Below are 254,251 nucleotides of genomic sequence, written 5' to 3'. Positions count from 1 at the left end.
ATATTTACAAATTTTCACCTCATGGTAAATTGTCTTTTCATCTATTCATAATGAAACGATTTTTACCATGTAAAGTCTAAACTCATCGTCAGGAAAGAGAAATTATTTTCTATCACACAATTAGTTGGGTAGTTATCTTGATTTCACCTCAATGGTAAACTGTCACGTCATCAGTAGCTATATAAACGCCAGCAATTTTGTATAGACTATCGTAGCCGCAAAGGGATTTTTTTCGAATGAAAAGTACAAGACATATAACAATAACTGTGCGATGTGTTCTTCACGGTAGTCGGTGAAACTTCTGAATCTCTTGGTAAGTTACAGTTACTCATTCAGCGAGAAATATTCACACAACGGTGAGGAAGCATTATTCTACGAATTCGGATAATGCATTGTGTTAAATTTTTCTTAGAATTGCTGCTTGGAGTAATTCTAAACAGAGTCACTCTAGTATTTACCCAAAGCTGACTATCACCACGGCAGTAACGTGGACGCGGAGCGGAGAAGGTGCCCAAGCAAAACTAAGTCGGAAGCCATGGAAAAACAACTTTTAATAGCCATGAGTTTCTATGAATAATTCTCGCAAAGAGATGAAGTTTTGTCAGTGAACATTATAACGAAGCAAACGTAATGATTCTTAGCTAAAAGAGAAAGCACAGTTGGTATTGTAATATTTTCCTTTTGTTAAACAATTTCACTTGGTTTATTAGTTAAAAAATTAAATAATAGGATTAAAATAGATTATAGCATTTCATATGAAACATAATTGCTTTGACATTAGCGTTGAAAGTGCAGACCCTGACGTAGCGATGAGGAAATTCTCGGCCCAAGCAAAACTAAGTCGGCGGCCCATGAGAAAACAACTTTGACTAGCCATGAGTTTTTTTGAACAATTCTTGTAAAAAGATGAAGTTTTGTCAATGAACATCATATTGAGGCAAATATTTTGATTTTTAGCTGTAATAGAAAGCAAAATAGGTATGGTAAAATTTTCCTTTTGTTTAACAATTTCATTTTGTTTATAATGTTTAGAAATATAAATAATATGATAATAAATATATTATAGCATTTCATACGAAACATAAATGCTTTGACATTAACATTGGGAGTGCAGTCAATGACGTAGCGGCGAGGAAATACTGAGCGCCGCAGCGGCGCCGAAAATCCAACGACGTAACTTTTTCCATTAGAGGCCAATAAAATGTAAACTATCGACACTATGCTAACAAAATTTTATACGTAGACGAAGAAGGCAGAAAAAATAGACTACTGAAAATTTCAGAATGATCCATTGGAATGGAAAATTTTTACACCACTTTTAAAACCACGAGCGCCGCTAAGGCGCAGAGAATCCATATGAGGGTTAAATAGTGTATTCTGGACAATAAAATGTACTGTTATTGAAGGATAATTTTCAATACTTCGTGAAGTCCAACCATTGGTAGTTATGCAGTATGTTTACCACTTTTCCATGTAATTCCTGACAGTTTGTTTCACAATCTTATAGTGTTGTGGCACCAGAATGTTTGATAGCATTTCCCACTTGGCAAATTATAGGCATAATTTGGCTGGGACTCATTTTTTTTGGAATTATCACTTTCTGCCAATTGATTTGGGAGGTTAATTTTTACAGAAGCATACACCAAGGTTAAATAAACCTTTTGAATATTTTTCACCTGTTATTGTCTGGCAAACAAAATAGTTGATGTTGCTTAAGTAAATGGCTTCCCAAGTAGCTATCAATATCCCAACAACATTCAGCCAGCAATGACAGCATTAACATGTAACATTGGTGCTGTATCCATGTTAATCCAATTAACATTGTATGGATGTTTGTCAAATATCCAATGGACCTACCAAACAATAGTGCAGCAATGTCCTATGGTGGATATCGAGGTCCATATCACAACATCCCTTAGTATCTTCACAACATCTAATGAGTAGATAAAGGGTGTGCGTATTATGTATTTTGGTAATCCCCAGTTGATCCAAGTCAACCATTGCCGTGAAATTCTGTTTTTTTTCTGTTTTTTCCTGAAATTGAATTGGTTCTCATCTAAGAATTCTTCTACTCTTCATTCTATTCCTTTGTGGATTATTTTTGCCAGCATCTTTGATGCAAAATTAAACAGACTTATGGTCCTAATTTCTTCACACTTCTCTGATGTCTTCTTTTCAGAAATTTCAGGTCCTGCAGAGTAAATTTTTCAGATGATTTTGCGGAGTTGATTCCTTCTTTCCTGCACTTTTAATGAGCTCTACAGGAATTTTATCTATTCCTGGTGTCTAATTTCTTTGCAAGTTTCTTATTGCTGTGTATATTTCTGACCTGAAGTTGTTAGCTTCCATGTCATCCTTTTCTACCTCACTTTCATCTCTGATAATTGGTGGATAGAGTTAACTTCTTTTGTGTAACCTTTTCAGGTATTCTTCAATGCTTTCAATCAAATATTTTCATTCTTGTCCCATATGATATAGCACCTTGCACTCTGCTCCTTGAAATGGGTCTTCAGAATGTTATAGGCAGCTTCCACTTTCCCCTGTATTGGGTTATTTTGCACATCTTCAGGTAGATTCATCATCCACTTTTCTTTAGCTTTCCTTCTTTGTGACGAATCTTGTTCCTTACTCTTTTAGGAAGCTTGTCCTTCAGTTTTATCATTCTATTATTTTCTTCCCTCTTCAACTCAAAGTCTCTGACTTAATCCATGATCCTTGCCTCGATCAACTTTTTTTCTCCCCGTAAATTCTCATTTGGCCTCCTGTAATAATACTTTTAATACATTTTTCCCCCTATCCTCCACTGAATTCTCAGTCAGGTTTGTTCGCCTTTACATCTTGAATTGCATGTTGGTGCTGTGGATCCTTTAGTTAATCAACTTGCCTTGTGGTTTTCATTGATTCCTTCAATTTATTGAATTTCTGATGACACTTCATCATCACAGGATTATGATCATTGTTGACATCTTTCCCTGGGTAACTTTTGCTGTCCTTTAAAAGGTTCCTACATCTCTGTTTTGCAAAAAAGTAGACTTAAACATTTTCTTTAGTGTCTGGACATTTTCCATGTGTAACTTATTTGTGTATGAATCTTAAACAGTGTATTGGCAACCTCTAACTTTTGATCAATACAGAATGCTAGGAGTCTCTCTCCTTTTTCATTTTGATTTCCTTTTCCATATTTTCCTATTGTACATCCTTCTTGACCTTCACCAATAGCAGCATTCCAATGACCTAAAATAATAGGATTTTCTTCACCCTCAACTGTTTCATTACTTCCATGATTTTTTCATATACAATTTCAACTTATTAATCCTCATGATCCATTGAAAGCAAATAGACTTTTATCATTGCGGTATTTACCAGTGTGGTCTCTATCTTTACCATAACTATCTTTTCACCGTACTGCAGGAAGCTTTTCAAACTCTATCGGGGGTGAAGGATGATTGATCCTAGGATAGGCTAATGGGTCCCTGATCCATTACCTGTCAAGACCATCATGCGTGGTGAAAAGCCACATCCTCCACGAGGTGCCCCTGGTTTCTGCAGAACATGATGGATCTAGACCTGGCGGTCGATAAACTGCTCCCTTCAATGGGGTTGGCCCGTGCACTAAAGCGACCATGTATGCAGGGCGGAGGGTTAGAAGCCTATGGCAGGGTAACTCTGGACAACAGGCAACCTCAGGTTTTGTCTACCTTTACCTATGCGTGCGGGGCCCTTTGTGGGTGGACCGGCTAATTGACTCAACCCAGGAGAAGCGAGGCCTCCACGAGTGAGAGGAAGAGCAAGAAGAAGGAGATGTGAAGCACTGCCAAGGTTGATGGGGGCCCTGTGCTTCCCTATGCGCAGGGTGTACTGTCGGGGACTCCGTAACCAGCAGGGGCCCTGAACGGGGTGAGAAAGTGGCAGAGACCCCAAAGACTACGGCTAAACAAAATCATAAGCCTGGGGACACTCAGCCTAATGGAGAGATACCAGAAAATAAGTGGGCCAGACTCTCATAAGCAGAGGTCACTAATGACCTCAAGAAAATGGGCATCGTGTCTCCTAACTACCCCAAGGAGACAGTGAAAGAGAAGTGGTACCCCAAGGTTGAGGAGAGACTGGAGAAGCTCTGGGATGCTGTCCCAGGGGGCCAGGAGCTCCCGGTCTTTGAGGGAACCAGACTCATAAGCAGAGGTTGCCTGCAGCAATGATTTTTCAGCCACATGGCTGTCAAAGACCACTAAGCAGATGGGAGTCATTGAGGGTACTATCTGCAAGTGCGTCAATACTGACACCCTAATAAAAAGGAAAAGAGTCGTGATCTGGGTCCCTGGACCTAGCAAATCTGAGATGAAACTCCTAATAGAACGCATCTCAGGCGAGTCAATCCGGAGCTACAAACAAGTCTCTGGATCAGACTGATTGTCGACGAGTTAACTTTGTGGAATTCCATAGATAGTAACAATTGAGACAACTGTAGTATTTTTCCCCACTTATTTAATCTTACTCAACCAGTTTCAATGCTTGCTCATCATTCTCAAGAGCTGTCTAACCTAAGAGCAGCAAGCCTGGTATTTATATTGAAGGTAGGGGCTAAACTTAAAAATTTTACATGAATTTGACAAAGGTAAAAAACTGAATTTTGTAGAAAATTTTGAAATAGGAGTGTATTGGAAGTTGTTTGGTGAATGTCTGGTCAATGAAGTGGTACCAACGATGACCTCACCTTTCCTTAAGGTGAGAGGTGAGTCTCTCCTCCTCCCTTGAAAACCTTGTCCAATGACCCTGAATAGACAGACATCTCACAAATGAGTATCCAACCTTAACCCCCCCCCCTTTCCTACTTGTATTTTTTACCCCACCTACACCTACCTTCAATATGAATACCAGGCTTGCTGCTCTTAGGTTAAACAGCTCTTGAGAATGATGCGTAAGCATTGAAACCGGTTGAGTAAGATTAAATAAGCGTGGAAAAATACTACAGTTGTCTCAATTATTACTTAGTATGTGGATGTTCTATGAAAGTCGGAAATCACCCAATGGTTCCTGGTTTATCGTGGGACTTGACGAATCTTCTGCAGTATTCATTGCAGGTTCGAGATTTGGGAGTTCCATCGACCTGGACAAGGTAGATGTGACCCTCTTGGAAGGAGCAGGGGGCAGGGATGAAGATCCAAAATCCCCTGCTGATAAGGCTGCTGAAGTCATTTCAATGGAAGAGGATCAGTAGCCATGGAGAGCAAGCAAATGCTCAAGGTGAATCTCCAATACCCCAGGGCCACCTCAGGGATCCTTCAAAGGATCCTGAATGAAGGTAAGGTCAAGATTGGCCTGATTCAGGAACCCTGGGCATTCAAGGGGAGAGTCAGGGGGCTGAGTTTGACTTTGGGAATACTTTATTAATGTGCCCATGTTGACAGACCTAGACATGTGTCTATGCCAATAGGTTATGTGCAATGCTCATAACTGAATTTATCTCCAGGGACCAGACAGCAGTTACGCAGACCCAAGGAATTGGAGTGAATTGAGGAGAGTGGTCATCAGCACTTCCTACCTGCCCTTCTTTTATTGATTCCATTAATAACTTCCTGGATCCAGAGCCATTGGCAGAACTGGAGAGTCTGGTAAGTTACTGCAAACTATAGAATTTTGACCTTCTGGTGGGATGTGATGCCAACACATACCATTTTGTGTGGGGAAACTCCAACATCAACTTTATAGGACTATCCCTCAAGGGGTACAATGTGACAACAGAGCTGCAGATACTCAGCTGAGGCTTAGTGCTCACCTTCTCAACCAGTGTGAGGAAGGAGGTGATTGATTCTACATTCTGCACCAATACTTTGGTGGGTAGCATTAGCAGGTGGAGGGTATCTAAGGAGACTTCTTTGTCATATCACGTGTAAATACTCTTCACGCTCTTGGAGGCCAATGAGAGGCAAATGATGTATTGCAAACCCAAGAATACTAACTCGGGACAATGCTGGTAGGATAATTTATGAGTTGCTTTTAAAGGAATGCCTGATGCAAGCAACTCATACCTTTAATAAGTTTGATGAGAGGGATGACACTGTGGAACATCTACGGAGGAGCATCATCGCTTCGTAAGAAGCAAGCTGATCCTTAAAAACCAGGAGAGATAGTTGCAATCTGCCCTGGTGCAGTGCTGTTTTAAAGATTCCCAATAAAGATGTAAAGCAGCTATAAAACACTTTAAAAGGAAATCTTGGAAAACTTCTGTGGAAGTGTGGAATGAGTGTCTCCACTTTTGAGGTTTCATAAAAGCATAGCAGAAACGCAAGGGGTGGGGATTGGGTCTCTTTTGCTTCCCTCAGGAGATTTCACATCTTTCGACTAGGAAACATTAATGCTTTGACTAGAGACCCACTTTCCCAGCTTCATGGAGTCAGAGGGGATGCAGTCCGGGAGGCCCTGTAGTGGATACGGAGAAAACTGAAGGGAGGGCACAAAATATATCTTGAGGCAGTGGTGCAGCGAGGGGGGGGGGGGGTTTGGGGGATAAACCCCCTCCCAAAGCTCAGAGAAATTTTAATGTTTAATCCATTTTACTTAATTGGATTGATATTACTAATAGAATAAGAATGGTGTAAGGTTTAATAAAATACCTCTCAGAAAGCTGTAAAACTCACCATTTTGAACCATTTATCTTCAAATTCCGCAAGTTATTAATCTCTCACCTACCGCTTATCCTGGTGGGTATTCCATACCTCCACACACCCCGGTATTAGTTGCATCTAAACCCCTCCCCCCCCCAGCCTTAATTCCTAGCTGCGCCCCTGTCTTGAGATACCTTTACTTTTATCAAAAACTAATGAAGTCACATGCAAAGTTTAGGAAAGTTTTATTTTAAAACTATTGTTAAACACAAGACAAAGCCACCTTATGATATAAAAAAGTTACCATTATGATTTCGCAATGTTCGGCAATGCAGGCGGCCCTGCAAGTGCGCTTTTATTTGTCCCTTCAATAAGAACTTTTATTGCCTCCATTAATAAGAATCTTTTGCTCCTTCCTAGCATATAGAGATATCCCTAATAGTGGGATAATCACAAAGGTCATCTTCATCCCTAAGCCGCGAAAGAATGAGTAGTATATATTATATTTACATACACTTTTTGTCCACTAATGCTGGCTCCTTCAGACGTATCAGTTTAATGTCGTTTGTACTACAAATGCTATAAAAGATTGTTGATAGGTACATGAGAGATGGAACCGTTAAGAACCATCCTCTGCATCCAAATTAACATGCATATTAGAAGGGTAATTTGGCTGAGACTGCACTTTGCAGCCTTGTTTGCAGGCAAGAAAATGTGTTGGAATATGGGATGTATGGCCTGGGGGCTTTTCTTTCAGGGGAATTCAAGTACTGTAAAAATTTCCCAATTTCTCCCAGGTGACAATCCATGGGGAGTAAGCATTCCACATTGAAATATAATGGGTTTTCAAAAATAGGTACATATGTATAGATCTCCAATAGAATATGCAATCAAACAATCATTAATTCTACAGTACCAAGAGTAGATGAGTTAGTTCCCTCCCAGGGCCACCCTGAGGATTTCTATCTTGAGGGTACTCTTTGCCTTCACGTGGGATTTGGACCCTACTGTCAGTAACCCAGCTCTCTACCTACCAGGCTACCACACTCCTCCAGGATATACAATTACTCTAAGGGTTTTCAATTGACCTTAATTGTACAGATGCCTGCCACTTCTAAAGGCACAAGGTGTAGCTTATAGGTTTTTGGTCTCTGTTCTTTGACCGGAGGAGAGTATGAACGTAATACCAAAACAATTGAAATAATAATTTTAGGCGTATGTTGGGAATATTTTGAGCATGGCACTATATTTCATAAGATCCTTAATTGCCTATGAAAAATCAAATATCTCAATCAACCTTTTCAGAGCTAAATATCTCTGAGTTTTCTTTTTTTAATGTGATATGACCCAGATATTTCGTCCGGTTACAAAATACTAACCTCAGTGACAACAAAAAAAATTGTTCTCCATTGGTCAAACAACTTAGGACCTGCCTCTGAGTCTCAAGTACTTGCCAATTTAATTTGCTTAAACCTGATTACCTAGCGCTCTCTGTTCGCTCGCGTTTGTTTCTAATAAATGATATTGTTTTTATTTGCAAAAACTAAAGATTGAAATTTTGGCACGGACCATAAATTTTTGCAATGCATTCTAGTTTTTTCCGTAAAATTAAATCAGTTAGTGAGAAATGAGGATGGTTCACAAAGCGTTGAAGATGAGGAGAATATATAACACTATTTTAAAAATGGAAAATTGAGTGGGGCATTCACCAAGAAGGCAGAAAATAGCTATGGCGTGTATCGCAGGATCGAAGGAAAAGGAGGAGAAAGGAGAGGAGGGAGATAACTGTTACTGACGGAAGAGATTCAGAGAGGAGAATATTGGGAGACTAGAACAGTTGCGATGAATATAAACCGTTGGAGAATGTCACGGTATATGGAACCTACCTAGGGTATCCCTGGAAAATCATCACCGTTAATGATAAAAGATTGACCTGCCAATTTACGACTTAATATTTTGTGTGCAAAAAGTACTTAAGTGTTCACACTAATTCGGAGATTAGGAGTGAATGAAGATGACGCTGGATAAGGCCACATACAAAAAAATATTTCGAAGGAAGATTTAAATGGCTGGGAGTGAATTTTGCGTGCGGATTTATTTTAGGAAGGAGTTCATAAATTTCTCATTAAGTTTTACGGGGTTGGACTCCCTTGATGCCTCTAATGACTAAAACCACGACGCCGCTTATATCGACTGTAGTTGTACGCGATATAATGATTTAAGAGTAAGTCTTTAACTCATGGGTGACGCGAGAAAAAATATAGGATTTCTATTTGAAGGACTCACTTAAGACTCACTAAAAATTTTTGGGAAAGAATTACACCCGTTAGCCTCCATAACCGCCGTCTTGAGGCCTTGCTTATATCGTAGAGCAATGAAATACCAATCTAATATCTATCTTGGTCCTTCATTGCACGCGGAAAAATGAATATCTGTATTCATCAGTTCAGCATTTGGTCATTTGGTTTGAATCCTTGGGCGGGTCTCGTGGGGATGCACTCCTGAGGGCAGATATAAAAGTCAAAAGACTATCTTAATTTGACCTCAGGAGAGGAAGGGAAAGAAAGGAAGCAGGTGCCGTGCCGCTGCGATTAAGAAGCCCGGGAGAGTGTAAGCAGAAACCATTTGAGCACCTTGCTAGTGCGAAGTTACGTGGGTGACAAGTGACTGACAACATTCGACTCATCAACTTATACAACGCTACGTAAGGGAATTGAAACTGAATATATTCTCGCATTTACGCATCTGATAAAGTCTTGGGGCCAATAAATTCAACCTTAAAATTTCAAAATCAAAATATACAGAAAGAATTTCCGCTGAAATTTGGTCGAAGAAAATTAATGGACACAAGTGCGTCGCTCCGACGATATAAGTAATAGGCAAAAGGCCGAAAAAAAAATTCATACCTACCGAACCTTACCGAGGAGACGAGAATATCTCATGATGCTAGCAAATTAAAAATCTAAAAACTTAAGCTTTCGGCGTAGGGATAGGAGCGGAAGGGAAAAGAATGGAAGAATCCGGCGCCCTTCATTAGAGTGACGCGGGTTGCCTATAGGGAAACCAAATTTACTATCCCTACTGAAGTGGAAGATCACTCCATGAAGAGAATGATCCAGAAATTATCTCGAGTACCTATCAATTCAGCATTGGAAAGGGGTAGTATGGGCGGGCCCTCAAGGGATACGCCTCCCCTGTCCGGGAAACAAGTGAGTAAATTTTACGCCCATGAACCTGAAGAGGATATGCAGAGGAAATAAAAAGTCAAAGGAAGCGCCGCGGCGCTTCGCTGCGATGATGTCACTTCAGGCCAAAATTCAGCAATAAAATGTTCTTATTTTATCATTTCTATGAGCCTCGGAAATTAAGTTCGCTTCCAGAATAATATATCTTTATCGATTAAAAAAGCAGCGCCTTCCTACACATCGAAAGGCATGTTTACACGATACATTAACGCATACGAGATAATGGGTGTGTGCATGAATTATTTTGTGGACTGGAACGGAACATTTACAAATGCATGAACCAAATAAAAACACGTTTTATTTTCTGTCCATGCGCTCGCACAAGTTGGGTCGTTACACGCTGCATTTCCGTGTTCATTCACGCGTTTATACATTCAGGCATTAACTCGTACGGGTTAATACATCGTGTAACCAGGCCTTAACTTTCCGCAATAGGATTCATTTACACCGGTTTCAATTTTAAAATGAAGCCCTCGACTTTTTTGCGCCTCGCGTGATCTTATTCCGTTGCCGCGAGCGCGGGAAATGCGCGGCGCTGCAAACCGAAAACAAGTAAAATCTCCCGCCGCGCGGCGCGCGCCACCCCCGGACGCAAAATGGACGCCCGGATCAGCGCGCACATCCTTGCGCCCTCGGCGGAATCATATCGACATACCGCGGGCGGAGGGGAGGGAAGGGGGGGAGGACGGGAAGAGGACCCCTCCCCCAAAAACCCCTGACCCCCCTCTCCATCTCATCCCTCATACAGCTTCCCTACCACCCGCCCCAGAGACGAGGGAAAACAAGGGAGGCGGAGGAGGAGTAAAACCGAATAAAAGCACGAAAATAGGTAGTAGTCCCCACAGCGCCTGACAGCGAACAGTCACGCTCCGTCTGGGGGGACTGCTGCATTTGACTCGGGCCCGTTTTTTCGCCCGACCCCGCATTAGACGCTGGCCCATATTCCCTATGAGTCCGTTAAAAAGCAAAAAAAATAATTCTATAAGGTTTATGGAGGACTCTGATCGAAAGAAGCGGTGATGTTCTGAGACTAACAGGAAGATGACAGAAAGGAGGCATTTATAGGAGTATTTGTACCCGTATTAAAAAAAAAGGGTTTAGTTGTGGTGTACTTTCTGGGACAGGAGGAAGAAGAGGGAGACTAAAACTATCCCATCTGCACGCGCGTCCTTCCCCTGCCTGGTCCATGCGCTACAGCATGGGCCGCAAGCAGAGGGGGTGATGCTGGGGGAGGGGAAGTTTGGAGGGGGGATGAGGGGGAGGAGAAGGAGTATCCCGTTGCGGCAGAGAGGAGGGGAGGGTGCGGAGGGAGAGGGGAGGGGAGAGCGAGAGAGAGAGAGGCCCCTTGGCTGCTTGTTCCAAGGCGCAGGACGGCTCGGAACGGCCCGTCCGCCCGCCAGCTCCCAGAGTGGAGGATAGACCGGGTGCGCAGGAGGGAAGCGGAGATATAGGTTGGAGTCCTGTGCTGGCCGCTGGTTAGGAGGGAGAGTGTGGGACCGACGGATCCAGCCTCCCCCCCACCCCCCAAGGGCCAAGGGACATCATGCCGTGATGGCAAGAGAGGTACGGTGATAGCAATAACCACACTCCCTCATCTCTCGAGACAACCACAACCAACACCAACATTCGACAACATTACTACATATTTAAAAAAAATATATAGCGATAACCTTGTGTGTGCGCGTGTTGTGCCTTTTGTGTGTTTTTTTCGGAAAGAGTGCAGGAGATCTTGAGAGGAGGTGGGGGGTTGACAAGGAGAGTGCACCCCCTCCCTAAAACACCCGCCACTGTTGGAATACCCCTCACGCACCTCCAGATAAATGCGTACAAACATACACATCATATATACATTAGTGTAGTTCATGCACCGCCCCCACCTCTTGGTTCACCTCCGCCCGCACTACACCGTTCATGTCTCTCACACATCTTTCGTTCCGATTGCAACTAGAGAGATGCCCGCATTTCGCACAGTTATCCCGTGTTTTTTCCTTCCCTCAACACCTTCAACGACACCCCTTGACGCCATAGTAGGGCTCCTCCACGTCCTTTTCTCCTCCTGAATGTAGCTCGACCTTCTCCTGGGTCCCGTGCTCCGTTATGCTGAAGCAAGAGAGAGCGTGTGACCGTGTGAGAAAGAAAAACGAGCTTTAGAAGATGGACCAGAGTGTTAAGTTTCTTCCAATGGAGTGTCCGTTGTGGGTGCCGGGGGAAGGCTTAACCACAGTCGCCAACCATCGTCTCGCCAGGGCAAGCCAAGAAGATAAGGGTGTAGTGTCCTCCTGGTGGCAGGCTTGAAAGGAGTTTGATCCAGCATATCATCGTTCGCGTTCACGTTTATATCCTCATCACTCAACAACCTACCACCCAACCCCTCTTGCTTAATACCCACTGCAGATCCTCTCCTCATATATCGCATCCTTTTTCCATAAACACATTCCAGACTCAATGCTGTGCTACGCATCTCTCTGGTAAACCGGCTTATTCTGGATTTTCATCGTTAAACCAAATCCGTGCTGCAGGAGAGACATAAACATACTGAGAGACAAAAATAACAGGGACAGCCAAATTCACACTGATACACTCTATATGCAATGCCATCGTATATCTCATTCCCGTATACCTAACGTCTACATGATTTTAATCATCATTTTCACCTGTCAGAAGTGATACAATCATTCCTGGAGGATCGCAGTGCACACATACATTCATAAACAGACAAGCAACCATAAAAAATGTATTAGGGTTGGGTTGGCATAGTCGTGACGTACACTTATACGCTAAAAAAGACGCATGCTTGAGTGAATTTTCATTTCCGTGTAGTGTGGACACAAGCGTGTAAAACGAGGACCTATTTGGTGTTTTTTGTTGTCAGCGAAGTGGAAGATTTCGTCCTCCCAGGCCAAAAAAGAGTGTTTTTAAGGAGCTGGATCATCTTTCTCGTTCATGGAAGGTTGTAAAGCGGTAAGGAAGGGATAGGTATCGTGGGGGAAAGAGATAGCGAAAGGGAGAGAAGAAGAGGTTGGAGAGATAAGAGGACTTTTGACTTCAGAAAAGTGCTGGCTTCCTCAATGCAACACCGATGAATCTGGTGCGTTTGTGAAATTGTGTTTCAATGTGTGTTTTTTCTCTCTCTCTCTCTTGACACCCAATTCTCCCCCCTCAAAATCCGCGCTACCTTGATTAGCCCCCCGTGCATGCTGAAAAAGGTCACCTTCCCATGCAATCATACTGGATATCATCCGAAAACATTATTTTCAACATTCAGTTCCTACATACACTCAAAAAATAACAGTATCTCACCCGATAGATTGTTTCCATTAATTTTTACACACACACATAATTTTTATATGCAGTCAGAATTTGATACTTTCACTGCATGCGCAAACACATGAATCCTGGTGGTGGATTGATATCCATATTTAAACACATTATTCTATGGCTAATGACAGTTTCTTAAATGATTTTTCTTACTTTGTCTTTAAATTCTCTGTCCGATTACTCCATATCGTTTCCGCCTTATTTCCTACTATCCACGTTATAAATACCAGCTCCAGATCCCGAAAGCGATAATTATCGTTCACTTATGTTTCGAGGCACATTGCTGGGCAGATGGAAAGTGCACTTATTGTTCTTATGTGACAATTAAGATAGGGATATTATTCAGTTTTATGGTTTAGAGAAAAATATTCAATAACCACCGAATGGCATATCAGTGTCTACCCTATTGAGCCGCCTGAAATTGTTAACTCGATGTCCACCTTTGACGACAAATATTTCTACTCGATATCGCCATTGTAGGCGACTTGAATAAGTCGACGTTAATACCTGAGGATCGCCTAGCGCAGTTGCCCTAAGCCGCATTCTAAACCTGGACCAAATAATTCGGATCGCTCGCTCTCCCCTCTCCTCCTTCCCCTCTTCCCCCTCCCCCTGCCCATCCCATTCCCCCCCTACCCTCCCGCAACGCTGCCACCTTCCCTCATACCACCAGACCCTCCTCATGGATTACCGGAGCGAAAGCGAAATTTTCTTGCTAGGTGGGAGCAGTTATGCTCAAAGAGTATTTCGTTCCAGTTTGATTCAAGTGGTAACGCAACCTCCAATTCCTCCGAATATTGTCTCATCGGAGAAGAGAAAATTTAGAAACGTGTTAGTTTTCACTTTTTTTTAAGATTTCACCCGAAACCAACCCTTCCTACCATCCTTTGGCAAAAAAACACGGTTTATATAAAGATCTCGAGGTTTGCGCATAATAATGAGATGTGGTATAAGTTTGGTGAGTCTTCCCCACCAGCGTTTTGGCCACATTATATTTTGCTCGTGGGGCGTGGTTACCTGGAGGGGAAAGGACTAGACTGCGGATAGGATGGTTAGGGGTTCGAATACGGTTGGATCCTTGGGCTCTTCATCTCTACGAAAAACCTGTTGTGAAAAAATTTGCTCGCAATAATGACGTAGTAGTTAGCTTAGGCTAAAGAATTTCCACTTTTACTAGCGGCAGTTTATGAGTACTGCTCAACTACCCATCAGCTCGGTGAGAACTTTGATGTAATTACATAATCTCAACAAACTTGCGGGATAGTAACTGACGGTGAGGTTATTATTTTTTTGGTCTCATCTTCACCAAAACTTCGGGTTCCATTGGTTCGTGAGCTACACCCCGTGAATATATGTCTCATTTTCAAGTCACATTCTCATGTCGGTCTCCGTGCAGTTATCTCGCAAAGGCAGTTCGAGATATCGAAACATGTGGACAGAATTTCCTCCTCCCTTGAGTAAGTTAAGGTTTCCGAGGTGACCCGAACGAAGTTTGCCCCCAATTCCAGGGGAGAACGGTTGACCCATGTTGTGTGGAACAAGGAGGGGTGTTGAATGCCTCAAAGTGAAAAAAATATATATGAGGTCGAGACTCGCAAATTTGAACGTGTGGATTTACGATGGTATTTATATAAGTTTCGGATTATATTATCCGCAGCTCTTCTCCTCTTCCAGTAAGACCTTGCCCCTCCACGAAAATTCCCAACGTACCATCTGCCCCTCCCTGCTGACACCCCTCCAACCTAATTCCATGCGGCTGGCGTTGGCCCGACGAAGATGCCTAGCCAACTAGGGGCGACTTGGCCATGTTGTCCTACTTCCAATCCTCTTAACGCTCTATTGCACGAGCTATTTTAGGGTACCTGAATTGCATGAGATCGTTTCAGGCTTGACGTGGTGGACATGCGATGTATTCATGATAAAATATATAAACTACAAATGATAATTTCCACTTTTTAATATAAAACTCCACTGCCGACAATGGTTTTGACATTCTTTGTCATTTTCAGGACTTCGAAAGTGACATAGAAAATCGAAACCATGGTTGGTTGTGGATTTTTATTTTAAAGTGTGGGAATCACCATTTGTAGTTCATATTTAATCATGGATACCTTAATTGTGATTAAAATGCTGATGAGCAGCGAACATTATGTACTATAACATGCATGAGGAAAAATTAACTTTGGGAAAAATGAGCTAATTCATAGTTACGAAATATTAAAATTGATTTTGTTATATATTTTTATAAAACCTACTGGATTGCCCAAGTGAAAGATTTATAATTGTACACATTTTAGGGTGTGATAAAATAGCTTCATACAGTTTTACTCTTGTTTTCCTCCGACCTGGGAACGGAGTTGTTTAGTGGGTAGATTCGTTGGCTACTGATCGATGATTACCGAGTTTAAATCTAAGTGAGGCCTTTGGACACTCCTGAGCAATAACCTTGCGTTGTGAGGTGGCCCAGGTGATATTCATTAGCGTGTACGATTCGTTTCAGGTGAGTCCTACTCTCGTCTTCGAACATAGACTTCAGGTTGAATCACTGAAGGAGTGTGCGAGTGATCCCGATAACCAAAATCTTTTTCCTATCCTACCATCTTCACAAGCTTAATACATTATCTCTTTCTCCACGTTTCGTATACCTTGAACCAAACGTTTCCCATCGTTTGAACTGAAGTATAGTTGAGACTTGTTCCATTTGTATTCCCTGCGTAGGGGTCGGCCTTCAAAGGGGCAAACATTCGCACCCTTCTGGAATACTGACGCCGATGTAGGCTGTGTAAAACAATGTAATTGGTAAAGGCCACTCTCAAATTGAGAAATCAAAACCCAGGTTTCGTATATTATGCTGATAGTAGCAGGTTTAAAAATTGTTTCTAGAGCTGAGTACTCAAAAGTATTATATTTGACATAAGATAGAGTGTAACACCTTAAATTATCGAGTATAGTCCATGTATACAGGATGTACGATTATATTACGTTAACCATCGTATCATCAACATACTATATCAACTGGAAGACTGGCATAGATTGGTGAGGATATAGCTCACCCCGAGCTGCATAACTTGGATCACTGGCGATGCACGGTTTAATCTATAAAAGAGGCGAAGGTTTGGGGGACGTTCATCAAGGTATTTGGACTCCATAAGCCAAAAAATATTAATAATTCAATAAGATGCGATTAATCTTTAATAATTATAATGACACGTACCAAAGTATAGTGACACTCCAGTGAGCTAGGTCATGGCCATATCAACACAACTAAGCCCCTGTAATAGTGTTTACGTGCGTATGATTTCGGCATATATCTATACTTACTTGATTGTGCGAGATCTGACGAGAAACGCCCATTTCTCAGAGACGAAGTCATTTGAAATGTACTATTGGCGCCAATCTATTTATCATTCCGATGAAAATATGCATATTTATTTTTGCGTGTCCTATTTTAATTGCTAGGGGCCAGTAGGAATAATCCCTATCTTTAGACACACTCAAACTATGTAACCACTGCCTTTTCTTTGGGACTTATGATGAAAGGGTCCATTTTCTTATCGAAAACGAACGACGAAAACTTCGACCGTACTGAATCCAAGGGTAAAAATGAGCGAGAGCGCTTAATGTGACTGTGCAGTGACCGAAAGCCGAGGCCAACGCAGAAACCACGTGACTCGTGCATGCTGCCCATGTCATCAAGGGAACTGGAAAAAGTTTAAATAATTTTGGCCTAAGGTTTATACTTCACTCTTGCGAGACCGGTATTTTTCCGTGACGCATTACTCGTTTGAAACTAATGCTTTGAGAATTTTCAGGAAGCATGTAATTAATTCTAGTCAACATTCCTGTACGTATCTGAGATTATAAAATTTTACCGCGGTATTTATTTATATGTGATTTTTTTGTATTAGAGGTATTAGAAAATTAAAAAAAGTCTACTTTATATATTCCTATTATTTCTGGACGATAGTATACAAAAGTTGTACGCGTATAAAGGTTCAGAATAAAAGAGTAAAATACGACTGGCAGAAAGGGAGGGATGTATATACTTAAAAACCCTTTGAAAAAAATTATTATTCCTATAATTCTATGCGAATCCTCTCTTGGAAATGAAATATTGACTCGCAACAAGCAATTTCATCGCTGGAGTCGAGTGGTCGGCAATAAGGGGTTGGTCACGTGGGTTCGGGAGTCACATTGCTGATCGTATACGAAGAGTCCAGTCATATCGCTCATCTCCATGCCTAACCTGAATATAGCCGTCGATCATGTATGTAATAGGTACGTTGCTAAAGGCCTGGTCAAACGGTACATTAACTCGTACAAGTTAATGAGTGAGTGCATGAAAGATTTTGGTGGACCGGAGCGGAACATGTTCGAATGTATGATCCATGTTAGAACAGATTCTATTTTCTGTTCATGCATTCGCACAAGTTAGGTGGTTACACATTTTCGTGTTCATTCACGCGTTCATACATTTAGACATTAACTGGTACCTGTTAATGTATCGTGTAACCAGACCTTAAGACAAAATGTTGGTTCCAATGTATATTTTAAAAATTCATGAGGAGTCGCGATGGAGCTTTCCCTAGACCACTAGCGTCAATCGCCTCATGAGTCGTCGTGCGCATGCGCAGCCAGAAACAACCAGCTGCAAATCATGTAGTGAATGGGCTCCTCAAGTGAAAATATAAATAGTGTGACGTCAGAGGTCCTGGTTGTTATTGGGATCTGATTGCTTCAATAAGAGGTGCATGAAAGGGCGTAATCTGTAGACATGAATGATCGAAGAGTTAAGCTCTCTGCCCGCGTACCACGTTATCCACGGTTGGTGTCATATTATCTCCAAATCCCAGTAACCTTCTACGTCCTACCTCACCCCCTGAGAAGTGGTTGTCCTCCACTGCCCATTCACGTGCCATTACCATACACCAGGCCCAGAACTAAGTAGGGCGGGGCAGAGGGGGCACGTGCACCGGGCGGCATATTTCAGGGGGCGGCAAAATTTGAAAATTTTATTTAAAAAGTTTTTTGATGTTTCTTATTAAATTATTTAGCAATGATTTTTAAGGTTAAATCATTAAAAAAATGATATTTTAGAACTTCTTAATAGGAAATTTACGGTGTGTAGTTTCAACTACCGCATCTCAAAGAAATAGCTAATGGATGTATTATATTTTAGTTATAGGAGAAGGGGGAGGAAGGGAGCAAGAGGAACCAGGGGAGGGGGCAGCAAACTGATCTTTTCCCTTCCTGAAAAAACTCGTCGCTCCGGCCCTGCCATACAGCATTAGTGATAATAATAATTTATACTCCTTTTAGCTTGACCACTTTCAAAAGAAGAATGATTCTATGAGAAACAAACCATCTGCATTTTAATGTAGATTTTAATGTATTTCTCCCTAATGTGCTTAAGCTAAAAAAATATGCTTCGCAAGGTATATTTTCTTGGCATAACAAAAGAAAACCCACATTTACGTAGAGGATCTCATAGCAGCACTCGTTTAAGTAAAGGGAAAATGTATTTGAAATCGATAACATTGTCATTTTTAATGACAAAACGATGTAATATTTGTTATGTCATATGAATCACGATTAAAAAATAAAATGTATGTCTTTAACATAAATAAATTTTGAGTTATCATTGAACGAATTCTGTCACGGAAGCCAAGTTATTTGAGCAAAAATGGCGCTTCTGTTGACAAAAATAGCTAGAAACGTGTGAACTAAAATATGTAAGATCGCATTGTTCGCAAATTGTGAACCTTGATTTTTCTATTTACCTCGCAGGAATTCCAATCTAATGCCAAAGCTCCATATTTTACATCACTTTCGCGAAAATTATATTTATTGAATTGCACAGTATCTGACTCATCTCCAAAATTGGACGGATCATATCTCCATATTTGGATCAACTTATTTACCCAGGATATCCATAATTTCCTGGGCAAATTAAGTTTATCTCCGTCAGCATTTTCCTTATTATGGCTGATAAAAAAATTTCATCTGAGAAAATACAGAGGGCAAATTTTTAAATTTGAGATACGGTCAAATTTTAAGGGTCAAAAATTTCCAAAGTATGAATACTTCAAGAATACGTCGAATAATGCGACAAGAAAAAAAAGACCGAGCACGAAGCGTCCTCTTAACGTTGCCTCCATTCCCGCTCTCTCAATCCTCTGTCTCTCTGTCTTTTCCAATACAATTTATATTTCCTCTTTTATGATCCTGTGTCCCTTAGTTCGATTTTGATCGTTTACTGTATTTTGATTTTGTATTTTTCGAGTTTGCAGCCGTCAAGATTTTTTTTGTCTCCATAGAGTCGATTATGCGATCTAGTTCAACGTTTTGAGCTAAACTTATACTTCGTCGACTCACCAACTACAGTCGAATTGCTATTCGCTTGAATTCATTTGTCGTTCTAATCGCTTTTCGCTGATAGGCCCATCTTGTTGATCATTCATACCCGTAGGTATGACACATAAATTTGTGAATTCCTCCGATATTATGTTGAAAACTTCAGCCTCCACTTTGTGGAAGACTTATACACTCAAAAATTTTGACTTTGGGCGTGAATTTGACGTGCTTTGAGCAAGGAATTTATTACTCAACCAGTTTCAAATCTTATGCACCATTTTCAAGGGGGTTTGAATTTATCGCGTCCCTTGAAAATGGTAAAGAAGTTCTGAAACCTGTAGGGTAATAATAAAATTGCGGAAAAGTAAAAACTGTATTATTTTAAACGCTCCTTCGATTTGCAGCTGTATTTTACCCTTAACGAATTTTATAAGATTTTTTTCTCTTATACATGGCGCATTAAGGTGGCTTTTCAATTTTTATTTCCCGAAATAAAGATATCAGAGCAGGTGGGGATGGTGCTTCAATAGTTCAAGGTTGATTCCGGTGCAGACCAGAGCCATACGCTCATTACTTCATTATAGAGTGAGACTTTCATCACGTGCTGGAATTAATGTCATAATATTCAATTCAATTGTGTTTGAATCGCTCCAGATATTTTTTGAGCGAGGAAAAGTCGTTTTAAGAGGACTAAACTGAGGCGTTGGAGATTATTAAACGCTTTAGACAACGTTCTACTAGATCAAGTTCTTCTCGCGCGGAAATACCTCGAACGGTTCTACCCCGGAACGTCTCCTATTACAGTCGGATAAAGACTTTGAGAGGAAGCGTCAGCTGGACAAATTGACACGAAACTAGCGCTTGTTGTAGCCCTATTCTCCCACTTAGATATTCAGCCATGAGCGACCTCTTTCCAAACAATATTAACACCGCGTTTGGAGGGTGTAATGATGGGAGATTAATACTGGAAACTCAAATAAAAGAGAGGATCTTTGGTGAGGGCAAAGGATGAAGATTACAGGATTAATGGATAGGCAGAAGAATAAATTCCGAGCATCCATGTGCCGACTTGAAAACGGGAATTAGAAACTATGGAATCAGGTTGAACTGATTCCGAAGCTATGATGATATATGACATGTTTAAATCATCAGTTATTTATTCCTCACCGTTAACTTGATCTTCAGCATGGAGTAAAATACCTCGATATGGTGACGAATCATACGAACGAATTCGCTAATTCTGATGCTATACCTGTCGAGTACAGGATTTAGGAGTAATGGAAATCCCAGCAGTTCCTCACATTATGGAACTTAATTTTACTATGACAAAATAAATCTTTTTCCCCTACATGAAAAATTATGTGTTTTCTTGATAAACGTGTATTCTTGGATAGGGCCTTCAGCTATTGACGTTGGTAGCTGCAAACGCTGAAATGAGCTTGATTTTGACCAGTGGCGTAGCCAGGGAGGTTTCGGGGGGTCCGGAACCCCCGAAATATAAAGCACAATTATTTTCCTTCGTTATAGAAAACGAAATATTGAAAAATCATGAATTTAAAAAATTTTCATAAATAAATGAAGTTTTTTCGATAATAGAAAGTTTTAAAATTATTTTTTAAATCATTACTTTGTACCCTGTTTTTCAAATATTTTCCCCCATGGTTTTGGACCCCCCCAATGAAATTCCAGGCTACGCCACTAGTTTTGGCCTGCGGAAGTCAGCGGTTCTGATCTCCGTGTCTTCTAAAATGATAGTTATTTTTTCTAACTCGGTAGAAAATACTTTAGAGCTAGACGCTAAGATTTTGATAAGCTGCTTATTGATGGAGCAATAGTCAGCCAAAGTGCCATTATCCCTCTCCAAGTCAGGGTGGGTTGAATAATAAATATATACACTGCAAATAATAACATCTATCATTCAAGGAAAACAGCAGGTCTTAAATTGTATTCCCGCAGTTAGTTGTTACAAGAACGTGCATGTGTCTTCCGTAGCTCCCATGGCTTCCGTAGCCGGAAATATTAGCACAAGATTAAAGGCTTGGTCTCAAATTCCTATTCATTGGATAATTTTAATAAAAAACATGAAATTGACAGATTTACCGATTTCATCATAAGTGACTTGCAAATTGCCTGCGAAATTTACATGCGCCAGGGAATTTTTCTCCTACTATTCTGAATGAATCGTGATTTCACACTTTATCCATCCATTTTATTATAATTATCCTCTTTTTTCTCTCATAATACCTAGTGAAATTCATCATGAAAGTAATATTTGGCTTAGCAAGGATTCAAACTAGGATATCCTATGTAGCGAAGGATGCTAACGATTGCATCCAAGCGTCTAAAGCAAATGGTGTAGCACACCTGTCCCTCATTCTATAAGAGTTCGAATCTCACAATCAGTAATAATTTGTGTGTCGCTGTATATTTAAGCTCAGTAATAATGATTTATCTAGAGTAAATTTCGCTCTTGGTTCAAATAACTTTTAACCCGTGCGTGTGACTAATATCAACACCACTTGTTTCATGCACTGCTCTAGAGATTCAACGGCTGTTTGCACACCTAGATCTGCATATTAAGCCAACCTCATAATTCACACGTAGCACACATTGGGGGTACTCTTACATCTACATCGCGTCCTTTCGGGAGTGTAGGTCAGCAAATAATTATTTTCTCAAGGAAAATGCCAATATTTCGGTGAATCTATCACCTAATTCAGGGCTAACTCCAAGTTTCTTTATGGTGAACTCATTAAACCACAATTATATTGTTCATAGTAATTCAATGAGCTAACCAGAAGTAGCATAGAGTATGCTCTGCATTAGGAAATGAAACCAACATACGTGTTTTCATTTATTTATTCATGTTTTTCATTTATTCCTGCCCCACCGAAAAGAGCACTATTGGCCTTTTACATCGGGGTATTTAATTTAACAATCAACCCCCCCCCCAAACCTGGCAACCTAAAACCGATAGGGGCAACCTACCCAGGCGGAACTCGATCCCGCGACTTCTTGTGTGGCAGGCAAGGACTTTACCCCGCCGTCACCTTGGCCTGAATTAATCTAAAGTAAAATAATAATTTATAGACTAACACTACAGAAAGGACACAACATGGTTTTAAGGAAGTGGGTGATAAATATATTAATAATATATCGAATTCTTCTTCTTTGCCTCAATTATTTAATTTATGTTAACGTCTTGGAATATAGGTGTAAAAATGATGTGCAAAATTATTTGTCAACGTTTCGATACATTTTTTTATATCTTATTCGGGGATTTATTTGCAAAAATTGGTCACTGATTGTTCCGATAATCTTTTTATATCTTATTCAGGGTTTTATTTGCAAATATTTGTTTTCTGATTAAATAAATCAGTTTACAATTCTATGAAAAAAATTCCTGAAAAGAAATAAAAAAATATATCGAAACTTTGAGAAAAAAAAATTTCCATATCACTCTTATACTTACATATGCACCGAGTTCACAGATTGTTTCGATAAGCTTCTAATATCTTCGTCAAGGCAAAGATTTGTTTACTGATTGAATAAATCAGCTAAAAAAATGTTTGAAAAAGATCCCTGAAGGTGATATATAAATGTAGGGAAACGTTGGCAATTAATTTTGCATATGAGACGTTAAATAACATTATAAATATAGTAATCGTAACAGCTTCGGGCCCAATCCTTCCGAGCGGTCCATGTGCCTCGCCCCGTCCAGGGCCTCTACACCTTTCTCTTTCATCCTCTCCCCGCGCACCCTTCAGCTGGCCCACTCTCCGCCAACCCACTTACCCCCTCATTCCCCCTCACGCTCACCTTCCCCCTGATTGACCCAACAACCTCCCCCCTCCTCCTCCTACCCCCCCCCCCTCCGAACCCCACCCAAAAAGCAGCAACCTTCCTCACCGCCTTCCGCGTCTTGGACCACAACCACCCCGTACTCCGCAAGATCCACACTGATGCAGAAAATCGCGTCAATGAAAAAAAATACACATTTAATGCAATCCTTAAAACATGAACTCGGCACTTTTTGCCGTATGAATTGTTCAGAAAATGATAATAATGAACTCATTTTACCACAGTTATAATTGTTCATGGTAATTAAATAAGTTTATCAAAAGCAACATAGAGAAAGCCCTAGATTTAAAAAAATCACCATAACGTTGGTATTATTCTGAAATAAATTATCATTCACTGACCAGCACTACCTAAAGAGTACAGCATAAACATGTTCACAAACAAATGAACTTGTTGTATATTGATTTATTATGAATCAGACCTACAACAGTCATATTCTGTGAATGAAGGCATAAACCGCGCGCGTGAATCGTGAAATCGATTTTAGCTGTCGTAAGATGGTCTTCATGTATCTCGATGGACAAAACTATCTTCCTATCTACTAGACGGCTTCTGCTGTGACGAGTAACCACATTTTACGTTGTTGTAAATTCATAAAGCTATTTTTATGTTTTACGCTCCATTGTAAAGCCAATTCAAGCGCCAAGTTTTTGTCAAAGGGGAGACCAATATACTTCAGCTCTCCCTCCCTTTCTCAAGCTAGTTCTTCAAACCATGACGATCTTTTTCCTTATGGACTTCTTCATTTAACGCAAGTATGTATCACTTTAACGCAGGTCACTTTCCGCGCACATGTCAGCATTGTTGTACTAATGAGTGAAATTTAGAGAGAGCTTAAATTACAATTAATTTACCGTCACAAATAGATTTTCATCACCACATAACTTGAAATCAGTCACCTAAATGAACTATGCATTAAAATGGAATCAATTTATTTTCCTAAGGCTCGTGATCTTTTTTCATGAACCCAAAGGACTATTGTAGGTCTGATTCATAATTAGTCAATGTACAACAAGTTAATTTTTTTTGTGAACATATTTATTTTTTGTCCTTTCTGTAGTGTTGGTCAATGAATGATTATTTACTTCAGAATAATACCGTAATAACGTAATGGCGATTTTATTTTCTAATTCAGAGCCTACTCTAATTTGCTTTTGATAAACATATTTAATTACTATGAACAATATAACTGTGGCCAAATGAATAAATCATTATCATTTTGTGAACAATTCATAAGTAAATTATGCCAAGTTCACGTTTTAAGGATTGCAGTAAATGTATCATTTTTTTAATTGACGTGATTTTCTGCATCAGTGTGGATTTTGCGAGGCACGAGGTGGTTGTGATCAAAGACGCGCAAGGTGGTGTTGAGGGCGATGAGGAAGGTTGCTGATTTTTGGGTGGGGTTCGGAAGGAGGACAGGTGGAGGAGGAGGGCGGTTGTTGGGTCAATCAGGGGGAAGGTGATTATGATACACAACAACGTAAAATGTGGTAACTCGTCACAGCAGAAGCCGTCTAGTAGACAGAAAGATAGTATGGTGTGGTAATTTCCTACCTGTCGCAGCGGTAATATTCAAACTTATTTCTGGTATGGTATTTGGAGGAGGTGACCTACAGCTGAGGTCATTTGCACCATGAAGGAAGGGTAGGATAGAAAGGGTGGAGAGAATCCCGGCTTCGGCATTAGCCTGCTCTTATCTAAAGGCGCCAAGGGGACCACGGCTTGACGTCCAATCCGACGGACGGAGTGTTGCGCTTGAAATTTTCTCCACACATCATTCAAGCAGGGATCAGGTAGTCTTTGAAAATTCTCGGCCACCGTCGGGGTTTGAACCCGAGCCCACGGGGTGGGAAGCCAACACTCAAGCCTAGAATCGATTTCACTATTGACGCGAGGTTAATGCCTTGAATCGAAGAAAATGATTGTATTAGGTTCTGTTCATAATGAATAAAAATTCACGAACTCATTCTTAATTGTGTGGTATTTCATTATAAGGTTTCTTCGATAACTCAGTGGTATGAGTAAAAGTGAACTATCCAAGAAGCCTCATGATAAATCAATTGACGCCAAATTCGTGCAGGCCTGTTTTGAATTTCTAGTCCAGAAAATCCCATTTGTAAAATTTGAGCTAATTGTTAACTGGTATTCTGGTATAAAATTTCATGAACAAGAAAGTCATATATGATCATGTGGCTTAAATTTCACAGACGCGATTTTCTGGAATATAAATTTAAGATACGCCTGTATGGAATGATTTTTTGAGATACTACTTTGGGGCTAAGAGCGGTCGATATGAATGATTTATCGTATGGTCTTCCTTAGATTGTCTTACCCGTGCGCAAACCCATGAAGTAAAAGTTTATTCATTCATTATCATATCCTACGGTTTTCCACTCTTTAGTAGTTTAGAATCTGTTAGATTTTTATTTTTTTCCAAACTGGTCATTCGGCTCATTTCCTAGCTAAACACTCGCTCATCGTGCTCATCATATGTTTAAAAAATGGAGGAAGAGCTGAAGTATACTAGCCTCCCTGTTGAATAAAACTTCTACATCTACATTCTACCCCGCAAGCTGCCTAAAAGGCGTGTGACAGGGGGTGTTAGGACACCAGCCATTTACACATAAAAAGGAAATGCTCTAACGAAATTGCGACTAGCATTTATTAAAGTCCTTTATGGTTCGGGGGAAAAACGAAACTTAACACTTGACCTGGCTTTACGATGAAGTTTAAATCATTAACAAATATAAATTTTTTTCTCAACAACGTAAAATGTTGTGACTTGCCATTGCAGAAGCCGTTCAATAGATAGGAAGATATTTTTGTCTATCGAGATAAATAAAGTCTATCTCACGACCTCTAAAATCGATTACACTACTGTCGCGCATTTGATGCCTTGATTCAAAGAACATGACTGTAGTGGGTCTCTTTCATAATAAGCCGATTGACGCCAGTGGCAGATTCAGGATAGGGACATCGGTGAGGAGCCAGGAAGGTAACCTCCCAGAAGTAGTGGAGGTCCGAACAAAATTACTATTTATCCAGTGTAAACTGGATATCCCAGCGCCCGCCTAAGGACCAGGGGCTTAGGGGCCCACCAGCTCCTCCCTGGATCCGCCACTGATTGGGCCAAGTTCATTCTCATATCTCACGGCTTTCCACTCTTTAGTGTAGAATCTGTTAGATCATAATTTTTTTCAGAACGGGTCATTCCGGCTCATTTCCTCGCTATACACTCGCCCTCATCGTGCGTACACAACTTTTTTCCTCCTCCACTCTTCCTTCCACCCCCCCTAACATTCTCTTAGACTCTTCCTCCTGTCCCCTCCTTCCCCCCCCCCCCAAACCATTCCCCTCCTGCATCCAGGCCCTCCCTCTGTTCCCTTAAACCTCTCCCCGACCTCGCCCTAGCGCACCCTTCTTCCCAAGATTCGACCCCGCAACCTATCCCACCCATCCAAATCGCCATGCACAAAAATCTATCGCTCTCATCACCTGGGAGATGACGGTGGATATTTTGGTCATGATTTTCTTCCTTGCCATGCCTTTTACAAGTCGCCGTTAGGACGTAGCCACGCTGACACAAGTCTATAATTACAATGCACCCCGCAAGGCCACCTCGAGGAAATAAAATCGTCATAAAGCGTCATTATTCTGAAGTAAAAAATCATTTACTGACCAAGATTACGGAAAGGACACAACATGGTTGTAAAGAAGTGGGTGATGAATATATTTAAAATGTAGTACCAGTGTCCAAACCTATTTAGAAGTAGCCAAACCTATTTAAGGGAAGGAAGTCTTTGGAAGAGAAAGTCGAACTGCTTATCTCAAGACGATATTTTTATAAAATAAAAATATTTTATTATTTTTGCCTACCGTAACCTTGGCCCTATTCGTAAAATTATTGCCACGACTTTTCTATCTCATAGATCTAAAAATCTATAGCTCTATAGATACCTTGGTGATGATTGCAGATATTTAGGCCAAGCTTCCCTTCCTTACTATGCTTTTTACAAGTCAGCGTAAGATATAGCCAGGTTGACTCTACAGTTCATCTACATCCATCTTCACCCCGCAGGCCACCTCGGTAGGCCTGTGGTGGGAGATGTTATGATAGTAACCTTCAGCCTGTACCAGAACACTAAATAAATGCATGACAGTTGTGAGAGATCTCACTGCCTCAGTTCGATACAGAATTTACTATTACTGCTAAAGAGAAAAGCGAATACCAATTACTATCCGTTCGACAAAATTTCTGGTTTGATTATTTCTATCGGAACTGTTAAAATAGTGCAATTCTAAGATGATGTTCATGCCGCTCTGAAAGGTCTCGCAAGATTACCAAGGTTAACAGTTGTTGGAACCGTACAAGAGTTTAATGAGTTTAAGACATAGGTGCTTCATACGCTTTTCTCTAGTCTGTATATGACTGCCAGATCAAAATGGATTCGACGCAATGATTCAAGAAAGGGCTAGGTACTAGGGAATCTATCGAGGCCTTTACTAGCACTACAACCTTTCAATATATATAATAATGCATACCTTTGAGATTTTTTTCATTTTGAAACTTTGCTAAAAATGTCTGATAAAATTTTGTCGTTTTCCTGAGTCATTACTTAGCTTAAGAAACATCAGTTATTTACAGAGGGTAAAAAAAATCGCCAAAGAAAAACATTTAATGAACCAAAATTGAAAATAGGATAAGTATTCTTATAAACATTGCAGAAAAATTAGTAGCAAAATGTATTTTTAAAACTCAATACTTAAGAAACTCGTAGGGCCGTGCGCATTATTTAATGTTAAACACTTTTGAACGGTTAGTTTTAGCAGTAACAAAAAATCATATTTTTTTCCAATCAAAAAATTATGTATAAGTTAGAAAATCGCGGGCAAAACTTTTGCTGTCTTCCGATCTATCATTGGAATTTTCGTAGACTCATTTTCGACCAGACTATCCTAACCAATTTATGAGAACCGAATTTTCAGAAGAGAAAGTCGAACCAAACATGTTCCAACGATTTTTTTTAATAGAACAAACATAATTTATTGCCATAAATACTGTATCCTTTCTCCAATGTATCAAATTATTAATATGACATTTCCATATCAAAGAGGTCTTAAGACTTCAAAAATTAATCGGTACGTAAAATTATCAGCTCCTATTGCACAATTGTCGAAGCGAAATCCGAGAATCCTTTATGCTATCAGAGACCGTTTTTAGATTATTCATAATGTTGGCATTTAGAAAAAAAATAAGCCAGAAATTCACTGAACAGTAAAGTTTAGATATTACGCTGCAGAAATGAACAGCAAAGTGCTACAGGTGTTTCCCACGGAAGTTTGATATTGCTGACGCCTAGAAGCAAAAATCGCAGAAGCCTTTGAGTAAAATCAGGACTGGGTTGAAACGAAAGCTTTCAACAAATTTTCTTTAAACCCATGAAAAATGATAGTAGGGTAAGACATGTTATTGACTTTTTTTCGAGCTAATAGTTTTTAAAACTAATAAAGCGCTGTAATAGATTCTTTAAATGTTGGTTTCATTCAACTTTTCCATGCTTAAATATTACAACTTGAACAACCATGGCTTGCCTTCCCCCCTAGTTTTCATCCTGGGTTCGACCTTGCCGAGCCTCACTCTTTTTCCATAGTAATTTGAGGAGATCTAAAATAGCATCAGATATCTTAACTAAAAAACTTGCGTGAAGTTTAGCTGCAAAGTGGAGCACGTGTTTAACGACGTAGTGTTCCGCGACTATCAGAATGAAGTAAAAGTATTTCTCACGAAAACTTATCATCCATAAGCCGTTTATGGCTCGTCTTTCCATTTATCTTCATTTTTCGCGTCCACGCAAGAATAAATGTAGAATTTCAAGAGTGAAAATCTACTAATAGGCGGGTAGATGCATCGCCGTTTCGGGAATTTATGATGGCTGCTGTACCACGCAGGTGATTCACTTTAGATAGATCATCCTTCCCGAATGTAAGCCACTACAACGCACAATTTTAATCTGAAATTTAAATAATGTATCCATCCGGAAGAGAGCGCTGAATTTGAGCCGCCGATTTCTCATCTTTCACCTCTCGTAGACACATTTATGGTTCGCCCAGCCTTCGCTCGTTTCGTGCAATGGGTTCAGCTTAAGTTTATTTTGCTTAGATTGGTCACAAGCTTACTTTAGCTGTTAGAAAGGAAAAAAAGTTAACGCCGAATTTATAAGAATAAGAAAATTAGCCCTTTTGAGCCCTTTTCAGTAACAATGTAGTGTCGTAGCTATCGCCTTATGTTGTTATCGACCTCCATTTCAATGGATGTTTTTGGGATCGTCTGAGGTTGACGAGAGCTGACGATGGCTAGGTTATACTCGTGGTTAAAATTAATTTTGTCCTTTCTCTAAATTCGTTCACCAAGTGCTGTGGAAGACGTCACGTGGCTGGGATCAAAACTTTAGTACTTTTTATCTTGCGTTTTAAAACCAAGTGGGAGTCTAACATCATTACCATTATCGTGATATTGTGCTTCCCACATTCTTTGAAACGCGTTTACTCTTTCTTCTCACACAGCTCGTCCTCAATTATTTTCTAAATCTATTATCACTACATCACATGCTTCTGCACTTGTTATGTATTTATTTTGAACTCTGATTCCAAAATAACTCATAATTTGCCCTAATTTTCTAATCGACAACAAGATTTAACTAAATCTTCCCAAAATTTGATTTTCCTGGTGTAGTAACTCTCTTAACAACTGAATCTATCGGTTTATGCCAGAAACTCTTAATATTTCTCTCTCAATATTAATTATTATAATTCGCTTAGAAATTCGCTTCCTTAACACGATGTGATCACAGTGGCCTGATCTCGTACTCACACATTGAGGGTATGTACCTGCTGCCTCTGTTTTTCATCAATATTGTGTCATTTATGCTCTGTTTGAATTTTTTCTGATTAAAAGCAGCCATTTTTACCCCGAAAAATGATTTCCAAGAGACAATTTTGCATTCAATTCACTAGGAAAAATCTGCAAATCATCATGATTCGCTTAGCAAATGGGGACTTCCTTAACAGGATGAGATCACAGTCTCCGTGAGTCTCCAATTTTTGGCCTGATCCCGTATTTATGTACACATATATAGGTTATATACCTGCTGCCTCTATCTGCTGCTGCTGCAGAGGTTATTCGGGAGAGAAGGAGAGAGAGGTTTCCCTCTTGTATGCGAGCGTAGAGAGAGAGTTTGTGGAGGGGGGAAGAGGAGTAGGGGAGGGGAGCGTGATATGCTGGCGAAGCGAAGAGGGGAGGGGGAGATCATAAGAGTGAAATGTTGCAGAGGGAGGGGAGGGGGACGGGAATGTTATAGGGGAGGGGGGTACACGTCGGCTTATGCGGGAAGCGAGGGGAGGGGTGGGAGTAGGGTGGGGAGGAGAGGGGAGAGCGGTGAAGTTCGGCGGTAGGGGGATGCCATCGGGGTAGTAGGTCAGAAGGTGAGTCCAATAGGGATGTGGGTGAAGGGTATAGCACGGGATGGTCCACACCCCTCCTCCCTACGACTTCCACATGGGTCGCACGCCAGGGCGGGGTGTGCCTGCCTGCTCCCGAGGATTCGATAGTGGCCGCCAGGAAATCAGGGGATTGCGGAATGAACTTGAATGCTGAAATTTCTCGGGAGAAAAATCATTTGCGTGGCTCGTTCCAACCTTGTCCTCAAGTTAGAGGTACAGGCAATTGTTGAAAAGGTTCTCCGTTATATTTTATTCAGAAAATTTCTATATGATAGCATCAAATCAGGGGACTTCGGACAAATGAAGTTGAAGTGCAAAAATTCCTCATGATTTGTGTGGCCCGTTCCAACTTGTCCTCATATTAGATGTTTAGGCAATTATTAAAAATTTTCTACGTATTTGTCTTGAAAATTTCCAAATTATAGCATTAAGTCATAGGTGGCGTGGTACTCAAGAGGGCACAGCACTAGAATGTTGATGTAGGGTATCGGGTACAATGTGCGTAGTAATGAACTTGAGGTGCAAATATTTCTCGGGAGAAAAATCATTTGCGTGGCCCGTTTCAACCTTGTCCTCAAGCTTGAGGTAAAGGCAATTATTGAAAAGTTTCTTCGTTATACTGTATTATATTATATTCTGAAAATTTCTACACGATAGCTTCAAATAAGGGGATTGCGGAGGAATGAACTTGAAGGGCAAAAGTTTCTCGGGAGAAAAAATCATTCCGCCAGTTTTGCTAGGCCCGTTTTAACTTTGTCCTCAACTTGAAGGTATAGACAATCATTGAAATGGTTCTATGTTATATGTATATTGCTGCTCACCTGAAAAACCAATCAACTAGCTTTCCATGAAAGCCGTCATCATCAGTCAAGCATTTTGAGATTGCTTCAACGGAGCTGTCCCTAATTTCTATTATCAGCCAATCTCTATAAAGCTAATTTTTCTCTTTTAGCCCCAAAAATTATATCCTCGAAGTGGGAGTTAACTCAGGGAAAGAAATTGATCCCCCTAATCGTGTGTTACTTTCCCACCTTGGACTCGTCTGGGGTGAGCTCTGCCCTGAAATATTGAAAATAAGCTAAGTGTAGAGTTACTGAGTGATTATCATCTTGGTTGGCTTCTGTCACGTTAGCACATGTTGTATCCTCCCCATATTTGGTTGCGAGCAATCTTAGAATTGTCGTGAAAAACCTCTCCTCTCATTTATATCTCCAGCTAATCTTCACTCTTGCATTTTTTTCTTCAACTGCAGAACCTAAATCTTTGTAGAGAAGTCTATGCTATGGTGAATAATCATCTTTGCGGGTAGGGGTAGGATATGTTGCCGCTCACCAGAAAAATCCATCAGATAGCTTTCCAATAGGACTATTATCATCAGTCCAACTTTTTAAGATTGGTTCAACGAAGCTGTCACCTAATTTTTACTATCAACCAATTCCTGCAGAGCTAATTTTTCTCTTTAAGCCTCTTCATCACCTTTCGCATAAATCTCATCCGAGGTCTTCATTTGGCCTGCCTACCGTTCACTTGTTTCTTAACAGTTGTCATCATCGGACCGTCATAACTCATCAATGAGGCCGAGTAAGTCGGATTACCAGCTTTTTTACGTATCTAGAAGACTAATTTTTTTCTACATTTCTTCTCAGGTCTTCCATATCGCTCAATTGATCAGTTGGTCGATCCATATGGTTTTCATAACTCTCACCTACCCAAGTCAACCAATAGCCGCACGAAATAGACTGTAAAATATTCAATACCTAACTGGTTGTAAGTCCTCTTTTACTCTTTCGAAAATGTTGACCATAATATTTATTGCGATAGGTATATCACGTGTATTCTCATTTTTCCACGTTTTCCCGTCTGTTTCGGTTTTCCTTTTGTTCTCCTTAAAACTATTCCCTTGGACACAGCGGAAAGTGGATACAACTCTCTCTCGAAGGCGTTTCTATTGAGCCTTAGAAAAATGACCTCAATATAATCAACATTTTTCCCAGAATATGAAGGATCCATTAAATAATTCCATCTGGGCCATTTACTTCGATTTTGGTATGCAATCTTACGATAAAGTGAAGCCACTCTACCGGGAATACTTTTCTTTCCGTGGCTTTTCTCATTATTTTTCCTCCACGCAACGTCTGCATTCATATTGAAAGTCCAAAATAATTGAATATTTTAATATACCTGTTGTCAATACCTTCTTGAAAAGGATAGTCTTGCCTTTTTTGATTAAGCAATCAAAAAGGAAAAATTACATGGCTTCTTGAAATTATATTTTGTTTGAGTTGTCTAATGCGTGATCATTTCGAGTTAATTATTGTTTTAAAATTTTCATTTTTTGAAGGTCCTAAATATGAAAAATAATAAAAACCAGTATCTTTTGGGTCGTAAGCTTTCCTGATAGCACCACTGAATACCTTAATAGTATCGTTACACTTAAAGGCACATCCGAATTAATTGTTAATTGCTAGTGATATTGTGAATGAGTGGCAATGAATTATTAGATCTCCGCAGTTTTCATTACAGAGTAAAAGCGGCCTTATCTACTTAATCTGTCATGAAGTGCACGTGAAGAATAAAATTAAGGCTTAGAAGTTATGTGGCTCAGGCTGTGGCTGTGCTATACTCAACTGCGCATGGATATATTTTATTGCTAGGTGGGGTTTTCAATTTAAATATAATTTAAACTATCGTTTGTGCTACAAAAATTGCATTCATACCATAAAATATACAAAAAGCTTACAGATACCATAATCAGAAAATCATATAATACTCGTTTAAATAGTACACCAGGTGGATGAAATTGGTTACTCTCTATCAGGAAAGATTAAGACTCCGCAGATGCTGTAAAGTAGTCGTCTAATTTTTCCATTCTAATTGCTTGATTTAAAAAAAATGTCATGGCTACCTTAATCAAGAAGGTAGTAACAACAGGTAATTAATAATATTCATTTAATTTTTTTCGACTGTCGAAATGAGAGTCGGTGTTAAGATTAATGTATTAAGTGGTTGAACATATTCCCATTAAGTTATGCCTGAAATCAATCATTTTACTCCTTATTTATGCCTTGTATGATTTACAACTTAATATGGTGAAGTTCTCAATATTAGTTAAATTAAATATTGCAACATATCCACAGGGTTTATTCGAAGACGTTTCGTTGTTACAACAACATTAAAAAGTGCATCATGTGCATCAACACCATTACATGATACACTTGATTATATTGTTGGGGAAATCGGGTTGTTGTGGTGGCTAGAGGGTTTGCTTCCCACCCCATGAGCTCGGGTTCAAATCCCGGCAGTGGCAGAGAATTTTCAGAGACTCCCCGATTGCTGCTTGAATGTTGTGTGGAGGACATTTCAATTACACTCTCCGACGTTAAGCTGTGGGTGGTCCCCTTGGCGCCTTTCGTAAATGCCGACGCCGGGTTTCTCCCCAACCATCCTTCCATAGCCTTACCTCATGGCACAAATGACCTCAACTGTCGGTCACCTCCTTAAAATACCACACCATACCATACCATAATTTTGTTGTAACAAAGAAACGCTTCGTGTCCTGTGAAAATATGGAATGCCTCAATTAACCCATTGTAACCCAATATTGCATCTTAGCAACATCAAAAATGTATAAATTTTCAGCTATATTTTGGAAATATCTAAACTACGCCCTATTTGGTGGTGTTTATGTTATTGTTTATATTAACGTTTATGACAAAGTAAATATCTGACGCGATAAATATGATTGAGAGCAAAATATTCAAGTTTTCAATATGACAAACCTCGAAATTTTATTTTCCCCGGACGCACCTCTGGTTTAGAAAGGGTTAATTAATGTTTATCAATGGGTTCAAATGGCCCGCGGAATCATCTATCTGCCGATTGGCGAAACTTGAAGCGTCCGAAATCGAGTTGGTTCGGTTCTCTTGAGAGGGGTGTGCGCAGAGGGTGCGGGCTGTGTGTGTTGCCCTTCACCCACCTTCTCTCTCTCTCTCCCTACCGCGTGGGATGCACGGAGGGAGAAGGTTACAGGGGAGGTACAGAGAGAGAGAGAGATAGGGGGCGGGAGGGAAGATGCGCGGGGGGTTTGGAGGGGAGGGAAGCGGCAGCATTGAGTTTTAGGGAGGGGCCCTGCTCGAGGTCGAACGAAGCGGGCTGGCGTATTATTGGGGTTACTCCAGGGCGGGGGGAGGGCCGGGTCAGAGGGAAATTTTTCGATCGAATGACTCGCCGCCGCTCGGGAATCGACGAAATTTATAAAAAAAGCCGCACTTAAACTCCTTAGTTGCTCTTTTTATTGAGTTATTATTAGGCTCGTGAGTAGAGATATACGCTGGGCCGGTTTCATTGCCAGTTTTTGATCGTGCGAAAGATCCACAGAGAAAATATTATTCGCCTTGAACGGGATTCGAATCCGGATCCCCCGATCTCCAGTTTAAAAAAAAAAACCGTTTTTGATATTAGAAAAAAAGAGGGATACAACCTTTCCGTTAACAAGGTTTAAAGCACCGGTTAGTCAGAAGACATGGGACTTACACTGAATGATTAAAGAATAACTCCCCGCTCAGGAATAGAAAAAAGCCTCACTTTAACTCCTAAGTTGCTCTTTTTATTGAATTATTATTAGGCTCGTGAGTACATATATTCGCTGGGCCGGTTTCATAGCCAGTGTTTGATATTAGATAAAAAGAGGGATACAGCCTTTACGTTAACTAGGCTTAAAGCACCGGTTAGCCAGAAGACATGGGACTTACACTGAATGATTAAAGAATAACTCACCGCTCAGGAATCGAAAAAAGCTGCACTTTAACTACTTAGTTGCTCTTTTTATTGAAATATTATTAGGCTCGTGAGTAGATATACGCAGGGCTGGTTTTATAGCCAGCGGTCGTCGTGAGCAAAAATATTATATAACCTGTTCCTTAACACCTGCTTAAAGCATCAGTTAGCCAAGGGAGATGGAACTAATGTTGAATGATTAATTAAGTTTTTGATGGAATGAACTGCTTCTCATTAATGTGGAATATAAATATGATTTTTCTGTCTTGTATACTGCTGACTTATCACACGTGGGAAGTTTTATAACCCGTGGTTGATGTTGACGATAATATAATGAAGCCTTTTTCCTTAAAAAGGCTTGAAATGCTGGCCAGCTATAATGTATTGAGCTAATATTGAACGAATAATGAATGAATGGACGAATAATAAGCGGAGAGCCAGAGGAGATAGAACCAGTTTTATATGATTAATGAATTTTTCGGTCGAAAGAATCGCCGCTCGGGAATCGAAAAAAAGCCGCACTTAACTCTCTTGGTCGCTTTTTTCATTCAATCATTAGGCTCGTGAGTAGGTACACGCATGTCCGGTTTCATAAACCGTGGTTGATTTTATGATTTTAGCAAAAACGTGTCGCAAACTTTACCTTAACAAGGCTTAAAGCATCGGTTAGCCTGAGGAGATGGAACTAATGGTGAATGATTACTGAATATTTTGATGAGCTGCCGCTCATTGGCAGGGCCAATTGGCCACTTATGTCCACAGTTGCTTTTTCTGTACTGTATAGGGGTGACTTATCACACGTGATAGATTTTATAACCCGTGATTGATGTATACGATATTATAATGTAGTCTTTTTCCTTAAAAAGGCTTAGTATCCTGGTCAGATGTAATGTGGCTAATATTGAACGAATAGAGATTGAATGAATTACCACTCAGATATTGCATTCGAAAAAATCCGTACAAAAGTTCTGAAATTTTTATTTTAAAGAAGAATATTTGTGACTTAAAACAAATTTTGTCTGCTTGATAAGGAACAAACATTTTATTGGTTATGCATAACGGGGGTTGAAATTTCTGGTTAACGTTTGCCGATCGAAGTTTTCTATCGACTGTTTCGCCGCTCATTGGTCGGGAATCGGAAAATAACTAACTCTAACCCTAAGTTGATATTTTATTAAGTTATTCTACCTGTGAGTTAGCACTCGTAGTTTCCGTTTTGTAACCAATGGTTAATGTTATTAGGAATATAGAATAGCACTTACTATAATGCCATAATTAGGTACTGGTCTGTCATAATATATACAAATAGTACGGAACGATGGCGATCAATGGATTTTTTGATTCAATGGCTCGTTTCTCAGATATTGGAAAACGGAAAAAGCCATTTATAACAGAATATGGCCTTGAAATAATATTTGAAAATAAACTTCGGTTACGTTGCTGACGAGGTAACCGGCGTTACATAACAAATCACAATAAGCTCCTTGGTCATCTATAAAGGCCGTTTTACACGGTACAAGGAATTGCGCAGGTTAGAGCTGCATTAATTTCTAAAATGGCGTGGAATTGCGCGAATGCATGAACGAAATTAGTACAGGGGCTATTTTGACGTCTCGCATCCACGCATTCTCGCATGTGTTCTAGCAATTCGCTGCTTTACACGACGCAATTTTGATTGCGCCTTCGCACGTACGTCAGATTGCACAATTCCGTGTACCGTGTAAAACGGCCTTAATAATACGAATGACATTTACTCGCGGTACGGAATAATGACTTAGGGAATCCATTAACTTAGGTTATTGTGAAGAAAAAAAATAGGAAAACACAACGAAACTGAAAAGGAGCCATGGACCTACTATGAAGTATTATGGGACGGAAAGTCGATTTTGTCGGCCAAAGTCATTATATACATGATTATGTATACTGTAATAACTGGTTCATGGCACTTCTTCCATCCAGATATATTTCTTATGGAAATAACCAAACACAAGAGGCTCAACACATTTGTAAAATTTTGGAGAGAATTAAAGGATGAAATATGGTGTAAACTGATTTCTATATTCTAGAGAGTGAACTGATATTACCTTACTTTTCCTACTCAAAGTAAAACCAATAAAGTACAGCTCAGAACGCAATTTATTATTCTCGACTAGTTTCGGCTGCAGGGGCGTGATTTCCAGGCAAACAGTTCGAGTTGAAAGGAAAACAATTACTGTTTATGGTTGCAGAAATTATTTTCAGCAGTAATAAACAGTTTTAGGGACGATCTTTTTAATATGTAGCTGCTACAAAAATGATGATTGAGTGGAAATTTTTCAAATTTTTAAAATGAGAACTCTTAAAATTTAATTTCTCCCAGAAGCAGCTCTGGGTTTGAAAGTGTTAAAACTTTCTCCTTGCAAAACTCTTTCTCACGAATCCTTGAGACGGTCCACGTGGTGTTCGTTAGGCTTGCACGAAACCTGCCAATAATATTCGCACCGACCTTCGCGTCGGACAAGTGATTCAAACCGTTATTGAAATCATGCTGACACGTGTGGCCAAGCAGTCCAGCCCGTCTCTCTGCGAAGGGTGGATGAGGATTACCGGCATTTTCCTCAAGAGAGGACCTTCGATTATCAACGTCATAGATGGGTAGCTTAACCCTCTTTGCCTTGCGGGACCTTGGCTCTATCAGTAGATTTGGCTCTCTTGACGCTTCAAGGCATTTTAGCCTTGAGAAGATTTCACGTGAATGATTTTTTTAGCGAAAATTCTGGTGCAGTGGCAGACAGAGAAGTTAGAAAGTCTTTTTGATTTTTTTCCTGTGTATACTATGTTTGAAAAAATATAAATAGCAATGTCACATCACCGCATGTCAACAGAAAAAAAAACCTTCGTCAGGTCCTCTTCCGCAGAAAAAGATGATAAGGCGCTCGTGTACTACTGCCTACGACGTATAAAAATGACCACCGGAGGCACAAAATAAGTTCATCTAACCAATTAAAAATACGTGCATTATTGATATTCTGAGGTTTAAATGCCAGTATTTACTATAATTGGATACTTATTCATCTAAAATATTTTCTTTTTCATCAAAAAAATTGCAATTTTGTTTTCTTTTCGGCGAAATCTTGTGACGTTTCGGAAATAGCCTCTCAGAAAATACTTCCAATTAGGAAAATTGTTTAATCTCCGCGTCTATAAAATTGAAACTAGTCAGATTTTTTTTGGCAAAACAATCATTTCCGACAAAAAGTGACATAACGAGAGCCATTAAAGGTAACCATATATATGGGCTAATCAACTGATCTCCAAGTTTCTTGAGATTTCAGTTCGACGAATAGCACTATTGGGACTATTTATATGCAACTTTCACGTTTGTTTGGCTTATGTCGACAATGTTTTGCCACGACTTCCACGCCGTCGACCGTAAAACACGCCTTCAACAGGTTATTGCATTAGCTGTAGGGATATCTAAAAAACGCACAAATTGTGCGAAGCGTCTAATTAATACAATGATGATCTGAAATGAATGGTGGACAGTTATGCTTTCTGGAAGTCAATTGTAGGAAATGACGCAATGATACTTTGCACTTTTATGTATTTAAACATGAGTATAACATGATTCACTGCACTGCAGCATCATCAGGACTCTCATGAAACGGTGGAAAATGATGACTCGTTTTTAAATAATTTTAATTGGGACAAGTGCAAGGTATCTTTAGTTCATATATTACAACGATGATCTCGTAAGATCTCATTTAGGTAACAAATCGATGAAAAATAGACTTTCGAAGCTATATCGCCAATGCTCATCATTTTCCCTCTTTCTCTCTTTCCACCCAGAAGTGATACAACTCTTACTGAAATGAAATCACCTTTTCTCGTCCGTGATTATTCCCATGTTTAAATGGAATCGGCGTTTCCATGCCAACTTACAGGCCTTTCAGTCCAAGACGTCTGGTGATGGAAATATGTCAATAAAAATCGATTTTTCGAGAAATTGATTTTTCATCGGAAGGACGAGCTCGACTTGTAAACCGAAATCGAAATTTGAACCAAACTATCGATTAATTGAAAATATCTACGGTTCTTTTTTGAAAAAATACGGTTCGCGCGCAAAAATATTTATTACTCATTCGATAAACTAAAAAGGCGCACTTGAGTAGTGGGAAAAATCGGAAAAAATGTAATCTGAAATCACGATGGCATTGTCAGTAGTAAAAATTACAAATGCAAACACATTTAAGTTTTGGAATCACCGCTCGGATCCATTCTGCTCCAATGAGATCAGCTGATTCAGATGCTTTCTTGGTCATCGAGGGCGTGCCTTTCCAATTTTTTTGGCTCTAGAGAAAAGTCTTTCACTCGGGACGGATGATGTTATCAAACGAAATGGTTAGGATCGAATTTGGAAAATCGATTTGGATCTGCCTATTTTTCTTTAGGCCGCTTTCTCCATCATTTCGTCTCTTTTCCCTGCATACACTTCCCCTGTCTTTATCACAGCACCGTATCATCTCATTTTAATATCAATATATTCTTCATCTGCCTCCTTTCCTCGTAATTTCACCCGGCCGCCCTTATGAAGTAGTCGTTTCCATTTTTCTCTTTCATTGTCAATCCATACATGTATCAAACAAATCAGTGGTTATTATGGAGTGCTTGTCGATATTTTGAAAATTAAATTCACAAAATACCAATGAAGATATTAGTCGATTTGGGAAAAATCTCAGCCAAGCCTCGTGACGAGCAGTGGCGTAGCGATTGTGGAGGGGTGTCCGTACCCCCCCCCCAAAATATAAAAGCAGACACATTTTACATCACAAAAGAAAACCAAATATTGGAAAATCATGAATTTACAAAAGATTTCTTTGAAAATGAAGTTTTTTCGATTATGAAAAGTGTTAAAAAATTTTCAAAACCCTCAAATTAGTACCTTGTTTTTAAAAAATTTTCCCCCTCCGGTTTGGACGTTCTCCCGAACAAAATTCCTGGCTACGCCACTAGTGACGAGTCGATGTTACCTTTCACGGGACATTGCATGACGCACCAAGAAGAAAATAGCAACAAGTGGATACATCAGCAGCACAATCTTAAGTCTCATTTCTTTCTCGACAACTCGAAATATCGCCAATAATGGAAAATTTATTAATTTATTCGGTCTAATTGGCAATGGGGACTCAAACCCGAAATCACCAGTCAGTAAAGCAATTCGGTTAATTGAATCGAAAGTTAAGTTAAAACGAAAATGAAAATTTCCCACTCACCCGCCCTCTTACAAGCTAAACATAAAAAAAAACGCTCAGATCGTAGGTATTTTTAATGAATAGATGGCATCATTAGAGATTTAGTGCATTGACTCAATCAGAAAGAATGGCTCTTAATCGAAGGAAAAACTCGTTAGGTAGAGTGTAAAATTCCCGAATCTATGACCCAAAAATATGGAGATCTTAATTTTTAATGATCTATCACAGTCGAAAGTAAAATAAAATTGGTGAGCAAGGCCATAGCGTCGTCAGGTACAGAGTATGCAATTGGTAACCAATCGAAACATGTGTAGTGGAGTTGTGAAATAAAATTAAGTGGGCAGTATGATATCTTTGGGTACCACTTGATACGCTGTTCCACGATATATTCCCTGAAAAAAGTTGACTATATTCATTGTGTAGGTAAAAAATTATGTAAAACAACTTTTGTTGGAAAGTTGAGCCTTTCGTTTGGATTTAAAAACGATTTCTCGAAAAATCTATCTCGCACGATATTATTCCATCACTAAATCCAGCCTCTCTCTGTCATATTTCATTCGATTTTTTGAAGTAATTTTATTGGTTCAAATATCATTTTATGTTAAATTAACAAGATATACGATTCATCAATGGTAATGCTCACAGATGTAGCCTACAGAAATACATTGTAGATATAAACTTTGGTCCATAGGTAGGCATTCATAAGCCAAATAGCAATTCAATGTAAATTTTTCTATTTTACAAGGTATAGTGTGTGATTCGATCACATAGAAGTGCTATAAATGTTTTCAAATGTCTCTCTGAGCCATTGGCTCGTCGGGAGGTGCTTGCGTAGGCAAAAGTAGTTATATAGAGGGAAACGCATAAGTGATCAGATGCAACTTATATTTTCTCTTATTATAAAGAAATTAAACCTAAATCACACACCTTTTATCAGTTAAACATATATAAGGAAATAAAACAATCCATTTCTTTAATTTATAGCTGATTTTCAATGATACTCATAGGCATCTAAACCTCGATGAATCAATTATACACTCATTTTTCGTCGGTCAGATGATCTTTTTAAGGGTGGACCCGGGGGAGGACACGTCGTCGATTGTGAGTGAGGTGACGAAGGACACGCGCGAGTGGGAAGTAGCCTTTCGGAAGGCACTCTGATGTGCGTGGGAGGAGGAGGAGGTGGAAGAGGCCGTGTGGATCGGTGAGATTGGTACCCCTGGGAGGGGAATGAATGAGCATGCAGGGGATTATGGGAGCATTGGCAGTGGGTGGGTGGGAGTAGCAACAGTGTTAGCGGGATTGTGGGAAGGGGGAGAGGGGGGAGGCAGTTTTTATTCATTCCCCTCTCTATTCCCCCCACACCCCCTACCCGAAATCTCATTCTCTGCCGTGACTGGGCCGCGCGTGGGCCGCGCACGGGTTCCCAGAAGTTCCCACGCCTCGCGGCCTCATCCTCCCTCGCTTCTCATTCCCGATACGTGTGCACGCGAGGGAGATGTCCCATCCCACGCGCGAGCTAAAGGCTCGCTATCTAACTATCGCGTAGTCGCCGCTATTGCCATACACGCCCCCGTCCGCGGATTTTTGATTGTTGTCCACCTCATTGATATTTAATCGATGCGAGATGCATTTCTCAGGAAAATATGTATTTTAGGTCCAACATCACACCAATCCCTCCTCTCCCTGATGTGTGATAGTGATTCAACCTGAAGGTTGGTTTGGATAGGAGAGGATAGGGCTCACCCCAGACTAAGACCTGGTTGGTGAATGACGGAAGATCCAGTTCTCCGGAAAAAATGTATTGGGCCCCACATTACACCGATTCCTTCTCTACCAGTAATTCAACCTGGAGGTTAGTATTAATAGGTGAGGATAGAGCTCACCCCAGACTAGAGCATAGGTGTGTAAATTTCACATTGTCAGGTTTGGGGGGGGGGGTAATACCTGTCTCTGAGCAGGCTTGGGCTTTTGATTTGGTATCCCCGAGGCCTTCATCCGAGAATTGAAGTGGGAACCCTTCGATCAGCATTTATCCGCTCTATCCACTCTTCTCATACCTATTGGCAGCACATTAAAGCTAGGAAATAATCGCAATATGTTTTCTAAGGATCCAACTTTAAACATGAATATATTTTGATTCAATTTTCACGTATGAGAAAAAAATACTACTAAGCTTCATGTTTCACTCCAAAAAGCAATTTTATCCTCGGATTTTAGGAAGCGTTATCGATTATGGTGTAGGCACCAGTAGCGTAGCCAGGAATTTCGTTCGGGGGGGGGGTCCAAAACCAGGGGGAAAATTGAGCAAAGAACAGGGTACCAAGTAGAGGGTTTTAAACTAATTTTAAGACTTTTCACTGTCGAAAAAACTTCATTGTTCAAAGAAATCTTTTGTAAATTCAAATATTTTGTTTTCTTTCATGAAGAAAAGTAAAAATGTGTTTTTTTATTTCGAGGAGGGGGGTCCGGACCCCCTAGAACCTCATCGCTATGCCTTTGGACTAGGCGCCAATGTTAAAGACTCAACATCTGTACAATTCAGTGCTTAAAAATTACGTATCTTAATTAAAAAGGCTGCAATTACAAAATTCTTCCGTCGGTCGTCAAAAAAGAAAAAAATGTTTTTCGATCATTTTTTATGTATATCAGAGATGGATATTGGATTTACTAAAGAACTCGGGAAATTAATTATTATTTCAATAATTTTTAAATTTTTTCAAAAACAAGATATGGGACTCGAAATCACGCCGATTAGCGGCTCATTAATGGGTTAAACTCCAGCTGGGCTGTACATTCATCGTGGCTTATCAAAATATGGCTATCATCGTAAACATTTCAAGATAATAATAATAATAAAATAGATCCATGCCAACAGATAAATTTGGTTTTGAAAATTTTGTTTCAGTAGTTTCCCAAGTATACAATTTTTATATTTGAGACAGAGGCAATTGTACACTAATAGTCAATCATACCCTGAAATTTTTCAAGATGGTAATCCTCCTATTTAACAATAACAGAACTAGCCACGGTGATGACTTTACGGAGTCAACCGCGATGCAAAAACTGCGAAAATTCCACAGAGAAAAAATATCATCCGTCTTGATCGGGATCCTAACTCGGAAACGCCGATTTCCCTCAGAGTTGAATGACGCCTCTGTAGTTAAACATACGACAGCATTTAACTGACCTGAAATCGGGAGATCCGGGTTCGAATCCCGATCAAGGCGAATGACGTTTTTCATGTGCAATTTTCGCACATGATAATCCTCTGTCTCACGGAGTTATGCCTCGCGAAAAAGACAAAATATCACTGATTTGCAGGGAAATTTATTTTCATAAAGCTAGCAGATCATTGCAAGTTGTTTCCCAGGGATCTCATTCTATTTACCAAGTATTTTGTAAATTTATCTTCATATCTGAGAAAAATTTAAGTGCTCGTTTCATGTTTTTTTTTAGCTGTAAGTTATGGAAGGAAGAATTACTCGCCGTTGCGAGCTTCTGCTAGAGATAAAACTAAAATTTTCTGTATCCGAGGAAAGAAGAACCAAACCAATGAGAAGAGACAGTACAGAGGTTTTTCTCAAAATGTAGCATGCAGCGTGCTGACGGAAAGGCCGAATCTTTTGCGCATAAACGTGTAACCGCCTCAAAAGGCCGTTTTACACGGTGCACATCATTGCGCAATCTGACATATGTACGAAGGCGCAGTCAAAATTGTGTCGTTTTTAGCGGTGAAATGCTAGAACGCATGCGATAATGCATGGACGTGAGATGGCAAAATAGCCCCTGCTCTAATTCCAACCTTGCACTTTCGCAATTTCAAAAACAAAAATTTCACCGCTAAACTGCGTAATGACATGCCCAGTGTAAAACGGCCTGAAGACAACATACCGGCGAAATGCAACTCGAGAAGCCGGGCGATACCCGTTCCAGGTGTAGTGCGATGAGTGGTTTTCTCCCTCGTGTCGCAGCAGAGGAATCTCGCGGGAGGACACGAGGCGAATCGCGGAGGCCACGAGTAGGCGAGGACGTGGGGTGGGAAGGGGAGAAGGGAGAAGTAGGGGGTGGAGGCGGGAATAGAGGCGGTGAGGGGGGAGGGAAGGCTAGGGAGTACAAGTGGCGACCCTCAATATGATGTGGCCTTTGATCAAGTGGAGAAGTAGTGGGCACGCGGCGTGGGAAGGTGAGTTTTGTCCCCGCGGTGGCGTTGGCCAACGCTCGAGCGACTTCAGCCGCTCAGTCGTCGCTCGGGCCCCGGAACAACCTGGAGGAGTTCGGGAGAGCGTGCAGCGAAGCGTTTTGTCGAAAAATTTTTGAATGTGATTTTATTCAATCTGTTCAAGCGTCTCAAGCGCTTATTGTGCAGCCTAGCCACGGAAAGAACCTGGACAAGCCGGGTGGGCGTGCTACGAAACGTATTGTGCGGAGGGTGTATGGTGGTTTTTTTCTCACTCCTCTTACGGATTTAGTGCAAATTCTGTAGCTCGAGGAAAATGGACGTGTTCAGAGGAGCGTGTTACTAAACTTTACATTTATCAACGTGATTTCTTGAAGCCTAAGCACCATTTAAAGGTTAATTAGTCGCTCAGGTGTCGGAGGATACTGAAAGTCGGAGAGCGAGCTGCGAAACGTATATTACGAAGCTTTCGAAGTGTTGAGAGTGACTCATCGTCCGATACAGGTGGAGAAGTGTGCCGGTCAACGCTCATGGTCCCTCGGCAGGATGTAAGTGAAGCATACTTTAACATCTTGAATTAAAACGTGTTGAGTGAAACGTTCGAAAAGTTGAAGTAATATTTTCCGCCACTGGAGTAGTATTTTATCGGTTCCACGTAATGGTCCCTCTGAGGATCTCAAGCGAAATATCACGGAAGAACATGAACTCAAACATTTGCGTGAAACGTCAATTGTCTTGACGGATTATTTTTACTTCCAAGAAGAACCAATTTGTTTCATATGTAACTACCGCGGAGGTTGTGATGAATATGAGAGTAATTTTGCCGCCTACTCCTATCTCAGATATCAACCGGGAAATGTCAAACTTACGATGGGAAAGAGGAGCGCTACTATATGCGGTGGCTGCGAATGTACGTATATTGGCGATTTGGCTTAAGGCGATTTTTAAATTCATCTTGATTCAATAACATCACTCATAATGGTTACGGCTGTTGAATTTGAGTTATAAAATACTACAGCGCAATTTTCTTAAATAATTGTATCTTACCTGCACCATATGCGGCATAAAAGTGTTTTATAGCATTGAAGTGTGTCACACGTTGCAGTGGTAATTATTCAGAAACCCTCTTCAGGTGCTGGAATTAAGTGGTTGTCTACACATAATTAAAATACTTTGCTTCTTTTTCATACTCTTTCATGATAAACTCCAGTCTCAGTTCCAACATCCTGTGTTAGCTTCATACGACATTGATTTCATAAGAATTCCATATTTTTGATACCATGATTTTGACACTGTTTGTCCAATCATTTGTACCTGAAGATCACGCATGAGGTCAAAACCAGGGCCGTGTGCATCATAAATAGAATAAAAAAACAAAATATATTAATCTTGATTAGACGGCCACTTAATTCCAGCTCCTAATGAAGATTAAGAAAAAAATTATTACTGTAACGTGTGATACACTTCTATTCAAAAAAGTAATATTATACCGCATATAATGCAGACAATTCGACGAACGTATTTTTTCGGCAAATTTTTTCCAGCAGTTTGAGCATATTCATTGAACTAACGTATTCTGACTTCAGTCTTACGTAACACTAATGATATAAATCGGATAATAGCACTGTGAGGTCACAGAAAATAACACACACATATCAAGCCTAAAGTGTCATGCCAGATTAATTTTTAAGATGAAATTAATGTAGGCAGTTCTCATCGTAACTGTTCTCCTAGCATAAACAAGAATCACCAAAAGAGCTTGTACAGACATGCTAATCCTTAAATTATGCCAGCAGTAAATCCCGGTGAACGTAAAGAGTGAGTGCAAATAGTGAAAAGTAGTTTCAATGCTGTATCATAGAAACAGTTAATAGTATGGGGAGGGATAAATTAAACTATTTTCAAGGAATTTTACCCACTTTTCAGTTTTAAAATCTTCATTTGAAAATATTTGTAACTCATTTGAGTTAAGTATCCAATCTTTTTTATCAGTCTTAAGTTAAGCTTGCATAAAATTACTCTTTGAATAGTTCCTCGTCGAAGACCGGACCAAATTATCAAATGAGTAAAGATTCCTTGTAGGGGTAATAATTTGCTCTAAGCTTAAGGCAATTCTTACGCTGTTTATCTTATTACATGAAACTATAGATCAAATGACGTTATTGTTGTTGATAAAATAAAGTAATTATAGCAAATTATGCACCTGAGGAATGTAAACGGAACCCTTAATTTTGGGTTGTTCCACATATGTTTACTTTTTTCTTGTTAACTCATCAAGTTAAAACGCAAGCGGTAGGAAATGTATTGAAAGTAATTAAGTGCACTTATATTGTTATTGTTCTATCGGTACCTTTCGATCGGCGACAGAAAAATGTAGCGGAACATAACCTTTGTGGAGATTGTAAGAAAAAATCATTTGGCTCACCCGGGATTCGAACTAGGGTCTCCCGGATTTTCTGTCAGGTATGCTACGAGATGCACCACCAAGACTCGGTTGTGCAATTCGTGGCATATCCGATTGGCAAACGGAATATTCTGCTTCGAAGAATGACTGGGCCAATAAATTTTATCATTCCGAATTTCATCCTTGGTGCCTGGGAGTAAATCTGTGGTGGCATCTGAATCACTGAGTGGGTGAGGAGTGAGGAATAACGTGGAGATCAGGTTGGTAGATGGCTAGAGTTTTGGCCTCCCGCCTCATGGGTTTGGGTTCAAATCCCGATGGTGGCAGAGAATTTTCAGAGACTTCCAGATCCCTGCTTCAATGATATGTGGAGAAAATTTCAAGCGCAACATTCCGTCCGTTAAGCCGATGAGACGTTAAGCCGTGGTCTCCTTGGCGCCTTTTATTAAGAGCAGGCTAATGCCGACGCTGGGTTTCTCTCCACCCTTCCTTACCTACCCTTCCTCATGGCGCAAATGACCTCAGCTGTGGTTGGCCTCCTCCAAATACCACACCAGATATTAATTTGAATATTACCTCTGCGACAGGTAGGAAATTTATCACTCAACTTCCGAAAATATTGTTTTAACCATGAATTAGAGTGTTCACCACGCATCGCCACTTCATTGAACTAACGTATTTTGACTTCACTCTTACGTAACACTAATGATATAAATCGGATAATAGCACTGTGAGGTCACAGAAAATAACACACACATATCAAGCCTAAAGTCATATGACATGTCTCATTGCAGATTAATTTTTAAGATGAAATTAATGTAGGCAGTTCTCATCGTAACTGTTCTCCTAGTATAAACAAGAAACGCCAAAAGAGCTAGTACAGACATGCTAATCCTTAAATTATGCCAGCAGTAAATCCCGTTGAACATGTGTGCAAATAGTGAGAAGTTGTTTCAATGCTGTACCATAGAAACAGTTAATAGTATGGGGAGGGATAAATTAAACTATTTCCAAGGAATTTTACCCACTTTTCAGTTTTAAAATCCTCCTGAATATATTCATCCTGAATTACGAACACTAGTACATTTCAAATCATCAGCAATGCCACGGCATAGGAGTCATGCTTAAGACCTTGGTATCCTAGTGGGTAGAGTGTTTGATTGCGGATCGAAAGATCGCGGATTAAAATGCTGGGTGAAGCCATCGGAGACCCCCAAATAAAATCCTCCGAATACGAAGAGGCCCAAGGAAAGAAATGGATCCCTACCTTGAATGCGCGATATTCACACGAGAGTGGTTAAAAGCACTTCACTAAACGAGTGACTTTATACCCATACCCGGGTGAAAAGTTATATTACACCAATGATGAAATTAACGAAGACTAAACGTTTGCCTCAGCCAGGATTCGAACTCGGATCTTCCTATCGGTTGGGTACGTTAAGAGCTACACCACCAAGGCTCCGTTGTGTAACTCGTGCATACCGGATCGTCAATTGGAAGGTGCGAATTCGAATGTTGACGGGGCCAAATATTTTTTTCATTCCGAACATCACCCTTGGTGCCTGTGGCCAGGGGCGCAGCTAGGAATTAAGGCTCGGGGGGTTTCAGGCGCAACAAATGTTGGGGTGCCTGGGGGTGTGGTATACCCGCCAGGGTAAGCGGTAGGTGCCGGGGCCCTCCGCCAGAAATAAAATTAAGATAAATGGTTCAAAATGTTGAGTTTTACGGCATTCTGAGGGATATTTTGTTAATCCTCACACTATTATATATGCAATACTAATCCAATTAAGTAAAATAAATTTAACTCAAGAATTTCTCTGAGCTCTGGGGGGGGGGGTTATCCCCCAAACCCCCCCCTCGCTGCGCCACTGGCTATGTCCTACATGAGCTCTGAGTCACTGAGTGGGTAAGAAGTGAGGAGTACCGTAACGGAAAATGACGTTTCGAAGGCAAAAAGCGGAGAGGTGACCTCGACAGAGGTAGCATTGTCGGTGGGAGCACCGCTGCCTACAAATACGCCTCGGAGACACTCGGAGCCGACTCAGGGTTGGGTGAGGGAGAAGGGGTTGGTAGGGGGATAGCGGTGGAGAGCGGACAAGGAGCAGCTGGAGGGACTGCCCTCTCGAGTTTATTATTTTTATCCACATCTTGAAGAGGCACGCCCACCTCCTCCTTGACTAGAGAGTCCAGAGCCGTCGAATATTTCGCTTCTTCCGGGAGGGAGGAAACAACGAAGCCGTTTGTTAACCCGAGGGGAAAGTGACGCTGAATCACGGAAGAGGAAGACGCAAGGTGCACGTCTGGGGATTGTGGGGACGGGAGAATGGTCCATGATACACTTAGTTCTATTAAGTGTATTGTTATGATATTGTGATAAATTTTGGAACATTCTTGCTTAAGCCGTTTTGATAAATTTGAACAGGGACAATTTGAAGAAATATAAAGAAACTTTGCGTTTGTTGTGACTATATTGGAGTTAAGATACAAATTCAATTTATTAATGAATCTTTCAAATTCACGCAAAGTCAAAAAAATGAATTTTAAGAAATCAAGACTTAATAAAATAAATAAATGTTATTATTTTGAATTTTTAAAAAAATATTTGAAATCATAATTCCAATACTGTCACAGCAAAGGCAACTATTTTCTAAGAATTTATGCTTCAAATTGTCCCTATCTATATTTATGAAAATGTCTCAAGCACGAGCAATGTACCAAGATTTGTCACTGTATCCCTTATAGTCTGATAGGCTGCGAGAGAGTCATCACTAAATTTCCACATTCATCGTTCAAGTTTCTATAGTAGTTGCTCCTTCGTTCAAATGTACTTAGTGGGGAACGGATGTCAGGTTAATTACAGATGCTCGAGTTTTTCTTTTCGGAGTTAGTTATGAATTTTAAGGAAAAAACAACTTTAAAATGTGCATCCAGCAATATATGAAATATAAAGTGTAAGAAATTCGGATACGCAGAGATACGCTTGAGACAGTCTGTAACATTCGCACCCATGAAGGACGATATCCTAACTGACTGATTGATTGAGACGTCATTGAACAGTCAAGGTAACCGGACGGTGAAGTGCTGAAGATATTCTTAGAATTATTCCTCTAAGTTATAGGTGCACTCAGGGGTGTTTCAACATAAAATTAATTCCTTCGTATTGGTATAATTTTTGTTCTTTAATCATTTTCCAGCAAAAGTGAACGGCAAATTTGGTCTTAAATTCCATTGTGTAGCGTAATTCTTAGTCACCCATTTATCGCCATTTTTTTTAAGACTTCAGGTTAACCAGAAGTATGTAGAAGGCTATACAAGAATTTTATTTCCGCAGTTCTTTTATTGCTTTCCATAGTACTGTGCTAATTAATTTTAAATGATTAACCAAATAATCGATATCATCAATAAAATGCAAATATGTAAATGGGATCTAATTTATATTTGCATCATGTGATCCAACAACTGAGGTGGTGGAGTCCCTAACCGTGATTAAGATTGTGAATTCCACAAAAATTAGACATATGCAAGTTCAAGTTCGTTTTTTCTCAACCCTTTCGTACAAAAATCGAAAACCTAACTTGAACTTTCGTACTTCTACTTTCGTGGGAAAGAAATGCAAAAAATCTTATCAACACTTTCATTTCATTCCGGCCAATTATCTAATATATCGATTTGTAAAGAAACCATAACGTTTATACGCCTGTTTCTATCATTTATCAAAGCATAGCAAAATCATTGAGTGATGATCGAAACGAAAAATTTTGATAATATAGGTATTTAAATCACGGGCGTATATTAAAAGATAAAAATGTTTTGCCAAGATTTTTTCAAATTTTTCGAAATTTTATACTTTGCTACAATGATATTTTTCCATTTCATAAAATTTATTTTGATATGTCCAATAGTTTATTTATTACCGCAGAAAAGCTCAGACTTATATGCGTAAAATACACACTATGCTTTTTTATTTTATCCACTCAAAATAACGGAAAAATATCTGTACGGTCGAAAACCGATAAGCATGTGATACTTTATTTCTATCATTACATTTCCTTCCGTGATCCATCTTTCTAATGATTACGCATCACTTTTCATGTCTAAATATTAATTTGTCTGCCTATGAAAATTTCATTTCCCCGATTACCTTGTACGATATTTTTATTTGACATTTATGAATTACGACGCGACGGAGGAGACAAAATATATAGTCTCGTCAGTCAGAACATCAACATTAATGAGCTATTAACATTATTTCTCCACATTTGAACCACGAAAAGGCATCTAATCGAGTATCAAGAAGTAGGTAGCCCATACTGCTGGAGGATGTATCCCAACTCCACAATGTGCCAGGATATTTTAAACTCCCCGCCCCCCGCGAAAAGGAAATGATCATTGCCCTAGTTTGACCTATCTCCTCTCCCCTCCACACTGCTATCCCGAGTCTTGGCCTGCACGGTGGCGCTGGGTGGCCGCGGAACACACGTGTGAAACCCGATAACAGAGAGACACACCAGCCTGTTGTAGCGAGGGATTTTTCAGTTTATGAAATAGTGGCATCAGAAGTTGAAGGAATGAGAATATGTACATAATATTCTACACCCAAATAGGTTCGAAACGTGATATGCAGGGCATTTGGAAACGAAGAGGTTTACACCCACGTATGGAAATGATTTTAATGAAAGACCTAAGCCTTTTTTATATCATAATAATTGCCTTTATTTCCAAATAAAACTCGGTTCTTCTAAGCCATTAAGCTTGCGAGAAGGTTCCACTTTTATATAGCATAGTGGGATATTCCGAGGCTAACGGTAATATTAAATTTAAAATTTAATTTAGATTAATAAATTCATTAATTATGACATGGTATAATTTTTTTGGAATATTGAAACCAAAATTGGAAAATTTAATATTGCTTATGAATTTCCGGTTATTTAAAGGTATTTCACGATAAATAAATAATAATAAAACAAGTTGGCATAATAACTGTATAGTCATTGTGCTTATATAATGGTGGCAGTAGAGGGATTAAGAAAAGAATCAGCCGGCCTCGGTGACGTCGTAGTAAAGTCCTCGACTTCCAAACCGAAGATCGCGGGTTCGAGCCCCGCCTGAGTAAATTTCCATTTATTTAGTGCTTTTTTGCATGTGCACGTTCATTGTTATTGTTCGTAGGAACGCTCTGGGATCTAAAATCCGTGGCAAAGAATTTTCAGAGACTAACCGACCCCTGCTTGAATGTCATTTGGAGGGTACTTGAGGTGCAAAACTACGTCCGTTCAGTGGAACGTTAAGCAGCGGTTCCTTTAGTGCCTTTCGTACAAAGCAGGCTGGTGCCGAAACTGGGTTTCTCGCCACCCTAACATGCAAACTACCTTAGCTATCGCTCACCTCTTCCAATTACCATACCATGCAGAAGTCAGTATGCAGTACAACTTTACCTTCATGGTCAGAGGGGTAAAATCGAAACTACAGGACATGAGGAATGAGTGACCGTGAATCGTGACCGAAACAAGGAGTATCCTTCCATAAAAAATAGCATCATGTACATAAATGGCAAAATAGCTATTATAGCATGGATTGCACACAACCAATTTCGTGAAAATATCATGCAACGCCTACCAATGAAAATTGTTCTCTAAACTGTTCCTATTCCAGCAGATATTTTGGTTTCGCGTGATTTCTGTAATAATAAATTAAATATTCTGGAATCAAGTCCCTCATTGCTATGATACTAAATATATTAAAAAGACTATCCTATTCACCATATTTTCGTCTGGCTTCAGAGAAATTATCCAATAAACTCATTGAATTTATAATTAAAAGGCTTTTTAAGTAGGTTCTACCTGTTGTGTATGCAGGTCCAGCAATGGAATTATCATTTCGCCTATTCAAGACCATCATCTAAATAGGTATTTTGTTCATGGAAGTAAGATTTTCATTTTCTAGCACTCGATTTATCCTAACAGTAACACTTCTTGCAATACAGCAATTAATGCATGTTGCCCACCCTACAGGATATAGAATAGATTTCGTGGGCGTCATGACTACATATTTCTACTGTACTTCCAGCAGTAGAAGTCATCTTCATACTTCACTGCACTTCCAGCGATGCATTTCACTACTCATATGACTAAACTTTACATAAACGTAATTTTACTCTCATACATTTCATAATCCATTTGCGCATTCATTTCGATCCTTAATCTTCAGATTTTCTTCACTTTCTGGAGTCGAATGGCTGGAAAACCTAGTTCGTAGAAGGCATGCCTACTTACGTAAAGACTACGCATAAACTACGTCAACAGTGTAAACTGTAAAGGATAATGTAAATTTCCTAGAATTTTATTAATGGAATTTACAAAAATAACAGCAACATTGTTTTGCATTGACAAAAATTAATTAAGTAAAATTTTAGGTAACATTATTTTTGGAAGAATGTTATTAGCAACATATTACATTAAAACATTCGCATAAAATTTTTGGCAGCATGATTCCTACTAAAATGATCGAGTATTCAACTATTATAGACATTTTCCAACCATCGAGTGAGAATAAATGAAAATAAAATTGATCCCAAAGTAAATGATAATTCAGTGTCGAATTGATTTACTATCTTTCCACATAATTATAATGTTTAACTGAATTATAAATTGGGTTATGGTTCGTAATTATAATAAATTTTAAATAATTAAAGAGAAATTCGTGAGGAGACCAAACAAAATTATATGGAGTGAAATATTTTTGAGAGAGTCCGACTGAGAGAAAAAGTGATTTTATTAACTATTCTTTACTACCTCACCTGAAGTGGCATCAATGTTTTTGTAATTAATCTTTGTAGTGAAATGTTTTTTCGGAAAGAAGAGTGAAAATTTCTCTTTTGAAAAAGTAAGAATAAGCATTGCCATATACTTTAAACTACTTTCATACTTTTCAATGCCAGTGGTATAAAAGGAAGTCTGGTTACAGATGAATGCTTTTTAATATCATGTCCGTAAATTTCAGTAAATATCTATTTTTAACGATAGCTTAATTACTCTTTCAGGAGGCACGAGGGAAGAGGCCCTTCAAGATATGGGACAGCTGGAGAAACGTGAGGAAATCCTTGGTGGTCAGCAGTTTTGAGGAACTCCTCGTCAGAGGTCAGTGAACCATTTATTAATTACATTCTCACTTCCGCTGTTTTCCTCGCCTCTCTGAGGTTTTTTCTTAACCTACATCATTAGCATCAAAGGATTGTTATCTCAAAGCGTGTGCTAAGGAAGAAAGATATCGACACAACAGACGTCTCTAATCCACCATCTCATTCGGCTATCATGTTTCGTGCAGAGCGGAATATCCCGGAGTTTTTCTGTTCGTGTGTAACAAGAACTTGAGTGATATTTCGGAACGTTAAAAACTCTGTAATTGTGACCTTAGGAGTGTACTGAATACTCTATTGTTACTCTCACTTATAAGCCTTCCTTACTATTTCTGGTGGTTTTGCTATATTTCTTTCTTATAACTAGTTTTGAACCAAAGGGCGCCTTCGTACATAAGGTGCATTGATAGGGAGGGTGATATTAATCCTGATTGACAGTGCATCGAATAACTGAAGTATTACAATTGTTCCGGAATTGTATACGATTCAAAATAAATGTGAGGTAGTAATAAGATGACAATATCTGAGTTAATAATTGATTGAAAATTAGGATTTTTTGATAGAAATAATGGGGTGGCAATCGTTCTGTGTTCAATAACATTCCAAAATTAAACCAGGATAAACCTAGTGTTTTCGTTCGTCGCATCAATTTATACACTGTATGATTGGGCGTCTTTTATTTGTCAATTCATTCATTAATCGATTGGTCATTTAACCAGCTCACTTAACCATTTGTGGGGCATGCTTCGCGTAGCGACCCCTCCAAAAAGCGTCAGCCGATAACGGGACTGGAAAGCGTGGTGATGACTGATAAAATTGCCGCTGCGCTGCCACCAAGACGTAGTCAACGCCCAGTGGGGCACCGATAAAGATTTAGTCTCCGCCCCAGTTGAGGCGGTGCAGTGTGTAGGGGGTTAGAACCTCCCCTACCTCAACCTCCCCTCTCTCACTTCCCCTCCTTCCTCCTCCTCCTCCCACAGCGACCCCTATCTCCCCTTCACACACAAGGTACCACCGCGCGACGTAAGGATTCCCGGGAATCATCATGGCTGCTACGCGATTGTTTTGAAGTGAAAAGTTCTCGCAGCGCACCGAGGTTTTTGTGCAATGGTTAACGAATACGCACTCGCGATGGGTAGATAAACCATAAAGTTAATATTCCTCTGCATTTAAATGAAAAAATGTCCAGACTCATTCATCAACGCATTGCCAAAACCATGGGATATTACCGAAACGTACAATTTTGGCAATATAGGTATCGCTGGCGTAGAGTAAAATTTTACATCATTTAATAGCACTTAATACTTTCCTTATTTGATACATTTTTCCATTTCATAATTTTTTTATTTTATTTTGATATGCCCAAAAACTGTAACTTTTTCCTTGGAAAATCTCAGATTTCTATGAGTATAATACACACTACGCTTTTTCATTTTATCCACTCAATATATTGGAAAAATACCTGTATGGTTGGAAACCGATAACCATGTGATACATTATTTCTATCGTTATATTTCCTTCCATTATTCATTTTTCCAATAAATACATATCACTTTTCTTTTCTAAACAACGGACAACCTTACCGCAGCAACTAAGCGGGAATATCCAAATTTGAGGTTATATTAAATTCAATTTACGTTACTTATGACCAGATATATTAAGCACAATTCATTAAATGGTAAATTTTAAGTCTCAGCTAATTTACATAAGTTCATGGTTCCTCTTTAAAATTATTTTATGTTTGAACTACACTTCAATCTATTGATATTTAAGTTTCATAACCTTTACTTAAAAAGAACTTAGAAAATAAGTATCATTATTATTAGCCAAAGTGATCATGAATTGAGTACAAAAAGTCCACTATATACCTATAGAAATGAATATCCACTCTTAATATATAAAATAAAAGAGTATTAGTTAACATTTCAAATTGAAAATTACGTAATATATTGCAATTTTTCTTGACACTCCTGCCATGTTCCATGACAGAGGCCAGTTAGTGGAGTATAATCCAATAACTGAAGTACTCCACGAAGTACACCTATGATTTAGAAAGTCAAATTACTCGTTCTTAAGCTAAATTCGTAAACAATAGAATGGCTGTATTTGTAATGACATGAATTGAAAGAAAAGAGATATTTTCCCAGATTTGAGGCTTTTTTTTGGAATCCGTATGACACACATAAGCCTTATGCTTTGGTTAGTCACCAGTTAAAATAGCAAAAATGCATTGGAGAAAAATACGCCTTGGAAGGTAAAGGGATCGGATCAATCGACGCTAATTCGGGGATCCTTTTCCGAATAGTGGCCATGTTGATTGATTCTACCTCCGCGGATTTTTTTGGAATTCTTTGGTGACTATGCAAATATGAAAGTCCTTAGAAAAGTAGGAGAGAAGAGAATCCTCATGAAAACCTTGACATTGAGACGAAACAACCTCATAAGCCATATTTTGAGGCATGATGGCCTGATGAAGACAATTGTCGAGGGATAAGTAGCTGGCAAGAACGAAAATGGAACACCTCGAATGAAATATATGGAACACGTAAAGAAGGATGTGAAAGAGAAGAAATATGTAGACGTGAAAACATTAGCTGATAGGAGAATTGAGCGGAGAGCTGCGTCAAACCAATCTTAGGATTATTGACCAGTGATATGATACTTGCAATACAAAAGCTTTCGTCATGATACTTCCATTTCTTCAAAATTTTCTAATATAATTTGAAATTTTACTCAATGGATTATGAGGTGAGGCTAATGAAGTCGCATAAGTCTTACTGATTCAAAATCAACATTTTGAAATAAAAACTTAAATACTCAAGTGCCTTCATTTCAACGGCTCAATTAAAACAAAGAAATTACAATGTATGGTGTTTAATTAATATGGGCTAAATGTTAACCTGCAGCTATTCTACGGTTATTTCCTGGATACATAAAAAAAGAAATATCGAAATTTATACTCCCTACCGATGGATTTATACTCCCTCACAGCCGCATGTCAAGGGAGATTCGAGAATGAACTCCCTCCCCTCGTGCACCTAGATTCCTCCCCTCTCGTCCCCTCCTCATCTCCCTAGCAACCACCTCTCCCCCTCTCCCGCCGCCGCAGAGAATGAAAGTGTTGATTTGGCCCTCTCTCCTAACACCCTCCCCCCCATTCAATCATACTCTTAAAAAAATTACGTCTTCCATAGTGGAACTAAATTTGTCTGAATGCACAGGGCCGGATTTACCGTAAGGCAAAATAGGCACGTGCCTAGGGGCGTCGCAGTCCAAGGGGCGCCTTCTGTCACCTCATGCGAGTGACTACTGGCTATGCCTTATCATAAAAATCGGGAAGACGCGGGCTCAAGTGAGGAGGGACGCCCAATGGAGAGGTGCCTATAGCGTAACCTTGGGTAAATCCGGCTCTGTAAATCCATACTTTTTAATTAAAGTATACCAAGTTATACAATGTTGTCTCGTATAGTACTTACTATGCCTGTAATCATACACACCCATACACTACACCCTCTAACCAAAATTATGTATTCCATGGACAGACTTAATTTGCCTAAAACCTTTTTTCAATTTAAAGTGTACTGAGTTATACGATGAGTTATACGTTGGTTTGCCTCCAACAAATTGAATATGAGTGTAGCTAAAACGAAGTATATATGTTATAACGTATGTAACAGGTACAAATTTGATTGGGTTTTACATTATCATGAAGAAAATTGTCCTATAACTTTATGCAATAGCTGTTTACCCATTGAACGGGTTTCTAGTATTAAGTACTTAGGAGTAACAATTGACGATTCCTTAAAGTGGAATCAACATATCAACAGTCTCACAAATGTTATGCGTCACACACTGGCAAATTTTTATTTCATTAGAAATAAATGTCCTGAAAGCTTTCTAAAGACAATTTATAACGCCTTAGTAAATACCAGGCTAAGCTATGGCATTTTTTGTTGGGGTGGCGCATATCTAAACTCCTTGAAACCTGCTGTTTTTTTACAAAAAAGAATTGTACGTATTATTTTGAAAAAGGACAGATTTGAAGGATCCTTCCCACTTTTTCTTCATTTGGGTTTGCTTCCGTTGAGGCATCTATATATTTATAAGGTCCTACGATGTTTTTATGCTAGAAGTGGCAACTCTAAAATATTTCAGTCCCTGCCTTCTCCCTTTGCCCTGCGTAAAATAAGTGTGCCCTTACCACAACCAAATTTGACTTTGTTTAAAAGATGTTTTTTGTACGTAGGACCAAAGGTTTTTAATTTGTTACCACAGTCATGTTTTATTTCAAAGTCTTTAGAAAAGTTTTTTCAAAATGTACATTCTTGGCTTCTCACTAAAGAAAGTGTAGAACAAATATTGTTGTAAATGAATTATAAATAGTACTTTAGTTGTTTTTTTTTCATGTACGCACTTAAACTTTGGTTGCATAGATTATCAAGGTAGCACAAAATGAACACTATATGTAAAGCATAAATATTATTATTTTGGATGGTAGCCTCAAACAGGTTATCCTTCGCGGCTACCTAAAATTACTCAAATTTGTTATTGTCATGTAATTTGTGTGTGGAGTAATAAAATTATTATTATTAAATTATTATCTTGTACAGTGCATACTATCCTTGCAGTCATATCCTCCTATACACAAAAAAACCTCCATCAAAACTTTGTATTTCATAGCGAAACTAAATTAGTATAAATCCAGACTTTTTAATTTAAAGTATATTGAGTTATACGAAGTTAAGTTATGCAGTAACATGGCTGTAATCCGGCCATACGGTACTCCGGTACGTCCAGTAATTCAACGTTCCGAGATTGCTACTTCCCATTTACTAAAATAATGCGTTATTCTTGAGTGGAAAATTTTTAAATGATTAGTGAGCATCTTGTCGTCATTTGGTGTCTATATTTTTATCTCTTCTATTCACATCATATCATGTGACATTGGTGACGCGATTCACTGTATCGGGAAAGTAAAATAAATTAATGCAAGGAAATAAAATGGGCGGGCGCGAAAAGGTACAATTTTGAAGTAACGGTCTGCTATTTAGAGTCGACATTTAATCCTAATTAATATTATACAAGCACTTATATTGTATTCTATTTGTTTACTAAATGATTTTCAGTAATCCGGCGTTAATCGACAATTCATCAACGTCGATGTTGCTTATGAGCCGGAGATCTATGTACTAGATAGCTAGGGATACTGAGGTCGAACTGTAATTGTGTAAAGCGAGCAACATAGACAGTGCTTTATGAATCGCTTATAGGTACTGTCTTCAAGTATGCCACTGATTCCCCATCCAAATTTCAATACGAATCAATTTACGTGATCCAAGTAGAAAATATTCAAATATGCACGAATTTCTCATGCATTCTAATATTTCGCAATGTTGGCTGTTCCTTTCCAAGATGACCAGAAGCGCAATTTTTCGGTTTCACGCCGGGATGAGTTATTGCCATTCCATTGTATGAGTTCAGTGAAAGTGAGGCGCGGCTCTTGAAGTGGTTGAAATTACATCGCATTGTCCAATCTACGTCCCCAGAGGGTCTGTCTCCGAAAACGTACAAACGCGGGTTATCACCCTATTCTCTGTCGGATGACAATGATTCGCACGTGCAGGTTTCCACTGAATTTTTTAATGTAAAAAAATCAACCTCCACCATCGTGACTCTGTGTCTCTCTAACTTATCCATTATTTATCGCATAAATCTCTTAATTTATCTCTTTATTCTCTAATTTCTTTTCTTGACCTCGTTTAATTCATGGTAAAATAGTTCTCGGAGTATAGGTCAATGTATGTGATGCAAAAAAGTTTTAGCCAACGTTTCAGTTTATTTTAAACTATCATCAGGGATTCAATATGTTCTTGTTGCCCATCCCAGTCAATTCCGCATAAGTATTAAATTTAATCGAAATAAAATTTCCAATTGAAATATAATATCCAAAATCAAAACGCTATCGTTGTATTCAACCGATCAGATTCATCACTTAATCTCGTATTTCGCCATATCATCTTCATGGTGACGTGCACAAAATCGTTCTTGTTTCCATTTACCCTGAGGGTGGAAATCCTGATAAGAATTCTTGCAGTTTGATCACCACGATGGCACCAGATCTTATTTTAGGCATGAGGGTGATACGAGAGTGGGCCTTGGTCGCAACCTCCAGCGTGCCTCTTCCCACATTCCCGCTTTGACTCCGCCGTCGGCATTTTACCCACGCAATTCCACCGTTGAAGGGCTGTCATAAAAGTATTCAGCAGCATTATGACATCCCTGGGTAGTCGAAACTTTCTACGTCCAATCGATTTTTGACGAGTACACTTGGTGGAAATTCACCGTCATAAGAATATAATATTATGAGAACAAGAGTTGTCTCTTGATAATTACGTGTAAACGTTGACACCGGTCGAGCGAATAAAATGTTGTGGAAAATTACTACAGTTATTTGTATCTTATTACTTCCTACGTTTTTATCAGAAAAGCTTTCGGAAGGGTAGATCTGATTAAATTTGGACTTGGCAGCCTGCACTTTTTCTTGATTAGATAATCAAATCAGGTGACTCGCAAAAACATGTGTGTTTTCTAACGACGTCTTCGTTCACATCGAAATATTATATCACTCGTAAATCCTCTCGACCGACTTATCGTACATACATGGATTTAATTGTGAGTACTAGAACGAAATCTGAGCTAATACACTTTAGATATTTCTTGCGGAGGACGTCCAAACATCCTCTATACATGTTGTGGATCGTGTCTACGTTAAAGTGACAGATGTAGTGAAGTATGTGGGTGTTATGATTCGAAGTTTCCTGGATATCAGACAGTTACTAATACCACTTATTTTTTATGAGAGCGCGACCCGGGATTCAATGAATTATCATCATCTTAAGGCGAAAATTATTATTTGTTTATCTTATTATTTTTACCTAGTTACTTGATGAATTTTAAAACGGACGCCAGAATAGGGGAAAAAGATGGTTAGTGATATTCATTTATTAGAGTACTGTCCTTACTTTCCATAATTTTTAAAATTTCTAACAGCTCCTTAGAGGCCAGTACACGGAGGTCATTGCAAACTTTTAAAATATTCATTTTAAAATCGCTCCTATGGCATTTGCATATTAAGTGTTTAGCAAAATTACTTTTTTTCATTTTTGTTATGTTTGTAAGCACTTAAATGTTCTTTCTTCCTGATTCCAAAACTTCTTCTTGTCTGTCCCACGTATACACCATTGCAAATCGTTGCATTTCAATGAATATACTCTGCACCTATCCAATGAGGACTATATGATCCTTACATTTAACGAGCAGTCTCCTTAGAGTGGCATAAGGTTTAAAAGCCATGCGGAATGTGTCCTTAGGTAAATGTTGAGCCATTTTCAGAGAAAGTGCATCGAGGTGCGTCACTGTGCACCACTGCTTCTTTTTATCCTCGTCCGCCGAAAACATTTGGTCGATAGCCAATCTTCTCTGTTTTTTAAAAATCAGTGTGTATATTAAATTTTGAGAATAACCGTTGGCTGAAGCAATAAGTAATAAGTAATTGTCTGATATCCAGGAAACTTATAATGGAATACCACAAAGTAAAGCAAGAGTTAGTGAATTTTGTTATAATTCGATACCAGAAACTTCGAACCTATCGTGGGGAACACACATAATAAATGTTTGTGGTGGGGCCTCAAAGTGGCTTGGATTGTATTTATTGTGTTGTGTAAAGGTTTCGGATGAAAAAGTGAATGAGAGGTGCTAATTTGTTATCATTATTTATAGACGTTATAACGTTAATTATTGTATATATTAACGTTATATTGCGCTAACATGAAAGGGCCCAATGAAGTCAAATATCAGGGAGTTACGATGCCTTCAAACCTGAAATTGGGAACAAATATACGAAATATTGGTGAGTGAAAGAGAAGTGCTATTTCGCAATGACCAGGCCGCACCTCCGATAGGCGGCAAACACGCGTGATCTTACGCAGAAAGAATTTAATCCGTCAAGTCTGTGAAATACAAAAGAGTGCTGCTCGTTTCGACAAAAACTGCTCTAGGTGAACAGTGAGCGTTACGTATACAATTTTTACACGAATTATACCCTTTCGTTCCCTATTCTTCGGCATTACTCCTCATTGTTTCTTTTCTATTCAACTTTTCAAAAGTCCATATTTTTGAACCGTAGAGTTCCCTTCCCTCATGAATGTTCCTACTCACTGTTTCTTAATATCTAGTCTTAGGCTTTTAATAAATGTTCTTGAATACGGATAGATATTCTCGGATATCTTCTTAAATGTAAGATCCTACATTTTCCTAGCGTATCAAGAGCAGAAAAGATTCTCTGGTTTTCCACCGGATAAATGGCACCATCTCTCCCGAAGTTTCGAAGAACGATTTGCTATTCATCCTCAGGGGATCTTCCGAATCCCTTGAAGAAGTTCCCCTGAAGATGAAGAGTAAGTCATTGTTCCAAACGTCGGAAAGACATGGAGCCAATTACCCGGTGGAGAACCCGAGAGTATTTTCTTCACTCATCTTAGATTTTATGCGGCGAGGGCTATTTCCTCCACTTCTGTATTTGCAACCATGAAACTTGGGATGAGAAATCACAGGTGTAGCAGCAACAACGTAATCAAGCCACATGTAAGCATAATCATTTGCAGGAAAATGAAGAGTGACGACGACATCTTCAACTCCTTGGGCGGATATAACGTGTAGGCGTCCCTCAGCATCATTGGTCGCTTTCGTCGCGGAAGTATGTCAGAAACGCTTTTTCCCTGTACCCTCTAACCCCGCTGTAAGTTGATGGCGATCTTTTTACGACAAGATGAAGAACACGTTCATTTTTCCTCATTCATTTACCATGAACTCCCTGAAAACAAGAATTTTTTTTAGATATATTCGACTGCATTAGGAAATAATATGTGGAGCGTGATACGTAAAAATGATCATCAGACGTATTTCTGGAAAATAGGTTATTATGACTTAAGCTGTAACAAGTTTCGACGCCAGAGGATCATTTCCCGGTTTTTGTTGATCTAAGACCAATTTACTGAATGTTTGTTTGCTGAATGTTTTACTGAATGTCTCCAAACAGTAAAGACATGTAGAAGAGACTGCTCCGTGCATGAATTTGTGCAATTTTTTTAATCGAAATGATGTCGCTTCTTATATTCCGCAGACTTATCATGTAAGAATTTACCGCCATTTCAATCGTCAAAACTTCATTATCTTTGCACGCACAATATTTTCTCCATCTCCCCTCAGCTAAATTAGCCAATTTCAACGTTCTTAACGATGCTAACTTGATAATTATTTCTTGCATAGGCTTCAATCATAATTATTAACCGTTAAAACTACGTTCAGTAATTGGAAAATTACGAAAATCAATATACATGACTCCATCTGCCTAACCGAATACAATCCACGTGGTAGAATTTGGATTGATCTGCATAATACCATAGAAAAGTTTCAAATTTAACGCAAAGTAGGCAATATAAAATATTATCTGGATAATAACCGCACAAATACATAGGTAAGAATGAAAAATAAAGGGATTGCAAAAGTGCTATTTAAAATTATACTCAATGTTTTCAGTGGGGATGTTGAATCTTTCACTACCCTCCATTTGCATTTGCGTGCCATCTTAGGATGGAATCCACCCCGTTACGTGCGGTACGTGGCATTTTGCACAATGCAGGGGTGTCCCACTTGGTGAGGAGGGGTGGTATAATGGCATCCGACACCCCTTCCCCCCGTTTCCTCCCTCCCCACACGCCTTCAACCCTCACCTTCTCTGCAGTGATGCGCAACTCTCCTATGACCGCACCCCACGGGTGCCATTCATGAAATTCGTAGCACTACGGACGTTCACGATAGGAGCGAGGAGGCAGAGGAGGTAAAAAAAATAAGTCCAAAGGGCGCGGCACAGGGCACCCAGACCAACTCACAATAAAGGCACACATCGTGCGAGCATTATCTCCGAGAGGGAGAGCTTCGACCAATTAAACTTGACAGGAATCGTTATGTGGCGCGCGCCTTCGGCACTGGGCGTTTCCCGTTCGATATGACTGCCGGGTGGTGAGGGCTAGGCTATCTCCCTGATTTGTCGATGCGACTTCTACAACTACATTCTGCCTCGCAAGACTCCTCGATAGGCGTGTGGCAGGAGATGTTGGGGCACCAGCCGTTCATCAACAGTGGTCAACATTGTTGCTGATTAAAATTACACTCAATGCTATCATTGAGGATGTTGAATATTTCACCGCTCCTCGTCGTGCCATCTTAGGATGGAATCCAACGCGTTACGTGCGGTACGTGGCATTTTTCACAATGCAGGGGTGTCCCACTTGGTAAAGAGGGGTGGTATACTGGCTTCCGACACCCCCTTCCCCTGTTTTTTGTAATCCCTTGTAATCCTAAGATTGCTTTGACGCAGATCTCAACTCAATTCTCCCATCAGCTAATCTTTTCACACCTACCCATTTATTCTCTTTAACATCCTTCTTTACCTGTTCCATATATTTCATTCGAGGTCTTCCTTTTCCGTTCTTGCCATCCACTTTTCCCTCGACGATTGGCTTCATCAGGCCACCATGCCTCAATATATGGCCTACGTGAAGAATGATTACAGGCTTTCCCGGCGTATCGAGTCGTGGAAGGTTATTCGGGAATTCCACCCGGGTCAGGTTCTCCAGCTCCATCTTGGCCGACGTTTCGATGAACAAGTCCATCGATGCCCTGAAATGATATGCCCTGATGATGATGGACGACTCGTTCATCAAAACGTCGGCCTAGATGGAGTTGGAGAACCTGACCCGGTAGAATTCCCGGGTGGCCTTCCACTATATGGCCTGTGTAGTTGTTCCGTCTTCTTGCTACGGTTTTCATGTGGCTTCTCTTCTCTCATACTCCTCATAGGACTTCCTCATTTCTAACTCGGTCAATCCATTTGATCCTCCACGAGCCGTTAATAAATTAAAAGGTAATACGCACATGAATTTTTGCCAAGCCTAACTTTGTTAAATTCCGTCATTGTTTGGGGGAAAAACATATTCCTGCACCTATCCGTTGGGCACAATACCTCTCTTAATTTATCGTTTCTGTCGGACTTGGGAATATGGTGAGAGTCTAATGTGATGTTCTCTTTGTCGCTCTGAAAGATAGCTGTGCTTAATTGGTGAAACAATTTAAGGCTAGCGCACGTCCTCCAAGTCTCAAGCGGCTCCCAGCCTAATTCATTTAATATCTGTGTTACCTTTTTTTGACCCCCCTTAGCAGTTTTAGACAATTCGCAAAACTTTCCTTTGTATTTTATTAAGTTCACGTTTCTGTGCCAGATCCGATAATCTCCCTTCGTATCCAAGGTGTGGTTAGACGGGTGAGAAATAGCACCTCACTTTTACTTCTCCTTCCTAAAATCTTCCCAAATCACGGTTGTCGAATACTAGCTTCTTCACGTCTCTGCTACAATTTTTTCTTGTATGAGTGGGTGAGAAGGCAAGGGGTACAATTGATTTTATTTCTAAACAGAGTTAGGTACAAAAATTGATAGAGGAATATTAAAAAAATAGGTGCCCAAGGGGTACGAGTCACTCTCTCTTCCGTGCCGACCGAGGGACTGTATCGTAGAGGAGGCCCGATTCAATCCAATATAAGGTTGATTTCTGTTGCCTCTTCTGTCGCATTTTAATCGGTTTTCAAAAATGTCCGCGGCGCGGTGATGAGTGCAACGCGATCCACTTTTTGCCAATATGTTTCATTATTAGGTTTGGAATTAGGAGGAATAGCATCGATATGTTATGAATCCGATAGATGACATCATCATTAGGGATGGACGGATCCAGGATTTTTATCGGATCCGGATTCGGATCGGATCCTTGATTTTCGGAGCCGGATCTTTCGGATCGGATATTTTCGGATCTAAATGCATTTTCAAATTCCTGTCGCTGAGATTCCCCCGATGATTGTTCAATCTCTTGGGAAGAGTCACACTATGTGCCAGTCGTATTTTGCTATTTTTATTTTACACGACTGAAATTCTCCTACGTAACCTCTGCGAGAGCTTTCAAACATAACGGTTCATGAGTAGGACAAGAATCGCATGCGATGGCGCATTCGAAGATAGAATCGGAACTCTTTCCACCTTTAATGCGCGATGCATTCACTGAAGCTATTATTCGAAATTTCGGATCCAGCTCCGACGTCTTCCGCGGCTTTGGATCCGATTTATCCGATCCGACCATCCTTAATCATCATGAATGTACATTTCGGTTTACCCCCTTACTTATGCCTTATTTCCTTGTGATACTCGGATCAATTTGTCCGTCAGCGACACCAGTGGCTACTTCTGCAAACCCATTTGAATGCGCAAAGATTGACAACACATTTGGTGGCCGACTTGAGGATACTCTTGTCGTATTCATGGTGCCGACATCGCGAGTAAAAACAAATGCACTACTAAATATCCAGTTGGTCTCCTTTGTTTTCATTACCCGATTTCTGTTCCTAACTCAGTTAAGAACGCGAAAAAAAGAACAAAACCACGTGTACCCATTGGCTTCTCACCCCCTCATATGCGCTCCCCGGTCGGTTTGAAATACTTCCATCTCAGAGAAACGGGAAGAACGTTACTATTTTGTAAAATAGATGTTGAATTAAAGGAACGCATTATTACCGATCGACTGGTCGTTTTTCTTGTCGTATTGCTAGCTTAGTGCTTAAACAATGATCTTAAATGTTCCAGTATAAATGGAATAGATCGTAAATAGCATTTGACTCAATCAAAAATTTGAAATTTAAATTTCTGTTTTTTTTTCAAGATGTTAAAATTTTGTTCTAAAGATGTTTTTTATCCATTTTGTATCACTTCAAAACCTATATAATCGTCTTCCAGAGGCTTTTTGTTTTTAAGCTCTTTAAGTGCTTGTATAACTCCATAGAGGAAGGTCGAAAATGTACCGAATTGTGAGCGTTCGCGTAATTAATTAGTCCCGAAGAATATAAACGAGCTCTTCCACGGGACACAGGAAAAAGTCTGCGCTCGATCTGAAGGAGTTTATTACTTACGCGATCGACTTGGAGAAGTCGATCGCGTAAGTAATAAACTCCTTCACGAATTTAGTCATTCAAGTTAGGGAATCTTCCGCGGGGCCATCGAAGTTAAGAGAAATACATAATTCTTGTACAACAGAAATCTTTGCAATTACCGACTCTTATAAAATGACTTAATGGCGACTAGTTTTGATGCACCAAGTCATTTTCGAGTCTGAGTCGATTCTAGAAAATAATACGATGTAGCGAAAGATTTTGCATTAAAGAGTTTAATGAGAGTGGAAAATCGCAAATAATGCTGCAATGCATAATGAAATAATGGCAACACATTGACCTTGGTACCTTAAGTTAAATTTTATTAGGATTGGTGGCATCAAAATCAGCGGCAGAAGGACACAGTCATCTGTGAAAATGCTCACACCACCCATGAGCTATGATAATTTTTCATAAGCGGCCATTTTTATCCATCCGTATAGAGAATTTTGTAAAAAAATCAGATTAAAAAAAATACCAATCACGGATATTTCATGATGAAAATGAAAATTTTGAAAAGTTGATTTTTTTCGGCTCCTTAAAAACACATATATGTGCTAGTAGCAAATTCTGATTTCTCTCTTGTCTTCCTCTCGTCACTGATCGCACTCTCTTTAAACGTGCATGAGAGCAAAAATAAGTCGGCAAATCTAATTCCTATGAAACAATGGTCGACAGTTGTCCACAAACGAAGTACATGTCAACAACAGTTGAAAAATCTACTTGCATTCAGCTCTACTAGGAAAAAAAATATTTTTCGCTGCCACACACTTTGATTTGGAGAATACTTCCGGGGAGTTTATTCAATATTCAAATTATAACTAGTTGCTCACTGACGATTTCATGGTCTTGTGAACGAATATTTTTGTGTTCTTCGTAAATTTCGTCTTCATTTACTAAGAGAAGACCTCTTAATCGGAGTGAATACGGAGTAACATCAATGAATGGCGCCCAATATCGAAGCGCTAAAATATTAGTTTTAGCAAAAAATATTTTTCTCTCGGATTTGGGAAAGAGATTTTCCCCATGTATCCCAAGAATCGTCACCGGAAGCTGATACTTTTTTGATGAAGTCGACATCTTGACTTAAGAACGAAAATAATCTGCACTCAATGACCAGAACAGTCGCTAGAACCAGACCCCATTAGCGCACACAGTAGCTCCATCTCCCTTCTCTACTGAACATCATGTTCAACTCGCTCCTCTGTGCGGGGGAGTGGAAAAACATAACGATAAGTAGAACGTAAAGAGAAGAGGATGAGGATTAAGGATTATAGGACCGTATTGGCACTTACGGGGATGAAAGAAGTTTGGAGAGCGAGTTGTAGAAGTGGGATGAATCAGGATGTGGACCAAGAGACTGCGAAGAGACAGATGGCATTTATCCCAGCAAGTTCGCCATTGGTCACACACTAGGTCACTGCATCGGTGGTGGCCTGCGTTTATAGGATACTTCTTGCAGTGTAAGGGCTTAAGCTCACATCATTTTTTCCGATTCTCTCAATTTTCTCATAAGCTAAGTTTTTCACACCTACGTATTTCCTCTATTTCATAACATTCTTTACTTGTTCCGTATATTTTGTTCGAGGTCACCCTTTTATGTTCTTAACATATAGTTGTCCCTCGAAGCAGTGGCGTAGCGAGGGGGAAGGTCCGGGAGGGCCGGGACCCTCCCCTCCCCAATTATAAAAACACGATTACTTTCCTCCATTAAAAAAAACAAATATTGAAAAATCATGAATTTACATAGGATTTCATTGACGAATTAAGTTTTTTCGATTGTGAAAAGTGTTCAAATTTCCCTCCAGGTTTTGGACCCCCCAACCTCCCCGAACGCAATTCCTGGCTACCCCGCTGCCTTGACGATTGCCTTCATCAGGCCATCATAACTCAAAATATGGCTTAATAGGTTGTTCCGTCTTCTTATCAAGGTTTTCATGAGGCTTCTCATCTCTCCTACTCTTCTTAGGACTCTACTTAGGACATTTGAAAATGTTAAAAAAAAAGGCTAATGCCAAGTCAGATATGGGGAGTGGCGCTTTACGGGGTGGAAACGTGGACGCTGTGGAAGGAGGACGAAGAAAGATTGGAGGCGTGCGAGGTGTGGTTATGGTGGAGAAATGGAAAGGCAATAAAACGAGCGAGGAAGTGATAGACATGGTGTATGAGGATATGAAGCTTCTTGAGAAGATAATGAGGAGACAGAGGGTGTTGCATACTGAAGATGCTGGAGCCGACCGGAGAAGGGATGCTGAAAAGCACGAAAGAGGGAAGGATGTTGGATGAGTTTGGAAGTGGCAGGGAGAGAATAGAAAGCATGGATTGATGGAAGACTAATGAACCTAACGCCGAACTCAAGATGGATATCCAATGTAGGAAAAGAAGCAGACCGTTGACATTATTGAAGTACAGTAGACCCTTGCTTTACGATTTGGAAAGGGAATTGGCCATTGCAATCAGATAAGTACAGTAGACCCTCACTTTACGACATTACTCCTTAATCGGACTCGCCGAACTCCTTAATCGGACTCGTACATTTCTTTCACCTCATCCTCCTTATAATTCATCTATACGAAGATTAGTAATACTCATGAGGATGGAGTTTAAAGCTCACGCGAAAGTTTGTGTCCTCAAGATGCGCGGAATAAGGGAGTTGATGTATGTGGGACGAGTGACATAATGGAAAGAAAAAGAAACAAGCACAAGGTATGTACAGTATATGTTCTCCGTGCAAAAAATGAAATTCTGTTGAGGGATAATTCAACTCTACTTTCAGTAGGTACTGAACCGAGACTTCCCGCTTCGCTTCCCCCTTCCTTCTTCCTTAAGGAATGGACAACTGTGGAGAATATCTAGGGGCATTCTAATTCATTGAAGAGTTATGAATAATTTCAAAGTTTGGGGGCGAAAATCGTAAAAATTAGCCCACTGCCTGGTGCTATTGCATAGTGATTGAAGACATTGGAACTGACCGGGAAAGGAATATTGATAACCATAATAATGAGAATTGTGTTGGATAAGTGGGGAAGGGAAAGGAAGAGAGAAGGATTCACGGATGGATTCACGAAAGAGTAAGACTCTTGGATACGATATTAATCCGCTCCGGAGGATCGATCGTAAAGTGAATTCCATCGTGTGCTCAATGGGCATTATTCCCGGTCGACGAATCGTTTGCAAGAGCATCAGTCCAAGTAAATGTTGCCATGTTAAAATATGTTTCGGTAATTAATTATAATAATATATTTATTTCTCCTTAAACAATTTAAGCATTTTAAAATATGATGAATCATTTTTAGAGCTGTAGGTGACCAGATCACCTTCAGAAAACAATCGTAATGCTCTGTACATTATTGAATAATAACAAATGTCTTCCGGATGAGCTTTCGATGCATAAATAATATACTGTATATTTTGCACTAAAGAATAAGCAATGGAAATAGAATGAAATTAGAAACATTAAAAAAATTGATAAATTAAAATTTGGAAAAGCGCGCACGAAATCAGTGAAGATCGCAAGTGGAATCCATCGTGAGTCGAACCCATCGCAAAGCTTAGGTCTACTGTAATGTGGCACGTTTTGTAATAGAATTTTTGTCCTAGTCTCTCTAAACTTGGTCAAATCTTAAGGTTCCAAAGGCGTAGAACTACATAATTATTGATATAGTGTGAGTGGAAACAATATCGGCGAAATTAAAATGCAAAAAAGCGCAGACTCATCTCAGATCGTTAGCGGAATTCATCGAACCTATCGTTGAGCTCAGGTCTACTGTAATGTGGTTCATTTCGTACGCTCCGGCAGCACTTCCGGTGCCCCTTTTCGGCCCCCGCGTCAGCAGCCATACTTTTTGGGATCCGGCCGTGCCGCGGCGGTCGTTCGTTCCTTTTCCGGGATAACTTGTGCCAGGGTCCTTTTCGCCCGGTGGACGTACCCGCCTACGCTCCCGGCACCTGACCCGACCCGCTCCCTGCCGCACCCCGGCAGCCAGCGCTCGTTCGCTCGCTCGCGACCGCCCACGCGCGCACCGACGAAGAGCAGCACGCCCACGCCACCGCTCTCACTCAGCCTACGCACGCCCGCACTCCCCTCCTCTGCCCTGGGTCACGCTGCCTGCGCAACACGCCGATCCCAAATACTCGGATTCTTCACGGGTTCCGGACCGAATGAGGCAGAAATTAGCGATTCTCGTCACAATTGCTATTCCATCCTCTTTACTAACTCAATAATTCGACCAGATATTCGGTGAAGATGACTCTCCTCCAACTGGCGATTGAGGAAGGTTATCTCCACCGACAGGTGCCGAATTAAAATCTTTAGGGCACATATAAGACACGATCTCAGGCGTTATTTTGTGGAATTGCTTCATTATAGAATAAAATTAATTTTTTTTATTCCACACTCTATTTTAAATAGCACGACCCGGGTTTCAGCATCTGGTGCTATCATCAGGTACAATTCGATGGGTGGCATGCTCTTAAATAGGTAACCGTGGGTGAAGGGGGGGAACATGAAAAAGGGGGTGGGAAAGAACATTGGAATGTTCCTTCCCTCCCACCCCCCAACCACCCTTTCTCATGTTCCCCCCCCCCCCTCTCCACCCACGGCTACCTATTTAAGAGCATGCCACCCATCGAATTGTACCTGATGATAGCATTAGATGCTGAAACACGGGTCGTGCTATTTAAAATAAAGTGTGGAATAAAACAAAGTTATTTTATTCTATAACTTTAGGGCACACCCCATTTGTATGGATTATGCTTCTTTACGGAAGTGAGGCATGGGCATTGACAGCAGCGGAGGAATCAAGGTTAGAGGCCTTCGAAATGTGGTACTACAGAGGATGCAGGAGGTGCGACAGAATTATGAGGATCTTGTGGATCCACAGCGTAAGTAATGAGGAATTCCTAAGAAGAGTAGAAGACCGGAGAAGCCTTATGAAAACCATGAGAAGAAAACGGAACAACCTTAAAGGCCACATCTTGAGACATGATGGCCTGGTGAAGACAATAGTCGAGGGACAAGTAGATGGTAAGAATGGAAAAGGAAGACATCGAATGAAATATATTGAACGGATATGGAAGGTTGTGAAAGAAAAGTGATGCGTAGGTATGAAAAGATAAACCGATAGTAGATTTGAGTGGAGAGTTACGTCAATTACCTATCTCAGAATTATTGACCAGTGATGATTATGAGGGTATGGACCTACAAATTTCAATTTACGGATTATAAACTTGGGCAATCAGAAAATCTGACCATACAAGACGTGAAGCCCCCGAGACCTGTAGTAGTGATTGGGGCGGGCGCTGAAGATCAAGTGTACGGATGGGATGAGAAAGAGGTCGTGTAACGAGGATTAGGAGAAAAGAGGGAATTATGGAGCGCTATACGTCAGGGAAAGACCCGGTTAGGGGGTCATAACATAAGATACAGCTATCACATGAGGAATGTGAAGAAGGAAAAAACGATGGAAACTTTCCTCGTGGAAGTCCCGAAGGTAACTTTTGTTTTTTTTTTGGGAAAGTTTTCGGAATTTTTAAAAATTAATTTGTGTGTTAATATTTATTCTCTATATGGGAAAAAGGTGCAGAAGGAAAAAGAACACCAGGTACCGGAAGTAGCTAGTTCTGGAAAGGAGATATAAAGGGCCGTAGAATACCAACCAGAGAACTGAAAAATATGGAGGGATAGGAATGGGCGTTACCAAGCGTGCGATGACGAAGGGAAGCGATATAAACCAGTGCGTACAGCGATGGCTTGCTGATCGTAAGTTCCCGGCTCCAACTATCGGGTGTAGGCAAGCAGTACCCCCGAACTAAAATCATCGAACATAATTAAATTTTACACACTTCGTAATTCCACATGAATTTAATGCTGTACTACTTCGGTTTCGACGTGGAACGTCATCACCTGGTACATTTTCATCGAAGACAGAGGATAAAAAGTCACGCCGAAATTCATTTTAAAAATTTCCAAAATTCACAAAGGTTTAAAGTGTTTGGAATTTTTGAAAATTAATTTGTGTTTAACTATTTATTCTCTGTCTTCCATGCAAATTAAACGGATGATGAGTGCAGTATCGTGAGACATGATCCTGTCTCCAGCAGCCCATCATGGTCCAAGATATGGTCCATAAGGTTATTCCGTCTTCTTCTCAAGGATTTCATGAGGCTTTTCTTCTCTCCTATTCTTCATAGGACTTTCTCATTACTAACTTGGTCGATGGATTTGCTCGGCATGATTCTTTTTTAGAACCACATTTCGAAGGCCTCTATCCTTACTTTCTCCGATGCTGTCACTGTCCATGCCTCACTTCCGTGGAGAAGCATATTCCAAATGTAAGGTCAAATAAATTGTTTCCTTACTTCCATATTTAAATTTCCCCCATGTCAGTACGTCCAGATTGGAAATGCAATTTTTAATCCAAATAAACAACATGTAAACAAATGCTATCACCGAAATGAGTCATCAAGTATCACGTGACCTCGAATTTTGTCATTTCAATCGTGGTCGTTGGCACAGAAGCGGAAAACAGTTCTTTTTTATTTTGTACTTACTCTGATTTCTGCGCTGGGCACAAGCAGTGCAACATGACTTGGGCCGTTGGGAAATCCTTACGATAGGCTGTCACCGACGATTGCCGTAAGAAATCAGAAAATCAGAAAAATTTAAAGCTTCAATTGCAGCCGATACACAGGTGGGTTGAGATATCATCCATTCTCATTGCCCATCGTATTATTTCTTCACATTATGGAGAGTTTCAAAATGTAATTTTTCAAAATTAACGCTTGTCATTCTTCTATTGAGTTCTAAAAGCCATTATTTTATCTGAACCAAATTCATAATATTTCAATCAGAAGCGCATTTAGACTAATGTATTGGCAATATCAGCTTGGGCACAGAATGTAGTTTATTATATAGTGTTAAAAATATCCAACCGTTTAATAAATGGGCTTAACATCTCTGTCGATAAGGACTTAGGGTGACTAAGTGGTGTTGTTTAAACATATATTTGCAGTCTTGAGCATCACTTCGGAAAAAGCTACCTGTCGTCAGTGCGGTCCATTGTAATCAGAGATTCTGTACGCCATACCAAGCTGTAATATGCCTTTAACATAAAGAAAGCTCTACAATTCTACATTTATTTATTTCTAAGGACGCAGATTTAGGCACGTAATGCCATTTTAGAGGCCTTGTAAGTGACATTATGTGTCTAATCTTGGATCGGTAGAAATCAAGAAGTATAGAAATAGACAAGAGCTTATATCAAAGATTTTCACTGAATTACGCCGGGAACTGTATCATTTATACCATGCTTAGATGGATCGCATTGCTTTGGTGGCAAGGTTAACTTCACACCTAATGGACCCTAGTTCAAGTCCCAGCAGTGGCAAGGATTATTAGGCCGCCACGATATCTGCTTGTGTGCTTCGCGGTGAATATTCCGAGTGCAACACTCCATCAGTAGAATGAATCGTTAAGGCGTGGTGCCCATGGCGCCCTCTGTTAACAGCAGGCTAATGCCAATGCCAAGTTCCACTCCACCCTTCCTTCCCTACCTTTCACTACGACGCAAACGGCATAAGCTTTCACGCAAACTAACTTCTAACTTCCAGTAGGATTTTTTACTTTATCGAAATAATATTTTCACTAGAACAAAAGAACTCTCCACTGCTATTAAAATGATGCAATCAACGGAATTAGCCACAAAGCGAGCTTTCCTGCCGCAAAAAGATGGTGGGATAAGGAGCAGGTCACGTGGCTAAGTTTTTTGAATCATTGCGCATGCGTTTAAGCGAAATCTCTCTCCCTCGTTCTCTCTCTCTCTCTCTCTCTCTTTCCTGTCCTGCCTCTGAGGTTGGTTCTTCCTTCCACGATTTTGCTTCTTTTCACAGCGTTAGTTTTCATTCAACTCCAGAGTACCAACCTCCCCTCTTTCCCCCCCCCCCTCCCACCATTCACCCTCCCCTCCCCTCTTCCATCCCTACAACATCCATGGCGACCTCTTCCTCGAGCCTTCTCTCACGTGGGCGTTTTCCTCCAGGTCCTCCAAACATCCCACCTTCCTACATGTTCCTGTCTTCAGCTCTTTTCCCTCCAACCTCCATCACCTGTCAGCTCGTATAAGCATGGTATTTGACCGACAGCTAAGTTTGCGCTATGAGAAAAGGATTTGCGGAATTTTCGCCATTAAGGAAGGGTAGGTAAGAAAGAGTGGAGAGAAAACCGGCGTCGGCATTAGCCTGCTCTTGACGAAAGGCGCCAATGGGACCACGGCTTAACGTCCCATCCGACGGAGGAAGTGTTGCGCTTATGTCCTCCACACATCATAACCACTGAACATTCTTTGCCACCGCTGGGATTTGAACACGCGCCCACGGGGTGGGAAGCCAACACTAGTCACCATACCAACCAGATCCCCCATGTCAGTCCATCCCTTAGCCTTTCGTTGTCATTCAGCGAAATAATATTTGAAATATCGATTCACAGCATCGATGCTAGTTCAACCTGGCTTACAGTATGTTTATCGATCCCTAATAGCAGGGTTCGGACCCGTCAGGGAATAATGAAAGTGTCAGGAAATAAAAATCGGGGCTTGAAGTCATGGAAATGTCAAGAGAATATAGGCTGTTGCAAGGGAAAGATCCAGAAGCGTGGTAAGAAATTAAAATCTCGGTTGAACGACCTTATTGATCGAATGAGCTTAGCGATTGATGCATGAATTGCTTCAGAAAAAGTCTTGTGGCAATAGACAACTAGACCGAAGATTGGACATGCTTTAACCGCTGGAAATTTTGCATGAAGGGGGCATTTTTTTAATGAATGAACCATAGGACTCTCCACACTCCTTACCATCCCATCCCCAAAGTCCATTACCAACTGTGGCACACTTCTCCGTTCCCCATCCTCATTCTTCCCCTTCCACTACCCACTCATCCGAACTGTATAAATACATTCCTGATTTCTACAGTTTCCCATTGTAACTGACGGTGGAAATTCGTCGTACATTATTAAGTAAATTTCTAGAAAAATTGTCATCTGTCTTTTCGTTGTATCAGGATGTCATTCCACTGCATCTCGTCTGCCTCAGCTTTTTTGTGGCAACAAACCCAACAGAATCAAAGACTCACATATAACAAGTAAAATTGTTGCTGCGACGGAGCGGCTTTGTGTTTTGTGTGGGCTTCAAGGGTAAGCCCCGAATTTGCGCAACTTGGCTTCATTTCTGCTGCTAACACTAGTTTTGCAAAGTATACAGTTTCTTAATAACCCAAATACGGCGACTTTTCAATTGATATGAAGTCAGAGAAATAAAAAAAAATTCGGGCAGAAATCACGAAAAAGTAAGCGTAATTGAAAACGAAAAGTTTATGTAAATCCATGGTAGTTTCAAAGCCATATCGACATACTAAAGTTGAAAGGAATCAAATTCAGAATGAATGAGTAATAAATTCACGCCCGGAACTTTAATGCATCACACCAAAAACGAAAATATATAATTTATATATCACTTAATATTTGTCTACTACGTCGGTATTTTAATATATTATAACGAAAATTATGGGGGGGTTGCTCTAACTAAGTTTACTAAAATAATCAAACTAAAATAGTAAATTTTTAAGGACATCAAATTATTAAGGTAGACGAAAATTTGCTATTGTAAATGCCTGATGAAATCAATCTTTAAGCTTAATTAAATGGGAGCTTTGAACTATTTAAAACATAACGATTGTGCAATATATGTACATAATATTGTTAAATCGCACATTTTCGTCTACCCATAATTATTTAATGTCCTTAAAAATTACTATTTAATAAAATATTGTAAAGGCTGGATACCTAAGGAAAACCGTTTTCGAGTTAAGTGCATCCAAAAAATGCTTGTGTTGCCAAAGCTCAGCAACGAAGTAGATGCGACCCCAAGTAAATGGGACAAAAATATGCTTAAAATTGTCTCCACTACCACTTCCTGAAGTATTTCAGATTGAATTGTCCGCTCATCGATCTGACTATGGTTTAGTAAGATCGGGAGGAGACCTCGCAATGAGCCACATGCGTAAAAAACACGCATTTAAGATAGGAGTCCAGTTCCTATCGCTGGTCCACCTCCTGTTTGGAGGAGTACGAAATCTAGTATTCTCTACGACTATTTATACTACAGCCAGTGGCGGATCTATGAGGGGGCTAAGGGTCGAAACCACCCTATTGGATCGAAACACAAACTAGAAAAAATTGGAAGTGTTTGGTGGTTACTACTTCGTACAAAAGTATTTAGCTATACATTCCTACATATTTACCTACTTTTACGAATTGAAATACAAATTAGCGGTAAACTTAGGGCCTATTTTACACGTTTTTGGTATGCTACAATCCAGTGGATCCAGATCCAGAGAGGGGCTAGGGGGGCTATACTTCCCTCTTGGATATTCAATTTACACTAGATAGAATCGTACTCGAAGCCCACCCCCTTGTTCCTATCCTGGATCCGCCACTTACTATAGCGATACCATAGAATAGTGTAGACCTATTAAGGTATGAATCGGTTGGAATGCACATGTGTGTGGGCTCTTTCCCTTCGTCTGCTGCCCGCCCATTGCCGCCCACAGATCGATAGCCTCCCGACAGGACCCGCCTTGCCTTTCTCCCTCGCAAGGGCACACCGAATCTTCGGCCCGGTATGTCACCATTCAGCACCATGTGCTGCGATGCCCCCGCCAACTTCCGCGCGAGCCTTTTCAATCATTCACTCACGGAGACAGTGTTTCGAATTGATCAATTTTTTTTTCAAATTTTGATTTCAGTGATAACGATTCGTAGTTCGAGGCAGTGACTAATAGGGTAGTTTCCTTCATCAGAGAAAACGAAAGGCATTGATTTAGATTCGTTACCTTCCATTAGTGTATTCATAATAGACAAATTATTTGGTTTTAGAAATCCCAGTTTATACGAATGTTAATTGTCAATTTTGACCTCATTTGAAAAAGGCCTGATTGGCGCTCATGCGATGCCACTCCACGTGAAGTCACAGGGACCTAGATTCTATAGGAGTAGACAGGATTTTTACATCGTCTGAGATTACCAATGCATGCATGAGGCACAGAGCTCATGGAAACATTTCTTAATAATCACCTATTAAAATGGCCAATGGTCGGAAAGTTTCCTTCGTTTGATAAGGTATTAATAATCCTTATTTACGCCAAGCGCTACCTGCTAGCAGGGTACTCTACTCTACCGCCATACTCGGCAGCAAGCAGCCTGCATCGTAGCGGCGTTAATAGCCTCGCACCTAGGTGGCATCGCGAAAATTAGATATCGTCATTGAAAAATCTAAAAGCGTGAAATATGTACTCCAGGAGTAATAATCTTTCGATTTAGGCAATAAAAAAATAATAGGAAGCCACCCCTTTTTCGGCCGAAACAGCGTACTGGCACCTCTCAAGGATACTATAATTTGATGCTGCGAGATTAGAAAGGGTATGATGAAAACAGCAGTTTTCCTAATTCAAGTCCGACTCAAGGTAGTTTTTTCAGCGAAGTTTTGAAGTAAAGTTGATACGATTTGTCTTCATTTATGAGCACTTTGAATAAAAAAGTTTTCTAAATGTCATCGTTTTTTATACTTGGCAAAACTATTCCTCACTGTAACTTTTATGACAAGTTATAAAGAATCGTAAGTTTTTTTGGGGAGGCTTATATTTGAAAATCCTGTATGAATTAAACGTGGGTATGCGTTCCGGTTTCTAAAATTTCAGAAATTAAGCTCTGGTTCAAGGTCGCAAGGGTACGTATCACTCATGCTTGACCAGCTCTTTTTCCGTGTCGTGTTACAGCAGAATAGTGGTTACACGATGGCTATGATTCACGATGGCTTCAGCGTACGAGCTGATTTTTTTGTTTGCCTTTGTTATATTTCGAATTTCGCCAATTTTATTTCTACTCGCAAAATCTGTCATCCGTTAAGTAATTGTTCGCTTTAGTTGCTACCGGAATAATTTTTATCTCAGCAAAATACAAATTTTCCGATTGTCTTTCAACCGATTACTAACGTGGAAATAATGCAGACCTAACATATGGTCGATGGAATGAATACTCGTAGATAGATCCTCCGGAGCAAATTATTTCCCAATTTCGACTCTTTTTTACTAAAGTTGTGCAGAATACTAAATCTCCGCGAGGCGCCAACATATGAAGTTTTACCCTTTCTATTCCTCCCCAGTCTCTCCTGTCTCCGATTTCAATCAGGCACAAAATTAATTTACAATGCCCTTAATTCCTATTTTGACAGTCCTGATATTGTTTCCTTCATCAACAGTAGAAAACCTTCCCGCCAGACCCTTTCGAACTACCTACTCCAAATGTCGATTCTCAGGTTAACACTGAGTAAGAGTTATTTATTCTCTAAGACCGACTCTCCGGCCTAATAAATTCTCTCCCGACTGGCATCAAACTATTTCCGTTGGAAAATTAAAAATTTTACAGACAGACAACTACGTAACTTGCTAAATACTGACATTATGGCCATCGTATTCTGTTTGTTGTGTTTTTTCATTCAGTTGGTGTCCGATTTATAATTGGAGATAGGCGTTGTTATTTGTTACAATTGTGCAACTGGGCAAACTTCGGAGTTCGGAGAGCTTTTCTCAAAATTTCTGTTGTTCAAAAATGGAACGTTTCCGGTCTAAACACGATAATAAGTTTGTTATACATACATGAGTAATTTTGGTTCCTACTGGAATCAGCTATCTAGTGCTAAAATGTCGTGACACAATTTGTCTCCATCCTGTATATACTCTCAAAAATTTCAAGCTGATAGCCTAAATTTGAAACAAGTGATGCATTAGGAAGCAAGAGCAGTCGAGCCGGAGTGAACTTTTCCTTTAAGTGAGCACGAGATTTCAAGGTTTTGAACATCGCCACATTTTTTTCCACTCGGCACGTGGCTCATGCGGCCCGTGATGGCGACATCGACCGCCTATACTCGTGCATTGGGATGCCCAATCTTCTATATTCAAAGCCGATATACCGTATTTTCCATAAACGCCGCCATAAATGGCCTAAGTTAAAAGTAGGGGAAGCCATGAGTGCGTGCAATGATAAACAACGGGGCTGGATTTATCGGAATATATCGGTTGAAAGTACAACTGAGTAACTCGTAATGTCATGGTGAAATTAAGCATCGCCAAGTCGTCATAAGTTTTCCATATTCCTTACTTCCTTTAATCCAATTCACGTGACCCATTTAGTGACAATTTTTCGAGCAATCTAATTTTAATCGAAATAAAAAGCTCGACTTTTCTACAAATATTGAATTTTGAACATGTAAATCGATTAATCGAAAACATCTACGGTACTATATGAGTTTGTACAAAAAATGTTTACTATTCATTCCAAAAACTCTCTATATATACACTTTTGTCATAGAAAAAAATCTACTTTGAATACATGCTTGAATTATTGGTGGTACAATTTAAAAATTAGACACAATAAAATTTTGACATCGCCGCTTTGGAACATCCGGCATAAAAATTTTTTTTAAGAAAGATCAATTGATAGCGATGCATTCTTCATAGTAAAGGGCGTACCTTTCCAATTTTACCAGCCTCAGAGAAAAGTCTTTCGCATGGGTCGGATGACGTTATCATTGGTAGTGACACGCCGGTAGTGACGCTGCTGAGATCAAACGAAATAGCCAACATCGAAGTCGAAAAATCGAGTTTTGATCCTAACTCGAAGATCAAGACTCTATCTGATTTCCACGATTTTCGGCATTTGATACCAAGGAGGCTGTAAATATCTGGTGGGGGCACCACTGGTTTCGAGCGTGGAGCGAAGTGTGGCTGGAATGGGGGTGCTTGGGTAGGACAAGCCACGCCCACTTAGACCAAAACATTGACAATCCCTAAAGGGTCAATATTAACTATTTGGTGAAATTTTTGGTCACAACTCGTTAATACATTAAAATAAACTATGGAATGCACAATGTTAAACTTTTTTTTCTTACTTCATCGGTAGGCTTCGCGAAGTTATGACTCGAATTTCTTTTCCCAGGGAAAAATTATTACCAATCACCACGGTTATGTTTTACAGCCAGCTCAGCTGAAAATAAAATTTTACGAGAGTAAACTAGTCATTAAACTGCACTTATACAGGTATTGAATTTTATTATAGCCAACGGAAATTAACAAATAAAGTAATAAAGTATATTTTCTAGGATATCCCCACCGGTAAAGTGGCTAACAGAAACAGAGTTATACATTCACAGAAGTATCGTGAATGATGAGAAAAGTCCTTTGAAAATCATGGGCAAAATATTAATGATTATGGTAGCATTTTCACTTAATGTAGTCCATTTTCAGTACAAAACTTAGCCACATCAAAATATCAGTCGGAGACTAAATCCAAAAATTGTCAAACCAAGATGGCGGAACGTAGACCAAGGCAAAAACTCGGAAACAGCGCTTCCAGATATTTACAACCTCCCTGTCTGATATTCGATTTTCGATTTTAATTTTAATCGATTTTTCCATCGCTATATCGGTGTCCGGAACGTTTTTATGCAGTCTGCCCTTCTCTCGCGATGGGCCAACACTCTCCGGGCGCAGATGTAACGACTTTGCTGGAACGAAATAAGTAAGGTCGCTTTGAAAGAGGAAGAACGAAGAACAGTGCCCTGGCACTCCCTCCTTACCCTGCACCCCTTGACCTGATTCATCTTAACGGTTCAAAAGGTCCGCAGTGTCGTTGCTTCCGCGATATCATTAGAAATTAAACTCACTCTGCCGCAAACATGGGCGTGTCTTAATGCGAAGGGACTCCGGTGCAGGAAATGGATACCCTACTGGAGAAAGTGACTTCGCTCTCACAATCAATGACTATAGATATTTTTCTGACGCCGATCCATGTTCCAATTCAAATTATGAGCAAACATGAATGGATTCTTCTCGGGTTTCCAACCGGGTCAGGGTCTGCACGTTGTTGGCCGAAATTTCGTTGGGATACTTTCCCATTATCCTCAGGGTTGATGATGACGATGTGATCATTGTTCCGGTATGTGTAACCTCCTTCACGTAGGTCATCAGTTTCCTACCATTTTTTCCTCCCGCACGCTTCTTTATTTATATTACTTATAATGTACCCCAAAAAAATGTAACGTGCACATTTTGTATGCATATTTCGTGGTTCAGAAATACATAGTTCTTGGCGTCCGCCATTACCGATTAATTTCAGCGCACCCCCGAATGGTTCGGCGAGTACCAACGTTTGGGAACCGCTGGCCTAAGTGGTTCCTGATTGGTTCATTTCGCTGTCGGCTTTCCCGCCTTTTTTATGGTCGGGTTCCAAGCGCTGCTTTAGTGCGTCTTTGATCCCTATTTATTTATTGGGATGAAGCCCGATCTCTATTGTTGTGTAGGGTAGTTGATTTGTGTATTAAAGAGTAAAAATTCCCATTTGTAGTTTTTATAATGGATATCTATTGCGTCTTTGGTTATTTTGTCCCAATAATCTCCGACCCTTCCAAGTTTGGTGGTTACTTCCCGAAGGATGTTATGATTTTCTAGGGCACAGAGCTCCTCCAGGGCCGTTTTCTCAAGTTAACCGAGTCGGAGGTGGCGTCGATGCTCTTTCTCCCTGGTCTCTTTGGTTCTCTCGGTCTACAACATACAGACCATGACCCTGTTGGAAACCCAAAAAGAATCTATTCAAGTCGTTAACCGGGAAAAACTGAGATCCTTCATGTGTGCAGGTATAGTATTACGACCGCTTTGTTGCTTGTATAAGTCAAATTGTATTTGCTTATTCTTCCGTGATCATCGAGGGCATTAACGACTCCATAGATGCCCAATCATAGGATCTCTAAATTTACGATTTCCTTTTATCTACAAGCACTGCTTTTTAGATTCTACTCCTAATTCTTGGTCTCACATGAGCTATGCCCAATTTATCGGCTGATAAACTTAAGAAATTACATTGAACCAGGACGGAACCATTAGTATTATATATATTCTGCAAGACATGGGATTTTGCGACACCGTTCACTAACTTTCTCATTTCTTCTCTTGCTTCTCGCTATGTCATTCTCTCAACCTTTTTAAACATACCCATAGCTCTATCCCTTTTAGCCTCATATCTCTAATGTAGGCTCCAACCTCATAGGTCGACTAAACTTATTCACGAGCCATTATCTTTTTTTGTAGCTCTGATATCTTTCGATTTTTTGGAAAAATGCCGACAGCAAAACAATATCAAAGGAGAACTTTAATTGTAGAATTTGAGGGGGAAAATATCTAATTGGTATTTTTTATAATGAACGGAGAATTGAGAGGGTAACAGATAAGCAAAGCGCGTAATGGATTCTTCCACCAATTCCATTTTATTTTCTAATTTGATAGGGTTAAATAGATCAATATATTCTCATTTTTTTCGATTCGTCGCCTACTTCGCGAGCTGTTCGCGGTGAAAAATCGACGTCCTTATCTGAGTTCTAACTTAAAAGTTAGGGACTCTAATAGAGGTATGTTGAAATAAGGAAGCTTCAGGGTTTAATAGTTGGAGGGAATGATACCAGGAAATGGAGGTGAGTTTGGGAAGAAAGGAGGAAAAATAGAGAAAGGCAAGGAGGGAGTAAATTATGAAGAGTTGTGCCATGCGTCACAATGTGTTAGAGAAATGAACTACCAGTCTCCTCGTTAAAGCGTCACGGGTTTTCCACCTGGTGAGTCGCTGGAAGGCTGACATTTCGGTAGCCACCGTCCTCCTAGCATGGTAGAGGTAGATATCAAAACGTCGGTCTACAAGAAAATCACCAGGTTAAGTTTTTGAGTCCGGGGCTTCAGGCTTGGGAAAATTCTTAGTCATTGTTGGAAAGAAGGCCTCCGCGGAGTGGTGTCGACGATTGGCTGCTTTCAGGTTCTCTCCCGCATCTGCTCATCTCAGGCGACGACATGTTACGCAAACGTGCTGTTTATTTTTTCAGGTCCGAAATCACTGCAAAGAAGCAAACTGCAACGTTTGGGAAACATGTCGTCGCCTGAGATGAACAGACCCGTGAGAGAACCTGAAAGCAGTCAATCAATCTTAGTCATTTTCTACTTCGGAAGACCCAATTATTAAGTCAAGTCAATAACTTATTAAAATTGGTCATTTCAGTGTTAGCTATGGGAAAACCTTTACATTATGGAAAATGAAAGAATAAATTTTGTTAGATTTATTAATGTATCAGTGAACATAACATAGTTTATTCTTTTATTTTCCACACTTAATTAATGTTAAGTTTTTGGGAACCTGAGGCTTTAGGCTTGGGAATGACCTTAGTTATTTTCTACGAGGAAAGAGGAAGAAGGAACGACAGCACGACAAAACACACACGCAGGCAAAAGACTTTCCTTGAAGACATCGCCACGCACCACGCAACTTTTCATACTTCTTTCCTCCACTGGCCCTTTTGTTTACACTTCCCCCACTCCCTAACATTCCCTTAACCTTCTTTTTCAACCCAGAAGCTGCCTCAAAACCCCTTTTTGGAGCCTCCCTCGAGAGCAAGAAAGCGACCTTCCTCTTCTTCTCTCTCTCCCACCCCTTTCATTTCATCCCCTTCTCATCTCCACAGACTCACACACACACACATACACCGTAAAAGAACGGAGTGCCGTTAAGGAGGAGGGTCCGCTGCTGCTCGTTGACTCCGCACCCGGGCCTCAAATAATGCATGACGCGAGGGGTTTTGGGCGGTGCGGGTGTTCGGGACGTGCGACGGCGCGGCTGGCCGTTCGCTGGGGGTGCGGCGGGCCGGTCCGGACCGGGAGCGGCGGATGCAGGTGTGTCTTTGAGTGTAAGGAGGCGAGATAAGGGAAGGTGCCAAAGACTGGGGTAGTGGTGGTAGCGGGATGGGTGTTTTATGTACCCACGAGGGAGGAAAAGGGAGTCGCACTTATACGGGGAAAAACAAGGGAACAGATCCCAACCTACATCCCCTACAACAAACAAAGACGTGTTACTTGGTTAGTTAACATTTGCTTATATCACTACTTTTTTCCATGAAGCGACTGGGGTTTCGATGAGTAATCATTTTTATCAGGCGTAAATAACAAAATGATAGAGGGTGATATAGTATTTGGAGGAGGCGACCGACAGCCGAGGTCATTTGCGCCATGAGAAAATGGGGAGCTAAAGCTTGAATCTTACGATCATTTTTTTCGTCATTTTCGAGTGATCACTCAAGCGATCACTCAAGTGATCACTCGGAAATGATCGTCGATTGCCATTGTTTTTCGCGATAACTCCAAGGATAAGGATTCCCATCACTTTTTTCATCACTCGTCCGGTCGCTTTTTCCGTCATTGAAACCGTCACTAAAAAAACGCCATACCAGCCAATCAGAATGCATGCCCGTAGGGAGCGATTGCAGCGCAACGTTGGACAATCGTGGGAACGACATAGGTAAACGTAAGCACGCCATATATTTTCGTGATGCGGGTACTATGACAACGAGCTGTGATATCGGAAATGATGCGAAAAGCGACGGCGGGAGGGACCGGGTGATTCAGGAAAAAGATCACTCGAGTCACGAAGAGGGACGAAACATGTCATCGTGCCATTCAGGATTAAGAAAGGGTGGAGAGAAACCCGGCGTTGGCATAAGCCTGCACTGATGGAAAGGCGCCAAGGGGACCACGGCTTTACGTCCCATCCGACGGACGGAGTGCCGCTCTTGAAGTGTCCTACACATATCATTCAAGTAGAAATCAGGTAGTCTCTGACAATTCTCTCTCACCGCCTGGATTTGAACCCGAGCCTACGAGGTGGGAAGCCAACTCTATACACACCACACCAACCCCAATAAATTATACCATATAAAAGTAAATCTACAATCAGATACCTCCAAAGAATTGCAGGGCTGAGCAAGAGGTCTTTATGTTTTTCCTCGTGAACCACACGCGGCTTTTCTATTGTGGACGCTTGGCTGGCAATAAGTCATGCTATTGAGGAACAAGAGCCATCTACATAGACATTGAGTTTCATCATCAAATTCCCTCCTCTTAAATTGGTCTTCTCTCTTTTACTGCACTGCAACATTCATGACATCTTTCTTCAATTAATCCCACCGCCTCAGACGTGGTCTTCTCCAGGATATCAGGTGTCTTACTCTGTACCTCCTCTAGTGAATACACCTTTTCTCTCCTTTACGTAAATGTACAGCCCACCAGATTGAGCAAAAATGAGAATATCTTGCTATATTCAGAAAAATATTCATCTAGTTGAAAACACTGAAGGCAATAACTGTTACAAAATATTTACAAGAGCTCTTACCGTGTCCTAATAATAGGCATATGTCCAATGCTATTCGTTTCCATTAAGCAAGGTAAGATTCATTTTCTTTGCCCTCTTTTATGATACTGTGACCGTAGAACTCGTCTTTTTTCAGTTTACGTGGCACATAATGTGTAAAATTATGACAAATAAAGTCGAATTTTTCAAGTGGAAGCAAAATTCGGGATTTAAACTTCCTATCAGCAAGAATTTTTGTGAAATTTAAGTGAAACGTATCGAAGGAAACTGAAAGTTGGCAGTAGGTACTAGCTTACTTATACATATCCTTAACTAATATTACAGTGGTGTGATAGTTACAAAATAAGAGGAAAGGAAAAAAAACGTATAGGAAATAAGAGGAGCACTTTGTTTTCATACGTGATACGTGCAAATGGCGTAATAATCCCTAAAATGAAAACGTATTGAAAACCGTATATTTATGTTTATAATACGCACCCAGCACTATTTTTAAGCTTCACGAGCGTAATATGAAAATTTCTGTGCCTCTTTTATCGTTGTACAGGTCGTCGGCTGTCCAGCCCTCGGAAAATCATCGTCAAAGTGGGGAGGAGGCCAATTCATTCACTTCCTTTTGCACTTTCCGGCTCGCACTATCACTCACACCTCTGTGTGGTTCGCTTTCTAGGGATAACTGTAAAACATTGAAGTCCATGGTTTCTGTGATGAAATGATCCTTTAGAGAAGTTTTGTTTGGAATAAATTTTATCCAGTGAGAAGGAAAGATTGGCTATCACTAAGATTTATAAAATATTAATTTATGCATGAAACAAGTTTTTTGAAGATGATAATATGCTACGGGGAGCTGTGTTCGCTATCTATGGATAACAACCTTATACAACATAATTGGGATGCATGAAGGAATTTCTGGGGATGCCAAAGCTCCTATACCTATGGTCCATTACCTAGAATTATGACTGCTAACATCTTGAGCGTCTTTAGCCAATAACCATCGAAATTGTAATGATTGCTGGGAGTCCAGTCAAAATAGGAAAAATGTTTCCAAAATCGGTTTTTCGGGAGAATAGGCTATCCATCAGCGGGAAGGATGAATATGTTAAGAACTCTCTTTCTTTTAAAAGGCTCTGGCACACCCGTAAGTGTTTGCTGAAGACTATTCCATCTCAACAACGCACCTTGCCACAACGCGCTATGAGTCCGCGATTTCCTGGCGAAACACCAGTACAAACGCTGACCCCTCCCTCATAGTCCTGTAGTCGCCCTAGCAGACTTCTTAGTGTTCCCTCGGATTAAGGCATTATTCGTCCATACAAGAGGTACATATAATCACCAGTGACAAAGAACTTGCGAGAGGTACTCAAAGAAGCCTTCCAGGGCGCTTACCGGTTCTGACAGAGTCGTTGGAAAAAATGTGTAGATACCTAAGGATAGTACTTTAAAGAATTTAAAGTGTTTGTGCAATTTTTTTCAATATATTTTTTTTAACCTTTTTACTGCCACTAGGCCGATATATAGGCCCTCGATGGTTGTGCGAAAACTGCCACGGGCCGATTCATCGGCCCGACTCAATTGACTTTTTTTATTTCGTGATTGTGGCCTTTTCAGCAGCTGCCATCTCATTTACATACAGGTGCTTGCTGAGATAGTTTCACCGTAAATAATACAATTAAGTGGTTGAAATAATTTAAAATCTGAAATCTTGCAAATTCCGGAAAATAGCCTTGGCAGTCTTCGCACATCCCACCCGAAATGGGCTGGAGTTGAAAGGGTTAAAAAAGTAATTGCATTACTTTTGGAATGCAATATATTTCGATATGTTCTAGGATATCCACTATCGGAAGAATTGCCTTTTTGGGACAATGGGCAGCTAATTTAAATTTAGCCATCGAAATCCGATGGTGCGAGAGTGGCGTCCACAAGGCCATCATATGGGGACCGCGACTCAGATTTAGGTGCTGGAGAACTGCTGGGCAGTGCGCGGTTGTCGGGTCCAGCGCCGTAAACTTCTGCTGAGGAGGGGTCGGGAGGGAGAAAGAAAGACGCCCGGTGTGTTGTGCGTGAGGATCGATATAGAATGGTGGGACGGCAACGATAAGTGTTTGCGGTGGCGAAAAACGAAGTTATTTATCGTGATAATGTCAAAATATACTCATACATAAGCCATTCGGCTATAGGGTTCACCGCCCAGTCTCGATTTGCTTAATGGCGAAGAGCTGGAAACTTGCCTGTTGCATTTCCGTTGTTACACTTTAAAAATTGTTTATAATAATGAATAAAAATTATTTTATACCGCAAAAACTAGATTAATTTCATTACGAATAATTACATGAATCACGTGATGAAATTTTAATCTGAGTAAATTGAGCATATTAATGAAAATTTTAATAAATGATAAACAGAGCTTTAGGTCCAGAAATTCCATGAAAAATTATGAGACGAATAGGATAAATAAAAGAAAGTTCCACGGACGTTGAACAGTTGATAGAAATGAATTCCTCCAAGACCGTACTCTTTACTGTATTTTAAAATAGAAGAACCGAAAATTTACCACCCACTCTTCATGAGTTGGTGACGTCATCAGAGTTCCTGTTTATTATCTCGCCCAGAGAGGGCAGCTTATTGAGGGAATAAATCGTTCAAAACAATATGAATATCTACGAAGCTCAAGAAGCGCAAGGACGAGTGGGTAGCAGGAATAAGGTGACCCGCTCGTAATGAGTTTGTGACGCCAACAGCTCGTCAAGAAAGTATGTCAACTAAAATAGTTTAAGTTGTTGTATTTCACTCCATCGACATCCTTTCTAACTTGCCATATTTCCTTCATATACTTCATCGACGGATTGGCAGAACGTAGGCTGCGAAAAGAATTGAAATGGTTGTGGAAGTGGTCTTAAACTCGCGATTTATCACATTACACCGAATTTAAGAGACTTTCAGTATGCATCTATGTGCATAGTTTATTCCATAAGGGTCGGTGATGGTTTAAGAATACTGAAATGAATGTTTGGATAAAATATATTCCCGGATTTATTTTCTAGAAATCACATTTTAATATCCGCATGCGTGGGTTCGATTACTATGGGTACTATCCTCAGTTTACGAGATATGTTGCTCTATGAACGAATAAATTCGTTATTTTAGTGAAAAACTTATTTAATAATAGTTTATATTAAGAACCATGATAAAATATCAAACTTAATTTCGTCAGTGTGATAATTGTTGAGTTATTAGGAAATGAATGGTATAATTTAAAAAAATACGCTAGCTAAATGATAACGGCGCCGAGGTTAGCTAAAATCCCTTCAAAGTGCTTAAAGTTAAAAATATAAGGATTACATTACCCACATGTTTCAGTGCCGATTAATTAATAAAATAAAATGCTTAATGTAAAATTACCTTTTGTCCTGCGAATTGCGAAGATTTCATAGGAATTAAATCGCTTGCCTATCGTTGGGCTCTATCCAACTCGCCCCAATTCACATTAAATGCTTTCACCAAATGAAATATCAATAAATCTATTCCCCATTGCTCATTTTACATCTATAAAAGTACATTGGAACCGGACATATGTATGCCGTAAAACATGTTTACATGCATAATACCTCTGTATAGATACCAAGGCCAAAAGGCTTTTTTTTTCAAAATAGCTTAAATTGTTAACGAATTAGAAAAATTATTTTTCTTCTGCAGAGTTTTTTTAGTTTATGGCACATTTACGTGTACCACCGAAAACATCAACAGCTGGATAGTCTCAGTGGTGGATTCTCTTAAAGATGACCAACTCGACTCAGTAATAATTATCATGGCAGCTTTATATTTGACCGTTTAATTTAATAGCACAAAATAACTCTTTATTAACCTAAAAATGTACACAAATTTAGTGTTTCTTGGAAGCAACACTGGGTAAGAAAGAGCGCTTCGCTGAGCTTTGTATTCCTGCAGCAGATGAGGAAGAGAGGGTGAGATGCAGTGAGAATCCGTGTATGGCAGGCGATGTGCGCGAGTAATAGAAGAAATCATTGATGTAAGGAAAAAGAATGGGAATCGGGTTGGTGTGGTGACTAAAGTGCTGGCCTTCTACTCAGATGGTCTGTGTTCAAATCCCGTCGGTGGCAGAGATTTTGCAGAGGCTGGCCAATCCCTACATGAATACCTACTTTCCTAGTATTCCTAATAGCATGTTTTTCATGTTCGAGATGCATAGGCTGATTACCTTTATTATTAGTGGGCAAGTATTGCTTTTGCATGAATTTGGAAGTATAATTTGTTAGCATGCATAATATTTTTATAACCGCGTTGTGTGCATGTGAGAATCCTTTTGCATTCTGCTACTTGGTCACCCCCCTGCCAAACACTCTAATGGTGGCTCGCAGGTTATTATGCAAGTATATATCGATGGCTAAGTTCTAACAACACGTATCTCAAAAATGGCAACTTTTTAGGAAAGCAAAAACACGATTAATATTTTTAGTTGTACACTGAAATTAAAAACCAAAAGTTCATAAAACTGATAAAGAAGCATTCATTTGCAAACAAAGAGTTGTTATTTGCTTGTATTTCATTTTTTCAATGTTATTACACTTTGTTCAAGTTATCTGCCTCAAGCAGGCCGAATTTGAAATGCGCGTTGTTAGAACTTAGCCATCGATATGTTGAGTGTTTTGTGGAGGGCACTTCAAGTGCTACACTCCGTCCGTCGAATGGGACGTTAAGCCGTGGTCCCCTTGGTGCCTTTAGTTAGGAGTAGACTAATTCCTGCGCCGGTTTTCTCTCCACCCTGCCTTTCATACCCTTCCCTCATGACGCAAATAATCTCAGCTGTCGGTTGCCTCCCCTAAATACCATGTAACAGAAATGGCAAAAAAAATAAATCGAGATAACCCCACGACCAAATAATCTACCCCCTCCCGTAACATGAAGTATCCAAGCCGTAAAAGAAGGGGAAAGAGAGATTAGGGAATGCTACTGGTACTGGAACACTGAAAAAGCAAGCTGAAAAATTAATAAAAGAATCTGTGTGAACCCCCTTCTTCGCCCTCTTCTTAAAGGGTAAGAGGAAGGAGATAAGATTTATTTTCCTTAATTAGAGAAAACGCAAAAAGGGTTGAAAAAAATATAAATACGAAACAACGGCAGAGACAACGAAACACAACAGCGATAATAATACTCCTTGCATTCCAGCTCCGTTGCGGGCTCAAAATCTTTAAAGGCATTTTTTTCCTTCGTTCTTTTGAGGGGTGGGTTGGAGAATGACGGAGAACCGTAAACACACCACTCGAGATGGCAAGGGAAGGCGGGGATGGGTTGGTCGGAACAAGAGGTATGTAGAGGGTGAGAGAATCACAGAATTAGTCACGTAAGCTGGGAGAGAAGGTGGTAGGTTGGGAACCTGGTGAAGCAAGGTGGCCACTGACTCAGAGAATCTGGTAAAACCGGGACAAATAGCTCGGTGAAGAACAAGAAAAATACCTAGAAGGATCATCATCATTATTTAAAAAATCCTAAGGTTAAATACACCGAATATGAAGTTCCCCGTAAAAAAATATTTCTCTTAGCCAGGATTCGAATCCGGATCTTCCAATTGCCGGTGAGGCGTTTTCTCAGAGCGAACTTCGGGATCCTAAGATTGTTTTGACGCAGCTCCCCATTCCTGTCTCCTACGTGAAAGTCAAACATTTAATGTTATGTTTAACGTGAAAAATTAAATGTCACAAAATGGACCGGAGGCAATTATATAATGCTTGCAAGGATGCATCTTTTCCGCTAGAAATTGAAATTGTTAAGATAGATAGAGAAGATCCTTGTAAACATTTTCCAGTATGTGAAGATTGAAAACCTTACCTCAGAATTTTCTCAGAGGTACTTCATTTCATTTTTAATATACAGTTAAATTTCGATAGTAGTTTACTCCATCATCATAATCACTAGTTAATAATCTCAAGATTAGTTTGACTCAGCTCTCCATTCCGCTATCCTATCAGCTAGCCTTTTCGTAGCGGCGTAGTTCTTCTCTTTTACGTTATGTATAACTTGTCCTATGTAATTCATTTCGGGGCCATCCTTTACCCTTCTTCCCTTCCACCTGTCCTGAAATTGTTTTCATCAGCCCATCATGCCTCATAATGTAGCCAACTAGGTTTTCCCGTTTTCTCCTCAAGGTTTTTATAAGACTTCTCTTTTCTCCCACTCTTCTTAGCACTTCCTTATTATTTAATCGGGTGATCCACTTTATCTTCATCATTCTTCAGTAGCATCAAATTTCAAATGCTTCCACTCTTGACTTGTCTGCTACTGTAAGGTTCAAGCCTCGCTTACATTGAGTGACATGCTGCACATAAAGCATCTTATAAATTGCCTGCGAGAATGATACGGAGAAAAAACAAGAATCTATAATACCATAAAATTACTACAAACCTGAGCTTATTGGTTGTTAAAAAATGTAATTTTCTAGCTTTGTGGCATTTGCAAGAATTTAATTTCGTTAATTAACCTTTTAAATTATTGTATTTTACAATTCTACAACCCTTTTAACTGGACATATCAGTGAAAACACATTGTGGTAAAGAACAAAAGTTCAGTATTAATTTATGATACTGCGATGATGTAAAGTCTATTTCTGTTGACTATGTAATTTAATTTAATTCGATTAAAAAGTTCAAATGAAAGTGGGTGGTGTACATAAAATAAATGGTAATTTTTGTAATATTTATTGTATTGTATTAAGGGTCAAAGACTGATTTTTTTAAATTGAGCCGATATGTCCCGTTTTGCGAAGCATCCGTGTGATACTTATCATTTTAGTAAGTTACAAACTGCTATTTTTCAATATTTAAGTGTTAAGGGGCCGTCTCAGCTATATAATTAGCGTTGAATTATAGCGTAAAATGGCCAATATTGTTCTTCCTTCCGTCTATTAATTTCGAGGTCATTTCGCCTGCCCTTCCCTTTTACAGATTTTCTCCTTGGTGTATCTCCCTTCATACCCTCTCAGATGTGATAGCCCTAACCAACGTTTATTTATATGTATTGGCATGAATACTGGGAATTTTTTCTGTAAATAAAAAAGGAAAGTCTTGTGATCGCAGAAAAGGAAACAAAGATAAAGACTGACATGAGAAAGTTATCAGGACCTACCTATAGGCTTTATAAGTTAAATATCTTGAGTTTTAAGGTTTTTTTCAAATATCCTTAAATTATGGTGACCATTTATGCATTTTAAAGTGATTTTAAAGTTGTTCGCATATCGCATTTGACTTATCAATTTACATTTTATTATTTCTTTGACTTAAAAAAAGAATGACAGTCTCGTTTTTTTTCTTCTAATGTAAATGATAAGATAGAATTTCGGTATTGGAAAAACCCCTACAAAAACTCATTAGCAAATAAGGGAAAATTTATATTTACACGTATAATAAGGAAACAATTGGGAATTCTATATGAGTAACCGAGTGGCCATTCAGTGAAGGAGAAGGAAGTGGAGTAAAGAGTCAGGGAGAGATTATGTAGCGTGTGCAGAGGGAGAAGAAGTGGAAGGGAATAGGAAGCCAAAGAGGAATAAAAAGAAACCCTCGAAATTGTAAATAAAAACACGTTCTTATAAAGACAGCAACAATAAGGTCACTCGCATTCTCGTGGAACGCCAAAATGTTGGGTTCTGTGTGTGTGTGAGTGGAATGAGATAAAAGGAAAGGCAATGGAGGAAAGAAAAAAATGAGGATAACACCCACGAGTGGAATAAGAGGGAGCTAGATAAAAGTGGGAGAAGGGGCAAGAGAGGGATGGAGATAAAGAGAGGGAGAAAGGAATTAATATGTACAACAACGTTACGTCAAAAAAATTCGAGAGAGATTTTTTTGGGCACCCATATTTTTTTCCTCCTCTCTTGCAGTTTTCTCTTCACAAGACTCTCCCACACATACGAACACACATTCCGAGATTTTTCTTACTGCTACCCTCATTTCTCCTGCTTCTTAAGGGGGGGGGGGGGTTGCTTTAAATAATTTTCATTTTTTTCGGTTCCGAGGAATTTGTCTCCTTTGGACTTTCCAGGTTCCCTTGTTCCGTCTCCTTCTCACTCTCTCCCTTTCTCTCTCTCCTCACATTGTACTTTTGTTCATCTTTACACACGTATCATCTTGGAGGTTTTTTTTTATTTTTTTTCCTCCACCCCATATTCCTCTTAACAGTCATGCTCTCTTGTAGTAGTCGTAGACGGAAGAGTCACTCACCTCACCGAACTCATCGTAACCCCTCTTCACACAATCGCATTTTTTATCTCGTTTTTTTCCCTTTAAATGATTTTTTTACTCCGAGACCCCAACACCGCGAACCCTCTCGAGGAAGAGCTCCCAGGAAGTCTTTCCGGCTCATCCAAGTTTCTCCGTCTTCCTCTACCCTTTACTTCTCTATCCTATCGAAAAATTTCGTCCCGGCTAGACCTTAATTTCTCTATTCAAGATTTATAATAATGCAGTAGCCTTTCTGGAGATTGCGTCTAGTGCAAATACTAATGCAAATGAAAAAGGCTATTCGGGCTTCCAGCCGGGTGGTCTCCCTCCATTCTGCCGACGTTTCGAAACACAAGTCTGGTTCCATCATCAGGGCTAATGGTGAGTGAATGAAGTTTGCCAGCTTATATACTCTTCAATTGGTCCAAATTACCAATTGAAGAGTATAGCTGGCAAACTTCATCCACTCACGATTAGCCCTGATGATGGAACCCGACTCGTGTTTTGAAACGTCGCGTCGGCAGAATGGAGGGAGACCACTCGGCTGGAAGCCCGAATAGTCTTTTTCGAATATATTCGCCGGGAAAGTAGAAGATTTTACTTCACTAATGCAAATGGCTAATATTAATGCTAATGCAATACTAATGCAAATGTCTAATGCCTTCTTGTCGACATTTTACTCGAGAGAAAAATCGACGCTCATTTTCTTATTTGTAGCGATCAGGTTCAATTTCTCTCCGCAGAGAATATTTCTGGGGCCTGATCCTGGTTCTTCCTGGCAATATCCAGCGCGATTTGTCGAAAATATTAGCGAACAGTATATACGCATTCGTATTCTCATATTCATTCGCTAGCTATTTCGTCAGGAATGCTTCGCTTCGTTACTCGGGGGACGAAAAAGTTATTCTCGTTCTTTCTGGCGAGCACATAGCGAATTTAAGCATTCGCCAAGAGCAAATGTCTCTAGCGACGACAGTGAAATCGCTTTAACAGCCTATCGTCGGAATTGAAGAGAGGCAGAGTCATAATTTTACTACTGTTTTACATCATTATTATGTTTGGCATTGCATTTTTGACCCCAATGAATTAAATTGTTACCTAGTAGTTTGGCATACAACCTGTGTGCTGTTTTACTAGTCTTTTCGTACTATGTAATTAAATAAATGGGGCTTAATATGTTTGTACACTTGAATGATCCGAGAAGAGTTTGTTTGATAAGCCTATTGCATTTCCGTGGGAGTACTCTTATTCTCAGCGCTCATATTAATGTGTTAGATTGCTTGAGAAAACTTGTTATTTTGGTTCTTTCGATCGTTAACGTTTCACCGGAAACGATATGAGAGAGACTGACTCCCCCATGCTCTCACCTGATAAAATTCCGACTCTATAGCCGCGTGGTCAGTTTTCCAGATGCATCCCACCGCCGCGCCGCCCTCACTACCCAAATTATGTATTTCGGCACCTCAACGTTTGCAGCGCGGTTGCTGTATTCCTACTCACTATCTTGATGAGCTTCGGCTTCAAACGGACACATCTATCCCGCTCCTCTGGTCGCATGTTGTCTTTCTAACATTTTATTACTTGTTCAACATTTAAACTATCATGTAAACATTTTCAGGACACATATGTGGAATAAACCCAAGAAGCAATTTTTTCTACTTTATAAAAATTTTACGTCTCACAAACTCAAAAATAATAGACAATTACTGAGAAAATTTTCTCAATTTTTAGATACAAGAAAATGCTGGAAGTGTTCTATTTCCTGAAAATTTCATTATGATAAACATATAAATAAGAAACGAATCACGATTGGTGGAGTATGTGTCATGAATTCTTAAAAAAAACTCACATTTCCAAAGAATTTTCAATGTATTCAGGAAACTGCCGTAGGTACACAAAATCCTCAAGTTTGGAGGGATTTGAAACTAACGTAAACGCCCTGCACTGATTTGAAATCGTTGTGCTATCATTTCATGCATTGCCATGGCCCGATGAGGTCGCAAAAGATAGTTTATTGCCATTTCAAAGATAGCTTCATTGCAATCAGTCGGGTGATCAGGTGAACATATCAGCAGGTGAACCTTATTTAATTCAAATCGTTAACTAAAGAGTTCTGTTGCGGAAAATTAACCATATTTCATTAATATTGGGCTGCTCCCCTATTCGAAGCCGTAAGATATAGTCCATTTCCTCGCACTGTTTTTCTACCTTTTCTTTTCCGCGTCATAAGAAACAGATTTCAATCCAATTCCTTGGTCGTATTGTTGTGTACCGAAGAAGACTCACGATTGGGTTGCATATTTTACCTCAGATTTAGGATCTTTCATGACGACAGAGATGGTTCACATAAAGAAAGCACTTATATGTCAATTATGTAAAGTCCATTTAATAATATTCCGTAACATGAAATACAGGTTGGCTTACATGTCGAAGAACATGGCAGGGAGCTTCAGGTGAAGAGCGACCATAGCGCGAGCTTGAAGCGGCGAACGAGATAGCAAAGGTGGCGAAGACTTGTGACGACTCTGAAGACGCGACTGCCTCGCAGTATCGGCACGTGAGGAAGAGGGGGCCTTGTAAGTGCTTCCAAGTTTAAAAAAGGTTAGGGCAGAGATTTTGGATACAACAGCATATATAATTAAATTAATGCTGACCTATTTTTATAAACACCACTTCATATTTAGAGAATTTGAACTTCATATTCCTCCATACTATCCCATAGTACTTCGTAAATGCTTCATAAAAACCTACCTTAATCGCTAGAATACTTTAATGATAATTAAATTAAACGGAAGTTGAGGATTCCAATGTTTGTCTCCGGTTTTGGTTACCGTGAATCCACCTTAAGCGTTCTTATGAGTATTTACTCTTAGGAGCCAATCCTGACAGGGTTAATCAAAGAGTTCGCTCGTGTCTGGTGGTCCCGACTGAACGTGTGTGTCGGGACTTTTTCGCCGTCAACATCGCGGGTTGAGGGAGGGAGAGATTTGCCGACTCGGCCGAAAAATTCCCCCGGGGAGGGGAGCGGGGATGAAGGGGTCGGATCGAAGAGGCAGCGGCGCGAGGCGAGAGTGGCCTCTTCTCTTGAGCGGAGAGGGTGCCGCCGTCTCCCGCGAGCGAAGGTCGGTGCGCGCGTAATCTGCATATCCCGCGCTCAAACCGCGAGCCAACGAGGCGAAAAGGCGATGCGGTGGAGGACCTATTGGTGTGCCAATGCTCCCGACGTTTGTCATTCTTATTTCACGGAACGAACCCCCTCTGGTAGCGATTCGCTCGATTAATAGTGATTCATTCTTAATTGAATGGTTGAGAAGCCAAGGGGTGCAATCACATAAGTGATTTATATTTTCTATTCAGATTTGGGTGCGGAAATTAGGTATAGAAAACAAGCGAGATCAATTAGATATTTGATATCGTGCATTTAATTTTCCACTCGATGTCAGCACAGAAGTGAGACTCACTCGTATCCCTTGGCAACCAAGTTTTTGTGTATTTCTCCTAACAATTAACTTTACCTAACTCTGTTGAGAAAAAAAATCACTTGTACCCCTTGGCTACTCACCTACTCAATTATAAACTAGGTAAGGTGATCCGTCTCCAAAATTTTATCATAACTTTTTAATTTTCATTGTTTTTTTTTGGGAATGTAAGACTCAATACAGGAGTAGATAGGCGTAAGCTTGAGAAGGTAGAGCAATTTAATTATTTGGGCAGCGTATTTGAGGAAAACAGATACAGCAGTAAAGACATAATGAAGAGAATTGCGTTGGCAAAGGAAGCAATCCTGGATTGGAAAGAGCTGATAAGAGGATCCTAATGTATGAATTTAAAGAAAAGTTTAGTGCAGTATCTGATCTGGAGTGTAGGACTTTACGGGGCAGAAACGTAGATACTCACGAAGGAGGACGAGAGAGGGCTGGAGACGTTCGAGATGTGCCCCCCCTCCCCCAAAGTTTCCTCACAAATTTTTAATTCTTACTCGCTGACCCGGGGAACATTTTCTTTTTCTTTTCCCTCGTCATATGTTATATCGCATCCTAAGTACTGGAAGTGCGAAACTTGCTCCAGGACTTGATCCTCAGTAACGATTTTTGTTCGTATCGGGTTGCTTCCTAAAAATGCCATAGTCTTTGTTTTTGTTTTTGAAATTCTCATGTTGTATAGTTTGCTCAACTGGTGTAGTCTGTGTACTGCCATCTGGAGTTTTTCCTCTTTATCTTGTATTATAACCTAATCGTCAGCAAACAGCATTGTATTCAAGTATTGAGATGGTCCCAATTCTATGCCTAGTGATACATTATTCTCTTCCATATTCTCAGAATGTCATCTATATATAGATTAAACAAGGTTGGTGATAGGTTGCAACCCTGTCTAACTTTTTGACTGACCCTGTCTAAATTTTTACATATTATAATAAAATAAGAAAATAATCACAAATAATACAAAATAAGCATTACAATGGCTTGTTGGAAAGATATTTTCGTTACTCAATCTACACAGGGTAGACCGCGGCACGTATACGAGGATTTTTTTCAATAAGTGTTCTAATTTTTGTTTTAACTGGAAATTTTGGTCTCTTAAATTAATTAATAAAGTCAAAATTTTATGCATTCAGATGATGGTCTATTTGTGATTTTAACCGTAAAAATTTTTTTTATCAAAATTGTAGGTTTTCCCGGCGTATAGATGAAGAAAAATTTCTCGGGATTCCCACCGGGTGTGGTATTGGGTTAATTCCCAATTTCTCTTCAAATTCCAAATTTTTCTTCAAATTTTTTTAGGTCCAACGTTGTTGCGTAAACTTGCCCCCATCGTGGTGGCATGTTATATCGTATATTAGTTTTAAGATTTATTCATTCACCTTGTGATATACAACAGTTTTGCACCTCTGCACCTCTCCTCTCTTAAACCAGTCCAAAACGGAAATTAGGTAGAAATAAACTCATCAGAGAGAAGTTAAAGTGATTCCTGAAGTGAATTACAGTTTTCAAAGAACTAGAAACACTGCAATGTACAAATGGACTCTTCTAGTATCAAAATCGTCTTCTTAAACAATGCCGAAAGTTTTCGCGAGGGCTGGAAATAAAATGCTGACTGACAGAATTCAGTACACCGCTAACAAAACAAAACTAAGAAGACGGCAAAATAAAACCACGGAAAAGCTTCCTAGGAAAAAAATCAAAGGTTAACCAGTCACGAGAAAAAAGAGATAAGATGGGAGTGATAATGCAAGTAGAAGATGAGGAGATATGCAGGGAGGAGAGGGTCGTCAGGCTGTGTTCTGGTAACTTCATCCTTCTTGGGATTACGAAATACTGTGAACAGAATGTGGGACACTATATTATACAATGCAGAGCATTAAAAAGGTGTGAGGCAGCACAAAAAGAAAGATAAAATGTCTAAATATATTTTTAAAATTCAGAGGTAACACATGTTCTTCAACTGTGCGGAATAAAATCATTCCAAAATACAAAACTATCAATTTATTTTAGGAGAAGCCTCCATGATTTTATTTTCCGAGAAAAGAGAACAGACATTTATTTCATCTTTCCATTTGACCTTAAAGGTTAATTTTTTTTCTTTACTTTCCATCCTAAACTTAGTTGGCGAAAGGTGACTATTTGAAAACGTTTATCTTATAAAACAGTAAAAATCAATGGAGTTGTCCGATGATTACTGCATTTTGTGCTTAAAAACCAATATTTCTACCGTATGTGAAGTATTGAAATTATGGTAGTATCCTAGGAACGTAGAAGTTTCACGAACATCTCCTGACTCTTACTTAGTTTCACGAATGCTGTAGCGTTACATAAATAAGGGGAAAATCTTAACTTCTATTTATGCGCAGTCAAAATATAAAATTGTTACTCAAAAGCTCATGGAAAAATTCTCCGTCGAAGGATGAATTGCTCGTGACATATTATGCCGTTATATAAATTTCATTAAACATTTCCTGAATATTTTTTTTCATTCATCATTACTCCCTTTCGGCTGACATGAAAATTTTCAAATATGGAAGCATTTTTAATATTAATGCCAAAAAATACAATTTAGGTTAATTAAATGTTTAAGATTCATCCGGGATCGATTTAGGCTCAGAAAATGATAAGGATTCTAATGCCTTTTACTGGATAACAGTTTTTATTAATTGAGGCCTCTTTATAACTCCGAAATGGAGTTAGAATCAAATTAAAACCGATATTCAAAACTTTAATATTCAAGATGATGTAAAATTAAGATCTTTTGTGAATCCAAGTGTTCCAACTGTCCTCAAACATATTTTGTGACGTACCTTTTTTTAATTGAACTGTCGTAGTAAAGGAACGTGAATATTTAAGTTCTTTTGAAGTACGTTCAATGGTGTCAGGCTCAACTTTGTGGAAGTTGAAGTTCACAAATGAAAAAACAACTTCGTTTTCTTCCACTAATTTATTTTGACGGTACGACATGTTTCGACCTTGAGCGGTCATTTACGAGTACAAAATTTTGTCAAAAGTCGGGTAAATTTATACCATTCCCTCCAACCTTCTCAAGTCCCTTCCTGGTATCCCTCCAACCTTCTCAAGTCCCTTCCTGGTATAAATTTACCCGACTTATGACAAAATTTTGTACTCGTAAATGACCGCTCAAGGTCGAAACATGTCGTACCGTCAAAATAAATTAGTGGAAGAAAACGAAGTCGTCTTTTCATTTGTGTTCTTTTGAAATGTTGATTTTGAATCAGCAACTCGTACACGAGCACATTAGCCTCGCCTTTTAGTCCATCAAGTCACATTTTCAAATAATATTCGGAAATTTTGTAGAAATAAAACTCTTGTGACGAGAGTTTTTGTATAGCAAGTAGTAAAAATAAAATTGTGAAAAATGAAGTGACAGTGGTATTATGTGGGAGAGAACCTAAAAGAGCAATTAAAAATCATCCAATGCCTCAACGTCCACTCTTTATTTATTACTGAACTACATAACAACTCAAGAAAACGATGTCACTGGGAAGAGTGTGAACTTTTCCCATCTCAAAAAATTCTACTCTTCACTCATAAATAATCACCGGAAAATTAAAGAAGACCCGAATTGATAAAAAATGGATGATACACCCAATTAAGCATCTAAAAACTAAAACCGGTATTGAATTATCTGGAAATTTAAACTAAAATGTCTCTTGTCTCAGTATTATTCATCTCCATATGTATATAAACGAGCTTGACCAAGAGTGTCAATAAATATAATCCCTAACTAAGGATTTCTCGTGTAGCATAAATTATACAACATTTGAGGTCAAAACACTAACCCAATAATGTAAACTATGATTTTACTTTACAAGTATAGAACGAAATATCGTCTTATAAGCAGGTGAAGTGAATTAGTTCAAATCAAATATTCCAAACATTTGTCACGCCTCTATGGTTTACCATGAATAGAAAATGTAGAGGTAAAAAATTTATGGAAGCTTTTCTATGCATTTAGAATGATCGCATACCTATGTTAATACGGATTTCATCGCAAATGGCATTATGGTGAAAAATAGCAATGAGGATTAATGCATTAAAATAATCGAAATGCATCATCGAAAAGAAATGATTTATAGCAGTAATTTATCACAACCCAATCAGAGATATCTAAATTTAAAAAAATAATGTCATAGCAGTTATTATCGGCACAGTAGAACACTTCGCCGTAGTTGCTGTTGGACACCAATAAATTCCAATATAACTATGTTATACATGATACACTATATACTCTCTCTGTGATGACATAAAAATTGCATCAGTACAAGAATCCTTAGGTTTATCTTTTTGGCAGCTTATTTCTAAATACTTAACACTAGAGATTCTAAAATTGAAAGAGTAAAATCGTGAAAAAATGTTCAACACTCAAAATCCTTTAGTCTTCTGAATTTTTTTATTGTGAACATGGCAGTTTGAGAAGTTACATTTGCTCGAGGAAATGAGATATTTCTTGTCCTTTTCTCCAGATACGATTCAAAGTAATCATAGGTGGTCATAAAAAAGTCATAAAAAACCAGCGCTACAAATATAGCTAACACTTTTTGAACGTATTTCTTGATTAAAGCTTTCGCGGCTCGTGATGATTAAATAGAGACATACGGGTGTATGCCGTGTGATGTATTGGAAATTGTCACGACGTTTCGTGAGCAACTGCTGGTCACTTCTTCAGGGGAAGAATTCATCACTCCCTTGAATAAGTGACCAGCAGTCGGTCACGAAACGCGTGACAATACATGTATACATCACGCAGCATACACCCGTATGTCTCTCTTTAATCATTTTTGAAGGTGTTAGTGGAATTGAGGAAATACCTAGAATATAGAAGGAAATCAACATTCCCAGTATTCCGTTTATATCGCATGTTTGTATGACAGAATAAAGAAGAACCCGAGCAAGTATCAGTAAGACGAGTACCCCTTTCCAAGAAGCCCATCTTCACTGGCTTCGGTTAGATGTCAAATATTTCTTAAGCACTCCCCTTCTCTCCATTATAATTTTTAAACTTACTCCGGCCTTAAAAGAAAAATCTTTTACACAGAGCCTATGAAATCGATACTCTAAAGAGTGCTTCAGTCGGAAGTAGATAGTTCAACAGCCCCTCATACAGCATGTATATTCTGTTCAGTGAGTGATACCACGATTTTTTTCAGCTCACCAAGGTGCCTACGAAGTAGCACTTCACGAACTGTGTTCAAAAGACCTCATACTTTAGCGTTCGTCTCGGAGGGAATAGCGCAAAAAATAGATGTATTGAACAAATTGAAATCGATAATTTAAACTTGTGCCGGCAAGACTATCACTTCTATATTTTAAAAATATATCTTCTGATAAAAGAGAGAGTTAACCGTTCATTTACGTTGTTGCAGTTGTCTTTGTTAATCTATTTAATAGCCCATTGATAACAGTTGTTCAATGTGAAAAAAATATTGCATAAAACTGTTTAAGAATGAATGGGCATCCGAAATTGATTTTTTTCAACACTTGGCATTATTATAGCATGACAATAATTTCATATCGTTAGTATGTATTACAATTGCGAGCATTTGTCTTCACAAACAACAAATCGAGTTTTTGAAATTTTGGGAATAGTGTAATTTCGGAAATTCAGGAGATGATACGGAAGTTAATTTTAAGCATTTTTTTCTTAGGGCTCAATTAAAAAAGAGATTAGAGTGAGTATCGACAATCCGATTGAGATTAAGTTTTTCATACAATTATTATAATCGCACATTTTCGTCCAACCTTCATTATTTAATGTCTTTAAAATCCAGAGTATTAAAAAAAATGTCGAATAGGCTGATTACCGAAGAAAATCCGTTTTCATTGAAACTGCCGAATGCATCCAAAAACATGTGTAACATTTATAACCCTGCCGCGTGAACGGCTGTGAAATGTACAAGAATTGCCATGAGAAAAAATTGTCCTTGACCGGGAATCGAACCACGGACCTTTGGCTTTCCGGTTTTCCGGTAACATTTCATTGTGACTGCAGAATCCAAAAACATGTTTGTGTTACAATAGCTCAGTAACAAAGGAGTTGTAATAATGGACAAAAAACGCTATAAATTGTCTCTCCTAGCACTTCCTGAAGTATTGCAGATTCCTCCTGAAACTCCTTGTATAAATTGGTTATTTCGACGTTTAATAGAAGGCCATGACAAAAATTGGAGATTTTTTAATTCATGTACTCTTTTTAGCGTAGCGAATACTGTCGCAATAACCCCCGCTACCCACTCTCGAGGCGGCTTACGAGATACCGCATAAATGCCAATGAACTCTTTCGAGATTTCTTTTAACACGAGAAATATTTCATTTCTTTCACGAATTCTGAAGGGAACAGAATCGCTAAGTTGACACAAAGATAAACGAATCATCCGTGAAAAAAACTACTATTGAACCAACATCCTCAAGAAGAGGGCACAAGGGTCAATATACTGCCTACCGTAGCCACTTGGAGGGAAAATACGAACTCGTGAAGAACGAATTGGTTTGAAGATAAAGCATCGGTCTGAAATTTACTTATAAAGCTGGAAAAAATAAACGTAAAAAGAATCTTTTTATAAGACCACGAGAGGGAAAGTCCTATCTATGTTGTTCCACACCTTTGAAATGAACGAGTTTCGAACTGAGATCAAAGAAAAGCTCTCACAGGCCAATGTCTGCCACTATCAAAAATTTACAAAAAATAACTTAGAAGAATGTGATCTGAAGATATGGCTTGTAAAGACGTAGCTGAAAAGACAGTTGACGTAAAAAGAACTCTTTTTTAACTTCATCAGAGAGAAAACTCTTAGTTGACATAAAGATGAACGTATTACTAACACATATAAAAAGTTTCGAACCGATAATTTACGAAAATTCTCACAGGCCAATATGATATCATCCACTACCGGATGGGCAGAAAAATTTAAGCATGCCGGAATGCGGTTCGAAAAAAGCATGTGAAGGGGTAGCTGAAAAAATAATACCATGAAAAGGATATTTGTAAGACTTAAAGAGATGAAGCGCATAAGTTGACTCATATTTACACGTATTAACTGTACAAAAAATGTGTTTCTTATCTATATCCTGAGTAAAGTTCTCACAGGGCAATGCATTCGCTACCGCCTCCATATAGATAGAAAAATATGATTCAGAAGGATAGAGGTTCGAAGATATAGCTCGGAAAGTCGCATCTGAAAAGAGATTTGACGTGAATAGAGTCTTTTTGCAGGAGCGAAAGGACACAGGGATAGTGAGATATGGGTAAAGTAAAAAAAAAGGATAGCCTCGACGAGAGGATATTTCCGTTACGATTCTCTTGATCATGGAGTTATCTGACGCACTGAAAATCGTCCCCCTACTCCGGCGTGACATTCCCCGAACCTCCGTCCCAACTCGACCATGCGATGCGGTAACTCATTCAGAAATAGGTGAGTCGGGGATGGAGGGGAAGCGGACGGGGAGGGGGTAGATGGCTGAAATGGTGGGGAAAGGGGGTGGGAAGGAGGTTAGGATGGAGGGGAGAGGTGAGTGCGACGAGTGTGGTATGATTGAATGAAATAAAGTTTATTAATGCTCAGGGTTTTCACATAAGAGCAAATACAAACATATTCAACGATTTCTACACAAACGGCAAAAATAAAAATATACGTGGTACAATTCTATTTGCAACAAATAGCAAAAATAATGCACCCAAGAAAAAATTTCCCCGTGTAAACAAAGAAAGCATGCGGAATCGAAAAAGAAAAATTAGAAGAAAAAACTTCAGGCAACTTGTGATGGTAGACCATAAAAATAAATATTGTTTACTTTCGTAAGTTCTATCGAAGGTAATAATTATGAGGCTTTTCTTTGAAAATGGTTAGGGAAGATGAATTTATTTATAAATGACGGCAGAGAATTCCAGAGATTACAATAAATATGAAAATAGAATTGAGATAAGTGTTTTTCCGAGGAGTATGGAGGTATAGCATGGTACTTGGAGGGAGCAGCCGACAATAGATATCATTCGCTAACCATTACCATTGGAACCTTTCTAGTAGGAAGCGTCAAGGGTACAACGGCTTTAACTTATCTTATCCCACGGACGGAGTGCTGCACTGAAAGTGCCTTCCGCTAAGCAGTTACAACAGGTCTCGGCCAGTCGCTGAACAGTCTCTACCACCTACTTCCACACGCACAATGTCCTGCATCTCAAATTGAAAAATGTTATCCCTGAATTTTCTCAAATTGAAAACATGCGTGTTTTTGCGTCGGATAACTCTTGGTAAGGATCAATTCTTTATAATATTCTGCTAATTTTATGGTAAATACTAACTATATTAACAGGTTATACGCAATAAAAAAACGATAAAATACGACCAATCTAGCGAAACAATGAGTCCTTTTAAGGCAGTGGCGTAGCGAGGGGGGGAGGTGCAGAGGGTCCATACCCCCCCACACCGAAATATAAAAATACAATGAATTTGCTCAACAAAAGAAAACAAAATACAGAAAATTCATGAATTTACCAAAGTTTTCTGTGAAAAAAGTTTTATCGATTATTAAAAGTGTTAAAATTAGTTTAAAACCCTCTACTTAGTACCCTGTTTTTCAAAAAATTTCCTCCCTGGCTTTTGGACCCCTCCCGAACAAAATTCCTGCACACCCCACTGCTTGAAGGAGAGTAGGTTAAGTAGAGTTCTTTATTATGAAAATTTTATTTGCCCTACTATATTAACTAGTAATACGCTGTATATAAGGATAAAGTACGAACGTTCGAGCGAAACATTGCGCCCTCTTGAAAGATGGTAGGGTTGGAGGGGAAAGGCGTTGTGATCAAGGTGATGACCTCTTTATGGAGAGGAAATGGAAAAGGACCGGGCCCGTTCGAGGGATGGACGTGAAGTGGGAAGAGGCATGATAGCTCGATGACAGGACTCCACCGTATGTGCATCTCCGCTGGACGATTGGGAGGGGGAAGACGCAGGGAGAAAAGGGACGGTCGGAGTGAGTGACGTCGTGTGTGACGTCACTCACCCCAAAAGTGACGCTATCCCAATGTGCCACTGTCGTTCCAACGAATGTGAACTGTTGATGAAGTCTTCACGGGAAATCAGCCGGGTCAAGATTGACATTGCTGCCAACGTTTCAATGGCCTTCTACGTTGGCAGCAATGTCAATATTGACCCGGCTGATTACCCGTGAAGACTTCATCAACAAGATTTGCCGGGAAAGTACCATATCCGAATGTGAAATGGCAAGTGCACGATAATCAAATCAACTTATTAAACTACGCAATACAACGGCATAGGAGGGGTATAGTTGTCCAATAAAAAGCGAGGCTTTCAGGAGGATTTTGTTTGAAATGGCAATATCTGAGATCACATTATGGGGTGGATGGATGTGGGTGGATGGGTGCAGTGGCGCAGCAAGAGGGGGGGGTTTGGGGGATAAAACCCCCCCAGAGCTCAGAGAAATTTTTAAGTTTAACCTATTTTACTTAATTGGATTGATATTACTAATAGAATAGTGTAAGGATGAATAAAATATCCCTCAGAAAAACGTAAAATGCACCATTTTGAACCAAATATCTTTAAATTTCCGCAATTTATTAATCTCGCACCTACCGCTTATCCTGGTGGGTATACCATACCCCCACACACCCCGGTGTTAGTTGCACCTAAAACCCCCCCCCCCCCCAGCCTTGATTCCTAGCTGCGCCCCTGAATGAGTGTGAGTGGCTGGCTACGAAGTTAGGTCGTTACACTCCATCAAAGGAGGTCCATCGGCATGCGAACGAGATTTAAATGCACTTGGTAAACTATAAAATACGGTACTACGGTTAACTATTACGGTATTTTGGAGGGGCATTGATCTCAAATTTTATTTTATTTATCAATTTAATATTTTTAAGTTCACCCAACATGAGAACATAATAAGAAGTTCAACCAATTCACGCGTGAAATAGTGGAAGTTCGACTAATTGAAATGAAAGATAGTTGCACTTTTCCACAAGTACCTACGTATTTAAAGCGTACGACACGTTTCGGCTCTCAGAGCCATTGTCTAGTACAAGACAAGGTACATGGTTTATTTGAAAACATAATAATTGGTTAAACCATTTTCAAAATTAAATATATTTAAAATAATAACACAAAAAAGCATAATACATTAATGGTATAATGAATTACCGAATCAGTCAAGTCCTGCTGAATGTCAAATACATAAAGGGGTGTTTTAGGATTTTGTTTGAAATGGCAATATTCGAGATCACGTGATGGGATGGATGGGATTGGTTGACTACGATGTTAGGTTGGTGCACTTCATCAAAGGAGACCATCTATCAAAGCCATCTTCTGAAAGTTTCAATGATAATTATCTTCTTTCATCAGATATTATGTATATAAGAGCGATTTTTGTCTTCTACTTACGTGACCAAGATAGGATGGGTTAACGTGATGGGTTAATTCTACTCTGTAGTTGACGACGACGATAGCGTCTGATTCCACGCATTACTTTCGAAGGGAATGTTTTTACTAAATTTAGCACTCGAGGACAAAGGGCACCAAGTTTATTAATAAATTTATTCTTAAGTGTTTCAGTTGTTTAACTTGTTCAATTTCTGATACAAATGTTGCTTTTGGGGTTCTAAATGCGAGGTAACACCACTTGTAATTTTAAAATGGCATTCAATTATTTTCGTAGTAAAGCTGAAATTTTTAAGGTACATTATAATTGGAATTTTGTCAGGCGGAAATTATTGATACCTTTATTATTATAATTAAACCTTAATTAAACAGACAGTTTACGTCTCTTCAGTAATAATGACCTCTTTCAGCCTAATGATGAAATAACTGTATATTCGCAGGAGGTATGCTCTATTTCCACTGTACACATTTCACAAAGTCTCGGATTAAAAAGCACTTAAAAACTATTTGCATATGAGTGTCTACTCAATGAAGTTCAATCTACTACTTGAAGTAAGAGAAATTACATGGTCGGCCTACATGATATTATATGGCCAATACAATTCTTCAAAAGGTATTTCTAATTTCTGTTTAGCAATCGTTTTAGATTTGTTTCCATCTATATATAGCCAATATCCTAAGCGAGGAGATGATCATATCAGATAACAATGAATTTACTCCTAATGACACTTTTACTACAAAATGGTACAATTTTTATCTCTGATTGGCCAACAAGTAACGCTTAAATTGAGTGTGGCATTTGGCCACTACCATTCTTCAACGTATAGCAAGTAATCATTTTAGAATTATATCCATGTATATGTAGCTAAGTTCCCAAGCGATGAGATGATCATGTCAGAAAACAATAAATTTTCTTCTAACGACACTTTTACTACAAAATGGAATAATTTATATGATCTCTTATTGGCCGGCATGTGATGCTGGAATCGATTAAGGCGCATGGACACTACCACTATTCAATTCACGACCAGCAGTTATTTTTAGAATTGTACCTATCGATATAAAGCTAGGATTCTTTTAGGCACTTCTAAATTTTCCAGATTTCCAATTTCTAACCAGGAATCATTTTTAATTGTTTCAATGGATGTGTAGCTAAGATAGTAAGCGAGGAGGTGATGATAGCTGAAAATAATGAATTTCTATCAAACGAAATTTTTACAGCGAAATGGTATTATTGTTTTTGTCGCTAATCGCCCAACGCTAAAATCGAGTGAGGCACAATAGAGATTATTACCTTGCATCTCCTTTAAGGAAAGCTTCAATAAATTTCACTCCGATTTCTGGTACGAGGATTACGACTCCCAACAGCGCCAACTTATGCACCGCTGAAAGTAGGGAGAGTAATGTTCACCTACTCCACTCATTTCGTCCGAGTCGTCCCCGACAAACATCTAGGAATATCATTAAAGTTGCTTGGTGTCAGCATTGTGTATGCAGCAACGAACGAGTACAAGCAATGAGGCTCATTGTTCCACCCGCTAGGCCGAAATAAATATTTAAAAAACTGTCTCCTTCAAACTCGAACAAAACTTGTCCTCAGCTCGCTGGGACTACACCGGGTTTACCGGAAGTGAGGAAAACCAAAAAATAAATATATTTAATCCGCGCATCTACGAGTCTCACGAAAACAGCTGCTCGGGCGTTTTTAATTCTACAACTAGGCAAAAACAACATAGCATATAGTTTTAACATCGGAATTTTAGACGAAAATTAAGTCAGCACTAACATTTCAGGTTGAAACTCTGAACATATGTGAAACCAAAATTGTTGAGTTACAATGAAGTGTCAATGAATTCCAGGAACTCTAGACCATAACCTAAACGTTTAACTATTTAAACAGTCAATCAATATGAATATTGATATTGAGTTCTAACTTAGATCATTTTATTACCTAATTATATTGAAGCAGTTAAGGAGATATACGAATAAAACGTATATGTCCTTGGTAAACGTTTGAATTGGCTGAATTTATTTAGCTTAATCACAGCCAACAGGGAAGAAAAGCAAGATTAAACTAATTTAATATAATATGCTTTAAATGCATCAAGTCCAAAATGCTAAATTTTTCGAAATAAAAAGAAAATGTATGCTCAAATATACCAAAATTTTGTACACAAGAAAGGCCTTGAATTATTCTTTCAACCATGGGATTGGAATACAGTTATTAGAAATAGTGTTAGTGAAATAAGAACATTCTACCGAGTATAGGAGCTAATTGAATAACTCCTTCTACGAGAAACAGCCATTAACATTTTATATTAGAAATTGTCTTAATAATTCAACCCGAAGGTTAGTTTGGGAGGGTAAGAGTAAAGCTCACCTCGAACTAAGCCGCAGGCGAGTGAATTTCACAAATATTTATTGAGCAAATTATTATTTAGGAAACTTGGGCATGAGCTATGGGCAATGTGCATAAATAATTTAAACGGAACTATTTTATTTATATTTTTATAATTTTACTCTCGATATTATCGCAGTATTAGCCTCACGCACCCATTATCCTACTTATTTTTCCCTTGTTCGACTCCCCAATCCACGTACCTCTCTCACCTCGGACGCTCTTTCTCTTCACCCGCCCATGAAGAGAGAGAACCTCACGACACTCCGAACCCCGCCCAGTCGCCGGCCCAACATCAAAAAAATGGGCGTGGCCAAACGGTTTCCCTGGCTCCGCCCAAAGCACTAGCAAGAGAAGGGGGAAAGGAAACCTTCTTCGCTCTTTTTCCCAACAGAGAGAAAGAAAAGAGAGTCACGTCTACGTTTCCCCGCTACCCTCCACATCATCATCATCATCATCCTGCTTCGTCAATTCTCTCTCTCTCTCTTTCCCTCTCTCCGCTTCTACCCCTTGGCTTCGTCATCCCCCGACCGTTCCCTCTCCGTCCGTGATCTGCCGCTTCCTCCACTCCTTTCACGGGAGAGGGGAAGTGAAGGAGCGGTGGTGTGAAATTAAGAATAGCAGAGAGAAGAAACATTGATCAAAGTGTATGTTGGAATGCGATGAGGGGGGCATATTCCCCTGCGTAACACAACTTCGAATATAACTAGTGCAATTACCCCTAATTTATTAGGAAGTAGTAGGCCATCCCGCGTTCCTCGGGAAGGATAATACCCAGAGAAGTGGGGTACTTGGAACTTGGACTTTATAATCATTTAGGATTTTTACGTTTTCTCTTACCTACCCACCAGGTTGCCCAAACGCATATGTTGTATGAGGTGACGTAAAAAAGGTAATGAGAAAACGCCGTAAATGACGCGTCGGACGCAACCGAAAGTAGCACTACGGGGTTTGGGAGTATGAGATGTACATATGTACTACTTTGGTAGCAATCCATGCAGCCGTATGGAAACTCAGTGGGAAGACGAACAGAAATCTTCTTTTGCATATACATACTTCCAGAGCCTCCATCTTCCGGATATACGTTGTGTCGGTTGACTTTTCGAGACAACAGTTTCCTTCCCTGTCCTGAAGACATCCTCAGGTCGAGTCACTAAAAGACTGAAAAGAAAGCCAACGCATCCCGTTGAAGCTCGATTTTTGTGGCCACTTAGGGCCGATTTTAATAATTTAGGGCATGGTACTTTGCGGGAGGTGACCGAGAGCCGAGGTCATTTGCGCCATGAGGGTAAGTGGAGGTTGGTGATAGAAGGATGGAGAGAAACTGGCGTTGGCATTATCCTACTCTTAAAGCAAGGAGCCAAAGGAAACCAGGTTGCAATCCCATCTTGAGCCTTTATTAATTTATTTTGCATGTATTATACACTTTATTTTGATAAATTCTCTTGTGAAAGTGGTGCATGTTTTTTAAAACACATGATGTGACTTTGATGGTGGCTGAGTGGTTACATCACTGGGATTTTAAAGTCCCGGATTCAAATCCCACGTGAAATTCTCGGGCACCTAAAATCAAATAATCCTCTATGTGCAAGGTGTCACCGCGGAAGGAACCCATTAACTTTCACAGACCTCTGATTCTTTACATTTCCGCCTTTCTCAGATATTTTCTCTTGAAATGTAGAAAGTGAATGTATAGCCGGCCGGTGAAAAAGCCGGCCTCGGTGGCGGCGGGGCAACGTCTTCGCCTGCCAAACAAGAGGTCGCGGGTTCGAGTCCCGCCTGGGTAGGTTTCCCCGGACCAGGGCATGGTTGTTTGTGTACGTTTACTGTTACATATGTTGAACACCCCGGTGTAAAATGGCCAATGAGAGCTGTATCCGGTGGTTTTAGAATAAAATAAATAAAAATAAAATAAAATATGGGGCATTCTATTTCGATCAGAGAAGATTTGGGCACAATGTTTACAAATTGGTTTTAGGATAGAGCTTTCGTTAATGCCAGCTCACATAATTTTCTTCTCTTTTCAGGTAAGGAACGGTGGCTAACAATGGATACGCATTCCAGACTATAAGTAAGTGGTAATTCAACTCATACATCTCGAGACTCAATTGCTCTTGTATCTCGGGGTTATGACTGGAAGTTTCACCTATCCGCAAGGTAAATTATATTATGGAATTTCGTCGTGTGAATTTTCATAGGAAAAAATGCCAAGTTCACACCATACAAAAACTCAGTTCATTAGTTTGTTTTCCAAAATAATATTGATGCTTTCATTGGTGCTTAAAGATGCCATTAATTACAGGTCATAGGCTAAAATATTACGGTGAATCAGCCGAATGATGGCACAGAGAATTTACTTTTCGTGCCACCGAATTTAATTTCTAATTGACAAAAAATAATGCGAGCAAAATGAAAGCGGCTCTTGATCATCTAAGTAGTGCAAGAGTAACATACCGGAAGGGGAAAGAGCAATGCGGAAAGCGCCAATCCGGCATCAGCCGGGATTCTTACTGAGGACACTTGTTGCGTAAAAGAGGTTGCGCGACACACTTGCGATACACAATAAACATGAAAGCACCCGAATGGTGCGTCGAAGAGAAAGGATATCATGTGTTTGCTGGAGAACCTTCTATTGCTCGAACGAAGGCAGCGGCGTGCTTCACGAGTTGCACAATTTTAGCGCATTAAATTTAACGAGGAAATTACGTAGGATTTTGGGTAGACTTAGACGAACAATAATACAATATTTTAAACAATTAAATACAATATTTTAGCCGATGTTTCGAGCTCCGACTAGGGGTTCATCCTCTAACTCACACCATCTATAGTGATTATTAAAAATGGCGCACTGTCATTACAACTACTTAATAAATTAATATTACAATTGAGGATCGTAAGGTCGACCTCTAAAGGTGACGTCACATACCGCGGATTTAAATAGGTTTGCAAAAGTCGCCACTCGTGCCGCTGACGGATAAAGTCATCCGAGTTTCACGGGTGAAATGAGGTGTAATTAGGCGTGTTAACCGAAATTTATACGAAGATGATTGTGGTCTATCAAATTCATTAATTTTCAACGCTATTTATCGCCATTACAAACAGTATACTGCAAAATATTTTTAAAAAGTGGATCCGTAGCGCAGTGGCACTCATCACCGCGCTGCGGACATTTTTGAAAGCCGATTAAAATGCGACCAAAGTGGCAACAGGACTCAGCCTTCTATGGAGTGGAATTGGGCCTCCTTTATGGAGTCCCTTGGATAATTACCACATTATTATTATTATTATCATTTCCATAATAGCGCAGAGGGTGAGCCCCTAGTCGGAGCTCGAAACATTCGCTAAAATGGAGTACCTATTTAACTCGGTGGGAATCCAGAGAAAGGTTTACCTATATTATTCTCCGGATAAGCATCAAATCTTATTTTAAAGTTGGATTTATTTGGAACTCAGAGCAAAAAAATCAAATAGAAGAAAATAAAAAATATAAATACAAAGTAGCATAGGATACTAGTTTTAGACACAGTCATTTCCTTTGTACTGTCTCCATATTCGAAAATCATACCTATTTATATTGGAATGTTGCCATTATAAAATTATAATTAGGTAAAAATACTAAGGTATTAATTAATAATTCTATCAAATATTGGAAGAGAAGCGACAAAAGCATCAGAGGAAATGAAACTCGATTAAAATTACGAAATCAACATTTGTAATAAGACTAAGATTCGATGAATATGCATAATCTTTTGAAGGATTTGTTTCAAAAATGCTATGTCAATATTAACTTACTAACATAGTGGCTAAGAAATAGAAGTTATGAATGATAACTTCATACATATTGTCAGAAATTGTGGAGGATACCTATTTTTCCAAATATTTCCTTAGTCCGCTTTGATTGAAGTCGTGAAAACATTTATAGGAAATTATTAAGGCAGGACGAAAATGTGCGATTGTTACTATCTGAAACAATTACCTCAAAATGGGTGATATTGCGCAATCGTATTTTTATTCTCGCTTAAAGCTCTCGTTTAAATAAACTCAAAGATTAATTGTTTCAGGCAATTTTAATTGCATTTTCGTACAATCTTAATCATTTAATTTCTTCAGCAATCCAGAGTAGCGAATTAACTATCGAAAAGGCTGGCTACCCTAGAAAAACCGTTTTCATGGTCAATACAAACTGCATCTAAATAAAAGTTTGTGTTGCCATATCTATGTGACTAAGGAGTTGCGATCCCATGTTTGTGGACAGAAAATGCTTAAGGTCGTCTCCCTTACCACATATTCAAGTATTGCAGATTCCTTCTGAAACATCATGTAGGTGTATGTTTCGAAAATTATGTCAAAAAACGTTTCTGTATCAACTAAAAAGAGAAAGAACAAATAAATGTGCACGTCATCAATAACAGCTGGAGAACGATATCAGGTTTCCGTGCAGGTAAAGACGAAAGTGAATAATCAGTTGTCTATGAAGACCTTTTGGGGGACATCAGAAAAGAACCCGACACTATTTCCAGGTCCGACAAAAAAATGATTAACAGACATATTTTACCGACCGGATAGAAATGCGAATTCATTTTTCCCTCGAACAATAAAAGACTAATAAATGCTAAGTGGAACTTTGTTAGAGCATTTCTTTTTATTTGCTTACGACTGGTGTAGCCACCATACGCGCATTGAGGTGGCTAGCGGAGTAGTGTGCACATGTGTATGAAGATAAACTAGTAGAAAGATTAAAAACTTATTGAACACGGTAATATTGTGACCGAAATGAAAAAGATAAGTTACAGGAAAAGAATAAGGTGGGTCGAGAAGGCTTACATAAAGCCATTAGATATGGAATACAAATGGAAAATTATGGAGGTGGCATTTTTAGAGTAGAACATTTCACGCAGATTCCTAAGGACGGTAAAAATGATAATTGTGGGTCAGACAGACGCTAATACATTTCTATGTGCATTTGTTTGCAGTATACGTGGAAAGATCTTTACGTGGAAAGATCGTGGAAAGATATAGTCTTTGACGATCATTCCAAACGAACATTCAATGTGTATATCACTAGCACATGAATAAGGAAAATTATTCATAGGCCGAAAATAGTTATTCCTTTGAAAAAAAATATTAACCTGGCGTAGAGGGAAGTGATTTTGACCCGTAATAATTACACCTTCTGCCTTTTTATCATCTTTTATTTTTTCGTAACGCCACATACATAAGCAAATAGTTTCATTAACCACGCTACAACACCGTAAATATTTTATGAAAGTGATATCAGGAACTGTTCGCCTGAAATATATACTTGTTCGTTTCCAGGAAACTTAAACATGTCGATTTTTTAGAGAACGATCCCCAAATTAGCTTTATATGATAGATTCAAAATTAAGATTTTCAAAAATTAGAAAATTAATTTTTTCCTCACAATATTTATTAAAACCTCTACTGATTTCAACCTTTTCAGGTCATCATCAGGTCAGGCAGGAGGATCTGTCACCTTTTATTTACCTGTAAAAGTCATAAATAGGGTACACTTTCAATGAATACTGTGTGGAATATAGCAATTGACAAAATTATTTTTGAATCTAGCATGTCACCATTCCACAGAGTAAACTCGCGAAGCCTTGATTTGATATCTTAACCCTTTCTAACCCAGAGCTACTTCTGGAAGATATTAAATTTCAAGACTTCTCATTTTAAAAATGCGAAAAATGTCTACTCAACCATAATTATTGAGGTAGCTACATATGTCGCCATGTAACTTTGCAGCACAAAAGAACACGCACTTTAAATATTTCCTGAATAGAACCGAAAATGTATACATTTTTATATAACTTAGGATCAACATTGGGTTATAATAGGATAAAATGAATAGGGTGGTTTCCCATTATTTTTTATTGATTCGATGACTAAATCGAAAGATTATTACTCCTGGAGTACCCATTTCACGCTTATAGATTTGTAAGTGACGAAATCTATTTTTCGCGATTAAATGAAAAGTGAAGATTTTCAATCGCGCGAAAACGCGACGGCTAAGTATGAATCCTGGGAAAACCCCGTGTGACGTCATTCTGGTTCCGGCTGCCGCCGCGTGAGGCCGCTTTGGTGCGAGGCTATGAGCGCCGAAATGATGCTGGCTGCTAGCATGTAGCGCTTGGCTTAAATAAGGATTATTAATATGTGAATATTAAGAGGTTTCCCTGAGGCCTATGCCTCATGCATGCATTGGTAATCTCAGACGATGTAAAACTCCTATTTACTCGTATAGAATCTGGGTTCCTGTGGCGTCACGTGGAGTGGCATCGCATGGGCGCCAATCTGGCCTTTTTCAAATGAGTGGTTTGGAAGCCAAGTGGTACAAGTGATTTCTTTTTTCTACACAGAGATAGGTACATAAATTAGGTATAGAAAACAAACGATATCAATTAGATATTTAATAGTGCATTTGATTTTCCACTCGATGTCAGCCCAGAACTGAGACCCCCTCGTATCCCTTGGCAACCAATTTTTGTGTATTTCTTCTAACAATTAACTCTACTTAACTCCGTTGAGAAAAAAATCACTTGTATCCCTCGGCTTCTTACACCCTCAAATGAGGTAAAAATTGACCATTAACATTCGTCTAAACTGGGATTTCTAAAACAAAATAATTTTAATATTATGAATACACTAATGGTGTGTGACGAATCGCAATCAATGCCTTTCGTTTTCTTAGATGAAGGAAACTACCCTATTCTGATGCGCTATTTCACCACTCAAACCCACTCGTAGCTCAACCCATCGCTTTGTAAACGCCGTTTGCAAATCGGTAAAAGAGAAAAAATGACCATAATATGCATTTACATCCTCGTGTGTTGGATGATAAAATGCAGCAATGGTTCCTGGGTGGACCCTGACAGAAGAATCCTTAAGCCCGTCGTCTCGTCCTTCCCTATCGGGCGAGTGCAGTCCGGAGTCAATGGGCCCCACCTACGAGGGGAGGCGTCTGCAACATCCCCTTCCTCGGAAGTCTACGGGGAGGTTACGGGGCGGGGGGGAGGTGAGGCGATGATAAAGGGTGGGGGAAGGAGGGTGAATGTCTGGCCATAGCGAGGGAAAGGAGGGTGGGGTGGAGGGGGGCTTATCGCCCCTCCCTGCCCCACTCCGCATCCCGGCGGCCCTGTTCCCCAAAATGACCGCGGGGCATGCCGACGATATGCCACCGCCTCTTTCCCCTCCACCCTCTCTCTCTCTCTCTCCCTTCCGTATTTTTTTATCAATCTCCCGTCCCCCCACCCCATAGCCCTTCATCACCCTTTCTCAGTCCTCTCATCCCATACCTTTACCACCTCGTCTCCTTTCCCAGCTTCAGTTGCTCCAGCCGCCACTGCCTTTCCGTTCCTGCATGCTATGCTGTAGTGTAGCGCCACGCGGGTATCGTTGTGATTGCTACAGTGCTGTCCAGTTGGTCAGGGTTCAAATCTCGGCGGAGATTTTTCAGAGGCTCTGCTTGAACGTTTTGTGGAGGGTACTTCATGTGCAGCACTTAGTCCGTCGGATGGGACGTTAAGCCGTGGTCCCCTTGGCGCCTGTCGTTATGAACAGGCTAATGCCGACGCTGGGTTTCTATCCATCCTTCCCTTATTCTGCTTTCACTGCCAATGTCTTATCGTATGTCTAACGTACTGCGAATACGTATCCGTAAATGGGTGCTCAAAAGTAGAATTTATTTTTTCTCTAAAATGGTGACTTTGATTTTTCACATCAAACACCGAGTGTAAATCCGCGAAAGTTCTCCAGGTTATCATAAGCAGCACAAGTGCCATTTTACACAGGAAAATATTATATCAATCCTAAGATTAGTAGGCTGGAATCAAGTTTTCACCTAACCAGTGGCGGATACAGAAAAAACTCAAGGGGCGCAGAGGATACCTTGAGCTACCTTTACTTTTACCGTCATAAAAAAATAATCAAGTCACATTCAAAGTTTCAGGTAGTTTTATTTTACCTGATTATACACATATTTAAGACTGCCATCTGATGATATAAAAAAAGTTACAATTGTGGTTCTACAATGTTCGGCAATGCTATAGTCTCTATACCGTAGGATGGCGTACGGGCCCGCGAGCTACCTGAGTCGGTCCGTGAGCCACGAGCGGCGTGGGGACGGAAGGACCGACTCAGGTAGCTGGCTGGCCCGTGCGCCACTCTACGGTATACAGACTATAATCCATATCGTAATCCTTGAGGAAACCTTACCCTCATTTCTAGCCCAAAATATTTGCAATGTGATCAACGCTCTCCTACTATCTGCTCTCAAAATACGCCATTCTTTTCTTCTTCTTCTTCTTCTTCTTCTTCCTTGGCACTACAGCCCGGTATGGGCTTTGGCCTCCGTCAAGACGCCTGTCCATTCTCTCCTGTTCTGCACTTTCTCCCACCATCTGACAATCCTCATAGCCTTAATGTCTTCTTCCACATCCTGCATCCATCTTTTCCTCGGTCTTCCTCTTTTTCTCTTTCCATCCATATTTCCATGTAGAATCTTCTTAGGCATCCTTTCTTCACTCATTCTTTTTACATGACCTAGCCAAGCTAGCCGTTGGGTCTTCACAAACCTCACTATGTCTTCGCCTCGGATAATATTTTCTATCAAAATACGCCATTACTTTATCGAAATAGTCCCTTCTTTTTCCTTCAACGCTTAACCCCTTGCGCTGTAATGACGAGTCTAGCTCGTCATGAACTTTCGACGCCAAACCGCGCAATGACGAGTGTATCTCGTCATCGGATTTTCATTATTTTAGCACTATTTAGAGGAACAATATAATTATTTTGAAAGCTTAACAATGTTAAAACATGCATAGTATACATAAATAATTCATATTTCATGAAATATGATGCATTGGAAGGATTAAAATGATTTTATTCGAGTAGCGATAGCTGTGTTCTAAATGTTTAATAATCACATTTTATTCCACAGTTGTACGTTTATTACAAATTACAAAATATCATTTCATCACCTACAATTTAAAAGAGCCACAGAAAAAAATAAGAGAATAGGAGCACGATGCTCGGAAAATTAACCCATTAATCCCCAGCGTTGCGTTAACGCAACATTATTGCATCCTAATTCTCAGAACAAGTACCTACTTCAGAATAATTTTTTCTTCGATTCACTGACTCTTTTTAAGTATCTCTAGTTCCAATTTTGTCATTTTCACTAAAATTATCATTTATATGATTGTATTTTTATGACTGATGGCGTTTGGCATAAAAATCGGTGCGCACATACGAGACACCTTGAGAAAAATGACATACCCCAGCATGTCCGTCTAGGCAGAATGGGGCATTTCCTCCAAAGGAATACTGATAACTCCCGGCGAATATGTCGAGTGTGCAAATCAAGATAAAAAATCAAAGATGTAACCTAAGTTTTATAAAATTACTTTTTCATATTTATTTTCCGGAGTTTTCCCAGCGATGCGTATACGCAGCATTATAAAAATCATAAGATATGATGAAAATAATTTTTTTCCAAAAATTCGTCTTAATTATGCCAAAATAAGTAGGAAAATGCGAAAAAACCGAAGTTAAAATCCCTGCATACAGTCTGGGGAATAATGGGTTAATCGAATTGGAAGGCGTTAATCCGCCCTCTCCTTCCTGAACTCCCACCTCTTCTTATCACTAAAAGGATTCACTACTCTGCCAAATCTTTTTCGTTCCTCTAACGAAATATGTATTCCTTTATTCGCGATTTGTGTGCGGTTCTGCGTGTATTCACTATATGTGCCCACATTTATAAATTATTTACCAATTTACACGATTACTATGATTATCCGAAGAATATGAGGTAAATGGATCAAAGAATAATATTTTAAAGAATAGAAAGGAAATGAAAATTAGGCACATGTCATACTGAGCTGGCTGCAGTAGGAAGTGGAATGCCGAGTCTCAAAAATCATAATGATTCGAATCATCAAAAGTGCCAATGGAACTAATAAATATTTTAAAAAATGATGCGTCCTTTAACATGGCGCCTATAATCTACCGCTCGAATCTTTAAATGTGGAAGTACTCTTTGCAAGCAGAAGCGACAGCTATTTTTAAAGCTAAAATGGAGTCAATGAGAACCTTTGTTGGCTACATTACGGTTATTATCGTAACCTATCGCAGTCCAAAAGAAAGTTCTGTAATATGTGACCTATTCCAGCATAGAATATACTACGATCTACGCCTTTACTATTTCAATTCCTTCCTCCCCTCCGCTTTCTCTTTCACTTTTTCAATCTTTCTCTTCATTCATTCTCTTAACTCTCATGGTTATAAAATTATTATTTGTCAGTGAAAAAATTGCTATTTGCTGTTTAACTTATCTCAGGATTACTGACCGATGACGAAGATTTTTTGCACCACCGTTTTTCAAGAAAGCGCAAAAATATTTAAAAGCTTATATAGCCTTTGAAATAGCAAGTATTCGCTTGCAATAGATCTAATTTGATGCTGGTAGAAGAGACGTGCATGGTCATCCTATTCACACGAGGAGAGAAATTTGAATCTTTATAATGCCGTAATGCATAAATATATCAACATAATCGAATGTTATTACTGATAATTATGGAAAAAATAAGGAAGTTCAAATTATAATTAACAAAGTCAGTTAAAAAACCATGAAGATTCCCGTAAAGAACTAAAGGGGATCGAAAGCGTTCTTTACTCATGATCTTAAAAGATAGCCAAGGTAGGAAAACCAAGGTATGCGATAGAAAAATAAACCATACGGCATACATTATTTTTTAGCAATAAATATGCTTTCAAATTATTCTTTCGTGGAACCTCGACTTTAAAAAAAACTCAATCTTTCGGTTTTTTTCAACCTATTTCCTCTCATCCATCTACACCCAAACTCGACCTGTTTACGCTACAGATGAAGGTCCACCAAATCGTGATAATTGATGAGCTTCCGCTGCAACTGTGCGGTTCTGAGCAAAAATATATATTAAAGTTTTCGTTGAATGTATTCGGAAAGAAAAGTTCTCCGATTTTCCAATTTGTCCTGCTATAACCACATAATAAAATAAAATTACGTTAAGATTATTTATTTTTATACAGGGCGGAGAAAAAAATGTGTCGCGAAATTTTACTAACCCTGGATAGCTGATGTCAGTGGGAATCAAAGTTACCTGTAGTTTAGGTAGAAAACGCACAATTTTTAAACTACGGATACTTTGATCCAAGCGCTCCGATTGGCCGCTTGTTTACCCTGTTGCCGGATGCCTTGGGTACATCGTGATCTCCGGGAGGAAATGCATTCGAAGACATGAGTTTCGCTTTCGTAAAAATCTCGAAGTTCCTGTACTTTAAAAATTGTGCGTTTTCGAACTAGCTAAGCATCATTCATAATTTTGGTTCTTACTGACATCAGCTATCTGGGGTTGAAATTTTGTGACACAATTTTTCTCCACACTGTATTTTTTCTTCAAGTTTCTGAGGCTTTAGTCGTGTCGTTTGTATTTTTTTTTGGACCAATACCGGAAAATTTAGGCCGACAAAAAAGCATAATTACTCTATCATTGAAATATTTTAGTAAACCTTGCATTCCACTGCGCTCAATAAATTTAGGCTGAGACTTGAGCTAAGTCCTTCGTTATTTTTTGGACCAGAACCGGAAAATTGAGGTCGACGAAAAAGCTTAGTGGCTCAAGCTTTAAAATATTTTCGAAAATTATGTATTCCACTACACTCAATATATCGGGAGTCTTTATCCATTGTCGTGCTTAAAAATAGTAAATAGTTTCTAAGTTTTCATGTATAAACTTCCGAAAGAAGATTTTCCGAATTTTCTCCGTTTGTCCAGGTAGAACTACACAAGAAAATATAATTACTCCTAGATTAATTATTTTTATACTATTTTCTGCAAGTTTCTGAGATTTTGGCGTTGGTAATTTTTTCGATCGGAACTCGAAAATTGAGGTCGACGAAAACGCTTAATGGCTCGAGCCTTGAAATATTTTCGGAAATCATGTATAACACCTCACTCAATAGATCGAAGTCCAAACCCATTGTCTTGAGCAAGGGCAGACAGACTCCACCACTCTAGGTGGCGTTCGGGAAGAGAACGGAAGGTCAGGTACGACTGAGGTGGTGGTGTTGGTCGAGATAAAGGAGAGCAGACTGTAGAGAAACGGGTCGAGTGGGATTTAGATGAGGCGATTGCTATGAGAGTGGTTGAGGGAAGAGGATTGCCGGACGAACGAAGGCGCGAGAGATCTCTCTATTCGAAAGAAAATAAAGGAAAGATTAAGGAAGAGGAGGAGGATCTAGATGATGAGCAGGAGAGAGGGAAAGAATGGAATAAACCCATTGAAAAGGAGAGTGATATCGAGGAGAGATATGAGATTAGGTTGGGAAGGAAAGGATTAGGGTGAGAACGGAGCCAAAGAGTGAAAAGGGAGCTGAGGAAAGCGAGAGTGGGAAGAGGGAGAAGAAAGATGCCGACCGAGCTGAAGAGTGAAAGAAGGAACACGCTACGTTTTTTTTCTTCTGGTCTCCTGGCCATATCTTGCAGCCGCTGGGATTGGTTTATCGACTTCGAGACACTGCTCGACTTCAGATGCATTTCTCTGGTCGTCTTCTCAGCTTCCAAGCGGTGGCTATAAATGAATCACACGATAATGTTTTCCATCCCTTTCGAGGGACAGCTTCATCGATTGCTGCAATGATGGCCGAAATATTATCGTTTTTTGCGATCTTTTTCCGTTCCACATCAGATGCATTTCAGTAGTCTTCTTCTCAGCTTCCAAGCAGTGACTGAAGCCTAAATCACCCTGTCATTTTTCCATCCCTTTTGAGGGACAGCTTCATCTATCTGTTCAATGGTCGTCTTCTCAGCTTCCAAGGAGTGGCAAAATCGTAAATCATCCCATAATTTTTTCCATCCCTTACGAGGGACAGTCTCAGCTATTTTTACAATGGCCGCCTTCTCAACTTCAAAGCAGTGGCTAAATCCTAAATCACCCTATCATTTTTTCCATTCCTTTCGAGGGACAGCTTCAGCGATCGCTCCAATGATGGCCGAAAATGACCGTTTCACGCGATATTTTTTCGCGATTGCTAGGGGGATGGACTTTCCATTACTTGGCACGTCCCTTTTTTTCGCAGCTGAAACCATAGCTGGCACCGTCTGAAATCGAGGTGACCGATCGAAAAACCCTTTATTTTTCATACACTACCACAATGGATAATGTAAAGAAAAAAATGAACGAACCCATTTTTAGCTAAACAGGGAATGGAGCAAGGATGGCAATCGAAACGGTAGCGATAAGCAGTATGTTTGCAATAGAGTGACGAAATATCGATGGCTAAGTTCTAACAACACGTATCACAATAATGGCAGCTTTTCAGGAGAGCAAAATAACGATTTTTTTATTGTATATAATTTTATTTGAAATTAAAACCAAAAATACATGAAACTGAAAAAAAAGCATACATTTGCAAACAAAGAGTTGTTTTTTCCTTGAATTCTATTTTTTATTAACATTATTAGCAGCATTAACTCAGACCGGCCAATTTTTGAGATACGTGTCGTTAGAACTTAGCCATCGACAGATATAGCCATCGATATTTTTCGCGAATATTTCCCGCGATGGCTCGAGGGATGGGAATCTCATCCCTTTTTCCATCACTCAGCACGTCCCTTATTCCGCAGCCGAAGGCATAGCTAGTACCGTCCTTCAGCCAATCATTCATTCAGCCTTCAGCCATTCTTCATTTGCGTTTGCTTCCGTCGAGGCATCTATATATTTATAAGGTCCGACGATGTTTTTATGCCAGAAATGGTAACTCCCTAATAAGTCCCTGGCTTCTCCCATTACCCCGCGTAAAATATGTGTGCCCTTACCACAACCAAATTTGACTTTGTTTAAAAAATGTTTTTTGTAAGTAGGACCAAAGGTTTTTAATTTATTACCCCAGTCATGCTTTATTTCAAAGTCTTTGAAAGAGTTTTTGCAAAATGCACATTCTTGGCTTCTCACTAAAGAAATAGTAGAACGAATATTGTTATTAAATATTGATGTAAATGAATTATAAATACTACTTCAGTTTTTTTTCATGTACGCGCTTAAGCTTTGTTAGCATAGATTATCAAGGTAACACAAAATGAGCTACACTATATGTAAAGCATAATGTATTATTATTTTGGACGGTAGCCTCAAACAGGTTATCCTTCGCGGCTACCTAAAATTACTCAATTTTGCTATTGTTGAATTAAAACTTTTGGGCTATGTCGCCGCGTCAGATTTTGGGTGGCCCCAACGTTTCCCGACCGATGCTGGTCGCTTTCTCAAGGGAATCTGAAGAGGTGGGATTTAAAATTGGTATATATAGGTATACGTGTCAGGTGGTGGGGGGAGGGGAGTGAGAGGTTGGAGGAGTAGGTTGTCGATTGTTTTTGCCGATTACGGGTTGCCAAGTACGGCTGATTTTAAGGCCAGTGTCTCTGTTAAAGTTGTTTTTCTCCTCTTTAGATATTTCTATTGCTTCTCTTACGAGTCTCTGTTTAAAGCCTTTAGCCTTTGTTTAAAGCCTTTTAGAAGCAAAAATTGTGGCGAGAGTGAAAGGCTTTAAACAGAGACTCGTAAGAGAAGCAATAGAAATATCTAAAGAGGAGAAAAACAACTTTAACAGAGACACTGGCCTTAAAATCAGCCGTACTTGGCAACCCGTAATCGGCAAAAACAATCGACAACCTACTCCTCCAACCTCTCACTCCCCTCCCCCCACCACCTGACACGTATACCTATATATACCAATTTTAAATCCCACCTCTTCAGATTCCCTTGAGAAAGCGACCAGCATCGGTCGGGAAACGTTGGGGCCACCCAAAATCTGACGCGGCGACATAGCCCAAAAGTTTTAATTCAACATGACGAGCACCCGCGAAAGTTTTAACGAAGAATTTTGCTATTGTCATGTAATTTGTGTGTGGAGTAATAAAATTATTATTTATTGAAAAATCGGAACGCAAGGCCGTCAACAGCGATTGTCTAACGCCACGCTTGGCTATTAATTAAATGACAGTTGTAATTACGGAAAGATTCAGAATACGATGGGTCTGGCGATCATTTCTTTGGTCCTTGAAAAGCTATTGATGGTTATAGTCATCTGGGAAACAGGTGGAGAACTTTGAAGGTGGGAGAATAGTATGATGGATTTCGGGTAGCTGTGCAAAGTGGCGTAGCCAGAAATTTCGTTCGGGGAGGGGTCCAAAACCAGGGGGGAAAATGGTTGAAAAACAGGGTACTAAGTAAAGGGTTTTAAACTAGTTTTAGCACTTTTCGTAATTGATAAAACTTCATTTGTTAAGAAATATTTTGTAAATTTATGACTTTACAATATTATATTTTCTTTTATGAAGGAAAATAATTGTGTTTTTAATTTTCGCGGGGGGGGGGGGGGTCCGGACCCGTCGGATGCGCTCTTGGCTACGCCACTGGCTGTGCAGTTGATTTTTCAAGGAAATGTTAAAGTGAAGGAAAACATTCAAGAGGATTGGCTAGTGGTGGTGTTATGAGGAGAAATTCACCACAAATTTTTAAATGAGCATTTAAAATTTTATGGCTATTTTACATGCAAAAATTTTACACCCAATTCATTTCTCGTTGTAATATTGAAGAAGGGGTTTCAGTGACGACCCCGACTTCTCGTTAATGTGCTGCAACTGAGAGCGCTCATGTATATGCGTACTCTGACGAATAGACTGGTGAGGAGTTGTCATAATCAACTAAAATTACAAGTGGTCGAAGGCAGAAGTGGTCATTGGACTGAAGGGACATATTGTCGTTGTCGACACGAGAAGGATTGTAGCACTTCCGTCATCTTCCCTTTCATTTATGAGGAATGAACAAGGTGAGATCGAAGCGATGAGAGACGTGGAGACAGAGTGGAAAGGATAAGGCGTTCTTCGATTTAAATCTCATATGACCGACCATTTGATTAATTTGAAGGTTTTATGATTATGGCACGAAGAAAATCGGGAATATTTAATTAGTCATAAAGCAATGGCAGTTATGTATTCAATCATTTTCATGTAGTAAAAATGCACGCACTCTTATGTTATAAAATGTCACCTTTGACTTACATTTTTCTAATGGCTGGATACTTCGGTTGTTGTTGAATGCACTTGTTACACTTTTTTAATAAGACTTCAGCACACTTATGAAATGTAACACGAGAGCTATCGGCAGTTATGCCATCATAAATAAGCAGCTTTAACACAAATTTCAGTGTATCTACGGTATGTATTCATCGAGGAAACGGGTGGAGAACTTTGGAGGTGGGAGAATGCTGTGATAGGTTGTGCTTAGTTGTGCAGTTCTGCTGATAATGGTAACGGGAAGGTAAACATTAAAGAGGGTTGACTGGTGGAGGTGTTTTGTTTAGAAAATTACCGCACATTTTAGAGAAAGCATTTTCTGTAAAATCTAATGGAAAACCGTGAAGAAAAATTAAATTAAATTCTTAAAATTTAACGCATGAAATAAAAAAGTTGTATGGAAAAAACTGATTTCTAATGAATACATAATAAGGGGTGTAATGTTCTCTTGCTATCGTTTCTTTCCTGCTTTAGTATCAGATAAAAGGGGCATAACAAAGGAAACTTGTGATAGTGCATCAAGTCCCGGATTTTACATCCTTATGAATTAGGTTGGATTTCATGTTATTGCGTCACACATAGTAAGAAAAGACCATGTCAATTTTTTTTACTAAGATAGTCCTTTCCGCTGTGATGTGTGCCTCCATAAAAGTTTGCACTATCTACCAGCGTATTGTGCGCAAAATTTTATCATTTGTGCAATGCATGCAAATTTTTGCGGACCCAGCCTCTTTACTCTGCGAACTATCAAGGAAAAATTACCTCTTCAAAATGTTAAAGCCATTGCCACAGTTCATTAACGGTACACAGTGTTTTAACAGTACCTGCGATCTAAAATTAAAAAGAGGCAGAGGGGAATTAAGTATAAATTAAATGCTCTTGGTATTTACTAGATAGGACCTATTAAATATTCATTCCTGTTCAATAATTTCATTTAACTAGAGAAAAAAGATATACGCGTCGTGGATATCCATTTTCTACATCACCTAGCAAAATTTGAACGAGACCTGGTGGTGACCCTTGAGGGACTTTTCTTGTATGTCATCGAATGAAGGAAACTGCGCAAACTCATCCCCATCGTTGGGACCGGAGTGAAAATTTTTAAGGACTGCTCGAACCTATCGTGGGAAGTGGATGGGAAGCAATGTGACGGGGATGCGAAAATGGTTCCCCCACACGAGGAGGAGGAGTTTGCCGATCCAAAAAAAGAGTCGATGATTACGAAAAAAAAGCACCACACACTCTCCCTCGAAACGCTCCACGTTCATTTTAAATGCACTCGGAGAACTGTCTCCTCCACCATCTTCTCATCATCTTTGCCGTTTGATATGTTCTTCGCCAACGCACACACACACACTCGTGGCTTCATTAATTTCCGCTCGGAGGTATTGCGGGGACTCTATTTCAGTCCATTGCATATATATTTTTCCAACTAACCCTTAAGATGTTGAAATGAACACACTCGGTACTTTTCCACGCTCGGCAACAGTGAGTCTCGTGATTTACGTAGATGACTCGCTCTGATTGGGCCCGACGATATTCGAAACGACTTACTCGTTTTTGCTAAATTTGATGATAATATTTGCTTAATTCACAAAATCATTTTTAACTATAAGTTATTCCATTTTTAAGGTTTATTGGATTAATATCAATGACTTGTACCTATTTTTTTGTGAATAAAGCGACTCAGTTTTCGATTAATAATAATCATCAGGAAAAGACGACTTTAGGGGGGGCACTGTAAACCTTTAGGAAGTGCACATGCCCCATTGCCCCCCCTAAAGGTTTACAGTGTGACTAAACCCCTCCCCTCCCCCCCCCCCCCCCCCCCCCCCCCCCGACGCTTAAAAAAAAGACAAGGGTTTTTGTACGGTTATCATTACGTTCGTAGTGTGTGTTACGAGGCCTCAATTGAAAATGCGAAGAGAGCAAAGAGCGAAGTGTGGCAGGAATGGGGGTGCTTGGGTAGGATTGGCAACGCCTACTTTCACCAAAACATTGACAATCCCTTAAGGGTCAATGCTTACTATGAGGTGAAATTTTTGCTCATAACTCGTTAATACATTAAAATAAACCATGGAACCCACACTGTACACCTTTTTTTCATACTTCATTGGCAGGCTTCGCGAATTAATATCTCGTACATCTTTTCCCAGGGAAAATATATTACCAATCACCAAGGACGCCGACTTACAAAAAATATTGGGGGGGCCCAAACCGGGAATCTTGCCCCGGAAAATTTTATAATTAGTGAGTTTTAAGTTTTTTAAGTATTTTAGAAGAGTCATGTGATCAACATTAGAACCCTGTTGACTCGAATATCGAGATCTGGACACTCCGGTGAAAATTGACAAGCCTGACACATTTTTTCCTCACACCCATAACGAATTTTTGAGGGGGCTCGGGCCCCCTCAGGCCCCATGGAGTCGTCGCCACTGCCAATCACCATGGTTACGTTCTACAACCATCTAGGCAGGAAATAAAATTTCACGAGTGAAAACTAGTCATTTCCCTGCACTTACATTGATATTTAATTTATCATAGGCGATGGTAAACCAACAATTACAATAATGAAGTATATTTTCAAGGATATCCCCACCAGTAAAGTGCCTAACAGGAAACACAGTTTATATATTAATAGAAGTATCGAGAATGATTGGAAAACTCCGATGACAATCAACGGCTGAATACTTGCGATTTTGGTTGCATTTTTCACTCACTGTAGTGCATTTTCAAAACAAAACTAAGCCACCTCAAAATATCAGTTGGAGACCAAGTCCAGAAATTGTCAAACTAAGATGGCGGAATTATGACCACGCTAAAAAATCGGAATCAGCGCCTCCAGATATTCCAACCTTCTTCTGGTTTATTTAATACTGACACGGCGAGTTTAAACTGATGATTACATCTCCTTTCGTGGGGATGTTCAGGAAACCAAAGCATGGTGAGTGGTAAAAAACTATTTATAAGGATAGCAAAAAAAAACAGCCATGCTCAGCGAAGTATTCTACGAAACACCAATTACCAGAGTGTACCTTATGTTTGTTTAGCCTATATATTCATAGTAGATATGAGAAATTAGAAATGTAAAAATATATGGAATACGTCCGTCACAAAAAGTACGCTTGTGAGGCAAAATTTTATAACTGACACACTAAAGTAATAGATAAGTCGTTGGAACCCTTTATAAAAATTCTGTACAGGTTAGATGGGTCATAGGCATAAAAAAATACACTCTTAAAGAGCTCCTCATAATGGAAATATATATAATAAATTTTATAAGTACTATCACCATGTATGACAAACTGTAGCGGCGTCGGGCTTTATAATTCCATTAATGAATCCCAAACTTTTCACCAACTTACCCCAGCAAATACATTGCTTTCAGCTTATCGTCCTAAATTTGGTTTTGAACAGAACATCAACATAATTTTTAAACCTCATTGTCTTGCTTGCTGATATTTCTTGTCAAAAAATCAAAGTTCATAACAGGATAGGTTCATTCTGTAACGTCATTGTGAACCGCTCCGTCATAATATAAAAAGATGTAAAAAGATCATTTACCACACCGTAACCTCTTATAATTTCTTTAGAGAAAGCTAAAACTATTTGTATCATATGCTCAGTCATTTAGCGTGATAGATCAAGATCTTACGATCCTGCTCTGCAATTTCTGAAGAGATGAATAACTTAAATGATTCGATGCTCAAAAATAGGCACCTTAAGCAAGAATGCTTTAAAAAATACATTTTGAGCTAATGCTTGAATTTAAGTAACCTATAAGGAAAATGAAACCCATTTCGACTTTAAGAAAACTTATGATAGCGAAATAATTTACCATTTAGAAGCAGTTTTCCCCCTACAGAGAAATTGCATTAAATTTTTCAAGGCACATTTTACCCATGAGATATGTTGCATCGATTTTCTCAAATTTTGAATCATTCCGACCGCATCAAATGGAACCCAGTATTTATACGTTCAACTTTATTCTTTCCGGAAACATTCAATGCAATTTGGCGTAACAAGCGCATGCCCAAGGTATTCAAAGTCCATATAAGTGTCTGGGTACACAATGAAAGGGAAAAGGAAGCCCAGACGCGCTGGAACTAATTGTCTCGCCTCACAATAATCCACCCATTTGATTAGCGAAAGAAAGATGGTTAAAATTATTAATACGCCGTCTGGGCTTTTGTAAGCAGAATGTGTGCGCAGGGGATATCGGAAAGGAAACGCACACATTAGCACGCCAGCGGCCTCTGGTTGACTCTTTTAGTCAAGTCCACGGAAAGGTTTTCCCCTCCATTCATTGTGATATCCAGATTTCCATCCTCGCGAGGAGTAATACTGCCAGGCAATCTCTCCAGTCAGTATGTTAGCCTTCATTTATTTTTCAACCTCTCCATCTACGCTTCATTCTTTAGTATATTGAACCCTTATCCACGTCTTACTTCTCAATTCACATCGGGATTTTTTTTCATCATTTTTAGCCTTCTTTCGACATAACGTGGCAGAGACGATGTGGCGCTTGGATGTGCTTCGAAAAATTTTCTCAATTTTTAACCATTCCGACCGCATCAAATGGAACCCAGTATTTATACGTTCAAATTTATTCTTTCCGGAAATATTAGATGCATTTTGGGGTAACAAGCGCATGCCCAACTTTCTAGGCGATGAAATTTACAGATGCTTCTTGATTGCCGGAAATACAAAATACATTATTAATATGTAGTTGCTCGTGAATAAGGTATTCAAAGGACCTCCATCCAACACGAACCTTAGAGAATAATTTTAAATACCGGCTATTTTGAAATAATAGGTAGGTATTTTTCTGGTATATAGAGCTCTGGGCTGCCGATCAAAGACAGCAAAGCGAAGAGTTCAAACCCATCACGGTATTTGGGCACCCCAATAAAAAAACTAGACTAGGTGGATTAAAGAAACTATCTAGGCCCAATTAGCTGAATATGTGAAATTCACTAGTCTGCAGCTTTTAGTCTAGAGTAAGATTCAACATTAGTCTATTCAGGATATTCTTCAAGGTGAAATGCTAAGCGATTAAGAGTTTGCATTACTTTAATCAATTTGAATTTTCGCTATCAATGCCAAAGCCAAATCGTATTCAATTCTAATCGATATGAATACGAGAATTACCAGGATTTTTTATTTTCACACCGGTGTCATCTATTCAATATTCACGCATGATTGATGGATTACTATATTGATTTGATATCTTATTAAATTTCAGGAAGTATTCTATAAAGATAACTATATTTTATTTTAAAGAGTGGCCATCAATGCTCGAGTGGGCTGATTTTTCCTGGAAAGTTTTTTTAATATATTTGTAATCCAATTTATCATGAAGAGTACCAACCTGAGAGCATTTATTCATTCATCTTGACCTAATACCACTAGCGTATATAATTCTTTTACTTTGCATTTATAATTGCTAGCAGAGAATTATTATTCATCCATTATTATGGTCATTTTTATTTATTCATGTAACCAGATGTGTAATTTACAGAATTAGTATCTACTTTGAATGAGATGAATTATATTTATGAGTGTATACATTTTCTTAAGAATTCCCTTTAGCCAAATAGCCACTTTGGAAAAGTACGTCTCCGTATTCTATGTCCAGGAATATTCATGCAATGAACACAATGGAGGAATACGAGGCGGTGCAACAAAAGCATGAAGCTCAATTTCAAGAGCGCAGAAACATCAACCTGATTGATTTTTTCATTCTGAGGAGATATTTTTATTAAAAGTTTATCTCCCGTCTGTTGGAGCGACTTAACTCACGCAAAGAATATAATGCGCGCTAAGTAATATCATCCCTCATTTGTTTCTATTAATATCTTTGATATATAACAGATTTCTCGGTAACTAATTACCGTAAAGAAGTTGAGGTCAGTGTTGTACATTAGGATGTTAAAAAAGACGGATTTGAGTTTCTTTTCTAATTTAATAGGAATTCATCACCAACTCCAATGATTTATAGATCAAAATGTCATTCAAAATTGGCTGAGTATTATTTTTGAGACTGTGAAACTCTATTATCCTAATGCGTCATCCTTCTCGTTATATATGCAGAGGTATTATCTGAAATTAACATTGAGTTTTTAGCCTGATGGTCAGGTAAATAAGATATAAGATAATGATATATAAATATACATCCTCCAATACTCTTCAGTCATCAGAATTAGGGATGATCTCAGCTTTCTAAGCATTGTTTTAGATTCCTATATTCTTGTTGGACCGACAATTTCGTAGTCTTTCTAATCTCATCGTTCGACTCGGAGGTAATGTCAAGGCTAATGAGTAAGATTAGATTTTGAAACGATTTGGTAAACATCTTTGTAGGAAAAATCTTGCAAATAAATACCACTGTATGACTACTGATGACCCCGATGAGGACATATCGACTCTTTCATGATAAGGTTGAAGGGTGAAAGAAATACTTGTGAAACGCCGTTTTATATTTGCTTACGCAACAGGCGCTACACTACCGATATGTTATTTGCCTACACTCCAGGATATCTCCCTTATTTATTTCTTAATGGCTGTTACTCTAGATAAGCCAATGATTATTTTTAAGAAATCCTGAAAGCTGATTCAATTAACCTAAGTAAATATTATTTACGGCTAAATGAAGAGTGTGGTAATTCTAATATAGGGTGGGTTTTTTCCCGTGACCAAAATGAGACCTTTTTTGCGCTTAATCCATATCCATATAGAGTGCAAGGGAATGCAAAATATATACAAAACTCCAAATAAATAAAGATGTATGAATGACTTGTGCATTGGAACTGAAGTTGCGATTGAAAGCTCAGATAATTTAGTTTATAATAATGTCAGAATGACGGCACATTTGTAAAACAATCTAAGGTACGGCTTCACGATATATATTTGATTGGCTGTAGGGGATTTATGCACACTTATTGATAGTTGACATGACATGTTCACTGGGTCATATACGGATTTTAATTTGGCGTATAGTGACAAATAAAGCTGTATGTAAGTGTTTTCATTGTGCATAATTCTCCTAGTTGTTTGTTAATGAGTATACTTATGTGAGATGCATTGTATTTCTAATGTGCGGGTGATGTCAGTATCTCTCGCAACAGTGACATTATATTTCGTAACGTTATATATAGTGTTACATTACATTTCACTTTTCAAAATTGCTAACTCCTTAAAAGTTCTACGATACATTTATTCTGAATTATTCCTTCCTGGCGGAAATTGCTGTTCAGCGTTTATTTTTCCGGCTGTAATTTGAATGGTTATAAAAATACGATGGCTTTTAATAATTCATATTATAATTGAGTTCTATTATTAATCGAAATCGATTTTTCTAGAAAGTGGTTGTGTTTTCTGTGCTTTAGATATTATTTAGATATCATTTTATATGTTGATGAAACCGTTCCAAAAACTTTTGTAGAAAGCATTGATACATCTTTTGAGACCTACATGATTACTGTTAACTGCGGTAAATTTGCTGGGGAGAATTTGTCCTCATCATCTGTAATTGTTGTTGTTTGGTTGTTTATCTCGCCGTGCATTATTTGCATCACATGAGAACACGGTTAGGTTTAAAATTTGCGACCTGGGCAGATATGGTTTTTCACACTATATCATACGCCAATAGCTGTATTCATAAACAGACTCGGACAAATGTCTGGCTATCTTTTGGCATGCTTGTGTATAATTATAATTATAACACAGTTTAATACATTCGTCAATCAAGCGAAGACTGGATAAAAATCTCTCTTTTTCATTAAATTATTAACTAAGTCTCCTTCTCATGTCATCCATCTTGGATATTTGAACGCCCTTCTCAACTAATTAACTGTCTAAATAAGGTCTAACCTGGAGTTACTATGGAATTAAAAACTTCGAAAGAGGTTCTGTTGAGTACTGACTTACAGCAGCATTTCTCAACTTTGCGTGGGTCATAGTTGATTTAAACTTTTTGCTCTTAGCTCTAATTTATTCATCTTTACACCATGGTTGTGATCCACTCTGTTCATGGTGATACTAATACAAAGACTGGCCTGATAATTCAAAAACTGTTATTGCGTTAAACTGTAGATACATACAAGGAGACGACACCGACGAAGACGAAGAAGAGGAGAATGAAGATTGACGCATGGAAGAAGAAAGAAGAGGAAGAAAGAAGACTTCGTTAATCTTGCGAAGCAAGAGAGAAGCGAAGAAATATGACGAAGATTAAAATGTTATGCAAGAAAAGAGACGCAGAAGAAAAAGAAATAAGTAGTCATTACAACAATTTCTATGTCCAAATAAAAATGTCCAATAATTTCAACAATCATTTTTGTGACTTAAAAACTAATATTTTATTTTCATTTTATTTTGAAAGTTTTGTTAAGTTAATAATTTTCAACTCACTATTTTGTATGGAAACTACTGTTACTTTGTTTAGTAGGGGGTAAATTTGTCAAAGGAACCCTAATTTCTGTAACGGAATGTTTACGGAATAAATGATTCAGTAAGAGGAGAATGAAATCAGACTGGAACTCAGACTGGACATCTGATAACATTCCATTCTCTTTTTTTTAATGCAAGGTAGTTCCTTGCGCATATAGTAATGACGTCATGACACATTAAATCAGGATGTCATGTCACCACATGTCGTCTTTTGCAGTTACTTTTGCCTAGTTAATACTTTAAGCATCGAATGATAATTTCAACTGTGTCTAAATTCCACGGGGTATTAATATTTTTCTAAGCCATAGAATTCAAGTCTTAAAATCTCATACCCTCGCCCGCTCCGACCCCAACTCCCTGAGCCCAGCGCGCTCTGATATTCGCGAGTTTTCCGCATCGCGGATTGAGAGGAGAGTCCCAGGGCAGCGAGTCGTCGGGATCGGCGACATGAAGGCAAGGAAAAGGAGAGAGAGAGAAATGTGGATGATGACGAGCAGATGCAGGAAGGGAGGCCAGAGGAGCTGGGGTCGGCAACCTTTTCATACCGGCGGGCCACATTTTCGAATCGGCAACGCTAAGTAGGGCTGCAAATATGTACTTGTATTTTACCACTGTATTTTCATGGAGTCATGGTTAGAATATAAAGTTAATGCACCCACTAATCCCTTACACACATCATCGCAAGCATATTTTTTTCTATTGGTTAAATTCGCATATAATAGTGCAAATTCGTAAAAAGAAAATAATAGAGAAAGATAACGTCGGCAATGAATTTGTATAATAAGAGGGTAAGACTATCTGTTTTTAACGCAAATGATAGAGAAAAACTTGGAGTTCAACTAGGAACTTTACCTATGAGTTATTACCTCTCGTACATGGCGAACAGACCGAAATGGCTGAAAGAGATGAAGAACTGTGAAACTGCGTAAAGTGACATTGAGGCACGGAGAAGGGGAATCGGAATAGTAGAGCTTCATCAACCGATACATTTGTATATAAATTATTGAAATGTTTCATCCTACGACCCGTTATTTCTTAAACCCATAACCTGATTTGAGGATACGGGAGACAGGAATAAAATACAAGAGTAAAATATGGACAATTAATTTCAAGACATTTCCATCTAAGAGCATGATGAGATGGCGACTGAAGTATCTGATAGTTGCTAAATCTCAGAATCACTAGAATTTCCGCTAGATCTTTTTATAAAATTATATCCAGTGATAATTGAAACAGCAGTATTATTTTTCCACACTTTTTTTAAGTGTGGAAAAATGCAACTGCTGTTTCAATTATCAGTATCAATGGACTTCCAAAAAGTTAACTCGTCAACAATTAGTTTGAAAATTATAGTGTATAAGTTCTGCGGCACCTTGGTAACACTGTGATATATCTCATCGTAAACCACCAAATAAAAGTTGCTTTAAATTATTTTTATCTTCCCATTATCTTTAAAGATTGTTTTTTGAGCTGGTGAAATAAAAGCTTGCATCGAAGAGAGAGACTTTAAGGTTAATATCTATTCTATTTTGCCAGGAATTACAATGGGGCGACTTCACCTCCTTTATCCTCCATAGTAGCCAACACCTTGGCTTGGGGACCAATGCAAAGTCATCCCATGAAACCAGCTTCATGAGAGAGAATGGTACACGCGAATAGGCTTCATAGGTCACCAATATGTATTATAATTTTCTATATATTTTTGAATAGCCACTGCACTGCATTTTTCAATGTATTAATTTGAAATAATAGCCACTGCACTTATGTAGTGAAGAGCCAAGTACAACATGGTTAAAATTCGCTATGAAAAAATCATTTGGCTTATCCTGGATTCGAATCCGGATCTCCCGAGCGATGGTCAGGTATGCCACCATTTATAGGCATCTTCTTCCGGTGTGAATCTCTGGGTTAACCGAACAAAGTTTTGACGTCTCAAGTCCAAACGGTGACACAGGTAACGAAGGTCGTGCTTACTTAGCCACTGTCGGAGAATTATTTCTATGCAAAGCTTTGAAGAGCCCGGAAATCATCAGCCCTATGACAATCTAAGCAAGTAATCTCATCACTTTAAGCATTGCATCATTAGTATGCATTAGTTAAGCGGACCATAGGTTGCTGACCCCTTGGCTAGGGCAGTTCAAAGCCCTGCTTTGCGAGAGACGCGGAACGTGAGAGGGTTGGCACCGTAGCTCGGGATTAACACCGTTCGAAACCCGATGAAGAGGGTTACACGCACATGCAAACATGCCTGATATCACGGAAATTGAAAACTCTAATGGAGTGGTGCTCTTGGTGATATATGTACTTTTCATTTTTTTCTCCTCACTCCTTGCCTAGCCATCCATCAGCGCGACTCCATGTGGTGGAAGAATTGACGGCAGGAAAAAAAAAACGGAGCGTCGCGTAAAAAGAGTGCGATGGGTAAAACTACCACACGTTGAAGCGCGCGCGAGGTGGGAGACAGTATATAACATGTGTGAGTGGAGGAGAGGAGGAGGGTGGTAGCGACTCCACCCCCACACGCCGGAGATTTAAGGAGCGCTGGGATTGCAGGACCGCACCGCTCTTATGACGGCTGCCCTTATTCCTCGTCTCAATCTGCATGCGGTTGCGTTTCATTTTTTTCCCCCCTAGCCTCTGATCGAAAGAGCGAGCGATGCTATCCCAACGGTGTCTCCCCTTGGAGAGTTCCCGGTTACCACAGATCCTCTTCATATCGTCCGCTTACGTCCCAGCTCCGGTGCGATTAACTCTTGGTCTCGCAGAAGTCGTCTCCGGCGCCGCGACTAGAGATTTTCATTGGTGTAATGCGAGAAAATGTAAATAATTGGTGTAACACGAGAGCAAAATTAAATAATTACAATGTTGGCATCACTCTAAAATAAGCAAGCGATATTAGCATTGAAAACACTCGTGAATTCCACAATTTATTTTTTTTTACTGCCGATTAAGTACCCTTAATAAGGGTATTTATATTCTTGACAATGGCTTGATACCCGAAACCTGTAGTAATAAAAAAAAATAAATTGTAGAAGTCACGAAATGTCTTCATTGCTAATATGGAGCCCTTCCATCACGTTCAAGCTTCAAGTTTCGATTTAAAACAAGCGATTTCGTAAAAAAAAAACTCTCAAACCACCTACGTGGCACATTGGTATGTCTTCACACGAAAATTACGTTGTGAATTTTAAATGATGAAAGTTCAAAGAGAAATACATACGTTCATGCCCTCTCGTTGAATTTAGCATGAATTTTTACCACGCGGGGAGAAGAAAAAACTTATGCGTGGAATATTACTTACAACACGATATTTCAGATTCATAGGGGTACTGAATCCAATGAAACCGATATGCGCGATATTGGCAACCTCTACATATTCTTCCACTTCGTTTCTTTGGATGTGAATCCTGCATCGAGATTTTCTTTAAACGTGCCATTTGAAGGATCAGTCAAAATCGCCCAGCAGAGTAGATACAGTGTCTTCTTTATTAGTCCCTCGCTATATTCGGTATTAACAGGAATAGAAGAAAACAATTGGTATGAGACGAAAGTAAGAGTAAATAATTACAATGGGGGTACTCAATTTTTCTAATTGAAATATACAACTTAGTCATCAAAAATGTGTCGAAACAAGTCAGCCGAAGTATAATAGGCGTGAAGCTATTGGCAGGCTACCATCTTTCTTCTAATTATTTTATCTAAAGTGCGATCAATAGTGAAGTGGTTTATATAAATATCCTTACCAGGTAGCACTTTGAAAGTTACGCATACCATATTTTTACGCTGCGTATAGTCTGGATTAAATTCTTCAAAAATATACATAGCTTTTTTCAATTAAATGTTTACTTATTTTTTCCGCTCTATCGTTAATTTTCATTCTATTATATATCTGATAATTTTCTTTTGTGATACATTCTAATACTCGCCACTCCGGGGAGGAGTGGTCTCATCGCAGTGGAACAAACTCTACGCGGCCGATTCTTTTCTCTTCTCTTTCATATGGGATCATTCTTCCAGAGCGTAATCTCTCCCGCACCAATGACACGCAGACCTCCCAAAGGACATCCGTCCATGCGCCCGAATCCTCCGGAGCGTCCATAGATCCAAAACCCTCCTGAGCAGCCCCTTCCGATTGGGGAAAAAATTAAAAATTGGAAAAACTATTGAAGGCTCGCGATCGTTTCAAATCGCGGAAGTAACGTACTGATCTTGAGAAAAATATATCTCTCCAACATATCAACGAGGTCAATTCACTGCTAGACGGAGTTACTGAGTTGATTCCCCTCGCGTTTACATGAGAAGTGAAACGATTTCATGGATAAAATTCCGTCCTCTGGGGTTTTCTACCACACTATCACTCGAAGCTTCAACCCTATGGATAGATGACGGTAGAGCTCACCCAGACTAAGCCAATTGCATGTGGATCAAAAATTCAGGATACGGGGCCAGCTTCTTTTCCATTACCACCTCGGCAACGATCATTTTTATTCAGGTAGGGAGAGGTTCAAATGCTTCACTGGGTATTCGAACATTGGAGTGTAAGATGAAATGCAAAAAGCTCTACCTACTGGCTTAACCATAAATGTCCACAAGGTTATTAAATAAAATACTAATACATTTTTAAATAGTACATGCCTTTTGAAACAACAATAAAAAGTTTTCTTATAAAGAAAAAAATTTCAAGGGCGTGTGCGTTTCTTCAATGCGGAAAAGAAAGAGCATGACCGTAATTTTGAAGAAAATGAAGTGTATTGTATGTTTTTTATTATACTAAAATGGCATTAGGAAATACCTCTTTCAATATCCATGCCTATATTTGACCAAAACCCATATTTTCTAATGTTTCTTTGGGGAAATGAAAACCAAAACTACATTGTTTCAACTTATAGGGTCAAAAAAATCAGATTTTTTAAAATTCAAGATTTGTATGAGATGTTCCGTTGCTTAACCGAAAAGTAATATTTGATGTTACTTTTGCCAATCCTTTGAATTATGATGTTACTAACAATCCTAATTCCACTCAAATGGCTATTTTTTATCGTATTTCATTGCCATTTCAATTTAAGACAAGAGAAAAATAGTAATAATTTATTCCTTTTCGTTATTATCGAACAGATAATCATGGAACATGTATCGATTCAGTAAAAATGCGTGATATTGAAAGCTGCAGTGCGCTCTCGATGAAAAACCTGTATTAGGATGTAAACACATGATTTAACTAAACATTCCCGCAGTCGTATTAAAATCACGAGAAACCACCAAAAAAATCATTTTCAGGAATAAACAGAAATTTTTAAAATCACTCAATCTTAATATGATGTTGAGTATTAGTTGGAGGACACTTCAAGCGCAAGGCTCCGTCTGTCGTAAGGGACGTTTAGCCGTGGTCCACTTTGTGCCTTCTGATAAGAGCAGGCTGAAGCCGAAGCCGGGTTTCACTTCACCCTAACTTCCCTTTCCCTTACAAAATGGTCTAAGCTGATGGTCACCCCCTCAAAATACCGCAGTAAAAATTTCCTTCACTATTGGCACAATCCGGGACGTGCTCTACCCTCACCTAGCGAAACCTACCTTCGGGTCGTAGCCCTGATTGAATGAGAGTCTAAATAACTACTTGCTCGCATACTTCCAACCCGAGCGTCAATTCTCTCCACTCCTCCAGCAGCCCAACACACACACACACACATATATATGCCAACATGCGGTGGAACCGCAGCGTCAATGCAGAATGGTTTCCTTCAGGCAACTCCGGGGGACTTCTTTTTTTTTCTTTATAAGGCAGATGGGAAAGAGACGGAGCTGATAAGAGCAGTGTGGCACGGAGTGCGGGGAGGGGAAGGAGGGTGGAATGGGGGGAAGGTTGCTTTGTGGGGGAACGGGGGTGGGGGAGGGTTTACGTCCAGACGGCAACGTAGTGATGAGGTGCCCGAAGGGGTGTTTATTATCATTACGGGTACCGAGTCTAGTTCGGTGGAGGTAATTTCGCAAGTAGGAAGACGCACCACTTTTGCCTATCACACTCCTTCGCGAATTCCACATGACAGTTTCATAACATTTTACCTAAGAATTTGATAAATGTATCTCATGTTAACCCTTTTGAAACTAAAATTAAAAAAATGTTTATTCAATAAAACAATTTCAGGCACGTATGCGTTTCTTCAATGCGGTATTTCCTCCGACTAGACTCAAGAAACACACAACCGAAAAACATACATCAACACAATTCGCTGTACTCAAGAAAAGCAGGGATTAAATGCTAATGACCAATTATATTTTCTCTGTAGATGTTTTGCAATAGGTTTTTCTTATTTGTTGATGGAGGCTTTGCGGAGTAATGCAGTAGGCGCAATTAGCCTTCTGGGTTGTCCTCCGCGTCGATAAATCTTCGCTCAGGCTTAGGCTCGACCAATCAGGACGCACCTGGCCAAAGTCAAGGTCTGTATAAGACGGGGAAAAACTTGCAGCCGACACCTCCAGCCTGAAGACGCTTGCTGCGACGCCGTCGATACTGACACACGAAGGTAAATCGTCGCGGAAGACAACCCGGAAGCCGAGCTGCGCCTAGGTTTCTCTCATATCCTCCTTCTCAGGCTCCGAACATTGTGATACTATTTATCGGAAGCTACGGTAAACTTAAAATATGTTTTGATGTACTTAAGTAACTATCAGAATGTATTTATCCATCTATACTTACCTTCTCACTGGGATTCTTTGTTTCTCACCGCATAAAACCAAATCCAAAGTAACTAGAACATAACCAAAAATGTCTAATTATCATTATTGTCATTTCTACATCATTTGTCTACTTGGGAAAACTAGGAAAGTCCCATGAATTAGGAACTACTGAGAAAAAGTCGTGAAGAATCCCGAAATCGCGTCAAGCTACGCAGGAAAGCTACGCTAGGAAATTTCTGCGTATCAGTAAAATTTTATTAATTATAAAACTGAAAGAAATGGAATCGAAGCGATAATTCGAGTGTACTGACATTTCCTGATTTTCTGAATCCACCTATAGTTTTATTTACGTCTAAAAATCCAAGGAAATTTTCCAACGCCCAGTCTTTAGTCTTTACGCTTAACGTGTAGGTAAACACCTTGGATTTATTCTGCTATACGCACTCTGCTGCATACGTTGAAGTTTTTACTGCCCATCATTTCAGTTTGAATAACTTTATTGCTTTTGCTGTAACCAATGCAATTCATCAATCTATTCTCGACGAATATTTGTTAAACTGATATGAATATTACTCTCCATGTTTTTATAGGTATTTCAGAATAATTCATATTTTCAATGTAGTAGAAAGAATGCAAAAAAAAACTTAATTTCAATTGAAAAGGCTGCTATAATGGTGTGGTGGCTAGAGTGCTTCCCACGCAGTTGAACCGGGTTCAAATCCCGACGTTGGCAGAGATTTTTCGGAGGTTGCCCGATCGCTGCTTGAGTTTCTAAGGGAGTGAACTTCAAGTTTAACACTCCGTCCGTCAGATTGGACGTTAAGCCGTGGTCCTCTTGGCGCCTTTCCTTAAGAGCAGGCTAATGCCAACGCAGGGTTTCTCTCCCTACTCTTTCTTCCCCACCCTTCCCTCATGGCGCAAACGACCTTAACTGTCGGTCCTCTCCTACAAATACCATATCATGATGATGATGATAAGGATCACTCGGAATTTACCCATAAAATTATCAAATAGTCATTTATAAACAATTCCACAGGGTACTTAAGCGACCTATAACACTAAATTAGAGGTGGGACCTGAAATAAAAGGGTTTTGAGGAGAATAAGAAGGGTGTGGCAGCCGGGAGGGTGTGACTCCTTATTCGAGAGAAGGACGTCTCCGCAGGAGAATGGGAAAGGGTACAAGGGGAGAGCGGAAGGGGTTTTGCCGCCGCTGAAGATCACTGAGCGAGGAGGGCCTGAGGGGGGATGGATGTCTGGGGCGTGCACGACGAGGAGGGGAGGGTCCATGCAGGCAGGAGGAGGGGAAATGTGGTGGTGGGGGAGAAAGGGAGAGAGGGGTTGGGGGAGATGGGCTAGAATGGGTTTGAGTGGAGTGAGGCGTGAAGGAGCGGACAGCGTGGGTCCGCGGGATGAGGTTACGGTGTCAAGAAGGCCTCCTTCACTCTGTTTTCGCAATTTCATTCATGAATCGATAGGAGATAATAATTTAAACACCAATGCATAGAAGATTATTATATAATGACGGTAACCTAAACACAGGTCCGGCCTCTAGGTTACCTAAAGCTCCTTAAATTTTGTTTATGCCTTTGTTTATAATAAATATGGAGTAATAAACATTATCATTATTTTACATATGAAAACATAATTGATGAAATAAACGGCATTGGGGACATACAAATATTACGTTAAAACTCCTATGGAAGTGTGTAGTATTACGAAGCTGCTTTGTGAACGGCAGTGAAATTGACGTGAATTTTGCCATGAGATAGAAATTCCGTGCACCGGGAAACAAGCCATGGACCATTGTTCTTTCTTGATGATTGCGCAGACCGCTACGCTATCGAGGTTCCAGAAATCCCATTGCAATTGTACTGAGGCTCATGGTACTAGATGTTATTATATATTGGGTCTCCCGCGGTCCATCAAGGCAAGGGGAAATAGGACTTCAATGAAGTCGCCACCGGTTGAGAGCCTCAAAACTGCGCTAAAGCCTGACGATTTGTAATATTTCCTTTTAATTCCTAGTGAAAGTTTAAGGAATTGCCGGGAAATCCAGTCAAGGGAAAATTTTTTTTCCATGGCAATTCACACTTGGGGAGGGTTGGGGGTCACGAGTTTGTTTACTTTTGCTGGAAAGTGGGAAAAAGTGTCACAGCATTGCTTGCGTAAGAAAGGAAGGTCCTACCCATTACAGTTAGGAATGAATAAGTGTTCGAAAAGAGCGATTCATTTGTTCTACCCTTAAAGTAAATTTGGTGGTGCTAAACATAAGCGTGAGGCATTTCTTCCCGTAAACGTAACTAATAGTCTAGCGTGCTAGTAGAGAATAATCTCAAATGCTGTCACGAAATAACTCAAATTTTTGGAATTAATAGAAAAAGTATTGATTAAAAGTATATAAATATGGGTAGTAGAGAATTCAATGCGTATATATTTTTAACCCTTTCCAACAACTTCCAAGAATTACAGTCGACTCTAGCTCCATTAACAACGAATCATTGGCTATAACATTTGTTAGTTTAGAATTATAAAGCATTTTAACAATATGTACACTGTCTGCATAAGAAATATTTTGATCAGCATAAAAAAGATGTAGTCAATAAAAGAGTCAACAAAGAACTTCTAGGTAATTTCTACTCCTCCAAACAAAGGATGATGATGAAAGACAATATTAAATTGGTATTCTCTCATATTGCCGGCATATCATCCACGAATTCCATATCTTAGATTACTTCTTCTGCCAACTTAGTTCATAATGTCTCCTGAAGTGGTGGTTTTAGTTAAATAAGGCATGCGACTTTGGAAGCCTTGTACGTCCATAAGAAAAGTTTAACATCTTGTCTTCTGCTACGCACGTGGATTAGCGCTGAAGATATTACGCCCGAAATTAGACAGATATTTGACATAGTTGAAAATTTTTATTAGACTCAGAGAATGACGCTTAGAATATCTCGCTTTCTAATATTTATTTAATCCTAGTCTAGGATTAAATTTTGGGTGCTTTCCTTCTTCTGCGATAATCGAAACCTGAAACCCGAGGAGCAGAAGCAACACGACAGGAAAAAATTATATCTATAATAAACATACTTATTTAAAATTGAATAATTACCATCCATTGTTTAACGTTTGACCCTGTTATGAGCTATTGCAACTACAGTGGAACTTGGATATAACGTTATCAAGGGGACCAGAAGATTTTTAACGCTATATCCGAGTGACGTTATAAAAAAAGCAGCCTAAAATCTGAGTGAAAGGATAAAGTAAAAACGCAAATGTTCTGCTATAAACAACACTGTTTATTGAAATCGACTAGTACATTGGAATATGTATTTAAAAAACGTTAATAAAAAAATGATATTCACAATTAAATGTTTTATAGCCTAATAAAAATCTTACTTTACTGTCGAAAAAAATCTGTGATCTTCTTTAAACAAAAGAGTTGCATCCCGTCACCAGCTCAACGTCCAGTTTGTGACCTGTTTTTGCTTTTGATGTTTCTACACATGGTTTCTATGAACTTTGCGACATAATAGAATCACACTACCACTTTTGCAACCTAAGAATCGCAGAATTTTTGACGCTATACCCGAGCGTCGCAATATTTGTTTGACGATATAAACGGGTTTTCGTACAACATAAAATCTTCAATTTTGGCTGGCCTGTATAAAATGTGAGGTTAAACCCGAGTTGACGTTACAGCCGATGCCGTTATAACCAAGTTCCACTGTATTTACTTCAATATCTTGTTTACCATTTCACTCATTTTAATATGTTATATTTCAATGCATCGTCTTTATTACATGCCTAATGAGATCGAAACATACAAATATTAATGATTACAACAAAACTCATGAGGAATATTTGTTGTAGAAACAGAGCTCTATCTCCCACAGTAAAAACGTTCCTGATTAATAGTCTGTGTACTCATATGTCCTCTTCGGTCTTTCGCCGAATCTTACACGACTCACGAAGGGAAGCAATTTGAAGACCAAAAAATAGGCGAACAAATAAATGGATCAAATTAACACGCAGATCCTGAGTGAATGGCCCAATAAAACGATTAAATTATACTGTTTCGATCGAAATCCATCCTCTTGTCTAGGAAGTTTTTCTTAATCTTGACGATAGAGCAGGAGAAGAAATAGTTTTGAATGCAATCATTGCGGAAATTTCTGTGAAAAATGGCTGAAAGTAATCTTGAGAAAACTTCATGATTTTACATCACCAACTCTTTTCCAACTTTAATTAAAAAATTGTGGGTGAAATAGGCCATAAACTTTTTATGGCCGCAAGCCACGTCGATGAATTTTAAAAATGGAGACATAAATGTTATTTCACATTAAATCAGTCTTCAGTTTTGCCCCTCTCCACTTTCCCTGGTTATATTTGAGGAGTCCAATTCCATCTTATCCTCCTACAACCCCCTAAGTTACTTAAAATCAGATCCTAAGCTATTTTGAATCACCATTCCATTCCTTCTGTATTACTTTTGTCTACTTGCACTGAATCTTAAGGGCATTACATGCGGAGAAATTAAGATTGATATTAATAGTTCTTCCAAACCACTATGCCATCAAAAACGTGAGGCATTGCTTCCCATAAAACTTAACTAGTCGTCATATGTGGTCGTGGAGAATCTAAAATTCTATCAAGGAAAAACTCAAAATTTTTGAAATAACGGAAAAATATTTCAGTTGTGAAACACGGAAACCTTAAGGGGGCCACTAATGAGAAATATGGAAAAGGTTATAAAGTATGTGAAAGATTGACATATTGTAGATAATTCAGTGCATATATTTTTTACTTAACCCCTCCTCACCATTACTATCGGCTCTGGATCCATTGCCACCCAATCACTGACTAAAACTTTAGTTAGTACAGAGTTATTACGCAATTATCCCAAAAAATAAAGTCCAGCTGCTTCAAATTCATGTTTACCACAGTTCTTATGAAATGAAGCCACTTGAGATGAATGCTTGCTGAATGAACTTATGAGATGAATGCTTGCTTTTTGCCTAACCAACGTTTATGTTCTAGTTGTAATTGACATTTTACTAATACGCATAGTAATAGAAAAGGCTTTGAATTTGTATATTGTCAAATGTATTTGTTATTTTGTTACTTAATGTTCAATGAAAATAGAATTTAATTTCGTGTTCCAAACTATGTAGCATGGGAGTACTATTTGCCAGACAAATCCACCAATCGGTAGAGGACAATGATAAGGAATTTTTTTGTAACTTAATTTAGTTTTCTTTTCTATGAAAGCATCACTCACTCACAGCATGCATCCTATTGTACGTAAAAAATAAGCATATTTGAATCCTTTGCCAAAAGTTTGTTCGTTGGCGTACCTATAAAAAATTGCTCTCATTGATTAAAACTAAATGTACGAAGAAAAACCATAACTAAGGTTTCAGCAAAGAGATGCAATGAGGATGATCGGAATCGTAGATAAAACTACTAGGCTATCGACGCTGCACCCTTCTACGGGCGATGAACTCCAAGGTCGCAGATATGTGCCTGCTGCCCTATTTTACTGACCTCTGTGACCCCCTCCGGACCTCATTCCGACAACGCCCCAATGTAGCAACCTACATGACGACACGTATCGCTGTGACGATTTTTTTAAACATTTTCTGTGACTCCACCATTCAGGACATATAATAGTTTCCAATTTTTCATAAACAATGTTATGAATACGGTTTAGTATAATTTGTCATCAAAAATCAAATTAGGGCTACACATCACGCAGATTATTCAGAGAACATATATTGTCATTTAAAATTCTTCTCCCAGGTTGAGTCTTCATGAGCGCCTTTTTTATTCAGATAACAGATTTTTACCTCAGCTACCGAATTATTTATTAAATCATAATTAGTAGTAGAGCCATTAGGTACCTACGATTTAATATAATAATTTAAAAATAATAACTTAATGAATTATTATTTTTATGTGATTTCGCACATTCAATCAGCCGTATATATCAATACAATTTTATGATTTCATCCAGAAATACTTCTTTGGAGATGTACCTACAAATTGCCTATAACTTTGGTAAGATGTCCCTTGAATTTTTATGCAATGCACGTAGGTACATCGTGCACAAAAATGAAATGCACTAAATGCTCATTTTATAACTTTTCATTATTAACGAATATTCCTTGAATCAACGATATAAAAACTATTTACAATGTGTACATTGCGTTATAATTTGCTAATTTTGCTAAGAAGCTAATTTCGTACTCAAAGCTTAAAACTGAAAACTTGTTGCAATTTTCTCAGCGGAAGGTTTGAGATACTGTATAAACTTATCATATTTAAATTAATTAATGCGATGCAATAAGTGGTATAATTTTTTAAAACCATTTCTAGAAAATATCTTAACTCACAACGTTATATTTCGTACTTAAGGCTTAAAATAGGAAACTTCACGCAATTTTCTTACCAGAAGGTATAAAATACTTTTAAACTGTGTGTACTTATCACATTTAAATAAATCCGCACGATTCAAAATGGTATGAATTTCAAAAAAACCTATTCATAGAAAACATCCAGACTCACATCGTTATGTATTTTCTGTAACGGTTATATAGGTGCACAGAAGCGTATTTAGAAGCTACACGTAGTATGAGCCCCGTTCGTACAACGTGCGCATTCTTTCGAGGGGTAAATGACGTTGCGTTCGTCCCTAAAAATCCTTTGCCGCACTCCAAGGGGCATGGGCGGGGCATGGAGTTCTGCAGGGTCACGTGCTGCTGGCGAGCGTATACCTCGTGCCCCATTTTACTGCACTCTGTGACCTGCTCTCCGACTCCTCGCATTCCTGCCCCCGCCGCAACCCGCCACACTTCTCCTCCGCCCCCGCCACAGTAGCACACATGACAATGCCCACGATTGGTCGGTCTTCTTAGGGGCGAGGCTCTGGAGGGGTGGGAGGGACAGGCCATGAGGCAGATTTCGGGGCTACGATATTCAATGGCGAAAAATAAACCGATTGGCCACGATGTCGATTAGGTGAATAGAAATTTCTTTAAATATTTTAGCCTAATGCTACCATCATGCAATAATCTCCTGTAGCAATATGTCATAAATAAAAAAGATGTGGACACATCGATTATTTTTTGTCTATATTTATAAAATGTTTATTTGGTTCGCGGTATTCAATGGCTAAAATTAAATAGATTGACCACGATGTCGATAAGATACATAGAAGTATAGACATCGATTTTTGATTGCCTATATTTTTAAAATGATTATTTGGCCTGCTATAATCGATGGCTAAAAATGAATCGATTGGTCATGATGTCGATAAGGTGCATAGAAATATGGACATCGATTATTGCTTGTAAAGATTTTTAAAATCATTATATATCCATAAGTTCATAACAAAACCCTGAAGTTAGAGCAAATGAGAAATATCCAGGAAGAAACGTTTTGGGTATCCATCCTTTTTGACATTATATTCAATAATAGCCCGGTCAAATTAGCCCAAAAAATAGGGGTACCCTTGCGAAAACCTACGTTCAAAGATACCCTTGCATAAATTGCCAACAAGCTGAAAATTTGCATGAACCTCAAGGATACCACTCTAATGAAATCCTGAAAAGTCCCCATCGATCCCGTGTGTGCAAAAAAATTTATTCAAGGTCAAAGGTCAGAAAAATGAGTTTTTTGCATTTCGTGGCCAAACGGTTAGTTTTATGATAAAATTGTTCAGACCAAAATTGTAGATCAGAATATCTACAAAATTGTCATATCATTTTTTCTCTAAGATTTACCGTTTCTGAGAAAAAGCCATTCGAATGTAGGCTAGAGCTGTATTCTCCGTAATATGCATGACTATATTGTTGCGCTCTCCGAACATTATTGGACGCGTAACTCGCATATTGGTTACTAGCTCTCACCTGTCCATCCGCCAACAATCGGGACATAGGGTTTAGTTTTCTCCATAATATGCACACGATTCCTCGCCACCTATGTGGTAGTGCACGAGGCGCATTTTTTAAGCGTAGTTTCCCCAGTAGGTCTACTCCACGGTCTGTTTTACTCGTAAATCAGGTCTTATTGAGCTTCTCCTCATTTATTTCTTCTTCCACTCTTATCTTCTTCTTTCGCTACATTCCCGTGAGTCGATGTAACTTGTTGTAACAGCGATATATTATATGTATCGTCGTTGATGTCGGTACTTCTTCTGTTGAAATTTCAAAGTTTGAACATGACAGGGCTTGACGACCGATGCTTGCCGTTGAACAAAATAAGCCCACTTTTTGCAACTGAATTTTGAACTGCACCCTTCCTTACAATTGCAAAAAAATTAAGAAAGGCGTTAAGGAGACGGGCGTAGAGTATGGATTGGCTCCAGTACATTGTGAATTAACTTCCAACACCATTCTTCTGGACAAGGACGTACCCAGGAACAAAACTAGGGGTGGGGGGCAAGCCATGGTTGTTCGAGTTGTAGGTAAGATTTCAGCAAGGAAAAGGTGAATAAAATCAATATTTTATGGAAACTGTAACAGATCTTTATTATCTTTAAAAATTATTTGCTTGAAAAAATGCTATTTTCCTTAAAGACATTTGCGATTTTTGATTCTAGGGGGCAGCTGCCCCCTCCTGCCCCTCGCTGGGTACGTCCATACTTGTGGATCCAGTTTATTGCCAAGTCACACTTGAACCTATTGATACAATCGATAGAAATATCGCTGAGCAAAAGCTGAGGTTGATGGAAGGCAAGCAAACTGCACACGTTTTTTATTACGTCATTGTTTAGCAAAGGATAAGTGCACGTGATTTTTCTTGGAGATCCACAGACTGAAAGAAGAAAGTGAATTCAGTGAGCGATTGGAGTATTAAATATTTGTATAAGTTGTTTTGAGGTAAACTGCAGATGAAAAACACTGTAATACCCAAATTTAGCCGGGACTTGAAAGACCAAGGTCTAACAGCAGTCATAATACTACGACAAATTTGTACATACTGATTTCATAAGTTCTAAATTTAACCGTTTATCTTTTAAAATAATTTGCTCTAAAACATGTGTCAATGACCATGGAAAATATTTTTAATATCTATAAACATGCGACTTGGTGGAGGATAATGAGAATTATCAATGGCTAACGATTGAATATCATCTCGCATGATTGCTGCCGCAGCTTCCAGGATCTTAAATTACTCTTCTTTTCTTGATTTAATCGATCATTATGATAATCAATTAAGCATGTAAAAGCGATACCTCCAGCGATAGGTTTTCAGCGACCGAAAGAGTGAAAGATCTCTCGAGCCATAATTTTGGGAGTCACACGGTCATTATAACCGTCCCCTTTGCCATCGCTTTTTTCCGTCACTTTCCGTATTTACATCTGTCCTTCAATTTAATGTCAAGCGTGGCGTTAGAATCGCTATTAGCGGCCTTGCGTTCTGATTGGCTGAAGGACGGTGTCAGCTGTGGTTTCGGCTGCGGAATAAGGGACGTGCTGAGTGATGGAAAAAGGGATGGAAAACCCATCCCACGAGCCATTGCGAAAAATGATCACAAGAAACGGTCATGCATCTTTCGTCAATCTATTGAAATTATACTGCTAATGACTACCGTTTCGATTTCCATACTTTCTCCATATCAGTGGCGTAGCCAGGGGGGTCCGGAACCCCCCCCCCCCCACCGTAATATAAGAATAAATTTGGGTAAAAAGCTTTTACATGTAAAATAGCCATAAAATGTTAAATGCTTTTTTTAAAAGGTGTGGTGATTTTCTCCTCATAACACCACCACTAACCAATTCTCTTGAATGTTTTCCTTCACTTTAACATTTCCTTGAAAAATCAACTGCACAGCCAGTGGCGTAGCCAAGGGCGCATCCGGGGGGTCCGGACACCCCCCCGAAAATCAAAAACACCATTATTTTCCTAAATAAAAGAAAACAAAATATTGAAAAATCATGAATTTACAAAATATTTCTTTGACAGTTGAAGTTTTTTCGATTATGAATAGTATTAAAATTAGTTTAAAACCCTCTGCTCGGTACCATGTTTTTGAATATTTTCCTCCCTGGTTTTGGACCCCTCCCTCCCCGAACGAAATTCCTGGCTACGCCACTGCTCCATGCCCTATTTAGCTAAAAATGGACTCGTTCGAATTTTTTCTAATATTATCGATTCTGTTAATGCTTAAAAAGTAAAGGGACAAGTTTTTCGATACATCACCGACTTTCAATTTACAAGTTGCTGAAAATCTTCGGCATTAAGCCTTAAACCGAACCGGTTGATGACGTTAACAATTTTTGTCGAGAGGGGCAGTGCATCTCCGCTACTGCTCGGCCTTGCGCATGGTTCTTAAATGTGTTTTCCTATCTGTACTCCTAAAAAAATACGTTTATTGCAAAAAAAAGTGTTGATTAATATCGGTTGCTAAATATAACAACGGTTGAAGGAAGTGTGAGTGTAGACCGAACACCTGATAAAAATCATCCACTCTACAGCCGCGTTGTCCATCGTGGAAAATGGTCATTTTTTCCCCCACGTCGCTGTAGCGGCCACTGGAGCTGTCCCTACAAAGGGATGAGAAAAATGATCGTGTGATTCAGGCTTTACAACTCGAGAGTTATTCGCCCTGAACGTTATGTAAGTCAGTCCGCTGTTGCACGAGTGGGGAGAGAGACTCAGTTTTTTTCTTCCCTCCCCGCGCTGCTCTGTTGCTCGCCCAACTTCCCCTTGCACCCGGCCGGCGGCGGCACAGCATCGCTGGAACGCGCCCGAGGAGGTCGTGACGAGGTGATTATAGCGTTCCGCGGTGGCGGAGACTTTCCCTCCCACCCCAACCACGCCCCGAGAGAGAGAGAGAGAGGTCGAATTCCCCTTCAGAGGCAGCAGAAATGTTAGTATGCCTACCTTCCTCTCTCCCGCTACGTACCTACATTTGCCGGCATCTCACTGACCCATTTGAAACGCATACAAACGTGCGGAAATAAAATAATAAAAAAATAGGAGCCCGGTGGTTTATCAGCAATCGTAAAATTAGAAAAGACTTGAAAATCACCCCATTTTAACTTCCTCAAGGCTGCAGTGTAAAAATGCCAATACTCCTTTAGTAAAACTAATAATGAACTATTAAATAATTCCAACCAAAGCCAAGCACAAAACATCCAAATGTGCCCTCAATCCTTGCCATACTCCCTTCCCCACTTCTGCCCCGCAACGCCCGGTCTGAAACTTGAATAAAAGAAGACAACTGTAGTATAAGACTCGCCAACAAGACAGCTTATTGGCTGGGAGCTTGGACCAACGCTATAAAAGAAAACTCCGCTTGGCTTGGCTTGGCATCTCACTATGGTTCGGGTCGCCACTCTTTTATTTTTCGATTATCTTTATCCTTCAAAAATCCCTCTAAGGGCGTGAGAGGGTGGTTTCCTATTTTATTATTGTCAAATCGAAAGATTATTACTCCTGGAGTACGTATTTCACGCTTTTAGATTTTCAAATGACTATATCTATTTTTCGCGATTAAATGAGAGGTGAAAATTATCAGGCGCGCGAAAACGCGACGGCTAAGTATGAATGCTGGGGAAAACCCGTGTGACGTCATTCTGGTTCCGGCTGCCGCCGTGTGAGGCCACCTTGGTGCGAGGCTATGAGCGCCAATATGATTCAGGCTGCTAGCAGGTAGCGCTTGGCTTAAATAAGGATTATTAATACCCTATCAAATGAAGGAAACTTTCCGACCATAGGCAATTTTAATAGATGATTATTAAGAAATGTTTCTCTGACCTCTGTGCCACATGCATGCAGTGGTAATCTCAGGCGATGTAAAACTCCTTGCTACCCGTATAGAATCTAGGTCCCTGTGACGTCACATGGAGTGGCATCGAATGGGCGCCAATCTGGCCTTTTTCAAATGAGGATAAAATTGACCATTCGTCTGCACAGGGAGTTCTAAATTCAAACAATTTTTATATTATGAATACAGTAATGGTGGGTAACGAATCGCAATCATTGCCTTTCTTTTTCTTTGGTAAAGGAAACTACTCTATTCAAACGTTTTAATTTTAGCGTGTTTCTCTGACGCCTTCCAAATATCAAGCAGTATGTCCCGCTGACGATGGACGACTCATTCATGGAAACGTGGGCCGTGATGGAGAACCTTAGCCGGTTCAAATCCCGAATAACCTTAGACGGTGCGGTACGCCTGGAAAGCCTGCGATTAACTATTCTCTAAAAGGAAGTTTAGCAAAGGGCGTAATTTGTCTTTTTGGTGACCCATTACTTGTTGAAAATTCACGATATCATATTGTAATTTTCGGGGAGTAGTAAATGACCTGGTGTGAATATTTTCCTGTATCTCAAATACACAAAAGTGCTCCAATAAATTACCGAGGTAAAATTCTCAAATTTAAGGCCCAAGAAACAGTTGTGATGCACATGGTGTTCCATGAGGAATCTGCAAGTATCAGCGATACGATAGCTTAATCTCACCCATTTTGAGATAAATCGTTTCAGATAATTATAATCACACATTTTCGCCCGACCTTAATTTTTTAATGTCGTCAAGAATCCTTATTGAATAATATGCCGAAATGGCTGGATACATAAGAAAAACTGAATTCATGGTAACTACATAGTGCATGCAAAGAAATGTTTTTGTTGCCATGGCTTAAGTATCTAAGGAGTTGCAACGGCATGTTTATGAACCAAAAAAATGCTTAATCTTTCGTCAGGCGCAATATTGGAATTTCTTAGGTCAGGCGCTGTATCCCTGACTGGCACAGATGTGAAAAAACATTATTAACGTTTAGCACGGGTCAGTGTCCTTATCCTTAAAAGTTTAAAGTTAGTCGAACACTGATATGATGTCTTTCGCGCTATGCATATCCAGCAAGATGCGATTAAACGTGCTCTTTAGGCTATTAGATTTTATTGTATGTATTTTAGCATGTGAATTTTATAAGATCAATGTTTTTTTCTGTAATCTTTTTTATCTGATTATGCTTTCATTTTGCTTCATTAAATGTTAAATAATCCGACACTGATCTGTCAGTATAAATGTGAATATTGAAAGGCTGCATAGATCGCCTCAAAATAAACTGGTACTATAACCGTCAAGGCTCTATGCTGCCAGCGGCCCGGAGAAATGAAAAAAAAAACTCGCGCTGTGCCTGTCAAAGTGCGTGCGAGTCAAAGTGCGCCCGACGGAATGTTAAAATTGTCTCACCTACCACTTACTGAAGTATTGCTTATTCCTCCTCAAATAACCTGTATACTAGAAAAATCCCCACTGATCATATGAAAATAGCCTTTATTTAAAATTTTCTCATAGGTTCGTGTTGGTTGGAGGCCTCTTTAGGATATCTTATTCACGAGCAACTGTACAAGTACATTCCTTGGGCATTTTATATTTACGGTAATCACGAGATATCTTTAAAGTTCATCGCGTAGAAAGTTTAGCATTGGCGTTTAATGCCAAATTCCATTGACTGTCACCGTAAAGAATTATTTTAAGTGATCGGGATAATTTAAAAAATTTAGGTTTTAAGTTGCAAAGTGGCATTTGAAAATAGCCTTTTTTTATTATTCTCATAGGTTCGTGTTGCTTGGAGGCCTCTTTAGGACGCGACTTTATGTAAGCTGGAAATTTTTAAAAAGATAGCATGAATTTTAACGGAATAATGTGAAAGAAAGAAAGGTTTGGCAAGTGGAAGTGATGCGTCCCCTTAAGAGGAATTTTCTCGAAACCTGAATCAGTAATTCTCAAACTAGGAAGGGAGAGAAAAAAATGAAAACCCCTAGCTTCTCTCCGAAGACTACTAATTTTTCCCCAAGGCCTTAATCCAGGTCATCTAGTCCTTGGCAGGAGATCGAATGGGACGCTCTGACAAATACGAGGCGCAAGCGCCGTCGTGCCTCGTAGAACGAGTGAAAAAATAAACGAAGATAGGTACATACGATTCTTTATCAAACGGCATGAGCTAATAAGAAAATGGGTCGTGATTGCAGATGAAAAGTCGCGGTGGTCCTCCCTCTTCAAACACTCGCGCTGTAAAGTTTCCCTTGGCTTGGCAGGGGTCTAAAAATATTTTATATTCCATATCCAGGAAGGGGTAGGACTCGAGCGCCGAACCCTAATTAGGATGTTGATCTCTCTCGGGGTCTGAGGAGTCTAGCTTAATATTCCGGTTTGACACCACGCCCCTCGAGGTGATTATTCTAAATACTTGCCCATCCGGCCGCAAAAAAATATTTTCCCGAAATTATATCCTATTTGCGTTAGCTAAAGACCGATTGAGTGATATACCTCAAGAAAATAATGATTTTTAAGAGTACTCAGTAAGTGAGTTAATCCGGAGGTTAGTATGGTTAGGTGAGGTTAGAGGTCACCTCAGACTAATCCACCGGCATGTGAATATCACACGTTCTGGGCAGGGGGGGCATTTCGTTTCCCTGGGCCACCTCGCCATTCGGGGACTTTATTTTTAAGATATTGGGAGCAAAATTTCAGTAGATAGCCCAAGCGAAAAGGGTATTACCGAATTAGGGGAGTCCCTCAACAGCTAGTAGTACACACTCCCTCTCGTCCGATCGTATTTGGTCATTTTTCGTGACATCTTATTTACTAAAAAAAAGTAACCCATGATCTTGAAATTTTCTGGGTGAATAGAAAAGAGTTCTTAGTTAATATCAGCTTTAATCTGAAGCATAAACGATAACACCTGACAAAATACTATGGTAATTTTTACAAAGTTGATATTAAGGTAAAAGCTGGCCACTTTTAATGCCCTGAAATTTTCAAAATGATTACGTAGGTTTTAATCGAATAATAAACCACGAAATAAATACAAGTCTGAAGGAGGTGATGCGTCTTCTAGACCAGAGAGATGCTTCTCTGAATCGTCAAGTGGATCTCGGGAGCTTGTATAGATATCTTTCATTTGTATACAAAAGTCTTAGGCGAACATTAATTCACCCCTCGAAAGTTATTAAATACACTAATGGAAAAAATCGTTTGCCTCTGTCTTCAGAGGACAAGGGAAGAATATTTAAAGTATTTTTGAAGTATTTGATTCAAATATTTACGTGTATTTACCGCAGAATAATCAGCAAAGAAGCCACACAACGAATCTCGATTGGAGTTTTATTGATGCACATGAAAAACTCTCATCTTTAATGATAACTGCTACAAAATCAAAACTATTTTGAAATTTTTTAAATACCTTCAAAGTAGGTAATGCACAATTTTATCAATAATTTTGTTTTATAACAATTTTTCATGATAACGTTTGGCTTGATCCTTCAAAGGACGCATCACTACTCCTGCTAGACCGATATTTTTTTCTGGCGGATTAATCCATTAAAACTGGCAATTTCATGTCTTTCTAACTAACTGGTAGCTCTCTCAACCCTTCAAAGTAATGCTCAGTCTACATCTCAAATTTCAACGTTTCACTTTAGTTTATTTCTCAATTGCAAAAGATTTACATTTTGCGCACCGGAAAATGCTGATATATGTCTACGGTATGCAGCCTGAAAATTTGACGTAGTTAGAGCAAGTGCTAAACCATTAGCCACGAAAACACAATGACCGGTATGGCGTAAGTGATGAATCCTCTTAATACGCGGTCATTTGAGTTGACCTCGATCTTCAGTTAAGTTTTCGCTAAAGAGGGGTAGCGTAAGTTACCAGGATGCACCTCTGCAATGCCTAAAAACATTATTTAGTAAAGTTCTGCAGAATTATCATCAATTCTGATCCAGAGTTGAGATTGTTTTCCTCTTAAACTGTCGAACTGTATTTTCTCAAGAGTAAAAGTTTTACATTTTAAGAACAGAAATTTTCTAAAAAATATCTTCATTTCAACCCTTAAAATTTGAAGGTTAATTATAGGCATTAAAATCGTTAATGCTTAAGTCGTGAAAAGAAGACAATGGACGGTGTAGCGGAAGAGTGAGTCATTTTAATATGAGCTCTTTTCAGTTGAACTCGATCGGAAACCAGTTCTCGCTATAGGAAGGTACCCAAAGTTACCAGGGTGCCCCTCTACAATGCCTAAAAACATGACTTACCTTCTCTAGTGCGATTATTAAAGAGGTTTCCAGTACCACTACGCGATTCAAAGTAAATACTAAATCCGAAATGTTTGCATGCATCGTTAATTTTAATGCTGCTTTCATTGATTGAATGCATCGACAACGGAAAACAATGTGAAATACGGACGTAACGACAGCACAAATGCTGTTGAAGAGATACGTAGACGCTATTAAGGAAAATAATGAATTACAGCAAGCAAATAATCCAAGATATTTATATTTATAAGCTAAATCATTTTGTCTCGAACTTAGTGAACACGTTATTTAATGTTATTAAAATAACCCTTTTTCGGGCATTTATTTGAGATAAGAGAACTGCTATCTTTATAATCACCAATTTCTAATTCACAGTCAAGATTGATTTCCTCTGAAATCGTCGAAATGTTTTCTCCGCATTGCACCCAGACTTAGCCGTGCGACAAAATTAAAAAAACGACCGACCACATCCATCGCCCAGTTTTTTGTATTTTCTCCCCTCCCGTTCCTAAATGATAGAGTCTTGTGCTTTATTTCCGTGCAGCGAGCAAGCAAGCAGCAGTAGTGTACCGCATCCAGGTAGATTTAGGCCACTACAAACCTCCCTCAATGTCTCTCTCTCTCTCCCTCTCTCTCTCTCTGACGCAAAAGAGAGAATCGTTGGGAGCCAAGTTTAAAATGAACCACTAGGAAAGACTACGGCGAAGTCAGTCTACGCTCCCCACTCTCGAAAAACCTGAGCTAACCTCTCTCGACCCCACGGCGCAGAAATCGTGAGGATATTTATTTATTTTCCGCATTCTTCTTCCGTATTTACTCACTCACTCTCTCTCGAGCTCTCTAGAGCGAGTACCGAGTGCGTTCTTTTTTTTTCTTTTTTCGTTCCTATTTTATTTCCACCTCATCCAACGGAAGAAGGCATTATGGTCGGGGGAAAATGAGCAATCGGCACACGCTCGCTCGACATACGCCACGGCCGATATCGCAGAGCGGCAGTAGACAGACCGCGGTGCTGCCAACCTTTCAGATTTCGCCGCCATCATACGAATCATTCATGACTAGCCTCCTCCTCGAGTGCAATCATTAAAGAGGTTTTCCGGTACCACTGCGCGGTTCAAAGCAAATGCTAATAAAAATCCCAAATGTTTGCGTGCATTGTGAATTAAAATGGTGCTTTCATTGATTGGATGCGTCGACAGTGGATAACATTGTGAAATACGGGCGTGTAGGGGCGGATTTAACGGGACAATAGGGGTCATGACCCCCAATGTTTTATCAAAATTTTTAATTTTTCTTATTTTTATAGTTTTGTAAGGGAGTTAAGGTGCAAATGCATGGCCACAAGTCCCAAACGTGAGAGAAGTTTGAGTTGTATTTACCTTAGAGCGTAGCACCTTCTGCTTTAACCACGTCGCAGTACCTACTGTGAAATCCGGGGGTGTTCCATACTCCCTGGACCCAGGTCATCTGGTGATGAATCCGATTTGATCCACCCCCGCGTGGAAAACTGCATAAATGCTGTTGTTGATATGTATCAACGCCACTGTGAATAATGAGGGAACATTACAAGCAAATTATCTAATGAATTATATTTTAAGCTAACTTTTTTCCTAACCACTTGGGTTCAAACTTAGTGAACACAACTTCTAATGCACCCATTTTTAAATGTATGCTTTTCCGGACATTTAGTTGAGTCTTGGGAACCGTAATTTTATAATCAGCGCATTTCGATCTCAATTTCATCGTTAATCAGCCAATCAGTTAAAATATAGGACTCTTTAGCCTCTAAACTAATTATTAGCCTGTATAATCAGGGAACTTTTTAAATTGAAACCGATGGTGGGAAAACTTTTTTTTTACTGCTTCCCGTCTGCCCTGAGACGGAAGATACCTACACTATCCATTGTTAAGACATTCAGTCAATGAAAGTATCATTTTAATGAACAATGTGTGCAAAAAGTTGGGATTTATTATTTGCTTTGAATCACGTAGTGGTACTTAGTCCAGGCAAATACCTATTCTTTCCAGAAATATCACCATAAATATACAAATCATGCACTAAAAATAAAGAATACTCTTTTGCTTATGTACTTTCATTGCCTAAAGCGCTAAATTAATCAACAGTATTATATAACATTTGATTCAATAATAACTTAAAGTAGTGATAAATTGGTAATGATATAGTGAATAAAACCAATGGAATTCAAATTAAATTAAACAAAAATGAAAAAGGAATGTGGTTTGTAAATTCTTTTATATGATGTCCCCCGTCATATTTTTGTTTTTAATAGCCAATTCTTCACATATTTTAGGAACCTATATTTGCTACTACTCTCTTTGATTGTAGTTTGATTGACAACTTATTATTGTGTGAGCCTCATTAAACTGATGCGGGGTCCAGTGTGGGCCACAGGCGAAAACGACGATTTACCGACACCTGCTTAGAACCAAAGGTTGACGAAACATGGCCCGACGAATAAGAGACTGTTAATTATGATAACATCAATTAGAAAAGTACTATTTGAAAGAATTTACTGGTGAAGAGTTTTAAAGAATAGCAATTTTTTAAGCATAAAAATTTTATCTCAAAATTCACGTCCAATTTGAATTTTGGAAAGGTTATCGACGCCTGACGCGCATTTTTCATTCTATAATTCATCTTATTATAACATACAAACAGCTGTAGTAATTTTCCACTCTATGTAATTTTTGTTACGGCTATTAGTATCTTATTAATATGAATTTCCACTGAAAGAACTCGTCGACAATCAGTCCAAATTATTACAAATAAAGGTGCTGACTTCAAATTTGAGTCGATTTCGTTTTTATATCCTTAACTGCATTTATAACCGCGTCCTATTGAGATCTAAAATCTAATCTGAAAAATGTTTTTTTAAAGTAGTTATTTTAATGGTGGAAAATATGGGCACAAAAACTTTAATAGATATTCTATGATAGGATCGTAGTGAATTTTGTGCCAGAGGAGGATTCAATATTCATGTAAGGATTGATGGCCTGGTTGGCGTAGAAAACGGTGAAAGCTGAGATATAAGGGGACAAGGGAGACAAAAATATCCCTAAACTCGGTCCCGCGAATTACTCGGTCACTCCTCCTCTCAGTGATGAAAGTAAAGAGCAATGGAACAAGGAAGTAGAGGAGGAAAGCGGAAAACCAATCTCTCTCGAAAAAATGAAGAAAAAAAGCAAGCGAAAATGTGTGCAAGGTTGAGGGAAGGGTCTGAGGGGAAAAAATGTGGAATACAACATTACGAAGCACGTGGGATGGGAAGTGGGGGCGAAGAAATATGTATACGGCAAGAGAGGGCAGATATGACTGTTGGAGATAGAGGGGTGGGAAGGTATTGGTAGGTTTATAAATTAGGATAAGTTTATTTATCTATTTATTTATTTATTTATTTTTGGTCCCGCGAGGAGTGTGGGTATAACGGGAAGTGGGTGGTTGAAGATACGGGAAGGACTGGGAGGGGGAAAGCGAGGGAAGGTGGACGAGTAGGGGTACAAGTAGCCTAAGGCGTTGGAAAGATTATGGTAGATGTGTATAAATACATGCATATACCTATTTATATGTGCATTGTGTATATATAAAATATATATTATAGCGCAACTGGTAGAGCACCCGGCCGGCAACCGGTAGGTTCTGAGTTCGAGTCCCAGTTTTCAACCCCTGATTTTTTTGCTTTTTCCATCTACCACAGCACCGTTGACCTCGTCATTTTTCTACTGTGTTCCTATCTCTTTCTTTCCAGCCCTATGAATTTATTTGCATGTTTGCGCTCATGGCGTCGAGTGAATGAATAAAGGTATTAGTCGATTCAAAATTTCGATTCTCGATTCCACTGATTCTCGGGCACGGAATCGATCGTCTGAAGTTGATTCCGATTTCATCGATTTCAGGAAGGCAAATATTTTGAACATAGACTATAAGCTTAGGGCACAAATTCCGCCACGCACCTGAGCCATTGTGCACTGCGCGGTTAATAAGTTAACTGTGTGAAATGTTCTCGGGATCGCCACCGGGTCAGGAACTGCATAACTGCCGGCGTTTCGACGTCCGACTCGGCCATTATCCTCAGGGCTGTGAGTGACCCTACATAGTGGTGATTCCGAGAACATTTCATAAAGTCTATTCGCCGGGAAAACTCTAAATCTTTCTGATAAGTTAGCCATTTATGCATTAAAAAGTTGAAATGTTTATTATTTCATTAAATATGAGGATACATTACTATAATACTAATCAAATATTTTAAATAAATTTTTATGGCATCAATGCCACTGAAAAATCAATATTTCACCTTTTAGTACGAATAGGAATCCATGGGATCGGAATCGAGAATCGGGACTTGATTTGAAAGGATCAGAATTGGAATTTGAACCGAAAAAAAGTTGAATCGACTCATCCCTGACATATTTATAAGAATATACATAGATACATATAAGTGTGTATTTACATAGATACACACATTCATGTGCACACACACACACATAAATATATATGTATAGACGGAGAATGGGTAGAGAAAGAGGTAGAGGGTTTGTGCGATGCCTGTCTGTTTGTTTGTCTGTTGGGAGCGGAGGGAAGGGAAAGGATACCCTTTGTGGCTCTCGGGGCAATGCAGTGAGTTTCATCGGCCTCAGAGTTCACCTGCACGACAATCTGCATTACAGCGTTCCACTTTTTTATTTCGTTTCTTTTTCCTAACCCCTCTTCCTGCCTACTTCCCCTATCCTATCTCGCGCTACTCCTTTTCGGTCGTGACGACGAAAAAAAAAGAAACTAGACACTGAGAGATAGAGGGGAGCGGTTGGAGAGAGAGAGAAGAGAATGTGGTGGATAGAATGGCGAATTCTGGGGTGCACAAGGGGGCTGGAATATAGTGGAGAGGAATACTACTCGTTCTGCACGCGGAGGCACGAATACGGGTGCTTGGGAAGGATAGGTATGCCACGCCTACCTGTAACAAAACATTGGATATCGCCCAAAGGTCAATGAGTAAGTGTCAGTGAAATTTTCGGTCATAACTCGAAAATGAAGTGCGGACATGGTGGGTGAGAAGAGGCAGTTTCTAGATTAGATACGGAGTATACAGAAGGTATGGTTTAAGGGAATACTTGCCGGGAAGGGGTGTTGAAAATAGTGTTAGAGGATAAAATGTTGGGTAAATGAGAGTCGAGGAAGGAAAGGGGTTGGCTTTTTAGATAGAATGAAAGGGAAGAGGATAGGATTTTTAGATGGAATAAGAGGATGTAGACCTTATTTTGAATTGAAGGTGGAAGTACATGAAGGAAGTGGAGGCTGCCAGAATGATTCCACTCCTACCCCACTCGCACCTTAATCGGGAGAATACTATAATAATAAATCGAAAACAAATGATAATTAACTTTCTAACTAAAACATTAAGCCCTCTTTTCTTACTTTATTAAAATATTTCCCAAAAATCTTTTCAAAAGGCAAAGTAGTGATGGAGTTCCAATTTTATTGTAATCTATAATTATCTCAGCGAAAAATACATTCCAGCTCTAAAAGAGTAATTTTACGAGTCTATATTCATTATTTTCCTTCATTGCTACTGCGTCAGACACTGTATTACCAAAAAGAGGAGCTCAGACCACGCTGAAAGGTGGTAAACAGCATGTAAAGGTACATTCCTAACTCCTTGGGGGGGACTCGAGAGGACACACAAGCAAGAGCATCCATGAGGGGTGCACAGAAATCAAAGGCTAAAACTAACATAGAAACCCCAACTTTCGAATAATTATGGGAAGTGGAAGCAGCAAGCATAGTGTATCTTATCTTATATTTGTCTTAATTCCTCTTCATGAGAATTAAAGTTATTAAAGATATTCTTCCAACTAAAACAAACAACCTGAAAACATAATCCACGAAAATATGGCAAATATAGTCGGCGGTGGCATAAAAGAGCATATACTCATCCTACTGACTATCCTTGACAACTTCAGACATGATTTACACGTTTTTGACTGAAAAAACATCTCTATTTCGCGTCATTTATCGCATGCATGGAGTAATATGAGACTGTGTGTTGCGGGTTGCCTGCCCACAAAAACTCCTTTCGGGGACACGATGAAAGATCTTTTTCTCGATAATGAAAAGGAATAGAGCTAACGTTTTTCGTTAAAAATTTCGAAATTTCAAAACAAAATGGCGAACAAGATATTAACCGATTTTGATAAAAATCATATCTGTAATACACACCCGGGTACGCAACTTTTGCCGGTTTCGCTCTTTAAAAAAGTGGCAAAACGAGGCACCCTAGTGGGGACCCTCCCCCCCAGAAAATGGGGGTTCCGGGAAATCTTTTGAAAAATGACATGCCTGGAAATACATTTTACATTATTTTGGCGCTTAAAATTTAACTTTGAGCAGATGCAATTATTTTATGTAAAAACTAGACAATAGATTTAATTTTTTTTTATTTCTCTGATACTTTTAGGGGGATCTATCCCTTAATCTTCCCCATAGTTACGCCACTGTGTATCTGTGATTGTTTCCTGTTACCCAGTTCCGCCATGTATCGCCATCTGCCCTTATGTTGATAGATCTCGGTTTTTTTTGCCATTTAAATTTTGGTCCCATGCACAGACGCCGATAGGGACTCTTGCTTATACTTTTCCTCTCATGGAGGTGCGTTTGTACGTATCTCGTCAAGGATGGAGTGGAGGAAGGAAAGACAACAGAGGCATACGTACGGAGAGAGAGAGGTGGGAAAAGGTAGAGGGAGTATTTCAGTCCGCGTGATGTGTGCGCCGGTAAGGAGGTCGGAGGAGTAAGGGGGGTTGTGTGCATCAGAGCCGGGCACCGCCGCCGCGGTGGAAGCATGAAGGATATGTGCCGCGCCGCCGCCGTCTGTGCAGCACGAGCCGGCTCTTCTCTCCCTCCCCGACCCCTAGCGCACATCCACGGGAGAACTCTGGCGTACGGGGTGGATGGGAAGTGGAGAGGAGAGAAAAAAATCGAGGTGGAAATGAAGGCGTTTTCGGATAATATGGAAGGATTTGACGAGTAGTTCGTTGTTTCGTGACTTATAGGAGGAATCTCTGTGTCATTGGAGATGAGTGGGGTGGTCAAGCCACACCCAAAATGCAATTCATGAAATGAATTAATAATAATAATGCTGAAAAAAATTAACACCATTAAGCTTTTGTAAAAATCGCACGTCTTATAGAGCAGCCAACACAAAACCGTTCAATTAAATAGAAAATTAGAAATATAGGCCCAGAAATAATTACCTCTCTCTAGTATCTCTTTACCAGTACAGTAATGGTGATTTAAGTCTATAAACATTTCTGAATTCATTAAGCACATTCCATACACGATATATTAATTTGAATAATGCTTCTCCCAACAGAGAGTGAAAGTGTATGTAGTTGCAAGGATGAGGTATCTTTGAGTCAAATTTGAATATACGTTTCAAATTATTTTCATCGTATTATTAAAGTTGTTACTTCAAAGAAACTGCTCTTGTTAGACTTGTGTTAGAATTTTGATAGGCATAGGAAAGGAATTGAAGTTGGTTTTAACAAAAGAGAACAGGTTGTAACAAGCTACAAAATACCTTAAAAGAAAGATTTAAATCCTATGATGCCATCTAAAATCATCATATTTAAGGGAAAATACTTCTTAGTTTGCTTCAATTCTTTTCATGGTATTCAGGATATTTTGAGATTTATAGCTAATCTATTTTTTTCCATGAGTACATGTAAACGTCGGATTTCAATTCTTTTTTGAAGATTAAATCCGTGCTTTCAGTAGCAAAAACTTACGCCTAATACCAGAATCACCAACACTTACTAACAATAGATTTAAAAAATTTTGATACAAAAAATCCAAAACACTTCAATCAATTTTTCGAGCCAAAGTTCTCTCCAAGGGTAATCTCCCATTAGGAAAATATGATATCTGTCATGTGGACTTTGGTGGACATTGGTGGACTTCTTACATTAAAATCTTCAAAAACTAAGGCCACAGCCATAAAAAATGGCGTCTATGCGCGGCAAAGGAAGTTATGGAGATAAGAAGTTGGCTTTAGAAAAAATTACCGTGACTAAAGAACTTTTTTCACGGTAACAAATTAAGGAGTGGATTAACGATGAAATACTTTTATTCCTCCATCTGATAGGGATTATTAACCTTAGAGTGCCACTCAAGATTGGATGTAAATCTAAGTGATCAGTTAGCGTCTTTCGTTGATCCTAGGGTAATCCCAATACCGTTCTCTCTCGATCACTACTACTTATCCAAAAGTCTTTGAGTGTTAGAGGCGTTTAATTATCCAATATTTCTCGAGTTACCTCAAAGATGGATAGACCATTTTATCGGCAGCTATTACCATCGCCCATTTCCCGATTCTCTTAAAATCTACCGAGGGCCTAACTTTAAATTGCATCTTATTACTATCAAAGACGATTCACGAAAACCTTGATAAGAAACGGAACACTCTTATTGGCCAAGAGAATTTTTCACAGATTTTCCAAGGTATTCACTCATTCCAAAAAATATCCGATCCGTTGTATTCCCCAACGTCATTTCCAACACATTCAACCATCTATCATTAGGCTATACTTGTTGGTAGAAAAAATTATGAAGAGTCCCCGCAAAAAATATACAAGAAAAACCCCCCTACACTCACTCCCTTGCTAGACCCTTCTAAGCCATTCTTTGAGCAGATCCATACTCACACATGTATGTCGCGTATAGGTAAGTATAGTGCAACTTAGGTTCACGGACACTTCTGACTTATAACAGTATCCAATTCCCCAGCAGAAGGATATGCATTCGCATAAAGATAGTTACTCTATTTTACGTAATCTCCCGATTACGGACGTGGATACTTTTTAGGCACAATTTTACTCTTTTACGGACACCATTGCCATGGGTTTTCTGACCGACCTCTCAAAAATTGATAATTTTTAAATAAAAGGTTTTCATTCAGCTGGCTTTAATTGCTACGCTATATTACTTGCGGGATAATATTAAGCGTAGAAATAAGGTTTCCTTTTGATTACCTCCGGCTTACGGACACCTCTCACTCACGAACATATTTTTCGAGGACCGTAAGTGTTCGTATTTGAGAGGTTTTAGTGTGCATGCATGTGTAGCTCGTTTCGGGGGTCCGAAGCTTCCCTCACCGCCACCCCTGTCTGCCCCTGCTTCGCCCCTCTCTCCTGCAGTGCACATTCTCCTCCTGGCTCGTTTTGACCTCGTTCTCCAGCTAACTCCAGGGCCTTCGCTCCTCTGTCAACCCCATACCCCCGTCCCAACTCTACTCAACCCATTTCTTCCCCCTCATCCCATCACGCGTACTACCAACTTAAGCCCTCAACGCATCTCCTATCGTCGCTATTATCTAACCCTTTGAGGTGTGATTTTCTTGTTTCAGGAGTGACTTCATTGAATCGACTTGACATAATGAAATAGAAAAACTTTTTAATTCTGCAAACATTTGATGCTGTACGAACTAGAATTCGACGTGGCACATCGTCACGAGGTGGTGACGTGTAGCGCCGATCGTACAGCTTTAAATACATTTGGAATCATAATTTTTTTACGCGAATTCGACGTGGCGCGTCATCATCAGATAATAATGTAGTATAATATAATAATTTATTTACTCTTGCATTTTGATTTTACAGCTGAATACAAGATAACAAAGAGAAGGGGGTGGTCTCCAAGGTCATAGGACCAGAATTGATCCACCATCAAAGAACAAAAATGTATGCCAGTAAAAGAAAATAATAATGCAGCAAATAATAAATGAGTGTTTTCAAGAAATAACATCAAAGTAAATGTTCAATTATTTCTTGAGGGAAAATCCAGTCTTTGGCATGTCTTAGCATTTTAATTGGTGATTTAATTATTTTTTGCGGGCAGTAAATGAAATAATTTTGGCCCCATGTAAAGATAACAACGTTTATATAATGTCGACCTTGGTCTTTTTGTTGCTACGCATGACTCACTCGTGACTTATATAATGACGTGCCACGTCGAAACCTAGGTCGGACAGATTTAAATTTACGTGGATTATTAAGTTTCTTGCATTCCCTTATACACTATGAGATGAGTGAAGCGGAGGGGATCGGGTTGGTGTGATGCCTTAGAGTATTGGCTTCCCATCTCATAGACTCGGGTTCAAACTCGGCGGTGGCAGATAATTTTCAAAGACTGCCCAATCCCTGCTAGAGTGTTGCGTGGAGGACATTTCAAGCGCAACAATCCGTCCATCTGATGGAACGTTAACCCGTGGTCACCTTGGCGCTTTTCATTAAGAGCATTAAGACGCCGGGTTTCTATCCATCCTTCCTTCCATGCCCTACGTTCGTGGCACAAATGTCTTCAGCTGTCCTCCAAATACATAAGTGCAACTGTTCTTTGAATTTTCCATTAGTCGCGAGTCTAATTTCCAATGCTTTTGTATTCCAAATTCATATCAATTATGGGCTCGTTCGCCATTTTTAAAAATTATTAAAAATGCGATTTAATTTTTAAAAATTACTTTCAAGAATGACAGAGTTTGAAAAATAAAGAGCCGCTTCTTTCCCTTTCTCGACCCGTCGCTTACTTATCGAGGTTTCCACGGCGGGAATCGGCGGTCTTAACCGTTTGGTAGATCAGTCGATTAATTTATCTATTTTCATACCACCGAAAACAGCTCTTGTTGGCCTTTAACTTCGGGGATTTTCAACAACTTTTAACAAGTATACTTTCATGAACAACCATTCCCTGGATAGAGGAAACTTACCCAGGCTGGACTCGAACCCGCGACCTCTTGTTTGGCTGGCGAGGACTTCACCCTGCCGCCACCGAGGCCGGAGATGATGTTAAGAACTCAGCCGGGTGTGTCGCCGTTTCTCCCGCGCTAATCTTCGTCCTTGTGCACGGGTCGCGTGTGCTACGTTTTTGTTTACTCTCTTGTGAGCGATTCATTCCCTCAAGAAAAGAATCTCTCTAAACGGATCAATGAGCCAGATCTCAAATACGCCACCAATTCATGAAACGTGGGCGGAAACTTTCGCTTAGTCTTGCTGTTTTTGCTTCCGAGCGAATGGCTGAATGGGAAAGATTTTTTTCGTATTGACTTACGGTTCCTTTGCATCGATAAAATCGATCGGTCGCATAAAATTTCTTAGGTATCAGGTTTTCATCATTTCCATTTTTCATTTCTCTTAAAATACGATAACTATAGCATTAAAGTCGAAAACTGAATATTAAACCTATATATTAACCGTCAAATATGTAAAAAAAAATATTTAGGCCCGTATGACGTAGAACCACTAAATAATAACTTAAACTACGCCCATAGTACTAGAAATATTGGGCGAGTAAATACCAGGAACGAATTCGCGAGATCCACGATCGAATCTCGGTCAAAGAAAGTGATTTTCTTCCCTAGTGAAATTTTCGAAAATTTTAGGAGAAAATTTTTGATTTTGATAGAGAGAGAAAATTTGATTTATTTAAATAACTTCTATAGGAGACTCGAAGGAGTGATAGGGCCGATACCTCAGAATTAGGTGAAAGAGTTGAAAGAACACGAGGAATGGAAGGAGGATAACAGGATTTGTGGATAGAATTAAAGTGAATAGGCCTTACTGGGAACGGAAGAGAGAACCTACCTCAACCGAATTAATACCTCGGGCAATGAAAGCCACAAAATTGTAAAATTTACGAGTAGCATCGTAGCATTTTGTCTCCTTCGAAATGTAAGTGATCATGGTGGCTGCTTCTGAGACTTGATGACACTAAAAATCATCGAAACATTTGTTTTCTATACTTGTAATCAGTGACGTTGATTTTTCTTCATGGGTTTATGTTCACATTTTACGTATTAATCTTAATTAGGGAATGTATTGTTCAATTATAACAGGATTATGTTACTCATCAATAATGTGAGAGCGAAACTGATCGAGACATAATCCATATACCTTCCTAACTCCACTAACCGTGAGGGGTGTAGCTAATACTATCTTTTGCATCATGCTCCATGTGACAAAGTGTTATTTTTTTAAATACCCATCAACAGAGTCAGAAAATTGCATCTTTCTGCTTTAATCCTGTAATATCAAAAATAACCATGAAATTTCGCGAAAATCTGACTCTAAAAAGAAAAATCTTTCTCCTAAGTTTTTAATAACTTCTAGTCACAGCAACCAAGAGGAATTGTCGGCTTTCGAGGAGTAGTCTTGGAATTACAGCTCAATCGTCGAGATGCCCCTCGTAGATTCACGTTTTACTGAAAGAGGTACATTGAGTTTCATACCGCCGAGATTAGCAAAACCTAGAAGGGCTAATCCTCATTAGAGAAGATTTACTCGATATCAAGCGTCTGGATAAAAGTGATCTTAATCACTAACCAATTAGGAAGCAAATAGCCCATACTTAGTCACGTAAGTTAGCGATAAATGGAACGGAAACCCTGCACCATCGCTTCTAATTTGAAGGCACTTTCGGAATCGCTGGCGAAAATGTCGCAGAATGCGAATCGAAGTGGAGGGTATGCCAAAAATATCAAGGAGGTTCCAGCGGAAAAATAAATGTTATCTCCTAGTCAAATTAAAAATACTTCCATTTTTTCGCACTCGACCGACTTAAGTTTTTTAAAACATTGGAATGTTCACACCATGCGTATTTAAAATTCGCACTTAAAATTTCGGAAATTTCCACGGGGTGAAGCTTTTCCATCGTAGGATAAAAAGTAGATTTCAAAGTTAAACTATAAATGAAATAAAGACGCATAACATTTTCTGAGTCCATAAATGTTCTGGCCATAATGACGCTAAATTTATTGAAATTCAATGGTGACGCAAGATTGTTCAAATCATTGCCTTTTCCGTATTCCTTTACACTTTTCCCCACTTACCTTACCTGAGAGTACGAATTCAATGTGTCCATTTTATTGAGTAATTAAATCAGGGATATAAGAGTGAGGAAGTATATATTTGTAGCTAACGCCTTCCAATGTGCAATAATGATGACTTTGGAAAAGGTATCCGTAAATCAGCTAACCAGTATTTCATTATGACTGAATACAGTAGAAAATGTATCGCAATCACTTATATTTTATGATTCTTCCTCGTCTCTGCCGAACAGAATAATGGTTGTGTAAGCAACTCAGCCCATTCAACCTTCCGTGAGCAAATAGCAAGTATTAGAGACGGTACCTCTGCAGCACCCCGTAAAAAAATCACCACGGACTGCGACATGAAAGCGACACGATATTGGGGCATTGTCCCATTTTTTACCGAGGAACTCTCCGCGGTGACCCGCGGCGGATTCTGGGGACGGTGCAAGAGGGCCAGAGGGGGAAGTAGGGGAGGAAGAGATGAAATCCAACCACCCCGCTCATATAAGTGCATTGGAATCACTCTCTCCATCTCACACGGCCGCTACCCCCCACACCCAGCTTCCGATCCCCTGTGCCTCCACCATTCCTTCCTTTCGGCAGAGTGGTGGAGGCGCCGAGGCCGCTAACGATTTTCACTTCCTCAGTCAAGAGGTAGCAGTGTGTAGGGTGAGTTGCAGCGCCGAGGGAAGGGGGGATATGGTTCATGGAGGACGTTCGGTGGAGGAGGAGGAGGGGGGTTGGGAGGGAAAAAGTCCTTTTCGATGACCTAAAATTCTCCGCCCTTTCATGTGAATACGGGGCATGGTGGGCAGGAAATCAGTAAAGGAGGTGGAGAGTTTCCTACGGGGGTATGAAAAAGGGTTTTGGGCCGAGGTTGGAGGAGGAGGAAGTATTGGAGGGAGATATATGTATGGCGGACAATGAGTAGTCTGACTTCGCGCGACCACGACGTGGAACGCGGTGCATGATGGGGGAAAAGGGTTTTGAAGGATGAGGAGAGTGAGTGAGGGAAATGAATTTCGGCAGGCCACTAACCTCTCAGGACTCCAGCTTTGAGGAGACAGAGGGAGAGAATGAGATTAGGGGCGGATAGGAAGAGTTTGGTGGAAGAGATTGGGAGACACACACACACAAACTCACACGTATATTAGAGCGACGCGGACCGCAGGTCGAGACGAACAGTCGAAACAAAATGAGTGGAGTAGAAGGGACGGGTAAGACAAACACAAGAGTTTTCAGTGCGAATGATGTGGAATGGAGAAGGGAAAAAATGCTCCTATCCAGGTTCCATTCCGCGGTTATTAACTGCGAAATTAGTTCCATTCCTACAAGAAGAAAGTCCCCCTCCATCTGATGTATGCATATATATGCATGCATTCAGACGCGGCGCAATGTCTCCTCCTCCCTCCTTCCCTCTATCACACTCCCCCCTTATCTCGTTCCTATCTTTCTTCCCTTCCTGACTCCTCAAGCACTGCGCTAACGATTTAGTTAGCCCTAGGCTCTCTCTCCTACTTCTTATTTATTTTTCTTTTTTTTCTTTCTTCTCTTCGAGAAAGACATTTTTCCAGGCACAAGACTTTCGGATTCCGACAGTTGAAATTGGGGCAGGGCAATGAGGATGGAAAAGGCTATGGGAGTGCTGGGAGGATCGGGCCAGGGGTGGGGAGTAGGCACGGCTTTATTTCGGACGATATCGGGGCTGGATGCGCGGGCGTACCCATCGCATCCACGCTGAAGTGTTTCCGTGTCCGAATTCTCCTCGTAACATGGAAGAAATTAGAGGCTGCCCGCAATTCATCTCGGAAAGGAATTCTTTAACAAGGCCCCTCCATCCGCAAAAATGTTCCTTGAGATGTATTTTCAATGCTATTAAATCGAACAATTACATGTAATTTTGGATAAATTTTATTGGAAAATTCAGATAATTTTACATGTACGACGTTCGTTGTAACAAGTATCTATATTTTTCCATGAAAAATTTCCTAATTTAATTTTATTGGAAAATTATGCTTCCGTGTGCTTGTGTGCATTATTTTGACCTTTAAAAATTAATAAATCTTATATCAACAAATATAGAGTACAGAGAAATAATTATATGTGGGACACGAAGATATACGTACTTAAACCAAAGTATATAAAAGAGAAGACACATTATCACGTTGCTTCGCTATCTGTGACAAAAATCCTGTACAATCGAGCGTTGTGTACATGAAGTTTTCTTATATTTAGTACCTCGGCGTACGTCGATACTTCACGACCACATTGATATTATTTATTTTAGTTTCTATTTTTTTAATCCTTTACAAATTTGTAGCACCATGGCGTGATATGATCCTTTTCACAAACTATAAATATTTACGGCACTCAAAAACACTGCATTTAGCCACATAAATAGATGTTATTACGAAATAGTATTACTAGTTTTCCATGGATACAATAATGTGGAAAAAATAAATGCTACATAATTTTTATTTAAATTCCATTTCAAAAGAAAAGAGAAAATAGTTGGGTTGGTAAAAAAAACAGTGAGTGTTGAATCGGCGCCTATATGATTATCAATCACACAATGAAAGAAACGAGGGATTAAATTATGACATTTTGATAAGTCACTATTTGCTTTCAGCAGTCAGTTTCAATTATGCAGATTCAATAACAAACTATTCGGATATTATCTTGAAGTTAGGGGCTCTTTAATGAAGAACAGCATCAAATTCAATCTAATGATATGAGATTACGTAAATGAAAATGTCTACGAAAAAATGTCGTTAGGTAGCTACGAAGATAATGAAAATATTTATTATGGAAGGATGATTTTTCAGAATGACATTGGTTGAATTATAATTAATTAGCTCTATTACTGGATTGGAGGAGTATTATCTTCATATTCGCACTTTTACAGATAAGTAATACCACCGCTTTCACGATAGCAGGTATTTTGAAAGGTAAAATACGGCCTTAAGTTGCAAAACTAATGCTTTTTTGTTTTTGTTTTTTAGAGTCTTTTAGAAAAATTTGATAGAAAAAACTCTCCATAAGAATTTTTATTTCATACTTAAAATAACTTATATGGTGATGCATCCAAAAGGCACTTGGTTCGCTTGAAAACCATCGTAATTATAATTTATTTCCGAGCAAATGCTTGACTTTCTCTGTTCAATGAGCACGTGACTGATTTTCTGCAATATATCATGTGTAACATAAGCGCTTCAGACAGAATACAATTGCTGATTACGAACTGTATGTTTCAGTCCTTCAGGCTACAAAATTTTCCTTTGTCAAAACCCCAAATGCAACCGAAAAAAAATCTCTATTTCTCCTCGTCTCTAAAAACCCGTGTTCTTCTCATGTTCATTGGAGAGCGAGAGGGATATATATAGGTTCGCTTTTTTCAATTATCTCCAAAGTGAAAGGAGGAAGCTGTTCTCGCACAACTAAATAGGTCGTCGCTTAGGCAGTAACGCCCCGAGAAGCATGAAGCTAATACGTCTGCCGCCTTTAGCGGTTCACATGTAATGAGATAGATGAACGGAAGGACGCAGCTACTGCAGGAGACATCTTATCCTGGGATCAGAAGTAATAGGGTCCCTATCGATTTATCGGGTCACTCGGCCGACGATACCACTGGGATGTGTCCCGGCCAAGATTCAAAACCTTACTTCCTCTCACTCCCAAATAACATACTTGGTGTCAGATTTCCAGATTTTATTTTGGAAATCTGCGGGAAATATATTTATCAAAAGCTACGGCCAATAAATATAGTACGACCATGATTAAAGCGTCTTCCAGGGAGTATTCTCGGTTTGATTTCAGCTATGGTGTAGAACTCGCGGAAGAACGCTATTTTGAAGCTATATTTTGCTTTTTAAGCATAAAAAGATATTTTCTAATGTTTGATCGGATTAAGATTTTGATTCTATTGATTTGATTGAGATTATAAGATTGAAAATCTGCGAGAAAAATATATGTATCAAAAGTTAGGGGCAATAAATATGATAGGAACATGATTTCGGTGAGCGTCTTCGGATTGATTTAAGCTATGGAGATGAACTGATTGAATAAGACACGGGTATAGTTTGTTTTTGAACAGAAAAAGTATTTTCTAATGTTTGATTCTGTTTAGACTTCGGCTAACTTTTACTTTTTAAGGTCGTTATCAAGAATGGTTTAGTATGAACAATTATAATCAAGAAAGTCGGATAAGTAGAGATAATTCAATTGAGGTAAGATTATTTGACTTCATTGGGCTTAAATCTGAATCGCATTATTTCACATTTCACTCTTATCACAAATTCTTCGCCGAGGAAATAATCCAGGTTGGTAAACGACAAAATTGCCTTCCCACAAGTAGCCCTACCTGGACTAGCTCACGAAGAGCATATACGTACCATTTCCGCGAATACCCGCTTGTTAATATAATTTGTCATAAAGTTATGACATAAGAGGAAACTTTGCATTAAATTGTGCTCATTTTAGCTTAACGAATGAAGAAATAAAGTATTGACTGAAAAATTCTCATTGATGAGCTAATAGACTGATTGAGGTACAGACTCTTCAGAGTCAAAAGGGCAAAAATGGTATATGAAGCCGGGAAGAAATCATCAATATACAGAATTAAAAAAAAAACTTTCACAAGATTAAATAAGGAGAAAACTTCATTACGCCAGGCCAAGCCACACTTTCCAGGCACCAAATTAACCTAATTCCAATGTCATAACCTTCCACAGATCCTAAGATTATTTTGACGCAGCTCTCCACTCAATTCTCCTTTCAGCTAATCTTTTCATATCTACTTATTTCTTCTCTTTCACATTCTTCTTTACCTGTTCCATATACGTTGAACGAATTCTTAGTTTTCCATTCTTACCATCTACTTGTCCCTCGACAATTGTCTTCATCAGACCATATTGCCTCAAGAGGTGGCCTATAACGTTGTTCCGTCCTCTTATCTAGGTTTTCATGAGGCTTCTCTTCTCTCCTACTCTTCTTAGGACTTCCTCATAACGAAATCGGTCAACCCATTTGATCCTCATCATATTTCTGTGGCACCACATTTCGAAGGCCTCTATCCTTGCTTTCTCCGCTACAGTCATTTCCCATGCCTCACTTCCGTGCAGAAGCATACTCCAAATGTAAGTTCTTATAAATAAAAAAAAACCATTGCAGTTGCAAAATCGACTGCAAAATTGCAAATTCATCATTTAACCATGGAAAGCGTACATAGTTTGCCTTTGCTTCACCTGCGCGCTACATGACAAATCACGGCGATCCATTAGGCCTCCTTACGTTCCTCCCCTTTAATTCAACGTGAAGCTTCCTTTAAGGATTCGTGTCGTGATTTGAGATTCCTGAAACACGGATTCAGAATTTGCGTGGAGCAATGAAGAAGCGGATATTTCACGTGGAAATCGAGATGTCGAATACGTTTTAATCTTCACTTGACCCATGGTGATAGATTAGAATTTCAAATATGAATTTTGGTCGCATCTTCATTTACAACGCCCTCATGAAGATAAAAATTTCGATAAAAAGGCAGGTGAAATAAAAATTTGGACCTTCGCTGAATGAGTGCTTTTTTTGTCTGGATTTTATGAGAAAATTCTAATTTTTAGTTGGTCCTTTTATGCTAAGTTTAACAAGAAATTCTTTCAAGTAATAATCCATTTGAGATTCTATGGATAAATGCACTTTGAGATGGTAAATTATAAGGAGAATTGAGAAGATTAGAAACGACACTTACGTGTTGAAACCCGTTGAGTTAAAACTGACATTTGAAGAATTACAAAGTGCTTTCTATTGAGTGAATAATGGAATTCCACCAGGTTATGACCCTTACGATTCACCAAATTACATTCAAGCCTAATATTTTAGTTCTCGATTTTGCTCGCCGCCTTTTTTGGTCACTCTTCCAGTTCTTAAAACTTGTTGATCCCTAACACGCTACACTTCATCTCCCTCAGTTTTTGATATGACATTTCACGAAATAATGAAAGTGCACGATTTGGCCAAAAATAAAAGTGTCCAATTGGTCTTAAAAATTGGTTTCTCGATGAATCATGTGGTCTAGATTCGAAAAATGAGCTTTGAAAATTTATTTTTTTACCGCCATGACCCATAAAGACTGTTGGCAACACTTGAATAGATAGAAAATTTAGTGTACCGCAGACTCTTCCTAAGGTTTCAGACCATTTTAAAGGGATTCAATTCTGATAATTTTTGTTGTATATCGTCTCGTTTACCCCAAACATTTGCTTGAATCAATCAGTCTGTCGGTGGTCGGAAATTGGTTGTATAAAATAGAGGCACAACATGGTGAGAAGCTTACGTGCGTCAATAACTTTCATACCCAGTTCGGATACAATGCTTTCACACTTTGATTTAGGGTTAATTACAACGACCACATTTTCCAGCATTCATCAATTTACGGTATAATGAAACACAATGTAACTCCTGTTAACTACTCAATAAACTACAAGAACTCCCAGTTCGAAAATAAGCATAATTAGTTAAATTACCTTCATTTAGGTGGAGAAGGTCCTAATTTATGTTACACCAGGCCCATTTATTATATGTTAAAAATACAAGAAGATAATTCAGGGTTTGCGGAAAACATGGTCAAAGAATAAGGAGATTTTACGATAGAAATCAGATTAACGAACCTTATCGTTGATACATCCAGTAAACAAAAAAAGTATGAACGATGATGTACAAAATCTTTTTCTATCGAATATAATTGCTTTAAGTTTTCTATATATAGTTAATGTGTATCAAATATCAATTAATAAAAATTAATTGATATATGATACTCAAAAACTTCATTGCATTGGCAGAATATTAATTAAAATTGGCAATTAAAAAAAACCTTATTGCAACGTTGGAAGATGTCATTAAGAACTTCTTGAGGGCAATATCGGTTGAACCCAAAATAAGCGCATAACTTCGAAACTTTTGTAGGGTTCGAGTATCCCACGATGCTGACGCTCGGAAAGTCTACTTCGTTGGACACTCAACCGTAGGCACGCGACTGTAATTTCAGTGCCGGGCGTGATAAGCGCGGTGATTCGCCTTTTCCTCTCAGAAAACAATAGACTCGCCACCTTCCGTGACGTTCACCACTTCACATTTTACCCCCCGGTTCAAATTTCAAAAGTGAAGAGACGGAAGTGGCAAATGCAGAGTGGTCTTTGGGAAATGATTTCTCGATTCGGCTTCCGTGACTTGACGCAATTACAGAGCACGAACAGGAAGACTAAATGAAACGCCAAAGTCACAGTGAGGACGTGGAAGGAAAGCATGTTGAATCGGCAGAAGTGGGTCTAATCACTACATTCACCAACTTAATCTGAAACTCCAACCTGTTGTTTTCAAGTTAATGGAGCGGGGAAATTAATTTAGAGCGACGATGACAAGTCGCTTTCGCTTAGGACGTTTCTTAAAGGCAACTCAATATTTACATCATAAGTTTTCTCGTATGATAAGAGTATACAGACAACTAATTTCAGAAAAATAAATATAATACATTGGCTATTACATTTTCATGAAAATTTCGTGACAATCTCATGGCGAAATTGTTTTTATGCGAGTATCACTTTTTTAAGTGTTAATTTTCCTTAAATAACTACCCCAAACTCTTATTTTCTTAATAAAGCCAGCTACAATAGCAACATATTCACTCAACTATTTTCACCAAACAATATGATCTCATGGACACTGTTCTACTTTTGAGTACCTACATTAAATAGACCAAAAATACATTAACATTACTGGTTTCTCTTCAACTGATGAAAAACCATTTCGGACGCCTAAAATTATACCTGCCTTTTTAATCACTGTTCTAGTAAACAAATATAGTGAATTCATTCAATGAAAGCAATTTTATGATCGGAGCAACATGCAAAAAGAGGTAGTTGCATCAGTGATTGACAGTTGTAAAAAGCAGGAGGTTTACTTTCGTAACATTTTATGATAAACAGCAATGTCTAGTCTATGAAGCAATCCCTGCTATAATAAAAAATCAAAGGGTACACTGGAGGACATGCGGAAGGAGGGTCCGATGGAATAAATTTCATTTAAAAAATGATTTTTTTAGCCCCTTGATGTGCGAATAATTGAGGTAATTTCATTTTTGAGAGACTCTATATTGTCATGTAATTTGTGTGTTGAATAATAAAATTATTTATTATAAAATACATACTATATTATAGGGAATGGTTTATACGAACTAACGGCCAGCTGCTCGATGGCCGGCTCTTTCAATTGTATGTACTTTAATTTGTAAAGACACGGCGATGGTGAATAGTTCACCGCAAAATGACTGCCACGAATTAAAATCTCTTGGAAAACAACTTAAATGCCGTAAACATAATATAATACATTCACATGGCATACGATATCCATAAGGCAGATCAGAACAATAATGTGAACAGTTCGGAGGAATTGACTCAGTGTGATGGCTAGAATGTCGACTTCCTATTTCGTGGGCCCAGGTTCAAAGCCCGGAAGCTGCCTGAGTGGTGTGTAGGGCTCTTCAAGTACAGCTCCGTCGAATAGGACGGCTCATCCGTACTCCGCACATTTAACCTGCCTTAATAGATAAGACCATCCGTGTTCCGCACAGTACCCCAAGCTGCTTTGACCGCAACTGCCCGTATTCTGCACATTACCCCTGACATAACTTTCCTGACCGAGAGCGTCCAAAACTGAAATAGAACTAGGGATGTGATCTGAGACAAAGAATCACTTTTAAGTAGAAAATACAAGTACTTCGGTCCGCATTCATTTTAAATTGGGAAACCAAAAGGTACGGAATAAGAGGGTGCGAAACTATATCAAATCAAAAAATAAAATGTACGAAAACACTACTGAACCGAAAATATGCGATAGTTTTGAACAACAAAGTGAATATACGAGGAACGTTTGTTCTCAACCTCCGATAGCTCAGCAAAAACACCATACAAGCGACAGGCGGGTACTGCGCGCATAGGGCGATTGCGCGTCCTCCGCACTACACGCTCAAGTCATTTCCGATCGTAAGTTGTTAGTTTAAGATTAGTGGCAATCTCATCAACAACACTGCCTCAATTGATTCTCCCGCCAAGTGTGCGCTGCGGAGAGACAGCCAGAGAACTTGCTGAACGTCTTCAGCATTGACATGTCTTGGCCTTTATACCGATAAAAGAGAAGTTGTTAAATGAACTGAGTCTAGAGTGTTAAACAGTGTGAAACATTATGCCCATTCACATTCAAAATAAAAGAAGAGACATGCTAACTTCTGGAAGTGTTCTGATCCATGACAATGCCCGTCATCATGGTGTTGATGCAGCCCAACTGCTCTTAGAGCAATTGCAATGGGAAATTTTCGATCATCTGCCGTGCAATGCCGACCTAGAGCCGTGTGACTTCCGTCTTTACGCTGAAATGAAGATATGGCTTGGATGTAAGCGTTTTCAAACGGACGATGAGCTTCAGGACAAAAGCATAATTCATTGGAAGTCATTGGCGGCAACATTACATGAAGGCTTGTCCACTGGCACGGCCAAATCCTCTATCGCTTAGGCGATTATGTCGAAAGGACATCATAAGTATACTCGAGGTTTACTTATGAAATAATTTGTTATCAACCATTTCGTCTTCTGTCCATGGCCCATCGGAGGATGAAAAAAAACGTCCCTAGTAGTTTCGCAGATGCGTATTCTGCACCCGTACTCAACAAGATCCGTACAGAACCCATAAAATTTTAAGGCTATAATACGCGGGAAGAGAAATTAATCACACAAATTGCACGTGCATTTTAAACGGTAAGAAAATAATAATAAACATTACATTCTATCTCTGTCTCTCGAGCGATGATGACACCTCGGAGGAGAGAGAGAAAGTTAAGGAAGGGTTGACGGATGCCTTTAGCCCCGGTGAAGTGCGAATAATCGAGGTAATTGCATCATTAAGTGGCCCATCTCACCCCGGGAGGCCTCAAGATGCAGCGGCGGCACGGGCGGGTCTTGGCAGGAAGAAGAAGGAAGAGGAGGAGGCAGGAGGCAGAGGGGGGGGGCAGAGAGCACAGCGCCCTTGCTCCTTTCGCCCCCGCCGCCCCCGAAGCCCCCATGAGAGAGGGGGAGGCGAAAACTGCAGCGGGGGGGCGGTGGGGGCAGTGCCCCGCCCATGCCGCCGCTCCTCGTTTGGCGCAGCGGGTCAGTGGGGTCTGCTCTCATTCCGAGTCCCACCGCGGGAAGGAGCTGCAGTCACATGACTTGGGGCGCGCGTCTCTCTCCCCGCGTCCCAAATAATAAAGGCTGCGAGACTACTTACAATTAGAGGAGGCCCATGTCCGTGCCGTAAGAAAGCTTAACTCATAACTTCGCACTTCCGTCGTATTTCTATTTGAAATGCGTCCAAAGTGCAAAGTTATAATTTGAGATTCAAAATGTAAATATTAATTTTGCGGCCCTTATGCTGGACCTGATTTCAATCAGGGGGAAGAGTTCTCGGGTTTCCAGCCGGGTCCAAGGGTTTTTCTGCACCGACGTTTCGAAGGCTAAGTCTGCCATCGTCTTCAGGGTGAATCCCCCCTGAAGTCATTCCTCCAGTAGAGAACTCTTCCTCCAGTCTATTCGCCGGGAAAACCTTAGATCCTGATTTCAATCAGTTTATTTAAATGTCTGTAGCACTGGACGATGAGTTCAGATTGATCTATTTACTGTCAATATTTGCATTATACAACTTGAAATCGCGAGGAATACCATTGAAAAGTTATGATTTGGATTGCTCACAAAATTACGAGTATAAACTAGGGTCGACAGCCCTAATTATAGGCAGTGATTCTTCCGGGTTTCCTCCCGCGTTTATTCGTTTTTCTGTACAATATTTCGCCAACGTTCAACTGCCTGCAGTCATTGTGTCCGTGATTTCTCCGTGGAATTCGTATCTAATTACTCGTAAGCGGTGCGAGTGGCGAATTTGAAGACCACGTTTAATGCAACGGTGACCAACCACGGTGACAACACATTGAGTAGGCTACTGGAAATTCCTATGATGAAATATTCGTGCAATTGGCCATGGACAAGGCAGGGGTGCGAACCGGTTGGCAGTGGACAGCGTAGGGTTCGGAGTAAATAAAAAAAAGGGTTCAACGTGGTTGCGAGCAAACGAAGTAATTGTATGCTTAAGAGACTCTGAAAATAATTTAACAGGTCTTGTGCGTGGTGATTGCTCAATGGTTGGCTCTTTGATTTGCTCAAAAGTTTCTGTACATTGTTGAAATGATTAGGTTATCTGAGGTGGCTACGCATGGTGGCCACGCATTAACCAAAAGCGGAGGCCAATATTGAAACCCCTACCAATGGATGTTATTATGGGAAATGATAAAACTTTTACTATGAAATACCTACTGTTAATTTTGGTTAAACAACTCATCCTATATTATCTTAACTTTTGCATCCAAGCTTCGAAATTTTAAATATCGTCTGGAGTGACATAGTTTTCGGTAATAAGATACTACCCAGAGTGACAGTATTGAAGAGAACTACCACAGAGATAGGAAATTTTCCTGACTTTACTAGCACTGACTTACAATTATTATTAAATTTTCAGTCCTTGCATTTCATCATTAGCTATTTTTGGAGCAAATGAAAAAGAGACTATGTACATTTTTCGAAATCAATAATCGCCGAATACACCGAATTTTAAATATTCCAAAAAAACTCACTCAATTAGGGAAGATATGTATGAATTGACAGTTTCAATTGTAAGGGCGGAAGCCACAAGACGGATGGTTTAGGGAAGGTAGGGTAAATATTATGAATGTCAACAAAGGAGGATATAGGGCTAAAAAATCGCCGAAGAAGAAAAGGTAAGTTTGTGCACGACCCGTGGGCTAAAATTCAATGCTAAATGGAGTTAAAGCTTGGAATATTCTTCTCTACTTTTTACGAGAGTCAATTTACTGATACTTCAGCCATCGAGAAGGTACGGAAATTCTTGAAAATCGACATGGCGAAAGACCCCTGAAGAACCATATGAACCGGACAGGAAGGATTTCAAAAGACGGCAGTTGGCATCGACACACATTTCACTCGCCCATTGCGAGAATGCTACGAATCCATTTGATCCATTGATAGAAAAACTAATATTGGCAGGTCCGCATGACTTGAAGAGTCAACTCGCGATGTGCCAAACTCGCTTAAGGAATGGGACTTTCGAAAAACTTCAAGGACAGATTGCTTCAGGGAAATTTAGAATTGAGGCCTTGAATGACAATATCAGCAAACCTTGCGCGTGCCAACCCTATTGTCCCATGTAATATTTTGAGCCTGCCGTTTGAACGACAGAGCAGCGAAAAATATTTTCACATGTCAATTTATATGAATAACCCAATACTTAGCATAATGATTTCGTCGAGGTTTTAGCCCGTCTGAGCAATGGAAAAAAGTTTTTTGTGTACCTTTCTGATGTCATTCATCACCCATCATAACAATAAAAATAGCGTTTTTCTACATTAGGTAGGACGGAAGCATAAGAAAAAAATTGTTCACTTACGATCGGCCCTTTCCACGGTTAGAAAACACCTCTTAAACTGAAACTTCGAACGTAATACATGAAATATCATCCGCTCATTTCCCGCTCAAAGAAATTACCCCTTCACCATACACACACCACGAGCAATACCAGAGGAGCATTAAGTCATAGATAGGGGCGGGTTAATGTTGTTGATTTGGGTGGAAGGGGTGTCACCGCACAAGCAAGACCAATAGCCAATAGCTGATGGTAAAAATGAAATCTCAACTTCATTATTATTATCATTAGGCGAAATGAAATAAGTTGGAGAATTAAATACTAATAAATAAATTACAAGCGGAAGTCGGCACCCTGGGTGAGCAGTCTGCGTCAGAGTCGCCGACAGCAATTATTTAATCACCTATTTTCCTAAATATAAATATCATCTTGTGTCCATTGTTCGTGTGTGAAATTACTCTGAGTAACCATGCGTTGATCTTGCACACCCCTCCTGCTACTAAAGATATTATCTACACACACTGAGGGACAGGGGCGGATTTAGGGGGAGGGGTCACGGAGGTCATGGCCCCTCCAAATTTTATCAAATATTTTCATTTTTTAAATTTAATAATTTTTGTATCCTGGTAAAGAAGTAAAGGGAGTGTACATGCAAATGCATTGCTACAAGTACCAAACGCGAGAGAAGTTTGAGGTGTATTTATCATTGAGCGTAGCACTCCCTTCAAAATATTTTATATTAACATGGGAGATATATAATACAGAATAACGCCCCTCTCTACCGTGGGGGGGGGTATTGCATACTCTCCGGACCCAGGTCATGACCCCCCACCCAAATTTAATGCTAAATCCGACACCGCTAAGGGACGAGTGAAACTTAACGAGTGATTTTTTTGTGTTTCCTATCTGACGAGGAAAATCTGACGTGTATGTTTGTTTCCTCTTTGATTAGGTCGTGAGAAACTGGGCGTGAGTTCGGGGGAGGCGGTGCGCGTGGTGCTGGAGAGCGACGGCACGCAGGTGGAAGACGGCGAGTACTTCCGCACGCTACCGCCCAACACGGTGCTACTGCTGCTGCGACAGGGAGAGACTTGGGGACCCGTGGGCGGCGTCGACGTCATCCGGGCCGGTGAGTACGATACACGCCCTCCTCTCCATGTTATCCTGAGACCACTCCATGGCACGGTTTATTGTTTTTAACACAATTAATGCATTCGATACCTGCCTGATGTATGACCTGAATATATGCATTATAGTGTTGGTCTTAAGATTTGACAGTAGAATAATTGTCCACGAAATAAAATAGAGAAAATACATTTTATGAACTCTTGCTCTCTTTGAAAAAAAGTGTAAGATTTTCAACCGTACAACGGGATTACGCTTCTAGTAAGAAGTAGTATGTTTTACTGTTAACTCACTCATTGCCTATCCTACCACAATTCCCACATACTTACCAAAGGATATCCATTCTTAGATAAACTGAATTTTAATTAAACGTACCAAATTGTGCGAAAAATCCATAGAGAAAAAATCATTCGCGTGATTTTTTTCTCTGAGGATTTTTCGCACAGTATATTTCGGATATGTGCATTGCGGGTGACTCCGTGAAGTCATCACCGTGGCTAGTCCCGGTACATTTAAATCAAAACGTTCTAATTAAATGATCGCATAATGTCATAGAACGCTGCATTGTTTTAACGAGATTGCACCTCAAATGGATTGGTGCCGCTGCGTGGTTGAATTTCTATCAAAAGTATGGTCAATTCAATAAACTGATTTTCCCTACATTTTGAAGGAAAACCAAATAATTAAGACTTTTTTAACACCTTGTTTGAATTTATTGGTCCCTATTTTTAAAAACGGCTAGGGCAAAAAAATTTTATCCGAACTAACCTGATTGTAAACCAATGGATTAGTTATCGCCTGTCGTCCGCGATGTCACCATGGTGATACCTGCGTTTCTTCAACTTTGCTATAGGTTGTAGGCGTTCTTAGTCACCTCCTCTACTCCTTTAGTCTACTCTAGACCTTCTCAGGCCAAAGAGAAGTGGAAGTGACTGATGACGTCTAAATAAGAGTAAAGGAAAAGTTTTCATCACAATGATGAGAACGTGGTCGACGCCCGAAAACTGATCCAGTGGTTCACATCAACGCCGCGAAGCCTTAGTCAGAAACTGATGTAGTTGCTATTAGAAACTGGTCTAATCAATGCAGCGAGATATTTGCGCTTCAATAAATACGGGCCACTTTGACTAATGAAAACAATTGAAGTTACCTGTTTCTCATTTCGCAGTATGGTCTCCTTTAAGTTATGAGGTAAAACTCCTGCTTGACTTATGATATAGGTATTAAACTGACTTCTATTACCCTTAAGGATAACAAATAAAATGAAAACCTAATAAAACCAATTCTTAATTAACTGGTCCAATATTAAGACAGCATCATGAGGTTAGAATTATAATTCTTAAAACTAGAATGGTTTCATTCAGAAGCTTGTCATCCCAAAGTGTGTGTTGATTAATATATGATTGTACCCCGTGTCGTCCACACTCTAACGACCGACTTTTCTCTCTCTAATTACCGGCATCCGGGGGCGCAGCCATCTCCGCGATCCCTAAGATCGTGTGCGAGACGATCCACGCGCTGGAGTTGCACCGTGATGAGACGCCGTCCCCCTCCTGGAAGATCATGGACAACAAGGGCCGCGTCACCGTCGTCCTGCACTGGGACCACCCCCAGCACCACTACCAGCCTCCGCCGCCATCCTCCCGCGCCCACCCCCGAAACTCCGCACCATCCGCACCCACTGCCGCGCCCTCGCCATCGCTCAGCCTCGGACCGGATGGCCCCGTCGACCCGGGAGCCGCCGCCGCGATGACCCGGCCCTCGCTCGTCATCCACGGCGCGGGCACCACGACGGTGGGCCGCGACGGCAAAAAGGAGACCCTCATCAACGACGTGTACACTCCGGCCCGCTACGGTGGCAGCGGCGGAGGGAGCAGCCCACAGATCACTGTGATAAACCACGACGCTGCCGCGGCGCGGGTCATGGGTAGTTCCTACGGCGGCGGTGCGGCCGGCAGCGCCGGGACGACGGGCGGCGGAGCACCCGGCCATCCCCCTCGCCTCTCCCGCCAGGGCAGCGGCGGCTCGAGCTTCGAGAGCGCCGCCGCCGCCATCCACGTCCACACGGCCGAGTGCTCCACGCACCACTTGCACCACCCCATGCACTCCTCGGCGTCGTCGCCGCCCGCCCCCGGGGGCCACGATCCGCAGACGCACTCGCACGGCGGCGGAGGAGGGGCCACCGAGTGCGACTTCCACTGCTGCGCTCTGCACGAGGAAGGGAGGCGGATAGCCGTGCACAAGTCGGTCGCCACGTCGCCCATCCAGGACCACGCGGCGGCCTCGCAACAGCCGCCGCCTCCGGAAGGCGCGGTGGCGGCCGGGGGCGGCGGGAGCGGGGGCGGAAGAGGGGGCGTGGGCAGCAGGACGGGGGGCCTCCAGCCCCCCGCGGCCGGGAAGCAGCACGTTCGCTTCCTGGACATAGAGGGAGCGGTGGACGTAGGGTCGCGGGGGGGAAGCCCGATGGGGGGAGCGGCGGTGAGGAGTGCGGGGGCGGCGGTGGGGCCGATATCCGTGTCGGCGGCGGCAGCAGCGGCGATGGGCGCGTCCCCCGCCGGGGGCGGCACCTCGTCGGCGGGCGAGAGCTCCGAGTCGGAGACGGAGACGACGCTGCTGGAGGAGGAGGGCGCGACGTCGGAAAAGTTCCTCTTGCTGGTCGACCAGCCGCCCTCGATGGACGCGCGGCGGCACCTGACCATCAAGGACATCGGCGTCATCCTGGAGCGGCTGCGATCCAAGATCGTGGACGTGGAGCGGCTGGAAAGGGACTCGGACGGTGGGAGCGGTGGTGGCGGCGCTGGGGGCGGTGGGGACGGTGCTGGTGCGGGGGGCAGGGGCGGGGGAGCGGGCGCGGGCCCCGGCTCCGACGACTGCCACAATTGGACGATCAAGGCGACCATCCGGGGCGAGACGCTGCGGGAGCTGGGGGTCATCTACAACGGCAACTACTACGCGATTTCGGAGCATCCGGGTTACAGGGCGGAGGGCAACCGCGAGGAGGAGGAAGGCGAGGGGGAGGAGGTGGAGGACGACGATGAGGAGGAGGAGGAGGACAGACTGTAGCGGAAGGCCGGGCGCTCGCGGCGCCCTGATCCGGGCATTCAACGTTTCGACGGCGGAACGGCGGCCTCTTAGCGGCGGGGGTAGCCGGCACCGGCGGCAGTGGCGGGAGGCGGCCGAGCCCACCACGTGGCGAGGCCATTGTCGCGGCCGACACCGTCAGCGGCGGGAAACGGCCGGCTCCACGTGGCACGGCCATTACCGCTGTGTGATACCTTCGGAGTGCGACACGAGCGACGACGAGGATAGTCAAGATCTGCCGAGTATTTCCGAGCGTCTTTGGGAGTGTTTTCGGTGTTGTTGTTACCGCCGCAGTGTTGTCGCTTCGTCCCCTATCCACGGAACGTGGAGGGATCGTGAAGGGTCGTGGCATTACGTGTGAAAGGAAAAGCTTTACAATGCAAATGAGTTTTCGCGGAGATTAAGAAAAGGAGTATGAATATATACTTAAAGTATATATGTACCTATATTATATATATGTACGTACGGAGATGGAAAACGGTTTGGTGTGAATTTTTTTCGACACCACATGCCTGTTATAGGTTTAAAAAAAAGACAGACGGAAAACGAAAGTTACACGCACACATTCAGATTGATAAAAAATGTATAAACAATTCCGTTAGGAAAGGGGATACCGAAGTAAAAGGGCAAAAACAGTTTCAAGAAAAATAGAATTTCTAAACTAACAATAATACTAGGCAGACGGTGTACGCCGGTGACGAAACATATTGTCTCTTACTTCAGGCACCCTTGAGTGGGCCGCTCTAAAAGAAATGATCCTCGTGCTTCAACAAAAGAATATCAGTTTGACAGATAGTTGTTTTTTATGTCGGAATGGAACGACTGAACCAGAATGTTATCCTAATAGACTATTATGAAAATTCAACACGAAGCGCTTTTAAAAGAAGTTCATAAAAATACTCATGATGATTTTTTTAAGTAGGATTTCCTGAAAACTGCAATTTTAACAGAAAGTTTATAAAACTACTACGATGAAATAGGTTTGTTTGAGAGTATATAATGAGGTTGAACCTCCCTCCCCCAAATGCTATTGTACCTTGAATTAAAGTTGTCGAGCGTTTGAGCGCAATTTTGGATTGGCGATTGCCCCAAGGACAGAGCCAACACAAGGACTAGTAAACATTTTTCGAGTGCTAAGAGGGAAATTCACTGCACAAGCACCGAAACCCAAGTTGGCCGTGCCAAGCATGTTATGAGATGGTAAAGAGGGAAGATATATAAGTAGAAGAACGAGCAAATCGCGAGATGTTTTCACTAATGTAGCCCTCGTTTTTTTATATTTTTGTTTCTAGGGTAATCAAATGAGATGATGGTGTTCAGAAACTCTTTCAGCAATGGTGAAGCAAGATAAATAATTCGTTTAAAGGCATGCTAAAAAAGAGTTAGTTAGCCGAAAGTATGATAATTACATTTATTGATATCATCACCGTCAATACGAGGTTTTTTGTGGGAAAATAGTTATTATTATTGCAACTCTCATCTCTACCAAAAATTTTTTTATGCATGAAGATCCGTCTATAAGATTTCTTTCTATCTCTCTCTCTCTATCTCTATTTAGTCTTGCTATGAAATATCCCGAATAAAAAAATGGGAACGTGATTTTTTATATGAGACCCTCCAGCATTAAGTAAATAGGATACCAAAAGCAATAGCTTGTCTCCCTTGTATAGTTGCGACGCAACGATGGACCCACCCAGCCTTCGAGAATAACCCATTACCTTCACTATGCTCTTTAAACCCATTGTAAGCTAGTTAGCGAGAGAAAAAAATGTTATTCGTTTCGTGCATTTGGATTGGACTGTACTAAGCCAGAATTGCTCATTCGTTTCACACCCACAAAGACTTTCACTGGTGCACTCATTCGTGTGATGATACCTCCCCACTCATTGACATCCGCTTCATCTAATGCCTCCCTATTCTTCGACGTCTTTCAAAAATAAAATAAGAAGAAAACGTTTGACAATCCCCGACTGTACATAGAGGACATAAGTATGTAAATATGGAGAGATCCCGTTAATTTCTTCCGGAGCTAACATCTACATCGAATTACTAGGGAAAGCAATCAATATCTTTGGCTCTCTAAGCATTGAATTCGTATAGTTTGATCCACAAAACAAGCCTCTTTAGGATAAAAAAGTTACAAAAGTATGTACTTATCATTCATCATTTTAACTTGTTAATCCTTATCCACTGTGTTTATTGCTATTGTTATTATAATTTCAGAAAGCCTTTAAGTTCACAATTGCCTATTGCTACTCATAAAGTAGTATTTTTCCTTTTAAATTAATTCACGCTAAGCAGTCTAAACGTTATCACATTTTTCATCGAGGTTCACCATAATACCACTCGCAGAGAAAAGGGGTGGATAGGTTAATCTCCTCAATCACTTGAGAACAAACTCTAATCCATCTCATATGAATCATTTAATTGTTTTATCCGAATGATTTGCGCTTTGTGGCAAAACTCTTTTCAAATTTTCAGTACTCCGCAAACAAAAGACTGGTGTTAACTAATCTAAATCTCTCTCTAACACACACACTTTGGACTGTGTTCGTTGTTGTCTCTGTTTTCCGTCGTTGTTGTTGCTGTTGTTTGGAATGCAAGGAGCCATTGAATGGGACATGTTTTACTGGAAAGGGTTGCAAGTCTCAGATGAGAGAGAATACCACACGATCACAGTTAAGAAATAGTTAAATTTGAAACATACCACTACGGTTGGATTCACAAAAGCAACTTAAGACGGGTATACCTCACAAATTTAAAGACAGGTTTCTTCTGGTAACGACAGTGGATAAAAAAATTAAGTTTACCATTAGGAGCGAGTGTTGCCATTAGTTTGTTAAATAAATTACACACTAGTTAAACCTATGTCTAGGACAGAAATCCTGCACGAATTACAATGTTCACTAAACCTTTCGTTTTCCAAAAAATAAATAAATCTAGAGCGGAGGATATGGACAAAAATTCACAGTTTTGGATGCGCGAGAGACTGAATCATCGACTGAATTTTAATCTCAAATCGCGAATCTAAATAATCTAAAGTTGAACTTTATATTTAAGACTACAAAAGGAGAATAGAACGGGTTAATAGCATCATTTCAAAAGGACTCTTGCGTGCCAAAAAAAACTTGAATCATTCATTAAAGATAAAGACGTTGTAACTAGAGAAATATAAGACAACCATATCTGATATGGAATTCGACATTGTTTTTATGTGCATCGTGTTGTCTCTGTTTATTTTCTTTTTTAAAAGGGAAAATTCTAAAAAAAAACGTTAAAAATATTGAAACTCGACTTTTTAGACATACTGTGCGTAGAAAATACGTCAAATATAATTTTTTTCCGGTTCGTATTGTACAGATGGAAAAAAAACGTTTGACAAACTTTTGGCCGTGTGGTCATATAAAAATGTACACTCCAATCGTGTTGTGGTATTAGTGTGTTTTAAAAAAAGTGGAAATTGAGAGATAAATAGAGAGAGAGCTTGTTGGCAAATAAAACTGCTTCATTCAACAATCCCTCAGTCTGCCAGACATTTGTAAGTGCTAGGTACTTCCCCATTTAAATGGTGATAATGGATGTTGGTTTTTGTAAGGGCGTTGGCGCATTTGAAATTGTTTATTTAATGAAGTAGTGAAAAAGTTTTTTTCCGTGAAGGAAAAAAAACTCCCCAGGTTGTAAGGTTATATCTGTTATTATTACAATTGTTGGGCATTCAACCGTCATACTATGTACACGTCGCACAAACAAAAAAAAACTCATCAAGGTTGAGCCGATACTTTGTGGTTTTTTGAGTAGCACTGAGAAAAGCCACCGTCCCAATATGTAGAGTTGGATATTCAGAAGAGAAAATGGAGGGAGAGACTCGGGAGAGACGAATTCTCGAAAAAAAATGTCCATTTACTGGGGCGAAGATCCGGAGTTCCAAGTATATGCGGTGCTGTGTTGAATTTTTACAAATAATTAATACTTATTATTATTATTATTAGAATTCGAGATGGATGAGTTTGATATGTGAAATATCAGGAGTAGTTTTAACAAAGTCATTGCATACGTAATTTTTTTTATACATACGTAGAGTTGTTTTACGATTAACAAAAAGAACACTAATCTGATCTTTCCCAATTTTGGCATGAGATATGCTACGACAGAAAGAAAATAAAAGACTCATAGCTATTGTGGTCACATATTCGATTATGATATTGCTGACAAATCATGCCTTGCAACAATAAGCCAGATTTGAGTGTAAGTTACCTAGGCCAAGCCAAAATACTGCCAACACAATTGACAAGGCCCGTCCTCAGTGTACTGGAGGTAATTCCACCTTGAGCCTAAATAAAACTGTTTATAGCTCTAATTAGAATTAATAGTATGCGTTTTTCATTTCCGACAAGAAACTCCTCATGGGTCCGAGGTATTAAAAAGATTTAAAGATATTATATAAAACTAGGGATTTATATATGGGAGTGATTTTTTTTTCCAAAGTTTCCTGTCTTTTGTGGAATAAGATGAAGACCACTAACAAAAATAAAACCAATTCAATTATAAATCATAGTGAAAGGTGTTTTAGCTCTCATTATAAATGGTCTAAAAAAATAAACCCGATGGGAAAAAATAGAAGTGAAAACATGAATTGTGAAGATAACCTTTTTCCGTGGGGTATTGAAAAGGGGATTTTAAAAATATATTTCGTGCATGCATAGGAATCCTGATTTCAATTTTTACGAATGATTTTTTTTACGTATTTAAGGAATAGTTGAAGAAAAAAAATAACCAAGAGTTATTACAGAATTAGAGGAGCTGCAGTGGCACAATTGTTGAAAACAAAATTTTAAGTGGGTGAACTGTGAGTAGTGAAATGATTTTTTTTCTGCCATGTCTTCACACAGTCTCCTTGAGCCTTCTCCCGATCCTCCCAAAAAAATAAGGCCTCGAATCTAATTCCTCTGGGATCTTGTCTTGAATAAAAAATGAGCCGCTAGAAAAATAATTTGTAGGGGAGGGGAGGGAGTCAAGGATAATGAGATTTGCTGTGGAGGAATGTTCATTTAGAAAAAAAATGAGTAATACTGCCGACATTCGTGGGGATGAGTGTGAAAAACATTCATTAAAAGTAAACAATTGAAGGTTTTACGTGCGTACATGTGGGTTGCTATGAGTGCATGTTTCCGTGTGATTGTTAATTATTCCTCGAGGAGTAGGGGATTGTGTCTGGTGGAGTGAATCTTGTGTGTTTAAAGCGTTGCCTAGTGATGTTTACGATGGTGTTAGCTGGTTTTAAGAATGTTAAAGAAAAAATGGTTGAAAAGGTTTTGTTGTCGTATATCTGCCTCTGGGCAGGGAGAAATTGAGGTTGTGCAGTGCGACGCGTTAACTGCTGATGTGTACGGAACAATCGAACGTGTAGGAAGCACTGATGATTCAGGATGTGTTGACAGCTTACGAGACCTCAGGCGGAGGGTGAGAAATTAAAAATACAAGTTAATGAGTGAAAGTGTGTTTTTTTACGTACGCAAAAAAGTGGTGCGTTCCGGCAATTGTCTGAGTGTGTTGCTCCGTTATGTTAACCTTTTTTTTATGTTCTTAATCCAACATGAAGAGCTGGGTGTGCTGTGAAGTATCAGAATCCCCCCCGACATAATTGCTATCTACTCAGAAACCCACTGAAGTCCTGAACAAAAAGGATAGGCCCTGATGCGTATGTTACTGCCTCTCCCACCAATCAAAACCAATAATTATCTCCTTTGATTTAACTCATTTCATTTTATTTAAAAAATCACCTCAATATTTTATTCCGTGTGCTTCCCTTCCCGTGTAAAATGATTTTTTCCACCTATCATCTCTACTGTTGCCCGTTGAAAATTCATGACACAATTCACGCTCAGGGCGTGATAAGCGCAAGGTTGTTATACTATCCTTCCCACCTACTAATTGACATTAGCAACCCTACCTCCACGCGTGAAAACAAAACAAACGGTAATCCTTCTTTGTTCGTCCTATGTCCCTATATATTTCTCATGTTCAATCGCAGATATGGAATCCGGAGCGAATGAGGAAATAAATTATTTGGAAAAGAAAAATTGATTTGAGGAAGTGTATATCTCGTTGTGTCTCACTGCCTCTTCCGTGTGCGTAAGGATTTTGACGAAGCGGAGAAATATATTTAGAAAATATAGAATATATATACATAAAAACAATCGGGTGTTTTGGAGGTGAACGGAGAAGTACTACCAGAAAAAAGTGAAGTGTTAATTTTTTAGAGAATTTATCATCAGGAAAAAAAACGCTGAAAAAACTACTCGTGGAAAAAGAGTGAGGGGTTTGTAATAAATTAAGATACACATGAGTAATTGAATTGTAGATCGACTAATTATATATGCATGTATATATAATGATGATTGATGACACGATCGCAAAAAAAATATTTCTTCAAAAAAGGAGTATTGCGAAATTCAGAGAGCAAACAGAAGTTCAGTCGACCCCATAAAAAAATTTCAGTTTTTATTCGAATATAGTATATGGAAGGAGTTCAGAAAAAAAGAAATATTAGACGTTGGCTGCGAGAGAGAGAAAAAGATCTTGTAAGTAATCAGTTTGGGAAAAATAATAATTATATCATATGGAGAGGTCGAGTTTGACAAAAAAAAAGTGTTCCCGAATGCAAAAAAAGATATTTTTTCGTTGTTGTACATGTATTAACAGATGTGGTGCTGATGAGGATGGTTCCTCCTGAAGAAAGGAACGACAAAAAACGAAAACACTGACTAAAAAAATATTAGGAATCAAAGGAAAGAAAAGCACAATGAGGTGAAAGTCGATCGGAATATTTGTTTGTTTTTTTGTCCACTGGTTCGTGCCCACATGTAATGACACGTCGCAAAGGATTGAGCGAATGATGAGAGATAAGAGCTAAAAAAAATATCGCCCTGGTAAGCGTGTCTAGAGTTATGAGTGCATGCATGAGCGAAAGAGCATAGTGTGTGCGAGGAAGTGCCACGGTTTTCTGAGCGCGAGTGAGAGAATGACTGTGGTCTTCAAACAAATGAGGTCAGGAAAATGATTTTATTTGTTTCATTAGGTTTGGCTGATGAGAGCGAAATAATTCTGTCATAGAGGAGGTGAGTGGTGGACGTAATTTAAAAACATTCAGAAAGAGAGAACAGGAGATAACTATTGTATCAGCAGGACTAAGGTATGTTGTTGAACAGACGTTAAATACCAAAGTTTAATTTTCACCTCTCGGAATGACGAGGAATTGATTGTGACGAGATAGTGATTTTCGCAACCGGTCTCTCGCTTGGCGACTAGATGAGCTTGAATGAACGCATCGATGTAGGAATTTGAGAGTTCAAGTTGAAAATCAAGCAATTATACGGAGGGAGATTTGAAAATAAATGCACCAACTGAGAAGCTAGCTAAACTTCACCGCATGGTAACTAGACTAGACCGAAAATCGCTATGGAAAGATTCTCGGTTGCACTTTTCACCAAGGATGAGAAATAAATTCAATCAGAGAGCCTTTAGAAGGAGATTATCAACCTTCGCCTGATTCGGTATGGTGAGCAGGACGAATAACCTCCGCTTCCCACCGGAGCACCGTGTTAAGTTTGATGGTTCTTTTTCACGTTTCTAACTCGTCGGTTCCGGGAGGTGGGTAGAGACCGTATTGAAATCGAAAGGGAACAGGTGCTCTTATTCGAACGCATTCGCACGAACGATTCGTAAAAAAAACGCCGCAACCCTTTTGTCTCAAAGACGGAAGAAAAAGGGAGCTTGTTTCTCTTATTTAGAGCAAGGATTTCTGATAGCATCTTGCCGCAGAAGTGCAGAGGGAGAAAAACGTGGGAGAAATCACAAGATTGATGGCCTGTGATACATCCACCTTCCTTTCATTGTATTACAGGATTGTTTGTTATTGTTGTACTTTATCTAGCAACACTTTTTTATGTGCGTGGTTGGATTTGTTCCCGAGGAAAGTAGATCTGTCTTTCAAATTCTATCAACACTTATCAACGTAGCTTGAAATTACCTCAGGGACATGGCTATCTGTAACAGTAATGGTCTCATAAATCTCCAATTTATGGATTAATAAGTGGATTGAATGGCTCTATCAAAGAGTACATGCACTGCATATTGCTGTGTTAAATATATTGACCATAAAATGTTTAATGTTTCTGGTTTAATTTGTACTAAAAGACACCAAATTTTTCTGATATTCCAAAATACCCTTAATGCATTGTCAGCAAGAAAAAAACTTACATAGAGAACCTACCCCGCCCACCATATATGTTTTCTGTAGATACTATACTGTCTGAACAAAAAAAAGGAGATTGGCTCAAATCATTAGCGCCAGCGTTATATTTAGAAGTTCTCACTCAGGAAAAATGTAATGAATTTCTTTAAAATATGTACTTATGCCATACATATAAATAAACGCCGGCATAATACCATAAAAACGCAACAGTAAAAGAATAATGAATGAGTCAATGGGCTACGCACGGCTCAAATACAAAAGACCTCATTCAGTAAGAGTGACAGAATAAGAATTCATTCTCAAATGGTAATAAATAAAAATTATAGCGTTTGTCACCTGACTTAAGATGATTGTGGAATGCATTTCCTAGATTGTCTGTGATGCACGTCATTGAAGCTTTGGTCATATGAGCCAACATAAACACTGACTTGGTAGATTGAAAAAGCATGTCTTGCTGATATCCACGACATCTCTGTGACTTTTATGTCATCCACTTCCGAAAATGTGGTATTATTTCCCACCTAGCCTAAACATGTTTTATTAGGACGTACCTACCTAACCTAGCCTACAGTAGTGAAAGATAACCGAGTATAAGGCGTTGTTACAAACATAGTGTTTTGGGGTCTGGAGGGAGAGGAAAGATGAGGGCACTTACCCCTCATGCAAAAAAGATACCCATTCACATCAATCGCTTTCGGCTTCCAAGTTTTAAAAGATAACTGCAGCCATCTACTGGGATGATGATTTGTTTTTAACATAAAATATCCTCCCCTTAGATGATGGTCTTAGTCAACCGAAAACGAGTTTCAACGATTTTATTTACAGCTTAAACTTGCATTCGAATATTCCTTTCTTCAAAAACATTCATTCGAAGCCATTTTGCGTTTCTCTTTTCTTGTCGTCAGTTATTTCATGAGTAATCTCTAAAAAAACATTCGTGATCCACCCCGCAAAGGCCCATCGGACACCATTATCCTCTGCTACCTAGTTCAAGCGGAACGCGATGGACTCGCCCTAGAAACCAACTCGTGAATTAGGAACGGACATCTGATTGATCACGCCTAAAACGGGGCGTGGGCCAAATCTTTCATGGAACTCACCCCAAAGTTACCTTGTGGCTATGCGTAAGCTACATTGCCTACAATAAGCTTTGGCGTCACTAGTTCTGGTGCACGATGCACGAAAGCCTCGCCCGGGCTAAGCTGGGGCCATCAGTTTCGATACCATCCATCTATAGGTAGTGTTTTCCACCACGACTTTGCTCGAGTGAACGAAAGTAATATGGTCGACACGTGCTTGACCAATCATAAAAAAAGATATCGTACTGCCCACTAATTTTATTTAACGGTTCACAACACGTGTTTCGATTGCCTTGCAACCATCATCGGGTACTACATGCACGGTATGGTACAAAATGATAAACGAAGATATCGTGTACAGTACAGTACATATAGTATCTGATGATCATTGTAAGACAATCCAAACACGTGTAGTGAATTGCTAGATAAAATTAGTCGGCAGAACGATATCTTTGTTTATCGTTCGATATGCTGTTTCACCTCATCTCTCCGGAAAAAAGTTTACTGTGCTTGAACAAGTCTACGCAAGCTTTATGTATCCACGAGTACAATAATACTGTTAACATTTCTCATTAGATTCTAAGTGAACGCCATGATCATAAAATTCAGATAAAAGTGAACCTATTCATAGCCCGAATCTCACCCTACGCAACTCCATAAGGAGCATCTGAACGATCGGCAGCACATCAAATTTGACCATCCGACTTCATTTCGATTACTCGCTGAAAATAATGCAGGCGAAAGTTTTACCCTGCCAGATATGGACTCAAGCATGGATGAATCCGCGCTGTACTCCATCCTGTCACGCATCAATTAAGATAAACCTATGAATTGATTACGTAATCCTCTTGCAAATCTGATTAATTCTATCAGGAAAACAATTAAAAAATTCTTTTCCTTTTCCCCTTCAACAACCTTTAAAACACAACCGTAAGCATGCAAAGGGAATATAGCTGTAGAAACTGTCCCGCGAGAAGATAAATTTTGCTCTTTTCCGAATAAGATCCGCGATGCAATCAGCAACTGAAAACCAAAAACGTACGTCTTCCTCTTACCCCTTCAGTCCCTCTTGCAGAGCATAACATGGCGTTTGAAACTGGTGTAGACTCGAGCGGGGTGGAAGTAATTGGGGCACGGAGGTAGGTTGGTTTTTTTTATTTTAGTTATTTCATGCTCCTCTCTCGACGCCATCAAGGGGGAAGAAGCGGAGATGTAGGCCACGGCTAGAAATTTCGGGCGCGAGCGAGCGAGGAATTGGGCTAGAATTCGATCCGGAGAATCCCTCCTAGTGATGTAGGCCACATAAATACCCAGTGGGTAGGGCATTTATAAATGGGTACTCACAATTGCCTGGCTGAACGCCCAAAATGATGGATTTTATGATTTGATGACAATAATCACAAGCCATGATATTGATATTCTGAGGGCTAAAAAAACCAGAACCACGTCAGCATTTACCTGTAGCACACACACATTTTGTGATAAATGATTAATCACAACCATATTATAAGGTTGTGATGAATCATTGATCACAAAAAATGCATTTAAAAATCATGGTTCGTTTGAATTCTTCCCTAGATTTCAATCGAGGGACGATTTTGCATTCTGAGATTTCGGTGCCATATTTATTTTTTTTAATGATGCATTGCCAACATTTTCGTGTAAACCAAGGCAAAGAAAGTCCGCCAAACGTCTGGGTTCATAATGGTTCACCCTGTTTATATTTTGTGAGTTCATAAAGCAGAACCACGTCAAAATTTACCTGTGGTAAACAAATGGAAATTATTATCGGTCAAATTTTTATATTTGAGATAGTGGCAACCGTCGTCATGACCATTGATATCGTGAAAATTTCAAAATTAATCGTAAAATAAAACGTCGGGAACCATGTATTCTGTCATCTGATTGAGATTACTCGGAGCTTCTCAGGGATATAAGTTTCCAACGAATCTGATGCGATATCCTCTGAAGGAGATATTCCACAATTACGCTAATTGTATGGGTCGACTTTAGGAATTTTGGTACTAAACGGGATTGATACTCAGGTTATTTGGCCAGAATTATAAGTATATTATACCAGGGTATTTTAACATGGCTAGTCCCAACCTGTTTGGCACGCATTATGGTGCTACGGCACATGACCTCTATGGGCGTGGAGCATCGACCCCGCGTCCTACACCAACAACCACCAGCCAACCGACCAAAACCTTTACCCACCCCATTAGACACAAAACCATACCGGCGCAACACGACACGTCTGGCGGGGGAACCCGCCCAACAGTCCGGGCTGGCACAGGGAATCCCCCCTCACTCCCCTCTCCACCATCCCTGAGAACCCCTTCTTCTTCCTCCTCCCCACACCCGAACCCTGCGTAGGGAACCCTAGGCTGTCTCTCCCTCGAGGGAGTTAAAAGGGGTCCATCCACCATCTTTCCCTTTCTCTGCCAAACTTTAAAAAAATATACATATGTATATATATTCCCCCAAAAATTGCGAGAAAGGGAAAATACTTAACCACCGTGAAGAGAGTGTCTCCGAAATGCAGTTTATTTCTATTTCAGAATAAAATGCCCCTTACGAGAACGTGCGGGAACCCCTTTTTGCGCGACCGGTCTAGGGCGCCACCCAGGAAGAATGATTCGTTTCGATGGTCTAGCCACCGAGTTTGCGTGAAGCCCGCGAAGCAGCTAGACCAATCCATAACGATAGATTTCAGCGCCTTCTGTAGATGTTCGCAAGATACCAGAGGCGCGTTAGCCTTCCGTGGCATGTCGAAACCCTCCCCGACCTACATAACCCGAGAAATCCGCGACGTATCCTCATGCGACACGAAATGAGGGGTAAAAATAGTCTCGGCTGGGGTCGCCACCTCCTAATTTAGAAAATCATTCAATCTAATTGTAAGAAAGAGAAATCCTGTTGGAAAATTGGCCCCCATCATTAGCATTCCACAAAACCCCCAGCATACATAAAGCCTTACCCAACCTATGTAGTCCGGGAGGCATATGATATAATGTAACTGAACAGGATTGGACTATGCCCTAGTGGTAAGCGATTTCCCTTGGCGAGTCGAAGCTCGTTGACCGGCGCCTAAACCCTGCCGATATACGAAACCCCTTCCTTCACCTACAATAGTCTCAAGGCCTGCGACATAGTGTAAGCGAATCCGCTAGAACTTAGTAGCCCAACCTCCATAAGTAAACCTAACCCTTTTCTCTGCAAGTACGTATTACCCCCGATATCCATTAACCCTCCCTACATGCGTTTACACCCCTCACTCGACCTACATAACCAGTAAGGGCAACGACACAATGCAATTTATCCCGTATGAGCTCAATAGCCTACTTCTAGCTGGTAAATTTAACCTCTTTCTTTCTTAGCCAGTGCTTATGTAAATCCTCCGTGCCATCGGCATACGTAACCCCTTTCAACATACGCGAAAACCCTCCTCGACCTACATAGTCTATAAGGCCCGCGATGCACTCTTAAGGGTAGACACCCATTCTGTGCGAGCTCAGTAACCTAGGCCCAGCTGGTACACATCACCTCTTCCTCAGCCAGTGCGTACGGCCCGTGAAATATACGTAAAACCTATTGACATAGGACAAACCGCTGGGGAGTAGAACCGTGGTAACATTCATCCTCAACCAATATACCCGTAAATATCGCGAAAGAACGTAGCCTATCCCGAACTAACTTAGCAATCCACTCGCCCCTGGTTAACTTCACCCATCGCCAGCCATACCCACGTAGTCTTCGGCTACGTAAGACCCCAGACGAACGTATACGCTACGTTCTCTCGACCTACATAACCCGTAATACTCATAACCCACCTTTGACACTAACAAACCCATCCGCTGCTGTCCTTAACTTCACCCCATCCCCGGTCGTACCCGCATAGCCTTCGGCGACGTAAGACCCCAGACTAACGTAGATCTTCTCTCGACCTACATAACCCGCAAGACCCATAACCCACAGTAGAAGTAAAGAAACCCTTCCGCTGCTGTCCTTAACTTCACCCCATCCCCGGTCATGCCTACATCGGCTTCGGCAACGTAAAGAGTCCCGACGTACGTAACCCCTCCCCCGACATACGTAAAAAGCCCTCCCCGACCTACGTAACCCCGCCAACCCCTCTTCTACCTACGTGAACCCCTCCCATGGCACCTCTCTCCGCAAAAAGGAGGGGAAGGGACCCCTCCCACACACGTATATGTGCGCGGGGACCCCTGTCTCCTCCATCCCTTCGCCTTCTCTATTGATCGGCTTTGGCTCGGCTCGACACGGCCTGGTTTCCTCCCCTCTCCCCCACCCTCTACCAACCCCTCCTTCCCCTCTACTCTCTCTCTCTTTCTCTCTCTCTCTTTCTCTCCTTCCTTCCTTCTCTTCTCATCCCTCAGACCTCTTTTCATCGATCCCTCTGAATAACCGTCATGCCGGAATAACAGCATCGGAATTTCCATCCTCTTTCTCTCCCTCCTTCCCTGTTTAATTCCACCTCCCTCCTCTATCTCCTCCATCTCTTTCCTCTCTCTCTCTCTTTATCACACTCTTCCTTTTCCCCCCAGTTTCGTGCCGTGAGCATTAGCGAGCACGGCCGCATAAATAACGTTCACGTGCGCGGATAAACCAGAGTGTGAAAAATTTATTTTAAAAACAAGAGATAAGCTTGCATTTAAACGTTCATGCGATTGTGCGCTGGTTTTTAATCGGGCCTTAACTTCACGAATGCGATTCCTAATCCCCAAATCTTAAATCATAGTTATTTTTACCGTTTTCTAGAAATTCGCCCCGTAATACTTCATAAAGAAGGAGATGAGCTAGCATTTAAACGTCCACGGACTCGTTTTTATTCTGGGATTAACTTCACACATGCGATTTCTGCTACCGAACTCTATAGATATATCATTATTATATAGCTATTTTTACCGTTTACCAGAACATCACCTAGTCATCCTTCTAAAAGAAAGTTTCGCCGAAGCGATTATGAGACGCCCTACATACGTTTTCAGTTTGGCCTTCAATTTATGCATGCAAGTCATGCTCTCTCAAAGTGTTTTTTTTGTGTCGTTACTGATTTCAAGTTCTGTGTCCAATCTTTCTTCTATGAGAAGTTTCCGTTCTAAGGGTAGGTACCCCTGTATATGCTGGATTTTGTTCAAAATCTTACCCATACAATTCATGTCCTCAAACTTATTTTTAAATTCCTGTTATTTTCGTGATCATTATTTTTTCATCCTTTCACGAGCCCAAAGCTTAGGTATTATCCCGGACGTGCTACATAAGAGTATAAGAATTCATCGACGACATGTTCGGTTTGACCGACATGAAGCAACACCTACTTTCATTACAGCTTCCAAGAAAATTATCTAGTCTTCTTTTACGTTTAAATCTCTGCACTTATCAGTCAATTTAGTTTACAGCCTTTGGTGTTTAAGCCAGTTTTGTTAAAACGACGTGATTAATCTAAGGTTGTGGTTTCGGCATCTACTTTCATTACAGCTTCCAAGAAAATTATCTAGTCTTCTTTTACGTTTAAATCTCTGCACTTATCAGTCAATTTAGTTTACAGCCTTTGGTGTTTAAGCCAGTTTTGTTAAAACGACGTGATTAATCTAAGGTTGTGGTTTCGGCATCTACTTTCATTACAGCTTCCAAGAAAATTATCTAGTCTTCTTTTACGTTTAAATCTCTGCACTTATCAGTCAATTTAGTTTACAGCCTTTGGTGTTTAAGCCAGTTTTGTTAAAACGACGTGATTAATCTAAGGTTGTGGTTTCGGCATCCTAGGTAAATGTAGTTTGAGCTGAAATTTCCTCATGCGTCTCTACTGAAACCGCTATGTATTTAGTTGAAGTGCACATAGACGGACCTGAAAGTTACCACAACCAAGCTTCAAAGCGCAATTTAAAAAACAATTCCAGAAAAAAGTCTTAATAAATCCCTTAAGGAAAACTATCATCATAATCCATTCAGTCCTCCAGATCAGTTTACTTCTTATTCATCGTAATATTTGGTGAATTGCTTTCATTACAATATTTCTTCCACCTACTCTCACCCCATTGCATCCCGTACCAGCGCTTTAATTTACATACTCGGCATACATTCCATTTCCAAACAATATCAATGGGACTAGTCACACTTTATTACTGAGGGCAATATGAAACATGGTGAAAGATAGGCCTTACTCCTCAAAAGTCGTGAGTTCGATTACCGCTCCTGGTGTCGCACTTTGAGAGCGTCCTGTGAGTGAGCGACTATAGTCTTGCCGGTCCAATGCAACCCACTACAGGAATCCCTATTCTATTAGTGGCCTATCTCTCTCTCTCTCTTATACCTCTTTCCGCACCGCTTTTTTTCCATCACCCTCTCTTGTCCTTCCATTTTCGTGCCTATGCCATGAGCATAGGCAATCGCGCCCGCGTGAGTAACATTCACGGGCGAGGATGAACCCGAGTGTAAAAATTGGCCCTCAAATTCATGCATACAAGTCGTATTCTCAAAACGCCATTGTTAATCTCGTTCTTATTTTCGTGAAAATCGTAGTCTTTCTTCTAAATGAAATTTCCATTATGACGTCAGGAGCCACAGCAGATTCTTAATTTTTTCTCCCTTGCACTGTTAGAAAAATAGTGAGTCCCAAAATCGACTGAAATCTATTATCTCAATCGATTCAGTCCCCTAGATTATATTTCCTCTTATTTATTTTAATGTTTGACAAATTCCCTTCATAAAAATATTTCTTCCGAAATCTCGCCTCATTTCTTTCAAAACATATTCCACACATCTCCTACTTTCAAACTTAAAAAAAAACTTCAACACTGCGAAAAAAGGGTAGTCTTTCTCGGTCCTAAGATCAACCTACTATCATTGCATCATCCCCCTAAAAACTAGGAAACACAAAAATTGTGGAATAGTAATCGAAGATCAACTGGATTTTTTAAAAATTGGGTTGAGTTGAGAATTGAGTTTTATTACAATGGACGACAAATATTTATAAAAAAATATTTAAATATTTTATAGGTTCTGGGAGTAGGAATCGCTTCTGTTTATTCCCTTTCAACTAAGCCCCTGAATTTTGTCGAGTTCATCATTCAACACTAACCGATAACCTCATCTTTTCTCGTACTGCCTACTTCCTACCCCTCTATCAATCCTACGTAAACTGTTCCCTTCTACTCCTAACGTTACTTATAATTCTCCTAAATTTTCATCCTTTCACTGAAATTGCACATGATACACTTCTGGCTTTCTATCCGATCACTTACCAAGGCATCTCCTCTTGTTATAACCATCATTGCCCATCTCTCTCCATTTCACAACAGGGAAACTATATCGCTGTCCCAAATTGACAAATTAGATGCCGACTGAGCTATCTATGAACCATGAAGAGATTTTAGCTGTGATAATCGTTGATACATTATTAACATGAATTCTCAGGCTAGTTAAGCAATAGTATTATGCATTCGTTGAAAACTGATTCATTCTTCATGATATTTAAATCCCATCGGATCATTCCCGACACTGCTCATTTTACCACTACAGCTTAAATTTAAGCCTAGGTATGCTTTTTATGCAGAACATCACAATCGAGTCATCGAAAGATTCACCAGAATTAAATTTCAACAGCAAAGGAAAAAATTTGGAACTAAAATACATGAGACTCAATCTCACCGCATTACCCTACATGCCATCTTTCCCACCATAATTTTTTTAAAGTTCACCGAGGCGTCGACCTCACCATTATTTGACCCATAAAATAGGATATTTCTAGATTATGCAGCAGTATGTTACTGAAATAATATCATGTTCTCATAAATTCTGTATTTGAAACCCCACTTTTAATTCATCTTATTCAATGTATCACTAAAAGAAATCAGTAGTGAAATGTTCCTCATCATGTTGAAATTTCGTAACATTGCGTCAATGATAATGAAATTCCGCTTAATCACCTATGGCTCAGCTATATTTTCCGCTACTGATTAATTTATGCCCTACATAAGTTTTTTGTGCACCAAATTACTATATAACCAACGAATCTACGCCGGCCGTAAAGTTGCGGAGCACTGTCCCACTATTGACCTTTCCTGTATCGGGAAGCATTGAAATCAAGCAGGATTGGATAAAGTGAAAGAATTTCCCTCACTATGTTGAAATTTCTTCGCATCAAACCCATGATAAAGAAATTGATGGCACTAAAATCCCACCTAATCTTCGCTGACACAGCTATATTTTCCGCCACCGACTTATTTATGCCCTAACTAAGTTTTTATGCACCAAATTACTATCAAGCCACCGAAAGCTACGCCAGCATGGAAGTTGCATAGCACTGTCCCACTATTACCTCATCCTATACATTGTTATTAACATTAAGCAGGATTAAGCAAATTAAGCAGGGAAGAATTATTATAAGGAGGAGTGGAAAAGTGAAAGAATTTCCTTCATCATATTGAGATTCCGTAACATCACGTCTGTGACACTACCTCTTTTTTACTCACTCCTCTTATCTTCACTTCTATTCCTCTCATTCCTTTCCCATCTTCTCCACAACCTTCCTCTCGTGCCGCCCTCCTCTCCCTCACCTTATTCCTTCCTCTCTTCCCGACGGACTCAAACTATAGCGAGCACAAAGTGAGGGAAGGGTCTCAGAGAATCGATCCCGTAGTCCCGGGGTGCGCCTGCCGCCATAATGGTTGGTGCACGGCGAGAGGAGGAGGAGGGGGGCGGGGGAAGGGAAAGGAGGAGAGGAGGGGGAGGGGAGAGAGAGAGTTTAAGGTGGAAGAAGTACGCCGCTCATACTCACACACGTAGGTGCACACAAAAGCGAACGCCACAAACGCATACGCGATCATGTATGTGCCCCAGCAGTGCAGTCGGCCGAGTGGGCGTAAAAAAACCGTTTAGTGTTTGCCGTGCCATTTTCCGGCTCATATAAGACGAGAAGGGTACTTAGAAGGGGGTTATGGCATTATTTATTGCCTCCTCATATCCCTTAAAATCCATATCCTCATATCCATATCCTCCTCTTACCCACATAAAATTTAAAGCGATTATGAGAACTTTAGGTCACGCCCAAAATTCAACGCCATTGTTAGGGGGAACTAAGTGATCAGCGCATTTTTAAGCACGACATAAAGATTAGTGCTGACGTGGTGCTCCACTCACTCAGTTTACATACTTTTTTTAGCAATTTCTTCTAATCAAAAACAATTTAATGACAATTTCGAGTATGATTTCAATTCACGCATCACGCCCTTATATCTGTGAATCTGCTAATTTTAAATAATACCTTTTTTCCATGCTTTTCGCCTCAGGCGGAAAATCCTTGACGCCCTACTACTCTCCAATATTTTTCATCTACAAGTGTTCATTAGTTTAAGAGAAATTTAATCTGTAAATAACTCGTTACTTCCGCGGGGGGACTCATAAATAGCATTCACTACGGAAGTTTTCCTGGAAAACATTTAAGAAACTCTCGCTTCAATGACTTTACTTGCCTTTTATCAAGGAGCTAAAACTCTGATAACGACGTTTCCTAAGGGCAATGTTAGAGCCGAAACGTTGGCAGATGGAAACCAAACCCAGCTGAAGTGCGGAGAGAATAACACTCAAAGTATTTATGTTTTCAAATTTAGGCAAAAAAAATCCAAATTCGTATTCACCGTACATTTCACACTGATATGAGTCACATAAGAGAAATTCAACGCATCGTATACCACCTAGGGGATGGGTAGATGATAATATTTACTTCAGCTCTAAGCACATAATTGGGGAAAATAAATGCTAATCCAACTGTCACCACTTGATACTGAACATCAAAACTACAATACTACACTGAATCGAATGATTTAGGTTACGGCCGAATGGTATCATAAGGAAGGGATAAAGAGTTGAGTTAAAGTGGAGGTGGTGTTATTTTCAATGGGAAGTAGTCGAAACTGGAAAATCTGAATGTTATGGCGGCCAATAAGGCAAATAATGATTTCCTAAAAGTTTCTTGAATGACAGAACCTCACCTTGTAAGCAGCTAAATAGGTAAACGCATGCACAAACGAAAATGTCATCAGATAATATTGAACAAAATACCTACTCTAAACCTTATAACAAATAAAAATCACTTTCCAAGTCGTTGAGGCATCATCAGTCACATAACATTTAAAGTTATAACCATACTTACAGAACACGAGGGGATACAAATAGCATAGGGTGTTCTAATTAAAAATTCATGGCGCAAATGAAGCTGCGAGAATGGAAATTGAAACGCTTAGCGTGCTAGAAAAAATGAAACAGCAGAAAATTGCAAGCGTTTGAGTGGACATTGAATCCCATCACTGTACATATAGCCCGAATCCGTTCAACTTATGGTGCGTAACGCCGCTTTCGCGTCACATGGGTGGCAGCACGGGAATCGTGAGGAGCGGGGGGTGTGGCAGGCGTGAGGAGACGTGTTTGGAGGGTGGCGGGGTTTTAAGGATGAAAGTGGTTCGTTTTGGCGGGAGCCGCGATAGCGAAGGAGATGGTTTTACCCCGTCGGGAAGAGGTCGCGACGCGCCCGCCGTGATTCTATCTTCGCGAGAGTGTCCAGAGGCTCAGATTCTGCGGGAAACCGAGGGCCGCACTCAACTTTTCCAATTATCAACCCTTGATACTGCACAGCGAAACAACTATTCTACACTAAACCAAATGATGTGGGAAAAAGTCAACTTTTTGCGGAGAGAGATCGTGGAACAACCTATAGAATGATAAATTAGATATCGCACCGCCCACCATTTTATTCTAACATGTTACAACACGTGTTTCGATTCCTACACAATCATCGTCAGGTGCTAATGCACAATCATTGTACAGTGCGACAGCGCAACTATTGTACCTAACGATGATTGTATCGCGATGGAAACACGTATTGTGAGTTCTTAAAATAAAATTAGTGGGCAGTACGATATCTTTGTTTATCATTCCAAATTATTTAGGCTGCGGCAGAACGGTATCATGGGATGTCATTAAGCTACAGCAGACACGATGGGATCCCTAACTGACGGCTGCACCCGGCTACACCGCGATGCATGATTGAAACAAAATGATAGCTCTCATGAACGATTTAAAATTACAGTATGACTGCGTAAATCAATAACAAGTAGTGCGTCACCAAAAAAGATAGAATTCACCCAGTCGAGCGGGAATGATGCGTCGCCTTCATTGGATTTGCAAGTCGCTTCTCGTTGGCTCTCGTTCATGAGAGCGGAAATCCATTTTAACGACATGCAGTAAAATTTTGAAAAGTGCAAAGGTTTTACTCAATACACAGATTTTTAACGTTCTTCATGAAACCAAAATGAGTAATGGTTAAACTGCCAGGAAAATTCTCCAGTGTTTCAAATGATTTTTGGCTTTCTCGATGGATAATTTTCATAAAGATTTTTCGGGTAATAACCTGGTTAGTCCATAATAAAAGAACACAATTGGTAATTTCCACATTTAATTCAAAACTCAACAACCGACCGTAGTTAAAACACATCATATCATTTTCAAGGTAATGTGTTGAAACCATGGTCGTTTGTTGAGTTTTGAATTTAAGTGTGGAAATTACCATTTGTGTTCTTTTATCATGGGTATATCAAACTTCCGCAAAATCAAGCCAGAAACGATTTTTTAGCCTGGTTAGTGATATCATCATTTCCGATGTTTCGATATGGAATATTTGCAGTTTCCAAACGTCAGAGAAAACATAACTAACAATCCGAGAGGTTACTTGAACATCCCTAGTCAATCATACAATTTACTATAATACTCTGCCAAAAAACACTATATATGAATTAAACTGTTAGCATGTCAAGGTGGTAGTAATCTTTACGACTAAATTTCATCTATCACGAAAGCTGGGTTGGCTTTCTTTAACGAGGAGTCGTTCACGGTTGACTAGTCTCCCTCGGACAAACACGCGCTCCGTCTTTCGAACGCAAAAATTTTCTTTTCTCTCCGCTCTCCTCGCATGTGAGAAATCGACCCTTACCTCCCCGCCCGTGTCACTATCTCTCTCTCCTCGGGAGGCCGATACACTCCACTCCTCGCGGAACACGTGTCACGGCAGGGGCGGGCGCCGTCGTCAACCGAGACACGACCGGAAGTCGAGAGGAGCTTCGAGGATCGCGAGCGCAGAGGGGCAGAGGGTGAGGGGTGGAGGGAGGGTGGTTGGAGACCCTCCCGTCGTCGAACCCCTGCTCCTTCATCCCCGAGATCCACACCAGCAGTTGACCTCGGTGGAATTCACGTGCGGGAAATGTGAGAAAAACATTCCCTTAATCAGGGATGATCTCCGGGTTCCGCAAACGTAGTACGTGGCATTGGAAAGATTCGGGGAGGCTCCCGGAGTTTTATCCTCTACATGCTATTCCGCAAGTCGCCTCAATAGGCGTGTGGTGGGGGATGTTAGATTACCAGCTATTTTCATATAAAAAAAACAATGCTCTAACGAAATTACGCTTAGCATTTATTGAAGTCCTTGATCGTGCGTCGGAAAAACAAATTCCCATACTTATCCGTCTGCTACATATTTATCTGAATTAATCGTTTCAGACGGATCTGTAAATATGGTGGGGTTCAAATGTGATGTTCTCCGTGCCACTCTTAAATATATACCTTCTCAACCGCTCAAGCAAACTAAGGCTAGCGCACAGCCTCCAAGTCTGTAGCGACTCCCAATATAATTCGTTTAACATCTTTGTAACTCTTTCTGTTCTTAAGTAGCAGTTTTCATGAAGTTTAATATCAGCCGTTAATTTAGAAAAATAAAGTTAAATTATATTTTTTAAATGTAAATAAAAAATGCGCACTGAAAATTTTAGGCTGCCAAGTCCCATCTATCGTTTATTTCGTTTATTTATCGGGGAAAAAAACGAATTCCTTTACTTATCCGCTCGGCTAATTATGCCTCTTATTCTATCTTTTCCGTCGGACCTGGAAATGTTGTGTGGTTCTAAGATGATTCATATGAAGAGAAAAATTCCTCTACCTATCCGTTCGCCAAAATATCTCTCTAATTGTATTTTTTCTGTTGGACGTAGAAACATAGTGAGGTTTGAATATGATATTCTCCGTGTCGCTTTGAAGATATCTGCTCTTAATAGCTGAGGCAAACGCGTCGCAGGTAGCCTCCCTGTCTCTAACAGCTTCCAGATTAATTCGAGAAGAAACTTTGTTAAGCTATCTATTCGCTCGTAAATGTTTTTAACGAATAGCTAAGCTTTCCTCTGTGTTTTAGACAGAATTTCACGGATTAAGTCATTCTTTCCCAGATCCCAAATACATTTTAGGGGAAGGGGTCATCATCACTATTGTCTTCGGCACTATACTCCATGGTGGACCCTGACCTTCTTCACAACTTCCCTCCATTATTCTTCATCCGCTGCTACCATTTTCCCTAGCTCCGCAACCCCAGATTACACGTAACAATTAGCAATTGCTAATAAATACCCAATTCTTTCTATTTCATGTTTGCTTGACTTTAACTAAGTGCACTTGCAAATCGTTACTCTTAATTTTACTTATGTCTGGGTAGTTGCATCTCAAAATATTTTTAATGTCATTCTCAAATTACCATTATCATACAGCGGATGATGTCATTAATATTGGGGTGTAATTTGATAAATTCGTGACATATTTTATCAGAATTAGGAATTAACTGTGCTTGATTTTGGGTTATCTGGTAAGGTGACAGTTTCGTTTGTGTATGTATATTAATCGAAGGAGGAATCGATTCTCCGAGTAAATATAATTGAATGGATCACTTAAAAGGGATGTCGGTAGTTCAGATGCTTGAGTTGAAAGAGCGAAACCAAATCCACTCCATTGCGCCGGGACAGAAATCGAACTTAGGACGATGAATGGACCACAGGGAAGATTTAAATCAAAGAGGAATTGGACATTCTCCCCATCTCATTAACTCGATAATGTAGACGAATCTTGGAAGCGTATTTTTCATGGATCATGCTGCATTTTTCGTCTCGTCTTCTGATTCTTCCATTTTCCAGAGAAATCTTAATGATTAATATCAATCGATAAAAACCAATTCATTTCTTGCGAGAAACGGGTTTAATATTAAGACTCTTAAATACACTTTATACGAAACGTAAAATTGAGTCAGAAAAGTGAAGACGAATGAAAAAAAATAGTGTGCAGGATGATTGGCCAACGTATCCAAAGAAATTTCTAAGGGAGTATACCATTAGGTTAGTAATGTTAAAGTGTTGTAATAAAAATGCTTGTGGGAATAACATACCTAATGCGAGAAAGGCATTTACTTGGACAGAAAGAATGCATCTAAACAATTTTGTGGGCAGAAAACGCCCGTTTTTTTTATTTTTACTCTAATAACTTTGAAAGGCCGGGTAAGTGATCACAGATACCTCTGAAAACCACTTAATTCGAAGATTACTACGGTTATTTTAGGGCTGAATCTCGATAATATCCTCGAAAAGCTCTAGGAGTTATGAGTTCTACTTACAGAGTTTCTTCTCGTCTTTCCTAAAGAAGAACTTATAACCTACGCCAGGTTTCTCTCCACCCTTACTAAAATTCCTTAAATAGTACCTTAGTCATCAATCGTCCCGCAAACATTACCGCGAGTGTATTCGCAGAGTAATATCTTGACATGGTTGAATGACCTCCCTTTATAACTTTCAACGAGTTTCACTTCATCCATTGATCCATATCTAACGACCATGCTTTCTTAACATCGTGAGCGTTCACTTGTTAGTAAAGACTGGAGCATTACACAGCAATATAACTCAATCACGCCTGTACCACCTTCAAATACCCCAAAAAAGAAAAATAGCCAACAGAGCGAAAGAAGACAGTGAATTGAACGCTTTGGGAACGGGGGTTGTATTTCTCCAATACATACACACGTTTTAACTCAATAATTACGAAGGTTAAAAGGAAGGGTCGTGAGTATGGACACAACGCTCCCCAAACGCGTGTCATGCCCAATTGACCGTCCTGGAATCGTCACTCCACAGTCACCCACCCTTCCCTTAAAACCCCCACCCAATTTTTTTCGCAAATCAATTCCATTATACTACCCTCCTCCACCTCCTACACCTCCGGGCCCACTCCGTGGCAATTTTCTCATCGTCCACACGAACCGCAGGGGAAAGGGGGTACAGTGGGGAGGCAAGGTGGGAGGGGGGACCTTTTCAACTCGAAATCCTCATCTTTTTAACCCCTTTTTACTCACCCAAACCCTGAAAGATGGGGTAGAGGGAGGGAGAGAGATAGAGAGAGAGAAAAAATATATAGCCCACAATCGTTCCCTCCTTCTCCCCCTCCCAGCGTAAAAACCCTGAACGCCACACCATCAACCCCTAACCCCTGCCACCCGAATGGAAAACCCTCAAAAACCTACCCTTTTTCTCTCTCATCCCCATCCAACCTTCCTCAACCCCCCACGACCATTTGCATTATCTCCTGCACCTATCTTGCGTTCCTCGCGACCATTTCCTTTTAATTTCCTATGGCTGCCCATTTTATCCAATCTTTTTTCCTCCCCCCCCCCCCCCCCCACTAACTCTCATACTATCGTCCCCTCCCCTTCTAGAGGAGGAGGAAAAAAACTTAAAAAATAACCGACTCCTCCACTCCGAATTGGACTGGGCGGAGGAAGGATCCGTAAAGGGGCAAAAGAGGGGTTCAGGGGTACACAGTTTTGGGGTGAAAGGGTTTTATTTTTTCCCAGGGAACCAAAATGAAGGTACGATAGGCTCTGAAAAAAATAGATTTTTTTTCTTTTCCTATAGAAAGGATAGGGGTGACGGGCGTGGGGAAGGGGATTGCCGAAAGACAAGACAGAAGAGGTGGGGGGAAAATAATTTTGAGGATAAAGATGAAGTGGAGAAATAGAGAGATGGAGAATTTAGACCAGGGTAATAGTGCCGTGATAGGAAGGGGTGAAGGTAGGTTAAAGCTTGTTTTACACGTCCCAGTTTACTACCATGGTAGTTTCTGAAAAACGAAATAAGGCCATTATCAACACAAAATTGTTCTAAGAGTGCTAATACACTTCACGATGGCCGAGGTAGAAAAACAAAATCTATGACGGTGGCAAAGAATAATATTTTCTGCCCCTCTCCTTCGCGAGAAAATTGAATTAAAGTTCGGCTTACCATCCATCCCTCATTAGTTGTAAATTACAAAAAAAGCAAACTGTAACTATATTCTTAATTGCCCGCATACCTAAATCAACTTTGCCACTTGCGATATATCCATTATCATCGATTCCTACTGCGTTCGAGGCTGAACGACTTCGACTTCACTAATAGATAGAATCACGATATAAAAGGTCCTCAATCGATTCGCGCTTTCTTTGCAGTGCCTCGTAGTCGCTGTCCACACGTACACGGCGAGCGTAAAGGCCTGTTTACGCAATTCATTAAGACGTATGAGTTAATTTCTGTTTTCGTGAATGATTTTGGTGGACCGGAACCAAACATTTAAGAACTCGTGAACCACAGGTTCTATTTTCTATACATGCATTTGCACAAGTTGGGTGGTTACTCGGTGCATTTTATTGTTCCTTCACGCGTTCATACATTTGGACTTCAACTTCTACAGGTTAATGAACCGTGAAAACAGGCCTTAATAGCGACTGCTAGAGCAGCCAACTTCGATGGGTGAGCAAGGAAAAAGACTAAGAACGGAACGACGTAAAGAAGGCAAGAGAGGATCGGAGGGATAGGTAAAGTGGCGTAGAAGGAACCAAGGTGGAATGAACCGAGACAAAGAGTTATGATGCGAGGGTGCGGTGGAGAGATTTCCTGGTGGTATGATATTCTTAGGAGGTGACCGACAGTTAAGGGAAGGGTAGGAAAGAACGGGTGGAGGAGAGGAATTCTGCGTCAGTATTACCTAGAGATGAACACCTCGAAAAAGGCGAAGCGTTTAAAACCTTAAAAAAAAAAAACGTTCTTTTCATTCTAACTAAAAAATAAATTTTTTGTACAATGCAGGATGGAGAAAAATTGTGTCACGAAATTTTAACCCTGGTTAACAGATGCCAGTCGGAACCAAAATTACGATTGATGTTTTGAGTGAAAACGCCCCTTTTTTAACTGCATAAACTCAGAGCCAAGCTTTCCAATTTTCTGTGTTGTCGGATTCTCCCTGTCTTCCCTGTTGCCGGATGCTCTGGAAAATTGATGACTTCGAATGCTTTGCCTGCTGGAGATCGCGGTATATCTAAGGCATTCGGAAACAAGGAAAACTCGCGGCCGATCAGAGCGCTTGTCTCAAAGTTTCTGTTGCTAAAAAATAGCGCGTTTTCGGCCTAAACATGATCAGCGATTTTAATTCCTGCTGGCATCAGCCCTCAAGGGTTTTCGTGACACTTCGTCAGCTCTCCAAATTTTTCTCCAGCCTGTAACAGCACTCAATTCTTCTGCTTTTTGCGATTAACTTCCTATTGTGACTGATTATTTTTGACGCAGGCCTGTCTCAATGGATCATGACGAACGCTTATTACTATTTTCAAACTAAATGTTGGAAGAAAATGTGTTTTTTCTATGCTTGTTAGCCAAATACATTGGCCTTTAATACTTAGGGAAGTGCCTCGTCGTTGATGCTAGGTTTCTCTCCAACCTCATTTCTCAACTTGCCTGACCGCAATTCATCAGTGGCGAAAATAACCCAAACCGACCCCATCCTGCACAAATAGCTATAACTACAATAGTCTGAAGATACAAAATACAGGGGAATAACCATCACGAATCATAAGCGTTTACCTGCAAAAATTTTTAGGAAAATATTCCTGATTTATGAAAATGAAAACAAAGTTTTCCTTAGTAAAAAAATCTAGACCGATTGATGGGAGTAGGTTTCCTCCGCAAAGTACTGGTGGTGAAAAGCACCACGATTCCTAAACCGGTGAAACTGATGGGCTCCAGCGCTTTGCTATCGTAGTCTGCATTCTTCTCGAATGTGAAAATCTTTTATATCATCTGACCTTAAATTGGCTGCAGAATACGTCTTCGAAACGTTATGGCATATTCTTTTGAGCGCATAACCTCCACCCAGAAAGAAAACAGACACAATTTTAAAGAGAAATTTAGGTTGAGTTAAAAAAAACTCCCGATAATTATATTTTTAACTCCATCAAAGACTGAGGGATGACGAAGACAATTTAAGAGACTTCAAACTATTATCAATTTTTATTTATTTATTATCAATAATAGTTTATTATTGCACCAAAAATACCTTTCCCCCCGGTCGAAATTATTACGACCGCCTCCTCATAAGTCCTACCTGCGAACTTCATAGCTTTCGAGCAAGCACGAAATGTCGGCGAACACGCAATAATGCATCAAAAGGAAAAAAAATCATCACGGTAGGAACATAGGAATTTACAGAATATATAATATTTTAAACTATGCTATTCCGAACTCTCACCAAGCGCAGTTCGATGAAAAACCAAGCAACCTCACCCCTCCAAGGGCGTACCTAGGATCATAACTAGGGGGGGGAAGGCATGGTCTAGGGGTGGGCAAACTAGTTTATGAGATTATTTCCTTGAAAAATAGTTTTATTTTAGTTACTTATATTATACAAATACATATTATTTATCGTGGTTTTAAAGAAAATTTGTTGAATGCTTTCGTTTCAATTCAGTAGGTACTGATTTTGCGCAAAGACTTTTGCGATTTTTGCTTCTATGGGGGCAGCTGCCCCCCCTGCCCCTCGCTGGGTACGCCCATGCACCCCTCCTCATTCGCACTGTCACGCCCTCCCCCATACATTATTATCCTTTCCTCCCAAGTTATGACCTCCGGTTATAGCGGTACCGTGATGGATTAGACGCGGATAATAGTGTAAAAGTCATTTTGAGGCCAGAGAAATTAACATACAAAACGATCCTTCTATAGTTTTCATGGTTCACTGGAACGACTTGATGGCAGAGACAGCTGGTAGGAGATGGAGAAAGAGTAGTTTTTCGCGTGATATGGTGTAATATTTTACTAAAAAAATGATTAAATTTACCAGAAGTTAAACATACTTACTCTGCCATATTGTTCTAAACACGACATTCCAGGACATCATACTTGAAATCATCTCATCTTTTCCTCTCCTACAGTCTTTTGCAGCGCATAACTCATTTGAAATGCACTATAATAGAGGATAAGTACTTAAAATGCAGAGCATGCACGGTATGATTGAACGCCAAAAACCAACATTACCTATCCTTACTTCAGAAGTGCTCAGGTTAGGTGAAGAAACCTGCATTTTATATCTCTTTCCATCTACCTTCTCTATCACACCTCTCATAAATGCAAAATCTTTTCCTCCGCCTTTACTTTGTAAACATTGCGGATTTAATGAGCATAATACCAAAAAACAGACCATGTTCCACAAGATGGAACATTAAAAATCTCCTCACTTCATTTAATGCCATCTATTACATTCAAACCCATGAGTGTAGGTAATACCTTCTCCTAGCCGATTGCGAACCTACTATTGGTGCGTTAACGACATAATTACCCGTAGTGTAACAAGAACTTTTACTCCTAGCTTGGTTTCATATTATATTCCACACGATGGAACATAAAAACCACGCTAGTACCGACTCACACCACGCACAGGTTAACGAACGCGCAGGTTAACGAAGACACCACGTATTCATTCAACTCCACCTATCATATGCATACATCATTGTATGTAAGTAACACCTTTTCCTCACCGGTTGTGACTCCGATTAGTGGGGTAACGAGATGAATTACACGCAGTGTAACGAGAGTGGGGAAGAAAACGAAAAGGAAAGGAGGAAGACACCGGGGAATAGGGTGTGCCCAGTTGTCTGCGAGTGGGTGGGACCTCTTCGGGGGGGGGCGGAGAGGAGGGGGGGTGGTCCAAAGATTGGGTGGAGGGGACAAGGACAAGGGACAGGGTGTGGGAGGAGTGGGGCGGGCAGTAGGGGATACTCTCCCCGCCACAGCTATCCCGGACCCGTATGAATGAACTGGGAGATGCGAGGAGGAGGGGTAACGGTTAGGGCGAGAGGGGAGGGTTTTTGGTGTAGAAGACTGGATGAGGGAGTTAGGGGGAGTAAGGGTGGAGGGAAAGTGAGGGATGGTGGGGGTGCAGCAAGGGGTACAAGGCATAAGTGTGGGAGGGGGAGGTGTATCAGGGCGTGGGAAGAGGCGTGCAAGAAGGGGGTGTACGAGTTTTATCCCTACCCCCACCACATTCGACCTCCCTCTTGCGTTAGTCCCAACTCTCACTCTCCCTTTCCCTCTTACCTCTTTCCCCGGTCCGCCCGCTTTCCTCCCGAGGAGGCGATCGAGGAGATTTTCGGCGGGGCCGCACGGGCACGAGTCGGAGAGCGAGTCTATGGCGACCGCGCATGCGCCAGCCAATCGGAGTGGAGAAAGGGGTAGCGGGCGAGCCTCTCTGTCGCTGCCGCAGCGCCTTTTCCGCTCAGCGTGTCGCGAAATCAAACCCGTACACGCATAACCGTTCATTGATAAGCAGCCTGATGTCTGACAGACTATCAAAACTTTCTCCGAATGCATTGTCCATTTCCGGGGCCGGGATTTCGTGTAAGCTTAGCCAACCAAGATGTAGCCTGTCTAGGACCGTCGAGAGAGGATGGATTTTTCCCCGAGACCCTTCTACTCATGCATAAAAAATTTACAATAATTAAATCTGGGCTTTCTAAATAGTAAGGACAAGGTGAGGGAAAGACACGCTCATTGTCTAAGAAGCCACCAAAATTTTTTTCCCAATCAAGAATTCATTTTCCGAGTCAGGGCCTCAAAGAGGGCGTATCGTTCCCGAACGGTCACACCCATTATTCTAGTTTTCTCGCCTATTTCCTTAAGCTTAAAACTTACATAATCATCGATAAATTTTCATGCCATACATGGTAATCGACATTAACATTAACCCATATTCAACATTAGTCTGTTTCATAAATATGAAAGCTTCACCTCACAGATAATATTGAGATAAAAATTTCACATCTGAAATGCAGGTAATGTTGACAAGGATATAATATGTGCAACCTAAAAATAAACAAGACCCTATGAAATCAGACCGGTTGAACAGGAATGATGGGACCTATTAAGCACTGCCTATCTAGCTGCAGCCTAACCATGGCCACCCAAAGAGCAGGGCAGTTTGCCTCAAGCCCCTAAAATGCATTCTAGGCATTCATAATGGATAGGATATGATTTGGTAAAGCCATGGGTAACCCTAAGCATTGATTTTATCAAAGCTATTGTCTAGCAGGCTAGGTACCAAATGTTCTCTGAAACAGATGTTATAGTTGAGAGGCTAGAGATCCATTAAAGTGCAGGATACCCAGCTACTGCCTATTCCAGGGCTGCTTAATATATTCAGCATTCTTAAAATTGAGGGAACAGTGAAGGAAAAACAAAATTTTCCCAAATGATTCTACATAGCCCTGATCCAATCACAAAACAAAAATGTGATGAGGGGAGGGGTTTCATTTACCTCAATTTCCATTTGGTTAAAGATGAACACTACTGACCACCATTGTAGCATTTTGGGGGTTTATACACCACAAACTTCACGCAAGCACTGCATTCCCAATCAGAAGTTAATGACATTTTAAAGGTAAAATGGACCACCTATTACAGTGTGGCATGTGCACATTAACATATGTCGTTATTACTTGGTCATAGTGAATTAAAGGAAGTGGTAGTTAAGGAGTAATTGGTCAAAGAGATTTCACTTTACGTGGTAACTATTGGTTGCCATACTCGGTAAAATGAAGGAACAATGTTATCACTATTCAAAGCCACTGAGCAACACCACTCGTAAACCTTTTTAATGACAATTTCATTCATAATTTTAGATATGAAAAGTTGAAGAATCACAATTATTCATAACACTGGATCTTTAGGGTAGGGAGAAGGAACTGATCAAGCATTTCGTTTCATTCAGAGCATGAAATTGGGCACTTGGCATCTTCACGCTATTTTAAACCCTGAAGATTCTCAAAATGGCAAAACTGAAAGTTAACCCTCTCTCCTGCATGGCAGAAAAAGATATATGGAAATAGATTTTCATTTCAGCTTCAAAAAACCTAGAAGAAATTTTATGGAATATTTTTAAAGAAAATATTTTTTGATAATGTTGCTGCTGTTGTTATCTGAGAATAGCACTCAATGTTTTACTTTTTATGCATGAAATGTCATGAAAGGGATGACATTATCACTCCTTATCTTAATTTAATCCTTAAATACTGACAGATGACACTTCAAATACAAACAGTGAAATATGGAAAGCAACAAAAGGAACGTGATGCAGCTTTGCTCACTAATATCTTCCTTAGCTGGTAAAGAAATCAGGAAAACTTGAACATAAAAGGGGATAAATTTTCATAAAAAATAACTCTCGGAATAACTTCAAACACCATCTTGGTTTGACATCAATTAATGCACAGATCTTAAAACAATGATGTATTTCCCTCCAGGAAAACCCTGGAGAAATTAGGGCACTCTATTTCCCAAAAATTCATCAATTTAACATTTTCTTAATGAATACCTCTCGATATCTTCACTAATGAAATTCCACAGTTATAAGACCACCGAAATTAAGTTCATAGGACATGCACAAGCTGTTAAAACCCTTGCTACCCTGTTGAGGATTAATGCAGTTTAGAGGAGTGAATTAAACCTCATGGGTCAGTTAAATTCTCCCTCTGCACTTCATCGCAACTTGCCACGTGATAATTATTGATTTCATTAGGTAGTCTGTTTCAACAATTGGTAATGTCTTCACTTCACCACAAGGTTTACATTATTCAGAACTCATATTCTCTTCAGAGTCAATGGCTGATAAATCCACCACAATGCTACCTCCATCACCTAAACGATATCGGAAAATGACGATTATGCAGTGAGACATACAGCTTTGAAGTTTGGAGGAGTTAGTATGACTGTTATGACAGAGAGAAAGAGAGAGTGCATGTGCAGGTGATTGCAGGAAGGAAAAATGGTTAAGATTTGGAATTCCACACAGCTTAAGATGCTGTTGTTCACAAAGAAGGAGTGTTTGGACTTCAGTTTGAAGTTGTGGCATTTTTCTCTGTAATTTACGGACAAATAGTCAACATTTCACATTATAAAGCTCACTTGAATCTTCACTGCCCAATTGTTGTTTACAAAGGAAGCAATGTTACAAATGCATTGGAAAAAATATTAAATAAAAAATATAAATGATATGATACAAGATATTTTATTGAAAATGTTTCAAAGCAAAAATAATTACAATCACACACATAGTGCATGCCAAAAAAATAAATTATTGCTCATAAAAATGGAATGCTTCCAGAATGTAGATATAAATCAAGTGTATAATGTACATCACAGAGAGATGAAATCACAAAATACCAAACTGGCAATACGACAGGGTAATACTAAAATATGATTATTTAAATGTCACATGGCCATCAAGTGCCAAACATTTTCTTTTCGAATATATACTACCATTATGATAAACAATGGCATTACATCAATCCTTCAAGTCAGAATGTCAGGTATAGCACCATATTGTGAAGTTGACCGTGTATCACCAAATACTGAAATAGAGCAAACATGAACAATTTTGTTGAATGAGAAATGATAATCGCGTTAATTCCAAATGAACTTTTACAAAAAGAAACAAAAATAAAAATATATGGAAAATCTTCCTTACTTTTCTCTTTCAGGCCTTTCCCAAAGTTTTGATAAACCCTCACAGTGTTGCCGACTAAGTATGCATGAACAAATAGGAAAAATGAGGCAGAAACTTGCAATATTGTCTTTCCCAGTAAATCTTGTTGCTGAAATAAATTAAAACAGCAGGTATAACAGGGAGATCTACGAGGCAGTGAACAAGTAAAATTATAAAAAGGTATTTACATGTACGCCCGCTGTGGAAAGACGCCATATGATATATGAAGGCTGCACAACACTCAAAGTCAGAAATGCAGCCATGGCTATTAAGCTTTCGCAACGGACCTGAAATATGGAATGAGGTACATGCATTAAAAATCCTGAATATTTCAGCACAAAGCATATATTCATAATGGAAACTGCTAAACTTACCATTAAATATCCAATCAAAATCCAAATCAGAGTAAAAATACTACCAAGAATCAAAACAAGCAGCTCTTGAACAAGATTAATACCAACAGCATGAATAACAAGAAGGATGGCACTATACTGAAAAAGAATAGACTTTTATCACAAATTGGCTCTAAAAACTAAATCTCAGTGCAGAACAAATGCATAATATCAGTGACTTTGAGCACAGTCTTATGCATAGATGCAAACATGTGTGAACCTCAGAATGAAATTCAATGTGGAACAATTATTTGAATAGACTGAAATTCAAACCTCAACTTCAGAATCGTGGTTCGGAACTACTAGCAGTTACACGCCAACCATTTTCCATCATTGCATATTTTTCAGGGGGTTACCAAATTAGGCATTTGAGTTCCCACTCCAAATGCAATGACAAGATAATAGGCATTTTAATAGCAACTCTCTGGGAGAAGAAATCAAAACTGTTTAAACTACAAACTAATTATTGCACATGTATTATGCAGATTTGAAAATCGTCCCTCACTAAATCAGAAATTTTATACCAAAGACGGAAATATAAAAGGATATGAAGTCTAATGTAAAGTTATAAGCAGTTTTCCTTTTCCATTAAAAAAAGATAAAATCAGCAAGCAAAAATTAGATTCTTATGAGTTATTTCATAGCTCGAAAATATTTCTCATTGGTGGGTTACTAGCACTTAACCGTTGGAAAAAAAATAAAAATCATCATTAAATGAAAGGTTTAACAATCCCATACAATTATTCAATAAAAAAATATAGATAGCAGCATAAGAGAACAACGGACTTCAGCTGCATAAAGGTAAGGTCACATATTTATTTTAATTGCTGAGTTGCACAGCACCGAATATTTATAACAAGGGCAGACAATTTTGTAATTGCATTTGGTATGGTAGTAAAACCCTTTCTCTTGGGCACAAATTTTACAAAAGAGGATACTCAAGTCAGCCTCTAAATGTCAGTCACACCCCACGCATTTAAATGGATTTACAAAAGTCGCTGATGAACAAATTGATCTGAGTTTCACTGGGAAATAAGGTATTATTGGAAGTGTTAACCAAAATTTATATGCATACTTATGTGATCTATCAAATTCATAACTTTTCCATGCTATTCCTTGCAATTTCGTACTCTATACTGCAAAATATTGGAAAAAAAGCGGATCACATTGCACTCATAACTATGCCGCGGACATTTTTGAAAACTGATTAAAACGCGACCGAAATGGCAACAGAAATCAGCCATCTATGGGATGGAATTGGGACTCCTCCATGCAGTCCCCTTGCCGTTGGGATTCAACCTAGTCCAAAAGGAAAGGCTTGCACATTCGTATGACCCCCAAAGCTGCACTGGTGGGAGTAATTCTCAACTACACATATTGGGGCACCCATACCAGGTATGTCAAAGGGATAGAGCCAGAGGAAAGATAGTCCACAAGATGGTATTATGCAAAATACACTGTTGGAATGGTTGTGGAAAAACCCTGCCAACTATGTCTTCTCAACAAAGTAGGGAGTACACGAAGTCCATGAAAGACAGACCATAGAATTCTGTGAAATGCACCATATAAACCTATGTTAAACCCATAGAATACAATAAAAATAGAAAAAAATCATCAGAAATGTCTTAGCAGATGAAAGATTTTCATGGCATTAAGAGTAAATTAATAGCATATTTAACTCTTAACCAGTGGTCTGAGAGACCGCTGCACTTTTAAAATTATGAATATTTTCAAATTGATTTCAAAAATGTACATAATTCTCATTAGCTTCAGATTTTTGTATAAAAGGAATTTAACACTCTTAGAATTTCATGTTCTCGCTATTTATTTCTCTAAATTTTGCAACTGAATTCGATTATCAGTCTGAGAGACCGCAACTCACTAAATTGGAAAAATCGATAAAAGTGATGCTAGTGGGCATTATTCAAACAGTTGTTAAAAACTATTTGTAGTGATTTTTCCTGGATAAGAATAATTAATAATTTGCTAGGAATCATTTTTATTTACACAACATCGATAATTAAGAAGTTAATTTTTCTAAAATACATTATGTAAGAATAAATGACTTTTCAAGTCGTTGCATAAGGCAAACACAAAACAAATGTAACAAATTTACAGGAAACACTACGCATTTTGTTCTTTAAATGCTAAGCTTATAATAGATTTTATAAATAATTACAATAAAACAGTAGTTGATTTCTCAAACCCCTCGCAAGCAGTACGCCTGTAATATATTTTGTAATTAAGAGCCCACTGAACCCCAAAATTTCATGTAACTACGTCAAGAGTACATCATTCATGTGCCTATCTTTTGGCAGCCGGTCTCCCGTATATTTGGGGACAGAACATCTAAGCATAGAGTTTTACCGCCAGAAGAAATATAAAGGGCCTGGGATACACTAAGAGTTAAATGTCCAAATGTAAGTGTCGTTACAATTACATTTGTCCGAAGCTTATTTTTATCAGCTATAATTTTTTGAAGCAACCAGAAAAACCCTCGAGTGGGTAGTTTTTGGAATAGTGCTAATATATATCGATTCATGCCTACAAATATAACTGATAGTGAAGGAGGTAGCACATATGATGACATAATTATTTGGTACAACTTCTCCCCAGGCAAGGACAATTTTTTAACAGAAGAAATCACTATTAGTGGTCATCAAATTAGCCAAAGAGGAAAATTCGAACACCCTTTCACAACATCATTACACAGAAACCTAGTCTGAAGGATAACATTACATCATGAGGTATGGATATCAAGCCTCTTGATTTTTGGTCTCAGATTTTTGATGAGCAAATGTTGCAATTGATTTTGCACTGGACAAACATGAAGCTTCAAGCAATAAGAGAGAAGTATAAAAGGAATAGCAGGCCAGAACTACAAAATGTTGATTTGATGGAATTAAAAGCCTTCCATGGTCTTTTGGCTTATTATGCGATTTTCAAATCTAATGATGAAGACATATGCAGAATATTTGCCACAGATGGCACTGGCAGGGAAATTTTCCAATCAGCCATGTCAGAACAGCGGTTTACTTTACTTCTTATGAGTCTCCGCTTTGATAACACTGCGGATCGAATGACCTGATACAATTTCAAAATATATATTCCTAGCAAGCCTGCAAGGTGTGGTTTGAAAATGATGTGTTTGAATGAAGCCAAAAACATTTATCGGTTTAACACATATTTGTACACAGGAAAAGACACAGATGGGATAGGTTTGTCAGAGAAAGACCAAAAGCTACCAAAACCAACCCAGTAACTTCTTCATCTCTGTGAGCAAATTATGGGACTCCTCGGGAATATCATAGCTGATAATTGGTTCACATCTATTGAACTGGTAGGAAAATTTAAAAAAATGGATTAGCATACGTTGGTACAATCAGATAAAATAAATGGGAAATACCTAATGATTTTGTGCCGACCAAAGGGTGCATAATGGGCTTTTGGCCAACATGACTACTGTAGTATCCCATGTGCCCAAAAGAAATAAGGCTGTCTGCTTAGTTAAATCAATACACTGCAAGTGTGATGGTATAAAGTCAGGGAAAGAAGGTAATTGCATTGTATAACACAACTAAGGGTGCTGTAGATACTATAGACAAAATTTTCTGTAGCTACACATCTGAAAAAAGGATAAGGAGGTGGCCAATGGCAGTATTTTCTAGAATATTAGATCGATTGCTGCAGATCTTATTAGACTCCATATGGGAAGGAGAATGTAAAATGTTAGACTTCGGAGGCAGGTAGGATTGAGTATCATGCAAATTCTCCATCTACCTTTGGAAGAGGCTGAAGAAGTTGAAAGGCTCGAGAAGCAGACAACACTTAGACTGTGCACACCATACTAAAAACGAAAAAACTCTTTCTTATGTTTCCGTAGCAAAAAGCCTTTGTGCTTTGAATGCACGAAGAAAATTTGTATGTATATACTGTGAGGAAATGGAGATATGAGAGCTACTGTGAAAAAATGTCATTTAGATTGCCCGCAGAAAGCATCAAGAAACGGAATAAGTGAGATAAATTCCATTGTTTCTTATTATTTAGACTTTCTACTTTAACATAAAGGCCTTATTTTCAAATTTGGCAAAATATTGATGCTTAAAAACGAAAATAATAACTCAAGTGTTTTTGAGATCAATTTTATCTCCATTCACTTTTGCTACTCCTGAAAATTCCATCATAAATAATTCTACATATTGTCTTTATCAGTTACCCAGGGACACAAGGAATATGAGTGCAGAAGTGTGTCTACCGTCCTAATTTTCAACAAAGAGATACAAGGCATATTCATAAAGTAAGGGCCGTTTGGTCACTAGAAAATATATACTCATATGAAACACATTTTATTGGCACTTTTAGTTGGCTACAAACCTACTTATCTACATAATCGCCGTTCACTTCTAAGCATTTTTCATACCTCTGCACCAGCTTCTTTCACCCCTCTGCATAGAAGCTCGGTGCCTGAGAGTTGAACCAATTGGACTAAGCCATAGGCTCACACTGTTGGAAAAGGACTGGTTGAAATTCCATTCCGTGTTTAACCCTCACCCCCGCGCTTTCAACTAGTCCTTTTCTGATAGATGTCCTCACTGTCACTTGTGTACTTTGTGTATAAATGTATGATGCATGCAAGATCAGTCACCTGACGATGTAACCAAGTTACGAAACCCGGGTCGTGCCCATGATAAAATAACAGTGAACCTTACAAAGTTTTATTTCCTTACTTCCACTAAATTTCATATTCAATGACAAAAAAATTGGAGACCTTGTTTTTAAGCTTACCCTTGTATTTACACTGAAAATAGGCATTTTGAACAATCTCATGTGAAATTCAAGGGGGGGAAGGGGTCGACCCAAATGTCACAACATCTCACTAAGGGGGGAGGAGGGGTTCAAAAATTGTCGTAATCACCTCATATATTCCATGGATGCCCTCTAACAGCCAACAGACAGGGTAATCCACCACCCTCTTCCACCCTACCACGTGCTACCTTGTGCTGAAGTCAAGACACTCACCTTGGCTAAACCTTCCCCTTCCACAACCTACAGTGCATACCATAGTCTAGGAGGGAGTCGACACTTTTCAGGAAACTTAACAAGGCTGTTAGCTGAACACCTTTCCTAGTGAACGTTGCAGGAGCATTCAATGACACCTCAGCAATAGCCAGAATTTCCAGAGTGTGTTTTTATTGTGTGTATAGTGCTTGTTCTAAACTCTGTACATATATGGATAAACCATGCCAATGCCATCTCCTTCTCCTGCACTCATTGGTCCTCTATTTTCTCCCAACAAAGTGGCGAAACTATGGGGGTGGGGGGGCAAAAGGGGCTATATCCCCTCTCATTGGGTCGAAACATCAACTAGATAAAAATCTAAATTTTTGGAGATTACCTCTTTGTACAAAAGTATTTACATAGTTATATTTTCTTGTAAATTTACCCACAATAACAAATTTAAGTACAAATTACATAGTTTTAAACAAAGGGTCTAGTTAACAGGCTTTGGTACTAATGAAACAACCTACTACAAGTGCTCGGTAGTGTTTTTTTTTATCAAAGAATATGCCTAAAACCACTGCTTTTAAGTCTTCAAAATTCCAAATTTTCAAAAAAAATAAACCCTTTTGACAGGGGCTTCTCAGAATTTGACTTTTAATTCCCGAGACATCTGGTTTCCCCCCCCCCCCCCTTGGTCCAAACCTAGATCTGCCACTAGCTGGGGTTTACCCCTGAGGTCCCCCACTTTGCCTGCCCCTTCTTGTCCCTACTACGGATCCGCCACTGCCCCTACACACCCTTTCTGTTCCTTAACCTCTCCCCCCTTCTCCAGCTCCCACCTCTTTCCCCAGCCTAGTCCCCTAATTGCTTCCACTCCAGGGAATTTAAACAAATCATTTTCCCCGGTTTTGATCGGCAGCCCAATGTCCAAGTCCTACATATTTCCTGTATTCCCACCAGTGCTGAATGTAATGTTTACCACTCTTGTTCCATAGATTGCCTAACGCAAGGTTACAATTACTGTATGTGCCCATGTGTCCTGATTGACTGAAAGACAGGGTTAGTGACGTCTTAGGCGACTGAAAAAGGGACATGTCGGGTGAAAGAAAAGGCGATATTCCAATTCCAATGGTAGGAGCCATCTCAAAGTTTGATAGTATCAAATGATTATTCTTCAGCACCCACTCCAGCAATTTCTGGAGTCATCGTTCACAGGCATGACAAATATGATCATGTGATTAAGGCAAAAAATTTCGTCTTTTTTTCTGACCGTGTTCTTTCAAACGACAAAGAAAGCCAATACTAAAAAACATAAATACAAATACACACAGTTATCTTAGAGAGATTAGAAGGGGATTACATTTTGATCAGTATGAAGGTCATTCTTTAATGCGAAAAATCCACAGAGAAAAAATCATTCGCCTTGACCGGGATTCGAACCCGGATCCTTCGATTTCCAGCATTGCGGGTGACTCCCGTAAAAGTTATCACCGTGGCTAGTCCCGGTATACTTAAATTCGTCATTCTTTAAAATTTCCCAGGCATTATGCATATTTATCATATTTTCAAAGGTCATTTTAATTCCATAAATACATTTCTCGAATTTCTCATACTTCTTGTATCGATTGACACCCTAGTTTTGAGATGAACTCACCTGAGGACAATAAAAAACGTATTGAAAGCATTCATAACTTGAATTTATTTGTGAAAAATTATAGTGAGAATGTATTCACATTGACTTATTTATGCTGTTTTTGTTTCTATGTATTGTTTATTTGCCAACCATCATTGTTGCTATCATTCTTTGAGAAGCTATTTTGGATGCAAGAGGTATTATCCTATACTTTGATGTTAAATGGTAATAAATGATATTAATGGGAATATTAAAAGAATGCACAATAATTTTTAATATTTGACTGCATAGTAAATAAATTGATTTTGATGTGACACCCTGATTTTGTGCAGAGGCACTAAACACTGAAGGTTTCATCAAGTCCAACAGGTGGCTATCAGCAACAAATGATTTCAAAATACCCACTGAAATATGGAGAAATAGGAGTCCGTCAAAGGAAGAAATAGAAATGATGAAAGGTTTTGGTTGCCTGGCTTGGATTTAAGTGAAAGGAAGAAATCTATATCCAAACGCTGTAGAAAGTATATTTATGAGACAAGCCGAAGGAAGTACAGGCAACCACCAAGAGAGCTTGAAGAGAAATGAGAATTTAACCCAGTAGGGATAATTTTTTTAAGAAAATGTTTTAACATTTAAGAAAAAAGTGACTAATTATGGAGAAGCTAACATAGGATAAATTATCTGGATGAAAGATGAGAGTGGAAACACAAACGTGGATGAAGTTGAAGAGGAAATAACAGTGAGGAAAGAAGAACTATTAGAAAATGGATTTGGGAATGGAGTTTGTCCTGTAGGTCTAGAAGAAGTAATTGGGCTAAGTATCACCAGAAGTGCATATCTTGTGAGCACTTCAATACCAGCAATCAAGAATGGCAAATTAACACGTTACGTACGGATGGCAAGAATTCTCGTTATTTTTTTCCCAAACGTTCCGGACGGATGACGAAGATTCTCGTCATTTAGGCGCGTCAACCTAAACAATTTTAAAGTGTACAATATGTATTCGTAAGTACGTTTTCAGTTGTTGTTCGTTATTCATAATGAGTTGATGCATCATAACATTTGATTGGGTAAAGTTATATTCTAAACATTAGCTTTATAACCATGTTTAAACCAAAGGCATTACGCCCAAATAGGCACATATTTCCAAATCGGCGTTCCTAGGAATTTAAATACCCCGATACGCAACGTGTTAAAGGAAAATGCCGAAGCCTCAGTAGGTGTTCATGGGAAATACGATGTCCACCTCATTAAAAGAAAAAATGAAAAAATTGATGGCAAATAAATGCTGGATAATAGTGAAAATGTCATAAAATAAGAAGGTGATTACATAGATTCAATGGATCAAAATGGAAAGGTTGGTAGGCATTAAGTAACAACTGTAGCTATGGGTTTTTACCAGGTTCCTGGAGTTTAGAAACTGTTTAGAAATATTACGTTATATTGTGAGCATTATGGCCATGCAGAAACTTTTGGTAATTGGTGTTGAAAAAGGATAGAACATTGAAAACATACAGAAGTCAGATATGCAGATAATCAATGCCTGATTTCTTGAGACAAAAATAAAGGACCTTAAAAAATTATTGCAATGTATTGATATGACTAATCAATGTATAAAGAGGTTACAATTAAGGTAAACATAAAGATGAAAAAGGCAAAGTAAGCCCTAAGTATGTCCCCGCTGAGCAGAATTTGGCGGATATCATAACCTAAGACTTTCCAGGCATAAGAAAAAGTCCATAAGGTGGGAATGAATAGTCCATAATGGTGGAAATGCGTGAAATGCTTGCAATTTGTTTTTACATTTTTGGAACTAATGATGTGATATACATATAAAAGTTTTTCCATTTAACAAGTGAAACAAAAAATTAACTGTGAAGTTTGATGGTAATAATGACTTACATAATTTTAAGATTCATACCACAATACTAAAGGTAGGAGTTGATTAAGTTAGTACTGTGAGATTGCATTCCCGCCATCTTATTTAGGTTACATTTTAATTTTAGATATTTGCTTACTTGAAAACCATCAGTTAAGTAGCCATTTTGATACCTATTAGGGATTGCCGGGATTCGCATTCACAGGGAACCTCTTAGTGGATAATTGCAAGTGAAATCAGAGCAAGTGGATATTTTTTATTATAAATCTTAGAATGAAAAACAGTTTATTAGAAAATTTGAAGCACATTCTATGACTAGTTAAGATTACTTAACACAGAGAAAAATTTCAGCACATGTTATGAAGTCATAAATTCTACAAACACAAACCCAAACAAATGAAGCAACATGTTTTTAAATAAGTAGGTACTGCAAAAGAAACTTCACACTTAACCTTGGAAAATTAATCTATATACTCACCATAAGTTGAGCATCAAATAACAACAGCACACACTGCAGCTGTGCCCGTCGACAAATGATTTGCATATAAGGGTCACCTCCAACAGTTCGGAACAATAAGTTACCTGATACTCTATAGTGACACCCTATTTGGAAGCCCAGAATCACAATGATAGGTCCAACAAAGCAAGTGTACATAAGCTTTCCCTGTGAGGAAGAAAACATTTTATGATAAGATCAAACAAAAATATCTCTTGGTAGTTAAAACAGCAAAAAAAAGAAATATCACCAAAAATAATTTTTGTAAAAAAGGATCACTTCCTATCAACCAAAACATGCTACTTAAAACTCATGAGAACAATTACAGGGTTCCCACTCTAACTAAATTATAAAATTCACGGTTTTTTCCAGGTTTTAACGGTCTAAATATCGTCAAATTCACGGTCTGTTGATAAGCCATTTTAGGCAGAAATATCGATGACGTAACAATCACCGCCCGCACGTTAACTAAGAATTTATCAACCGCGACAGGCGCCGTGAATTCAAACGTAGCAATGAGAGTGCTATTTCTCATGACGTCACCTATCGATATCAAAATTTAGGTGAAGCTTAAGGTTGTTAGTGGCAAAATGGAGGGAGCAATGAGGTAGGGAAGTAAAGAAGTGTCTCATTTTTTGCCAGGGTTAATGAACACTTTGTTTGCAGGTCTTCCAATCACAGGCTCACGATCAATGTGTCGTCATGGCACAAGGCACCAATATATGCACTTTGAATATACGTGTGGAGATAAATGCGTGGACAGTGTCTGTATGTGGCTCGGCCTTGAAACATGATTGAAATATCTATTTTTTTTCTTTTGATCCGTCAATTGCAGTTCTTTTTCTATAAGTTTGGGAGATTTTTAAGGTTTTTATGATGAAATTCACGGCTATTTCCATGTTTTTTCACGGTAGGCGAAATTCACGGCTTATTCACGGTTTTAAGGTTTTCACGGTTGAGTGGGAACCCTGAATTATAATGAGGTAAAGTCCACGTAGATACAGAACACTTCTAATCTAAAGCAATTAAAAATAAATTGAATGAGGTCCATTAGAATTACCAAAGCATATATCAATGGGGAGAAAACATCAAGGTGTTATCTTTAACAGTTATCATTTACTGGCACAGCAAATATGCATGCCCAAATTTTTATGCCAAACTGAGGGTATAGCTACACATGGAACACTTCTAATTATTGAAATTAATAAATACAGCATGAGAAATAAATAAAAAAACATGAGAGCATGAAACAGCTATAAGAAGTCATTTCAACCAAAATTTCACTTTATTGAGTACAAAATATTTCATCGGACAATGGACTGCAGCTAGCTATCCCATTAAAACAAGTAAAAGAGAATGTATCTCTATTCAAACGTATTAAAATCATGAATAGATATTTATTTTAAAAGGTTCACGAAGAAATTTAATCCAGTTGATTGACAGAAAAACAATAGAAGATCACAATATGTAATCCCTCTTCATTCAGTTATATCATCAGCAAAGAAGCATTCTCTATAATGCCAAAGAAAGGTAAGCAGGAGGGTAATTCATAAGATTTCAGTTTTCTTATCCTGGCTGGATTCATGGAAACTAGTCACTACTCTTATTACCCTGACTCCAGAGGTTGATTCGATAGCTTAATCCCCAACAGATTTCCAAACCCATAAAAATATTGTTCATATTTCTATACTTGTCCCTATGATAATCTATAGAAACTTTTTCTTTGTGATATTCTATTAATGTTCTCATGGTTTTACTTATGTCAGTAGCCTAAAAAAATTTAAATCATCATGCCAACGTAAAATAATCTTATATGCCATTTGCATCATGGTTGACTCAAACATCATGTTCACAAGTATCAAGAATAAAAATATACTTTAACTAACAGGATAAGTGGGCAAATCACATCTTTAAATTGATCTATATTACAGCAAATTTTTGGATGGATTGAAAGAACATTTGCCATCAGCTATTACGAAAAATACAGGACGGGGGTAAAATACCAAATCAAGCCATCAGCAATGATATCAATGGTTTTTTTTTTTGTTCAAGGAGTTTTTTGATCATTTTGAGAAAGAGCACAATACATACATGTAAATATGGAATAATTCCAGACTAATCCTGGGCACTAATCCCAAAAGCTCATAACCATAAAAGGCAAGGGCTAACATACGTGAAGAGAACTGGACACTGAGCCTACTGTCGGCATCAAAATGATGTGCTGCAGTACTTTACAAATTTATATCTTGACTTCAGTGCATACCATAATAATAAATAATATGTCATTTTAAAGGAAATTTTATTCTCAATTCTGATTTATTTTTTGTTTTATGAAAAATTCAAAAATGTAGGCACGCGAGTGCAATACATGACTCCGCGCACCGTAAAATTAGCTGTTTTGTCAACTTCATGAACTTTCTCACTCAACCAACGGAAAACTACTACGCCCACAATATTCATCTTCCACAATAAGTTTTAAACATTAATTTAGATTAATAAAAATGCTTTTGCTTATTTTAGAACACATATTTTGCCATAAAATAATGAAAATGTTTAAACAGTATCTAGTCCTGTAGTTTACCGCCAAAGAAAAAACAAAATTGATAGAAACACTTCCTAATTTATTTGCAATTTTTCTATGATCCACAATCTTAATTAGTACAAAATGTTAGTTTAAGGAATTCTTTATTTCTACTAAGGAAATTCCACGGAAAAAGACTGGAAAAAATAACAATATAGTTCTTCGGTGATCTAGTACGAGTATTGCTATCCCACGAAAGGTTTTCTTGGGCATGCCAATCAATCCTATACCGAGAAAAAGGTGAATTATTGTCGATCAAAGGGATTTGAAGACAATGCATCTCCACATAATGTGATCTCCATCATCACATTTGAACTGTTGTGCAGATTATTCCAACAAAAGAGCGGTATTTCAATATATCATTTAAATTGTGTGCAAGTTGACATCATGATCAAAGAGCCAATGGCTGGGCATTCAGGCATCAATTTTAATGATGCAAAAACAAATAATATTAAAACTTAAAATGAAAATTAAAAAGGCAAATACTTATGTGAAAATTTTCACAGTGGTCAGTGGAAAACACATACCACCGATTGCATTAATTTTATGGAAATATCTTATGCATACAAATACTCTATTCAGGAGACCATAGGAGCACTTTTGAATGAAATTTAGTCATGAGATTGGGCACCAGATGATCAATGGTTTATCACTTAAAATCCCACCATGGTGCAATATTTTCTTTCCAGTCTTCTTTGTTTTCCATCATCATCACCGGTCAACAATCCTAGGATTGGTTTGACGCACCTCTCCCCTCAGTTCTCCCATCAGCTAATCTTTTCACACCTACATATTTCTTCTCTTTCACATCCTTCTTTATTTGTTCCAAATATTTTGTTCGAGGTCTTCCTTTTCCATTCTTGCCTCCCACTTGTCCCTCGACGATTGTCTTCATCAGGCCATCATGTCTCAAGATGTGGCCTATAAGGTTGTTCTGTCTTCTTCTTAAGCTTTTCATGAGGCTTCTCTTCTCACCTACTCTTCTCAGGACTTCCTCATAACTAACTTGGTCGATCCATTTGATCTTCATCATTCTTCTGTAGTACCACATTTCGAAGGCCTCTATCCTTGCTTTCTCTGTTGCGGTCATTGTCTATGCCTCACTTCTGTATAGGAGCATACTCCAAATGAAGGTTCTTATAAATTGTTTCTTTACTTCCATATTTAAGTTTCCCGCTGCAAGTGCCAGTCTTTATTTTGGTGGAATGCTCTCTTTGCCTGGGCAATGGTCCTGATAATTTCTTTCTTGCTTATCCCATCCCTGGTTATCTTGCTTCTCAAATAACCGAATTCATCCACCTCCATCAGTTTTTGATTCCCTATTTTAATGTTAGTCTTGACTTCTTCTCTTCTGCTGCATACTAATATCTTTATCATAATGATAATTATAAAGATAATATATAATGATAATTTCTTTGATTTCATCAATGGCTTTCTCAATGTAAACATTGAAAATTACGAGTGATAATGCACAGCCTTGTCTCACTCCTTTCCTAATTCTTGCTTCTTCATAGCTGGGCCCTGATTTCATCACCGCTACTTGGTTGGTATAAACTGTGGATGATTCTTCTGTCATAGTAAAGAACCCCAATTTCTTTTAGGATTCCAAGCATTGTGCTCTAACACACGTTGTCAAATGCCTTCTCTAAGTCCACGAATGCAACGAACGTTGGCTTGTTCTTTCCCACTCTCTTCTCTATGAGCAGTCTAAGGGCCAATATTACTTCCCTTCTGCCTTGGTTTTTTTCTGAATCCAAATTGGACCTCATCCAAACACTCTTCTGCTCTTAGTTCTATTCTTCTATAGATGATACTTGTCAGTATCTTCGACGCATGTGTAGTTAGGCTTATGGTCCTAAAATCTTCGCAGTTCTTGGTTCTTTTCTTCTGAGGAATAGGGATTATAATGTTCCTCTCAAAGTCCTTTGGTATCTCACCTGTCGAATACATTTCAGTAATGATTTTGTACAGCTGGTTCAAAATCTTCACTCCTGCATTTTTAATTAGCTCTGCGGGTATATTATCAATGCCAGACGCTTTATTAATCCTAAGGTCTTTACAGCCGCATCAAATTCTGATCTTAAAATTGGGGCTCCCATGTCATCGGCATCCACTTCCCTCTCGTTTTTGATAGCATTCATTCTTAGGCTGCTTCCTTTGTACAAATCTTCCAGATATTCCTTCCATCTCTTCCCTTTGTCTTCATTTTCAATCATTAGTTCTCCATTTTATTCCTAAGGGTATTACATCTTACGCCCCTAAAAGTGGTTCCTCACTATCCTATGGGCGGCCACTATTTCTCCATGTTAAAGATTGTTTTGTACATCTTCACAAATATTTTTCATCCATGTTTCTCTAGCCTTCCGTGCTTATACATATTTTGTTCCTTATTCTCTAGTAACAATTCTGTCCTTCCTCTGTTTTCGCAGCCTTGTATTTTCTTCTTTTTCAATGAGATCTAATACTTCCTGTGTGATCCATGGTTTTTTCATAAAGACTCTTCTTTTACCAAGAACTTCCTCAACTGCTGCCAACAGACCACTTCTAACGGTTTTCCAACCCTCTTCCACTGGTTTATTGGTCGTATCCTCCCCTATTCTCTTTTCTACAGCTTCTTTAAAAGCCAGTTGATGCTGAACCTCCTTCAATTTTTCAACCTGTCATATGTCGTTAACGGCTTTCTTCAATTTTTTAAATTTAAGGTGGAATTTCATCATAACTAAGTTATGGTCACTATCAATATCTGCCCCCTGACTTATGCAGTCCTTCACCTGGTTCCTGAATCTTTGTTTCACTAGAATGTAGTCGATTTGGAATCTTCTAAGGTCTCCTGGCATCTTCCAAGTGTATCTTCTTCGCAGGGGATTTTTGAATGAAGTGCTGGCAACCATTAGCCGGTGCTCAGTGCAGAATTCAAGTAGCCTTTCTCCTCTTTCATTTCAGTTACCTAACCCATATTTACCAGTTATTATTCCATCTTGACCCTCGCCGACAACAGCGTTCCAGTCACCTAAAATAATAAGATTTTCTTCCCCTTTTACCTGCTTGATAACTTCAATTATATCTTGGTAGACATCTCCTACTTCTTCCTCTTCATAATCTGACGTAGGCATGTAAAACTTCGCCACTACAATAGCTACAGGTTTAGTATCTATCTTCACCATTACTATCCTTTCATTAAACTGTAGGTAGCTTTTAAGACACATCCCGGCGCTCTTTCTAAGCATTATGCCAACTCCAGCATTACCATTTAGCGATCCTGTGTGTATCATTCTGTAGCTTCCACTCCAAAAGTCTCCTTCTTGGGGCCACTTCAATTTACTGATGCCTAATACGTCGAGGTTCATTCTTCGCATCTCCACCTTCAAGTTCTCTAGCCTACCGCAGGTACGAAGTGATCTAACGTTCCTTGTCCTTAACATCCCATCACCTTTGACCAATGTACCCTCTCAAGTTATTCCCACCCGGAGATCCAAATGGGGGACTAGTTTACCTTCGGAATATTTTACTCGAGAGAATTCAATCATATCATTATATAAATTGAGTGGAGTAGCTGCGACTCCCCAGGATGATAATGTGGTGGCTTCCCCTTGCCTTCCACATCGCAGTACTACAGCCGTTACAGTAAATGTTACCACGCTCATAGTGAAATGTGAGTCGCTGTACCGACCAGTATGGTCTCCACCTTCGCACATATGAAGAAGAGCTGCTGCCCTCTCCCCCAGGTGATGAGAGGCATAATTGTTGGCGGCCCCCAGTCGCCAAGTCACGGTATCTTCACAGGTTTCGGTATCATTTAAATGGTCTACCTTACCCAAGGGTAGCCCAATACCCCTCAGAACACTGCCGCTTTTTGTCCACGACTGCTTATTCGACGAGAGAACTCGCTTATCTCGCAGGTACAAAGTGATCTAACGTTCCTTGTCCTTAACATCCTTAACATCCCATCACCTTTGACCAATGTACCCTCTCAAGTTATTCCCACATGGAGATTCAAATGCGGGACTAGTTTACCTCCGGAGTTAGCCTCTATATCTAAAGATCGACCCACCATCCACAACCCGGTGGAGACACTCGGTGGCTTTAAGCTCAGCCGCAAGTTGTTTTTCATATGAAGCAGGAATAGACTACCGCTACTGAACTACCCTTCCAAGCCTCTTATTTGAGAGTCAGGTTAGAATTAGGTCATATTAAAGTAACATACATTTTAAATAATATTTGGTGGCAAGAGAGGAAATTGCCAAAATCTTATACATAATAACAATGCACAGGTAGATCATTATGCAATGGCATATATCATCTTAGGCATGCAATAATTAACTAGTCCCTACACGGATCTCATCTAATTACCCAAACCCACAAATGGAAAATATTTGATCAAGTAGGCACCTAATGCAATTGGCTCCAACAAGCAGCGATATATTCTGCTTTATTTAAGCACAGCAGCCAGAGATTTTGATTTAGTTTGATAAAACTCTCAGGCTGCACAAAGACAACAAACTAAAAATTAGAATAACATATAAAGATATTGGTGCTGATGGACAAAAATAAAAGCTGTATATTTCTCATTAAATCTAACATCTTACCGTCTTAACTGAGTCTTGAATTTCTCCCACATGATATCCCACCACAGAATAAACCAGTATAATCACAGTCGATAATACAAGGAAATAGATTTCATTTGGTTGTTCATAAAAGACACCATGGAAGGCATAAATGTAACAGAAAACTGAAAAAGAAACAAATGCAGCGTGGAAATTAATGCAGAAAACTAATACAAATGCATCACTATGGGATTATAGATGGTACAACATGTTCTTACGAATGTTGAAAAGCACCAAAACTGCTAGAGTGAATTCACTTGTAGCCGTCGGGAGAAGAAATAACCGGTACAAGGTTATAGCCAATACACCAGCCAGAGTCAAACTAACAATACCCAAGAAGAGCCACTCATAACGGTCCAGATGGCTACAAGCTCGCCTCTGAAAAGGTTAAGGACAACTCATTCACGCCCATAATTCTATGTACACAATCATTCTGAATTACAGGCATTTTGAACAATAATTTGATGAATTAGCAGAAAGCGTTTTCTTAACAAAACAGCATGGATGGAACAAGTCACTGAGCCTAGTTCTAGAAGTATTTATGCTACAGTTATCCATTCGCTTTCAAGTTAACAAGAATAACGATGACAGAAAATGCCTCTTGATCCTACTTCAACAAGTTAATATCGATACGTGCTGTGAACAAATTTTAAAATAACGTGCCTTCAACTACAAGACTCACCTTTCCAAGCAAACTGTTTCTGGTGGAAGACGTTCTGGTTATGTTCAAAGGAGCCAGTGGATCTTCAGCACTTTGCGGTTCCATTTCGTAAGTCCAACTTTATTCAGTGCCAGGGAAATTCAAACGAACATCCACAAACTATACGCTTCAACTCGAATAGCAATTGGGATTCATTTGTCAATCAATGTGAATCCCTTGCGGCCGGATCACATTCGCATAATAAATACCCATTACATAATAGACTTCTCAATTGTCACCACCTACTAAGCCGCCTGAAATGAGAGCAATTGAATAGGCACTGTTTCGACGATCTTCAACATAAGCAGAAGAATATATATGATTGAAAACAGATCAACAACAGCTAATACTTAAACACTTGCATTAGCTCTTGCTCCCTCCACACCCAAACATTCGCAGCCTCCCACTCCCACTTTTCGCGTTTTCGCTTCTTTCGTGTTGACAACCACGAAGCGCAAAACCACAAAACTTTCTGCAAAATGATCGGCCCGCGGAGTTATCTCCGCGGAGTTCATGAGTCGTCTGCTGACGCATTGATTGCGATTTCTTGTTGCTGAGCATCGAGTGCCCATATCTGAAGGTAATCAGTTGCAAAACTATGTGTGCATAACATTATTTAACTTGCCTGAGTGTTATCAAGTCATCTAGCTTGTCTCTGCCATGCTATGTTTACTTCTTTCAGCTATCGTAGAACGTAACTGGCGGTAAATGCGAATCTTAGAAATTTCAGTGACCAAGGGCATATGATAACGTTGCCCCAAAACGAGTCAACATGAGCTCTCTGTTTTGGAGGGTCAAAGGTCGCAGCTGGGTAAGGATTGAAAGCTATTAAATGAGAGTTGAGTATTCAATGCATTTTATGTGGATGAGTTATTTTTATATCCTTTTCAGTTGCTTTCTTCAATCAAATTTAACGTAAACCGCTCAATTTCAATGACTAGTGGTATGAACAACCCCAAAAAAATAAACACTGATTTAATAGGGCCTGCAGATCCTGTGTCTAACTTACGGCCTGTAGTGTTCAAAATCTCAGACAAAGAATCTCCACTCGAGAAGAAACTTAGACTTCAGAGGGAAGAGGTGCAAAAATGGAATCAAAACTTTTGGTGGCATCATAATAATAACTTTTACAAGGTAATCTATTTCAACTTGATGTATTTTGGATATCTCATGGTGCTTCCATTAAGTGTACATTATTAGGATGTTCCTTAATAATTTTTGTGATTTCTAAATTTCTAGCAAAAGCAAGAATATATTCAAAGGTCGGCGCTGAGGAACGAAACAGGATCAACTGAGAAGAACGCTTTGACTACGAAAGAAATGTCCACGTTTTATAAAGATTTCCTAGACAAAAACTGGGAAGTACATCGTAAATACAATGTTGAGTGGTACAAAAAGAATTTCAAGTTGTTGCTACTCTCTTACAGGGTTAAATGGGAGGGCTTAGTGAGAAAGTTTTTTCCTGTACATGACTGAAAGGCTACATGAGATAAACTTCTTGTAGTATGATGATTAAAGCTGGTGTGTCCATTGTTAATCTCCAAAGGTAAATATTTTATTGATGTATGGGTTATGATCTTTAAGTTGTGTTTTGTGACTTAAAAATTATGGGAAAACATAATGGGATGTTATAATTTAGAAACCATGTAAATTATGGAATCTAAATATGGTTAAGCATTTTAAATTCCTTTTGTTTCATTTTAAATAATCACCTAGCATTTTAATTTAGTTGGTTATTGCAGTGATGGAACAAGATTTATTATGATATCGCCTGACGCAAATACGTATGTGTAGCTAAATTTGTCCAAAACACGAAACTAGAAAGATCCATAGACCTCAAAAAGAAGAAGATAATGCTGGAGAAGTCAAATCCCAACAATATGTGTATTTATGCATACGCTAAAATAGAAATACACCATTAAACTAAGGCTGAAAGGTGTTAGAAATTTCTTACAGTAGCTCTTTCCAATGGAAGTCTTGATAAAAGAAGAGCAAGCTCCAGCTAATGAGATTTGCTTTCATAAAACAAAAGGATACCTGAGATCAATATTGATCAGTTACATATGTAACTCTCAATGCCCTACTCAAACCCATGGGTTTGGGTAGGACTCTGAATCTTTGGACTGCAGTCCAAAGATTCAGATTCTACCCCTAACTGAGGAAAATATAGAAGAAATAAATTAAGTATCATGTATCCTTCTGTATTATGACTGCTAATCTCATTGGTTGGAGCCTGCTCTTAATTTTTGTATCGAGAGTTCCATTGGAAATTACTGTTGTAAGAAATTTTTAGCAGCTTTCCGCCTCAGTTAAATGGTGTATGTCCATTTCAGCTTCATTATAATTGCATATATCATTAGTATTTGACTCCTCCAACATTATAGAAAAGGATACAAGATATCAATGTAACTCTCCATGCAGCCTCCCACCCACCCAGCTCCCCCCCACCCAGCCCAAATCCAGACTCCACTCCAAACTGAGGAAAATAAAGAAGAAATTATATTCGTACCATTGTCAGAATTAGTTTAATGAAACATGCATGTTTACAGCACTCAGTAATACTCTATCACATAGATTGTTATTTTGAATGATTAAATACAGGGTACTACGAGGTGTCCTTATATTATCCTAACTTCAATATTGCTAAGCTCTATTAGACCAGTCCTGAGTCCTGAGAGGTACTATCACCCCTTATCACCAAGTTTAACCTCTGTATTGTGGTCAACCCAATGAGTTGCTAATGGTAGTCCCTTCTGAGGTATAAAGTAAGTACGGAGCCAAGAGGGTCCGGGCTACTCCAGAATGAGGATCTATATATGCTACTGTGCGGTTGAGTATGGAAGTTGGGGGTCCTGAATCCCCCCCATTACCCCCAAAATATGAAAATACCATTACTTTTCTTCATCATAAGTGAAAACAAAGTATTGAAAAATCATGCATTTTCAAAAGATTTCTTTAAAAACTTTTTTTTTTCGATTATAGAAAGTGTTAAAAATTAGTTTAAAACCCTCTGCTTAGTACCTTTTTTTTCAAAAATTTTCCCCCAGACTCCCTTGGTTTTGGACACCCCCCACTCCCCAAACAAAATTCCTTGCCAGGGGCGGTCGGCAATCGCCGTAGCCCTTGACATTAGGGGGTGTCCACAATGGTCGTGTCTGTCTTGAAGCATATATGAAAGGTGCAATAAAAATATATGTACTCAGATTACTTGAACCAGTTTTTTTATTATTTACAAATTCTAAGTTTTCATTAGCTGCTTTGCATACTGAGTATCAATATATCCACATTAAATTTTATAAACTGTGAAACTCTCACTTTTCATAGTATTTTTTCTTGCAAAATTGCTATTTTTTTTTACTTTTAACTGCTTTTTATCAGCCAGATTAACATCAAAATCCATTTCCGGGCTTGCAATTTCCTAAAATCTTTCGGGGGAGGAACATCCGAATCCCGCTGTAAGGGAAGCCCCAACCAAGGGCCCCCAATCACCCTATACCGCCCCTGTTCCTTGTTACACCACTGCCACCGTGCTACACCACCGTGACTTTTTTTTCTCTTCGGTTTTCATCATATTTTTCTGTGTACAGCATTTTTTTGTAGAGCTTTTTGAAATTTCATTTTCTTTACTCTTAACGACCATCTGTGCCACACTTTCTATCTTTGTAACAAATTTTCAATGTTTAAGAATAGAAACATACATTTTCCTTTAACAATACCATAGATGCAGGTTGTGTTGAAATTTTTTACAACTGTTTCACTCTTTTGCAATTTGTTTCTGCATCTTTACATAAGGATTGTTAAATTTAGGCTTATGAGCTGCAATTGCCGTTTTGTTAGACATGATCAGGCAAGTAGGCAATTCCCATTTCATGTAAGTACGTAGATTTTTAGTTTATTTCGTTTATGAATTGTCTATGCTTTAATTAGAACAATACATACATGAGTCTGATATAACCTTTTGAGTAAAGTTCCTACTTTGCAAAAGCATTTCTTAAAGCACCTTAAGAATACATAGGGCCAAGAAACTAAAGACATTCCACTTTTTCACCAGGAAAAAATCTATGCTTAGATGGAAGCTGTTTTTTTAAATATTGTTGTATTTGTTTTTAGGCCAATGTTGGGTGCATGCTGGAGATGAGTTACCTAAGTCAGTGCAACAGTATCCATTTCAGACTATATAGGTATTCTTAACACTAAATTTCAAGGTAGATTATTTTATTTGACCCAGTTACACTTGCATGGGTAGCCCTTAATTTATGATACACATTCTGTTCTACTCTACCCAGATAGAAGAGCATCATCTAATTTTAATGTACCTTTGAACAGCTCTCACTCCCGCTTGAGACCTTTACTGTTGATGGTTATTCTTGTGTAAACATGTCATTGGCCCCTCCTAAATTAATATTCCCAGTTTTCTGATATCTCAAAAATTCAAGGAATTAGAGGAATATGCATACATATTTATGTTTTCTGCTTTTTCAAGGAATTTATCATTCAACTTCATCATTTTATACAAATTATTTGTTCTTGCCTAGATTTACTTCGGGGACCCTATCTTCATCTCTATGCAAAGTATAAAATAATATTATAAAATTACAGCAAATCGCTCAATTCATGTTACATATGATATTTTAAAAAAAACCTATGAATGTGTAATGCTAATTCTTACCTACAACTTATTGTCAGCGCTGGGCAAAATACAGGCTGAGGAGTATTTGAAAATCAAAATATGCTTGACTAGGGTATTTAAAAATAACTACAAAATAGTATTTTATATACCTACCTTTAAAAATACAAAATACATTAGTATGGAAAGAGATCTTAAAAAAATTTAACTTGTCTTAATGGGTCATTATGGATAGTTGTAAACATGAAGAAAATGATTCTAATGATGACACATCTTTACGCGATCTTCAGCTATAGCTAGGGGTAGCTATAGGTAGGGGAGAGTTGGAGGGGTAGGTGGAGGTGAAGAAGGAAAGGTGATGGGATGATTCCAGCAGATCAGAATGGTGAAATGATGATTCCAGCAGATTGAACGGGTTCTGCCATAAAATAGCTTGTTCTATAACAATAAGAGGGGTGCCAGTTCCATGGAAGAATTAACAAATGAGTCTTAGGGGAAGGATTTGCACCTCTTGGAGGCAGCCGATGCCATGGTCTTTGATATGTACTCAGTTGGATAAGGGAATAAGCACCTTTACCTTTAGATGGAAAAAATGATGGTGTAATTCAGGGTTGCTAATAAGAAATACAGAATGGAGGCAAATTTTGGATGGACTTTCTACAGCTCTAAATTTTCTGCCAGACTTGGCTTTCTAAATCTGCTTCTTTATGACTCTGAGGTAGCACCTTAGCCCTGAGGACAAAATCCTTTGACTCCGAAGTTCATTTAAATTCTTCAGTAAGTCATTCAAAGTAAGTAAGTCAAGTCAAAGTAATCTCTGAAGCATAATGTTACAAAGGTGTTATCAGAGCTGCTTCAAAAGTTTTTATGTATTTTTTATTTTGCAACGGGAAAATACCAAAAATTTGTATTTGAAATATAAATTGCAAATGAAAAAAACAAAAATATTTGTACTTGAAATACTTCCCAGCCCTGCTTATAGTTTGTTTTTTGATCCATTTCATTTATATCTGAAACTTAGGTATCTCATCAAAATCTTTAAAATATATGGATAGAATGTAATATGGAGGAAAGAAAATACGGTCTTACGTTAAGTTAGGTGGGAAAGTGAGTCGGACTAAATCTGTTGTTCAGGAAGATAATTGATTTTGATGACTAATGGGTGAACTCTTAATAGATACATATAACTTGAGTGTCGCACCAACACTCCCATCTCTATTAGCGGTGAGATGACTTGGATGTCAAAGTTGTATTGGACATCCCAAATTTTCAATATAAGCTTAAGTAATTAAGTTTAAACAGCAGAATATCTAACTGTAGTTTCTATGCACCAAATATAATCGCACCAGGGCATACTAAAAATTTATATTGCTATGTATAACTTGGCTGTCATAGTGAGCGAGAGGCAATACAGAGGATTTAATTTTTTTCATATGCATTCCATTCAATTTGGAGTAACTCACACATATATATCAGTTCTGCAAATATGGGCTTCCATAGCTAGATCTTTTTCAATCTCCTCCCTTATTATTTTTCTATAAAAAAATTCTTTATTTCAGACATTTCTTTTAGGTAATTGTATGATTTTTGTCATACTTATCATGCGAAATCACATATAAATTTAATAAAAGTGGCGGAGAATTACATAAACACCATTTTTAGCCGCAATTATAAATTTTATCCTAAAAAAGTCTAATGTATGGTATGAAAATTAATCATTAAAGAAATATTAAGCATGCCGTAGAATATAAATGGAAGATTGAAGCACATGGTAAGCTAAATCACCAGCGGCTCATCCAACAACTTCGTATTTCCCACCACCATTACGTCACGATTCTGAAAATAACAAAACAATAACGCAATTCCCCGTTCGATGTTTGTTCATGTGGTCGTAGTAGTTTTAGTGCGTGTGAATTATTTACTTTCGAAGCTGATGTGAAGCCTGATTCTGCTTATATTTTTCTGAGGTAATTATGGCTATGGGTAGCATATTTATTTTTTAGACCACAGAGAGTATTTCGTTCCGTATTCTTTCTTATAGGACTTCTAATGCCGCTATCTCGCATAAGAAATTCAGGCCAGCGTTGTGGGAGCAATCTGTAATAGAATGTTCTTGCATCTTTTTCGGAAAAAACGTATAATAAATCTTTCAGAATGGTGATTTATTCGAAATCAGAACTTATGATTGTTCATTTCTGATTATTTAAGTGCAATGGTGCGGAATAAATTTGTACACCGTTTTCTTGGCAGAGCACAAAAGCCCTCATGCATTAAGGAATTATTGTCACCGAATCTGAATGAAGGAATTTGTTTTATTTATTCCTCAAATTGTGATTCGGTTGAACGTAAAAATGATTACCAAGGGAAAAACCGAGGATTGTCTCGAAGAGAACCTTTGAAAGGAAGCATTCAAGAGCCTGACTTAAAAGCAAAACGAAATCACGGTAGGGTTACGTATAAGATCATAAAAAAGTCTGCATCACCTCCAAGTGATGCAGTACGCGGCCTGAAAAAGACAGCCTCCCTCGAAACTGTTAATGACGAGTATGTTGATACTACATCTGACGAGAAAAGGGTCAATGCCCTCGGCATACAAATGCTCAGTCGTTCATTGTATCGCCAAATATTTGGGAATGGTGAACCCAAGCCGACAAGTGAACAAATAACTCGCGCCAAAAAAAATCTACAGTCTCATGGCTTGCTTGATAAACCTACCTCAACAGTTCAAGATATTTCATCGCTAGCTCTACCTGTTCTCAGGGGTGGAACCATTGAGTCACACTTTCAAGAAATCGGTGAGGAACAAGCTGGGCCTTACCGGTTGCTTCTTCAAAAACTAGTGAGTTCTACACTACCATCGCCTCCCCAGGAATGGTCCAGATTAACTGGATGGACTCGTTATGGTCCCAATGGGGCGAGGGAGAGGGTAGATTTTCCGGATGAAGATTCCCTTGTGTTTGATGTGGAGGTTTGTAGAGCAGTCGGTGAAGTCCCTACCTTGGCAACTGCTGTGTCACCCACTCATTGGTATTCTTGGGTGTGTCACTGGTTGGCGGAAGATGGAGGTGATGGTGATCCTGGTCCTCCAAGAGATGGTAGGCCTATTACACTGGAAGAACTCATTCCCTTAGAAAGTGCTGTTACAGATTCCTCCCATAAGCAAAGCAACAGAGTGAGAATAGTCGTTGCTCATCATGCCTCTTATGATCGTGCTCGTGTGCGGGAACAGTATTGGCCTCAGGGAACCGGCCTGAGATTTTTTGATACTCTTTCTACACATGTGTGCATTGGAGGAGTGAGTAGTTACCAGAGGGCTATACTTTCTGCTGATGAGCGACGAAGGAAAAGTTCTAGAGTGAAAGGGAGTGGGTCTAGCGATGATAGTGTTCCTTCTGAGGTTGAATTAGATGATAATGCTTGGAGAGAAGTGGCATCACTAAATTCTCTTGCTGAAGCTCATCGCTTGCACTGTGGTAGACCTGGGCTGGATAAGAAGTCCAGGGATGCTTTCAGTCCTGAATCACCTCCGTCTGAAATCCTAACTAGGTTTCAGGAATTGATGGCCTATTGTTCCAATGATACTAAAGCCACTCATGAACTGCTCTGTGCACTAATTCCTCAATTTCTTGAAAGATTTCCTCACCCTGTAACTCTTGCTGGCATGTTGGAGCTTGGAACTGCAAGACTTCCAGTTCCTCTTTCTGTATGGAACCAATACTTAATGGAGGCATCACAAGTCCATGATGAACTTGAGTCTGATCTTAAGTTGAAGTTAATTCGTAAAGCTAATGAAGCATGTAGACAGGTAGAGATTGATAGTCTTGGTTATCAGAAGGATCTATGGATGTGGGACCAAGACTGGAGCACGCAAAATCTAACTCCTAAGCGTGGAATCCCTTCCAAAGCGAGAGTGAAGGATCCTCCTAAAAAACCTGTTAGTGAATTTAAAAACTTCCTCAGTGTGGAAGAAAACGAGGACTTGTCAGAAGAAGAAATGCGTCTCTCTCTTAAATTCTGGGATTTAGTTGAATCCAGTAAAAACTTGCCTGCGAGGCGTCCGCATATGCCTGGTTATCCTAAATGGTATCGTCAGCTTTGTCCGAAGCCACCTACCTCAGATGAAGATGATGAGTGGGTACCAGAGCCTACATTGCTCACCGCAAATGCTAGGGTAGCATCTAAACTTTTCCAATTGTGTTGGGAAAAATATCCGCTTCATTATATTCAAGGGCATGGCTGGGGTGTACTTGTTCCTGGCCGACCTTTGCCTGATGATTTTGACCCTGGTAGTTTGAAGGAACCTCAGCCACCATTAAAGGAGTTGGTCAACTTTTGCCCTGTACCTGACAGCATTAAATCTTCATTTGAAAATATTGGTGTGAATATTACCCCAATGCAAGTACAAGGAATGGTTGAGGAGTATATGTCTATCAGTGAATGGGTCAGAAGAAAAAAGTCGCGAGTTAAAGATGTAAATAAGACTCCCCATTGGTATGAAGGTAGTGGTCGACTTTGTGCAGACGTGGACATTCCTGGAGTTTGGTTTTGTCGACTGCCTCACCGTGATGGACCTGGAAAACGTGTTGGCAATCCGCTGGCGAAAGATTTTTTGGAGGCAGCATCTGATGCTACTTTGAGCTCTGGTGATTTATCAGAAGGACCATCTGCAGCTGGGTCTGCTCTCACAATTGGGAAAATGGTGTCATACTGGCGGAACAACAGGGATCGTATCGGTTCTCAGCTGGTTGTTCGCCTCCCCAGTAAAGGGAAGGTCAGCACTGCAATGTCAGATGATGCAGTTATTCTTCCACAAGTAATAGTGTGTGGAACACTCACTCGCAGAGCTGTGGAGCCTACGTGGATGACCGCCTCCAATGCTGAGAGAGACAGAATTGGATCTGAACTTCGTGGGATGGTAAGACCCTCTAAATTTAGGGAGTGCATGGTCGGAGCAGATGTCGATTCACAGGAATTGTGGATAGCAGCACTACTTGGAGATGCTGCTGACTCGTCCAGTGATTTTAAAGATGGAAAATGGGAAAACAGTGGGCTGCATGGGGGAACACCTTTAGGGTGGAGAACCCTTCAAGGTCGTAAATCTGATGGTACAGATATGCACAGTGCTACTGCTGCAGCTGTTGGTTGCTCTCGAGATCAAGCCAAAGTGCTAAATTATGCTCGAATATATGGAGCTGGTCGGCGCTTTGCTACACGTTTGCTGCAGAGATTCAACCCTAACCTCACGGACTTAGAGGCATCAAAGAAGGCAGACATCATGATGGCTTTGACCAAAGGCAAGCGGAACCGAAAAGTTATGAAAACAGATGAACATGAACAACCTGAATATGAGGAGGAATTTGTTTGGGAAGGAGGCTCAGAGTCAGCTATGTTTAACGCTTTAGAAAAGGTTGCTCGAATGCCTCAACCTGTTACTCCTTTTTTGAAGGCAAGGCTCAGTAGAGCTTTGGAACCGGAACGTGTTGGCAGCCGATTCTTACCAACTCGAGTCAATTGGGTAGTTCAGAGTGGAGCTGTAGACTTCCTTCACCTCCTATTAGTTGCCATGCGATCATTATCCCCTGGAGTACCTCCAAGTTCTTCAACATCTTCGTATCTCAGATCTAAGTTTGATGTTAGATTTGCTCTTAGTTTTCATGATGAAGTTAGGTATCTGGTGCCTCTGGCTGGTCGTTATGAGGCTGCACTTAGACTTCATGTTGCTCATCTCATGGTGCGTGCTTTCTGTGCACACCAATCTGGACTTGGTGACCTTCCCATGAGTGTGGCTTTCTTTAGTGGTGTTTCTGTGGATGGAGTCATGCGCAAAGAGCCTGATGATGAGTGCATCACTCCATCCAATCCACATGGGCTGAATCGTGGGCATGGAGTACCTCCTGGGGAGTCCTTGGATATCTACACTGCCCTAGATAAAGTTCAAGGACGTTACACTCTAGCACCTGTGCAGAAAGTCAATATGAGCAAGTTAAAGAAGACCAGGATAACTAATTGACCAAGGTTATTTTCCATAGTTACTTCAAGATTTCATTTCTATGCCCTGATGTGTTAGTTGTGCTGAATTCCATTCGGAAATATTTGATATATTTTGTACAAGTTTATTTTGTGATCTCTTTTGTATGTAATATTCATCTTATGTTCTTAATGGACATTTGTCCAAGAACAATAAATATTATTATTATAGTTACAATTGATAGTATGAATTGCCTACTACTCTAGCATAAATATTTTTTCTCGATTCTTGGATGCTGGATAATTGTCTTTAAATTGTTATTGATATAGTGTTTGATATTTTACATTCTTATTGTTATTCAAATCAGTTGTATTGTTTGAACATGAAAATTATTTGATCAGGGCATGATCACAAATAGGAAAATAATTGAATGGTTTTCATTGATTTTACTCTGCAGAAACTTTAATGTTTGTGTGATTTAGTATTGTATTACATACTTAAGCTACTTTAATTCTTGTGAAAAGATGATTTCCTGTAATGAGAGCAAGTTAGATGACAATCAAAGAGAGGAATCAGTCACTTTATTTTTCCCCTGGAAAATTTAACTAAAAATTCTTGCTATTAACCAATTTATGGGTGAAATTAGGTATGCTAAGCCTTGATGGAATATATTGTTTGTATAGATGTAGGATTGTGCTAGTTCTAGTTCCTTAGGCTGATAAACCACAGTCCAAAATTTTTTGTTAGGTGTTTTATCTGTATGATTGAATTTGTTTAAATGATAGCGCTATTAAACATAATCTGATCTAAGGATCCATTTCCTGTTAGTATAAAGGGTTATGGAGTATTTCTGAAGCCATTTTCTATGATTTCATATTCTGCTTTCTTTCATGCTTGTTCTGCTATTTACATAATTTAGTTTTACACTCTCAGGGATGAAAGTCAGTTGGTCACTACCACCTGATCGTGGTTAGAATTTCCACTAGGGTTAACTTTTACTCTGTATTTTCCTTGGATGTACAAATATCATGAGAGAAAGCAGTAGAAAAGCCTGTTGTAGTATCAATGATAATGGGAGTAAAAATAGCCCCCCAAAAACTTATCTAGTGCAACAAAACAGCAGTGAGGTTGTGACAGCTTAAATTGTGCAGTTGATTCCATCTGGTAATTTTGCGATATATTCAGAAACAAAAGATATGTACATGTTTTTTCATATCTTTCATTCCATTTCACTATCATCCCCTTATTTTCTTCCGTGTGAAAATTTTAGTGAGCATTTCAATTTCAATTTCACTCCAAAGATTTGAGACTTACATAGCTTGTTATAAACTATCGGACATGTCAAGATTCATGTATGCATCTAGACCCTCTGCTTGTTTTCATCCCAAACTCATCATCCTGGCTATGCTCTTGTACACCCATAAAAATATGTACATCAGCATGAAAATGCAGGTATGGTTACACATATTCAGGCACAGATTAAAATGGCAGTCTTTAAGTATTTACAAAAATTATCAAGCTCTAAATACATGTTTAGAAAATCATTCCTAGAATATAACAGTTTAGTGTGAAGAAAGTGTTGTAGGGTATTGTGGAAGTGAGATGTCTTATTAACTCGCTTCAGTTCTGCTTGTAATTTATTAAAAAGTGTCAAACCCCTAGATTTTTGGATCGAAAGCAGTATTATGGGTTCTCACGAACTGTTGTTACAGATCTGCTTGAAATGAAGATGGCATGAATCATTGTTTGGATGTTGAAAAATAGTGTTTTTCGTGAACATTATTAGTATATAGGTAAATGTACAAGCAAGAAATAGGTAGTTTTTTTAAGCAGAGGGTAACATGAAGAGGTGCAATAAAAGTTGCTAATAAGTCTTATTACCTTTAATAAAGTTGATGGTTTCAGGCATCACTTTATGGAATTTACTCATGAAGAGTAAAATTTGAACTTTGTTTTTCCACATATATATTTATTTAAACACTACCGTGGTTTCGACACACTGCGTCATCATCAGGCGAGGAGTACAATGAAAGATCGTCTTATATACCTGACCATATAAACCAGAAGTGGTGGGAAGGGGGAATAAAGAGGTAGGGGGAGGTTGAGAGGGGGAGGGGTTAGGTCTTTCCCTGGTTGTAAAAGCCAAGGGGATGTGAGAGGATGGGGAGGTAGGTAGGGTCGATGCACCCAAGCTGACTAATTGCAGTGAAAGGTGGGCAAGGCAAGGTGGGTCACTGCAATTAGTCAGCTTGGGAAGAATGTTTTTGTCTAATTTCATGTTTTAATTCCACAAAGAAAAACTTGTCATGTATTTTGGTGTTGTCAGATTCTAATATTTCTCTTTTATCAGTTTAAGGAACCTTATGAAGAGCAATGTCTAAAGCTACTAAGAGGAAGATTGTCCGGCAAGAGGTTTGTGATCCAGAATCATGGGAGCCTCCAGGTCCTGGAAGAGCTTTGGCCCGTGTCCTTGCTGGAAGAGGAAACAATCTACATGAAGTGATGGTGGCCGGTGAAATCCCTCCAACTCGCTCTAGATTGTCAAGCCCACATGTGGTTGGAAAAGTGGAAGTGAATTCTTCCATTGCCCTTAGTACTTCTGACCTGAAGACTGAAGATTTAGTTCTGAGTGAGGAAGGTGGCTCTTCCAATGCCTCTGACTGTCTTACAAAAACTTCCAGTGCAACTAATTCATCATCCGGAGGTGATGCCAAAGTTTCTTTGACATCTGAGGACTGGTCAGAGAAGAGAATCTTGGCATCTATGCCAAGCAAATTCCGGCGTAGTGTCTGGGTTCGGCGAGGGGATGTTGTGGTGATTGAATGGATCCCAGAGGGAGACAAGGTGAAGGCTGAGATAGTTTCTGTTCTTCTCCGGAAAATGGTACGCATGTTAAGAATGTCTGGAGAGCTGGAGTGGCCCCCTGAGTTTGACCATACAGACTTCGGGGATGTGGAAAAGTTAACTTGTGAGACTGACTCTAGTGATGAAAATGAAGATGATCTGCCTGCAAACACTAATCGTAGACCTCTACCTGTGGTAAGCAACTCTTCATCATCATCCTCAACATCTTCATCTTCTGATGATGATGAATCTGATACTGATGATGATGATGATGAAGGTGAAGGTGGTGAGGCTGCAGGCTCTGTCTTTGAAAATCCCAATAGACGAACAGTTTCAAGGTCACTTTCTAAATCAAATTCTTCATCAGATGAGAAAGAAGGAGAAAATGGGAAGGGTGATGTAATTCTTAACCTGAACAAGGATCTGGAGTAGTTACTGGGTGAAATTAATATATGACAGGGAGAATTGATCGTGATTATTATTTTTATGAATAGCCCTGTAAAGACTATTTCCACAGTGATTACTGTGGTTATCATGTATAGTTCCAATAAAATATATTTTCAAGGTCTTCAAGACTTTTAATCTTGGTTTAGTTGTTTTATTGATTTGTTTGGTTGATGATGTGTCATAATTGCATCGAGGAACAAGAACACGCAAACACAGTGTAACTCCCTTGTTGCTTTTTTTTAAGATAATTGAAAAAGTAACATTTTGCAATAGGTTAAAGGTTTCATATTCAGTTGAGGCAAAGAAAATTTAAAGTTCATAAAGATGAAAATTTAAAAAATTCAGGAATGCTAGAAAATAGGCTCCTGTGGTGGCATATTTAGATCCTCAGTTCTCAGGGATGTATAGGCCTTCTTGGAAGTGCTCTCATGACTGTTTATATTTAAATTTTTATGTACAAAGGATATTATGTACATGAAGGAGTGCAAGCCACGGTCATGCCTTCATTCATATTTATTAAGCAGTGAAAGGTACATTTTTTTGTTTTTATTTTCTGCATTTTGGTGGGGAGGCTCTGGCCACCACCTTATGCACATGAATATGTACTGTATTTATTTGAATTTATTTTCCAGGATGTTCATTGAAAATATCTTTTAAACCTTTTTACCGATAAGATGAAATTCTTGTCTATTCATTACTGTAAAAACGTTTAGCATGGAGTAAGTTATTGGCAGTGATAAATATTTTAAATAGTGCAATATTTTCTATGTAATCCCAAATTTCTTCAATCTTGAAAATGGTTGGAAACATGATTGTATGCTATTGTAAAAGTAAACATAAATACCACCAAAAGAGTAAAATATTTCAGCACTATTCTCAGTTGAAGAGAGTTAAGCATTTGTTTTTCACACTTAGATAGTTTTTATTCAAGAAAACTTGTAATCATATGAGGGATGATGGAGTGACTTTTTGTAGCTGGAGAAGAGTTTTAAGTTTATCTCAGTCAGAGTATGCAGTCCTCCCTCCATCAAAGGTTTCCTATTTCCAATTCACCCACTTCAAGATTTTCTATTCTTTGATTATTCAGTTGCAGCCTATCACGGAGTGTGTTGCAGTGGTTAAGCTAGGATTTGGCTTTTGGGGATGGGTCAGATTGAATGGCACATCATACTGGGTAGTAATTCAAAAACATTTGCTGCATAATATGAATTTATTTTAGAAAAAATGGGCACATTTAATATTTGTTACAGGAAGTTAAAGTCTTTTGGGTTTTTTCACTATAATCAAGCCAAACTTCCATTATTGGTAGTACAACATAGTTTGAATAGGGTAATTTCTTTCATCAAAGAAAATGAAAGGCATTCGTTCCAATTTGTTACCCACCATTAGTGTATTCATAATACACAAATTATTAAGTATTAGAAATCCCAGTTTAGACGAACGTTAATGGTCAATTTTAACCTCATTTGAAAAAAGCCAGATTGGCACTCATGCGATGCTACTCCACGTGACGTCAAAGGGACCTAGATGCTATAAGAGTAGTCAGGAGTGTTACATCGTCTAAGATTACCAATGCATGCGTGAGGCACAGAGCTGAGGAAAACATCTCTTAATA

The 254,251-nt window shown here is 39.5% G+C and overlaps 5 protein-coding genes across 7 annotated transcripts; 4 read left to right on the top strand and 1 right to left on the bottom strand.

Annotated features, from left to right (window-relative positions):
- Positions 1-11,232: 11,232 nt before the first annotated feature.
- On the top strand, positions 11,233-196,579 carry LOC124159104. The gene is made up of 6 exons (XM_046534654.1): positions 11,233-11,413; positions 54,517-54,613; positions 185,157-185,333; positions 186,804-187,768; positions 187,913-188,105; positions 188,175-196,579. The coding sequence occupies exons 1-6, from the start codon at positions 11,402-11,404 to the stop codon at positions 188,390-188,392; spliced, it is 1,662 nt and encodes a 553-aa protein (XP_046390610.1). The 5' UTR covers positions 11,233-11,401; the 3' UTR covers positions 188,393-196,579.
- A 21,812-nt stretch (positions 196,580-218,391) lies between these two features.
- Positions 218,392-239,182, bottom strand: LOC124159102. 2 transcript variants are annotated; one of them, XM_046534651.1, is made up of 9 exons: positions 239,101-239,182; positions 238,733-239,004; positions 238,269-238,428; positions 238,033-238,175; positions 230,848-231,033; positions 221,839-221,955; positions 221,653-221,751; positions 221,447-221,573; positions 218,392-221,330 (listed from the first exon to the last, which is right to left on the bottom strand). In XM_046534651.1, the coding sequence occupies exons 2-9, from the start codon at positions 238,814-238,816 to the stop codon at positions 221,272-221,274; spliced, it is 975 nt and encodes a 324-aa protein (XP_046390607.1). In that variant the 5' UTR covers positions 238,817-239,004; positions 239,101-239,182; the 3' UTR covers positions 218,392-221,271. The 2 variants fall into 2 exon arrangements, with proteins under 2 accessions (XP_046390607.1, XP_046390605.1); XM_046534649.1 differs by lacking the exon at positions 239,101-239,182 and having other exon boundaries at positions 238,733-239,083.
- A 3-nt stretch (positions 239,183-239,185) lies between these two features.
- Positions 239,186-240,434, top strand: LOC124159103 (COA8 family protein CG14806, mitochondrial). Of its 2 annotated transcripts, none has more exons than XM_046534652.1 (4): positions 239,186-239,330; positions 239,433-239,561; positions 239,642-239,884; positions 239,990-240,434. In XM_046534652.1, the coding sequence occupies exons 2-4, from the start codon at positions 239,523-239,525 to the stop codon at positions 240,224-240,226; spliced, it is 519 nt and encodes a 172-aa protein (XP_046390608.1). In that variant the 5' UTR covers positions 239,186-239,330; positions 239,433-239,522; the 3' UTR covers positions 240,227-240,434. The 2 variants fall into 2 exon arrangements, with proteins under 2 accessions (XP_046390608.1, XP_046390609.1); XM_046534653.1 differs by having other exon boundaries at positions 239,218-239,330; positions 239,399-239,561.
- A 4,760-nt stretch (positions 240,435-245,194) lies between these two features.
- On the top strand, positions 245,195-251,782 carry LOC124159101 (DNA polymerase subunit gamma-1, mitochondrial). The gene is made up of 3 exons (XM_046534648.1): positions 245,195-245,344; positions 245,419-249,392; positions 251,696-251,782. Exon 2 carries the CDS (start codon positions 245,590-245,592, stop codon positions 249,385-249,387), a length of 3,798 nt encoding a protein of 1,265 aa, XP_046390604.1. The 5' UTR covers positions 245,195-245,344; positions 245,419-245,589; the 3' UTR covers positions 249,388-249,392; positions 251,696-251,782.
- Positions 251,719-252,621, top strand: LOC124159732 (suppressor protein SRP40). Its single transcript, XM_046535642.1, has one exon. It carries the CDS (start codon positions 251,719-251,721, stop codon positions 252,619-252,621), a length of 903 nt encoding a protein of 300 aa, XP_046391598.1.
- Positions 252,622-254,251: the final 1,630 nt, after the last annotated feature.

This window comes from Ischnura elegans, chromosome 5, assembly GCF_921293095.1.
Source record: "Ischnura elegans chromosome 5, ioIscEleg1.1, whole genome shotgun sequence".
In the NCBI taxonomy this organism is placed as follows: domain Eukaryota; kingdom Metazoa; phylum Arthropoda; class Insecta; order Odonata; family Coenagrionidae; genus Ischnura; species Ischnura elegans.
The sequence above is the reverse complement of the archived record's forward strand: the minus strand, read 5'-3'. Positions and strand labels throughout refer to the sequence as shown.

Excerpts from the sequence above, each read along its gene's own strand:
- LOC124159103 (XM_046534652.1), top strand. The coding sequence starts at position 239,523 with ATGAGCTCTCTGTTTTGGAGGGTCAAAGGTCGCAGCTGG. Across the intron at positions 239,562-239,641 it reads GGGTCAAAGGTCGCAGCTGG|TTGCTTTCTTCAATCAAATT; the intron begins GTAAGGATTGAA and ends TATCCTTTTCAG. Across the intron at positions 239,885-239,989 it reads ATAATAATAACTTTTACAAG|CAAAAGCAAGAATATATTCA; the intron begins GTAATCTATTTC and ends CTAAATTTCTAG.
- LOC124159101 (XM_046534648.1), top strand. The coding sequence starts at position 245,590 with ATGGTGCGGAATAAATTTGTACACCGTTTTCTTGGCAGAGCACAAAAG.
- LOC124159102 (XM_046534651.1), bottom strand. The coding sequence starts at position 238,816 with ATGGAACCGCAAAGTGCTGAAGATCCACTGGCTCCTTTGAACATAACC. Across the intron at positions 238,429-238,732 it reads GAAACAGTTTGCTTGGAAAG|AGGCGAGCTTGTAGCCATCT; the intron begins GTGAGTCTTGTA and ends TAACCTTTTCAG. Across the intron at positions 221,331-221,446 it reads GAAAGGCCTGAAAGAGAAAA|TATTTGGTGATACACGGTCA; the intron begins GTAAGGAAGATT and ends GCTCTATTTCAG.
- LOC124159732 (XM_046535642.1), top strand. The coding sequence starts at position 251,719 with ATGTCTAAAGCTACTAAGAGGAAGATTGTCCGGCAAGAGGTTTGTGAT.
- LOC124159104 (XM_046534654.1), top strand. Across the intron at positions 185,334-186,803 it reads CGTCGACGTCATCCGGGCCG|CCATCTCCGCGATCCCTAAG; the intron begins GTGAGTACGATA and ends CCGGGGGCGCAG. Across the intron at positions 187,769-187,912 it reads ACATAGAGGGAGCGGTGGAC|AGCTCCGAGTCGGAGACGGA; the intron begins GTAGGGTCGCGG and ends TCGGCGGGCGAG.